This window comes from Talpa occidentalis, unplaced genomic scaffold (genome assembly GCF_014898055.3).
Source record: "Talpa occidentalis isolate TD23 unplaced genomic scaffold, MPIMG_talOcc4v2.1 talOcc4.4, whole genome shotgun sequence".
Classification (NCBI taxonomy): Eukaryota; Metazoa; Chordata; class Mammalia; order Eulipotyphla; family Talpidae; genus Talpa; species Talpa occidentalis.
In genome coordinates this window covers 4,514,016-4,799,961 of record NW_023604295.1, presented here as the reverse complement: position 1 = coordinate 4,799,961, position 285,946 = coordinate 4,514,016, and the positions used below count along the sequence as shown (strand labels likewise).

At 51.8% G+C, this 285,946-nt stretch overlaps 2 protein-coding genes across 3 annotated transcripts; one reads left to right on the top strand and one right to left on the bottom strand.

Annotated features, from left to right (window-relative positions):
* Positions 1 to 108,814: 108,814 nt before the first annotated feature.
* On the top strand, positions 108,815 to 155,131 carry SIM2 (SIM bHLH transcription factor 2). 2 transcript variants are annotated; one of them, XM_037524486.1, is made up of 13 exons: positions 108,815 to 108,827; positions 111,062 to 111,068; positions 113,133 to 113,343; positions 120,949 to 121,031; positions 123,901 to 123,990; positions 131,262 to 131,370; positions 134,623 to 134,708; positions 137,303 to 137,502; positions 141,462 to 141,568; positions 150,075 to 150,222; positions 151,457 to 151,625; positions 152,158 to 152,566; positions 154,494 to 155,131. In XM_037524486.1, the coding sequence occupies exons 3-13, from the start codon at positions 113,169 to 113,171 to the stop codon at positions 154,922 to 154,924; spliced, it is 2,007 nt and encodes a 668-aa protein (XP_037380383.1). In that variant the 5' UTR covers positions 108,815 to 108,827; positions 111,062 to 111,068; positions 113,133 to 113,168; the 3' UTR covers positions 154,925 to 155,131. The 2 variants fall into 2 exon arrangements, with proteins under 2 accessions (XP_037380383.1, XP_037380384.1); XM_037524487.1 differs by lacking the exons at positions 108,815 to 108,827; positions 111,062 to 111,068 and having other exon boundaries at positions 112,989 to 113,343.
* A 2,723-nt stretch (positions 155,132 to 157,854) lies between these two features.
* Positions 157,855 to 280,139, bottom strand: HLCS (holocarboxylase synthetase). Its single transcript, XM_054700284.1, has 10 exons — positions 280,071 to 280,139; positions 274,205 to 274,367; positions 272,628 to 273,562; positions 269,349 to 269,531; positions 249,408 to 249,679; positions 170,486 to 170,553; positions 168,795 to 168,955; positions 165,515 to 165,629; positions 162,979 to 163,192; positions 157,855 to 160,953 (listed from the first exon to the last, which is right to left on the bottom strand). Exons 1-10 carry the CDS (start codon positions 280,119 to 280,121, stop codon positions 160,782 to 160,784), a joined length of 2,334 nt encoding a protein of 777 aa, XP_054556259.1. The 5' UTR covers positions 280,122 to 280,139; the 3' UTR covers positions 157,855 to 160,781.
* Between the last annotated feature and the right edge of the window lie 5,807 nt (positions 280,140 to 285,946).

The following is a 285,946-nucleotide window of genomic DNA, read 5'->3' as shown; positions in this document are numbered from 1 at the left end:
CTCGGCACACTCTGTCTGTGTGGTGGGTCTAACGTGCGACCCCGGGGGCCTAGGACACTGACAGGCAAAACCAGGGCTCTGAGGACCACTGAGGAAGCTCTGGGTTTCCCCGTAGTCTCGGGCATGCCCACAGTAAGAGCTCTTATCGCTGTCATTGTCAACTACAGGCAGCAAGCACCGCCTTCAAAAGACAGACCCTTTGAAGGCGGACGGGTGGGGATCGGAGACGAATAGTTAACACACAAACACCCCACGCCACGAACGTGACCGCCTTTCCTTTTGCAGGTGATCGTTGCATATATGTGGACCACCCTGTGCGCGTGTCACATTTAAAATATTACATGTGGAATAATGAAAAATGGCCAACATCTCACCACCATCTTTTGATTAATGGGTCGTTCCTCAGAGATTGATCAGTTTGTTTGATTTTGTTTCTTGGAGTGACGGATGGCTATTTTAAAAAATACTTAGCTTCAGAGTTACTCTCTATGAGATAATTTTCCGATGCTGGTGGAGCCCTGCTCAGAATAATTGGACTTTATTGCCTGCCTTCCATGCATGAACGGCAGTTCCCTGGAGAAGCAAAGCGGATTCAGACTTTGTTGCTTTAATATTTCCATGTAGATCCGCTGCCGTTTTCCTGGAGCGGGCCAGATGGCCAGGGCCGGCGGCAGCCCCTCCCCGCCCGGCCTCCCCAGCGGCAAGGAATGTGGCGGGAATTCCCCATTTTGGGGCGTATGTGGCCGTGTCTCCGTTGTCCCTCGATAAAGACAAACGACTTACCGTGCAATGATTCCCGCACTCCCTAAGGAGCAAACAGGGGAAACAACAGGTCGCCGTGTCTGGCAGGAGAAGGGAGTCCTCCTCATGAAGGTTTTGAGGCAACACCTCCATTTCATTCCCTTTTTTTCTTGTTCTTATTCTTCTGTTACCCAGAAAGCAAGCATGCTTATTTTTGCTGCTTAAAATCCTGAAGATGGGGTATTGGAGGGGCCCTCAGACACCCTGGTTTTGCCCCCATCCCGATGTCCCTTTTCTACATGCTGGCCTGATGCAGAGTCGAGGTGGCCCAAGTCAGCGGGGACAGGTCCCGTGTTGTCCTTCAGTGGGACCCGGACGCTCTGAATTCTCGCTCAGGGTTGTGTCAGAATTTTTCCTTCGGCAGCTGTTAGCTATTACTTGTCAAACTTTGACATGATATTATCAAGACAGGCTCCCCGGGGTTCGACCTCTCTGTCCCATCTCCTCCTTGGAGGGCTTTTCTGTAGTGATCACTCCCTTTGATTATTGTTAGAGATGAGCACGTGCCGACTTTATTAATAAAGCACAGGAAATCTGCAGTAGGGCCCTGCGGCGCGCGGCGTTGCGGGCGGGTGGTGAGCTCGGTCCAGGTTTAAGTCCCCCCGTCTCCACTGTCCCTCGCAGCAAGCCCTGTCATCCCACCGCCTTCCAGTTCAGGCCAATGGGACTGAGCGGGAAACCGATCTGCCCAGTGGGATTTGAACCCACAATCTGGTTTCAAGCTCTCCCTGTGCACTGGGGAAGCCAAGTGCTGAGCATCTCTTCTTTCTGGAACTTTCCTACCTCTCCCTTCTCAGAAAGAAAGCAGCTCAGTTCTTCTGTTCTCCCCCTGGATGGCAGGTCTTTTCCTGCCTGGTTCTCACGGGAGGGGACAGCTCAAGAGCTGGGCCGGCGGGTTTCCCCGGTCAGAACCCCTTGAGGAAGGTGGGTCCCCTGAGCTGTCCATCCACGCAGGAGGCCAGCAAGTCACACTGCGCCCCAGGCTGGCCGGCAAATCAGTTTTGCTCAGTGAAATGATCTGAATGTTGGAGGAAGCAGCAGGTTCTGGAAGCAGCAGAAGATTCTGGAAAAGACTTCTTTCTCTTCTTCTCCCCCAGGTCTACTACAGGCCAGGGTGCTACAGGTGAGCTGCAGCCTGACCACGGCCCTCACTCTCCTCCCAGCACGCCCAGGAAGGGGGAGCGCCGGGCCGGGCCGACATCGGGCAGCAAGGGAACTCAAAGCAAGGTCACCCGCCCAGAATTTTTTACCCCTTAGAACTCAAACTCTTCATATGCTCATTTGTATTCATCCAGATGGCTGTTTTGACTAGAAAGAAATGCTTCCTCCTCACTAGATTTATAAATAATTTGAGCAGAAAGCTACAGGCAAGATACATTAATCATGTTTGAAAGGATGTCTCTTTTCTTACAGGGGTTGGCTTCCTTTTAAAACTGGTCTCCCCAGTGGCGCAGCAGGTTGAGCCCGGCACTGTGAAGCTGTCCGCAGCCTCTGAAGCGCGGGTTCGATTCCCGGCCGGCCAGGGGGATTCCCACATGGCGCGGCAGACCTCTCCTTTCTCTTCTTCTCCCCCATGTCTACCACAGGCCAGGGTGCTACATGTGAGCTGCGGCCTGGCCACGGCCCTCACCCTCCTCCCAGGAGCCCAGCCTCAGCAGTGCCTTCGGTCCGTCTGCCTGTTCTGCTCCCCGCTCTGTCTCTGGTGAATCTTCTCACCCTCCCATGCCTCTGGCCTGTACCCCAGCTATTGTATAAATAAATTAAAAAAAATCTTTAAAAAAAATTCCAAACTGTTTCACGGTTCTATCCTCAGAGTTCAGGATGCATCTAGCAGAGTGGGCCAGCGCTGCCTTTGTTTCTCCGAGCAGTCCCAGCTCCTCTGCAGTGAAAAGATCAAACCCCACCCTCATGGGCACTGGTTGGGGGCCGGGGATGGTCCTCCTGTGAGTGTGTGAGGTTCTGCAGAATGAGCGCTGGGGAAGCTCTCCAGGTAACGCTTTCCCCTCCCCTGGCTGGTGTGTGCAGCTGAAGAAGGTTCTAGTCACCTATAGATGAAGTATGAGGTACGCGCCTTTCCCCTCATTTTTCTTATTCCTTATTTCTATTTGTCTAAAAAATGAGCACAGCCTGATATAGGAAATAAATGGAGCAAATGAAATGTTTTGTGCAGAGCAAAGCACTGCGGGCGAGTCCTGCCTGGGAACGAGAGTTAGCGCACCTGCCGACCCTTCCTCTTCCCACCGGGCCCTGGACCCCATGACTGACGCCAGGTGGGCAGCTCTGGGGAGGTGCATTTTGATAGGACGATTAGTAAGGTTAGCATTTCCACTAGGAGTTTATGCTTCGCCCTGCATTTCAGTTAAAGATTAAGTCTTTGCATCAGGTTTTAGCTTAAAGGCAGATTTGGGAGGATGTAGAGTATTTTCTTTATTTTTTAAAAAAACAGACCCTCATAGATAGAGTTTGGTTTATTTTTAACAGACAGAAGCACTGTGGGAAGCTGCTTTGCAGATGCCATTTCAGCCAAGGGTGTGCTCTGCACACGAAGAGGCAGCCTTGAGTCTCCTTATTGAAAAAGTGAGTGTTGGGGGTGCTCTGTGGGTGACCCCCCCATCTCCCCACGGCAACCTGGCCACAGGTGGTCTGTGCATCCCTGTCTTCTCGCTGCCCTCACCTTTCTGCAGTAGCATCCTCAGAAAAGTTAAGACACCCCAAGCCCCTTTACTGAGCACCCACCTCGGCCTCCACCGCCCGCGGCACAGGTAGATCAGTAAACCCTGTGTGCTTGCCCTGTGGGTTTTCTGAGTCCTCAGGAAATACTGGTACTTGACAGCCTCTTGAGAGGTGCTGGGGCAGCAGTGACGGGTGTCAGCGAACCCGAGCGATACCAGCCACGGGTGCAGTGAAGGGGGTGCTGAACGCTGACAAGGAATTGGGGTGCAGAGAGCCCCACCCCAGCATGGATGCTGGCTGCCTGGACCTTGAGGAAACAGGCAGAAAGGGGGTGCTCTCTCAAACAGCATCAGGGTCTTTTCAATGCACCAGATAGAGTCAAGGAGGATGGCTGGAGGGGAGTCAGGAGGCCAGAAGCAAGTCCTCAGACAATCCAAGTAAGGGCTGAGGCTGCCTCCACATCAACGCCCTGGAAAGGTCTGGAAAGGTCTCCAGCACAGGCTGTTGACCCAAAAGACAAGATGTGAAGCCAATTACATTTAAAAAAGAAACACAGGGCCTCCCTGGTGGTGCAGAAGTTAAAGTCTCAGCACTATGAAGCTGTCGGCAGCCACTGAGACCTGAGTTCGATCCCCGGCCAGGGAGCTGACCCACATGGTGCAGCAGACCTCTCCTGACTCACCTGTTGCTTCCCTCTGCAGTGGATTTCAATAGATCCACCTGTTCTGCTCCCCAATCTGTCTCTGGTGAGTCCTCTCACCCCTGCACCTCTGGCCTGTACCCCAGTTCTTGTATGCATAAATAAATAAAATAAATCTTAAAAAAATAAAATAAAAAAGAAACACAAAAACCACTACTATATGTATATTTTAGGGATATTCATATGACGTGTATGTAAATGCATTTTAAAAGGGTCTCCATTATGTTTCTGCCTCAAGCCAGAACAGTCCCTATGAGGGGCAGTTGGGGGCAGTGCGGGCGGAGAAGACCTTGGTTTTTCCCTGTGATGGTTATTTTATTAGTGAAGGAGAATCTATTCTGTATCGCCGAAGTCATGGGAGACTGTATTTTTAAAATTGAGTCAATCTATTTACTTTTCATTAGAACAGGTGGCGCTTACGGACAGTCCATTATGTCCTTGCTCGCCTAGGTTTGGCATTTCCAAGTCAAATGGATTCTGAAGAAACGGAATTACTGATCCAGAAAACCTAGAGTTCACTTGGCCTAATTCCTTCATTTTACAAGTGAGGGAATCTGGGTGTCACCTGGTCTTTCTGTTTGCAGGCACAGGGAGTACGCCAAATAATTCATGGGAAAGTCGCTGCTACCTTGAAGCTTTCCAGGCAGGTATGTAAGCACCACCCACAGCCTTTTGTTCCCAAACAACATACTTGGTCCACCATGAAGGCACTTCCTCTGGACTGGGGGGGAGTGGGGGTGGTAGGGGAGGCAGGGGACAGTGAGGGGCCAGCAAGGGTGGCTTGTGTTACGTTCTGCACAGAAGCCACCACGTGACCTTGAAACATCAGCCTCAGTGTCCCCATCCTGGGACGGGGGTTTTCTGAGTCCTCAGGAAATACTGTTACTTGACAACGAAGGGGACGACTTTCCTCTGTGGGGACAAAGAAATGTGCGTCCCCCCCTTATCTCAAAAGCAAGATTTAGCCTAAGTCTGGGGGAGCCCCAGTCCCTCGGCTAGTTGGGCAGAGCCCAGCGCAGAAAGAAGCAAAGGACGCCCGTATTTAGAGAATACGGTGCAAAAGAGCAGAAGGCAATATTTAGGTTATGATCAGAAATATATTTGTCTAGAAACAAAAGGGCTTCTCCCCTGCATGGCCACAGCTGGTTCTCTGATCATATAAAGTTACTAAGCTACCAAATGATGCCCCTCACAACATCTGCACGGCTGTCTGCCAGCGCGAGGGCCTTTCAGCTCTCGGAGTCACGACACCCCTGTTTGATTGGGGTTTATTTAATGGCACCCAGAGACGCGCACGCTTCACATCTGTGCTGCTGCTGCTGTGATTCTGAGCCGCAAGCCAAGGAAATCCAGCGTGGGCTGAGATCCCCAAGCGTGACCACCGACTGCTCAGAAAACACATTTCGGGACTGGGGTCGGGAGAGGGGGCGCGACCCAGCGGGGCTCAGTGCAGGTGGGACCGCACATCTGCCCGCAGCTTCTCTTACAGTTGTGGGAAGACACACTGGGGGCGCCGGATCCCAGATGGACAGGGAGGGACGGGTCATCCAGCTGGGGACAGTCCCCTGGGTGCGGCGGCACATTCCGCAGCCTGGGTGCTGGGTTGTGGGACCAGCACGAACCCTGCCTCGCGGCTGGGCTGGACGATGCGCACGCAGCCCAGGCCCAGCGCTGGGGAGGTGAGGGCAGCCTGCCTGCTGGGCGGTCACGGAGCCTTTCAAACTGATGGGCATGTGGTGGCAGAGGGGACGTCGATGGTCAGGAACTGCCAGTGACGAAGAGCCCGCTGAGCCACAGGGGCCACTGCCGCAGGGGGAGGCTGGTAGGAGCTGCCTGCAGCGCCCCAGGCTGGATAGTTCAGGGGCCGGGAAGGCCCGTCTTTCGAAGCCAGATTTCTGTCTTATGAACAGACAGAATTAAATGCAGAATTAAATGCAGTATTTTTTTTTGTATTATGTGAATGGAGGTTATAGATGTGGAAATGAATCTTTTTAAAGATGTCAGCCCTGCTTTTTAGGAATCCCGGAGGCCTGGGCGAGGCGTAGGAGTGGCGTCGAGGACAACTTGAGGTCGACTGGGGAAGCGCGGACACCCCTTGGGAGCTGGAGGAAAGACGTGGGCTTCGAGGCTCTCTGACAAGAGCAAGATGGTAAAAACACATGCTTCTGCACCAGAGGCGGCTTGCAGCTCCGGGGCTGACCCAGGGCCCAGGAGGCCGCTCCCCACCCCCACCCCAATACACGCAGGGGTTTGGGTACAGATGCATCAGAGAGAGGCTGGGGTGACCACGGCCCAGGCACAGACTCGTTCTGAGTCTGCACAGGCCTGGCAGCATCCGTCCTGCACCCCCCGCCAGCCTCGGCGCCCCGCTTTCACAATGTCCCCCAGCCTGCACGCGCCCTGGCCCTGCCCTCACCCGCTCCCACACTGATAGTTCAGTTTTACATGAGCTGATGCCACTTTCCCAGCCACAGCGGGAGAGTAAGCAATGACAACCCCCCCCCCCACTAGCCAAGGATGGCAGAATGAGCATTGCCAGCCAGGAAGCAGGGCAGCAAGCCATGTCTCCTGTGCAATTACAGCCACAGAGAGTGATTTATGTGGGGTGAAAGGGAGGAGGGAAACAATAGACTTTGTCCAAAGACGAAGCAGCAGTAAATTCAATTGCAGAGCATCCATTTACTGGAAAATCACTTATCTATTTAAAAAATTACTTTGAAAAGACAGCGAGGGACCAGGGAAAAGCAAAAGATGTAAAATTAAATTGAGAAAAGGCACTGTACCAAATTGCATAAAATATGATGATAAATGCTAATTTTTTTTAAGGACCGGGAGGGAATACCAATGGAGATGTGTTTTCATCAACATGCATGCAAATGTAAATAATTATCTGTGTAATCACAAGCATGGTTGTAGAAGGACAGAAACAGGCACACAAACAGGGAACAAGGGGTCACTCTGAGCAAGGGATTTAGTTGATTTTCAGGAGAGGTGGGGTTACATGGAAGTTTTTCTCTGTTGCCAAAAATTTCTATGAAGTCATACATAATATGCAACCGAAAAGTTATTTTGGAAAGAACATCCTTTTTTTTTCCCTTGACAGACACTTTCCAAATTTCCGAAGGACGTCTAAACCCTGCAGGACGCGAGGGGCCCCCTTGGCGGCCAACCAAGTACGGTGGCCTGGCAGGAGGAGGCGGCAGGGGTGCATGAGGCGGGCAGACTGAGGTCCTCCCTCCTCATAGAGAAAGGGAGTCCCTCCCCACACCTCCTCTAAGCCTTTTCCAGGGGAGGCAGGAAGGCAGCGGGGCAGTGCTGTCCAGTGCTCATGCCCGCACCAGGTACACAGGAAAAAAAAGGATCAGGGAGTTGGAGCAGAGCTACAAGTTCAGCTGCAAGTTCAGCCAGAGTGTTGGCAGGGCTGAGCCTAACCCAAACCCGCAGTGGCTCCCGCGGGGGATCGGATGGGGAGCCTGTCTGTCTCCAGGAGCCCTCTGCCCAGGCTGTCAGCGTCATCCTCAGGGCCAGCCTTGGACTTGCTCTGTCTCCACCGCAGTGCCCAGTGGGTACCTGCTCCTGGGGGCCTTCCAGGGAGGAGCGTGAAGATGGTGGGGAGTTGGTGGTGGGAGTCAGTGCCGGGGGGACCAGCATCCCCAGGGCATGCTCGTCCCTTCCTTCTCTCAGGTTAGATGCAGAAACCAACATACCTAGGCTGGACTCTTTTAAAAAATCACTCTGCTGCATTATATTTTAATGTTATGTCCTTGACCTTGACCTTCTGTATTACAGGAGCAACTCAATGAAGAATGTTCCTGAATCATTTATGAAGCTGCTAGAAAAGCTGCTCATTACTATGTTTGATGTCCGTTCTCTAAGGAGCCACAGGAGAAATTATTTTATAAACCTAGTGTGAATAATGCTCATATTTCCTTAAGAGGATTTCCATTTTCTTTTCAATTTTGCTTTTCACCTTGACAGCCAGAAAAATCAGAGTTAAATCTCGTGTTTTGGTATATTAATCACATTACTATATGGTTATGGCAGATTTGTCCCTTCCTTATCGTCAGTTGTCCTTTCACATGTTAAAAAACACTCTCTCAAAAAAAAAAAAACAAAAAAAGAATTTCTCTTTTATGGAACAAACTCTCTATTTTATTGCACACTACCTTAAATTCTTTTAAGGAATAGACAGCTTATAAACAAACCTGCACAGCACCGTATCTTAAGGAAACTGGACATTATCAGGGGCAATTTTGTACATTACACAAAACTAACACTGCTTTACAAAACCCACAGCCGGGACAAATCCAGAACACGGGCTTTCTGCACCACAGCTGGGTGGGGCAGTTCAAAGGTCAGAGTCCAAACAAAAGACTGGGAGACTGTTCTTGATTAAAAGAGACAAAGTAAAGTAGGGATCAAATGGTGGAGGGGGGCAGTTGACTGTGGAGAGGATTATGGGGCTTTGCTGGTGGGTGTGGCTCCATGCATCTGAAGAGATATGCACCTGTACCCCTAAATCACATACAGTGTGGTAACCCCCAATAAAAGAAAAGTTACAGGAAAAAAAATATTGAAGAGAGAGAGAAAGAGAGAAAGAGAGAAGATATAACAAACAACATGTTGAACTTTGGATCCTGGCTCAAGGGGAAAAAGACATTTTTGATGCCATTGGGGAAATCTGAGTACGGATTGGCTAGTAGATGTTAAAGTTAATTGTAATAGATGTGATAATGGTGTTGTGCCAGGTAGGAGAATGTCCCTGGGAAAATTCGGTGTGAAATGTCATGATCATTTACAATTCACTTTTGCTGGAAAAGAAAAAGCCCAAATGACACAAATGCATATGCAGGGAGAGAACAAATCTGGCAAAATGCAAACACATGCCAGATCCAGGCGGCCCCACTGCTTCACCGTTCCTTCCTTTGATCTTTTCAGTGTGTTTGAAATTTTTCACAGTAGGTTGGGCAGAGGTATACAAAAGCCCAACACTTAAAATATGGACCAATCAAAGACATATTAAACCTGATAGCAAATCCTTTTCTAAAACCCCGGGTGTACCCCCAAACAGCCTAAGTGTTTGGTGCACATGTTGGTGGGTTTCCAGGAAGAGTCATAAAACTTAATAAGAAAAAGGAAAACCACCCCATGGTTTTAGCCCCGAGATAGCCTGGGTAAAATACATTCTGAGCTGGCAGGTGGGCTAAATCCTGCACTGGAGAGCCCCATCCCAACCCAAACACCTAGCCCGCTACACCGACCATAGGCACCATGTTAGACAAAAAGAGTTAGATCCCCACCAACGAGCCTCTCAGGTTCCGGGAGGGAGACCGACACGGGCAGTTGGGATGCACACATTGCTGTGTATGCCAGGGCAGAACCCAACCAGAACAAGCTGTCATGCTGCCCACTTCATGGACCCCTACTTTTAATGTCTCCTCCTAACTCCTGCTGAGGAGCCAGGCTAAACTCTCCTCTCTGGCACTGTTCCCTCATGCGGGAGCCTCTAATACAGCCTTGCCTGGCCCCCTGAAAACCTCTGGTGGATTATTTCTTGTAGAGGGTTTACAGACACACATATTTTGGGGTTCTGTAGCACCCCTGGAACAGAGTGGGGGGCAGATCAGGGAGCAGAAAGACAGGTAGAGACAGGATTTCCCAAAAGGGTGTTGTCTCATGGCAACCATGCATAGGCGAGAGATTCCCATTTTGTGCACTCTGCATCCACTCACTTGGGGCATCTGGATTCGACTATCTCCCAGGGCCCAACAGGTGTATGCGTCAGAATCGGGATGCTGCATTTCAACCGTGAAGCCCCTCTATTAAAATTGATCTATTTCCACAGTTTGCATGGACAGGTTTCCCACACAGAGGCAGTCTAACCGGTAGCAAGACAGTCATAGAATTCCTCTTCCAAACATGGACAGAAATGAGGGCGGCAGGAAGCCCCAATTCCAAGTCACGTGACCACCAGCACCACACTGAAGGCTGCAAAATCCCGGTTGTATCCCCACTGGCCACTAACGGCAGGGAGTGTGCAGCCCGCTTGCACCCCCCAGTTTTGCTCTCCCACCCTCGCTGCTAACCGTGGACTTGAAGCCAGATATCTTACACAGATCCCACTCCACAGAGTGGACCCCACTCTATCCACATCTACTTAAGAGATACCAAGAATCTGCTTGGAATTTTGTTTATTCAAGAGCATTTATTGAGCACCTACTGGGTGCCAGGCACTGTGCCTAATGAGAACAGACATTTGTGAATAAATCAAAGAAGGGTATTGCATCCACGGTGTCTAAGGCATAGTGGGAGATGCAGGGAAGGAAATAAGCAAATGAAAAATTAGATGTATGTTTATGCACCTAATTACCTAATTACAAGTTGACTTGTTCTTAAAAGAAAATTAATGGGGTGCCATGGAAGGTGGCATTTATGTCTCCCACTGAGGTTGGGCATTGGGCAGCACCATCCTCTGACATCCCACCCCTTCCTACCAGGAAGGGAGGCTTTGAGGAGATTGTCTTCAGGGAGATACGTGAAGTTAAGTCCTAAAGGAGGGGGAGAAGGGCCTCTGTTCGGGAAGAGGGAGTCAGGTCAGCGAGAACTGGGGGAGGAGATCCCCAGGAAAGCTCCATGAGGTGGGCCAGCTCAGGTGGGATCACAGTGGCCCAAGATCTGCCTGCAGAGGTGACTCACTAGACTTTCTAGGCGGCCATAAGCAGCTCCACATTTTTTCTAAGTGGAAAGGAAACCACCAAGTCATTTTAAGGAGCTGGGTGGAAGTAATATGAATAGGCTTTAAAACACCACCCCGAGGCCAGTTGGTTGCAAGTAGGCTAGAGTGGAAGCTGTTGCCATCGTTCAAGTGAGAAATGTATTCCTTCAACGAGGACATGTACTGGGGTAGAAGAGAAGTAGGTAGAGTTTGCTGGCATTGCTGATGGGTTTAACCAAAGGTGATGTCTAGCTTTCTGGTTTCAGTAAATGGTGATGCCAGTTAGGGAGAGAAGGTTGGCTAGATGTGGACAGAATGATGTGGGGAACATGGAAGTCAAGAGTTCAGAGTTTTTTGGGCCTCCCCAGTGGCGCAGCAGTTGAGCGCTGGGTTGTGAAGCTGCCCACAGCCTCTGCAGCGCCGGTTCGATCCTCAGCTGCCGGGTGAGGGTCCCACATGGCGAGACAGGCCTCTCCTGCCACGCCTGCTGCTCCCCTCAAAGTGTACTTCGTCCGTCTGCCTGTTCTGCGCCCTGCTCTGGCTCTGGTGAATTCTCTCACCCTCCTGTTCTTCTGACAGTACCCAGTGCTTGTATAAATAAATATATAAATCTTTAAAAAAAAATAAAAAAAAAGAGTTCAGAGTTTTTCATCTTCTGAAGGACACCTCCTCCCTTTTGTTGGTCAGTGAGTCTATCTGGTACATGTTGAGGGGTCACCATGTATCAAGCTCATCACATTTACCTTGGCCATATTTTTTTTTCCCAAAGATGATTTGAAAAGACTTGCAGTGACAATTACAGGTATAAGAAAACCATTGAAAAGAGGTGTGTGTGTGTGTGTGTGTGTGTGTGTGTGTGTGTGTGTAAGTACAAGAATCAAGTAAGTATGGAAATAATCATATTCTAGTCCTAGTTCTAAAAGAAGTTGCTACAATTGCAAGCAAAAAAAAAAAAAAATTCACTCTGAGCTCCCTAGTGGCCAAAGCAAAAAGGGAAAGGTGAGTTTTATTGAGCTTACTGTCTCATAACAAGGAGCATGCTGGCTTATGAGGAGATGCAAAACTGTCCTCATTCTCCAAAAATACTTTGAAAGCATTTTTATCACTGCATAGCCTCCCTAAGGGCCAATGATTAATATGATGAAAAGTTTTATATAAAATGCAAAGGTTTTTAATATAAAATCTTAGAAAGACAGCTCAAACACCAGTAGAACGGACCACAGTGGGCACTGGTGGATGAAGGGTACAGTTCATTGCGAGGGGTTATTCACCAGTGGCTTGCTTTCTTTGGTTTTGTTCTTAGTGAAGTTTATCTTGCTATACACTGGATTAAGGATGGTTTCACTTGTTGCAGAATGCACATCTCTCTCTCTCTCCCACCCCCACTCCCTGCTCCACACTCCCCCAATCTGGCACACTAAGCCACCTTAATAAGCCTCTCACACACACCCTTCTCCTGTCTAGAAATTTCTGACTTCACGTTCCTTGGGAGAACAAGCCTCAGACAAAAAAAGTTTCCAGAACTTGTGCTTTGTTTCTCTCCCCTAATCAGTGGCCCTGACCCCAACATACGGCGAGGACGCCCCTCTCACATCACCACCTGCTTACTGGGGGATCCCCGGGTTCTGTGGGCTTCTCAAGGCCAGCCGGAGCCTGATTCCCCATGCAGGGAGTGGAAAGAAGCCTCTGGCTGAGTTGGAAGCATCAAGAAGGAAAGCCAAGCCCCCAGGTTACCCCAAACTCACCCCTCCCTGGCCACTTCACACCAGCTCATGGCTCCGCATGGATCTGTGGCTGGGGCACAAGGGTGCCCCTTCCCTCCTTGGAAGCCGAGGGGAGCCCCGCAGCAGCCCCGCAGCTTCAGCCAGCACTGGGGCCGCAGTGGCCCGCAGGTGGCCACGCAGAGCTCGGCTCGCGCAGGATGAATAATTGACGCGCCGAGTGGAATTACTGCTGAGGGTTCCGGTGGCGCCTGCCGCCTGCACCTGTCCTGTGCTGCTGCTGCCACCCGGGGAGGCCTCTGGCTTCGGCGGGACACCAGCCGCCCGAGCCAAACCATTGCCTCTGGGCGGGGGCACACGGCACCCTCCACTGCAGGTGCCAGTGTGTGCAAAGACAGAAGTTTCGTTTGCACAACCTGGGAGGTTACCCCCCCACCTGGCAGGAGGGCTGTGAAAACCCCACTCCAGGAGCTGTCAGAGGGACCATCTGCTGGGGCTGAGAGGTGGAGGGAGCCCCAATTCCAAACTGAGGACCTAGAGAGCAACCAGCTGCTCCTGCATTCTCTGCCTTTTTTCATTCTCTCCCACACACCCCCCAGATATTTATTGAACATCTACCATGTGCTGAGTAGGGGAGGGAGCGAAAGAGGAGGAGAAAGCTGAGGACAAAACAAATTCCTGCTTTCACAGGGCCTCCATGTGTGTGTGGGGGACAGACAATTAAGACACGAGACGTGGACCTTGTGCCCATTTTACAGAAGAGAAAATTGAGGCAATGGACCTGGGGTCACACAGCTAGTGAAGGTCAAGACCGACCGGAGCCCCAGCGGATGGCTCTGGGGCCCACCTGAACTGCCACGCTAGCGTTTTTTATAGATACATGGTTCTTCCTATTTTGCAAATGAGTGGGGAGACCAAAAAGAAGCTTCTATGCATAAAGCGTCTTGAAAAGTGAAAGGGCCACTCTATCACGTGGTGTTTCTCCTTGTTCTTGCCTAAGCGTCTCCTTGACCCCTGACAGGCGCAGGAGAGCTCATGCATACCAGGCGGGCCACCCAAGGGTCCCGCGTCACCTGTGCCACCTGCTGGCTGAGTCTCACTTGCTCTGTCTGTGATGCCAGTGGCCGGGACCCAGTGGGTGACACCAGAGAAGACAGGAGCTGCACAGGTCCTGGCTGGTGCTGCCCAAGTTTCCATTACAAAGGTGCTGCCCATCAGTGGTGTGGGTGGTGGCGCCCTCAGGAACCAGTGGAGACAGGCAGGATCACCCCGGCCAGGGGGTCGTCTCTGACCACCCCCTTCTCTAGGTGGGCAGCACTGAAGATGGCCCTTTCCTTGGGGGCCGGGGAGTCTGACCGTGTGCAGAACCAGTGAGCCACCAAGCTCTGAGGCACCCCAACCCCACCCATAGGGCAGTTGTGGCTGAATTCTGGGTGCCCTACCAATCCCACCCATCACCCAAGTCTAGAATAAAGTTTTCCCAGGCTCCAAAACATCACCCCACCTCCATCATTTGATTATTTCCGTGGGAGGAATAGAAGGGCTGCTTGGAGCTGGACTTTGGAAGAAGCAGCACCCCTGAAGCCGGGAGAATCTGGACTTCCCAGCGCATTCACCCCAGGAGCTCGTCCTCCCCAGCCACCCTGCGGGGAGCGAGATGAGCCAAAATGAAATTTCCCTGTGTGTAGGCCTTGGACTTGGAAATGAACTCTTACTCCTCCTTCCTGCCGGCCCCGCTGCAAATCAGCTTGTGATGGGGTTGGACAGTCTGAGAGATGGGCAGCCGTCACGCTGAAATACGATGACAGGGCCAGGAGCGCAGGGACGGCGTGGTCAGGACATGTGCGGCCAGCAGCCATGTGAAAACAATTAGGACAATAAATTTACTAATTGCTGAAAGTAACTTAATAACCAAGCCACAGCGCTCTCTGCAGGCCCCGCTACTGCGCGGGGGCCGTCGGCCCTCCCTTGCTGGACGGGCTGCACAGCCGCCAGCGCCTCCGTTTCTGGGTGTTAGGTGGAAAAGCTTGCATGGCTCCTGGTAATTGAAAAGTAAACGACTCTGCAGCGGCAGCCCTGGGGGGTTGAGGCATTTCATGAACCTGTGGAGAGAGAGAGTGGAGCCAGGCAGGGCCCCTCTCACCTCCCCGATTCTCTGTGTCTCTGTAACCTTTTGCACTTTCTGTTTAAATTGGAGCAATGGGAGTTACTCAGATACGGGAGGTTTAAGAATTGATTTTTAACAAGTAGGGATTCAAATGCAGTGTTTTTAAAAGGCCTGGGGTTTTAAGGTTGAGAGTAGAGATGAGGTATCAAGCACAGCCAGGAGTCCCTCTTGGGGGGCGGGGAAGAGCCTCCTGTCTCTGGGTCCTGCAGTTTTGGGGGGGCCGCTTGCTACACATGATTTCTCAGCAGGAAGCAGGCACTGCGCCCTGGTACCAGCAGGAAACGCAGGGTGTTTGCAGTGGAGGAGACCCCTATCCTTCCAGAAGACAAAAGGTGGCCAGCTAATGTGCGACATCACTCACCCTTGCTCAAAAGACGGCCACCTCCCCAAGCGATGGCTGTGGGGCCTGCATTTCCCTCCAAATTGCCAAGTCTTCAGGAATCGGATCATTCAAGCTTCATTTTTCCTCCCGCTCTGCAATATTCAAAAAGACAGGCAAAGTTTTTGTTTTTTTGAAACGTGTCTGGGTGTTCTGTTGATATTTTACTGCAATGTGTTTATAATTGCAATAGCAGTTTAACTTTTTCTTTTTTGCCTAGTGAAAATGATCTTGTCCTAAACTTCAGAGTTAAAGACCAAGTATGCTTTTGCTGGAATTCCCCTGGGGATGTCTGCCAGCCGGGCTGGGAGGTAAGTGGAGGAGGCTGGGAGGAGCCATGTGGGACCTCAGGGAGCACGATGCTTTCCTGACAGGTCTTAAGCCCGGCATCTGGAGGCAAGAACAAGTCATCAGGGTTCAGCTGAGTGGCTCCCCTGGATGGTCATCTCACAGGAAACACTCGGAGATGTAACCTGTGTCAACTATACCTTTCGAGAGGTCTTCTTCTTCTTTTTTTAAGATTTATTTATTTATGTATTGAAGAACTGGGGTACAGGCCAGAGGTATGTGGAGAGGGTGAGAGGATTCACCAGAGACAGAATGGGGAGCAGAACAGGCAGATTGACTGAAACACACTGCTGAGGGAAGCAGCGAACGAGTCAGGAGAGGTCTGCTGCGCCATGTGGGTTGCTCCCTGGCCGGCTGGGGAATCGAACTCATGCTGCAGAGGCTGCAGACAGCTTCATAGGTTGCATCTTAACCCCTGTGCCACCAGGGAGTCCCGAGAAGTCATCTTTTTGAGGCCATCCAAACTTTGGTTACTCTGAAGTTTATTCTTGGATTAATCCACATCTTCAGAGACTGTATACAGAGCACATTGTTTTCCCTTTCCTTGCAAAATTTTCCTTTTAGTGAATTGCACAATAGTGCCATCTTCTTGACCCACTTCTAAAGAACCCCAGATTATGTACACTGTTGCGATATTGCAAACCCAAGTTACCTCAATTTAAAAAGCTACAGAAAAAGAAATGAAGTACGGGGGGTCGGGGCAGGGAAAGGAGGGATTGGGGTCAACATAAGGGGGTTTTAATTGTATGGGGAATATAAAAATAAAATTACAAAAAAAGAAAAAAAAGAAATGAAGCAGCCTACCAATTTTATTAAATAAAGTAGCAAAACATTAAAAAAAAAAAAAAAGGAAGGAAAAGAAATGCTGAGGCCCTGTCCTAGAGTCCGCTGCAGCAAGTGCAGGAAGCTGTGGCTGCAGAGCTGCTGTGCCAGGGCACTTGCTCTGACATTTCTTTCGAGGTTTTTGCTCGCCCTTGCTGGGCTTGTTCTGAGCACCTGGTTTGTGTTATCACCAGACACAGATGAGTCCACCTGATGATTCTTGATGATTCTTTGATGATTCCTGATGACGTCTCTGGGATTCTCAGATTCAAGTGCACACCTGGCTAAATGGACCACATCTTACCTAACTACTTCACACTCATCTGGTCATGACTACCTTTGCTTCGCTTCCCCCTCCATTATACTTTCTTCAACATGGGCACCTAACTTTCTCTTACAAATGTAAAAAAAGTGTATCTTTTTATTATAAAAGATGTCAAACAAGCCCCAGAATAATGAGCATACCATGATGAACCCTCTCATAGACAGCACCAAGCTTTGTAAAAGGGATTCATCACTTGAAAGGAAGAAGAAAATACCTGAAGGGGGCGCTCTCACACGCTCACTTGCTGTGGTTTACAGATCCTAGCAGGAAGAATAGGAGCTTGCATTCCCCAAAGAGAAGCAGCTTATTTTACATACCCAGGCAGGGGGAAGAAAGTTTTTCTCCTTACCCAGCAACAACTCAGCCAATGAGAAACTGGCCGATGAGAATTTTCCACCACCCTGAACTCTCTTCCAATGAAACTTTGTTCAAAAAGCCCCTCCCAACAGCCTCCTTCGCTCTATAAAAGCAAGCCCATTTTCCTTGGTCTTCAGATTTGCCTGTGGGGCAATATATATAGTTTGCATGTACTGAACTGGCATTTCTTTTTCTCTTCCTGAATAAGTTCAGTTTTGTTGGTTGCACTGCTTACCTTTTTGCTTTAAATGTTGATAATGTTCATCTTAGAACCAATCTTTAAACATTTTTTGTTAATCTTATTCTTTGAATCTTATTCTTCGAATCAAATACTTTCTCTAATGAGATAACCACAAAAAATCAGCAGGTCTCATCTGGAGGTGATTTTGCACCCCAGTCCCCAGAGCACATTTGGTAATATGTGGAGACATTTTTGATTTTTATAGCTGGGCAGGGGACAGTGATGTATTGACATCTAGTGTATAGAGTCAGGGATGTGGCTAATAGCCTATGGACCACAGAACAGCTCCCCCAGCAAAGAACAATCCAACCCCAACTGGTAATAGTACCACAGTTGAGAAACTGTGCTAAAATGGAAAGGAGTGTTTTCAATCTATAATATCCCTCAGAGATTGACTTTGAATAAAGCAAAACCTGTATTTTCAAGTTAGAAGTGTTTAGGATCAGTGGTTTACAGTAAGTTCACCGTACATGTGCTAGAACACCAGCAAAAATCTGGTTAGCAGTAGTTGTCTCTGGGGCTGGGAACTGGGTGGCTTGAGGACAGGGCAGGCAGACTTACTTCTTACTATATGTCCATCTGTGTCTTTCGTCCTTTGTAACGTGTGTGTCTTACCTGCATGAAATAGCACATTTGACTAACATGGAGTAGATGAGTGTTTTCAAAGGATGAGAAATCACAAAATTCTTATTTAAAAAAGCTTTTAATACGGCTGAGTCAGGAGACCAAAGAGAAACTTCCCAAAGGGTTTTCGGTGTACTATGAACTGGCAGACACTGAGCATGGCCCCACGGAGCCCAGAGGCCATTAAAGGAATCAGAAACACGTGGAGGGGCCCATCTGGTCCAGCATGATGGATCAATTGTGGGGAGTGAAGTTAAACGAGACGGTCTCCATGCCAGGCCTCCATACTAATGAGCCCTCAACTCCAGGAGGGGGTCTCCCAGCCCAGGCAGGGAGGAGGGGAGCCCTCTGCACCTTGCCCTTGCAGCAGAGCAAGCAGGGGCTGGCCCAGGCCTTGAGGTGGAGGCCCTGCAGAATAGTGCATGTGCCCCTAGGAAGTCGCTCACTCGCTCACTCACACTCAGCCTGGCCTCCCGCAGGAGACAGCTATACTCATTAGTGGCTAGTGGTGATGGAAGTGAGGTGATTCTCTGCTTCCTTCAAAGAAAACAGTTTTCCAGCAGGTCTAGAAAGAGGCGCTCTGCTCGGGAGGGCTGCACTGACTCTTCCTCCAGGCTCCTCGGCCTCATCAGCTCCCACTCACAGCGCCTTGTTTCCATCCCCAGTATTCCCTCTGCTCCTCTCTACCACAAGGCCTTTGCACAAGCTGTTCCTACCACCAGGCCTTCTTCCTTCCTCTCTCCCCCGGTTAATAAATGTTCGCGCTTTACCTCCTCCAGCAAGCACCCTTGACATCCCTTGTAGGCCAAATCCCCTCCTTGTAGGCTGCCTGGCCCTGGGACCTCCCTCTCCTAACACTTAGAGCCACGCTTCTTGCCACTTCTGTCCACTGCTGCTGGCCTACAAGTTCCGTGGGAGTGGGGTGAGTCCGGTTGGCCTGCCTGACCCCAGAGCAGCATTTGACCTGAACTTGGGATTCAGTACATATCTGTTGACCGAATGACCCAACAAGGAACAGAAGCGACCCTGGCCTGGAGGTGGCCATGCCAAGCAGCTCATGAAGACGCCCCTGGAAGGGCCGCTGAGGGGGGTAGAGCAAGGGGCCTCCCAGATGTGGGAGCAATGACCCCTAGTGGCTTGGATTTTTCTGTGACTTCACCAGGGGGTCCCTGTCACCCTCTCCCACCAGGTCCCGGGAGCAAGTACAGCTCACGGGTGCTCTGCGCTGAGTTAGCTCCCCCGTGAGGTTGGCCAGGAGATAGGGGGCCCGGGGAGAGAGCGAAGGCATGCCCCACAGTGATCTGGGGGATGAGGAGCCCCTTCCAATTTGGCACCTGACGGGCAAGGTTCTCCTCTTGGCAAGGAAAGGGTCTCCCTGCCTGCGCGACTCCCGACGCCCCGGTGCCCCCTCTCCAGGCTCTCGCACGCCCTGAGCATATTCTGGCTGCTAGCAAAGGCCCTGGGGCCTGCACGGCTCTCGGGGTCCCCCGAGCTGTGAGTCCCTGGCACACTTCCTCTCCCCTTTAATTCCTAAGCCCCCATGGCCAGGGGCTCGGCGAGCACCCCCAGGACGGGCTCGCGCGCTGTCAGCCGTCGGCCTGCCCCGAGGGCTAATGCGGTGCTTTTTCAGCAAACGTGGACGTCTGCCAGGGTTTCTGCCAGGCCGGGAGGAGACGGAGAGGGAGAAAAAGGCTGTTTGCTTCCTGCAAGAGTTTCTGTTCCTTCAGGTGTCCATTACGCACACGCGCTCGGCTCCTGGGAATCCCTGTCGAGGCCCCAAGTGCGAGTCATGTAAGAAAGCGCTGGAAAGCGAGAAAGACGGATTTGCTGTTGAAAGGTGAACTGCTGGGAAGCTGCAAAGTGTGGGCTCCTGGGTAAGGGGAGTCGCCCTGGAGACACAGTTCTGAAGACTGACTGGCAGGTGTGGGGGCCTCCCGGGAACCCCCACACGGACCCTCGAGGACGTTTTTCCCTCCCTCAGTTTCTACAGAGACCAAACCTCCTCTAGCTGCTCCCCAGAGGAAGCGCGGGGGCAGCCATTGCTCCGGGGGCTGGTGCGGGAGGGGAGGCCGTGCTCGGGCCCTGCAGGCCGTCGCCCAGCCCCTGTCACCGCTTCCAGGCAGGGCTTACGTGGGAGCCACCTGTCCAGGTAAGGCTGCTTCCTTCAGAACCCCCTCTGCTCCCTCACCTCCTCATTCAGCGCCCTGTTCTCAGGAGCCCCCCTCGCCTGCGCCTCCTGCAACCTTCCCGGCCTCAGGGCTCACACGCTCTCTTGCCCTTCCAGGCTGAATTACCCCCTGCTCCTCTGGGACCCCCCCAAAGCTGGGGCAGGCTGCCAGCTCGCTAAGCTCTCTCCCTCCCGGCCTGCGAGTTGGAAGGAGGGCAGGGCTCGTGGGCACGGCTCCGTCCCGCGTCTAGACCTCCGCCTGGCTCCTGGCCGGGCAGGCGGTGTGGGCAGCTGCTGAGGGACTGAGAGAAGCTGTGGACAGCTGCCTTTGGGGATGGCGGTGGCCTATTAGGGTGCATTTCAAGAGAACGCTTTCCCAAGCGCCCCCAAATCGTGAGCTGGTCCCAACCTAGATTGAAATTCCAGCGGATTAGAAGTCATTTTCATTCTCTGGAGTGTTTCACAAGGCAGCATGGAGCTGAGCTCCCGCAGGGGCCTTGGAAGGCTTGCCTGTTGCCACGCAAGGATGCCAGCACGGCCTCCCTCCGGCACCCGGAAGGGTGAATAAGCACTTCCTCTTCCTGGGTGTGGAGGTCACCCGAGATGCCTGCAGCGTGTGTGGTTATATCGACCTCAAAGCACTTACAGCCAGGTTGTAGTCATCACAGGCTGGGGCAAAACTGGGGAGCCCAAAAGTAAATTGGGCTCCTGTTAAACGACTTATCCTGTTAAGAGAAAGGGGGTGACCTAACCTGCTCTGAGCCAGGGATTCTCGGGCAGGCCCTGGAGAGTTGGGTCCATGTAGTGACAGCCCGCTGCTTGCCCGACCTCCCTCTCTGCCTGCTGCTGCTCCATCTCCCGCCCTGACTCCTGCCCCGGCCAGGACCACCTGCCCCCGCTTTCCTGCTTCTTCCTACTTGCGCTGGGCAGCTCAGTCTTGCCTTGTCCAGCTCATGGTGACCTGGCCAGAGGTCCCTGTTCTGTTGGGCTCAACACTCTCTGTGACTCATACCGGGTACGGGGCAGAGGCAGCTGCCCTGCCACGGGGTGAGAGGTCACGAGCACCAGCCATGGCCACCCTAGGGAGCCTGGCAGCTGAGCCGTGCCCCTCATCCATGGCCTTCGGGATCTCAGGATGTGCCCCTATTTGGAAATAGTTAAGATGAGGTCAGGCTGGAGGAGGGTGGACCCTTAGTCTAACAGGGCCGATGTCCTTCGCAGAAGGACATGAGCAATACAGGTCCACACAGACACCGAGGGGGCGGCCAGGTGAAGCTGCAGCAGAAGCAGGAGGAGTCCACAAGCAGCAGGAGTCCACAAGCCAGGGCCAGGGGCCGCCAGCATCTCAGAGATGCTGGAGAGTCTCCCTCGGGGCCTCCAGAAGGAACCAACCCTCGGACACTGTGATTTGGGGTGTCTGGTCTCCAGAACTTTCTGTTAAGTCCTCTAGACTGTGAAACTTTGTTACAGAGACCCAATGTCCTGGTCTGCCTCCTCTGGAGGGGGGACCCCAGGAGACTCCCAAGCACACAGGCTGGTCATCCTCAGATGTGTCTTATCCTCCCTGAGCCTCCTGAGCCCCCCCACGAGCTGGCCAGGGGGGCTTGGACTCGGTCCTCAGCCCGTCTCACTACTTCTCACCCCCAGTTTTCCTGTCCATCTTCCCTGCCACCCCCACCAGCTCTCCGAGTCCCCATCGGCATTTTGCTCCCAGCTTTGGGTCGGTGCCTAGTCAGGGCCTCAATTAGCCGCTGGGTCGTAGCCAGCCCGTTATTCAGAGAGAAGGTGGCCCAGCAGCCAGGGGGGCTGGTTCCCTGGGCTGGGTCTGAGACACAGGCTGGGGGCAGGTGTCCCCGAGGTTGCTCTATTTTAAGAGCCCTTCTGGGGGACCCGAGCTGTGCCAGGCATGAGGCCTCTGCTGGGTTTTTGGCAGGAGATGCCAGGGAGGCAAGGTCCACGTGAAAGGAGTATGCTGAGTGGGCTCCCTGGCTGCGCTCACCGGCGGGTGGTGGCTCTGCCACCCTTATCCCACGTCATCCCGTCAGCCAAGGTGAGCACCGGCTGCTCCCCACCCCCCAGCCCACCGTGCCTAGCTGCAGACAAGCCGATCTCGGCTGCTGTTTTCATCATTTTAAAGGATGGCTGAGGGGGAGGGCGCAGGGAAGGAGTTGTCTCCTGCGAGACTTCTACAGCTTGCTAAGAGTAAAAAATGGGAGAAGTGATAAAGTTACTATGTTCATCAGTCATCCACCCCCAACATTTGCAACTGATTATGTTCTCCAGTTGGCACTGAGTCATGAGGTATCCTTGGGAGCAGCGCGCTGGCATGAGCCAAAGGCAGGAAAACTAGAAGGTACCTCTGGAATGCGCAGAAGAAAAATTCTCCCAAGTAATAAAAAAGATATGGAGACTGGGAGTTGCTTTTCTCAGCAGCAAAGCATCCAGCGGGTGCAAAAAGCTAAGAATAAAGTAGGAGCGGACCCAGCGCATGCAGAGCTGGTGTGCCCCGCTGTCCAGGCCGGCAGGGGACTGTGGGCGCCCGGCCTGGTGGGCAGCGACCCACGTGGGAGGGGCAGCGTCTGTGCTGGGTGCGCGCAGAGCTCCAGGCCGCCTCCAAGGCCTCATCCAACTGACCCGCTGCCGGACCCCTTGCCCGCAGTGGACCGCTGATGACATTTGCTGGAAATTTGCCCTGAATATTCTCACTTTACCTTCTGGAAATGGCCCCAATTGGCCTGCATGGAGACTCCGACCTGAGCTAACCAACACCGCTTTTGGCCACGGTGGTTTTTACCGACCTGAGCCTTAGAGGACTTTTGCGTTCCATCACAAGACAAGACAAAGCCCAAAACACCTTAGAACTGGGATGGGTCTTGATGCCTCCTGAAATGATTGTAGGGGACGCCTGTCACCCGGCCCCCAGGCAGGACACCCCTTGCTTTGGGGTTTCTAACTGGTTCTGACTCACCTGCTGACTCTTAGCTGCCTGGGCCTTCGGGTCCCCAATCCAGCACTCTTTCTGTGATCACATAAGATACACCTTCTACTGTTTTCCTCCTGGGTTAATTTTGCAGGAACCCTGACAACCAACCACAGCGCCTCATAGACTTTCTCCCCATAGACTTTCTCCTGCGCTCTCTATCCCCAGGGCCCTGCACCCGCTATTGGTCCATCTTGGGGACTCCTTAGGAAGGCCCAGGTTGGGCTGTGCTGAGCCAACAGATACAATCAGGGAAGTGACCCCTCCTTTATGTGGTCCGCCAGGCCCCCACCCCCAGTGGCAGACCCTGATACAGCAGCAGCACCCCGAGGGAGCTAGCTCACTCCAGTAGTTAAAGCAGTGGTACCTGCAGGGGTGGGGAGGGGCACTCTCGTGGCAGGACCACACTTGTCCCTTCGAAGCTCTCCTGGCTGGCACTGGATCACCTCTCTTTGCAGAATTTCCTTCTACAGAAATTCCAGTCCTGCTCTAGCTCATCCCTTCCTGCCCCAGCTCACCCCTTCCTGCCCCAGCTCACTCCTTCCTTCAAGGCACTTGATGCTTCCTGGAGCGGGCCTGCCCCAGCCGCACCGGCCACACAGACCCTGCTCCTGAAGGGCTTGTGTGTGGGCTGGACCAGGGACCAGGTCACCACATCAGCGGTTACACTCAAGAAATTCCTCATGCGGAAACCGGGGCAATCGGCTACTGTCACTGTTGCCATTTATGTGCAGGGGCTGTGAGGCTCAGAGAGGTTAAGAAACTTGCCCAAAGTCACACTGCTGAGATGATGAAGCTGAGATGTGAGGTTGGAGCTGGTTTCCTGGGGTTCTACCCACCCTGCGCAGGGAGCATTATCATTGAGGCAGCACTTCATCAGGCTCAATTATGCTCTGCCTCTGCCTACACAGCATCCAGGGTGTCAGGGAGCCTGGGAGGGATCCCCAAAATCCGACATGTCTCTCCATAGATTCTAAAGTCTTCCTCAGAATCACAGCCACGAATGCCACTCGCCAAACTCCTGCATGTTATGAAACTATTTCCTTCACTGCTGGGCACCCCAGCACACCCCCGGAGTGAGGCCGGCCTCCCTCACCACCCCTGGGTCCCCTGGGCCCCTGGAGGCCGGGGTGGGGATATTTCACTAACACATGAACACCTCTCACTGGGCTCACCCTGAAGGTTCTCACGCTGCTTTTCTAGAATTTGGAATGTCTTGGGAGGGGTTTCACACAAATTGCCAAGATACAACAGGCTAAACCCGCTGCAGCTTTCCAGAAACCACTGGAAAGGCAGGCTCACGTCTCACGTGGAGAGGGGACTTGGTTCTGTGCCCCCCCCAGCCCCGCCCGGGGTGCACTGCTAGGCTTCAGACCAAACTTATCAACCATTTAGTCTCATTAAGCTGCAAGGAAACAGGCAGCGAGTTCCAAGGTCATAAGTTTCTCAAACGTTCAGATGCTTTCAATGTTTTGTAAAACCCAAGGAGCAGGGGCTGCTGGGGCGCCTGTGATGGTTATTTGTGGAGTGTGAGGGACTGTTCCAGAATGTCCTAATAGCCAGCTCGTCTCGGCCCCTCAGGCTGCAGGCGCTTTCTCTTTCCTAAACGAAACCTGGGCCCTGGGTGTGTGTGACACTCCAGAGCTTCTAGGCCCCACCTGGCATCTGCAGCTTCGAGGGAAGCTGCTGTCGTGCAAGTGAGGGCACACATACAGTTCTCTCTGCCTCCCCACTCCGTGCACACGCGCGTGAGCACTCAGGTGCACTCACACTCACAGGTCACTCTGCACTGTAAACCTGATTAGGACCTCACTCCCAGCTCGAGGAATTCCTGGAAGTTTGCTGTTACTCTGTCTTGCCTCCTCAGTGTCATCCTCAGAGATGTGACTCTGCAGATGTCAACCTTGAAATCGCAGGTGCCTAGCAGGCAGCGGGTGTCTGGTGGATGGCGGGTGACTTCACCACTGTCCCCCTGACACTGAGCTGGAGGCTGGTGGACCGGCCAGCAGATGGGAGCAGAGCTGCAGTCTCCCCCTGCCCCCGGGGTCCTTCCGGTCACAGTGTCAGAGCACGGGGGGTGGTCATTGGCTTCCCGGAGGCCTCAGCTGAGAAAGTGTCCTCCGGTGTAGAGAGGCGGTCTACACTCCAGGCAGGAAAATCTTACATTTGATCAGGCTCACCGGGGGAGAAGTCCCCTGGGTCAGAAGCCTACCCAGCAACAGAGCAGTAGGCCAGGGTGCTGCCAGGTGGCCATGGTTCCCGCCGGGACCCTGAGATGAAGGGCTTTTCTTGGGGTCTCCCGGTCAACAGGCTGCGGTGTGGCCAGGGAGCTGCAGCTTGGCTTCCAGGCCTGTACCCTTCAGCAAATGCCCGACACTGTGGTATCCGTCCTCTGTGTGGGCGGTGGAGCTGCCTCATGGGGGCTGCCAGCTGTAAATGGGGCGACCAAGAGAAGGACATATAGGGTGGACTCCCGGAAATGAGGGCAGCCATCGCTGGAGGATTCGCTTTACCCCTCCTAGAAAGTCTCAGCAAATGGAATTGCCTTCCCCGTTACTGTCCCAGTGTTGGCCAAATGCTTGGTTTTCTGACGGGTTTCAAATTGAAGACCCTTACCGTCACTTCTGGGGTAACCGTTTTCCGTCACTTCTGGGGTAACCAAGTGAATTATCCCCAATGTGTCACTTGCACGGATTTGGGGGAGCTTCCTGCTTAAGGGAATGGGAGGTGGAGAGATCTAAAGTGAAGCTTCCTCAAAATCAAGACTACTTCTCTGCACAGACCCATCTGGCAAACGTAGCGTTTTCTAGTCTTTAAAGGGGTCGCCTGACAAGGTCGAGGTCATGATCGCGCACCCTGGAGGGAACTCAGCTCGGCCTCGGTTTCTAAAATTGCACTTTGCTGGGACACTACACCAGCAGGCTCTGGCACCCTCCTTGGTCTTCAAAGTCAGGCTGCAGCCCTTCCCCACTTACCCCTGAGCACATGCTCTAGGTTTAGCACAGCCCGGGGCGAAGTTTCTCCCTTGGAGGACAGATATCGAGGCCTTCTGCTGACGCACCTTGCAGAGCCTCCTCCTGAGGCGCCACTGTGTCCTGGCCCAAAGGGAAGACTCAGGGATGCCTCTGGGTAAATGTGGGAAAACACTCATTTCCATTACAATTCAGCGCTACTCTTTATTTTTTTCCAAAATGAATCTGCTCTCCCTTAACCTGTCCCTATTCACAGGACTGAAGGGGAACTAATACATTTTGTCCGGTTTAAAGCCTTGTCCAAACCATAACCTCATGTTCTCGAATCATCTGTGGTGAGGAAACCCTTGTCTGTTGCTTGTTTTGCTTTTCATTCTCAACCGACTGCAGACACTTCCATAAAATCCAGTAGAAACGAATTACCAGAAAATAAAATTTAAAAAGACATACAAAATACAAGCCACATTTTTGGGTGATCGATGTCAACAAATAAAAAATTATTCTGTGCAATCGCTACGAGAGCTTCGGAAAGTCTGCCCTCAATATTTGTCCGTTTATCATCCCGGGACACCCTCAAGGTCGGTGCAGTCCTCAGACCCACTCGGGTGGTGCTGGTTTCCACCGTCCCCAAAGGTTGGAGCTGACCTGTCTGCTTCCACTCTCCCTGGTTGGCGCTTCCATGTGTGCAGCGGGCACATGGGGGGAGGAGCCCTGGGGAGCCACCTGCCTGTCTGTCCCCTCGGGGCCCGTGGTGGATGAACCAAGGGTTATTTCCTTCTGACCCTTCAGAACCACCATGCGGCCCTTCCCATGGCTTGGGGGAGGGCAGGAGACCCTGCCCCACCCCGGCTGTCACCCCGACCCCCTCTCGGTGCAGGTGACTTGGGGCGCAGCACAGTGGGCTGCTTGGGAGACCCCCACTGCTTCGTGTGGCTATTTGACCCTGTCGGTCTAGGGCCTCTCGCCATAATGCCCCTCCGCCTTCTCAGTTTCTCTGGACCCTGTGGTTGTGGGGAGCCGCCCATGCCCACAGAGCAACGTTCCCCAAATAGGGAGCACAGCTCCAACTCTCTGCCTGTGTATTTACCTCAATTGATCACTAATTGCACGTTCCCTCTCCCTGGCCCTGCCCGGAGAGCTGACGGGCCCTGGCGCACTCCCCACTGGCTCCTTGTGCGGGCAGAAGCGGCCTCCTTCTTATTTGTTCCGGTTCTGAGCGTTCCTCCCTGGGACTCGTCCTGTCCTGGTGCGTGAAAATGCAATGGGGAATATGCTCTTCTGGCTAGAGCGGGGACACACATCTGGCTCGGGCATCCACGAGGGTGATTTCTCTGTTTAATCCCCTCTGCAGCCCTTGTCACGGGGGGAACAGACGCTTCGAAGGCGCAGCACTGGGATGGGTCACGCGAGCTGGGCAGGAGCCGGGGACATGGGGACTTGCCACAGGGCAGCCTCGAGTCACCGCGAGGACCCAGACCCAGGATGGGGCATGAGCTGCAGCCCAGAGCTGGGACCGGAGGGGAAGCAGGAGGAGCGCGGGCGACCTTGGCCTCTTCTGAATTCTGCTTGTACCCACTTTCCAACCCTAAAAACACAACAGCCCGTCTTCCGGGGTGAGCCTGAGAAAAAAGACCCACTTCCCTCCCTCCCGTGGGGCCCGCCCGCGCTCCGTGGTGGGCTGCTTTCAACCCACGAGTCACCTTAAATTCACGATTTACTCATCAGTTCGCCTTTAAAAACATAATTTTCCATAAGCTCTAAAGAAACACATTCTCTCTTATCTCGCAAATATTCAAATGACCCCGACACATTCCAGGCGCATTTTCCAGGAACAAATTACCTCTGGCCTCTGTCCCGCCTGCGGAGCAGACAGGGCTTTATGGGGTGGAGACGCGGCTGCTTCCAAGCTCGGTTCTGAGCGTCTGTTTGTCAGCCGTGCAGCGCTGCGGTGAGCCCGCTGGCCTGGGAGTCTAACAACCCTGACTTCATGGGTAATTTGGGGTAAGTTATTCATTCTGTTCTTCATTTTGCTCCTCTGCAAAATGGGGCAAATAACAGCACAGGGTGATTTTGCACAAGATGGTAGAATGAAGTGTTTGCCTTCTACTCCCGTGGGTGTGCGTGCTGTGCAAACGCAGAGCAAAACGCTATCATCCTTCAGGAGACTCGTTTCACAAAACACTCCGTGTTTTACGTGCCTTTAAAAAAAAAAATAAGAGAAGAGAAAAAACAGTGACCCGTGGTCGCGGCTGGGACACATGGGTTACGGTCTCTGTTGCTTGTTACGACAGGCAAGTGCCACATTGTCTTGTAAAGCTGATCCCAGGTGACCTTGAAGGGTTTCATCCGGGCCCAGTTGCAGGCCTGTAGGGAAAACCGTGCTAGAATTTCCCTGTGCATCATCCGTGTCTTAAGTCCTCCATCACTGCATTAAACCGTGGTCTGCTGTGGGCTGTGCAACTAGATGTTGGCCCGACTTCTGAGCTCAGAGCCCCTCCTCGTAACCAGGCCCAGGAAGAGCCAGGCTTATTGCAAACTTGCAAGTCAACGTGCTGTAAACATGGGTCTGAGGTTAGACTATTGAATTCCATGAATATCAACAATCTGTCTTACCCCATTAATCAGGGGTTCACAATCTCTACAGTCTTCAGAGCCATGGGCCCGTCACTGACAATTCTCTGTCAAAGAGAAATGTAGTCATCTAGACATGAGCTTCAAGAGGAATTCTTTTCCCTTGTTGATTTGATGTAGGAAATGATTATTAGAAAATGTTGGCTTGCGTGGAAGTCCAGAGGGCTAGGGGGGAGGCCTCACTTTGGGGATGGTGGAGGCATGGGTGCCTTTTAGGGCTCTGCAAGTCCAAAGGAGTTCAGCAACTTGTAGGGTGGGGTCCTCCAGGCTCCCTGGGACCTATATCTAGAGCAGAGAAACTAACAATCCTTGGGTCACCCCCTCTACCCCGGGCGCTGTTACACTATGTGTGAATTATAGTTTCAAGACACAGAGGTTGTTTCAGTTCTGATCCTCCCAACTAAGGAAATGTGCTCCGTCCCTGGCAGGGAAGCACATGGATGACCTGGAGCCTGCGCTTCTTGAGTCTGGCCTCCCTGCTCCCCCGCCAGCCCCACCCTGTTCTGTAGCATCTTTGGAAAGGCAGCAGTTGGGAACATTTCCCTGAGAGCTGAGGAAGCTGCCGAGGGCCTGAAGGTCCCCCAGGGCAGCATCGTGACTTCTTGGCATGTGCAGATAAATCTTCCACCACAGAAATCTGGCTTATGTCAAAAAGGATGCCTGAAAGAATCCAAGTAGATCCTTCTCCTAGAAGACACACAGATGGTCAGCAGGCTCATGGAAAGGTGTTCGCGTCTCTCGGTAGATGAAATACAAAGGAAAAGCACCGTGAGTGGGTCTCACCTCACACCACGAGAGCGGCTGTTATCTCAAAGACGAGACACACGTCTGGCAGAGGAGGTGGAGGGAAGGGAACCTTGGGCACCCATGTAAGTCGGCACAGCCATGACGGAAAGCAGAATGGAGTGTCCTTAAAGAATTAAAAATCGGAATCCTATATGATCCAGGTAGCCCAATCCTGGGTTTTTACCCGAAAAATACAAAAGCACGATTTTAAGAGCCATGGGCACCCCCACATTTATGGCGGCACTATTCACAACAGCCAAGAGCTGGAAGCAACCCCTGTGCCCAGGAACAGAGGAGGAGGTAACCAAGGGTGGGCGATACACTCAGTGGAATATTACTCAGCTATAAAAAGTTGAAATCCTGCCATCTGCAACAATGTGGAGGTATCATGCTTAGTGAAATAAGCCAGAAGGAGAAAGACAAAACCAAATGATTTTACTTACATGTGGGAGATGGAGAAAACAAACAGAAGCTTCTTGTGAAGGGCCACCTCGAAGGCCGGCACCGCGGGTCCTCAGACCCAAACCTGCGATCTTGGTAGGCCACTGACTTTTCCACTTCCCCAGGCACCTCTTTTTTCTCTTTTCTTTGAAGCTGTAACCCTGCCTTGTGGAAAGATCCATGGCCTCGCCAGCTTCCCGTGTGCTGGTCAGCTGGCCAGCTAGAGCTCTGCCAGTTTCCATGGGGTCAATGTTTCCGCCAGGGCTGATGTTGCGTTAACACCCATGTTGCTGGACTCTGAGGTGGGGAAAGATGTTCACCATCAGATCAGCAGGCCCCATGGCCCCCAAAGACTGTCTATACCCCCATCCCAGGAGCTGGGCTTCCCGGTATCCAGCAGGCGCAGCTCCGGGGCCTCCTTACTCGGTGGGCAGTGTCTCTCTCAGCAGCTGTGCATGGATGCTCGGCTGGTCCTGGAATGAATTCCCTTGCTCCGCTACCGCAGCTGCTCGGACCACAGGGACCTCAGAGAGCTGAAGAGCTGCGTTGGCGGTGGATTGAGGCCACCAGGCCCCGGAGGTCAGGACCAGGTTCAACTCTGGAGGGCACACTCCATGAGTCTCCCCCCCCCACCTTTTTACAGTTATATTTCAGTCTAGTTTGCTTCCACAAGGTTGTTTGAAAACTACTGAAACCTGAAACTACCTGTCTTTTTCTTTCTTTCTTTCTTTTTGCCTACAAGATCTGGGGTGCAGGCCAAATATGTGGGTGGGGGGGGCGGTAAGAAGATTCACCAGAGACAGAGTAGGGAGTGGAACAGGCAGATTTATTGAAATACACTGCTGACAGGAGCAGCAGGCAAGACAGGAGTGGTCTACTCTGCCATGTGGGTCAGCTCCCTGGCTGGGGATCGAACTCAGGTCTTAGGTGGTGACAGCGCTGAGATTCCCTAGGCCACAGGCAGCCCGAAACCAGACTTTAGGAAAGTATTAAGAGACCTTGGATCACATAAAATTGTCTCATTTTATAGTCATCATATCTACGTGAAGCAGTAGGTCTCACTTCCATCACTGACCATACCAGGACCTGTCAGTGATTGGGTAGGGAGCACTGAACTGGTTTGCCAGAGGAGTTTTGGCACATGGAGTGGAGACACCACGTGCACGCCGTCACATGCCCTTTGGTTTACAATAGGAATATGAAAAATCATACCTTCTGCAGGATTATTAGAACGATGAGGTGAGTTAATATTTGTGAAACAATTAGACTCACATTAGATGCTTCATAAGGGCTTGTTAAACAGACATAAATAAATATGACTTTTTAAAATTGAGAAATTTAAGAGTTTGTTGCCTGAGAGACTTAAATGTAAATCATGGCGTGACCAAGTAATTTCTCCCTTGGTTTTTTTAGTGCAAAAGCTTATTTTTTGTTTTATTTACCACATCCATTTGGTTTCTGTATATACTGCTTTACATTTCACCCATATAGAGAAATCGTGTGGTATTTATCCTTCTCCATTTAGCTTATTTCACTTAGCATAATCTCCTCTCGGTCCATACCTGTTGTTGCAAATGGCAGGGTTTCGTCTTTTCTATGGCTGTATACTGTTCCATTGAGTGTATGTACCACAGTTTTATCCATTTTGGGCACTTTGGTTGTGTCCAGCTCTTAGCTATTACAAATAATGCCACAATAAGCCTGAGGGTACCTATATCTCTTTAAATTAGGGATTTGGGGGTAAATATTTTTTGGGTAAATATCCAGAAGTGGGATAACTGGATTGTAGGGGAAATCTGTTTTAAATATTTTTGCTTCCCATAATGCCTGTACCAATTTACATTCCCACCAAACTTTTTTTGATGATTTTTTTTGGCATTTCCATGAAGTGACTCTTCCCCCTGGATTGCTGGCACTGCACAGTCCCCGCTGCCTGTCCCCACAAGCTCCGCTGCTACCGCTGGTGCTATGCTTTACAGCTGCTCTCTCTGCCTCATTCATGTGGCCATGCATGATCCCTTCCTAACGTGGCACCAACAGGCTGTCATGTGCAAAAGCATCTCTGTTTTTGCACATCCACATAACCTAAGATGAAATGAGGTAGCCTCTACTCTGGCCTCCATGTATCCCTTCAAGGTCATCCCAAAGACCAGGTGACAGTCTGGCCTCAGCAGGTCCTGCTGGTTGGGGTCAGGATTATAAATTGGGGGTAGTGTGTTGATGGGTGAGGGGGGGCTAGAAGACACGTGTCTGCCAGCAGGAAGAAGGACGTGCTCCCGACCACGAGACTGACTGCACTCCCTTGCACTCCCTTGCACTCCCAGGAGTGTGAAGGTTGGGATAAAAGGAAAGGGGAACACTGAAGATGCCAGAACTACATTTTCCAGAGTAGCTCCTCACCCCATTGCGAGTTGATCCTCGGCCCTGGGTTTCATCAAAGACTGATATCTCAAAGTCAGCCGGGGAAGACGGCCTGACATCAAGTCCTCTCCAACAATTAGGGGGCCTGATCAGGGTGATGCCTGTCCGGCCTCCATTGGAACTTTGAGGTGGTGTGCGTCTATGCAGACATGCTCAGAAAAAGTTCTTGCCTCGAAATTGAATCCAGTTCCTCTTTTCCTGTGTTTGCTTTGCAATCCACCCTTGGAAGGGAAAGTCGATGTAGGAAAGCAATAATTCTCCAAGGCACACCGCTTCAATTAAGAGATAGGGAAATCCAGGGGGCCCGGGACCTTTCAGGGGGCCAACCGCAGATTAATGGATGTTAAAGAATGCTGCATGCAGGCCGGGATGGCTGATTTATGTCTGTCCACGTAGTCCGAAGCATTTAACTCACGGGCTTCCTTAATCATAGCAAGATTACCCGACTGCTTTCACTAGGGGGGGATGGGGTGAGAGGGTCTGTTTATTTGGTGGAGACTTAATAACTTACTTTATTACAATGCCCTCAGCTTAAGCTTTTTGTAAAGGGAGAGCCATTTCTATCCAGCCCCTCTGTGTCTCCCTTTCTCCAGTTCCACGGATACCCTCCTCAGCTACTCTTAATATATGAAACCTTTTCTTCCTTTGAGCCTGAGATTGTCCAGGCTCCACGCACCTCAATCCCAGGTGTATTTCACTCAGGACATCAGCTTAGCCGTTTAGTTCATGGAAGGGGGAGGAGAAGGCAGAGGCCTCAGGCATTCCCGAGGAGAAAGCCAGGGCCCGAGCCGCTCGTTATTTCTTTTCATTCATTCATTTCACCCACAGGAATTTACTTGCACCTACGATGTGGTGGCTCAGTGCTAGGCCCGAGAGACTTGGGAATAAATGCATTTCCCCTTGTCATATGAGCTCACAGACTCATGGGGAGACAAGGAGGAAATCAAGGCTGGCGGTAGCACGAGCGGCCCGGAGGAAACGTTCCAGGGCGCGGGCCGAGCTGGATGGCAAGGGCAGGTGGGCCTCTAGCCGGGGCCAGCTGGGCCACGTGGGGGTGTCGGGAACGCAGCTGACCCAAGCTGCTGCAGGGCGCCCAGGCTGCACGGGACACAGTGGGGTGGGGGTGGGTCAGCGAAGCAGACAAAGGGTCCTACAGGCAGTGCATGCGATATGGGGCTCTGCTCTGAACCCCCTTTGAGGCCTCACTGTATTAGGTCTGCCCCAGCCGTGGCTGAACAAGGAGACGCAGAGTCCTGGCACGACTGCCCAGGATAGGGGACGCCGCCGCCGCCGGGCATGGGGTGGGGCGAGTTGAACACAGTGACCACTCTCTTCTGGCCGATGAGCCACAGCTCTCTGAAGTCCTGATACAAGATCAATGTCGTGCAGAGCCGTTTCTCTGCACCCCCTTCCTTCTTCTCACAGACCCACCTCCCTACTATTCCTTCAGGAATTCAGGCCTGCCGTGTCCCTATGGCAACCGGGGAAGCCACTTTGTGGGGGTGACTGTCATTTGAATTGAACATCAATCAACTCATTCAATTAAACACTTTGACTTTTTCTTTTGTTTATTGCTGAATTAAGTGGTTCTGCTGAATGTGTCGGAGCTCTGATGTCTTATAGACCTGAAGTTACATAAGTTTGTGAAAGCCGTTTGCAACAGCAAATTATAAATAATAGGGCATTTACAATATAAGGACAGTGGATTATTATATTTCAAATGTTCTAGAAATTAAGCCAACTTTTTACACTAAATATCGGTAACTAAAAGGAAAATATTAGCTTATACATCAGGGTTACAATACAGCCATCGTTTTAAGGAAAAACGTTTCATTGTGAAAGAATGCTAGCTCATAAATATCAAATGAAGAGTCAAATTAGAAAACCACCCCACAAAAGCAAACATTGTTTAAAAATGAACAACGATGTAAAAAAGGTATAAATAAAATATTTTTAAAAAGATGTCTGGATCAAGAAGATGTGGCACATATACACAATGGAATACTATTCAGCAATCAAAAAAGATAAACTCATGCCATTCGCAGCCACATGGATGGAGCTGAAAGGAATTATGCTCAGTGAAATAAGCCAGAAGGAAAAAGAAAAATGTCGGATGGTTTCACTTATAGCAGGACTATAAGGGAACCAAATAAGACATCAGGGGAAAAAATAATAACAATACAAAGCACAACAAAACAAAACAAAAACAAGCAGACAGTTATAAGCCAGAGACATCCTGCAGGGGAGGAGGCGGGAGAGGGATCAGAGGGAGGGAGGGAGGCGCACAGGGGACTGAGGTGATGGTGCACGGGTGCATGGGTGAAGGAAACTCTATGGGGACTACACCTGGGGGAGGGAAGCAAATATTGTTTAAAAATGAACAATGATGTAAAAAATATAAAAATAAAATATTTTTTTTAAAAATGACAAAAAAGAAAACCACCAAAACACTGAAGTTTCTTGGTAGTTTTATAGACTGGAGTGAAATAATCGATTGGGTCAAGGATCATCAATGGTGGTAGAAGCATTCAGGGAAGAGTTGATGGGAAACCTGCAAATCCACAGGTGTGAAGTGTTGCTGCATAAATGACCCACTAGTGCTGGGTGAAAAGACAGCCTCTGCAAGGACAGAGGTCCTGGTACCCTCCTCAGCCCAGGCACCGATCTCCCATGCCACTCTGATGGGTTACGAAGCACACAGCATCAGGGCAAAAATGCTTCACCTGAAATTGACCAAGGCTTAAGCTCTGCCAGTGTACTGGAAATAAGGGGGCTACGGGAATCAAAGGGGTAGCAGGTGGCCGGTGAAGACAAGGAATCCAGTCGGGGCCCAGAGGAGTGTATTCTAGAGATGTTCCCTCACGTATACAGTGATAAAGTGTCATCACTCCATTACTATAGTACGCCTGTCATTTACCTTTAATTCAACCACACCAGCAACAACGAAACAGATTCTGGCAAAGGTGACAAAGTATTAACGACTGTTAGATCTGGAGGGTGAGTACACAGGTTCAGCCAACGAGGGTGCACATGGACAGTGGGGCCCGAGACTGTCCTGGACAGCTGAGGGGGATGGCAGGCTGGACCGGCTAGGTCTGTGCAATCACACTCTGCGATGCTTGATGATGGCACAACAAAATCACCTGAGGATGCTTTTCTCAGAGTGTAGACCGCCATGAAGTGACCCGAGATGCATATGGGTGCTCATTATGCCATCTTCTCTTTTCTGCATGTCTGCAAGATTTCACAATCAAGAGCAAAAGCTCATGGCCCGGAGAAGGCCAGCTCCCCGTCGGCAGACAAAAACACTGGATGACAGCGCCTTTCCCCAACTGTCTGAACATCTCTGTGTACACTCCTGGGGCTTTTGTGAAAACAGCAAAACATCGCAGAAATAGTGCCAGGTCTGGAAGTTGTGTTCCCCACGACACCCTTCCTGCAGTAGATTAATAAAAGTAGCTATGTCGGGTGTGGTTAAAACTATGGTGGGCAGTGCAATTACAAGCATGCTTTTACACCTCCTCCCGCAGCTCTCCCCACGCAGACTTTGCTCGCTGGGGCGCTGAGGCTGCTAACGGCTTTCTGCGCAGGGCTCCCCACGCGCGCGGCCGGCGGTCAGAGTGGCCGCGTGGGTCAGCAAGGACCAGCACTGGCTCTCTCCACTTGGGTTGTGGACCCGGGGCTCAGAGCAGGCCTAGGGCTGGGCTGTTTCCAGCTGTGCAAGGGGGAGATGTCAACCGCACACTGAAAAGATGGGGGTGTCTGCAATGGAATCTCTTCTGGGGCTGAGGAACAGTCAGCTCCAGGTGCCCCGGCTGACAGACGGACCCTGCCAAATTCCGATCTCCAGACTGGAAATTCCAGGATCGTGCTGGTACCGGTGAGTGACGTTTTCTTGGAATGTCCCCAGGAATTATAAAGCATGCTCTCCACCCCTACATGTCTAAGGTATGAGGGGGAAAGGTCAACACATAGAAAATTTAAATTATCATAAAAACATCACTCTGGATTGAACCGGGAAGAACCCGCAAAGGATGGAGCTGGGCTGAATGGGCTCAATCCCGCTTCTCAAGGACCCCCCTCCTCCCTCCTTGAAATCAGACCTGGCCGCGGAATTGCCAAGTCCTGCCGGCCCCGAAGCACAGCAGGCTTTGTTTTACGGGCGTCTCTTTATGATTCTGTAATCTGCAGCGTTCAAGGGGACCTTTTGCAATTTGGTGCCATGCTCGCTGGGCTCGTTACCCCAGGCTTTTACGGCCTGAGCTGGGGTTTGTTTGGTTTGGTTTGGGGGTCGCTATGTAATTCCAGCCCCGGAGCCATGGGCATCTGTGCGGGGGGCTCGCACGGGTTGTGGACGTGTGAACTGGATCCACAAATGGCAGGGAGCACCCCCTGGGAGCACCCTGCTGCCTCCTAACTGGGCTTGACGTGTTTAATTAGCGCCCTGCTCTCAAGTTCTACCTGTTCTTCCTCTCCGACGTGCTTTTGCAAAGAGCACACGTGTTGTGAAGGTTTGGATCCCGCCTGTGAGTTCTGAAATCATAGCCCTGTTGGAAATTTTTAGAATTTTTTTTCACATTCAATTGTTTGGAGTACAAGAAAACGGATAGAACAGTTTGTACCGTGCGTAGTGGAATTGCTTCTAACACAAAGAAACGACCTTTTCCTTTCAAGCGAAACGGCAAGAGTTTGATTGAAATAACTTTGTTTCTGTTCAGTTTCCAGAGGACCCAGGGAACAAAAGTTTTCGAAGTCATTGGCCCTTTTCCCGACGCTTGGCTCCCTGCCTCTCTACCCCTTCCCCACACTTCATCTTTAGTTATCGGTCGAGACAGTTTTGAGAAATAAAGTCGTATTCAGCAAGAAAAGGCAAACTGAAAAGCAGACATTCTTGTCTCTCCCTAAGAATAAAACGGACCAGGGAGGCCACAATGTTATCTTAGAAAATCCTCCTGACCATCTTCTCTTGTTCTAGAACTGAAGCATCTGCTTTTGCAAGTGAACCCAGATCGCCGACGCCTGCCACACTGTCTGTCACCTCCTCAGCCATCAGGCAACGTGCAGGGGCTTCCCTCTGGGTCTATCAGCTTAATTGACCTTGAAGTTTAATGATGTCAAACCGTGACCATCAGCCAAGAACAACTGCTCACACGAGTCGAGTCCTTGCTGCACTCCAGGGGCTTATACTAATTCACATTATCTCCACAACTGCCCTGTGAAGTGACACATCTGTCCCCATTTCACAGATGTGATTTGGGGGCCCAGGAAGGTTACATCATCTCCATCTAGTTAGTGGCAGGGGTGGAGTCTGAATCCCGGAGGTGTGGCTCCAGAATCCATGTTCTTAGTCACCAGCTCAGACAACCTCACAGATGCCTTAGCAAAAGGAACCCGTAACCCCATAAGCAGGAGACCCTGTGTGCAGTGTGGACAGTGGACACAGATCTGCGGGGCTAGGGGAGAGGTATGCTATTCACCAGAAGCACAGACAATGTTTATCAGCAGAGACAGACACTCTCAAACACAGTTCTCATGATTTCATAAATGGTTGTGGGCTTGAACGTGGACAGATCACACAGCTGGGGATGAAGTATAACTGGCCCACTTGCTCCCTAAGACAAGGGGCCATTTTGCTTTCAGAGCTCAAACAGCATCACCCACCTTTCTGGTGAGCTGAGCTCCCAGACCCTGTCTGGAAATGTGTCGGAGCCTGTCTTCCCTTCGAGACTGATCTCGCTATTGAGCTACATGAAGGGCCAGGGATGCCACAATAATATTATCTTAGAAAATAGATAGTGTGGCTGTGTATCCAAAATGACTATCTCATTCCACGTTTTAAATAGTTCAAAGTAAACAAACCATTGCTTCTTCCCAAAGTAACGCATTGCTGACATCCTCTGGAGTCCAGATATAAAACCCATCGAGATTCTGGTCGCTGACCTAGAACAGCCCAGGGAATGAACCATCCAATCTACCTGTGGAGAAGCACAAAGGTCTCTTGCTCTTTCCTTCCTCACATCTTTTCTCCTTTTACCTGCTTTCCCATCCTAGCCCCGATTCACACACCTGCTCTAATTATTTTAACCTCCCATGGTTGCCAGAGAATCCAACCTCGAGATAAAATTAAACAGAGATGCCATCTGCAAATCGTGAGTGCTACTCACCTTGTTGGCGTGTCCCCGGCCTGTCCGGCACTACCTCTGAATATCCCTCCGGGAGCCTCTGAAGCATCTTACTCAGCCTTGCAGATGCCCCTGGGCTCCTGCCTGGTGGGGTTGCCGTGTCTTTCTCCGTAGCTCCCCTCTGCTTGACCTCACCTGGCCTGCAGTTGGGCTTCCTGTGCCCCTGCTTCCCAGGGCCGCGGGACACCCGCTCCTGCACGGCAGGCTCTCAGATCTCCGGACAATCCAGGCTGTGGCACAACTAGTTTCAGCTATGAAGACTGTCCTTTCAGGACGTGCATCCCCACACTGTCCACCCTAGAAAAGGGCCAGTGTGTCTCTGGCCCAGCTTAAAGAGTCACTATTCTCTTAACAAAAGGCCAATCAAATAATAAGGTGGTTTCACTGACGTGTCTCCCAGCTCGGATGACCTGTTTTCTTAGGCCTCATTGTTGCTGGCCAATGCTACGCCTCTTGGTGTTCAAGTTCAGAAAAAGCCCACACTGAGAGTGACAAGAGAAAATAGGAAAATATCCAGTGGGAAAGCAAGGGTGTGAAGAGGGGCCTGTGGAAGAAAAACATACAGCAGAAAGGTCAGCACTGAGACCCAGCAAGGCAGGGACAGGTGGCTGGGGTGAAGTTCCCCCAAGAGGTAGAGGGACACACAAGGAAGTGACTCCCTAAAAAAAGTGAAAGCCAAGAAAACACAATAGCATCAAATAATAATAATAAGAAGAAAAGAAAAGAAGTAGAACTTAAAGATTAAGGTTGAAGCAGTGTTGTTGCGTGAGAAAGGTGAAAGAAGCTTCTCCCCTCCATCTGCTTTCTGCCTGGGTAATTTTCCAAAGACCGTCCATCTCCATTTTCCCAATGGGTCTCATCCAAATGACCGAAACCAGGCAGGTATTATGGTCTCAGTTGTTCAGCTAAAGACTGGAGTCTAGAAAGGTCTAGAAAGCCTCAGTATCTTGCCCAATGTTCTTCTAGAGCTTGACCTAGAGCATGACGTGCTCCTCCCTGGCCATTGCTCCCCCCGCCTTGCACATCATGTCCTTCAGTCCAGTCCAGGGCTGATCACAGCTCACTAGGTGCACGACTCCATAGTGAGCAGCTATTCAACATGGCAGACTGGGAACCTAACTGGTCTTTGCGGGTGGGCAGGTCTGGGGTTCAGTCCCAGCTCTGCTATTTATTAACTGTGGACTTACAGGAGTGCCATGTCCTCTGAGTTTGTCTGGATCTTAAATGAGGTGGGAAAGACCTTAAAGCAGAACTAAGCGCAAGAATAGGTGTGAAATCCCTCGGGCTGAGCTTTACCTTCCGTGCTTATCAAGGGCCCCAAAATTTCCCCTTTCTGTATCGCGCACTTCCAAGTCTTCCAACACCACCAAGCAATTTCCCACTTCTCAGCAGACACCTACTGGCTGTCTGACATATTTGATTCAACTCTGACACTAACCACCTAGAAACAGCATGAATCTCATGGGTTAAGGGCTCAGTCTCAGAGGCTGCCCCCCCAGACACCAATCTCCAATCCGCATTGTCAGTCTGTAGACGGGGTAGCTGATTGAAGGGCGTAACTTACGCAGAGTTAGACTCTACAGCGTATTTCTTCACTGCACAGTTGGCTGAAGTGGAAATTTGGCAACAGTTTGGTGGATTCTCTACAAGGTGGAGAGCCAAAAAGAAGTAGGAGAAAAAGCTACAAACTGACAATAAAACCCCAAGATATCTTGATAATAGGGAAGTAGAAAAGGGGTAAGCGAGAGCGTTCATAACAAATCACTATGGCAAAAAGCACGAAAGTATAAATATTGACTCCCCAACCTTCCCTAGCTTCTGGTTTGACTCCCACCCCCTCATTCAGCTACTACTGCTGGGCCTGTATGTGCCAGGCCGGTTCTAGGTGCAGAGGCTACTGCAGGGTTTAAACAGAAAGAGAACCCCGGCCTCGCTGAAGCTTGTCTTCTGGTGGGGTGTGACCAATTGCAAGATAAATGAATAAAATTCCAGCAGCAAGGGAGTGATCAATGCTGAAGAACTATCAGAGTAACAAGGAACCAAGAAACAAGGAACCATCAGAGGAACAGTGAGGAGCAAACCTCAAACCAGTGAATGATGTCCTGAATGGACTCCACCCCATTTCCACACTGACGAGATCGCAAGCACCAAGGACTACAGCTCCCAGCATGCTGTGAAGCTGGATCCCTGGTGGGGGCTGCTGGAAACGGGGGGCAGAGTTGAAAGATCACGCTGAGCTTAAAACTGGGCACATACATGATCTCTCATTCTTGTTTTTCTGGCTTCAACTTTGTATCCTGGTGTCTCCGCTCAGATAATATTGCTGGTAGGTTTTATCAGCTAATAAATCTCCTCTCCACCCCTTCCCTCCCAATCTTTTGTATATAAAGTTTTATTTTTTATTTTTTTAAAGATTTATTTATTTATGCATACAAGGACTGGGGTACAGGCCAGAGGTGTGGAGGGTGAGAGGATTTGCAGAGACAGAGTGGGGAGCAGAACAGGTGGATCTACTGAAACACACTGCTGAGGGGAGCAGCGGGGTGACAGGAGAGGTCTGCTGTGCCGTGAGGGTGGCTCCCTGACCGGCTGGGGATCAAACTCGTGCTGCAGAGGCTGCTGATAGCTTCATAGGTTGTGTCTTAACCCCTTGCGCCACAGGGCAGGCCCCTGTATATAAACTTTTTTAAAAATTCTCTGCATGTCTGCCTCTGGGTCTTGTCCCGAGTTCTTAAGCACACTGGTGAGATTCACAACCAAAGTCACCCCCGCTCCCCCAGGGCTGCCCTGTAACTGGGCCATTCTCAAGTTTCGTAAGAGCCAAACAGATCCCAGGAACATTCCCACAAGCTGGCAGTGCTCAGAGAATCTACCTCCAGCTCGAAGCAGAACCAGACCAGCCCAGGGCGGGAAATGCAACCAATCACCAGGCCACAAACTTTCCACCAATCAGAACTGCACTGACTGGAAGTCTCGTTTGCATAAAGTGGACCTGGGTGGTGACTGGCCCCTCCCTTTTTACCCATCTCAGCCTCTCCCAGCTCCTTGAACACACTGCTCAGGTGCTTCTTGGGTCTGTGTCTTCCAGACTCCAGCTCTGAATCCCAGCATAGCATTTGCTGTAAGACTGGCGCTATGAGCCTTCACCTATGACACGTGCGATCACAGGCTTGCTGGCCAGACTTTAATTTCTCCTTCCCCAGGAGAAAAATACCCTTCCCCGGCAGGTAGGAAGGTTCCAGGCTGTCACACCTTTACAGAAAATGGCAGAAGACCTCGCAGTCATGGTAGTGTGCAGACCAAGGCCTAAAGTGTTTTGCTAGCTGTCTGGGTATCACGTAGCTAGTCAGGTAGACATGTAAAACTCACTGTCACATTGTATAAATATGCATCCTATTGGTTCTGCTTCTCTGCAGAACCCTCTCTGCTCCCTACCGGGACATAGTTGGGGACATCAGTGCAGTGTCTGGGTCTTGCCAGCAGCAAGGTCCTGTGGTTGATGCAGGATCGGCCCCCAGGGGCCTGGCCAGGCAGGCTGCTATGGAACAGAAGGGCTCACAGGCCAGGTCACGACGCTGCTATCGAAGAGTAGATTGAATCAACTCAAAACAAGCTTCGAGGCGTGGGGTAGAGCTCTGGCGTGGTTGATTCACTCTGGATTGGGTGCCTTGAGTTGAAGGAAGCACACACCTGAGCCCTGGGCTGTGGGATGTTCGTACGCGCTGGCTCCTCTGGCTGCTTAGCCTGCCGCCCTGACAGTGCTTCAAGGTCATGGTTATCGTCACGGTCATGGTCACGGTTATGGTCCCAGGAACAAATGTCACAGTTCAGGGGAGGCTTTGGGGGCAGCAGGCACCCTGACTCTGCTGAAGAATCTCAGGAGAAAGCTCCCTCAGCCAGTAGCTTGTGCTTGACAGTTAGCTGCTGAGTGCGGGCGTTTGTTTGAGTGTCTTGGGCAGAGCGCAGGTGGGGCCATGGGGGGCGGCACCACCATGGGTGACTGAGTTAAGAGCTGGTAAATGCTGAGTTCCTGTGTATTTTGGCTTCTAACTCACAAATTATCTGACTAAAAGGTCTCATCAGCCAATTGCATCTATACCTGGTTTCATCTATTCTCCTGGTTCATTTTTCTTAATTCCTCTAGAAAAATCAAAATATATATTGTGATATTGCATATTACAATATGCAGATAATTACTGCAGATTCAATGAGAGAGAAGGTAGAGAAAATGCTGATTTACCTATTTTGAGAAACTTCCTATGCAAAGATCATGCTTATTTGTGCATTTGTTGCTTCAAGTCAATGCCCTGGATTGTGGATGAAGGCACAGCCAGTAGTTTTTCTTTAAGGAAGGTTAGAATCTGCTTTTGTATTCAATGGATGCCAGAGCCGTGAACAGAAAAATGAACATGACCTTTGAGCAATGGGAAGACATTTTAGCAGGTGACACATTTTGATTAGAAAAATGCAAAGGAAAGGAGAGAAGAGCAAAGCGCGTGCTGTGAATTCAGCCTCCACCGAGGACAGGACGGGCGGGGGACGGAAGCAGAGGTGTGGCGGGAAGGAACGAGACATTGTGCAATAAATTAGAGGGAGACACAGATGCAGATGCAAGTTATAAATCCCATAAAGGAAAAATAATAGATTAGGAGTGAGAAACAGGAAGGCTGAGAGGTGTTGCCTGAATGACTACACTGAGTGAAGGAAACATTCCACAACAGGATTAGGCAGAAGAATGCAACTTGCCCCCGTAGCCCCTCACCCAGCCTGAATTGGCAGGAAAGATATTCTGCTTGAGAACAGTCTTAGCCATTTTTCAACAATAGAATTAGCCATTTTGGAAGGCAGGGGTACTCATAAGTAGCCTCTATCTGGACGATCAGGGAGCAGAATGCAGAATAGACGCCACAGGCAGCCACAGATTCCCCAGAGGAGAGGGGAAGAAGCAGAGGTGAGACTCAGGCCTATGCTGGATGCTGAGAATTCAAAAGCCCAAGGTCAAATCCAGCTGCTCATCTCCCCTCCACCATGCAAGGTCCTCAGCACTGCTCCAGCCAGCCTTGACCCAATCAAACCACGGCACCTCAGACCAGGAATTTGACTTAAGCTCTATTTACCACAAACTGGCTCTAAGGTGTGGGCCCTGAATCACTGGGACTGGAAGCTTCTCTTCACAGCACATTTCATCACCTTGGCAGTTAACCTTGGTAGTGGCATAGCAGAACCACAGCTCAGGGCCCCGCCTTGCCCCCGCCGCCCCCGCCCCGTCCCCAACAATGTTGAGTGACAACAGAGCTCCTGGCAGAGGCTCGGCTCCTCAGCATCTTCTGGAAGGATACAAGGACACTCCATGACGATTGTCCACCCTGAACCTGCTGGGTGCCTGCACTGCCCCTTCCCAGTCCTCCTTGGTGTGGTTAAGCTGACAGTTGAAGGCAGGTCTCCTTCCTGCCAAATGGGAAGCCTGGGGGGAGAGCGGGGGCTGCTGGACCCGAGGGAGGGAAGGACGAAGGGAAGCACAGGGCATGCAGGCTCACGCCTCCTGAACAACCTCCGGGGCCCTGCCTGGACACTCTTCACAGCAGTCCCGGTGGATTCTAGGTATTTTCTCAGGCAAATCACTCTAATCAGGGACGCGGTTGGGACGACTGAGGAGGCCATTCCTTCTCTTCTTTCCACCAAAGGCAACCTACCTCCCCCGCCGCTTCCAGGGCCCACGGGTGGCGCGTGCTGGGCCTTGCCATCCCAAATGCTCGCGGGCAGGATCCCTGCTGCTTCTCCTAGCTCCCGCTGTCTGCTGGCAGCCCTGGGAGCTCCTGGCTCCACGTCCCTTGGGCCTCTGTCCTGGGCCCACGCTTTCCCCTTCTGTTGAGGACACTGAGCACGGCGTTTAGGACCCAAATCCAGGATGACCTTGTCTTAATTTGAAGACATCTGCAAACAGCCCATTTCCCAATCAGGCCACAGTCTGAGCTTCTGGGGGGACTGGAATCTTGGGGGGGTGGTGAGTATTCAGTCCTGTCCAAAACCTTCAGGGTGACGAGCGCTGGAAGGCTGAGCTCTGCGTGCAGCCAGCGCCAGCCGCGGTCTCCTCGCTCCCTCTCCAAAGCGCTCTGGACACCTGGTCTGACGCAGGCAGAGCTCACCTCTCAAATAAAGGAACTTTCCAGAGCTACAATAGACAAGGACCTGGGTGAGCAGTGCCTGTGGGCCCGGCCAGGCTGGGGAAGCCCCTGGGGACCCCTCCCGGTGAGGGAGTTCATGTTCAGGACTCCCGGCTCTCCCTGTCCATCATTCAGACCTTCCTCCTGACTGGTCACTTTGAAAGGAGAGACAGGTCAACTGGGTGGGTTGGTCCCTGGAGAACATTGTGGTGGGTAGGCCCCAGCCCACCACATACACCCCTGCCTAAAGTTGGCCTTCAGCACCAAGGAGCTTGTTAAGCTACACTTAATCGGTGATGCAGGGGGCCCTCGGAGTGTCTGGCCTTCTCCTACCATCCTCACCTCTTCAGAACTCGGCCGTGGAAGACCCGGCCATTTACCGGGTACCCCAAAGGCCTCTGCAACATGCAACGCTTGTTTTAACACTACTTTTTTCCAACTTTGAACACAACCTGGTCACATCAGCCTCAGTCCCTTAATGTGCCTACGAAGACACACAAGGTGAAAAGGAGAACCCAGCCCAAGGCCAGCTTGAACCCTCCGTCAAGGCCAGCAGCCCACTGATTTCCCCCGGAACGGCTGCCGTGCATTCCAAATACGGCAACAAAGGAGCCAGACCGGGTTGTGAATAGCTTGGGGAAAATGAGCTAAACACCGAAATCTCAAAGGAGAGGAAGCTGGGCCACCCGCTCTGCTCCGGTTCACTGTCGCGGAGGCTGTTTCTCTGCCCCAGGCTTCCCCGATTCTGTTTGCAGAAATGTACAAACACAGCCAGCAAAACCTTTGCCGGTGGAAAGGCCTGGATCAATACGGGTAACAGAAGAAGGAAGAAAAGCGAAAAGAAAAGATTTTATCAAGCCTGTTGACTTTAAATGTTCCTTAAAGACCTGCACAAACACACCTGCTTCTTCAGAGCCAGCAGAGCGCAGGGCAAACATGTCTCTCCTTGAAAAGAAATGGGGGAGAACAGACATGGCCAGTCTCCCCAGGAGGTGCTGGCGGCTCAGCCGCTGAAAGCGTAGAAGCTTAATCTTCAGGTCAAAAAAGTTTGAAAACCAGTGATCGCTGTGTGTCCAGGGCTCTGAATTAACCCTGCATCTCGCCAGGAACAGGGGTGAGCCGGGAATGTTCACAGTGGGGCCCCGGGGTGGGAGGGTGAGAGGCTTGAGTTGTCCCATCTGCCCATTTCTGTGGTGTAAATATTTTCGGGCCGCGCTTCTGAGCTCCTGATGTGACTCGCTGAGGAGGGGGCGGGGAAGATGTGAAGTGGAATGAGGTTCCTTCCTCCCTCTCGGATGCCGTGCACGCGGCTCCCCTGCCAGAGCCCGGGCTTGAGCAAATGTGCTAAAGTCATTAGGTAATGATAAAGTTGGAGCATTTATTACCTTTACTTTTAATAAAATTTATTTGATTGCAAGTGTTTATATCTACATTTTTAAATAATGGCTATTTAACAATCAGCTTATAAATGTCCAAATAATTTAGAAATCAGCCCGAGCTGGAACAAGCTACTCGAGCATATGTGGCCCGGGAGCTTTTAGAAAACACCCAGGTCCCTTTTCTACCCAACCCACCATTGTCTAGGGTCCACTGAGCCAGCACCCCCCAGACTGGGTGCTGCACGTGCATGTTGTGGAGGTTCTAACAGACATTCTCAGATGAGAGGATGGGCCATTAATCCAGCCTGCAGAAAGGGGAATGGAGACTCGGAGGTTAAACGTCCCGCCTGTTGGCTGACACTAGAGCAAGCTGGGACACGCAGAATTTGGTTCCGTTTCTCCCCAGCCCTCCACCCAATCCCTGAAGCATGGGATCTATTTTTGAAGCATCGTGACTTGCTTTGGGGTCCAGATAGCAAGACCTCATTACTTTTTAATTATTTTAACAAGAGCTGAACTAAAGTTGATCTTTATACGAGCTATAAAAAAGGGCTTAGCCAAGAAGCTCATAGGTAAGCAAGACGAAAGGAGACCTCAATGTTCTCCAGAAATCCTAAAACCAGCTTGTATCTGTTTTCACACAAACCACCTGCAGATTAATAACAAATGACAGCACACAGGCTTCTGAGCGCCCTTCCCAGGCGGTTCACAGCAGGAGGATCCAGCCCCAGCTCCCGCAGCACCGGAAAGCTCGCCAGGGGCAGGTCCCAGGCCAGTTTCTCTCCTACTGTTAGTCGAGAGAACATTCCACCGCTTATGGGGAAAGATGCATCCCCAAAGAGATGAAATCTGAGTTCCACGGGAAGCTGGTTTAGTTAAGCCACTTCAGCTAAGAGTGCAGGCCCTTCTTCCAGCCTCTTCTCTGTCCCTTCTCTGTGGTGTGTGTAAGCAGCGTCTCCTCATCCTGAAAGACAGGCCACTGGGGGCCCCAGTGAGTGCCCTGGTTCACCCCGTGACTGGAAGAGCACCCCTGTGTGTGAGGCTCCAGGTCATAGTAACCCAAGTCTCAAAAGGGCAACCTTTCCAGTAGATCCTTCCAGAACAGCCCTCAGGTTCGGGCTCATGTCACAGCATCTCTGAGGTCGTCCTTGCTGTCCATCCTTGTCCCTGAAGAGGAGGGGTTGTTGAGGAGGTGACCAAGTGGAGCGGTTTTGTGGACAGGGCAGGAGTGGGGGGCCCTCTAAGGCAGGGGTCTGCACTTTCTTCATTCAAACAAGCCCATCCTTGTCTCTTTTCCTTTCTCTTCCAGGTGGGCCAACTCTCAGTGCAAGAACACCTGAGAACAGTTTCCTCCTCCCACTCCAGGCAGCTTCTGGTTTCTGCAGCCACATAGTCCTTTACCTGTTTCGAAGGCCACACTCACTAAACCAAAAATGGACAGCTAGCTCTCTCAAGCGCTTCTTCCAGTGGGAAAACTGCATCCAGAATTTTTCATGCCTGTCCTTCCTAACACCCCTCGTCCGTCCTGGGGTGGGGGCTCCAGAAGTAGGTTCTGTCAGTGTCCCCTCTCTAGCCCCTAGTGTGTGTCTATTTGGGGGTGTGTCTGAAGACCTCTTAGCACCCCCTTGACTTTACTGGTGCCCTAGGGATAATGATGTGCCCCCCATGGGTTAGAGTGAGCCTCGAGGGCAACTGTGTTTGCAGAACTTTGCAGAAGCCAGAGCCCCTCCAATGTCGGAAACTGTCTCTGAGTAATCTGCTGCAGAGCCCCTGGGGACCCCCAGTCTCTCTGCTGGCACTGTTGTCATTTATTAATGTATTGTATTATAATCTTTGTATTATCTGTAGGGTTACCAGAAAAATACACAGGGCACCCAGTTAAATGTGAATTTCCAATTAATAAAAAACAAACAGTAATTTATAGCAAAAGTATGTCCCATGCAATATTTTTATTTACTAAATCTGGCAACCCTAATTTAGCGAGAGCACGTGTTCCAGGGGGCTGGACACCAGGGACATCCATGCTCCCCAGCCTCCCCAGTCTGGCACAGTGCCTGGCAGAGAGTGAGTAGCCAATAGATATGTTTCTCAACAGGGGCACTACTGCCCCCTAGGGCCTGGTAGGAACTGGAGGAGGCATTTTTGATTGACACCAATGAGGGGCAGGGCTGGGGGGCAGGAGCCAGGGACCTGCAGCCACAGAATGGCAGCTCCCAACAGAGCATGTCACACAGAGCATTCACCTAAGTGAAACCCTACGTGCATCTGAACCAAGAAATGGACTCCTTGTGAGTATAAAGTGAATATTTCTCTGAGTCTTCCAAGAATGCAACTAATGGGTGGTCAAGGAAGACTGCTTCATCTTGTCGGTAACCAAGAGACTCTTTCGGTGGGGAAATCATGGCATCTGGCTCTTGAGGCCTCTCTGGGCTCCTTACAAAGGGTCAGGAGCTGGCCCCATGGGGCAAATGCCAGGCCGTGAAGACGAGAGGGAAGAGTCTGTTCATCTTGCTTTATGGACAAAACCATCTCCTGCAGGTGAGCTCACTTGTGCCGTCCTTCCTTCTGGCACATTCTTCAGAGCCGCCCACGCCAGGGACCACAGGGTCTGTCTCTGGGGAGGAGCCAGCGGCTGGGGGTCTCGTGACGGGCGATTCCAGATGCAGAGGTGCCTCACGTTGCTGAGGCATTTTCTGAATTGCACAAAACAGCAGCAGCGCAGAGCCAGAGAGCGCGGCCGCCCAAGGGCATGCGTTGTGTTCTCAAAACGGAAATGTCCTTCTTGCTTGAATTTGGGAACCAAGAGAAGAAGTTGAAGTTTTTCCCTTTGAGCAAAGATTCTTCAGAAGAGGATTTTAAACTCCTTTGAGTGGCTGCGAGAGAGATTTTCCCTGCAGTTGAAGATGGTGTCACACCCGACTGGGGGTGAGCCTCCGGAGGGGAGGCTCTCCGGTGGGGGAGACCTGCGAACACTGAAAAGATTGGGGAGTGGGGCGAAGGAGGTAAGGGAACAACAAAGAACACAGTGAAGATAAGCAGGTGTAGGAGAGGAGCGAGGGGGCAGGTGGAAGCCGGTCTTCTCCCGGTCTTTCGATTTTTGACCCATGTGAATGGCAGTGCCAAAATGAATTTTATTTTATTTATTTTATTATTTATTTAAGAGACTTACTTATTTATGCGTACAAGAGCTGGGGTACAGGCCAGAGATGGGGGGTGAGAGGATCCACCAGAGACAGAGTGGGGAGCAGAACGGGCAGACTGGCTGAAACACACTGCTGAGGGGAGCAGCGGGCGAGACAGGAGAGGTCTGCTTGCCATGTGGACTGCTCCCTGGCCAGGAATCAAACTCATGCTGCAGTGGCTGCTGATAGCTTCATAGTGCTGAGACCTAACCCCTTGCGCCACCAGGGAGGCCCCCAAAATGAGTTTTACAAAAAGAATAGGCAGACAGTGTCTGTTGTTCTCCAGCACAGCAGCTGGCTGGGCTCTGTACCAGCTTGTCCACTGCCAGGGCCGAGGGGAGACCCCCGAGCCACCAGTTCCTGCAGGCCTTGCCCAGCTTGGTGAAGAGTGGAGACCCCAGCAGAGGAGATGGGTCCTCGTTCAGGTTTTAAGACACTGCCTGGCCCCATGCTGGGTGCTGGGAGAGCCTCAGAAACACTGGTGCTCACAGGCTTTATAAACATGATTTCAACAGCACGACGAGATGTAGGAGCAGCCAGAGTGTCAGCAGGGCTGTGGCCGGCCCTGAGAGCAGCGGGCCTCGTGCACGCGGGCAGCTGAGAGGCTCCCCCTCACCTGTGCAATGAGGAAAGGTCACTTGCTGGGAGGGATGAGAAGCCTCCGCTCTGGTCAAAGCCCCCTAGTGACACGCGCCTCCTCAGGAAATCTAACCAACACCCACTACCACCTGGAGCAGGGGAGGCCCAGCTCTCCCTGGGCCCTTCAGCAAGTGAGGCCAGCGGGGTCCCCAGCCCTCTCCCAGCCGCAAGGCAAGCGCCTCCCCCCCACCAGCATTCCACCCCCCCCACCTCTGCCAGGTGCACCCCCAGGGTGTCCCCCAGGGGCCATGATTGCCGATCAGAGTGTCCTCCTGGGCCAGGAGCTGGGCATAGCAGGGCCGGAAGCTGACCCTCCGCTGTGTCTCCCTGGCAGTGTGAATCCTGAGGGTGGAACTCCAAGATGAAACATGCCCCCTGCCCGTCCCTGCCACCCACTGCACAGGGCTCCAGGCCCTCATGCTCGCTGCCTCTGGGAATGCTCTCTTCTTGGTGAGAAAGGCGCCCGCCCTCTGTGCATGCAGTTGCAGGCTGCCTTCTGGGGTGCAGCTCTGACTCCCCAGAAGGGGCAGTGCCTCCTCACTGGGAGACTCTCATCCACGTGCTGGCTTCTTGTGGGTGTGCATGTCTGTCTGTCTGGCTGTCTCCGGGTCCACTTCACGCCCTGGGGGCGGGGCTGAGTCTCACTATCCTCAGCCTCCAGCCTCTGTGGCACCCTCTAGCCAGAGGGCCTTGAGTACTTTGAATAAGAATTTAATGAGGGGCCCAGTCCCTCCCAGGAGGGCACTGCAGGGCAGCATCACATGACCAGGCTATGATGTCCGTGGCATCCACCCCACGGGCCCCCCAGCCGGGCAAGCATGGCCTTTGCCCGCAGGGACTAAGGAGATGGCCACCCTACCTGGAGCACCTCAGAGAGCTGGAGGGGTGTCCTTGGGGTCCAACCTCCTCCCTAGAAAGAAGCATCTCCTTGAGGGAGTGGCGGTCTCTGGCTCCAAACCTGACCCACAGACGGGGTATCAGAAGAGGGGGTGGCGGGGGGCGTCCTCACCCCACACCCGTGGAGGGAGCTGTGAGCAACCACCCAGACAGCAGCCTAGCCACCCAGCACCTTGAGGGGCCCAGGCACATGGAGGTGGCACCCTCCACCTTCAGCTGACTCTCGGCCCCTGCCTCCGCCTCCCCAGAGCCCAGGTGCTGGGGTTGGGGGGACTCCCCGGCCGACCTCCAGGTGATTCCGGCAGAAACTCAACCACAGCCAACTGGTGCTTGAGGAAACAGAGGGGCTTTTGACCTAATTACTCCCAATTGGTTGTCTCCATCGATCACATTCTCTTGATAATTGCCTGAACCCCCACTTCTAGGCGGGGGGGTGCCGTTCTCCTGCGGAATAAATGGGGTGTGACGCTGAGAAGCCTGCAGGCCCTTGCTTTCCACACACTGGGCCTTTGTGGTGAGTATTTTGTTTACCACCATTAAAACGAAAGGAACACAAGCAGGGAGCATGTAATGGGGGGCGGGGGGTGGGGGGGCAGCCTTTCTCCTCACAGAAGGAGCCTGCTGGCGTAAACTGAGCTGGGGCCTGGGTCCCAGTGGGACCCGCCATCTGGGCCCAGATCCTACTTACCTGGCCACCCACTCGGGGTGTGCCGGGTCCCGCTCCTGCTGGGAACCCCATTCGGGGTCCCTCCCCAAGAGCAAATTCAGGACTGAGGCCCCTGGTCTGCCTCTCACACCACCTCCCACCAGCCTGTCCCTTCAAGCTCAGTCCCCAGCTCTGGAAAAAACAGTGGGTGAGGCCATGTGGCCCTTGGCCCGCAGTGTCTCTTGCCTGACCCCCGCCCTGGCCTCCCTCCTGTGCTCTCGTAGCTCTTCACAGCCTCACCACTTCCTCCTGGGATTCTGACCTGAACCCCCCCAGCTTCCCTGATGACCCCCCAAACTCAGCACCCTCTAAACTACACCCCCTGATTACATGTGCCATTCACCTCCCCCTCATTTCTGGGTCCCGGCTCCCCAGCCACCTGTGAGCTCCTGCTTCGGTTCAGGTCCTGTCACCTGCGCCTCGCCACCCCCGCAGGTGAGCAGGACCTCACCTGTGCTCCTCGTCCCCGCCACGGCGGCCTCTGCCGCGGGCACCTTCCCATGCAGCGGCGCACACGCGTCAGCTCCCCCTGGACACGGTCCTTGTAGAGGGACGCGCCCTGCTGGGACCCACGCAACCCCTCAAACCAGGCCCCAAAGAGGCCCCAGCAAATGCGAGCCTCGCTGCCACTGGTGCCTGACCCCCCACGCCAACACCGCGGAGGGTTGGCTCAGAAAAACTTTTTGGAAGTCAAGGAAAACCAAGAGGGCGGCAGCTCAAGGCGGCGTTTCATCAAAGGCAAAGGGCGGGACGGGGCAGGGGTTGGTGTCCACCGGCCGCTCCCTGCCCCACCTTTCCCCATCGTCATTAAACGCGGAGCCACAGGGCCATCCTGGCCCTGTCAGTGGTATCGCCAACCTCTCCCACACGGCCATCCCCACCCCTAGTTTAGGAGTTGGGAGTTTGACAGACCTGGTCGTTTCTATTATAGCTTCCCCATCCCCCTAAATCTGCGGCTCTCCCCCTGGGATGGTTCTGCCTCTGCCGGCCCTGGGGGACATCTGTGTCTGAAAACATTTCTTGATGGTCACAAAGGGGGAGGAGGGGTCTACCGGCATTTAAGGTGCAAAAGCCGGGGTGCTGATAAGTACAGTGCAATGCACAGAAGGGCCCCCAACAAAAATCACCCAACCCAAACACCAACAGTGCTGGAGGTGAGCACCTGCCCGGGGCCTGGGGTGCATCCAGGAACGTGTGTGCAGAGGCACCTTTCCCAAGGTGGGGCTGCTTGATCCCAGCGTCTGTGGCTCTTCCTTGCAGGGGAGCTGCCCACGGTGCCCCAAGGAATCAGGAGTGAGGCCCGGAGGGAGCAGGCTCCGAGGAGTGCAGGAGCTGGCTCTGCTGTCTTTGCAATCCAGAGCCCTGTCAGCCGGGATCACAGGAAGGCTGGGATGAAAGGCTGATGAGAGACATGGAAAGAGAACACTTTTGTTTCCAAGCTGACGCACAAAGGTGGAGAATTTTTGAACAGAGCCAAACCACACACACCTCTACTGGGCCATGAAAAATGCGCACATCGACAGGACAGAGTCATGCACGGGGCCGCCTTTCATGCGCCTGGCACGCGGGGCTTAGGGAATGAAATGTGAAGGTTTATTTGCTTAGTGGCAATTCTCAGAGAATGGCTCTGCCTGTCGCAGCAGGTAAAACCTGTCGCTCAGTTGCGCTAAAGTTTTTCAACACAGGATTTCTCTGTTCGACAATATTTGAACAGATGGCGTTGCGGGGGGGACAGCACCCCGGACGGTGAGGTGCCCCTGCAGTTTCCAGCCTGAGAACCGGATCCAGATCACCCCTTTGCTGGCTGATGTGTTTCTAGAACTCTCCAAATCTCGCTTCTGTTTGATTTACCCTGGATGAACTTCTTTTGTCAGTACTTTCTCTAGCAGTTTACTGACTGCATCACTCAAGATCTCTTGCCGCCACAGCAAACCCAACCATGCCAACAAAGGTCATTGATGATTCTGTGTAATAAGATGAAAAGTAGGCACTTTCCGCTGCTGCCATGTGGGTCATGGTGTCGCTGAGGACTCTTTTTCTGCTGTTCTTGACCAGTTAGAATTTCATCCTTCAATTCATCACCTAAGAACTCATCATGTCCTAAAGATGCTTCTGCTGCTGCAGACACGAGTGTCCCCAACAGGAGAGAAAGGACGGGCTGCACCTAAGTGACCAGCCACACCCCTCGGCCCAGGACCGAAGCGGGGAGGGGTTCCCTGATCATCCCAGGCCATGGGGACACGTCAGTTCCCCTGACCCTCTTTTATTAGCACAGGACATCTCCAGAAGCTCCAGTACACCCACTTAGGGCTTTCTGGGGGATCAGAATGAGGTCCCATCCTCACTCAAAACATCTGCCAGAGCATGCTCATGAAAAACTGTCACTTTCCATTTAACCAGGCCTTCCTACTGAGCAAAGCCTTGCTGACTGACTACTCATCACTTATTCGCTCATTGAACAACCATGTGCTCATGCTCCAGTGTGCAAGTCCTTGCCGGGCTGCTGGGCATCAGGCTCCACTTCCAGTCAAGCCAGAAAGGATCTGCACCGAAGGTGTAATTTCAAGTGTGACGAGGATTTGGCAGTCAGAGTTCAAGGCCAGGTAACAGGAACTGAAGAGTCGGATCTGGAAGTCTTCCTGGAGGAAGTGACTGTGAAGCAGAGTTGGCGAGGCTGGGTGGAATTGATGGGATGGGGAGGGGCAAAGGGGAGAGAAGAGCTACTTCCCTGCCTGATGTGGTAGGGAGGGAGAGCTAGAGATGCCCGGGGGACAAGGGAAGGAGGCCTCACGACACAGACCAGGCTGCGGCCAGGCCACGTTAGGAAAGAAGCAGCTCCGGGCCTGGGTGTGGTGGCGCGTCCTGCCCCAGCCTGCAGCGCTTCCTCCCACTCGGGGCCTCCTACAGAGCAGCCTTCCCAGAGCCCTTCCTCCCCCTCAAGGAGTGAGTTCCCGGGGCAGCACCTGCGTCTGGGCTGCTGTGAGCTCTTCTGGGGTGCATGCTGACACCTTCTCCTGGTCCTTCTTAGCGTTCCATGAGCCAACAAATCCCCCGGGCGTGGCCGTTCCTCACAAGGGCCCCGTGAGGCTGAGACCGCTGGTCCCGGGGCTATGCTTTTTACAGCAAAGGCTCCGTCTGCTTCGTGAAGCTCCTTGCTGCTCCCATCCTGCCTGAACTCGACCAGTGACCACTGTGTCCATCAGTCCCACTGTCCTGTCTTCACCGCCTGTGTCTTCAGTTGCTTTAAAATTCCAGATGGGACTGTTCTGGACCCAACCACCACTGGAAACCCCTTACTGTCTCCTGAACGCAGCAAGCAGCCCGTCACGATCAGAAAGGCTGTCACACTGAAGTGGTCATTCACTTAACTAATGGGCCACGGCCACTGAGCAACTGATGGACCGTGGGCCTCCCTCCCCCTCCGTGACCGCAGCACATCAACAAGCAAAGGAACAACCAGCAATGACTGAGCCCCGACAGCGTTCTGGGTGTCCTGCCAGGAGCGGGGATAAAGTCGGGGGCAGAACCACCCGCTGTCATGGAGCTCACGTCCTGCTGGAGGGGACGGTCTGAAAGGAGAAGGAATTGGATGTGCCAAGGATGGGAAGTTGAAGTTATAGCTCAGGCAGCCAGGGGAGGCCTGGCCAGCGATGGAGATTTTACTGCAAATTGTATGTGGGAACAGAGGGGATTTGTCTCACGCGGCTCACATGTAACTTCGCAGATCTCCTGTGTGCTGTTTCTGTCCTCTCACACTCCTTGTGGGCCATCCTTTCTTTCTGACATCTCACCATCTTTCTGCATCACCCCCCCACCTCCCCACGCACCCCCTTTGTAGTCTGGTAAAATACCAGTGGCTCTCCCTGCCCAGAGTGGTCCCTGAAAGGTGCATCCGGGTCACTCTCCTGTCCCCAGGATGTCCCAACAGCTCACCCATGCTGTTTACCTCGAACTGCCATTTTTTGTTGTAAAGGCTTGTGAGAGGAACGGTGAGGAGTACCCTCCAAGGTGGTGTGCTTGGCCAACTCCATGGAAGAAGGTGGAGATTTCCAGACTCCATCCCCTGAGCCGGGACTGATGGAAAAAGGGGGCAGAGCTGGGACTCTTGGCAGTTAAAATGCTGGGGCTTTGGCAGTCGAGCTGCTAAGAGGAGGGTGTCTGTGAAGATGCTGCCTGCTTGCCATGTGCAGTTTCAGCTTGGACCCCAGGTATCTGCTCAGTGGACTCTATCTGGACAAGTCAGCCTATAAATTCTCTCTCTCAGTTCTTTCTTTTCACTCTCTATGCAAATAAATCTTGTTATTGTGTGTCTCCCCATGTGTCTGCTTTGGGCCCCTGTCCTGTGTTTTTAAGCATGTAGCTGAGGACATATCAACCGATCACCACAGTTCCCCCAGGTTTGCTGTTTCAGGGTTATGGGTTTTGCTGCTAAGAGATAGTGTGGAGTGTCAGTGGGGGATTCAGGGGGGTGGGGTCACACATGTGCTTTAAAGTCATTCTAGCGTCGGTGGGGAGACAGTTGTATCTCTTTCATATTCTTGACAAGCCATCTTAAATTCTCTTTAAAACACAGTGGCTATAAAAAATTTTTAAAAAGGGCTTTCAGGCATTATCTTATTTGAACTCTAAATAACCTCTTAAGGGCACACGTCCTTGCACTAGATGTGTGCCTTTAGCAAATTAAGGTCTCTCAGTTATTTCATCAATAAGATGAGAATTATTTTATCTCTTACTGTAGAATTGTTGTAAGGATTAAATGACTTAGACAAATAAGCTTCCTAGAGATTGCCTGGCACTTAGGAAGTCCTCAATAAATATTAGTGGCTACTGCTTATGGAAATTTTAAAACAAGGTTACAATTTTTTTCACTCTTTTCTTCGGGGGGCATGAGGAGAGTAGCTTATGGTCCCTCTGCTTATATCTGGGAGGGGTCTCTGACGCCTCCACCATTAGCATACAAGAAAGTGTGACTTCCAAGGTTGAATCATAAAAAGCCCTTCTTCCTTGTTCATGGGGAACCCTCACTTTTGAAGCCTGGAATTGCCATATAAGATCAACAATTCTGAGACAAGCCATGGAGGTAGCAAGGAATGCTCCGGCCCTAAGTTCGACTGAGCCCAGCCTTGCAGCTGGCCCTGCCAAGGTGCCTGACATCTTTGTCCATCCCTCCAGACCAGCCCATCTGCTTGCTGAGTGCCACCAAGGACCTACATCCATCAACACCATGTCCAACAAATTAGCCACCCAGCCAAGCCCGCCTGAATTCATGACCCACAACATCGGGCATAATAGTAAAATGGTGATTGTTTTAAGTCAGGTAGTGTTGGGAGGGCTTGTTACGAAATTGTATGTAACAGGCATCCTGCTAGTGTAACTACTTTTGTTATTAGTATTACTATTATCAGTGTCAGATTAAGTGACTGATAAGCAAGCACTATTGTGCCTACCTAAGAGAGGAGGCAAAGGACAGAGAGTTAAAAGGGTTTATAGAAGGCAGCTATGGGGCCTCCTTGGTGGCACAAGACCTACGAAGCTATCTACAGCCACTGCAGCACGAATTCAATCGCCGGCCAGGGAGCTACCCATATGGCGCAGCAGACCTCTCCTGACTCGCCCGCTGCTCCCCTCAGCAGTGTGTTTCAGCAGATCTGCCTGTTCTGCTCCCCACTGTTTTTGGTGAATCCTCTCCCCCTCACACACACCTCTGGCCTGTACCCCAGTTCTTGTACGCATAAATAAATAAATCTTAAAAAAAAAAAGAAAGAAAGAAAGAAAGAAGCTATGCACACAACTAGTCTCAGGCTGGATGTGACTAGTCTCCCGGGCTGGGAGTCCTTCCTCCATCTGCCATGGTCTTTCTGCTGTATTCTGCACTAACCATTTTTGGCAGGTAAACTGCTCTTTGGGAAGCTGCAGAAATATTCCTGTCAACTCTTTCTGCCAGGACTCAACTTCCAGAAAAATTACTCATCTTATGTGATCTGGCCCCTAAGACCATCTCAAGCTCTGCCTAGCACAAGCGCCACCATGCTGATGGCCATCGTTAAAAATGCTGGAAGTGCAAAGCCAAACCAAATGCCAAACCAACAATCACACCTCCTCACACACACTTTTTGAATTAAAATAATAAAAAGATCTAAATTCCTGATATCCCCTAAATACAGCAGAGGGCCCTTGGCAAATCCACTCTCTGGAATACACCAGCCAAGAAGGAAAACCTCGGATGAGCTTATATTCTTTCTACCCGTCAAAGGGAAGCAAAACGACACCGGGCCTTTAATCAATATTTATGTAACACTCACCAAAAGCTGTACTTGCTTAAGGAAAATATAACCTTTCTCCCCTTAAACACCTTTTACTTGTTACTCAAGTAGGAAGTTATTCTTTCGGAATTAGCTACATCTGTCTGCCCAGCATTCCTAATCGCTGGGTCTGAAGTTCTTACCATCTCCCACCTTCTCAATAACTTTCTCTTTAGCTTAGATTTTATTGATTTTTGATGACTCCCGGGGGCTTCCTGACAGGAGAAGTCTTTAGGACTGGGGTAATATGGTTTTTACATTCAGGGCTACACCATTTTTTTTTTATTAGTGTTTTCAACTCAGAATAAGACCATGGGACAAATCCACGCCAAATGCAGTCAGTTTTTTATTAACAGTTCCACAGACCAACCTTTATTTTAAGCCTTCATGTTCCAACTTCCTTGTCTCCTTTGTCGGCTTAAGAGCTGCCCAGTGTGTTCTCAAATGTGTTTCTGTTGGATCAGCATGGGTTAGGGCTCTTTGGCAGGAAAGCATGGATGAAGTACCTGAAAATTTAAGTCACTTCCGTGGTTGCCTGTGAGTGCCACGACTGGTCAGGGCCCAACGGTACCCTTTCAGACTTGGATGGTGGTTTGTATGTCTTATCAATGTCTGTCTGTGTTTTCCAGTTTTAGGCCTTGACTGAAAACCAGGTCGATGCCTTCCTTCTGCATTCTACCTGCATCCAACCCAGTGCCCTGACTGCGTGAATCATGGGTGCGCCTCCTGCTAACACCCTAACCCTATCACCGGAGTCACACGCAATTAAGTTAGTCTTGGGAACTTTCCAACTTTCTAGTGCAATGGTGGGTGGAGCTTTTCTTGAGTTCCCCGGAAAACATGACAGCCTGTGGCTCTGGTGGGGATGGTCCCCGGGGAGAGTGGGTTTGGCCAGCCTGGCCTCAGAGGTCAGGTGGCTGCTTCCCTGAGGTATTCTATCAGGCCTGCCTCTGGGCTTTTCTACATGCCATCTGACCCACATGGATGCCAAGAAGCTGGAAACAGGGGCCCTGACAGACTGGAAGCAATGGTGAGATGGATGAGGACGTAACCCTGCCTTTTCCTTTGAATAGAATTTGCAAACCACTCTCTGCCTGCCACACGAGCACAGCCATTTCAAGTGTGAAAATAAATGCACAAAAACCTCATTTAAATGAGGTGGAGGCCAGAAAAGAGCTCTCAGCACACAGAACAGAACCAGAAGACACCTCCAGCATCTTTGCAGCAGGTCATGGGCACAGCTGCCCATCCAAGAAGGAGGAAGCTCCACCCTCAGCAGCAGCTCAGTCAACGAGAGGTGCCCGTGGGTCAGCTAATGAGAAGCCAGTACGCTGTGGCCTCTCAGTTTCCTCCAATCGGCTCTTCTTTTACAAGAGACTCTCTGGAGTTCATAAAAGAGTTGCTCCTTTCTTTGTTTTGGGGAAGTATGAGGATGTTTCACCATGAGAACGTGCTTTCCAAGTTGCTTCTTATTGTTGTTTGTGCATAAATTTATTTTTCTGGAGAAGTAAATGGCTATTTCTTTAAGTGAGCAGATTTTCTGTTGACACGTTGGGTGGCCCAGGCCCTCAGGAGTAGGGTTACTGTGATATTTTCCAGGATTAATTTCGGAGTATATATTACTGAGTACCCCGCCTTGTTCCAGAAAGGTTTCAAAGTAGCTAACTGGATTTTATAATCATGAAAAGCTGGTTCGACTTCTTCTTTGATTAAAGACGTTCTGCTGTAAATGGGGGGAAAAACTTTAAATCCCACTTTTCTTTATAAAGTGAGTTATTCAAGATGGTTACCACGTTTTACAACAAGCAGAAGTTTCTAGTAATTGAATACCGTATCTGTCCAAAATTTTCCTTTCGACCTTGTAAATCATAGCTAATATATAGTGTTTTCGTTCCTTCCAAATGTCCAGGAAATCTGATGTCATTGTATAAATTATGCAGGAAAAATATTTTGCACATGCAAAGCTGATTTGGATGAACCCCGACATTACTGCCCTTGCCTGTGGCTAAGTCACTGTTACATGCAGTGTCCCCCCTGCAGAGGGGACACCTTGGACCACACTTTACAGATGAGGAAGCTGAAGCGCAGCGAAACCAGGGTGTTCTAAAAATGCCCCAGAATTTGTTTGACTCAGTTAAGTAAGACACACAAGCACAGAAATGACTGTCAGGAAGGTAGGAGTTTATGCTCAGAGTCTCAGGAGCAGGAGGCACAGAGGCCTTGCAGGGCCGCCAGGGAAGCGCCAGGGTCCATCAGGAAAGCGCTTCCTACTTACCTTACCTGGGCAGACCCATCTTTCATCTTTGGGCTGCAGCGAATCAGTGCTGTGCTGGTATTTATGTGCACACCTAAGAAATCTCTAAGGCAGAAGACAGTGTGGCTGGCAAAGCTGGAGTTTCCAGAAAGTTCTTCTGCATGTCAGAGAACCTTCCCCTGGGTCTCCTCAGCTGACACACAGGTGCATGGGGGTCTGCAGAGTGAGCCGGGACATGAGAGGTGTATGGAGAGCATGGTGGGTTCAGATCATTCCTGCCCAAGAGAAACAGGACACACACCACAGATGTCAAGTTAAACTCACCAGTCACCATATTAAAAAGATAAAAAGAAACAGATGAAGCTAATTTTAGTTATTTCTGCTATTTAAGCCAAAATATCGTCATTTCAACAAGTAATACACACAAATTATTAATGAGGTGTTTTACATTACTCTCCTCTTACTAAGTTTTTGAAATTGGTGGGTGTGTATTTTATACTCACAGCATATTTCAGTTTGCACCAGCCACACTGAGATGCTCCGATTTCCCAAGTCCCGTGTTAGATGGCCACGTCCTGGACACATACGGTCAACCCTCAACCCAACAGGCCCATATGTGGGTTCTTTTCCATCCTTGGTGCTGTAGATGCAGCCAACCGCGAACGTCAGTTGGGCAAATCCTGGATGCAGACCCCATGGACAAGAGAGCCGACTATAAGTCATATTCGGAATTTCAGCTGCATGGGGTCGACACCCTTCAGCCCCTCTCCCACCCCCTCCAGACTTGTTCCAGGGGCCACGGTCTTAGCCTAGTTTTTTCCATTTCCATGAACAGGAAAGGGGAGGAAAGTCATCCATCTGGAGATAACGAATTTATGCAAGAGAGATGGGTTGGCGATAAGTGTTAAAACAAAAATGAGACAGAAGAAGAAAATGCGTTGAAGAGGGAGAAAGCACAGGCAGGAGCGCACAGGAAAAGGAATCTAATGCAGAAGTGCCCGTTCACGCGTTCGTTCCCCGCGCTGAGCTCCAGACGCTCACCCGGGAGCACTCACTCACGACCGCCATCACCCAGGACGCAGAGGCTGCGGGCCGTGGGCAGCTAGCGACCAGCCAGTGGTGATCTCAGGATCCAAACCCCAGTTGGGAGTGTGGCTCTGCCCCCAGACCTCAGCCACGGGGGTCACTTATGTTTGTGCCCAGGTGGAACATTTTCTCCTGAAAGGATATGTGGAGAAGGTGCCAGGGTCCAAAAGTAATTTGCTCTGCATGATTTTCACCCCAGTACCGACAGGGAAAATCCAGCAGGATGGATTCTCACGTGACAAGAGGCCAGGAAGCCATGGCTTCTCCCTCATGGGCCACTGAAGCCATTTCTTTAGGAGAGGGGGTATTTTTTTCTTTCAGAATGGAAATACCTGTCCTTTAGCTTAAAGAAGTATGCGTGCGCATTAAAAATATCCAAACACATAAAAAGAAGAGCCTCGGCCACCTTGTGGGAGTCACTGGGGTGGGCTCTCCCCATCAGAAACTTGAGGGCTGGGCCACCTTGCCTGCTGCTCTCCGCATACCATCTCAGCTACGGCCTGTCCTTTTCCCAGGGCTGGAGAGGCACTGAGACCAGTGGACCCCGACTTAACCATTCTCCTTGCACGCCTGCAGGTTGGCCCAGCGTCCACTCCGAGCCTTTCCCAAAAGTCCCTCCCCCTTCACATGCCCCCAGGTGTTTCCTCGGGACAGATTGGCAGCAGGTCTTAAAAGACTGGTGACCCCCAAGCCTGCTGTGCCAGGCCCACCCTTAGGGAGTAGAAAATCCACAGCAGGAGCATCTTATCTTCCTCCTTGGCTTGGCTGGTGCCTGCTATTGGGGAGCCCCCCCAAAACTCTTCTGTAAAATATTGCCCCTAAACTCTGTATCTGGGGAGCAGGGCATCGGCCCCTGGGTCACCCTGCTCCACTTTCTTCTTCTCACCTCCCTGTGTTGATCTCCAAGATGTCAGCAGCCCAGTTTCCAAGCTCAGCCTGATCTCACCAAGGCTTTTGAGCCCAGGCAGCAAATGGAGCTGCACTTCGATGCTCCTAAGGCCCAGTCCGACTCCCCTCTCTGGGGCCGAGAGCCTCTGAGCTGATGCTGTCCCATTCTCAGACACTAGAGCGTAGGCAGCCATGGAAGATTCCAGAAATCACATCCAGGGACAGCAGTATTAGCTAAGCTGAATTGGAAGGTCTGCTGGCTCTTATCTTTGGACAGGTTCTTTCCTAAGGGGGCTTCTCAGGACTCCTGGACATAAACTTCTGGCTCATGCTTCCACTTTGGAAATGCCCAAGCCTGTCAAAATCCTAGAGTGAGCAGACTTGGCTCTTGCTGTGTGCATACCACAATTGTCGACCTAAGTGACACGGGGCCACTTGGAGACTTTGTGGGAAGGAAGGTCCTGCAGGAGGCTGATGAGGATGGGGGCAAGAGAGAACAACTCAGGGGTGGGGCAGATGCCTTTAAGAGCAGTGCAGCCTCTGCCTGCAGGGCCCGAGCTGGTGTATTAGTCAGCTTTGCTGCAGTAACAAACAGTCCTGAACTTCTGGTGGCTAAAATAGCAAACGTGTCCTTCTCACTATGGGGTCTGCTGCTATGACCATATCCACCAGCCTCTCATCCTGGCACTAGGCTCCAGAAAGGGACTGTTCTGGCTCACAGGACTGAGGAAGATCTGGAGAGCTGGTGGAAGCGCCTGCATGCCCCCTAGTTGGTCCTGACCTTCGTGCTCCCTCGGATAAAACTTACCACCCTCCATAAGCCCAAAGCCCATGGAGAAAACCTGACAGGGAAGGGGAGAGTGGATAAGTGTGAACACCACCCTCACTGCGACAGCTGGTATGACCCAAACTATCGTAAACCAGGATAACAGAGGCACCAGATTATCCAGGGCCCACATCCAGTTAGCAGAACCAGGCTTGCACTGAATCTCTGGCAATCAACCATGCTCTTCATCCCACCCCCAAAATTCCCCAAAACATGCTCCCAGAGATATCAACAGGGGTCTTTATTATAAGACATCTCAGAGCCTTTAATATGCAATTGAGATTTATGATCTGGCAAATCAGGGAAGTGGCTTCTAACTTTTCCCAGCTCTTTTGACCACAAAACCCACAGAATTAGCAGAGAGTGGCTTGTGAGGGGGTGGCGCTCTGGGGAACACACTTTGGGAAACAGGAGCACCACAGCCGCTAATCAATTTGCTCTCCTTCACCATCAGGAACATGAAACAAAATTTTATGTTGCTTAAAGGAATGTTTTAAAATAACATAACCTCCATATAAATTCCTTCACAACTTAGAAATAGACACTACGTTCATTTTTAGAAAATTCATACGCCTTTGCGAGACCATCATTAATTTTGATTATTTTTTCCACTTTCATTTCTTTTTCAGTTGCAGCCGAAAATGTAATAAATGGAATGAAACAGATATTCCTAAAGTCTTTGGTGAATGAATCATGGGTATCTGGAAAGTGTTTTTGCCTCTTTAGTGCAAGTCTTTTCATCTTTGATAAAAACAACCTATATTACATATCATTTCTCAACAATAAAAATATGTTTTAACGGAGCAAAAGCCTGTGATAATGGGAACACATCATGTCATTCTCAAGACATCACAAAGGCCCCTAAAATGGCCTCTGGTTGGGGCCATGGATTGTTCTGGAAAAGGCGCCAAGAATTAGATCATCTTGAATCATTAGGGGATTTTTTTCCATGGTGATTCTTTTGATCTATAACACATGTGAAATTAAAATAAATTTTATATGGGTTTTGGGTTTCCACAAATCCTTTTCAAAAAGTAAAATCCTATTCAAGTGGCTCAAAAATAAGACTGTGAAATACACTCCGGTCGCCTTTTAAAAGGATGTCCTGACTGGCTGGGACAGCGCGGGGCCAAGGCTGGGAGGGCCTGCTCTCTTTTTCTGCTCTCCCAGGCAACCAGCCCCTGCGCTGGAAGAGACCTGCCCAGCACTGCCAGGGTGCTGGGGTTGAGCCCGCCCCGTGGTGTCCATGCAGTCACCACGCAGCCCACGGCGTCCTCCCGTGGGTAGACCGGGTGGCACTACGCTGTTCTTGATATGCAGCCAAATACCTCCCCACGATTTGCAACTGCTGGGGAAGAGGAAACTGCATCTGATTCCTCTGTGGCATGAAAGCTCCTTCAAATGAACCATGAACCCCAGCCCCTTCAAATGAACCCCAGCCCCTTCTCCCATCACCTGCAGATCCCAGGATGCTTCCAGGAGAATGGCTTCGAGGCCCTTCGCTGCAGGAGATGCGCATTGGCCTGAAGGAGCCCTGGGTCTGTGACGCCAGGGCTGGGCAGACATCCACAGCTGCTGTGAACCCCAGGGGGTGGGGTGAGTGGAGGGCAGGGGCGCTGGAGCCATGTGGGACCAGAGGGCCATCTTCACCGCCCTGGTCCCCCATGCTGCCAAGGTGATGGAAGACCCAGCCCCCAGGTCTCCGTGGCCTTTCCACCCAGAGCTGGAAGAGCCGATGTGCTTGAGCACGTGGGTGATGAGCATCCCGGGACACGGCCTGAGCTAAGCACGTGACCTGGCAGCCCAGTGAGAAATACATGTTTGTAGTTGTAGCTGCTGAGAACTGGGGCTGTTTGTTCCTGCAGGAATGCTGGCTAATACACTGTTCATATGTGTGTGTACACACACGCACACACACGTGCACCATCTGGACCACACGCCCCCAGCTCGGCATAACATTTCCCTGACCACGCCGGGACGAAGCGGCTTGCTGTGTGCATCAGTGCTCTCTACGGAAGCCAAGATTTCAGTTTGGGTGAAGGCGGCAAACCTTCTAGTGAGAAGGTAAGCAAGCCCTGGGGTGTGTGAGCAGCGGAGACAGTGCAACAGCAACGCGCCCTGGCCTTGAGAGCCGCTAAGAGAACCGACCTGCTGGGAGGGACGGTGCTCTGCGCCACTGTGCGGCCTGCTCCTCCCCCTGACGGATTTCTGTCCCGTTGCTTCCTGACACTCCTCAGGGCAGGCGCCTCTCTGGAGCTCAGAAGCCCACCTTGGAAGGGCTGCTCAGCGTGTCGGTGTTTATGGCCGTGCCCTTTGATTTAACTGAGGTCATCGCAGGAAGCCACTGGCGGAGGTTACTTCCACCTGTGCCCAACACCACCGTCAGGGGCGGGCTCATTTCATCACCCGGGAGCCCACTGGAGGGCCGGGGACAGAGTGTTTAATAGAATGGGGGGGGGTGTCCCTCACAACATGGCTGGTTCTCCTCTTTATTACTTTCTTTTCCCCACCACCATCCCTACGCCCTCTCTCACCCCTTCTCCCCTGCTCCCTCTTGACCCCAGGAACCGCCCTCTGTCCTTAGCGACCACTGGCTTGTGTATGTTGCCTTGTTGCATCACCCACTGTGTCAGCGCCCACTCTTGTCTCTGTCCTTCCCCCTCGCTTGGCGGCACGAATTCCCTCGACGCCTCCTTGTTTCTGTACATGGACACTCCGCCTTCCCTGCTGTCCGCCGGGCCTTGTCCCTTCTGGGCACCGACGCTGCGCCCCGACCTGGGGAGGAGGGCGCGGGCTCTGCCGGCCGCCCCTGCCCCTGTGCGCCTCTGCTGTTCTTTCTTACTGTTGTACTGACATTTTCATGGCGGATATTTAGTTGGTTTGTAGCAGCCTCCAAGCCTTTTTGGGAAGAGACAGAGTAAAGATTAAGAACGCGGGATAGAGGGGCCTCCCTGGTGGCGCAAGGGGTTGAGCACAGCACTATGAAGCAATCGGCAGCCTCCGCTGCACGAGTTCGATCCCCGGCTGGCCAGGGAGCTACCCACATGGCGCGGCAGACCTCTCCTGACTCGCCCGCTGCTCCCCTCAGGAGTGTACTTCGGTTAATCTCCCTGTTCTGTTCCCCACTCTGTGTCTGGTGAGTCCTCTCACCCTTTCGCATCTCTTAAAAAAAAAAAAAAAAAAAAGCGCGCGGACAGAGCCGCCCCTGAAACGAGCTTCTCCCACGTCTGCGGCCGCCACCTCCCTTCTCGGGGCCCGCAGACACCCCCTCGGCAGCGTGGGCGCCCCCACTCACAACCGCCGCGCAGACACCTGCAATCGTGCACCTGTGAGCCCGGGGACTCCTGCCCGGGCACGCGAACGCCCTGCCCGACGGAGTGTCCGGAAATGGCGGCCCAGGCCTGAGAACGGGGGCGGCCCAGAGCGGCCTGACTGAAGTGACATGAGTGTTTTCTGTGATTCTGTGGAGTTTATTCTTGTTTCTGAACAGAATGGCGAGCAGAGCAAAGGGAAACCGAAGGGCTGAGGTAATCTCATCCACGGCTGTGAGGTAGGTGCAAGGACGACACTGAAAACCGTGAGGCTTCCTTTGAGCCTCTCCCCACAGCGGCTGCCGGTCTGCCTTCCTTGGTGGGAGTGCTTCTGTCTGGTACTGCCTTTTCATCCCGTGTGGTGGAGGCTCTGTTCCTCCAGGTTTTGGGGGGATAATTTCTTGTTTGTGGTAGATCCGCCATGTTGGGTGGAGGGAGTACTGGTCTCCCTACGCCTCCATCTTGAATCCACCTTCCCTAAGCAGTGCTTTCTGCAAAAGCACACCCTCACCCCACTCTTCCCTGGAATACTCATTTTTAAAAAAAGATTTACTTATTTATGCATACAAGAGCTGGGGTACAGGCCAGATTGGGGGGTGAGAGGATTCACCAGAGACAGAGTGGGGAGCAGAACAAGCGGATCTACTGAAATACACTGCTGAGGGGAGCAGCAGGTGAGACAGGAGAGGTCTGCTGTGCCATGTGGGTAGCTCCCTGGCTGCCTGGGAATTGAACTCGTGCTGCAGAGGCTGCGGATTACTTCACAGTGCAGTACTTAACCCCTTCTGCCACCAGGGAGGCCCCGGAATACTCATTTTTTTGAAAATCCTGGTTAGAAATTCTACATTGTCAGTGTGGAAGAAGCACTGTCTCCAGGAGGCGGTGGGCACACAAAGGCGAAGTCCCTTTCAACGTGGCTGTTAGATGACCTGTCCTCACCCACACCCAGGAGCTGGGGAGGAGCTAAATCAATCCAGTTAGGGCCTCCCCGGTGGCGCAGCGGTTGAGCGCTGGGTTGCGAAGGTGCCCGCAGCCTCTGCAGCGCCGGTTCGATCCCCGGCTGCTCCCCGGCCACCGGAGGAGGGTCCTGCATGGTGCGCAGACCTCTCCTGCCGCCCGCTGCTCCCCTCAGCAGTGTCCTTCGGTCCTTCTGCCTGCTCTGCTCCCCGCTCTGGCTCTGGTGAATTCTCTCACCCTCCCGCGCTTCTGACTGTACCCAGTGCTTGTATAAATAAATAAATAAATCTTAAATAAATAAATAGATAAATAAATAAATAAATCCAGTTAAAGAGTGAGGAGGTGGAAAAAAGCAAATTCTCCGTGATGTCATCTTACATTCGATGTTCTTTAGTCAACATGCTAGTCCTAGCTCTGCCCTTTTGAACTGAGATCATGGAAAGTCACTTTCTTATTTTTTTAACAATTAAAAAAATATTATCAGTGAAGAACTGGGGTGCAGGCCAGAGGTGCTGGGGGTGAGAGGACTCACCAGAGACAGAGTAGAGAGCAGAGCAGGAAGGTTTACTGAAATACACTGCTGAGGGGAGCAGCAGGCGGGACAGGTACAGTCTGCTGCCTCCTATGTGGTCAGCTCCCTGGTCGGGGATCAAACTCAGGCTGTAGCGGTGATAGCGCTGAGACTTCACCCCTAGGCCACCAGGGAGGCTCAGCACTTCTCTCTTGACCTCCCTTTCCTTATCTTTGTTTTTTTACTGTGTTATTTTTAACTGAGGTAGCCTTGGTTTACCACCTTGGACATGGCCTCTGCGCTCACCTGTTTGTTCATGCAGAGTATTCAAAAATACCACCAGGGGGCGCCTGATCTGCTTCAAGCAGCGCAGTACCTGGGAGCTGGGTGAAGGGGCAGAGTCTCCATCTCTCTCTTCAGTCCCTGGGTGCTGGGAACTGGGTTCCGGGGCAGCATTGTAAAGGACAGCGAGGGCCATGGAGGGGTGAGGTGGGAAGGGCGGGGATGGGGGGTGGGGAGAGTGAGTTGCTGCTCTCCAGGATGTCCCGCCTTCGTCTTCCTCTCATGGAGGCGCCAGCCAGGCATGGATAGCGACATTTGGGCTCCTGGCATTTGTTGCTAGAATATGGCACCGAAGAAGAATAGGCACCCTCTGAGCCTCCAGTGCGCCTGGGTTCTCTGTGGTGCTCCTCAAAGGCTTTGAAGTCCTTCCTCAGCTCTGGGGTCTGTGCACCCCTCAAAGAGAGTCACTGACGTTCTCCTTCTGACTTCCTTCACTTAGTCGTCCCCTCCAGTTCCATGTCATCACAAATGCCAAGACCCCATCTTTTCTGTAGTTGAGTGGTGTCCATCACATCTTCTCCATCCACTCTGCTACCCCAGGACACTTAGGTTGTGTCCATAGCTTGGATTTCACTCATATGTGGAATGTGAAGAACAGGCTAAAGTAAGCTGAAACCAGCATATTGTTCACAGTCTAAGAATTGTTTTTGCTGTGCTTTGTCCTTTTGCTTGGACTAGGTAAAGAAATCATGGAATATCTATTCAATAGACTACAACACAGCTATTAACGAATGATGAAATAGTGCCTTTTGGAATGACATGGATGGGCCTTGAGGGGATCATGCTCGGTGAAATAAGTCAGAGAGCGAGGGACTGTCCCTAGTGACTGCACTCGCGTGCAGACTGCAAAGAATCCTTTAGTGCGGTTGCTCAGCCTGCTAGCAGTTCATCTATCCCTTTAATTCTTTTTTTTTTTTTAAAGATTTTTATTGATTGATACATACAAGCACTGGGTATAGTCAGAAGCGCAGGAGGGTGAGAGAATTCACCAGAGCCAGAGCGGGGAGCAGAGCAGGCAGAAGGACCCAGGTACACTGCTGAGGGGAGCAGTGGGCGGCAGGAGAGGTCTGCGCACCATGTGGGACCCTCCTCTGGTGGCCGGGGAGCAGCCGGGGATTGAACCGGTGCTGCAGAGGCTGCGGGCAGCTTTGCAACCCAGCGCTCAACCACTGCGCCACCAGGGAGGCCCTCTATCCCTTTAATTCTAAAAAGAGAAAGAAAATAAAAATCAGCCTGGTTGCAACGTAAGCTGGAGAAGGTTGGCAGGAGTCATCTGACTGCAGTGTCGCCCACTGTCTCACCCCTGACCCACTAATTCTGAAGTGTCAGCAGGGGGACTTCTCTGAATGATAAATTCCATGGACCCAAAGCTCTGGAATTTGAGCAGACAGTGCTAAAGCAGGTGCACAGATAAACTACTGGTTTTATTAAGTCCTAGTGCCGGAAACAGAGCAGAAAATGGCTCCTTGAGCTTCCGGAGCTGATGGTTCTAGCACGTGGGCAGTGGGGAGAGAAGTCACACCACACCCCGCCCTTGGACCCAGGTGAGAAACGTGGAGGACCTAAGACACCAGGCGTCCTGAGCGCCATCAGAGCTTTTTCCCTCTTGATATAGGGTGATCCTTGCTTGCGCTCATATTGATACACCCCAAACCAGAATCGATTAACACAGACTCTATTTCCTCTCTTGTTGTGTAACCTGACCACCTGCTTGGACTGGGAGCTGTGAAGCATTTATTCTCTATCATCTCACCTTTTCTCCCTCTTCCCTTCTCCCCCCAAAGATCATTGACTCTTCTTTACTGAATTTTTTAAATCTCTCTTGCCACCCCTTCTTGCTTGTAGTGTTTCTGCTGGTAAGTCTGCTGACAACCTATTGGTGTCTCCCTGCGCGTCACCTTTCTTTCTCCTGATGTGTTTAATATTCTATCCATGTCATTGTTTTTCAACAGCTTTATTATAATGTGTTTTGGTGTTTGTGTGCCTGGTGTTATTTTGCTTGAACCTTTTGGGCCTCTTGGATCATGATATCTAGTTTGTTTTCTAGATGAGGTGGTTCTCAGCAATTATTTCTTTAAATAAATTTTCTGTGCTTGTTTCTTCTTTTTCTGGGATCCCTATGATGCAGATGTTATTTCTCAGTAAGCTAGCCCAAAGGGTTCTTACACTACTTTTTAAAATTTTTTTCTCTTTGTCGTTCTATTTGTGTTTCTCCAACATTGTGCTTTTCAGCTAATTAATTCTCTCTATTGCTTGTGTTTATCTGCTATAAAGGCCCTGAATTATATTTTTAATTCAGTTATAGTAGTTTTTATATCCATTACTTCTAATTATAGCTAGTTCATATTTTCTCAGTTTTTATTCTGTTCCTCATTTATCTATGTACCAGCCTTTGCTTTAGTTCAAATGAAAAGTATAACCTCGAATTCCTCTTCAGGCATATCCCTCAGTTCTGCTGGATTGAGACCGTTCATTCTTCCCCTTTGTTAGATTCTTCCCCAGGCAGTTAGCTCTAACACCTCCAACAAGACCATACCTGCAGTGGAAGGCGGCCTGAAATACCTCTCTCTGCCAGGGCTCCAGCAGCCCTGGGACAAGTCCCCAGGGAGACCCCCCTGGTCCTGAGGATCACACTTCCCAGATGCCCAGTGGATACTTGTTGACTGTCTAAAATGTGTGCCAGCACTTTTACACAGGGGACAACCAAGCAGACCAGAGTACCCTGGACAGCTTGCAGCCTCTGCATGCATCATCTATCCAGCTGAACATCCTGCAACCCAAGTGACTAGGCTGAGGAGTCCCTCCAATAACAGTAGCTGCTGATGAGTCATTATGGCACTGTGAGGTGGCTGCAGGGTTACCACAGCCATCAGAGTGGGTCCTGGTGTTGAGACTTAAGACACTGGCATGGAATTTAACAATATTCCACAGTCCTGGATTTATATCTGAAGTAGAAATGCTATTTTCAGTCTTTCTGCCTTTTACATCTAATGGGATCTCCACAAACAGAAGGCTGGAGGGGGGCAGAACTAGTCCTAGAAACCAGAAAGCTATTTCCAGCAGCCAGCGTATCCTTTTGGTTAACACAAGAGAAGTGGTTGTGCTGTCCACTCCGAGGAGGCTCTAGTGCGGCCTGAGCGTGGTGCTTACTCTCGCGTGATTTGCTATTGACTTGATGCAGAGTCACAGTAAGTCTCAACTATGAGACGCAAGGAAAAGGATCCCACTCAAGAGGGAGTTTCCAATGAAAGCATAAAACAACTCCACCGATGTCAGTGGCAGTGGTAAAACCAGAATGCTTTGAACTCTGTGCAACTTAGGAATTCAGAGTTGACCTACATACCATGTCCAGGCTGACTAGTTAGTTCTCCAGCTAGACTAGAAAAACCAGAGATTGAGCATTGGGTAAGACCTGTGTCTGCACCTCACTTAGCTCTCTGTTTTGATTAAAAGTACGGACACCTGTATTCTACCCCAACCCCTTTATTCATGAATTCATGTGATCAATTTGACCACTCTTGGTATTTTCTTATTCATTTCTTTGAAAATAGTCTTGCTATAATTGTTCTAGATTATATGCATTTGGTTCTCAGTTTCTCCTAGAAATTAGAACTTGTTGCCCTTATTAGTTTCCTGAGGCTGCCATCTTAGAGCTGATATTCTCAAAGTTCTAGAGGCCAGAGACCCAATTAAGATGCTGACAAGAGGGCCTCCCCAGTGGCGCAGCAGTTGAGAGCTGGGTTGCGAAGCTGCCTGCGGCCTCTGCGGCGCCAGTTCGATCCCCGGCCACCAGAGGAGGGTCCCACATGGCGCGCAGACCTTTCCTGCCGCCCGCTGCTCCCCTCAGCAGTGTACTTCGGTCCTTCTGCCTGTTCTGCTCCCCGCTCTGGCTCTGGTGAATTCTCTCACCCTCCCGCACATCTGACTGTACCCAGTGCTTGTATAAACAAACAAAAACAAACAAACAAATAAATAAATAAATAAACATGCCTCTGTAAAAAAAAAAAAAAAAAATACAAGATGCTGACAAGATTGGTTCCTTCTTGGAGGCTCAATGACATGTAAATCATCTGCTTTGTGCCTCTCTCCAACTTTCTGGTGGTTGCTGGCAACTTTTGGGGTTCCTTAGCTTGCAACTGCACCACTCGATCCCTGCCCCTACTGTGCATGGCTGCTTCACACCATGAGGCTGTGCCTCCACGTAGCGGCCCCCCGTCCCCAATGCGTGTCTCTGCCCATTCTCCTCTTTCTGAAATGTCTTCACGATCTTCTCACATCTTCGTGACATCTGCAGAGACCCTACTTCCAAACAAGATCCTATGCCCAGGCACCAGGGGCTGGGACTTGCACATGTCTTTTGTGGGGCCATAACCTACAACTTCCCACCAAGCTCCACAGACATCAGTCTGGTTACGTTGCAGAAAGTGGAAACTCATCCCGGGTCGTTAGACCAAAAAACCTGGATTCAGGCCCAAGGTTCAGGGGCCGTGTCTGCGCATACTCTTTCTAAAATGATCCTAAAATGTGGTTTTCTTGCAGTAACCCAGAGACACCCTCTCGCCTGGAAACCCAGAGAGCCCCAGGAATCTAAGCTCTCTGCCCCAGGCCTGAAAGCCCCTTAGCCACTTGGGTTGCTCTGGGGGTCCCGGGCCTCACGACCATCATGTGCCAGCTCCTCCTCTTGCCTGCAAAGCTTTCCATGCATCTCATGCTGTTCGGAACCTCCACAGTGATGTGGATTTGCACGGTAGGGTGGGGTGATCAGAACAACATGTATTTACCAAAGTATGAGCAGAAATGGGAGGTGCTGAGTGTCAAGACACCGTGCTTGAGTGTTCAAAAGCAGGGCAACAGGCTGGGGGCTTCGCAGGGCTGCTTCCCACTGTGCAGGGAAGAAGTGGTGTGCGGTGAGCTTATAGGAACGTAAGTGCAAGGCAGAAAGGAAGAGCCAAGCCGAAGGAGGGGAAAAGAAAAAGGCTAAGAGGCAAAGTAAATGTCCATGTGTACCTCTAAGTCCCACAAAGCTGTAGGGATTTGTAAGGCAGGAAAACCCTAACATGAAACACAAATCAGAAAGTGAGAAAGAGCCATAATCCACATTCCTAAATAAGTTGTCTTTTCCGGTCATGAAACACGACTAAGACTGTAAATAGACACTATCTCTCTCCATCATTGCAACTTCTTTCATTTCTTTCTTAAAATATTACAAAGCAAACAAATCCTGCCTTCTAATCCATTATAAACCAGTTCCATATCTAATCAACTTGAAGCCAAAGCCAGATGGGCTGTGCAAACATTTTTTTAAAAAGTGATTCTAAGATAAGCAAAACAGGAAATTGGAGGCTGATGATGATGAAACTGATATCCGAATGGTAATCGGAGCAGTAAAGTCAGTAAACCCTTCCTGCGCCATAAACAGAGGCTCTGGGGATGTGTTTCCTCTTCCTCCCTGGCGATTTGGCAGTAGGTTGCACCGTGAGTGCAAATCATCTTTCTTTTTCTTACCCCCATGTCAGCCAACTGCACCAGCCCGGGCTGCAGTCTCCCGGCACACCAGGCGCTCCCACCTGCTCCCGGGGCTCTGTGTGGTCCACCCTTTAGCGGAAGCTGCCGGGGAAAGGCAGGTGGCCCCACCGTGGGTCCCCAGTGTCTGCTGCGAAAGCTAGCCGGTATGTCTAGACAGGGCTCTGCACCCTGGCCCTGTGCGCACGCTGGCCCTGCTCCTTCTTTGATGTGGGGGGGCTGTCCCGTGCCTTGGAGGATGTCAGCTGTATCCCTGGCCTCTACCCACTGGATGCCAGCAGCCCCCTTGCAAAGGTGATGAGCAAATGTCTCCAGACAATGACAGATGTTCCTAGGAAGGGAGGCCAGTGGCATGCAGCTGAGAACCGCTGGTTCGGAGGGAAACTTTCCTGGAAGGAACTCGAATTTCAGAGTGTCCATTCCAGTCACCAAGGGAATTATTTGTGACGCTATGGATCGAATGTCACCCTCTCCATTGGCCTACCCTGACCACTGATTGACTCTCACCCACTATTTCCATTACTCACTTCCGTGTTTATTAATATTCTGTCTCCCTGCTAGAATATATGCAATTCCAGGCACATTGTGGGTATGCAAACAATTGCTCGATGAAGCTGAATTGCACATGGGCAAACAATGAAGAGATGGTTGCCGCACTGCCTGCTTCCCAGGTAGCCAGGGCAGGGGGGGCGGCCCAGGGCTCGCTGACTCGGGGTGAGGCACAGTGACAGGCTCCGGGTTCTGTCTCCTGCTGTGCTTCTCACCCAGGTGCATCCACGCCCAGCAGGTGAAGCAGTGATGTCTCCTCTCCATCTTTTCAAAAGCAAGGAAGTTTCCCCCTGGCTCCCGGGAGACCCCTCCACCATCTTGCTGGCGGAACCTGAGTCCCAAGCTTATCCCTAAGCCAGTCGTTTGCAAGGGAAGTGAAAGGACCTCAATGGGCACAGACACCCTGGGTTTACTCCTCCGCGGCACAGGGCATACTTTCCCCAACCAGTGGAGGACGAAGCACAGATGTGACCACAGGAGGAAGAGGGAGGGGGTTCCCATGTGGAAGTAGGCTCACCTCCAGAAACAAAGGACAGAGAGGACAGGTGCCTGCACAGATCACTCAGGCAACAGAGTTTTGCCCCAAGTACCCCCGTCCCTCTCTGGACATTTCCACTGTCCTTCCATCTTAGCATCCAGCATGTGTATCCTTCCGCAGGGCAGGTGCCAGGGGTCACTAACCTTGACCCTAAAGTACCGATGACTCATGGTATTAACCTTTCTCTGGGGATTTGAGGACTTTCTTGGGAACCTCACTGTCTTCAAAGTCTTTTATTTCCAAAGGAATTAATCCCTAATGGCCAAATATTGGATGAGTGAATATGAGAGTGAAGGACAAAAGATACTTAGGTGGCCCTCAAATCACCCCTCAAAGGGCCAGTGTCCTCTGCCTTTTCATTAATATGGACCCCCACTCTCTGTGGGTCCACACTGCCTGGTTCCCACACACCCCATGTCTGGTCCATGAGAGGCCCTCTGTGTCATTGTGGAATGAATACTCAGTCCCCTTGCTGGAGTCAGGCTTCCCTGGAGCAAGATGTCAGAGGGTCTGAGATAATCATTTTTCCTGCCTTTTGCAAGCGGTGTGGCTTCTGCTGGAGCCCTCTGGCCTTGCAACTGGGAGGACACAAAACCGGAATGTGGGAATAATCTAGATACCCACCCCAAGGCCTGCCCATCCCCAAGACTGGCAGCGGTGTCCCCAAGGTGGCTGGCCCCTGGCCCTGGCCATACACCCCTCCCCCACGCCCCAGGTTCTCAGCCATAAGCTGTGGACAGGGACAGAGTCTTGCTGAGGATCGGCAAGGGCCCTTCGACTTAGTGCAAGCATCCAGCCCCAGGCCTCCTGCACGTGCGGGCCCCGGGGTGCGGTGGCTCCCAGTCAGCATCCACACTCACGCTTCTTTAATTGCTGGCTGTGTACATCAGGCTCATCAGAGAGAAAGAACCCAGAGCGGGTGTGTAGAGAGCTGCATTGGAAGGAATCGACTCTCACAGTTGTGGAACTGACAAGGCCCTAAGACCTGCAGCTGGCAACCAACCTTTATTGAGTCATGACATTTAAATCTACATCAACTTACAATTCCTTAAATCTTTCTCTTCCTCTTCCTGCCATCTATGTAGAAATATAGCTGTTTCTTCTAAAACTTCCAGCTAGATTCAAATTCCTGGTAAACGCCACAATTTTTATAGTGCACATTTTGTTTTTTTAATAGTTTCAGGGTCCTAGTTGCAGAGCAAATTTTCAGTGAAGATTTTACATGGTGCATGAGTGTGTGAGAGTGTGTGTGTGTATGCATATGTGTGAGTGTGAAAGCATGTGTGAGTGGAGAGTGTGAGTGTGTAAGAGTGTATATGCATGCGTGAGAGTATGAGGATGTAAGTGTGTGTGAGTGTGAGAATGTGTGTATGCGTGTATGTGTGAGTGTGTGTGAGCGTGTGGGTGTCTGTGTGTGTGTATGAGTCAGTGTGTGTGAGTGTGTGTGCGCGCACACAAGAGGCAGAGGGAACAAGCCTGACAGCATTAGTCTGACATACCCTGGAGGAGCCATTAAAAAATAAACCTCCGTCATTAGTTTCTCCAACAACCGTCTCAAACACTTCATTAGGGGGAGAAATAACTCGCGTTCCTCTGGAGAGTCGGGACAGTATTGTTTTTCAATGTTTCAAACCCATAAACAGACACCCCCATTTATAAAGCCCCGTTTTGCCCAAGAATCCTGTCTCCATCTCAAAGGCACATTTATGCCTCCTGATCGCAAAAAAAGAAAAACACGAAGTTGACTCCGCTGACCACCTCTTCAAAGCGGGCGGGCCGAGGGGCTCAGCTTTCAGGCTTTATCAGTGCGGGAAGGGGTCCCCACCATGTTATCTGATAGCATTTACAGACAGGAAACATGTCAACCGGAGCCCGCGGGGTGAGGTAGCTGGTGGAGGAGGGTCAAGGAGGAAGTTCTGAGCAAAATCCTTCATCGTCAGAGTGGACTAGAGTTAATAAAAGCCTTCAAGTTGTCTGAAGTGAGGGACCCTCCTCCCAGCGGGACTGTCTGTTTATGTAATTCAGAGGGGGGAGGGGAGGGGAGGAAGGGGCAAAGGAGGGGGGAGGGAGGGATCCCAAAGGGTCCATTTTAAGAGCACACCCCCAAACCGCTCACTGAATTATCTTCCCCTTAAATGCCGGGACCCGGGTCTCATTGATTTCTCTGCTTAGTACTTGCTTAACTGTGGAGTCAAAACGCCAACCCTAGCCTGGGATGACCCGCAGGTCAAAGAGCCCGAGTTTACCCTTGTTCCCGACACTCCCTCGGTGTGCTGCCGGGAACCCATCTGGGAATCTGGTCTCCCTGGCTGTAGCTTCCGTGGCCGGTGGAAGAGAGTGTCACTGGCGGTTTCACCACTTTCCTGCCAGGGAGCCCCCTCGGCGGAGTGCATAGAATGGGGCCTAGATGTAGTGATGGTGAGACTTCCTGGCCACGCAAGGCTCTGGGAGCAGAGTCAAAGAGACTCCTTTCAAAAGAAGCCTCACACTCCATATATACACCGTGGAATATTACTCAGTCGTGAAAAGGAATGGGTCTCTGGTACATACTGTCACTGTGGATGTGCTTAAAGATGTTAGGCTGGGTGGAAGAAGCCGGACACACTAGGTCACACGGTGTGTAGCTGCACCACATGAAACACCAGAACAGGCGAATCTGCAGAGACAGAAGCAGATCAGCAGTTGCCAGGGACTGGGGAGGTGGGGGGTGAGAACAGGGAGCAGCTTCTTAATGGGTTACCTTCTGGGATGATGAAAATGTTTTGAAACTAGATAGGGGTGGTGGTTGCCCAATGTTGTGAATGTGTTAAATGCCAATGAATTTGTTATTCTAAATTGGTTAATTTTAGGTTAATTGACTTATCTTGTTGCCCAAACTACAAGTTCATTGTAGACACTCAATAAAATATTCTCAGTGCTTGGAAAAGCCACACCTTCCTGAAGGGGCCTGATGTCACCAGAACAGTGGAGAAATGCACCAATAACCTGTCGTCTCAGAGAAAATGAGAGCCCAGGCCAGGATACTGCCAGGCCTATTGTTCTCCAATTATTTTAAGAACAATGTAGACAGGGCCTCCCTGGGGGCACAAGGCGTTAAGCAACGCACTATAAGGCAATCCGCAGCCTCTGCAGCATGAGTTCGATCCCCGGCCAGCCAGGGAGCAACCCACATGGCGCAGCAGACCTCTCCTGCCTCACCCGCTGCTCCCCTCAGCAGCGTATCTCAGTCAGTCTGCCTGTTCTGTCCCCGCTCTGTCTCTGGTGAATCCTCTCACCCCCCACACCTCTGGCCTGTACCCCAGCTCTTGTATGCATAAATAAATAAATCTTTAAAAAAAAAAAAAAAAAGAACAATGTAGAGAATATTACAGCAACCACTCAGCCTTTCCTTTCTGTTTGGCCCATGCATTTGTCCTCAGTAATTAAGAGAAAAGAGCCACCCTGTGTCGCTGTGGTTGGCAGCCGTGGGTCGCCACCCTGGGGTTCACTCCCTGCGTCAGACAATAGTGAGTGCTCTACACGCTCTGCTAGTCAGGCTAGTCAGCGTTCCGTGTGGTTCTGCGGGGTGGGCCGGGTGTTGCCGGCCACTCCTTACCAACACCGAGCGTGCACGAGCCACAGCTAGGAAGAGGTGTGCTGGGATTGAACTCAGGTGTTCACACGTCAAAGCCTGCCTCTTTCCAGTAAAGAAAAATAAAAGCAGAAGGACAGAATGGATGGAAATGCTGGCTCTGCTCCGACTTACATTTCCTTGGCGTTCACAAAGTCCATGTTGTGCGCGCACAGCACTCTGGCTGGGGTTCCGCCGCCCCGGCCCCACCCCCTCCTGCCCCACACAGCTCTGCATTAACGTTTTTGGATGCTTTCCTTGGCTCACCCCCAGCACTACCTCACCCCCACTTCCAGGACTGCTTCCCCGCCAAGCTACAGGAGCCCCCGGTCTCCATGTTCTGGGTCAAACGGCTCATCACCACACACATCACAGGCTGATGGATACCATCGCCACCCTGTCATCTCACCTCTCCCCCAAGTCCAGGTCTAAGCCAGGAGCAAACCAGGAGACCCAGAGGTCAGCTGGGTCTCGTGCTATGCCCTGGCCCCACGTTTGCACAGAGGGCCTCTTCCCCTTGCCACAAACGCAGAATGAAGTCTGTCTTCCCACACCACAGTCACAGGCTAGGCCAAGGCCAGGGTCACATTCTACCACGTGTCTCCCCTGGGGAGGGCTGGACTCCACACAGGGCCATCTGCAGCCAGTCGGACCCAGGGGGCTTTTCCAGGGGCCCGAGCACTCATCACCCGGGCTGGGGCTGTTCTGTTGCCCTCCCCACCCCTGCCCTTTCCTTAGAGCTGCCCTGTCCTCTTCCAGTACCTTCCACCTCCCCTAGATATGTTCCTCCCTCCGAAGCTCTATGTCCCCTCACTGATGTCCAGATCTGAGCGTAAAACATGGCTACTTCCTCCGGCACCTGGTCCACGGCACCACCTGCCCCAGCACCCACCTGTCAGGGCAACATCTTTGTCACTGAGTGGCAACCAATGGCATTTCCAAAGGTTACTTCTCCTCTGGTCAGCTCCACAGCCCGGGGCAGTCCCGGGTGAGCATCGTTATTCACAGACCCTCCTCCTCCCCGGACGGACGGTGACAGCTGCTCACCCGGGCCTTCCCTGTCTGTCTTTACAGCAGTGGCCGCAGCACGTCCGTAATCAAAGGGGCACTCATCGACTCATCGACGGGCTCCGGAACGTCCCCCAGCAACTCATTAGGATGTTAATAGCTTCTGTCCAGATGCATCGATCGTGATGTCAGCCATTCTTGGAATAATAAATAAAGTTGATGCTTTAAATTTAATCTTGGAGCCAGGCTGAGTGATAAGTGAGCCCGTCAAGGTCTCCAGGTAAACTGGAATCGAATGAAGGGGCCTCTCAAGCTCTGTGGGGCGAAATGTCACGGCAGAAGTTGGTTAAGTTCAAACCCAAATGCTGAGCAGGGGAGAATGCCCCAAGTCCACGGACCATGTGTTTCCCCCAGGATGTTTCTAATTGAATCAATCAACTAGAGTGATTTGGAATCAACAGCTGGAAAAAAGTACCCCCCGGACCTCCCAAGTGTGCTTGGCCAGAGGGGCTTGGGCTAGTCCACACCCAAGGCCAGCGCTGCAAACAGCACCCTCAGTCTCCCAAGAGACTGAAACGCGCAGGGTGGGTGTCCCCTGGTGTCTACCCCTTGCTCCCTGGCCTCGGCCACACTAACCTTTCTACCTTCCTGTACCTGGACCACTCCAGCTGCACACGACCTTGGCCTGCCTTCCGCCTGGAAAGCGCATCCAGCCTCAGCTGGCCCCACGTGCTGGTCAGCTCTCAACGCGCCTGCCGCCCCGGGCTGCTTCCAGGCTCATCCTCAAGCAGCTCCCACCGCCCCCACGAAAGCCCTCCCTAAGGTGCCCTGTTTGAGTTTAAGCGCCATCCCTTTCTGAGGTCGCCATTGCTCCTTGGCCGCTGGTTTTTTCTGTCTCCTCCCCAGAGGAGGAGCGGGGACCGTGTCTCTCTCACCCCCATGGCGCCCTGGCACTAGGTCCGGACGCAGGGATTTATTACACACCCAGTAAGTGGCGTTTGAATGAATGAACAAACCGTTCCCTGAAACAAGGACGGGACCGTGGGGCAGCCAGGACAAGTGGAAAGAGACTCACTAATGGCCTCCCCAGTGGCGCAGCGGGTTGAGCGCCGCGCTATGAAGCTGTCCGCAGCCTCTACAGCGCAGGTTCGATTCCTGGCCGGCCAGGGAGCTACCCACATGGCGCAGCAGACCTCTCCTGCCTCGCCCGCTGCTCCCCTCAGCAGTGTCTTCAGTCCATCTGCCTGTTCTGCTCCCAGCTCTCTCTGGTGAATCCTCTTGCTCTCCCGTGCCTCTGACCTGTACCCTGGTTCTTGTATAAGTGAAAAAAATCTTAAAAAAAAAAAAAAAAAAAAAAGAGGCTCGCTAAGAAAAGCAAGAGAGAGATTGGGGAGGGGCAGATGTGGGGAAATCCCCAGCGGCGTCTCCTGCTCGGAGGATGGATGGGGAGAAGGGAGAGGCTAGTTGGGAATGCGCCTTGGAGTCCAGCTCCTGCCGGGAGCTGATTCAAGGTGGCAAGCCCGTTACCAGCTCCGTGACTCAGGCCCCAAACACTGCGGTGGAAGGACACACTGGAGCCCTAAGTCAAAGTTTCCAGAACAAACACCCGCAACCAGAAGTGGCCGGGACCGCCGACACGTCACATCCCTCTCCTGGCTGGGGCCGGGGCTGGTGGAACATTATTATCATTCCTGACGATCAGCCGCCCCAGCCCTGGCTGCCCTGATACCCTGTCAATGGGCCCTTTCAGAGGGAGCCCCGTTTTGCATATTATTCTTAATAAACATTCATAGAACAAGCCATAAGGGCCCTTTCAAGGCTGCTGCTTTGAATGCGCGTCAACAACAGACGGCCTTTGTGTCCTCCCGTGTAACACACACTGGCCACCCTGTTGATACGCAGCGTATGTATTTATAAATATTTATCACTGAGTCACGGCTGACATTTTCAAAATGCTGCATTTGAACTAGACCTCGTTTTTTCTGTCTCCCAAACTGAGAGGCCAGACAAGGTTAATTAATCCAATTTTGCCTAATAATGTGCAGGGTAATGATCTCCATGCCCTGGTTTTATTTGGCGAGGGGGAGGGGCCGTGGAAAGGCCTCTGTGACTCAGACGGGAGGGTTTCCCCGACTGGGGCTGGATCGCAGGCCGGCGGGGCGGGGAACGTGCCCACAGCACCTTCGGGGGAAGCAAGGAAGAGAAGAAGCAAGCCACAGATGAAATCCAGAGTCCTGGGGCCGGGTACCCCAGGGAGGGGCGCCGAGGGGTGCACCCAGCTTCTCTTCCTATTGCCCCACCTGCCCTTGACATCCAGAAAGTCCTCAGGCACTCTGGGGGGCGGGACCGGCACCCCAGCCCTGGGCGCTCTGTGGGTTCGGGAACACCTGCACGTGACAGCGCTCACGCAGCAGAAACACCTGGTCTTTAAAAAAGCAATGAGGGGCATGTGGGAGGCTCTGACTTCCTGCGCTGAGCGGGTTTCACCAAGCGAGGTTAACCTGGATGAACCCGTGCTCTCTCCACTCTCCCCAAGCGCCCCGTCTTGGACCCCTCCTCAGACTGATCTCACCCCTTGAAGGTGGAGCGTCAAAGTCAGGACAATCCTTTGAAAGGAGATCTTCAAACCACGACTAAACTCCCGAACCCCCACGGGCCCCAGCGCCTCCAGTGGGGCTCAGCTTTGCCAGGTACTGGGACGCCCCTCTCTCCCCAGCCAAGGCTCTGGGTGTCTGGGAATCCTATTGGCGCCCCCGTTCTCCATCCCACAGTGACCTCCCCGGAGGGTCACAGAGCGACTCACAGACGGGAGTCACCTGCCTGCCACCCGTAGGCTCGTCCCTGCTATGAAAGGCAGGCAGGGCTCCCCCTGCGCTCCTCACCTTCTTCTGCCGCTTGTCACCCCCAGCAAGGGTACCCCAGCTGCCAACGCCCAGCACGCCCATCCCGTTGAGCACTGCTTCAAGCTAAGCAGGGAAGTGAGCTACCTGCAGCAGACACCAAGGTCAGGTGCGGCTCAGACCCAGTGTGGATTCCACCACCTCGGCCCCGGCTGCTGTGTGCGGGGCCCGCACCCACCTGCTCCGGTGCAGCAGTGCCCACGCTTCGCCCACACGTGCTGGGCCCAGGGCTGGCCTCCCTGGTAAGCACTCATGGCCCCCACGGTGACTTCCTGGCACCCCACGGCCAGGACAACAGCCGGGACTTGACATCAGAGACCCGGAAAGAACATCCCAGCTTTGCTGCCCGCAGGCTGCGGGACCTTGGGCACATTCCCCAGCCTGTGTGAGAGCCAGGTCTCCTGCCGCCTCTGCAGCCCCGAGAGACGAGGGGATGGCCCGGCGTGTTGGCAAGCCACAGCTCCCCACGCGCTAAGGCTCGACAGGGGGTCACTAGCACCGCCACAGCCCCAGTGGGTGGGACTTGGTGGCCAGTCAGAGTTTGTCAACCCTCCCACCTGTCTCTAAACACGCCGTGCCCGGCCTGGACCCTGCCAGACCTTCTTCCAGGTAATCTTACGCCCAGACAGGGCTGCCAGCTTGGAAGCCCCCGGCTACACGTTCTCTTCAAGCTTCCAGGGCAACTTGTCCTCCTAAGCCAGAGCTGAGGAGGCGTTAATAGCGGTTTGTCAACATGTGAGCAGACTCGCCTTCCGTGACCCTCGGTTCCCCTCAGCCCCTTCCTCCCAAGCCCTGGGCCGCGAGCTCAGTCTCGCCGGCAGACCCGGCTCGTCGGGTCCACGAGGCTCTCCCGCCCGAGGTCACCCAAGCCCAAGCCCAGAGTCTCCTGACCCTGTCGCTCACTAGGGCGTCCCCACCCAGGCGCGGGGTCTGGCCTCTGCCCGGTTGGGAAGGGCCTTCATGAGGCAATTGAGAGAACAGGGCAGCTCCCTCCCCAAGGGTGGGGGCCTTCGATGAAGGGGAAGCGGGACATTAGAGGGACCAAGAAGATAAACATCTTGCTTTGCCCAATGCAGCACATCTGGCTGGGAACTGGCCTGTCTTCCTCAGTCAGTCTTGCTTCCACCCTCCTTGCCTCACTGCCCCCCACCCCCACTGTCCTGGGAGTGCACCTCCGAAATGAAGCATTAACATCTTTTTCATTTAACGAAATGTTATGGGTTAACCATAAATCTCGGGGGTACATCTTCACCCCCCTGTGTGTATAAGCCTCACCTGCCACTGTCAAGGTGATGCCCTCTCCCCGACGCGCCCTCCCTCTCCCCTCCCCCTCTGTCCAGGCTGGTCCAGACCCCCTTTGTCTGGGCCTGCGTCTAGCTGTTCAAACCCAGCCAGCAAGGCCCAGTCAAGGGCAAGCACACCGGAGCATTTCTCGTCTTTGTCTTGTGCTGTTTTAAAACACTTGGTACCGATGTGGCCACAGAGAGAAGAGCTTTGCTCTGCGCGGTGATGAAAACATGCGCTATGTGGGGGAGCGGTGGGTCTCTCTCACCTGCGGACCAGGTAGTTGAGAAGAGAAATCAGCTTTGCTGCAATCCATTGGCAGGAGGTAAGAGGTAAACTCAAAATGACCTCCCCAGTTAAGAAAGGGAATGAGGTTTTATAGGTTTTGGGGACCAGAGTTGAGAACAAAGGAGTTAGTTTTCATTGGCTGAGCAGCTCTGCTAAAATGCAGACTTGGCTGAAGTTCACTGTCCAGTCCCGGGCAGTTCACACATGGAGTATGGAGACGTTTTTCTCCAGCTCAGAGGTTTGGGGTGATCGCTTGGGGGGGTTCCCTCATCTCTGGAAGCCCGTCCTCCTCGGCGCCCTCGGTCTCCAGCCAGCCTTGGCGCCCAGCTCAAGGCTGTTTGCTTCTACTTCCTCGGACTGTCAGATTAGGCCCAGGCTGCGCTGGCTGTAAACACAAGCCTCAAAGAGAAAGGTGTAGATAAGCTCTTTCTTTCTTGTGCTTTAGAGTCTGAGACCAACTCAAACATCTAACCCTGGTTTCCACGTCCTGTCCATGCGGGTCAGTGAGCTGGAGAGGAGAGGCCTCTCTTCGGCACATGCTTGCTCTTCTCTTTAGATGGCCTCACCCCCCTCCCACCCCCACAAATCCCCCGGGATCTTGCTGTGTTTTTGTCCCTGGAAGAGTTCCTTCCAGGAACATGGTCCTGATCATGCCCCAGCCACCATCACCCCACCAAAAAAGGAAAGAAAATAGCCCCTTTGAAAAGATCTTAATTGAGGCTTTCATAAGTAAACTGTCAATTAAATCCAGAAGCAAGCAGGTCATTGCTTTAATAATAGAGACACCCTGTGTATAGCCCCTGCCACTTCCAAAATTGTCCAGGTCGCAGGCAGTAGGATCACAACTGCAAAGGAGCGAACCTTGACGGCAGACTTGTGCTGGGCTGCCCGATGTGAAACTGCCTGATTGGCAAGTCAAAAATGGCTGACGGGGCCTCCCATGGTGGCGCATTGGTTGAGCGCTGGGCTGCAAAGCTGCCTGCAGCCTCTGCAGCACCGGTTCGATCCCCGGCCACAGGCGAGGGTCCCACATGGCGCGCAGACCTCTCCTGCCGCGCCCGCTGCTCCCCTCAGCAGTGTACTTTGTCAGTCTGTCTGTTCTGCTCCCCGCTCTGGCTCTGGTGGATTCTCTCCCCGCTTCTGACTGGACCCAGTGCCTGTATAAATAAATAAATAAATTTTTAAAAATAGATTAATTAATTTTTTAAAAAAAGGCTGATGGTCGATGGCTTCATGCAGGCCACACAGTCAAGAGTCAACGTCCAAATCTGAGGGGAAAACAACACGGGTGAGCAAGAGACCTTGCGAAGGTGAGAGCTGGAAGACAAGTGGCAGGAAGACAGGGAAAGGCAGAAAAACAGGCATTGAATGAAACTGTCCCAAGGATGGCGGCTCTGCCAGTGTCCAAGTCGAGTGTCGTTTTAAGGTCGGGGATTCCCTCTGGGTTCTTCATTCCGAAGAGTCTTCTCCCTACAACTCACCCATTGAAAAGTAGGCATTTCGCGAGTGTTCGCTGGCTGATGGACGGAGGCAAAGGTCAGCCTAGGGGAGAGGGCTGCCAGCACCCCAAAAGGAAGGCGCAGGACGTAAAAACACAGCTTGTTTGTCTAAGCAGGAGAGGAGCCTCGGCAACCGTGGTTTCTAGCACGGAATCATTTGTCAGGCGACCTTGACTGAGGAGGCCAAGCCTCCCGCTCGCCCGAGCCCGGGATAATACTTATCCCATGCAGGGCCGCGCGGGGGGAGAGCATGATGGATGGCTGCGAGTTCAGGGAAGGAAGACGGTGTAATAAATACTAATTATAATAACCGCTCCTGGCTTCTAAGAAAAATGTCTTCTGAAGAAAGGAAGGAAGGAAAGAAAAATTCCTCTAAAAGATGGTCTCAAGGGGTGGCCGGGGGGTGTCCCCTCTTTGTTCATCTGAATCGATGGCGCAGAAAAGGCTCGTCACGGTGGACAGCAGACACTGCAACCCTTTTTTGGGGGGCGTTATTCCAAACAAGACAGACAACCTTGTTTTTAAAGATTCTTCTAAAATAAATTAATTTCATGTTTTGAATGTCACGCGATGGCGATTTTTGCTACACTGGGCGCCCACACGTGCAGGCAGGCGTCCACTTCTTCACTCCATGCGAATGTGAACACGAGCAGCCACACGTGAAGATGGTGAGCGCCCCATAAACACCGCTCGCGGCTGTGTCGTCGCGTCCCTGGGCCCCGACAGGGGGCTGAGTCCTGGAGGGAATTTCTGGAGCTCCCAGGCCTGAGGTTTCAAGCTGGATTTCCCGCCACATGAGCCCCCCACCCCGCCCCCCAGCTGTTTCCTGCCTGCTTCTGCCCGACACCCCGGTTTGCGGGGTCCCCAGCCCAGCCCAGCTCCCGGGGTTTCATGTGCCGCCGCCCCCAGGGTGGTAATCCCCGCCCCCCGCATTCCGCCCAGCGCGGTAATTGGACACACATGCACCCCCGCACCGGTGACCCCGGAGTGTGCCACACACCTGGAAGCAGTGAGGGCCAATTAACGTGTCACCGCCGCCGGCCAGCCCGGAGCGCCCCAGCCCCCCTCGGCCGCCCTCTCGAGCCCGCGGCCCGGGAGACGATTTGCTTTAATGACGCCAATTAATCCCCGAGGGGCTTCGGCCCGCGCTCGGGAGAGACTCCTGTGCCGCGATCCCCGCGCGGCACCTGAGAGGCAGTAAGGGCCCAGGTCAGTGTTGGGGATGACACTTTCAGTAAAAGCCCCCAGACGAGAGAGAAGGCGAACCCCCTGACGGCTGAGCCCCCTGACGGCTGAGCCCCCTGACGGCTGAGCCCCCTGACGGCTGCCCCTGCAGAACCCCCGGCCGCGGTCACCTCCCCTCCGGCCGGTCCTCCTCCGCGTCCGCGGGGCTGACCCCCGCCAGGGACCTGCAAACCGCCCCCTTTCCTGACCTCGTGACGGGGGTGGGGGGGCTAGTGAGAGGGTGGGTGGGTTCGGGGGTTCAGGGGGTAGCCCGTCTGCCCGGAGAGAGAGCAGCGGGGCAAAGCGGGAGGACCCAAGTGGAGGGACTTGGGGGTGCGTGAGGAAGTTGGGGGCCAAGCCCGTACGGGGGGTCTCTGGGGGAAAAATAAGAGAGGACCCAGCAGAGAACTGCCACCGCCTGGTCTTCAGGGTAGCCGGGTTTGGACTTCGGGTTTCAGAATCTAGTTAGTTTTTCCAGGACCAGGAGCCTTTCTCCTGTGTACACACACACACCCCACACCCCACGCACACCACACCCCACACACCCCACACACACCCCACACACACCACACACACCCCACACACACCCCCCACACACCCCACACACACCCCACACACACCACACACACCCCACACACACCCCACCCACACCCCACACACACACCCCACACACACCCCACACCCCACACACACACCCCACACACCCCACACACACCCCACACACACCCCACACACACCACACACACCCCACACACACCACACACACCCCACACACACCCCACACCCCACACACACCCCACACCCCACACACACACCCCCACACCCCACACACCACACACACACCACACACACCCCACACACCCCACACACCCCACACACACCCCACACACACACCACACACCCCACACACCACATGACACCACACATACCCCACACACCACACACATACACCATACACACCACACACACACCACACCACACACACCCCACACACACACCCCACACACACCCACTCCACACACACCACACACCCCACACACACCCCACACACACCCACTCCACACACACCACACACCCCACACACACACCACACACACACACCACCCAGCCACACACACACACACACCGCACACACACCACACACCCTATACACACACACACACACACACACACGTCTGGCAGAGTGGAAATTAGCATATTAGATTTCCTGAAAGGGGTAAGGCTGCAATTTTGATATATTCATGAAGAAAGAAAAATATTGCATTTATATTTGATAACTTCCATTTAATTAACTGTCAAAACCACCTTGCTCTAAGGTGCGAACCGCTGAAAATGCGCGAGCCCTGAAGGGCCTGGGCCACCCAGTGTCTGGGGCTCCTCCCCCGACCCCCCCATTCCTCCCTGCCCACGCCCCTGACCCACTTCTTCCTGATCCGAGTGGTAGTTACAGAGGGAAAAGAGGAAAAAACAAACATATGTATCATGCCGGCTGTTTAATACTTGTATACTGTATTAATTTATTAATTAGTAATTACTGTATTAAATTATACCTCAATTTAAAAGATGGGAGAAAAAAATAAATTGCTCAGACATTCCCTGCCTGGTTTGGGTTCTCAGCGGCAGACCAGGGGCTGGAGGCACATGGTTTGTTATTTTAGAGGTACCAGCGCACTGGTAGGAAGTGGGGGTGCCAAGGGGAAGAGAAAGGCTGCATTATGAGTTCAACTCTCACACTTGGTAAGTGGGCTTAGTTTCACCAGGAAACTGGCAGAACATCGCACCTCAAATTACCCCCATGAGGGGCGAGGGAGCTGGGGTATTGATACCCACTCTGGGGACCGGAAGATGAGTGAGGGTGGCCGGGAGGGGCCGCATGTCCTGGCATTTCTGCCCGGAAGGCCTCTGGAAGTCAGCCAGGGCACAGGGAGGGACTCGGCGGGGTGCAGATGGTGCCTGTCACGCTCCTGTGAGGCAGTCACACAGTAGTGCCCGTGGGTTAAAGGATTTACTGTGACAAGTAACTCAGAATTCCCAAAGGGTCTGAAACAAATGTGCATTTCATTGCATCACCGTCTATAGAGGTGCCGGCGTCTGCGGGCCAGAGGGACACAGGATTCTCAGGGCCCTGCGATGGCCACTGACCCCATAAGCATCTCCGGCTGCTGGGGGTCCAGGGCATCAGTCCCCGTGCTCTTTCCCTGGTGGAGAGGCCTGCGGGCCCCCAGGCCGCCGCGGCGAGGGCTGGGCAGCGGTGGCCCACTGGATGGCTCCATAACTGTAAAATCACCCGATCGCCTCAAGATGAAGTCACGGTTTGGCAGGATCACAGTCTGAATTAAGTCAGTATCCAGGTGACTCCTGCCAGCAAGGGAAAGGGGAAAAGTGCCCCTTGCATAATCACTGCTACCCTCATAGGCACCCAAAGTCGTCCACTGGCCCTGACACGGCTGCCTCTGCAGAGGCTCGGCCACAGCTGCCCACAGCTGCTGCCGGGCAGGATTTTCTTACGGTCAAGTCGATACCCCAGAGGCCCCTCCACTGAGCTGTCCCTGAAGCATGTTAAAAGCAGAGATTTCGGTTTGGGGAGTTCCCCTAGCCTTAGACCCATCACCACCCTGCCCACAGAGGGCCAGGGCTGTCCCACAGGGCTGTGAAGTCAGCTTGTTCGGGGATTACACCGTCCCCACCAACACCTTGGTTTGTAGGGGAGAGTGGGGTTTCTTCTTCCTGTAACTTAAATCAGCCTCCCAGGCCCCATTTTTGCTGGTGGTGGAATATACTGATCTCTCCTAGTCAAGGTAAATTCCAGTTCGTTGTCGCCCAAGACACTTTAAAATAACCTTCCAGCGGAAGCTATTCTAAGTGCCCATCAACAGGTGAATGGATAAAGAAGATGTGGAATATAGCTCAGCTATGAAAAAGGTGAACTACTGTCATTTGCAGCAAATGTTGCAGCAAATGGATGGACCCAGAGGGTATTATGCCAGTGAAACAAGTCAGATGGAAAAAGAGAAACATTTCACTTATAGGTGGGATATAGAGAAACCCAACAAATGAGTAAAATAAGTAAAACAAAAATAAACTTTTGGACTACAAGACCAAATTAGTGGTTACGAGAGAGAGGAAGGAGAAAGAGAATGGGTCAGTTGGGTAAAGAGGCCAATTCTATGCTGAAGGATAGATCAGGACGTCTGGTGGTGAAATAATAATATAGAATAGAGAGAGAGAGACTGTAGGTATAGAATATATAGAGAATATATAATTAGATATAGAGATGTTGATTTCTAATGATGCACTCCTGAAACTTACATACTGTTATAATGCACCATTATGCTTATTAATTGGGATTAACTACACTGGGAAACCGGCAGAACACACACCTCAGAATGATCCCAGCAACAGATCATTAAAAATACTAAAAATATTTAATCATTAAATATTTAATAATTAAAATATTTATCATTAAAAATATTTTCTTTATTTTTTAATTTGTTTACATTTGTTTACATTTGTTTACATCACCTCAGTCCCCTGTGCTCCTCCCTCCCTCCCTCTGATCCCTCTCCAGCCTCCTCCCCTGCAGGATAAAAATATTTTTTTAAGATTTTTTTATTTATTTATACAAGAACCGGGGTACAGGCCAGATGCGGGGGACGGTGACAGGATTCACCAGAGACAGAGCGGGGCACAGAACAGGCAGACTGACTGAAATACACTGCTGAGGGGAGCAGTGGGCGAGTCAGGAGAGGTCTGCTGCGCCATGTGGGTTGCTCCGAGGCCGGCGGGGATCGAACTGGCACTGCAGAGGCTGCGGACAGCTTCACAGCGCTGAGCTCAACTGCCTGTGCCACCAGGGAGGCCCTAAAAATATTTTTTTATAAAACAAAGTAACACTTCAGACAATTCAGTGTTATCAGGTCAACCCCAGGCTTGTTTTAGGCAATTCCAGAAACGTCTGCTCCCTCTCTGTCCGTTCTAATTACCACCTTTCTAGGCATTGATAATGCCACCCCATTCTGGTGGGGTCCGACTTCTAATCCATCCCACAATCTATGTCCTCAGGGACCCCGAGGACACCTAGTGACAGAGCCTCCTTCCTGGGCACCCAGAGATACTCATCCCTCAGCCAGACCCCTTTGGGCTGGGGCTGGCCCTCCAAGGCCCCAGTCAGGGCTGGGTGCATGACCCATCTTCTCTCTTGACCCCTCCTCCGGCTTCCTGGGTGCCTTCGTGTTTTGTCTTAACAGAGCGGCCATCGCCGTGTCTGGTTTTGTGGCCCAAACACAAGGCTGCAGGAAGGGCTGCGGTTTGACGATGTCCCGCAGGCCGCACGCACACATAGCCAGGATTCATTCTTCATCCGACAAAAGCCAACTTCATCACAGCTGACGTTCTCCTCTCGCCACTAAATCTTTCCTTCTGCTTGTCATGTCAAAAGAAATCAGTGTCGCTGGAGGCTATTTTACCTGTTAGAGTCTTTTTCTTCTTCCCAATTCTCCATCCATGTGCATAAAATGAAAGGGAATCGCTCTTGCAATGTCTGATCGAATGCAGAAATAGAGAGAAATGTTGAGCCCCGGGGCGGGGAGAGGATATGCAACTAAATAAGATGGCAGAGGGTATTTATGCAAATGAACAGAAGCCAGAGCAGTCTGTGCTGGTGGGGGGAGGAGCCGCAGACTGAACGAAATGAGAGAAAAACTGCCAACAGACACCTAAGCAGACTGCAGACCCCAGCAGTAGCAGGGTGTGTGTGGGCCTGGGCGCAAGGACCTGCAGGGGCCTCCATCTCTGGAATCTACAAGGCAAGAAGACGTCGCTGTTGGCCACCACCTACCACCCTGGGGGGGCTGACTTGTGCGCCCCGATGGCCAATCCTGCCAGCTCCTGGCTCAGGCCCTGCTGGACAGGCCTCAGGGAGGGACACTGGGCCTGCTTTTCCCACCCTCACCAGTCTGCTCTCAGCCTCCCCCCAGGGCTGAGGCCCTGCAATACCCCTTGTGAGCCCCAAGGCAACTCCAGTACCCAGGTCTAGCATGACCCGACCCGAGAAAGTCCTAGCAAGTGCCGGGGAACTGTAAGCTAGAAAGTAGAGCACTCGGCCCCAGCCAGCAGAGGACGGGCCAGCAGGTGGACTGCTCCCCTGCCTCCCTGCCCTCCCCTGTTCCCTTGCCTGCCCTCCCCTGCCTCCCCTGCCTGCCCTCCCCTGCCCTCCCTTGGCTGCCCTGCCTGCTCTACCTGCCCTGCCCCACCCCTGCCTGTACCGCACAGCCCTGCAGCCCCAGTAAGCCAGGAAGGCCTCCTGGGATGCTCTCCCAAGAAGCTGAGTAAGGCCACCATATGTCTCCTTCCTCTCTCTCCCTCCCTTCCCTATCCCCCTGCCTGCAGCTCCCCTGGGATTGCAACCCCCCCAAAGTATTAGCACACAAGCTTTGCTGCAGGCTCTGCCTTCTAACACCCTGGGACAGGCTCTGTCCCAACAAAAAGGCAACTCTCTCAGCAGAGCGCTGAGCAGCTGTGGGTTGTGATGGAAATGACCGCCCCACAGTGTCCTGGAGAGCGGGCAGAGGCAGCAGGGCCCATTTCCTGGAGGTGCTATAACAAATCACCTCAAACTGGGTGGCTTCAAACAACCCAAAGGGACTCTTCACAGTCCCAACGGCCGGTCAGCGGAGCTGAGGCCTCGGCAGGGCGGCCGTCCCTCCCCAGCGGCTCTGGCCAGTCCTGGCCTTCCCCGGCTCATGGCTGCGGGCCCGCTCACCCCGTGTCTCCCCTCGTCTCTGCCTCAGTGCCCTCTCCCGTCTGATAAGGACACCTGGGATGGCATCTGGGCCCACCTGGCCAAGCCAGGATGATCTCATCACCCTTCACTGAATCACATCAGCAAAGGCCTTTTGCCAAACAAGGTCAGGTCACGTTGGTGGGTCCAGGGATGAGGGCATCGCCCACCCCCAGGGCACTTTTCAAGCTACTGTATCATTGCGTAACATTGTCACTCTCCTTGTTGGAATGTACAAGAGAAAGAGAGACAGACAGAGACACAGAGAGAGACACAGAGAGACAGAGAGAGAGAGAGAGATCAGGGGAAAGCCAACTTTATCACCAAATAGTTCGATGGCGAGCGAAGCCTGAGCAGGAAAAGTGCTAAGTTTCCCGTTTCTGGGGCACAGGAGGGCTCCTGCCTTCAATCTTCGTGTCAACATGTGTTATTTCTTCCTTGAGGGAAACAGAAGTGACGAATCCAGAATTGCTGAGTGGAAGAGCTGCAGCTGGCTGTGTGCCCCCGGCTCGCGGTAATGCCACCCACCCGCTGGCCTCCCCTTACCGTCCCCCAGCTCTTTCCAGCTCCTTTGGGCCAAAGAGCCCCCATCCCCACCACAGTGGAGAGGAACTGTCGGTGCCCCCATTTAAAACCCATTTATGTAAGGCTCATAAATCACACCCTTGGAAAGCCCACCCCTCGTTATAACTCAGCAGAGAGCAACTCGGTTCAGACACTGAGACAAGCGTGCGTGTGCTTGTTTCTCCAGCAGGGGTTCATATGTAAAGAGAAGATTTTGTATCACATTCTTTCAGCTGTTCATGCTAATAAAGTCAGGAATAATTACAGACATTTCCCCAATACGGGCATCTCTACTGTCAGATTAAGCAAGTGGCCACTGATCACAGCATGTGACTTCAGGGGAGTCAGAATCCCTTTGCCCCTCCCTTCCTGACCCTGCAAATCCCAAATTCTGTAATTACAGCTTCTTCCTTTGGATGTGGCCCTGGTCAAAACACTACTATGCTTTGAGCAGTTTTTTTTTTAAGATTTATTTATTTATGCATACAAGAGCTGGGGTACAGACTAGAGGTGGGGAGGGATGAGAGGATTCACCAGAGACAGAGTGGGGAGCAGAACAGGCAGACTGACTGAAATACACTGCTGAGGGGAGCAGCGGGTGAGACAGGAGAGGTCTGCTGTGCCATGTGGGTAGCTCCCTGGCCGGGGCTTGAATTCATGCTGCAGTGGCTGTGAATAGCTTCATAGGTTGCCTCTTAATCCCTTGCACTACCAGGGGTTCCCTGAGCAGTTTTATTTATACATTTATCCTAGCATGCTCTCAGAACAATGAGCTTTGGTAGGTGTGTGGCATGAGCTTCTGGACAAGAGAGGAGACAGTGCTGAGGCTGGAGGTCAGTAATCAAGGATGGATATGGGAACTAAAAAGTGCGATGTGCCTGCCCTGTGTCCTTCCAAATACACCATCTTCTTGAATCCTCACACTCATCAGTGAGGGAAGACCCAAAGCACCTCCTCTGAGGAGATGAGCAGAGTGGGGTCCAAGGTTCATTTGTTCCAATCCAGAAGGACACCAAACAAGTGCATATGAACAGGAGTTCAAGTTAAGTTCCACTAGAGAATCTTCCAGCTCATGAGAAAGGAAGTGTTTCAGGGCTGGCTTGGTCCTTAACAATAAGATCTCAGACATGAAAAATTTCTGGAGGTGGAAGAGGTCTCCAAGGAAGCCCTAGGGGCACATCAATCTGAGAATCCTTACTCTAAGAAATAAAAACCTTCGAAGGATTCAGAGGCGATCTTAGTTTGGAAGGGAAGGAGTTCCTCCATCTATTGGCAAAAGCAGATGTCTCTCTTTTGAGGAAAGTTTCTCCCAGTTAGTTTGCAGGAATCCCCCCCCCAAATTAAAATTAAGCTCACCCTCACAAACAAAACTCAACAAATATTTGGGAAAGCAAGTCCCCATGAATGAAAATTAATAGAAATAAGAAACAACAGCTCTGGATCCCCAAGGACTACTGATGTTTTATACTGAGCAGAATGCAGAAGAGCACAATGTAAAATATCTATAGAAGAAAGGATGTACTTATAAAGATGGATAAACACCAGGAAACCATTGGGTGTGAATTCATAGAATTGAGGACAACACAAACAGAATGTCGAAAATCTAATAATGGAATAAAATTGAATAAAAACTCAATGGATAAGCCTATACAATAGATTACACTGTTAAAGAGAGAATTAATGGACTGGAAGATATATCTGAAGAACTCATCCAGAATACAGCAGAGAAAAAGAGATGAAAATACAAAAAGCATAAAGGATGTGGGAAAAGAATAAGAAGTCTAACACAGGCGTTGGCAAATGATGACCATGTGCCAAATCCAGGTGACCATGTATTTTCATAAGTAAAATTCCAATGGGCCACCACCACACACGTCAATGTACTGTCCTTGGTGTCTGCCACACTGCAACAGAGTTGCATGGTTGAGACAGAGATATGTATAGTCTCCAAAGTCTAAAATATATACTTACTGGCCTTTTACAAAAAACAAAAATGTGTCCCTGCACCAGGAAATATGAAACCAGGAGGGAAATATGGAGAAAAAGTGAGGTGATATTTTAAAAACTAATGATTACATTTTCTAGAACTGCTTAAAATAGGAAGCCATATATCCAGAGAGTACAACATATTCTAAGCAGGAGAAATATAAAGAAAGTCGTGTAGTAAGTTAAATTGTGTTCTTCAAAAAGATATGTCCAAGTCTTCACCCCAGAACCTGTGATTGTGATCTTGTTTGGAAAAAGGATCTTTGTGGATGTCATCAGGTTAAGGATCTTGGGTGGAGCATCGTGGGTTCAAGATGGGTCCTAGATTCAATGATTAATGTTCTTACTAGAAAAAAGTGAAAAGAGAGAAAGATAAAGGGCAAAGATACCAGCAACACAGAGACATAAGTAAGACGCCTTCTGAAGCCAGAGGCAGATGCTAACCCAAGTCAAGGGCTCCTGGAGCCGCCAGAATCTGGATCCTCTGAGAGAGCATCCTTTAGTGGGAACTGACAGCTTGATTTTGGACTTGTGGTCTTCAGAACTGTGAAAGAATACATTTGTTTGTTTGTTTTCTAAGTTTCCCAATTTGTGGTGATTTTTATGGTAATCTTAGCCAACCCAAACTGATTTTGTTTAGTCCAGTACAATAAAGATGAATCCAACTCCTTTGTCATTCTCCAATGCAAAACCAAGTCATTTCTCTACCCAACCCTGAACCTGGGCTGACCCATGATTCTGTGACCGCGAGACATGGCAAAGAGAAGCTGCGTCAGCTCCAGGTCTGAGCCTTCAGAAACCCTGGCGTCTCTGCTCTCCCATTTCAGGACCCTCGGGCTGCCACACGAGAAATGCAGCTGCCTTGCAGAAGGAACGCCATGAGGAAAACTTAGGAGGGAGAGCAGGACCATGGAGCACTCCAGCTGACTCAGCCTCCCAGATGCTTTGGGACTAGCTTCCGGCATGGCCTCCTGCCTGTCCCAATCCAGGGTCTACTTCTCAGGATGAGAACCCCTCATAACTTCTTCATTCCAGGGCCTCCCCAGAAGCAACTCAGCCTCAGCCATTCCTGCCCAGGGGATCCTGCCCATGTGGGTGACCCATCTTGGTTGTTCCAGCCCTGTCAAGGCCCAAGGGGATACGGTCTGGAGCAGCAGCTGATCCCAATCAACTCACAGAATCACAGCAGGGCACTAACAACACCGTGAAAGACAACCTTCTAAAGAAAAGCACTGCGAACAAAGCCAGGTGGAGGTGAATACTTCCCTTTTGGTTCCTGTTGCCAATAGATAAACTGATAACAGTAAATTCTTTAAACATGTAGGAGTAGGAGATTGACAGTGTCCAGACAAATGTTAACTCTCAGGTCTTAGTATCATATGACTCAATTTTATTAACCACATACAAGAAATGTTGATTATTATTATTATTACCCTATTTTACTCCTATATAAATAAAACACAGTCAAATAAAAATAAAATCTTGAAAGAATGGATATTGAGCTTACAAATCATAAAAACAAACTCATGTGGTTAAATATGTACCTTAGGGTCAGAAACTTGACCACAAGGTGGAACCGTAGAAGCAGTGGCACCTCATTTATGGGCAATCACGCACACCTCAGCCCATAGCCAGAAAGAAACAATAACATACCTCAGACAAATAAGCAAAACAGAGCAGCAAAATAAGAAAATCTGGAGCCTTTCCCATAAGCCACCAACTCCCTAGTAAAAACCACTTTTTCCCAGACTTTCATGATGCTGTTGTGTGAAAATCTATCAGGACCTTCGTGGAGATGACAATCATGTGATCGTTTCCCTGTTTTTCTAGCATCTCCACACTGTTACCTCAACTTTAGTATTTTAGGAGGGTTTTCCCCTTCAAACACCTGGACTTCAAATTTCTGCATAATTATACAGATCTTTTTCAAGAGAGGTCCTTTTCTAAACGCTTTTGTCTCAAAATCTCCCAGTTACAGAGGCCCTGAACTCTGGGAGAGCAAGCACAGTGGGAGGTGAGAGTAGGACATGAATGGAAAATAGAAGGATTAAGTGACTATGCTCAGTGGCCATGTTCTCCTACTCAGCAACCAGAACACTGGAAATGAACTACTTTTTCTGTAGGTAAAAATTTGGAGGATTGCCCCTCGGAGAAACTGAGTGGTCTCAGTTAAAAAAAAAAGGCAGGTACTAACAGTTGTGTGCCCCAGTGGGAAAAACAGACAACCTCTCAATCACCCTACAGTGAAGATCAGCTTCCCACATGTTCCCCCAAAAGGCATGAGCCATGTAGACAGGCCAGGTTCTTTCTCTTTTGTGTGTTTATTTTGTTCTCAATTCTATTTTTTGCTTTGCTTTATCATATTGTACACCATCCTCTAACATTTTGTCAGAGACTTCCTTACCATTCTAATATGATAACCTCTAACAAGATAGGCAGAAAGCATACAAGCAGGACAAAAAAGACAAATGTGGGCAGCAGAAGAAAGCTTCAAAATTTACAATCAAATTTCTCAAATACATGGATATAATATATTCATGAAACAAGAATAGGATGATAGAAAAAAGGCGCAATCATAAAACAAGCTCTTATAAAGCAAAGGTACATAAGCCAACATTAAAATTTCAGTAGGGCCTCCCCTGGTGGAGCAGCGGTTGAGCGCTGGGCTGTGAAGCTGCCCGCAGCCTCTGCAGTGCTGGTTCGATCCCCGGCCGCTGGCAAGGGTCCCACATGGGGCGCAGACTTCTGCTGCCACGCCTGCTGCTCCCATCAGCAGTGTATTTCGTCAGTCTGCCTGTTCTGTTCCCCACTCTGGCTCTGGTGAATTCTCTCACCCTCCCGCGCTTCTGACTGTACCCAGTGCTTGTATAAGTAAATAAATAAATCTTTTTTTAAAAAATGGTGTATAATAAATTTTTAAAAAATAAATAAATAAAATTTCAGTAACCCGTCTGGAAGATGGAATTGAAAAAATATACCAAAAGTAGAACAAAATGACAGAGTTAAACAAGAAGACAATATAGGAAAGGAAATCATAAAATTGATACAGTAGTCAATATTCAACAGGAGTTCTAAGGAAGACAGATAATAGAGAGAGGAAGACATTGTCTAAGAAGGAATATCTCAACCAAGCATCACCACCAAAGAACATGACTTTCCAGACTAAATGAACCAAAGAGTATCCAGCACAACCAGTGGGGTAAAAAAGCTCTTCTCACCAAAGATTACTTTTTTAAAATCTTCAAAACTTACAGAGTGGAAAAAATAGTTCACCTTTTTAGAAAATCAGCCTCTCAATGGCAATATTAAAAATGGCAGCATTATTGGATAGAAGGCCAAAGCTTTCAAAGTATTAAGAAAAATTCCCACTCTAGAATTCTATAACTGGTCAAATTAATAATTCAAGAATGAGGGCCTCCCCGGGGGCGCAGCGGTTGAGCGCTGGGTTGCGAAGCTGCCTGCAGCCTCTGTAGCACCTGTTCAATCCCCGGCCACCAGCAAGGGTCCCACATGGTGCGTAGACCTCTCCTGCCGCGCCCTCAGCTCCCCTCAGCAGTGTATTTTGACAGTCTGCCTGTTCTGCTCCCCGCTCTGGCTCTGGTGAATTCTCTCACCCTCCCGTGCTTCTGACTGTACCCAATGCTTGTATAAATAAATAAATAAATCTTTAAAAAATAATAATAATAATTCAAGAATGAGGGTAGAATTAAGACATAGACGTGTAAAATCTCAAGGAAAATTGTCTTCCCACACATCCATTCTCAGGAAGCAAACTTGACTTGAGAAGAAAACCAAGTAGGAAGCAGGGATGAGAGAGAGAACCGGGTGGGGAGGGGAGAGGAGACGAGAAGGGGGTGCAGCCCTGAGGACCACAGCAGCATTTGATGGGGAACTGGAGTATTTATATAGTGTCAAAATACTTCTCTACAAAACACTTAAAATTTACAAAGGGAATAGGATTGATTTACAACGGAGAATCCCCACAGATAATACCTTAATGAAAGATCAAATTTAACATCGATAGGAACAGGGCGCCATGGGATGCAGCAGGACTGCCGCGCTGCCTTGCCCAGGCTGGTCAGGGGCAGCCGCACACGCTGTTTCCGCTTGAAAGAAGCTGACAAAACAAGACAAATACGAGTTGGATGGGATCCTGGGCCAGGAGGGGAAAGTTATAAAAGACATTGTTGGGAAAACTGATGAAGCTTGAGTATAAACTCTGGAGTAAATAACAGTAGTGTTTCAATAACGAAATGCCTTAATTTTGATAATTACACACACACACTCTCTCTCTCTCTCCCCCAAGAGTGTTTTGTCAATGATCAGTTGTCACGGACAAAGTCCATAATTTCATCACAGGTTTACAACGTGCTGTAGCCAAATTCCTTCCTCCCTTCTTTTATATTAGTCTGGATATTTCTATAGAGATATATTTTCCCTCTAAACTACGTATCTGTAGGTGTAGTCCAGTCTTGCATTCCCAGCACTTCATACCTGTTCTTTGTGATGGTTCTTTTCTTCACTGCTGAATCCACAGTCAGGCAGTTTCTTCTCCCAGATGTTTGGTTTCCCAGCATCTGATTCCTTCCTGATTCTATGGCATGGCGTTCACGAGATCCATGATTCCCCACCTCCCTCTTCAACTAACTTTTCTAAATTAATAAGAAAAGGATGGCATTAAATATTAAAAAGAATTATGCAAATCTCGTTGAGTAAGCAGACAATGCAACCTGCTGAAGGGGCGCTGTGGGTTGGCAGGGATGCCAGTTCAAAGCCACTCCAGGGCTAGTGCACCTGCAGCCAGGTGTGATGGGGAAGGACAGTGAATGAGCAGACGCCGCACAAAGTGAAATGCAGGCGAGTCCAGGCACCGCGACCTGGTCACGTAAGGAGCACAGATGCATCTGCGCTTGGCCGGAGAGCCCTTCTGTCCCCAGTGACCCCAGGGCAGCTGCAAATGGCAGCTGAGACATTATTCCTTCAAGACACAGGTCTCCCCTCAGCATGCAACGCCCTCATTTCCTACCAGGACACAAGTAGGAAACTGGGCAGCCTGGGAAACCCCCCTGGATACATGCTTCCTCGATCCACGTAACTGATAACCCCCTGTGTATCTTTCAGCTCAGAACCTCTAGGACAGGCGTTGGTTTATTTTATGGCTATTGTCATAGGCTTTAAGCATTTTGACGTTGCAAGTTGATCTGTTTTAATACATGTCTGGGAATCCTTGATAGGTTCGATGGCAACCTTGACAGGTTAGATGGCTAATCTTTTAAAGGAATAGCTCATAATGCTCAGACTAGACGCCTAACAGCAGAAATTCACTCCGAGGAAACGTGTAAGTGGCAACCTCTATAAAACGGAGACCTCGCGAGCTCTCTAAAGGAAAGGAGACCTTGCCGAGTGCACAGTCTTGGCTTCGGCTCATGCTCCTCCTGACCCATTAAATTGCACAAGTGCATGGGTCACTGAAAGCTAAAATTAACACTTCACGAGTCTTGCCAGAAATTGCTGATATCTCCAGTGGGAAATTTCCATGCTCGGTGACAGACTAACATACACTGGTATTGCCAAGGGGGAAAAAAATAAATTTATGTTTCCTGCCTTGGTTTTTCCAGCAATGGCCACCTGGCAATTGGCAGCAGGTGCTTGGCTTTTGGTGATAACTCCATTCTGGTCACAATGACTCAACAAATCTGTATTGGCCATCCGCTGTGTGCCTGGTACAAAGCAGGGTGCTGGGGGCAGAAAGGTACATGGACAGAGTGTGCGCCCCTGCGCCGGGAGATCTGGCCCCTAGATCAGTACCAGTAGTCACTGGCCACGTGCACTGGGGCCAAGTCTCAAAGGTCATGTGGATTCTAGGCGCTGGACCAGCTCCTGGTGAAAGAGGCACTCTACACCTAGTAGCAAGTAGTGGATTCAACCCCAGTCCGTCTCTTCCCAGCCTGCAGCATGAACCTGCAGTCACTTAGAAATGGCCAGAAAGGGAGAAGCTACAAATGGACCCGGAGAGGCAGAGGAAGACCCCAGGGAAACCAGAGGTTTCTGTTTCCTCTCTCCCTTCCCCTGGGCCTCACTTTCATAGAGTTGACTCTAAGGACACATAAAAGACTCATGAGCACAGCTTGGTGATTTTCACATGCATCCATGTAGCCACCATGGAGATCAAGGATAGAACACTTCCGGCACCCCAGAGGAAATAATTTTTAAAGTGAAAATGCCAAAAATCAAATCTCAGGACTCTGGATAGGGTACCACAGTTACAAAATTCAATAAGTTTTTAACAAAGACTTGCTACATATCCAAAATAAAACTTGAAGGGATATTATTCAAGGTTGTCAAAAGGTGGTGACAACTGAAATGTCCATCCACAGATGAATAGACAAACAAATGTGCTCTAGCCAACAGTGGAATACTATTCAGCCATAAAAAAGAACGTTCTGATGCAGGGTATCAAGGATGCTACCATCTTGAAAACACTATGCAAGGTGAAATAAGTCTGACAGCTAAGGCCACATACTATGATTCTATTCATATGAAAGTTCCAAACAGGGAAATTCATAGAGAGAAAGTAGTTTAGTGGGTGATCCAAAGGCCCCTTGATAGATTTTGTCAAGAAGATGTGGCCTGTCCACACCATGGAAGACTCTTCAGTTATAAAGGACAAAATGTTGCCATTTATAGTAAAATGGCAGGAAATTGAGGGAATGACTTGAAAAACAAGTCAGAATGATAAAAGCAAATATCGGACATTTACATAGCTGACAATTCAACAAAGAGCGGACATTAATAAAGGAAGTGAGGGGTCTCCCCCGAGGCGCAGCGGTTGAGGCTGGGTTGCGAAGCTGCCCGCAGCCTCTGCAGCGCCGGTTCAATCTTCGGCCGCTGGGCGAGGGTCCCACATGGCGCGCAGACCTCTCCTGCCGCCCGCTGCTCCCCTCAGCAGTGTACTTCGTCAGTCTGCCTGTTCTGTTCCCCACTCTGGCTCTGGTGAATTCTCTCACCCTCCCGTGCTTCTGACTGTACCCAGTGCTTGTATAAATAAATAAATAAAATCTTTTTAAAAATAATAAATAAATAAAGTGAGGGCATAGAGAAAAGGTCAAGGGGAGACATAAGTGAAGTTGGGGGAGGAAAAATCTAATTTTTTAAAAAGTAGACCAGCAGTTGCTTCAGGCTGCTGCTGGGGTGGGAGGTTGGGGTTTAATTGGTAAAGGGTTTCTTTTCGAGGTGAAAAAACTCACTGTGATGATAACTGCACATATCTGTAAACACTCTAAAACCACGGACATGTGCATTTGAAATGAGCCGTGTGGTGTGTGATTATACAGGCATGTATTGCTCAGTGGCGGGGATCCATTTTGAGAACTGTGTCTTTAGGTGATCTCATCATTGTGAGAAAATTAGGGTATAATACACAAGCTTCAGCAGCATAACTGACTCTCCATCTAGGCTGCATATAGGGAGCACCACCAAATTACCTGAGCTGTTTTAGGCAGAAAGAGATTAGTGCAGGGCCTCCCCGGTGGCGCAGCGGTTGAGCGCTGGGTTGCGAAGCTGCCCGCAGCCTCTGCAGCGCCGGTTCGATCCCCGGCTGCTCCCCGGCCACCGGAGGAGGGTCCAGCATGGCGCACAGACCTCTCCTGCCGCCCGCTGCTCCCCTCAGCAGTGTACTTCGGTCCTTCTGCCTGCTCTGCTCCCCGCTCTGGCTCTGGTGAATTCTCTCACCCTCCCGCGCTTCTGACTGTACCCAGTGCTTGTATAAACAAAAAAAAAAAAAAAAACAAACAAATGAATAAATAAATAAATAAATAAAGCATGCCTCTATAGAAAAAAAAAAAAAGAGAGATTAGTGCAGGGACTTCAGGGCTCACAAAACTGTAGGAAGGCCTGAAGGTGAGGCTCCTGGATGGCACTGCAGAAATGACCACCAGTCAAGAAGGTGGGAGACCAGGAGCTGCCCACTGTGCTGAATCCAGCAATGCCCACTTTATCTGTGAACCGGGCATCAGAAAGCCACCACTGGAACTTCAGAGCAATGCCCCTGGGACCTCTATTAGCACTGCACACACATATTAAAAAAATGTTCACTGTCAACGCCAACCAGCAGAGACCATGAAGGTAGCAGCAGTGTGGTGTGTGCAATCGACCAGGCTTCAGTCATAGCAAGAACCCTAGCTGCAAGGGAATATGGGAAATATGGCTGCTGGCTCCTCAGGATCTGTACTTGTGGCCATCCTATGTCGTTGTAAACTTTTTTTTTTTTGCATAGAAGATCTAGGGTGTAGGCCAGACGTGCAGAGGGTGAGAGGATTCACCAGAGACAGAGTGGGGAGCAGAACAGGTGGATTTACTGAAATACACTGATAAGGGAAGCAGCGGGTGTGACAGGAGAGGTCTGCTGCACCATATGTCGGTCAGCTCCCTGGCTGGGGATCGAAATCAGGCCACATCAGTGGTAGTGCTGAGATTTAACCCCTAGGCCATCAGAGAGGCCATTGTTGTAAATGTTTAACACCTTTTTAATAGCTGCATAACTTTCCCTTGAATGTATATAGCTACACTTAACCCATCAGCCTAGACCCACTTAGGACAGCTTGCTCCCAGAGTTTACTATTATAAATAACTTGTCATTTGTAATAGTTATTATAAATAATGCTGAATGATAATGCCAATAATAACAGCTACAGCGTGTTGACTATTTCCTTCTATTCTTTTTTTTAAAGATCTATTTATTTATGCATACAAGAACTGGGGTACAGGCCAGAGGGGGGGTGAGAGGACTCACCAGAGACAGAGCGGGGAGCAGAACAGGCAGACTGACGAAACACACTGCTGAGGGGAGCAGCAGGGAGACAGGAGAGGTCTGCAGCACCATGTGGGTAGCTCCCTGGCCGGGAATCCAACTCATGCTGCAGTGGCTGCGGACAGCTTCATAGGTTGCATCTTAACCCCTTGCGCCACCAGGGAGGCCCCTATTCTTTTTTTTTTTTTTAATTAAACGCATAGTCTCCTACGAGATAGCTTTGATCCCCAATGTACAGATAACAAAACTGAGGTTAAAGAGATTGGACACCAAAGCTTTTACCCTTAAGCATCAAGCAAATAGTCATGACTAAAGCCCCCCGCCCTCCAAGAAGTGACTTTCATTGGACGAATACCAGAAATAGAGCACTGGCTCAGAAGTTGTGGACATTTCTAATGCCCTTGTGATGCATCTTGGGCCGGAGTCCCTAGTTATCAGGCCTGAGAAACGTCCCCGCGGACTAGGCGCCTGGCATGGTGCCCCCTGCACCAATTGTCCTGGACGCGTAGCTGTGTTGGGGTGGGGGTGGGGGTGAGGATTCCCCAGGCAAAGAGCTGTAGCCCTTGCAGTGCAGGAAGCTCAGACCACTTATGAGTGAGCACAGTCCCTGCCTGCACATGAACACGTGCCTGCACCCGGCAGACCATCTGGTCTAACCACCTGCACGTGACAGGAGGCTTTACCACAGCCAAGACTGAGTTAATGGTAAAGGGCCTAAAAGCGCTCCTATCCTAGAGCATCTCGGTGGCCATGATCGGGGCTCGAAATTGCTGAGTGCTTTTTAGCGAGTGCTAAATGCTTCAGTTTGGATTATTTAATAAGTTAACTTCCCTGTTCAATGCTGATTCTCTATAAGTGTTAGCAGCTGACACACATCGGCACTGCCCAGCATGCCCCAGGTGAGCTCGACTGTAACCCCAAAGTCCTCGGAGGGGGCACGAGCCGCTGCAGGCCACTCAAGGCTTGGCCAGCCCTGCCCTGCCTCTCTGCTGGGAAGTTGTCCCTGACCACAAGGGGCAGCTGAAGGGCTTTGTCTGGCCTAAACCTGGGGACCACGTGGACTACTTTCCCCACAGAGCAAAGTTGGGGACAGGGTAGCCTGGGAATTTCACCACTAAGGTACCCCAAAACATCGGCAAGTGGGGCTGTGTTCCCACGAGTCCATTCTGTCTTTTAGGATCTATCTTGTCGGGGTTTCCAGTCTTTATTTCTCCTTGAAAAAAAAACACACAAACTGGGCATCCCTGGTGGTGCAGCGGGTTGAGTGCCGCGCTGTGAAGCTGTCCGCAGCCTCTGCAGTGTGGGTTCGATTCCCGGCCAGCCAGGGAGAAACCCACATGGTGCGGCAGACCTCTCCTGTCTCACCTGCTGCTCCCCTCAGCAGGGTCTTCCGTCTGTCTGCCTGTTCTGCTCCCCGCTCTGTCTCTGGTGAATTCTCTCACCCTCCTGCACCTCTGACTCTACCCCAGTTCTGGTATAAATAAATAAATCTTTAAAAAAAAACAACAAACCAAACTAAGATTAGTGAAGATGCTCTTTGCCCACCTCTTGTGCATGGCGTACTGTTCAGGGGTCTCGCGTCATCAATACAGAAAATACCTGGCGGGGGAGGCTGTCCCCCGGTTCCCCCCACTCGCTGCTCACCTCCACACAGCTGCCTCCTGGCACAGAGGCCCGCGGGGAGGCAGCATTACCCAGCCAGACCTTAATGGTTTTATTTATTCCACATGGCCTGAAAACATGCCTGAGCATCAGTTGCCACAATTTTTCTGATGATTTCTATGAATCATTTTTTAATGATGAATAATGTTTTGAGAGACACTCCTGAGAAATTTCACCCAAGGTTCCCTTGACAACCATCACATAAAGTATCCAAAGCGAAGCAGCTTTCGTGGCCAACTCAGAAAATCAACTTGAAAGCCTGGATTCCTAAAAGATCCATTAGTCATCGCTGCTGAGAATGACTCTCACGATTCACACATGCAAAGAGTCACAGGGAAATGCAGATCAACAAGCACAACTAGAGAAAATACATTTACTGTCCAGTAATGTTCAAAGAACTTTTGCACAAATATAAATTTTCCAACTCGGGGCCTTTTATACATGTTTTTTCCTAGCTGGGCATTTTCCCCGCATCTAAATTCTTGTCCTTCTGGCCTCAGCGACAGCCTCAGCTCGGACCCGGGCCTCCCCTGGGTGTGCGCAGCCGCCACAGGGAGGGCCCCGGCCTCCAGGCTCCAGCCAAGTCACCCAGAAATGCTTGTGCAAGACACAGAACCCGCACTTCCATTTTGGAGATTTACTTTCTGAAGCTACAATGACCAGATCTCAAACAATCCAGCAGGAGCGGGGCCTCTTCGAGACCAGCGCGCGGGCTGCCAGGCGTCCGGCCTTCACCTGTCGGAGCTGGCCTCTGCCCCCACAATCCCGGCTGCAGCCACCAGGCGAAGAGAGGGATGAAGAAGTCACTTCACTTTGAACGCACACCCTCCGTGTGGCTTCACCGGGCGGTGTCTCCCGGGGAGCCTTTAGGGGGACGCCAACAAACACGAGCTCTGGCGCACGGGGGAAGAGGCGCTGGCCTTCTCCCGCCCGGCCCCCAGGTGTCCGGGAGGTAAAGCGCCTTCACACCTGCTCTTCCCTGCACTCGCCACCACCTTTAAGGGGCTGGCAAAGTTTGGGTGGCTTCAGCTTCGGTTCAGACCGTGTCGCGAGCTCCCCAAACCCGCGGAGGCCGCGCGTCCTCTCCCCAGGGGCAGCGGCGCCTCCCCGGCCGGGAGCGCGCGCCTCGGGCCGCGTGCGCCGCGCTTTCTCCCCGGGGCCGGCCTGTGTGGGTTCAAACGTCAGACTTCTCCATGAAGTCTTCCAATCGCCCGCGCGCCCAGCGCCGGGCCTGGCATTGGGCAGGAACCCTCCAAAATTAAATGCAGGGCTGAAGCCCGCGCTCGACTTGGACCTTCCGACCTTCGGAGGAGTGTCCATGGCGCCCAGGCACACGCGCGCCCCAGCACCTCCCAGGAACAAAGTTCCCCGAAGGTGAAGACCTGCAACTCCAGCGAGGGGGGCTCGGGGCGGGCTCCCCTCCACCCCCTCCCGACCCGCCGGGTCCCAAATCTCCAGGGAATGAAGCTCGGAGAATTCCGTGGTCCGAGTAAAGCATGCCTTTGTCTACACCCGCAGGGCGAAAAGGGCGTCGGCGCAATGGTCAAGGTTATTTGGTTTCTGCCCTCTACAAAACCAAGAGGGTTCTGGGGTTAGGGCCCCAAATAGCCAAACTACACCGTTTGGATTTACCCAGTAGTTTGTGCGCTGACCCGGGGTTTTGCAGGGAAAATATTCTTAACTCGAGAAAAGGTGCTAATTTTAAAAGTTTTCCGGTTTACACGAAAACGTGCTCTACCCGTGCCTCTTCCTCGGGGTATTTATTTGCTCTGGCACCTAAAGGCAATTCTGCACAGGGGCAGCGAAGGGAGGGCGAGGGAACCTCCTTCCCCCATCCCGGGCCCAGCGCGTCTCCCCGCCAGCCCCGTGGAGTTTAGCCAGCGCGAAAACCCCACTGCGCACCCCAACTGCCTCCGTGCGCGCGACCTGGGTCCAGAGGCCTTGGGCAGAGCCCAGAGGAAAGCACCGGCCTCGGGTTCCCTCCGACACCCCGCCTCCCGCAGGCACCCCCGGCGAGAGGTCGCTGCCTCCCTTCCAGCCCGGGGGCGCAGCTCCCCCTGGTCCCCGCGGCCTCCGTGGAGGGAACCTGCCGGGCGGTGCGGCACGGAGAGGTGGGCCCCCGCGCCCGCACGAGGGCCGGGAAACGTCCTCACCTCCTCTCGCGCCCCAGCACCTCGAGAGGTCCGGGCGGCGCGGGCGCTGCGGGCCGCAGGGGACCCGCCCCGGGGCCGTGACGCCGCGCGCGCCCTCGAGCCTCGCACCCTCCACGCCCGCGTGCGCCCCGTGCGCGCCGGGACCCGCCGGCCCCGAGCGCCCGCACCTCCTCCCACGTCCCGGCTCCGCTCTGCGGGGGTTCACGGAGCTCCCCGCCGCCCCGGCGCGCTGAACCCCTCGAGCGGCCGTGCGCACTGCGCCCCCTTCCGCCAACCCGCCGGGGCAGCGTTTCTAACCGAGCCCGGCAGCCCCAGACTTTGGCGCGCAAACGCCCGGCCGCGACGAGAGCTTCGTCCCGGGCCAACCTCTGACCGCGCCGGCGCGGGGAGCGCGAGGCCCCTCTGCGGGGTCCGGAGACGCGCTCTGGCCACCGCCCGAGTCTCGAGCGCGCCCGACGCCGACTTGGGGCCCGGGAGGGGAGGGCTGCCTGCGCCGTCTGAGGCCCCGGCCGCAGGGGGTGCCGTCCCCACTCCCCCGTGGCCCCGCGCCGCCTCGGGAGTCCGGCTGCGCGCATCGGCCACCTCTGCCGCGCGCCCGCCCTGTGCCGCGGCGCCCCCACCCTCGGGGAGGGAAGAGCGGGCTCCCGGCCACGCGTCCTCACGGAACCCACTTTGCACGCCGGCCTTTAGCAGAAAAAAAAAAAAATGAAATGAAAGGCCGCGCGCAGCTGCAGCGTCCAGCCGGGCCGGGGGGGCCGCCGGGCCCAGCGCCCTCCGCCCGCCCGCGCGCCGCTCCGGAGCGTCTCTGCTGAACCTCGGGCGCATTCGCGTCCCTCTTCCTGCAGATTTGTTTATATTAGGGACAAGGTTCCCCGAGGATCGCTTTGCTTTGCAAATAGCCCCCTCGATGTTAATTAAACGAAACGAATTTGCGCCTAAGTCCCGCGGCAGCCGGCGGCCCGCAGCCTGGTCTGCGGGGTGGCCACAGCCGGGGTGACCTGCGGGGAGAACATTGAGGCCCTCGCGGCCGCCCTTTCCTTGATGTGCAGAAATCTCTGTCTCCGGCGGACAGGTTTGCTTTGGCTTTATCAAGGAAAAAATGTGATTTTTGTGGAAAGGCGGTGGCAGTGCCGTCCTCCATTAACTAATCGGTTTCCACATTTCAGGGCGGCGGGTCGTGACACGGGCGCGGAGAAACTCCAGGGTTCATCACGCCTGTGAAGCTCCAGCGCCAGGACCCCGCGCGCTGCCAGCGAAAAGCTGGGCTTGGCCGCCGCGCCGGCGCGCTGCGCTCCCGCAACCGGGGTTTGGAGGCGCCGTTTCGGCTGAGCCGGGCCGAGCGCCGGTCGGGAGCCCGCAAAGCCCGAAACAGCCGGGCCGGGGGAGGGCGCGGGAGGCGGCGCAGGGCGCTCGGTTCTCCGCTCCCTGCTCTGGGGTGCCCGGCTGGTTCCTGAGCACGGGTCCGCGCGCCGAGTGCTCCGTGCGCCCCGGCGGGATCCTCTCCCCCCACCCAGGCCCGCGGATGCCCGTGTGCTTTGGGAGGGGCTCCCCGGGGTCCCTGAGCACCTTCTCAGGACAGGGGTGAAAGCAGCAGGGGCTGGAGACTGGGAAGGAGCAGGCAGAGGAGAGGCGACCCTCTCCCCACCTCGGCAAAATTGGGAGAAATGTGGCCGCCGGTTGCCCAAACCAGGAGCGGCTTCGGGTGTTTCTGTCTGTTCCCTGGGGTGGCTCGGGAGCCTTGCTAACAGCTATAGTTCATTCCCAGGGCCCCTAACTGTTCTCATTCCCCTAAATGCGTGGGGAGGGGCCTCCGTCTGCTCCATCCCTTGGAGCCTTGGTCAGCTCTGGGGATCCCAATGCCGGGGGCCTGAGCTGTGCTGGGCAACCCCGTCTCCCCGGAGGCCCGCCGGTGCTTTTCCGAACAGAGAGAGCCGTGTTTCCAGGAGGCCACGAAGGCCCTTCCAGCAGGCCTGGGGTTGGGGGGCACCTCCATCTCTTGCCAAAGGCCCCTGGAGTCGGGGGGCACCAGCCGAGGGCAGGACACTGGAGCTTGGGGGTCCCGCGTCCTGTGCGGGGAGGCAGGCCTGCCCCAGCCTGCGGGGGAACCAGCTCCTCAGACACCAGCCAGCCCGAAAGCAGATACTTCCTCCACCAGCGTCCCTCTGGCGAAATAATTTATTAAACATAAAACAAAAAGAAACGAGCCCTCCCTCTGGGGGAGAGAGGCGGCGGGCAAGCGCGCTCTGTCCTCTCTCCTCCCTGGGGGGATGAAGAAAAGTGGGTGACCTCTCCCCGACAGTACCCAAGGAAGGGAGGGGAAGTTCGAGGTGTTTTCCCGGACAACTCAGACTAAAAGCGTCTCCCGGCCAGGAAACACTTTATAAGTTTGCTGGAGCAAGAGTCTCCGGCCCCAGCCACGGCGCTGATAATTGCCTGCGCGCACAAAGACTTGTACAGCGAAGTTTTGAATCCGCGCAGTCCTGGATTTTCTAGGGCCTCCTCGCGCCAGGGGCTGAAGTTCTTACAACACCCTCCAGAGGTTCGAAACCGCATCCAAGGCCAGAGCTGGGGGGCATCTGCCACCCCCGCCGGATCCCGCGCGCGCGCGCGCGCCGCTGCCGCCGGGCCGGCCTCAGGTAGGCGCCCGGCGCGGCCGGGGCAAGAACAGTTGTGGGGCTTCTGAAGCGGAAAATCCGGGCAGATGTGGGCCCGCCCCCTTCCTCCCGAGCCTCAATTTCTTCCAGATCAGTATCCCAGTGGAAAATTTCTCAGAGGTGGGGGGTAGGTGCCGGCGCGGCCCTGCGCCTCCGTTTGCCACCGAGCACTGGCCCAGGACCGACTGGAGCTGGACGCAGCCCGCACCGGTCGGAAGTCCGCGGTCTCCAAGCTCCAACCACTTCTCCCAGAGTCTCTTCCACCCCGGCTTCCTTTCCAGACTCTTCTGGGCCACAGGGTGGAGGGGGTGGGAGTGGGGGGGAGCTGGATACAAGGCTGTGGGGGTCATTCACTGGGTCTAGGACCCTGGGGCGCGCAAAGCTGGTCTCGAGGCTCTGGGCGAGGCGCTGGGGTTTAGGCCCAAAGCACAGGCCAGGAGCCACTCCCCACGCTGGGCGCGAGGGGCAGCAGCAGGTGCCCCGGCCCCAGGCACCAGCGAAACTCCAGATCAGTCCTAAGAGCGTGTTTAGTGGGTGCTGGCCTAGGTGTCTGGGCCCGGGACCCCAGGTTCTCGCTCAGGCAGGGAGTCCCTGCGATGGTCCCAGCCAGGCGGGGTACCCCGCGCGCGCCACACAGACGGCCCTGCTCTTCCCACCCGCGCAACCTGGAGGGTCTGGCCGCAGCCCCCGAGTACTTAGGGGTGCAGCGAGACAGCCCTGGCCCATCGCTGTGCGCGCGCGCGCCTGTGCGGTCCATGAATGGGGGGGGGGTGTCTGCGGAGGGGGAACGGCAGGCTTTAGACAGGAAGGCACCCCGCACCCACACTCCTGCGAGCCTTCAAACACTCCCCCACGCTGCCTGTCAAACTCAGCTCGATTCTGTCTCCCGATCGCCGAGCGCAGCGGCTGCCACGAGCGCCAGGGCGCGAGCTCTCCATTTCCTGTTCCCGTAAAATCCGGGAAATTTGGTTTGAGGAAAGTTTCTGTTCTGGTTGCTTGTCGGGCTTCTCCCGCTCCCACTTAGCCATGTTCCTGCGATCTGCGTAATCCCCCTCAAGCCGGGGAGGAATTCTCCCGGGCCCATAACAGACTCGGAAACCACGCGGGCGAGGGAAGCGTTAAATCCCGCCGAAGCCGGGAGGTGCCCGGGCTCCCTCCAGGGCGGGCCGCACAGGCTGCGGCGGGGCGCCGCGGGCAGGCCCCTTCCCCCCGGAGCCTCGGCGCTGGGAAGCCCCGAAACAACGGCCGGCTCCGCCCGGCGCGGGCTCCCCACGGGCGGCGGCCCCGCGCCCCGCGCCCGGCAGGCTCCCCCGCGCGGGTGGGCGCGGCGCGGCGGGGTGTGCAGTGCGCGCTGCTGCGGGCCGGGGAGCGCTGCTGGGTCTGAAACCCCGAGGAAAGGGCCGGCGAGGGTGGGGCCCCACCAGCTCCTGAGCCCGCGCGGCTTGGTGACCCCGGAACCCCAGCTCTTGGAGCCAAAGCCGTGGCCCCGGGGTCGGCGGGACGCCTGGGCTGGCTGGGCCGAGCGGGGCTCTGCGCGCGCTGCCCCGCCCACCGAGGGAGCCCCGACGCCCCCGACGCCCTCGAACTTCTGACCCTAGAAGGGGCCCCGGAAAAGGGCAGGAGCGCCGGCTGCGCGCGGGGCCCGGGGCAAGAGGGGTGCGGGCCCGGGTCCTGCACCTCCGCGAGCGAGCACAGCTGTCGCCCCCTCCCGCGCCGGGGGGGACTCTGGCGGCGTCAGCACCGAGATTCTAAGGCTCGACCGCTCCGGGGGCTCCCCGGACCCTCCCCCGACCTCCAGGTTAGGCCCCGCGGCCCCGGGACCTGCGGCGCGCGCCCGAGGGCCCCCCGGACCCGGCGCCCCGCGTTCTCTGTGGCCGCCCCTGACCCCGGCGCGGGGCAACTGCGGTCCCCACGGCCCACGCGCCCGCGGCGCGGCCGAAGGGAGCCGGCTTGTGCCACCGCCGGTGTCGGGACGCGAACAGGACGCCGCCCCCCGGGCTGCAGGCGCCCGGCGGAGACGGGGATTTTTTGCGGCTGGGCGAGACCCCGAGAGAGGGCTGCGGGGCACCCCGAGACCCGTCTCCAGCCGCGCCCCCCTGTTCCGCCGACCTCAGGCCGCGCCACCTCGGCCTCCACCAAAGCGCGCCCGCGCCCCCGGCGTGGCGGCCTCGCCCAGACCCGCCCGCCACGGCCGCGACTCTCCCGAACTCCGCTGCGCGGGGTCGGGCTGCTGCGCTCCCCGCCCCCCCCACCCCGGGGACCCGCGCGTCCCGGCGGCCCCCGCCCCCCCCAGCACCCCACACCCCCACCCCGGGCCGCGCCGCGCGCCCTTCACTGCGGCGTCCAGAGGCGGGACGGGCAGAGGGTCACCTCCGAGCCGCGCGCGCCGTCCCCAGGACGCGGGGGGCCTCGTCCCCTCGGCCCCCCAGCCCCTCGCGCCCCCGGACCCGCGCAGAGGGGCGAGAGAGGGCGCGGGAGCTCCGCGGGCCCCGGGGGTTCCGCGCCCGCCCGAGCGCGCAGGGCCGGCGGGCCTCGCCCGCGGGAAAGTGGGGGCGTCGCGGAGGGGCCTTGGCACCCCCTCCCCGCCGCGCCGCCGCCCCGCGCCGCGGACACTCACCGCGCCTTGCCCCGGGAGCGCGCGGGGCTCCGGCCCGAGTCCCCGGAGGCGGCGGCGCGCTCAGCGCCGGGCCGCGGGGTCCGCAGGGGAGTCCGGCCCCCCCCCCGCCCCCCGCCCGCCCGCCCCTCCCTCCGCGCGGCCGGCGCTCCGCCCGAAGGCGGGTCCGCCATAAACAAACGCGGCGCGGGCGCACGTGGAGCGCGGAGCGGCGGCGCCTCGGCACAGAGCGCGGGCCGCGGCACCGGAGCCGCCGGAGGCAGGAGCGCCCGGCCCGGCCCCGCGCCACCCTCCGCCCGCGCGCCCCATGGCTCCGCGGCCGCCGCGGTCCTCGCAGCCCCCCCGCCCGGAGGGGCCCCGCGCCCGCGGGCAGCCGCGCTCGGCCACGGACTGAGCGGCGCGGCCGCGGCGCCGAGGCGGAGGGACCCGAGCCGCGCACAGCCCGGGCCGCGCAGCCGGCGCCCGGCCGAGCTCGGGGACCCCGCGGGGGAGGCCCTCGGCGCCCGGGCCGGCCCGGCACCTGCCCGCGCCCCGCCTGGCCCCGGCGCCCGCGCCCCTCCGCGCCGCTGCCCGAGCGGGCGCCCGGGCCAGGACGCGCCGGGGTAATATGCCCGCAGCCGAGGCGCGATGAAGGAGAAATCCAAGAATGCGGCCAAGACCAGGAGGGAGAAGGAAAATGGCGAGTTTTACGAGCTGGCCAAGCTGCTCCCGCTGCCCTCGGCCATCACCTCGCAGCTGGACAAGGCGTCCATCATCCGGCTCACCACGAGCTACCTGAAGATGCGCGCCGTCTTCCCCGAAGGTGAGGCCCGGGCGGGCAGCGGGGCGGCCGGGGCCGCCTCCTCGGGTCCGCTCCCGGGGGTCCCGCGAGGGCCGCGCCGGGCTTCGGCTGCCGCTGGGCGCGGCGGGGCTCGGCGGCCCGGGCGACACTCTCACCTCTTTTTTCCAGAAGGGAAGCGTGGAGCGCGCGCGCGCGCACACACACACACACACACACACACACACACACACACACACACACACACACACACACACACACACACACGCACGGGTGGAAGGTGCTCGCTGCTCCCGGCGGGGAGTGAATTACTCTGAGGCCCAGGCCGTGCAGGCCCCGCAGCCGAGCAGCACGGAGGGTGATCCAGGCCTCGGCCTCTCGGGCACCTCTTTTCTGCTCCCCGCCTTGGGCTCTGCGGTGCAGGGGGTGGGGGCAGGAGAGCCGAGCGCCCCCGCAAGGGAGAGAGGGACAGAGGGTGATGATCAGTTTGCACACTGCAGGCAGGCCTTTCGGGGCTGGAGTGATAACCCCCAGGGGCAGGTGCCCTGGCGAACGAGGGCCCCCAGGACCTACAGGTGCAGCAGAAGCGGTGGCACATTAGGCAGGGCCCCTGCCAGCCAGCACGCAGCCTGTCGCTGGCTGTGGCCTCCGCCGGGCCGCAGCTCTGGGCAGCAGACTGCGGGAGGCCCTGCGTCGCTTTGTCGCTGCGTGTGTGTCCCCTGCCTCTGAAGCCCTCTTCACCCTGCGTCTGTCCCCGGCTGGAGTTGCCACGGCCAGTGGGGGAGAGTCTGAGACTTGGCTGGGTTGCTCTGTGCCAGGAAGGGGGCCCTAAGAACGCCTGGTAGAGACACCACTCAAGTTTATGCCTCGGATCCCCATAAGCTGGCGTGGGAGTCGGGAGACAGCCATCCTGGGGCGCTGGAGTGTGGCTGCAGTGCTGGGGGCAGGTGTCCTGGGTGGCAGGGTGTCTGCAGCCGGGGGTGACCCAAAACAGTAAGTCCAGACTTTTGCACTGGAGGCTCCAAGTCTGTTGCCTGTCATGCGTCTGGACCATTTAACGCTCCCTCGGTGGTGGAGCACGGAGATCCTGTCGGGTCAGGCTCTGCAGCGCAGCTAGCAGGGGAGCCAGGCCCGAGCCCCACGAGCCAGAGGCCGGAAGCAGTGGCCTAGCCTCCCGCCGCCTCCCAGCCAGGCAGTGCGGCCTTCTCCTCCCCGACGGGGCACTCGCTAGTCTGAGCAGGCCCAGCGCAAGTTCTTTGCCTTTCTGTCCATTTGGGATTGACCAAGGAACCCGCCCCCCTTCCAACCCTTTCTACAGGGATATCTTTGCCCTGTGGCGGCTATTTGTCCCCCCAAAAGCGATCCCTCCTCCGGAGTAGAGAGGATTTCTCTCGGATTTGTTTCGGTGAAATTGAAAGCGAATGAAGCTTTGAAGGGCGGCTCTCCGTGCCACCCGGATGGAGCGGCGCGAGCCGGCGTCCCGGGTTGCTGGGCTTCAGCCCGCCTGCTACAAAGCCAGGGTAGAACGGGGACCAGCCCCGGGCCGCTTCTCCCACCCTCCCTGCCCTGACTGGAAATAAAAACCTAGGAAGAAATGATCAGAGATGAAATGACTTGTTACTGATGATTTCAAGTAAGTTCGAAAGGAAGGTCTGGAGAAAGAGCATAATTAGAAGCCTTTGTCGTTGGGGGGATTTCCAGGAAAGCCTGCTAGAAATCCGGAAGTTGGCGTCGGCCGTGGTTAAGCTGGGCTTGTGCGTTCTCACTCTGGGGAGTGAGTTTCCATGCATTTGGACCCAGAATTGCTTGGCTCTGAGCTCTTTGCAAAGAGTGGACTGCCTGGGGGCCTGGGTCTTGAACACGACGGGGGAGCTCTGCTTTGTTGGGTGGTGGCCTGCGAGAGGGGTGGCCCGAATGTCTTCTGGGAGGTTCCAGCGGGCTGCAACTCAGGAGGTGTTGCAGGGAAGCGGTTTGTTCCTACATTTTTGGAAATGGCCCTGAACCTGGGGCTCCCGCGGAGCGGAGGCGATGGTCTGGTCCACAGCTCTTCCACAGAGCTGGAGCGGGGAGCAGAGGCATTAGCCTGGAGGAGTTTCTGGCAGCCTCCAAATTCTTCCCGGAGCTCAGAGGTACCCCAGCCCCCGCAGATATGGGCAGCCACTCAGCCCCCCTCAATCACAGCTACCCCAGGCAGTCCACAGCCCAGGGCCCGGGGCTGAGGGGAAGATGCAGTTAAAAAGCCCTTAGTTATGCAAAACATTTGCTGGCCTGAGTAGCTTCAGGTCGGCGCGGTTGGAAGCAACACCGAATTGCTCTGCTCTGCTCTCGGGTGTGTGGGTCTGAGCCCGGGATGTGGCTTGGGATTGGGTGGGGCTTCAGGGCCGACGGAGTCAGTCCAGGCGTCGGGGGGCTTTAGGGCCAAGGCTGCCCTTGGCTGCAGCTTGAGTTCCTGACCTCTTCCAGCTCCTGGCTGCAAACAGAACAATGCTGAGCAGAGCTCATGTGCCAAGTGCGGCCTCGCTGTTCGGTAGCCCAGAGCAAGCAGGATTCCTGGGTAAAGAAGGAGCTAGAAGCCAAGTTAGGACTCTGGGAGTAAAGAGCGCAGCCCCACGGAACTGCAGGAATCCGCAGACGGTTGCTGCACACCTGAAGACTTGCAGGCCAGCGAGGGGAGGCCTCCCCAAGGCCCGCGTCAAGGGCCCAGGCCCCTGGACTGCCTGTCCCCCAGCACAGGTCAGGCCCTGGCCTCTGCTCCTTTCATCCCGAGAGCTCGGAAGAGGTCCCTGCCAGGGCTAGTCCCAGGCTTGGGGGTGCTGGCAATTTTTACAGCAGCGTAAAGGCTCTGCACCGTAAAGCTGCCCCGCAGGAGCTCAGTCTCCTTGTCTGTAAAATGGACCCATTAGTAAGTCCATTGTAGGGGGTCCCTGTGTGGGGCACCAGCCTGTGCAGGTGCAGAAGGAACCCGCTCTTCCTCCACCCTCCTTGGAGTGCTCCCCTGCCGGATGGGGCCCCCACAGTGGCCTGCCTTGTGGGGCTTGCTCCCTCAGCTGTGTTCAGGTTTGGGTTATTCCCCCATTTCCTCCCCTCTTCACAGGGAAACTAATAAGCGGGAAACTAATAAACTAATAAGATGGGGGAGGGACGAGAGCAGGGGGCAAGGCTGGCTTTGGAGGTGAAAAATCAGTGCGCTGGCTCTTCCGTCCGGTGGCTGGGAGGATGGGCTGGGCAGCTCAGGCGAGCTCTGGGCCTGGTCAGCCAACTGCATTGCAGAGTGGCCGGCCTTGCTGGGAAGGACCCTCAGGGCGGTTCCACCATCCCGCGGCCCACGCCGGTCCTCATTAGGCCAGGTCTGGTGCTGAGGACCCAGCACAGGATTGGTCTGAGACGTTCATCACCACCTTTTACTTAAAAGAAGCAATAATGTCACTCTCACTCAGAAGGGCGCTTGGAGGCCGGAATTATTCCAGTGTTAGGATTAGCCTGGGTTCAGATTCAGACAGCCCTTCCCCCCAAACACAAACCCCTTGGGTTAGAGGGTTTGGTGAGGACACGCACACCCTAAAGTGGAGTAGGGGTCCCAGAGCCCAGGCCTTTCTCTGCTGCCCCCTGAAGTAATGTAGATTTTTAAAAATTTGACTTCTATTTAGAATAATGTGCCTTTACCACCCTCTCTCCACCGCCTCCCGGAAGCCCTCCAGACTACACACTGGTCCAGAAGGGAAAGCTCACACTCTGGGAGCAGAAACCGGAAGGTGGTGAAGGGAATCAAGTGATGGGGCCCCAGGAGGCTGGAGGAAAGGAACTGCAGGTGGAGAGCACCCCGGCTTCAGCCCCCTCCACCCCAGGCCCCACTCCTACAGCCTGGAGAGCCTAAAGGCAGCCTCTCTTCCTGGGGAGGCTGATGACAAGGGGCGCCCCCTCCCTTGGTTCAGGGTTTAAAGATTAGGCCTTGGGAGGGGGAGGGAGTTCAGGGTTCTGCCAGTGGTCTGGATGCGGGGGACACTGGCGGGGGACACTGGTGGGGGACACTGGTGGGGGACATTGGCAGACGCCGGCTGGATCTGGCTGCAAGTGCCCCTCCCTCCCGCGCTGGCCAGTCAGGTTGATCAGTCAGGTGGAGGGAGACCTTCTTGGGGCGTCCCTCCCTACTCCCCTCTTCAAACTGCGTCCCCAATACCCAGTGACACTGGTTTAGAAAAGGGCTCAGGGGCTGGTTTTCAGGAACCTGGGGGGTGGGGGGGGAGATAGAGCACATGGAGGCTCCAGTGACACGCAGAGGAGCCCAGAACCTTGGCGGTGACGGGGTCTGGGGTCCGGGGCTGGAGGGTGGAGGTAGTTTAGGAGGCGAGCAGCCCCCAGCCCCCCAACGTGTCCCTACCACAACCTCACCTGGCTGGTAGCGCCCCGGAGCCCAGAAAGACGCTGAGGGGGGGACGCGCCCTCCCCGCAGGCCAGTGGGGCTCAGAATCCGGGGTTGTAACTTCATCATGGGATGATGGGCGCGGGAGCCTCCAGCGGCAGAGAGGGCGAGCAGGGGGGAGGTGGGCCGCGCAGGGGTGCTTCCCCTCCCCCCACCTCCTTCTGACTCCAGGGTGGTTTGCCGTGAGAGTGTGACCTCGTGTCCTCAGATGCCCCAGGACTCCAAGCTCCCCAATATACACCCTCCCCCCCAGGGGGAGCAGCCGCGGGGGGAGGGGCGGTGGAAGCAAGGGAGGGGACGAGCAAGGAGGCTGGGCCAGAAGGGGAGAGCCTGGGCTCCCAGGCCCGCGGGCGAGTTTCGCTGGGCTAATCCCCAGCAGCTCCACTGCAGAGGTGAGAAGTGAAGGCGAGCCGTCGGGGCACTTGCTGGAGATGGGCCGGTACGTCTCGCTGGCGTCTTCGGCGTCCGGAAGAGGGGAGCTGCTGCCAGTCTGCGGGGCTGGGGCCTGGAGTTCTCCTAATCCCAGACCCAGTTTTCCGTGAGGGGTCACAGTGGGGCAGAGGGTCCCTTGTTATTAGCTCCTGCGGGGAGTCTTTTTGTCATCCAAGGCAGCCAAGATTGGCCAAAGGGAAGTGTAAGAACCAGGGCCCATCCTGGGAGTTTTTCTGAAAGTCTGGACTCTTTTATTCTGGGTGAGCAGCGAGTCTGCTCCTGGGTCCAGAGGAACCCCAACCACCTCTTAGGTGCTAACTGGTGGTTCCCTTACAGCACAGAACCCTCTACCGTCTCCCCTGGCTGGAGAATCTCGTGTCTGTGGTCCCTTGTTACGGTCCATGACCTGCTCTGAAAGACAGGGCTCCCTCCCCCGACTCCCAGACCTTGGCACAGCAGGTGCTCAAGAGCTGTTTGTTGACTGACTAACTGATACCCACAGAGGAGAAACCAATTTCGATGACTTCTGTGGCGGGAGGTCCTGGCGGGTTTAAACACAACAGCCCCTGGAGTGTGCGTACCGAGCAGTAGGTGTCCACAAATCCTCAGAAGCAGAGGAGAAAATTGGGGTGCATGGACTTGGGGTCCCTTTCTTTCTGCCCCAGGCACTATCAGCTCCCACCCCTCATGACCTGGCCACCTGAGTTCCTAGTAGCAGGAAGCCCCAGGGGGTTCTATGGCTGACACTTAAAGAGCAAGTGGGACCCCAAATCCTGGGTGTGGCCAGGAAGCCACAGGGCAGACTAGAGCCCCCAGGCTGCTGCCTGCGCTCACGGCCAGAGGACCACCAAGGCCCATAAGCTTGGAGCTTACCCAGCCTTTCCTTACACACCTCCCCTCATTTTCCTACCAACTAAAACCCTTTGTTAGGTGCAGATGAGGGCCACATGCCCAGCGCCTCACTTCAGCGTCCACATGGCCATCCGGTACCGCGGCGGCTTATGTTCCCCGCAAGCCTTACCTTGTTAGTCCTGCATTCCACCCAAAGTGGATTTTTATGGGCCAGATGACAAGGTCTCGCCCACAGCGGTTTCTAATGGAAGAGCTGGCAGCCCCGCGGCCCGGGGCGAGGTGGCATGGGGGCAGGGACGCTTGGGGGAGCCTCCTCGCCATCCACCTCCAAGGTCCCGAAGGGGCTTTTGGACTAAATCTCCCGCAAAGCCCCAAAGTCGCGGTGTCGGGGAGCGCAGGAGTGAGAGCGGCACGGCCTGGAAGAGGCCATGCGGGCTTGGCGCGGCCAGGTAACTTCGGTGGTTGCAAGGGGTGCCTTTGCTCGAGCCCCGGCCTTCTGTTCCGAAAGAGTTGGGCACAGAGGTTGGGTCGGGGCGGTCTTTCCCCAAAGCGCAGGTTTTCCCCGAAGCCTCGACCCTGCCAGAAGCCAGCTGGGGAACCACCCTGGCTTCTGCAGGGAGCAGGCCAGGGTGGCCCAAACGGAGAGCAGCATCCAGGACAGCTGCGGGGTGCACTTGTCCGTTTTGCAGATCAGCGTTCCCAGGTCCTTGCGGGCTCTCTCACACCCTGCGGCTTTTACTTTTCGGGCCTTTCCATTTCCGGCTGAAGGGGAAATGCTGATGCAGCCGCGGGGTGCGGGCTTGGTGGGGCTCAGCAGGCCCTTCCTGCTGCCCTCCTCCTCGGGGCAGGCGGGAGGCGGCCTGATGACCTGGGGTTAAAGACGTATCTCCGCTCTGGCGCTAAGGGGCTTCCCTCACATTTGGGGGAAACAGGTGGACATTAGCTATTTCCTGTGGGTTGACCAGGATAAGCCCCTTATTCTTAGAGCCCAGGGAGAGAAATGAAAGGTCACTCCTTTTTTTCAGCGCGGAACGGTTTGGGGCTGGGGCTCCGCAGGCTCGCTGGACCGGAGGTGCGCCCGGCTGGGCTGGGGCGCTCTCTGGCACCCGGGACCCTTTTCCCGCCCCTGAGCCCAAGTCTGAGAAGTCGTGCTGTCGTCCTGGGCGCCCAGAGGGCCGGGAGACCCTCTGCACTGCCCACTCGCCGCCGCCTGCCGGCCTGGCGGTCCAGAGCACCGGCTTCCCGGCGTCTGGGCACTTCCCGCCCCGGCGTCCGGCTCCCGCCGCGGGTTGCCCTCCTGGCACGCTGGGTGTTGGCTTGGCCTGGTGCCCCCCGCGGGCGCCCAGCCTCAGAGGCTGCGGATGAGGGTACGGGTGCGGGGCGCCAGTGGGTCGGGAGCCTGGGGTGGAGTTGGAGACCAGGGCGCAGCCTGAGCCGGCAGCCGCCTTTGGCACCGCGCGTGGGGACCACGTCCTTAACAGGAGGTCTGCGTTAGGCCCTCAGGGGGAATAGTTGGGGGTCCTCCCAGATGGTGCTTAGCTTAGCGGGGCCACCTCTCCCGGCATCCAGCTCCCCCCCCCCCAGGGTGATCCCTGATTCCAAAGCAGATTGGATCCCTTGGAGGCGTTTCAAATAAAATGGCCTTTTCCAGTTGCGGGAAGGGTGAGCCTGACCACTCGGCGTGCTGGGGCACCTGGGCCCGAGGCCTCCGCACCAATTTCTTCTCTGGTCCTTTTCTTTTCAATTGAGGGCAAAAGAGCGCTGGGGAAGGTGCGGCTGGCGGCCTGCGGGAACAGGGAGGCAGCAGGGGGCACACGGTCCAGGGGACAGTTGGGATGCCAGGTGCGGATTTCTGCAGGCCCAGCTGGCAGCCCGGCCTCTGCAGGGCGCTGCCACTTACTGGTTTGCTTTATTTCTCCGTCCAGGTTTAGGAGACGCGTGGGGACAGCCAAGTCGCACGGGACCCCTGGACAGTGTCGCCAAGGAACTGGGATCGCATTTGCTGCAGGTAGAGACACCGCCCCAGAGGGAGGGATGTTGCCATTGCCAGCGGCCCTGGCCAGCACCACAGAGGGGCCTTACTTCCACCCCATGCCCCAGCTAGGAGTTCTTCTCCCCAAGGGCTGCCCCTGATGTGCGTAATCTGCCCCCAAGCTGCAGAGGTCACTCCCCTGGCCAGTGGCTCCCTCCTGCTCGCCTTGGAGGGCAGAGACCCAGGTGTGGACTCAGCTCAAATGCAACCTTAGGCTGGCCCTACCCACCCGCAGCATTTCCCATAGCGCAGGCTCTGACCTCGACAGCCCTAAAGACTCGGGGAGAGGCCCCCTGGTGTGGCTAAGTCTTTTCCAACCTTTCCTCACTCAGCAAACTTTTATTGCAAGGTCACCCTGTGCCCACACTGTGCCGCCGCTGGGCAGACAAGTAATGGCCAGGACACTCTGAGCCAGAGGGGACAGCGCTGAAGCATTTGCTCATTGTGTGTGTGGATGGGTTTGCAGCGAACGGCAGTATCCATAATAGGACGTGAAGTTAGCATTTATGGAGCATGTAGTGTGGGCCAGATTCTGTTCTAAACCTCAGTGTCTCTTGCTTGACTGCTCACCCACAGTGGGTTCTACATCCAACTTCATTTTTCAGAGAAGGAAGTTGAGATACAGAGAGGCTGAGCCATTCGCCTGAGGTCACACAGCAAGTGGTGGAGCCGGGTTGAACCTAGTGGTCCAGTTCTTGAGGGATCCAGGTCAGGACGTGGTGTGGCACTGGAGTCACCTGTGTCACCTAGGAGGCCCTGCTTGGTTTGCGGTCAGACGCTTAGCGTCCCCAGGCTGAAGTCGCTAAACCGGGGCTGACCTTGGGTTTCCTCCACACAGTGGGGTCGCAGGCCTGGGAACCTGTGTGCACAACTGGCCACTTCTGGCGCTGGCTCTGGGCACCTGGCACAGTGGCGGGCAAGGCCTTTCAGTCCTTCAATGCCCTTCACAGAGCCTCATCAACGACCCGATTCATTTCCCTCTCCTGTCATTTGTCACTGCCATCAAAACATGCCTACTGGGAACTAGTTTGCATTTCCTTCTTCTAGTTTGTGTTTTCTTTTAAAAGAAAAAAAAGTTGGCGGCAGGACGCAGAGACTTGGTCCGCGAGTCAGCCAGGACCTCCGATTTTGAAAGAGCAGATATTTTCAAAACTCATTTGCCCCAAATGCCCTACTGTGACTTTTTGTAAAAGTGCAGGCGCCGGGGAAGAGGGGATCGCAGGGATAGTTGAAAATTTTACTGCATTTCAAAATGAACAGTGTGGCAGTGCCGGGTAATCGCGCTCTCCGAGTCCTTCCCCAGCACCCTCTGAGCCGGGATTTTGCATGTTTGGTTCCCCTGTGCCCTGTAAGTGACACGAATACCAGGGACAATTAAGTGCCAGGAAACTCCAGTGAAAACCTGGCAGGGAGCGCTGACTCCCCAGGGCTCCCCACTGCACGTTCCTAATACACAAGTACACCGATTAGGCGATTTGAAGCTGTGAAAGCATCGTTAAGAATATCATCTATTTAGGCTACTGCTGGCAGCTTGTGGGATCCATTATATGGTCATTCTCTTTTACTCCCGTGGCGAACGGTCAGCTGCTAGCTGTTTCATTACATATATCTCTGTAGCGACCTTGGAGAGACGCAAGAATGCAAAAGGTGCTAAAACTGCTTATCACTTTAGACATTGCATTATTGTTTTTTATTTTTGAAACTGAGAGGTTGAGCTGGGACACTCTTTTGTAGTTGAGTTAGAATTGTGAACTGGAGGCTTAAAATCGAGATGTCGATTCCCCTTCCGCGCACGGAAAGGTAAGGATCAGTCCACTCCGTGGGCAAAGAATGTTTGCAGGGAAACTGTTTGGAGAGAGCAGAAAGCGAGGGCAGCCTGCAGACTTCTACTGCACGCTTTTTCATCCCCTTCCCCCAAAGAAGGGGAGGATTTCAGAAAAACCAAAGGTGATCTGGTTTCAATTACATGCTGTAAAAATAGAATTTGTGGCCAGAAATTAATTTGGAATATTTTTTATGGGGGCAGCATTGTGGACTGTCTGCCTCTTTTCACCGACTTTATTGCCTTTCTTTGGTTCTGGATCTAAAATATGAATGGCCAGGTCACATGCGGTTTCCTTTTCCAGAAATAAGGTCGTCTTTTTATCCTTGCCACACATAAATAGGATCACTGCCTCTTTATCTGTCCCATCTATTGCTTTCAATTTGACTTTACTTTTTGAAGGCTATCCAATGTAAGAACAGCAGAATAGCCTTTCGGCAGTTTTAACTTTTTCAGAAATTGATCCGTTTTCTTCTTGAACTCTGCAGAGTATTTGATTTCTTGCAAATCCTGAACAATTAATCCTGTAGAGAAAGTTTGCTGAAATAAATGGGTATTTTGTTTTATTTTCTGGGGAGTGGCTGTGTTTGGAATTTATTATTCAAACGGCACTTAGGGGTAACTAGAAAATGGTGGCATATAAAGCTGATGTCCTAGCGGGATCAATGAGCGCCAGGGATGACATAAAATGGTCTGTAGAGCGGGAGATTTTCCCCTAAGAACCGTAGAACTCAGGATTTGTGCTAAGTGCTAAAATAACACCAAACAATGAAGCTGCAACGTCGAAGTGGAGCATGATAGGAATTCTCAAATGTTGTGCGTGATTTTTGCAACGTGGGTGTAAAATTGCTTTTCATGTGCTTTAAAAGCATTTGTGAGGCTGGCCCGGGGGACTAAGCCAGTTCTCCCTTTCAGGATTCCCCATGAACAATAATATTTTTTACACACTCAGGCAGTGCGGCCAGTCCGCTGAACTCTGATGGGCAACTCTCATCTCTAACCCGGACACTTTTCCTTCTACAGACTTTGGATGGATTTGTGTTCGTGGTAGCATCTGACGGCAAGATCATGTATATATCGGAAACAGCGTCTGTGCATCTGGGCTTGTCCCAGGTAGGTACCGCCTGCTGTGCCCCGCAGCCCGACGGTAAGTGTGGCGCTTCTGGAAAACCTTGAAAAGAGTCAGACCGCGACATCTTCCTCTCCGCCGCTGCCCCTGGGTTTTCCCTCTCCGCATTACATTGCACTTTTTTTTTTTTTTAACTTTCTTTTTTTCCGCGGGGTTCACACCCAGGGGATCCCTGCAGCAGCCAGCCCCTGCCACGGTTCCGCCCTAGCCTGGACTCCCTTCAGCCCGCCCTCAGCGGCCGGGTGCGGCCCCGCGCGGCAGCGAAGCCAGGGCCGAGCCGAGGGAGAAGGCGCATTTTGTTCAGAATGTGCTTTGGGGAGAGAAAAGAAGGGGCGGTAGATTTATGAGCGTTCACACGGCATTCGGGGTAATTTTTCCTGAGTTTTTCCAGTCCAGTGGTCGTTTCAGTAAAGCATTTTATATGCTTGTGATAGAAACTCATAAAACTCAGTTTACTACTGTTTTGAACAGCAACGTTCTGAGTTTTGAGAACGTTTACATATTAGCGATTTTTCTGGAACTAGCTTCTAAGGAGGGGTTCATGTCCTGCAGGAGAGGGGGGCACTCAGTCAGGCCGAGGTTGGCTGGGGAATTTGCCTGCTAGCCGGACCCCCCGGGGTGGGTCTCGCTCCGGGTTGCCCGTCCCATTTCTGATTTAACAAGCGCGGATCAGGTCTGAAAGTCACATTTTTAATACATCGAAAGACTAAATGTTTCTTTACATCCTGAACTATCCGAGTGCTTTTCTTCATCACAACTGAAGACACACTAGAATTAATTAGATTCAGGAAAAAGCTCCCAGGAGGCTCATGAATAATCCCATCCGCAGCTCCCCGGGTGGTTAAGCCAAAATAAAACACGCGATTAATACGGCTGGGTTCGCTCACTGGAAAACAAAATTACCCATTTGGAAAATTGCATCTGGTGTCTTTCTTTCCTTTTCTGACAATGCAGTTGTTTGACTTGCCCCCTTTGCTCCAAGCCTCTCCCGGAGAACACCTCCGTAGCTGTGGCTGCCTCGTCCCTGTGGGCTAATGCGCCTCTGTGGGTTTTATGCAGAGTTATTTAAAGTGAATCTCACATTCATTTGCTTGATGCTTTCTTTCCCCCGTCCCTGTCCTCTTCTTGTATGAAGCCAGATCTCAGATAAGATGGACTAAGGCCTGACTCGTCTACCCCTGTGCCTCAGGGCATCTGGTACTTGTAGAATGAAATTTTGTTGGGAACATGAAATTTACTTAAAAAGTATTTCCCAAGGTCATTTATTATGCTCTGAATTTCCACTGGGCCCCATTCAGAATTCCTCAAGGCCCCCCCTGACTTGTCTGTGGCTGATTGACCTTGATTGGATTTTGATCAAAACGTCACAAACAAGACACAGCATTTTACATACTTTTAAAATGACTGGAAACCATATTTTAAAATGAACAAAGTCACTGTTACCAAATACTAAATTTGTAGCTGAGCTCCCTAGCAGTCACAGCAAAAAGGGAAATACAGTCAGTCATGTGGTTTTCATTGTTCAGGCAGGTACTTAATCTCCCTGAACTAGTTCTTAAATAGAAAAATAGTGCCTGTTCTACTGCTCTTTCAGGTTTTAGTAAGACACATCAGAGTTCCTGTTTCGCGTGATGTATGAATCTAGGGAGCTACACGAGACCCAGCATCAGTGCAGTTTCTCTAGAACTTCAAACAGCACAAAAGCTGCTGCAGAGTGTTCTGTGATGGGCACATATTAGGGCTGCCCGTCATTTGGGACGTCCTGGCACATCCTAAGGGCATAGCACACAGCAGAACACTCCAGTGCATCCCACCAGGCTGTCAGGCCCTCGGTCTAGCGCCCTCTCTCTCCCTCTCTATTTTTTCCTTTTTGTGTGGGAAATAAAATGGGTTATTTATGAGCACACTGATCAGGAACAGCCGAAATTTTGGATAGTTGACAGATCTGCCTCTCATTCACAGTTAATTCCACAAAAGGAAATCGAAGCAGGAGCACAATTAAAATTATATTTGCTTTTGGTCATAATGCAGAAATAAAACTTTGTGTCATCATTTTGAAAGGGAAGGAAATTGTACTATTTTCCAAGAAATGTGTCCAAATACTTTTATATGTTGCCAGAAGCGTCCCTCTTTAGAAAGATAAGTCAAACTGTCTGATACAGCAGTTGATTTTTTTCTTCCATCTCTCGGTGGGACTGTCTCGGCCCAGACTCCAGCTACACAAACATGTTAGTGCAGACGTGAGCCCTGCGTGGGTCTGGGTGTCCCGTGGTGAACAGTTTAAATAAGCTGCAACCAACCTTCCCCTCAAATCTGCCTCCTGTTCATGATGAACCTGTCTGAAGGGGATCTAGGCAGACATCGCAGTGTATATTTTTTTTTTCTGTATTCTTTAGCTAAATAGTAAAATTGAGTATTAAGTAGGATGTCAAATATCCAACTTCTCTTTAAAAATTTTTTGCACCCTTTAGATTATTTTTATTAGCAGTAAAAATCCAGGCAAATATATCAAATGTGAAAACTTTACTAAAATGGGCTTAAAGTTGTTTCTAAATGACAGAGATAAAAACACGTTGATGGAAATGTACTGGGTGGCTGGAATCACCTTTTAAATAGGGCTTTGGTTTTTGTTTTTGTTTTTTTTTTTTGATGAATAATGATAGGTGTAATTGCTAATGTTTCCTCAGTGCCCTTCTGTGCTCCAGGAACTTTCAATTACCCTCGATGACATTATCTCATAAGCAGCGACGTTTTTTCACATTGTCAGGGTTAAACTCTGTGTTAGCTATTTCTAGGGAACAGAGCCTCTAGGTTTGCCATAATCGTGTGGAAATTCACAGCATGGTGGCGTTTCATTTTTTAAAAATCTGAGTTGTCTACATAACTATTTGAATTATCCATTTGAGAGAATATGAAAATAATTTTAGGTGTTAAAAGCCCATCTTAACTCAAAGCCTTTTATTAAGTTTTCTTCTCGAAGGAAGAAATCTACTTCATAGGGTAGAGTTTATTTATTTATTTTTTTAAAGATTTATTTATTTATTCAAGAACTGGGGTACAGGCCAGATGCGCGGGAGGGGGAGAAAATCCACCAGAGACAGAGCCGAGAGCAGAACAGGCAGAAGGACCGAAACACACTGCCGAGGGGAGCAGCGGGTCTGCCGCCCCATGCGGGCATCTCCCTGGCCTGCCGGGATGGAACCAGCGCTGCAGAGGCTGTGGACAGCTTCACAGCGCGGCGCTCAACCGCCTGTGCCATCAGGGGAGGCCCCATAGGGTAGAGTTTATTCATTTATTTTTGCGTTTAAATTAGTGACTCCCAGGCCTCCCCAGTGGCGCAGCGGTGGAGCACTGGGTTGCGAAGCTGCCCGCGGCCTCTGTGGCGCCGGTTCGATCCCCGGCTGCTTCCCGGCCACCAGAGGAGGGTCCCACATGGCGCGCAGACCCCTCCTGCCGCCCGCTGCTCCCCCCAGCAGTGTACCTCGGTCCCTCTGCCTGTTCTGCTCCCCGCTCTGGCTCTGGTGAATTCTCTCACCCTCCCGCGCTTCTGACTGTACCCAGTGCTTGTATAAACAAAACAAACAAACAAACAAATAAAAAAATAAACATGCCTCTTTAAAAATAAATAAATAAATAAATAAATAAATAAATAAATTAGTGACTCCCACTCTCAGACGTAGGTACCAAAAAAACGGTAGCAACAGCCGCAGAAGGGAAGCCATCTCCTCGGCCCACGGGCCTGATCGTGGGAAATAGAGGCAAGATTCTGGCTGGAAAATTCTTTGAGTGTGTGCACACATGTACGATACTTAACAATTCACAGTGACAGTTTATATCTATTTTGGTGAGGTAGGATGACAACTTTATTAATGGTTTAGTTCCATGGGATTTTTTTTTTTCCCCCTAATGTAATTCACTTGCTTTCATTGGAAGGAGGGAGATCGCGTTCTGGACGTGCTGTGCATTTCTGGAAAAACTTTTCCCTGCCCTTGCTGCTTTTATTTCTTTACCAAAGTTTCTGTGATATTATACTAGGTGGCAAATATACATTTTCAAGTAAATGTAGCATATATGAAATAGCCATGTGGGAGACACATAAAGAAAAATACCTAACGGAGATTGTGCCTGGAAGCACAACCATAAAAAAAATAACCTTGGTGTTGTTTGTGGTCAAGATCTAATCCTTTCGCTTTGAAAGAAAAAGGACAGTGCTTTATGTTTCTGGATATAAGTTGAGCCCTGAAGCCCAAGTCATCCTGCTGTAAAATGCTCAATTTGCCTTGGTCAGCAGAACGTCCAAAAGAGCAGAGCTTGCATTTCAGAGTGGAGGGTGGGTTTTTCCTTCCAATCCAGAATATGTCCATTTGGTGCTGCATTTATCATAGGTGGTGCCCTGGCAGGAAGAAAAGCTATTCAGCAAAACATAAAAAAGCTCTTAGTAGGAAAGCCATTCATTTTGTAGTTAGCAGGGTTTTACAAATACTAAAATACTACACTGAGGGTCTGTTTCAATAAGATTGATGTTTGAGACCTGGGGAGTTTCATAGAGAGAGGGTGTGTGTGTGTGTGTGTGTGTGTGTGTGTGTGTGTGTGTGTGTGTGTGTGAGGTAGTCAGATTCTTTCAGCTTTCAAAAGCACGAATAGATAATGTGAATTCAAGAGCACCACGTGAACCATAATTTTGAGTCAAGGTCAGCACTGTTTTATCATTCCAAGTTTGTTCTTTGAAAACATTTCCGTTATTTGAAGATTGTTTTACCTCCTAGACAGCCTGAGAGTTTTATAATTGACCCCGGTGTTCAGAAAATTAAGTCTTTCAATCCACGGGCCTTCACTCTGTCGTTCTCCAAGTGCGAGGCATGACAACGGAATCTTTGAAAACAAATAAAGCTGCTTGGGGATTAAAACTCGAATTGATGCCCTAAGCATGGATGCAAGTCTTTTTGCAAGTAGCCAAAGATGTTTCACTGAAGAGATGTTAGTCACTTTTTCTGAAAAAGAACTTGAAGCAACTCAGAAATATCATTTTTTCTTTAAAATGTGGGTCAGGGAGAAATGAGAGGCCAATACACACAAACACGCAGATTCTTTTTTTTCTTTCATTTTAAAAATAAGCGACTGAAATTGTGAATTGATTATTTTTTCCCCAAATATTTATTATTTATTTATTTATTTATTTATTTATACAAGAACTGGGGTACAGGCCAGATGTGGTGAGGGTGAGAGGATTCACCAGAGACAGAGTGGGGAGCAGAACAGGCAGACTGAGGACATACACTGCTGAGGGGAGCAGCGGGCGAGACGGGAGAGGTCTGCTGCACTATATGGGTTGCTCCCTCATGCTGCAGAGGCTGCAGATTGCTTCATAGTGCGGTGCTTAACCCTTTGTGCCACCAGGGAGGCCGGTCAATTTTTTTTTTTTAAGTTCCTTGTTGGTAGCTCTGTGGCTTTCCATCCCACATAGCTTCACAGACATCTGTGTCGCTGCCCTCCGGGAGAAGAGCTTTTCCTGTCCCCCCAATGTCTGACTGATATGTTGCTGGTTGATTTAAACTTTTTGAGGATTAATAGGAATGACTTGAAAGAAGAATGTTTTGTCTTTCCTCCTTTTTGTGAATGAAGTCATTTCACAGCTTTTTACATAAGTCAACATCCATTTGGGTCATTAGTGAAGACTGGGGTTTGGGGTGTAAAGCAGATGGGAAGGAGGGTTTCTATACCAGGATTCTCTGTTTGCATAATACTGGAAAGAAATGCTCCATGAATAATGCAGAAAATAGAACTGTGGAAGTCCTTTTAGGCACAAGATTACTTAGCTGGCCAGAAACATAATTTGTTCTGAACAAAAAGGCAACTCACACGTCTAATAAGTGGGAAGCACTGGCTGGAGGATGTGATCAATCCCTTCACCCTCCCTGCCCCTGGTCCTCCGAGCTGGTGGCTGATGCTAATTTGGAACGGCTGCTCCCAGGACAACCTCTCCATTAAACTCCCTGCTGCCTGAGGTGGCACTGGCAGGGCTGCCCCTTTACAGGAGATCATGCTGTCTTGCTCTGATCGAAACCAGGTTGCCAACCAAGCAAACACTGGCGCAAGGCACTTAAAATAACCAGGGGTGATTGCGGGCAGGGCACTCTCTGCGCTCTTTGCTGGCCCTTTTCCTTTGGGGCAGGACTGAGAAGATTTCTACCTGCCCAAAGCTCTTCGTCCCTGAGGGCAGTTTCTAAACCCACTTAGAGTTTCTTCCCACGCTGGGTTTTGGGGCTGCTGCCAGCTGACTGGCAGTCCATCCAGGGCGCGCCCCCACCCCCACCCCGCAATCAGTACTGGGTGCTGACTCACTCCTTGTTGTGCGATTGATCTCTGAAATTGGATCCACCCACCACTGCTCATAGCCTGCTCTGATGGCGGTAGTTTCTGGAACATTCTGTGCCACTATCCATCTTCAGCTGTATCAGGGAATGCTCTCGTCTCTCTCACGGCACTGTGTTTGGGAGAAAAATTGAAAAGCCCCCAAGGTTAGGGATGGAGTCCCAGGGGCCTTGGTAAAGATCACAGTGGTGGTGCTTTCCTGAGGCTTCCTGCATCCTGACCCTGCCAGCATGGATGAGGCTTCCCCGCCTGCCAGGGTGTCCTCCCGGCCTGCCAGGGTGTCCTCCCGGCCTGCCAGGGTGTGTCTGGAAGTGGGTGGGTCTGAGTGTCAGGGTAGCAGCCCCAGTGCCATGTGGTCTCTGGAATGGACCCAAGGCCTTGCTCGGGTCGCTGGGTCACCCAGCCACACCCATGGGTGGAAGCCATCAGGCCAGAGGTCATCCTGGACCGGGAAGGCTGGAGACATGTTTCTGGTGGTATGAAAAAGGCCTGGCAATGCTCAGAGCTGGCGGAGGCAGGGCCTTTGCTGGAGGGCTTGGGGGCAGCAGGCACCAGCGACACCCGGTCCACTCGAGGCCCTCCAGGGACCACACTCCAGACACCGTGGCCGGGCTCCCAGCCGGTCCCCTCAGGCAGCAGGCGAAGGGCGAGGACAGGCCCGTGGCGTCACCCACCTCCTTTTCTGCCTCACTTTCCTGTCCTCCCTGCCCAGGACTCAGCTTTTGGCTGCAGCCCCAGCTCTCGGGCCGTGGACAGTGGGAGTGTGGGTTGTAACCAGAGACCGAAGCTCTGTCCTGGACACCCGTGACCACCTTACCCCACCTGCCGCCCCTGACAGTTCTGGGGAGCGTCTGACTCTCCCCTCCTTCCTGTCCCGCGGCAGGTGGAGCTCACGGGCAACAGCATCTACGAGTACATCCATCCTTCCGACCACGACGAGATGACGGCCGTGCTGGCCGCCCACCAGCCCCTCCACCACCACCTGCTCCAAGGTATGTCCTCCAGGTGGGCAGAAACGGGGTGAGACCACACGGTGCTTTCCCAGGAGTCTCCAGGGCCTTGCCCCCACCTGCCAAGACGGCAGCCCCAGAGTGGGCCAGTGGGGGCCGCTCCCCCAGACACGCAGCGTCGCCCCCCAGTGGTGATTCACCTCGAGGCCCCTGTCCTTTCAGCGGGTCCCCTGTCCTGAGCAGAGAATGCTGGATGCTGGCGGGGGCGGGGGGGGGGGGGGGGGGGGTCAAGAATGCCATCCAAGGGATCCCCTTCACGTGCTGTTGGCTTCACCTTCCAGAAACACAGGTCTCGGCTGGGCCTGGCCTTTTTTTTTTTTTCCAGTTTATTTTTGTGTAGAAGAACTGGGGTCCAGGCAAAAGTGCGGGGGTGAGAGGATTCACCAGAGACAGAGTGGGGAGCAGACCAGGGGGATCTACTGAAATCCACTGCTGAGGGGAGCAGCGGGGAGACAGGAGAGGTTGCCTGCACCGTGTGGGTAGCTCCCTGACTGGGGATCGAACTCAGGGTGCAGGGGTGACAGTGCCACTGGGGAGGCCCCTCGACTGGGCTTCTTAACCCAGAGTCCCGAGGCTAGAACTCAGGGCAGCTGAGACATGGTAAGGCTGGCGGGGGCGGGGGTTTGCTGCTTTAGTCCCCGGAGTTGAGGATCAGCTTTTCCTCTGCTGTCAGGTTGTGGACAACAAGTCACCTGACGACCCCTCGTGGTTTTGCTGACAGGGCAGCACAGATCTTCACGCCACCTTCTGGGTGTGGCAGGTGTGCCAGCGCCTGATTTGTGGCCGCCTCTGCACTCCGAGTTCAGGAGTCGTTAAACAACCTGGGTCTCGTTACTTAACAAGTTAAGAAAGCGGCACGTGTTCGTCACCGCCGGCTGCGATACTCGGGCAGCTGGTTCGCAATACAGGGGATTTATCTGGAATCTCGTCTGTCGTGTTTTATGCATTTGAAATTGTCTTCCGAGCGGGGCTTTGAGTCCTGGCACCGACCAGTTAAGAAGCCCTGGTCTGGGGCCTCCCCTGGTGGCGCAGCGGTTGAGCGCTGGGCTGCCAGGCTGCCCGCAGCCTCTGCAGCGCCGGTTCGATCCCCGGCCGCCAGCGAGGGTCCCACAAAAAAAAGAAGCCCTGGTCTGGACAGAGCAGGTCCACCTCACTGGCCTGGCTCCATCCGGGACGAGACCCTCCTCCTGACCATCCCCTCGGGTCCCTCAGACGTGACGGACCATTCAGTGAGGACAGATGTGGAACATTGTTATCCAAGTGGCGCCTAGAATTGTCCTCGTGGTGTGCCGGGAAGACAGAGAAGGACTTACTCAAGGGCCCTTTAACTCCCTGGGACGGTCCGAGCAGCGCGGTGATCAGTGGGTCTCTTGTCTGCCTTGAACTGTGGAACCCCAGAGTGGCCAGAATTGCCTGGAGGGACAAATGTCAAAGATGAAACATCCAGAGCAAAGAAAGGGGGTAACCAGCCACAGAAAAAAAGGAGGCCCGCTCTTCCTGCTTCCGTAGGGGAAGGGGCGTTGTGAGGAGGGAGGAGGGCAACGGGAAGAATCCCAGAGGCCACGTGCAAAACCCCCTCAGGCCAGACCCTGTCTCCACGAGCCTGGGTGGGAGAGGCAGGCCCTGGCTCCGGGGATGAGCCAGGGCAGGTGAGCTGCGTCCTTGGAGACAGTGTGGCTGCGTAACTGAAGGTGAATGAAAGTAGGAAGGTATTTGTGACGAAATGAAGGCTGGCGAGAAGCTGGGGATCTGATTCCGTGTGGGGTTAAGAAGCTGGACAGGCAGCAGGAGATTGGAGACGTCCTCGGAACGCTGGGTGATTGGTGTTCTAGAAACCATGGTGTTCGTGGCATGGGTGTCGACTGTCTCCCTTCAACCCTGTTTCCATTTTACCCTTCAGTGTCATAGCTTTAAAAAATGGATGCTAACATGACAGCAAATGAAACTTGGGACTATCATGAGCCCCTTCCAGTCCGATTTCACGGGGTTCAAGAGGAGAAGCAGGAAGGTCTAGAAGGGGTGGGGTCAATGCTCTGACCCATTTCGGGCATAAGGTTCCAAGAGCTGGGTTTTCATTGGTGGGCCTGGTTTCCATGTCCGCACTGGCCTTCGTTGTTCTGTGGTAATTGTGTGAGGAATGGGCTGTTCTCCAAACCGGATAGTCTAAGCCTTGGCTGAATATGGCAGACAGGCCGCCATGTTGAAGGGAAGCCCTGTGCCCGCAGCTCCCAGACCCCAGCAGGGACTGAGGGTAAACATGTTTGCTGCAGCAGCCTGGGGAAGCCGGGGCCTCTGGGGCCATCCCCTCACCTTCACGGAGAGGTGCCTTTGGGAGGGGTGGAGGGCCTTGCTTCCATCCCAAAGAAAGTGAACTTTCTTTAAAAATTAATTTATTAACCACCAACAACTGACCGTTTATTTGAGTGGAGTGACCTCGCCCTCCCCAGGGCGGGGCGCCTGGCCATGCGTGCCAGAGCGGGTGTAGCTGTTCAAGCAGAGGGTGTTTCCTTATAGGACTTATTTGCATTTGCAACAGTGAGGTCGAAGACTCGTGTGCGAGGCCTTTGGGTTAGTAGGAGAAAGGGTGAGTGGGAACCGTGAGTGCCCATGCAGGGGTGAGGGGGTGTCGTCCAGGGCTTTAAGTGAGGCAAAAAGCTTTGCTCTAGCCAAGCTGGTCTGTTGAGTTCTGTGCCCCATTCCACACTGGTGGGCAGCTGGTGAGAGGTGGCACAGGCACAACTGGCAAGAGGTGGCACAGGCACAGCTGGCGGGAGGTGCCCAGGACTGGCTCCCTCCACCAGGGAAAGGGAAAAAGGTCTGTATTCATGACGCTGACTTGCTGTCTGCTGCCCCAGGAAAGTTAGCTGCTTTTGGCTTTGCCGAGAGGCACCGGTGCCCTCCCCAGGCCAGGGCGATCTTCCTGGCACCTCGTCTCTCTGTGGCCACCACAACAGGGCATGGGCAGGTTGAGTTGAGCTGGGCCCCACGTTGACTTTTCCAAGTTCTTGCTGGGCCATGTTCGAGCTGCCTTCCTCTGGGGCATGTGGGACCCACACAGGGCCAGGCCAGGCACCGCTCCCCACCCAGGCCCATCGCCAGGCCAGAGCTCTCTGGGACGAGGCGGGGGTCAGCAACATGGGCTCTGCTGAGGGTCCTGAGGGTTTGTTGACATTATTGGGAAAAAGACGAGGGGAGCTTGCGGGACAGTGTGAAACCTCCCACTCCTGCTTTCAGAGTACGAGATCGAGAGGTCCTTCTTTCTTCGGATGAAGTGTGTCTTGGCGAAAAGAAACGCAGGCCTGACGTGCAGCGGATACAAGGTACGGGGGCCCTGGGGTGGGGGGTTTTGTGTTTTGCTCTGCACTCAAGATGGGCTACAGGAGGCCCGAGACCCAGGCCGGTCCTGCACCTGCCGTCCACCTGTCCAGTGATGCTGCCGCAGCCTGAGCGTGTCCACAGGGCGTGGCAGGCGGGTGGGCATGAGGCCCCCGTAACTCAGCTCAGGGGGGATGGTGACCTCAGCTCTTGCAGGTCTCCCTGGCATGGGGATGAGTCGCACAGGGCAGCCGGCCCTGGCGTTTGCTGGCAGCACCGGGGCCCACAGTGAGCAGCTCTTATCTTCCGTGTGGCTGCGGTGGGGCCTGATCCAGTGAGAACCCGGACGGGGCCTGCGGGTGATGACAGCCTGCAGGTGGTCTGCTCGGGGTCCTGCTCACAGCAGCCTCTGGGGGAGCATGGCTGCCCCATTTAAAATCAAGGATGGGGCTGAAGGAGCAGGCGCAGCAGCGGGCAGGGGCGCGAACTCCAGCCCAGGCCTTGCTCCTGGGCCCACTGCCCTTTCCGACATGGCCGCCCACTCCGGCTGGCTCCAGAATGGAGGCGCCGTCTCCCATGGAGCCCGCTGGCCACCTGGCGCCTCTGCACAGAGTCCGCTGGTCCTTGAAGGAGGGGCAGAGGGGAGTCTTTGCTGAGTACCCCCTTCCCAGCGCCCTCTGAGCTTCTTCCCCGCCTGGTCTGGGCTTCGGCCATAGCTGTTTCTCCTGCCTCAGGGGAAAGAGCCCCTGAGCCACCATCCAGGAGCTGGAGGCTGGTGGGAGCCTTTCTGTGGCGTCTGCACGTTGGGGAGGGAGGGAGGCGTCCCCTCAGAGAGCGGGCACAGTTTTGTGTCTCTGCACCTTCCTCCTCTCTTTCTGGGGCATCAGCTCCTCCCCATTCAGGGTCTACCCCCCTCTGCCTTTCCTCATCTCTGGGGGCTGCTCCCCTCAGCCCCTCCCTTTGACCCCCACGCTCAGTTATTCCCTTTGACTTCACTTCACTCTGCTTTAAGTTTGGGGATGTTCCTCCCCCGCGCCCTCTTCCCCGGCTCACAGACGGCAGGAGGTCTAGAGAGAGCGGCTCACACCTTCCCGGTGTTGTTCCCCCACCGCGCCCCCCGCCACGGGGACGTGTTTCTTATGTGCTGTCCCGACTCTGGATCTCGTGGGCTGATGGGGGAGCCCCCAGCACCGTCCTGCACCCGGCGGACAGTCTTCAGGAGACCCGGGTCTTGGGTTTTCCCACCACTTGTTAACTGTGAAATATTAAGCAAAGTACATGGGTATCACGCTCATGTCCTCCGTTCCCTCGCCAGTAAAATAGGGGGCTTGCCTAGGAGTCCGGGGTGTGCCCCGTCTCACGTGTGTGAGGGCGCGCAGGAGCCCTGGAGGGAGGGCTCTGGAGAGAAATCAAGATTTTCGTTGTGTATCATGCTGTTAAGGCCACAATCCTGTGGAGATTTTACTGGCCGTGGCAGGCACAGATGCCTCGCGGTCCACACCCACAGCTGCGCCGCGCTCCTGCGTGACCTCTGGGACGCTCTGCCTTCTCCCACGGTGGCTCTTGCGTGGGCGCATGCTCCGTGCAGCTGTTTCTGTGTCGCCACTCTGGCTTATGCTGACGGCAGAGGGATACCATTCTGACTTCAAAACTAAGTACATTAAAAAAAACAAGATTACATGAAAAATGAAGACTTTGATTTTGATGCAAAGAATTCTTCATTTCTGGCATGCTAGAGCGTGTCAGATGACCTCAACGTCAAGTGAACAGCTGTCAAGTTCAATCCCACTGGAAGAGGATGGCCATGGCAGTGACTGAAGTGGGCTTTGTGGCGCAAGCGGTCAGCTCCCCAGATGCTCTTGCTGCGCCATCAGATCGTGTCGAATCTCAGTGAGGTAACCGTGGGATTAGGGACATGGGTGTCCTGGAGAGTCTTCACCTGAGGAGCTACTAGGGCAAAGTCGATGGGATGTGACCACCCCACGCTGGGCGATGGTCCCTAAGAAAGCGGCACAGCAGCTGTCTGGATGGAACTCGGAAGCCTAGACATGGAAGTACTGTACAGCCCAGCACCCCGCGTCGGGGCATTTATTCAGAGAACATGAAACCATCAGCCGGGAAAATCACGTGTCTGCAGGTGCGAGAGCAGGACGTGGGGCGGCCTCAGTGCCGCTGGCCGCCGACCCGCTCCAGAGGTGTGGACTGTCCACGGTGGATGCTGTTCAGCCATCAGGACAGATGAGAGGCAGCGGCTGACGGGGAAGGAGTTGGGGGGTCTCTGCGTGGTAAAGCCAGTCAGAAAGGGAGAGACCAATTTTGCGTGTTTCTATAGTGGACCACTTACAAAGTAAAATACTTACAAGAACTTAGCGGTCATTGCCAACCTGGGTGAGCTTCCTGATGGGGGGAGGGGCGAGGGAAAAAGAAAGCAGCGCAGCTTCGCTCCCGGGAGCAGCAAACCGGGTGGGGTGGCCGAGAGCTCAGGAGCTGCTGGGCTGAACATTCCAGCGTGTTCGGGAAAACCAGCAGGCCCAGAGCGGGAGGCGTGGCGCCCTCTACACCCCAGGCCCCGGGGCTGACCCTGCCCTCCGCTTTCCAGGTCATTCACTGCAGCGGCTACTTGAAGATCAGGCAGTACGTGCTGGACATGTCCCTGTACGACTCGTGCTACCAGATCGTGGGGCTGGTGGCCGTGGGCCAGTCGCTGCCGCCCAGCGCCATCACCGAGATCAAGCTGCACAGCAACATGTTCATGTTCAGGGCCAGCCTGGACCTGAAGCTGATATTCCTGGACTCCAGGTGAGTCCGCCCTGCCCACGCCCACCGTGGCACCGGCCCCTGAAATGCCACTCCCCAGCAGGAAGTGGGCCTGACAATGTGAGAAAGGGACCGAGTGGACCCACGCCAGGCCCGAAGCCGCCAGCCTCGCTACGCAGGCAGCAGCTGCCCCAAGGCGTTCCTTGTGTCCCCCGTCCCCTCGCCCGCATGGTTGTAGCACCTGAGAGCTGCGGTGCATGCCGTGGGCACCGGCCCCTTTCCGAGGCTGCGGGTGGGGGCAGGGGAGGCTGTGACGTGGGGCCAGGCGGGGAGCAGAGGTGACCTTCCCTGGGGGAAAGCTGTGGGGTCTGGCCAGGGAGGGCCCCCCCAGCTGACACGTCCCCAGCGCAGCCCCTGCCCGCTGACTGCCACTCCTCCCTGGGGGTGCCACCACCGCTAGCGCCTCTTGAGAGAGGGAAGGGGCTGGAGAGAGATGGCAGCAGAGGAGGGGCGTCTGCTGGGGAGACCCCGGCCTGGCCCCCCTCCCCACTGCCCCGGGCAGGCTGCAGGCCTCCCTGGAGGGTTGAGGGGGGCTTGCAGTTTTCTTAACTGCAGAAAGGGGCAGCCGGTCCTGCCTGCTCCACCACCGACTGTCAGGGAGGGTGAAATTAGAGGGCAGAGGTGGAGCATCTGCAAAGGAGAGAGGCCTGCTGTACCTGCCTCTCGGCCCCTCAGGTTCCTCAGCTAAGGGACAAGAAGCTGCGTTCCGAGGCCTCACCCCCGGCTCTCCGTGCATGGGGCTGGCGGGAGAAAGGCTGTGTGTGACACGTTTGTTTTCCGTGTGTCCGAAAGCTACGACTGGTTGATTCTTCTTTTCACTTTTTCCCGTGGCACCCCGGGTTCAGAGGCCACCCCCCACCCACCCCTCCTGGGTGTGGTAGACATAGTAGCCTGCGGGGAAAGTTCTTTCCATATTTAGGAGTCACTTCTCAAAAAGGGCTGAAAATCTGTCCAAGTTCATCATTTAAGAACTTAGGGTGGATCCAACTTGTTTGCCTCCTGGCTTTTCATGGACAATCTAGCAACTCCCCTGGACCTCCTCCTCCTCTGGAGGAGCGAAGAGGGGTCTCCTCAGAGGAGAGATATCAGGTCTTCCCAGGTTGTTTAGTCCACACAGCTTGAAAGCACCAGGGGTAGGTGGAGGACTTCATGGAAGAGCAGGTGCGAGGTTAGCCGGGAGACCAGATGGCTCTGAAAGGAGCCTCAGAGGGGTGCCGTCTGGGACGCCAACGTCACGCTCCTTCAGGGTGTGAGAGCCACACCCTGGGGTGAGGAGAGCAGGACAGAGGTCATCCCCAGGATGTCATCCTGCCTTCACGGAAGACCTGACTCTGCTTCCTGCTAAGAACTGGGAAGCTTCTAGCAAATCCTGGAGGCTTTTTCTGAGGCCCTGTCATCAAGGAGGTGCTCACAGGGTCAGCAGTGAGGGGGAGAAATCTTCCCACTCACGCTGCCGCGGCTCCATGGTGTAGAAAGGCCGCCGGGCAGGGACGGGGCCAGGCTCCGGGCCCTGTGTAGACGTCAGCCCAGGGGCTACGGTGAGAGCTTGGCCTGACACCCACACAGGGGCCAGGGTGCTGGGCCTGAAGGGTGGGGCCCAGCTGGCCCCCCACCCAGAATAATCCCTGACACAACTGAACTCAGCATAACCCGAAATTTGGGTCTTAGGGGTTTTGCGGTATTTCACTTTGAAACTGTAGCTGGTGCTTTTGCTAAGGATGGGTGAACCCAGCGATGTTTGGGGTTTGGCAAATCCCTCTGACAGGTCTTCAGACAGTCGAGGTTTGGGAAAGCGGGAGGGCGGGCTGCCAGGGCCTTTCCTTCCCTTTAATTCCTCGAGCCAGCGTGCACTTTGATGAGAAACCTAATACATGTGTTTCTGATTCATTTACACTTGCGGGGCCCTTGTTTGAAGCTTTACATCCTAGGGCCTGGGAAGCCTCTTTCATCCCGCACCATACAGATGCCTGGCTGGCTTTTCTGGGGGGAGCCAGACGTCTCAATTTACCTGCCACACAGAGTCAGGCTCCCGGGGGAGCACGTTCTCCGTGCTCCCTCCGCAGTCCCAGAGCCCCAGCGCCAGCTCCTGCCCCGCCAGCTCCCGCTCCTCCCTGCCCTGGGACGGCCCCAAGCGGCCAGCGGCTCCAGGGACATCCCAGGCTCCCACGGACCAAGGTCCCGAAGCAAGTAACGCTCAACAGAGTGGGGGGCGGTGAAGGGATGAACGAGAGGTCAAGTCTCCCCGATTCATCTCCCGCTGACCTTTCAGCATCGGGCACAGCAGGGGCCCCGTCCGGGCCTTCCTCAGACCCACCCCTGCCCCCAGGACGAACGTCTCAGCACAGCCTCACCTCCTGTGGAAGCCCTTGTCCCCTCTCTCGTCCGTCCTGGACTATCTGTCACCAAGAGGCTCGGGCCACCCCCTCCCCGGCGTGGCTTCTGGCTCAGCCGTCCGAGGCCTGAGAACGACATCATTGACGCAAGCAGTTTTCACACAGTGGCCCAAATGCCAGTGGCTGCGGACCCTGGTCTTGAGAGGCTCTTTCCTTCAAAGAGCTGAGGGGCGGGGAGTGGTCCGTGTGTCTGGGGCCTGGTGACAATTAAGAGGGAGTGATGGCCTGTAAGCACTGCAGCACGCTTTTGTGGGTTTTTTTCAAAGAGTTTATTTATTTTTGCATAGAAGAACTGGGGTACGGGCCAAAGGTGCAGCAAGGAGGGTAGAGGTTTCACCAGAGACAGAGCGGGGAACAGAACAGGCAGACTGACGAAATACACTGCTGAGGGGAGCAGCGGGCGAGACAGGAGAGGTCTGCTGCGCCATGTGGGTAGCTCCCTGGCTGGGGACTGAACTCAGGCCGCAGCAGTGATAGCGCTGAGACTTAACCCTGGGCCACCAGGGACGCCCCACTTCCCTTTGTAGAGCAAGCTTATGGCTTATTTTCAAATCTTGATATTCTGGGGGGTCACCATACTATTTTCTGGGGCCATAAAACAATCCCCCACAGATAGGAGACTTGAAGGCCTCTAGTTACTCCCTAATTCCCATCACTAGGACTCGCCCAGCTCTAGGGTCGTCTTCAGACGGGCTGGGCCAGTGTGGGATACAGAGAGAGGCCACGAGTGGAAACTGCCAGCGTCCATCATCAGAGGGACAGCTAAAAAAGACGCGGCGTCCTTGCAGAATAGAGTCATTCAGCCGCGAGAGGAACGCCCTCTGGCCCCTGCTTCAGCGTGGATGAACCAGAAATGATCCGCTGAGGGGGGGAAGCCAGGTCCACGGGGTCAATCGCGCCCCCTCTAGGAAACACCTAGAACAGACACTCACAGAGACCAAGTGGCAGAGGGTGCCAGGGGCTGGGGCAGCTGCAGGGGTGTCCTGGGCGGAGCTCCAGTTTAGGAGGAGAAGGCTCTGCAGAGGGGGGTGACCATGGTCACGCCATAGGGTGGACGTCGTTACTGCCCCCGGATTGCACACTTAAAAAACGATAAACATGGTAAAGTTTAAGTCGTGCATGTTTTACTACCCCCCCCCACACAAACACACACACAAACACACACACACACACACACACAGGTTCGCACGGAACTGCCCCCCAAGTCTCCAGAAAGTGGGATCTTTCTCCCCTTGGCGCCTTCCTCCCAATATCAGCATCCTTCCTCAGATAAGCCCCAGCTCGGGAACCCACACCCTTGAAGCCCTCCCAGCCATTCCCGGCCAGTGGTTTCCAAAGAACATTCCTGCTGATGAATAATGCCGCGTCCCGCGCTGGGCTGCCGGGCAGACTTTCTTCTTGTGAAAAAAGATCATTCTCGGTTTCCAAGATCAACATTTCCCCTCCGAGCCTTGTAGCACTTGGTTAGATGGCAAAGCCAATATTAGTTTAAATGAAAGGCATCTGCAGGGCAGCGCAACTCACGGAGCCCCTGTCCCCCGGCCCCAGGGTGACCGAGCTGACGGGGTACGAGCCCCAGGACCTGATCGAGAAGACCCTGTACCACCACGTGCACGGCTGTGACGTCTTCCACCTCCGCTACGCGCACCACCTCCGTGAGTCCCGCGCTGGGGCAGGGCTGCGGGGGGCGGGGGGCGGGGTGCGGGGGGCCCAGCTAGGAGCACCCACCGTCTGCTCCGCCCCGAGTGTGACTCCTTTGATCCGGCTCGACCACGCCCTGTCGGCTCCCAAATCTCCGCTTCCCCTTCCAGCGCCACCCTGGCAGGTGTGGGTGCTAGACTGTGGATTTGGACCCTGAATTTCTCCATGATGTCGGGGCCCCGTTGGCAAATAATGGCAACACTATGATAACCGTTCCTGACCTGATTCAGTGATTCAGGCCGTTCCCAGCCCGGGCAGGGGTGGGAGGGCGTGCGGGCCTTGTGTTCATGAGGATCTTCTGCCCTGGAGGTTGCTGAGGCTCAACGAGGTTAAGTCACTCACCTGGGGTTACGCAGGAAGGAGGCCGCGGAGCTGGGGTGACCTCCGATCCTCCACTGACTGGGGAAGGTTGGGGGCCTGGAGGGACTGCAGGTTTCCCAGGATGGAAAAGTCAGCACAGAAAGGGTAAATAAATAGTATCTGATCCGCCCGCAGAGGCAGTGGGGGGAGTCTGGATTGGGGGGGACGGGACATCTGGATTGGAGGGGGGCAGCTGTGGGCACTGAAATCTTTAAAGAAGTGTTACTTCTCTTTGAGAATCCAGATTAGGGCGGTGTTCACCGGGATGGCATGGAATACTTCACCCTCCTGGCAGCCCCCTCTGCCCGGAACTGGTCCGGGCGTGTGTTAAAAGGGGTGCAGGAGGCCAGAGGGCTGGGCCTGTTGTGGCGCGGCCCCGGTGGCATGTGCTTGGCGCTTGTGCGGTGCAGTGGACAAGCGGCTGGGTCGCTCCAGGGCCATGTCCTCTGCCGGGGTGTTCTGTGTCGTCTGGGACCCAGTGGGCACGGCGGCACTTGGTAACACTGTCCTCTCCGGAGTCACCTCGGGGCGGGACTCGTGACAAGTACAGGGCTCGGCAGACGCAGGCAGCCCCTTTTCACCCACAGCAGCTTGTATGGAGCCTCCACGTCGGGAACAACCATCTTCTCGACACCAAGCCCAGGAGGGAAGCAGCTGCCCTGAGTCGCGTGGGGCCTGGGGACCAGCATCACTGACGCAGGAGCTGGACTCTTGTTTTGGCAAATAGAATCAAACACAGGATTAAAGGATGGAAGCAGCATCTCCCTGGGAGTGTGGAGCCACACAGAAGCATCTAGAAGGGAGGGGCTGTGGAGAGGAAGTGTGGGGGTTCACACCTCCCAGCCCTGGGGGTCCTCGCAGGGAGGCAGAAGCACGCTGGAGGCGTCTGTAGCCAATGAGGGGATTGAAATCGAGCTCCCGAATTATGTGACGGGCTTGCTGGTCTTCAGAGAGGGCTGCTGAGCAGGGAATTAGGCCTCTAAGCCGGGAAAAACTGCCCCCTGTAAACACCACTTCTTGCCCCTCACGCCATGGGGCTAACGGAGGGGAGCAGGCGTAGTTTTTCAGGGGACATGAATATAAATACAGTTTGTTTTGGGAATCGAGGAAGGCCACCGGGCTGGCCCGGGCAGGTTCCCACGCGCCCCACGGCAGTGGACAGGGTGCTGCTCCCATGGGTTCCCACCGCCCCCAGCAGCTGGAAGCTTGCCAGGTGAGCCAGGTGAGGGGGGGCTGCTCTCGTGTCCGTTTCCCAGGTGAGCCAGGTGAGCGGCAGGGGCGGAGGAGCAGCTGAGCCTGCGGGACGAGAGCCTTCTGGAGTTCACCCGGGGCGCACCGTGGGACCCGGGCCCACCTCCGACACCAGGAGCCCGTCTTCCGGAGCGCGTCTGGCTCGCCGGGCCCGCGCGCGGTTTCCCGGAGAGATCGCCTGTGGTTTATAGGCTCGGTTCGCCTTATCTCACTAGGAGTTGGGGCCTTCCCGCCTCTGCGGTTGTCTGCGGGGGCCTGGAAAGGGAAGGCGAGCGGCGGTTTCCGAAGGACACACGGAAGGGCGGGCGCTCTTACCGACTGGCGGGAGCCTGGCTTGCTTCTCCAGACGGACTAGAGCCGGCAAATTAACGACAGCGAAAAGCAGCAGTGCGGACAGTGGTTGCTGCGGGCCTGCGCCCTGCCCTCAGCTATGACGGAGAAGCCACGCAGGGAGCAGCGGGGCGCGGAGCCCACCCCGGCCAGGTGGGGCTGGCCTCGGATCTACCCTGCACCCCAAGTCTGCCCCAGATTCCCCTCCACCAGCTTTGCCAGATAAAAGAGGAGAGTTACGGCAAGATGCAGTGGGCCCATCCCCGTGTGGGGGGGCGCCACCTCTCCGGGGCTCACATCTGCACCCCAGCAGCGGACGTGCCCCTTGGGGCAGCCGCGGCGTTAACCTGGACCTTATTTCCCCTCCAAAGCCAGAACTTCCAGAAGAAGAAGCCTCTGCTCGGTGGGGCAGGGGAGGCCGAGGCTCCCCTCCCCGCCTGCAGCTTTTCCCACCCTGGCTTGGCCGTGGGGGCGGCTGCCTCTCCTTCCCGGGGTGCGTCCACCCCATCCAAGGGGCCTAACTTGTTCCTGGACAGTGGTTCACGCGTTCAGAGCCTCGTGCCGTGAACAACATGCCACAGACCGGGGTGTTTTCTCCCTGTTCTGGAGGCTGGGAGTCCCAGGACCCCCGAGGCCTCTCCTTGGGGTGTCAACGCCCCCTTCTCCCGTGTGCTCACGTGGTTGCCCCTGCGTGCATCCCCACCCCCTCGCAAGGACCCCAGTCATGCTGAGTCACCCTCCCCGCCCCCATGATTTCCTTTTTGCCTTAATTTCTGCTTTAAAGGCCCTCCCTTCAAGTCCAGTCCCATTCAGAGGTCCTGGGGGTTAGGGCTGCAGCAGAAGAATGTGGGCCCTAATGAGGCCTTCCTTTAATGTCTCTGCGTGGTCACCCACGTAGTGGGAGGCTCTTTGCTAAGCTTTAGCATTAGCAGGCCAGGCCAGCCTGGGGCGGGCAGGCGGGGCGTTTGAGAGGACGGATGCGCCGTTTGAAATGTGACTTTCCGGTCCTGTCACCTGACACTTGGGTGATGGACAGCAGGGCTCACAGGCTGGCCAAGGGGAGCAACAAGGCTGGGGCTTCTCCTTTGGTCATCTGGCCCTCCAGGATCCCCACAGTGGCCGCTGCTGCCCAGAGACACCACAGTGGTGCTGACCCGGTGCCGTCCCAGGAGCTGGCCCATCAGCAGCATCCGCAGCTTCCTTTTCATCCGCCACGATGGCCACAGCAGTAGACACCCACCTGCGCCCCTCAGGACTGCGGGGCCAGGGGGCAGCCGCGCCTCCGCTCACGGTGAGACACAGGGACGTGTCTGTCCTGGCAGCGGACCGGTGACTGAGCCAGAGAAAGCAAGCAGCAGCCAACGCCCAGGACCAGTCGGAGGTCACCGTCCAGCCTCCACGGCCAAGCTGTCTCCATGCTGGGGTCCGAAGCCCAGGAGTCTCTGAGACGGCCGAAGGGCTCTGCAGAATCTGCCTTGGGCGTAGGAAGCTGCGGTTCTGAAGGTCCGGAGGCAGCCAGGTGGTTTTCACACATTCTTCATAATATTATCTTAAGCGGGAGCAGGAGTCCACGGGTCTGAGGAGAGCCAGCCCCTGAAGAAGGGAAACCGAGCACCTTCCAGGAACGCAGCTTCACGAGGAGGAACAGGTGGGGGGCAGTAGGGACATCAGGGCATAGGCTTCTGGTCAGCAAGGTGGGCTGGGCATCCCGGCCAGGAGGTGCGGGGACCTGGGCCTTCCCAGGTGGACTCTCCAAGTCAGACCTGCTCGAGGCTTTCCTCCAGGGCCTCCTGTAAGGAGGGTGAAGGTGGGATCCTCTAGGGGCCCTCTTCGGCCAGCTCACCTCACCTCCCACCCACCACCTTGCGGCAGCAGGGAAGAGGCCCAGGTGACCCGCCGAGTGTGGACCCAGCACGGTGGGAGACAGTCACATGACCCCAGGAAATGTTCATCATCCGCGGCAGGGGAGGCTTCCACCTCGCTGTCTAGGCAGGCCCCTGTCCAGAGAGGGCCCAGCCCAGACTACAGGCGGAGCAGTGGCCGTGTCCAACTGTCAAAACATCTCCAAGCCGCGAAAGACTCCCAGCCCTGAAAATGTGGTCTGCTTGTTACATTTCAAGCAGTAACTATACAACAAAATTACAGGACAACAGGTATAGACCTGCGGAGAGCATCGCTGAAATAATGCCCAGGAGTCGGAAGCGGAGATGCCCATGGGCCGGGCAGGAACATGAATGCATGCATGGGCGAGGTAGGGCAATAGGGAGTGGCTGAGCCTGTGGCTAACTGGCGGGCCTAGGACCCTTGCAAAGGCATCCTGAGTAACAACAGCACGATGCCGTCAATGACGCGCATCCGTGAGCACGTGGCACCTCGACTCCAGGGGAAAGGTCTTAAAATAGAAGATAAACTTGAGAGAAGTTTCCGAAGTCCATGAGGACTTTTGATTGGCGTTGCCTGGCACGCTTCCACTGCCAGCCCCATCAGCACTTAGACTGGAAATGGGCCACGGGTTTAATCGATACACGGAGCCTTTCTAGGCGCGGCCTTCCCAGCAGTCTGGAGGTAGATGTGGCTTTTTCTCGTCGATGAAGAAGTGGTAAATCCTGTGCATTTAAGGGAGCCATGAACAATGAAGAGGAACTAATCCTAGAAAGCCCAGTGTGACCTGCACGTTTTCCTGATCCCCAAAGCAGTTTATAGGCCCCAGATTCTCAGTACCCCAGGGGGCCTGCTGGCTCAGGCTCAGGCCTCCTTCCATGTCACTTGGAGACATTCCACCACGTGGCCCTGGAGAGGTGCTTCCTGGAGGCGTTCTCTCTTCCTCGGAAGCTTCCTTCCGAGGCTTCTCCACAGCCACGCTTGCTCCAGTAGCTATGGTGGAGTACTGCTCGTGCACAAAGCCATTGGCTTTCCCGTGCCCTCATTTGGAGTGTAAGACAAAGTACTTCATTGCGTTGGACAACTGTAAACTGCTTCGTTTTCTCCTGAAGCTCACACACTCCGCTTCACCTACCAGCACCAAGCAGGTGTCAGATGCTGAGGCCCCGGGATGCGGCAGCCTCACTTTCCTCCCAGACGCTGGCTCGTGGGCATGGCTACATCTTCACGAGGTATCCTGGGCATCCAGAAGGACCCCTGCTTCTCTGGGATGCATATTTGTACAAGAATTTCCATCCTAAAGTGGCCTTGGAGAAGCACGAACTTGCCTTTCATCTCGGCGTGGGGCACCCCAATGTCAGAACAGTCTAGACCGTGATGCTGGCATTGCTGTGGCAAAGAGGTTCAAGGCACAGGCCCCCCCCCACCAGGGGCTTCTGGTTCAGGGGGCACCTCCTCCCTGCCCCCACCCACCACCACCATAAGTGGGGGCTTACTCATAGCACTCAGTCTGAGGTCACTTGAGACAGCTAGTTAAGAACGGCAGATTGGGTGGGAGCGGGTGCAAAGGGAAGAATGTCATGACTAAGAGTCTAGGGTTTCAGCTTGGATTGCCAGGTCGACTGTGGCCACGGGTCACAGAGAAGAGAAAATAATTCCATGTCTCTGTTTGTTTGGGCTCTGTATCTATGCCTCGTCGGAGCACAGTCAGGGAGGGTCAGAGACGAGAGTCTTTGCGAAGTCTGCTGAGGTATTTGGGGTCCGCTGGCTTCGTTGCATCCATCTCACGACGATGACAGATCGGTTTAGGAATGTTGTAGGAAGTATAAATACAAGACAAGAAAAAGAAAGTGCGGTGCTGTTCCTGTGGGCTTTACAAATGCTGCCAGAAGGGAGTTCAAAGTCGAAGACACCAACGAGCATTTCTGTTGGAGAAAGAGCACTTCGGGGGGGCCCCACTGATGATGGCGCCTGTGTTTGATCACATCGCTTTTGGGGTCGGGAGCAAGTTGGTTAACGGAGTCTCCCCTAAAAGTGGGCCCCCCCCCCATGTGTGAGGCCTCAGAGAACCTTCTGGAGGCCCCACAGTGGCCACTCTGGGAAGTGGAGGTGAGAATAGCTGGTCTGGACCCCCCCACCGTGCCCTCCAGGCCCCACTCCCCTGGCGACGCTGCTTCTGTGAAATGAGGCGCAGTGTGGAAACCGAGCGGGACTCGGAAGCTGGGTTTGGAGGTTAATAAAGCAAACCCCGCGAGAGGCGCATTCCGGCGCCTCTTTCCGACTGCCTCTGTTTACACTCTTCTGCGAGGATTCCTTCCTGCCAGGTGGGTCCGGTGATGTGCACAGGTAGCCCTGGGCAGAGGAGAGCCGGTGCCTGTTCAGAGGGCCCTGCCTCCCCGCAGGGCGGGCCGGTGGCTACCAGGCTCTCGTCCTTCTTTTATCCCGCAGGGGCGTGGCTGATACGTGGTATGTTGACTTCCCACCCCCCGTACAGTGCACTTAGCCATGTGAAAATAAGCTTTCATTCTGATTCTAAAAGTGATACCCCCTCCTTGCTGGAAATTTGGGAAAAGGTGAAAAGAAGAAAATGAAAATTACTTGCAGTGTTATCAGACAGACGATGAAAGTTACTCTGGAGTGGGCCCTCCATGCCTGCCCGCCAGGATTCTGCATCTTCACATAGATGATCTACTCCTCACAACCAGAGGGAGTGGGAGCTGCAGTTATGAATGGGGAAACCGAGGCACAGGAAGGTTGTCCAGGGTCACTGGGGCATGTGTCTGTGTGTGGACACATCTTTCATCCTAAGGCTTATACTATCTGCAGCTCCACATCTAGTGTGTTCTTCATTTAATGTTACATACATTCTCCACAATAGTACAAATTCTTCTTAGTCACCATTTTACTGGCTGCATAGTATTCCACCGTTGCCGGTCCTCTTCTTATTGCTGCACAGTTAAGTCTCCCCTCCTTTGTTCCCTGACTTATAAGCAGCACTGAGTTAACATCTCTTTGTACACAAGTCTTTGCATCACTCAACCAGTTCCTAGAAGTGAAATTAGTGCGTCAATGACCTGTCAAAATGCTTCGCGGGGGCCTCCCCTGGTGGCGCAGTGGTTGAGCGCTGGGCTGCGAGGCTGCCCGCAGCCTCTGCAGTGCCAGTTCGTTCCCCGGCCGCCGGCGAGGGTCCCACAAAAAAAAAAAATGCTTTGCGGGAGGACCACGCTGAGTCCGTTTCTATCAGCACCTGACTACGCCTCTCACCACAGGTTAGCCAGCATCATCTACTGCCATTTCATTCTTTGTTGAGATAAGATTTACAGAATATAAAATTTACCATTTTCAGTAGGTTTTAATATATTTACAATGTGATGTGCAACTATCACCTTTATCAAATTCCAGGACATTTTCTTAATCGCAGGAAGAGCCTGGTCCTCACTATAAATCACTCCCAGCACCCCTGACCTTCCACCCGGGCAACCCCTAAGCTACCTTCTCTCTCGATGGCTGGACACCACACATAAAGGGAGGCGGCGGCCTTGTGTCGTTGTGCCTGGGGTCGAGCTTCAAAGAGTCGAACATTTGCTTGTCATTTACATGAGTCTTGGGGGCTGTTTGTTCTTGTCCTTTGACCCTGTTCCTTATAGGTCTTGCTGTTTCTAGCAATCTGTATGAAGTCTTTATATGTTAAGATGAATACCTCCTTTACGACAATTTTTCTTCTGCACCAGAATATTTAGCTGCAGGTGCTAGCGTAAATGGAAAGAGACTCCCCGAGCCACCTGCTCATGTCCCGGCCCGTGTGGGTGTGGGGGAGCTGCTGGCTAGGGCCCTACGGCCAGCCTGCCCCCAGGAGCCCTGGCCGGGTGTCGGTGGTACTTTGTCTTCCTCTCCCCAGAGAGGAATAACCCCTGCTCTCACCCCTCCACTGCCCACCCCAAGCTTCTAGCACTTTCATCCTCCAGCCCTCCCCCGCCCTGCAAGCCCTGAGGGGGCGTGGCGGGGGTTGTATGCCCAGGGAGGCTTCGGCAGGGGAGGCTCTAGGCAGCCCCAGGCTGCCCTGGTGCAGGGATGCTCAGGAGCCAGGCAGCGGCCTTCCCTACCGGGGCGAGCGGTAAATTGATGAGCAAGGAAAACCAGGATCAACGGGAAGAAAATATAAACAGCGCCCGGAGAACAAATCTGTGCGCACACAGGTTCGGGAAGGGAGAACATTGCGGCAACCTGACGCTTAGTTGAATGCGCGTAACTTACTCTTGTTCAAATACAGCATCCTCATGGCCCCGCCCCTAAAAAGCAAAGCCTGTTTTTTCTCTGCCAGGAACAAATCTGGGGGCTAATTATTTCTCCCAATGAGATTAGAGTAAATCACTCTCCTTGACAGCGGAGGGAGGGATTGCTCTGTGGCAGAGACCTTCTGTGTGTGTGTGTGCACGCGCACGCACGTGCGTACACACACAAATGCGTCTTCCCGTGGAGAGAGCCCATCTCCGCCCCCTTGGCTAAGCTCTCAAAGGTGTTCTTGACCCCCGAGAGATCCAGAGCCAGGGCTGTGGGCCACCCGAGGGAGCAGCGTTCCCAAGACCCCAAGGCGGGACCTGCTAACGGTCTCGGGCCCCTGTCCCCTTGTGTTCGCAGTGCTGGTGAAGGGCCAGGTCACCACCAAGTACTACCGGCTGCTGAGCAAGCTGGGCGGCTGGGTGTGGGTGCAGAGCTACGCCACCGTGGTGCACAACAGCCGCTCGTCCCGGCCCCACTGCATCGTGAGTGTCAATTATGTCCTCACGTAAGTCAGCCGTATTTGTTTCTCTCCTTGCTCTCCTCCGTCCCTCATCCGCCCCTGTTCACGACCATCTCTCTCTCCTCTTCCTCACTGTCCATGTGTCTCCTGTTCTGTTCTGGCTTCCTCTGACCAAACCCGTCACTGGGCGAGGCCCAGACCGTTTCTGCACTTGGGCTGGGGGGCCGGGCGCAGGGCAGCCGCGGTGGGGACGGGATCGGGGGAGCCCTCAGCCCGGGGCGTAGCTGAGGATGGGGTCAGGGAGTCAGGTGAGGCGTGTGGGTGAGCAGGTGGCACAGGACAGGGGTGCCCCGTCTGGAACAGCGTGGCGAGGGGTCCTGTGTCCCAGGAACACAAAGTCACGCCGTGTGCCCACAAATACCTGGGCCATCGCCCCTGTCCCTGGGCACCCCCCCTGCCTCCCTGTCTTCCTGCAGAGCCTGTTGAAAGTGATGTTGATACTGGGCTCCCTTCAACCTCAGAAGGTCAACCTGAGCCACAAACACTTTTGAGACCACGGAAGCCACAGGACGTCGCTCCCTGCGGCCGTGGCTCCTGGTGCTGAGTCACCTCGCACCCAGCTCTCGCCCTGAACTTGAGCCCCAGCAGGTCCCCCCACCTGCTCCTTGAGCAGGATCCCCAGGTGCATCCTCCCGCAGCGAGGAGTCAGGCTCTTGGTTCTCTCACAGGGATTGCCACGTGCCCGGGTTTGCTTTTTGCTTTTTTTTTTTTTTAAAGAAGTGAGCGATTTTAGCAAAACTGTAGGGGAGAAGACATTTTGGCTCCTGGATTCCTTGTGTGCAAACAGCTGTGGGCTGGTTCTTTGAGCAACTTCCTCTCTCGTGAACGTGGCCTTTTCGAGCCAGCTCTTTGGGCAGAAGTGGGCGCTGCTGTGGAGCGGACGGCGGACGCCAGGCTCCCGGGCCTCGGGGTCCCGCCCCCCGGACGCTGCCTGGGGCGGCAGGGACTCAGGTGGTGGATGCCCGTGTTTCTGTCCTTCCCCCTTTGCCCTGCACCCTTCCTAGGGCCGCGGGCATCCCCAGGAATGTGTGGGGTCTGTGCGGGATGGAGGGCGATGCTGGGAGCACGGTGCGCTGGGCCGGCATCCCCGGGCTCCAGGCCGCAGGGCGCCTCGGGGCGGCCGGGGCAGCGGATGCCGGAGCCGTGAGCGAGCTGGCTCCGGGGAGCTGCCGGGGAGGCCGCTCCGGCCGGACGTGACCGTCCCTCTCTCGCTTCCCAGGGATATCGAGTACAAGGAGCTGCAGTTGTCCCTGGAGCAGGTGCCCACGTCCAAGCCGCAGGACTCCTGGAGGACCGCCCTGTCTACCTCACAAGAAACTAGGAAACTAGCTAAACCCAAAAACACAAAGATGAAGACAAAGCTGAGAACAAACCCGTACCCGCCGCAGGTGAGACGGCGTCCCCGGGCCTGGCCGGGCGGCCCACACCCGAGGGGCTGGAGCAGCCGGCACGTTGACAGCCGAGTCTGCGAGGGCGGCCGGGCCTCTGCCCGCGGGGCGCCTGCAGCTGAAGTCCAGGCTCCCTGGGGCGTCCCGGGCCCTGACACTCCGCCGCCCCGGGCGGCCGCGCGCGGGGACTGGGCGGTCTAGGAGAAAGACTGGCCGGCGGAATCCTCCTCGGTGGCCTGAGCCCCGAGCGTCCCGTCTCCATAGTGATTATTTTTAAATGAAAACTTTCCTTTTCAAAAAAGTCCTTTGCGCGCCGCGTCTGCTGTGCTGCCGGCGGGCCGGGGGGCGGGAAGGCCTCTTTCTGCCCAGGCGCTGGGTCCCTGGCCATGCCCCTGTCCTCGAGGGCCCTGGCGAGGGTGGAGGGGGTTCCCGCCTAGGGAGGGGAGTGGGCCCTGGGAAGTGGGGGCTTGAGGGGCCGGAGGCAGCTGCTTGGCCCTGGAGCAGGCCCCCATCCGTCTCCTCTGCCACGCAGCAATACAGCTCGTTCCAAATGGACAAACTGGAGTGCAGCCAGCTGGGAAACTGGAGAGCCAGCCCCCCGGCGAACCCCCCGGTGCCCCCAGAACAGCAGCTCCATTCAGCAAGCAGCGACCTCCTGTGCGCCCCGTCCTACAGCCTGCCCTTCTCCTACCATTACGGACACTTCCCTCTAGACTCTCACGTCTTCAGCAGCAAAAAGCCGATGCTGCCAGCCAAATTCGGGCAGCCCCAAGGATCCCCGTGTGAGGTGGCACGCTTTTTCCTAAGCACACTGCCAAGCGGCGGCGAGTGCCAGTGGCATTATGCCAACCCCCTAGTGCCTAGCAGCCCGTCTCCAGCTAAAAACCTTCCAGAGCCGCCAGTGAGCACTGCCCGGCACAGCCTGGTGCCCAGCTACGAAGGTGGGTCGTGTTCGCACCAGAGGTGGGCGGGGGCTCCTGTGCATGGGGGGCTGTCCGAGGGGTGTCACTGGGGGCAGAGGTTGCCCTTCGCTGCTTCTAAGCTAGGCTCCCCTGCTCCCAGCGCGAGGCGGCCAGACAGGGAGGCCAGCCCGGTGGGGCCGGTCGTGGTGCCCTATGGGCACCGGTGACAGTGGGAAGGGCGTTCGGCTACCTTCAGAAAAGCCCTGGTTTCGTTTGCTGCTACCAGAGAGTCAGAGATTTTCCAAAGCAGCTCCCAGGAGCCGAGAAAGCTCTAATTTTACGAGATTACTTTCCACTCCACCCCAAACTGAATGTGGGCGACTGGGTGTCTGCCCTTGCCAGTGCTCAAAGTGTGGAAAACCGTGGTGGAAATCCATGGGTGCTGGGACAGAAATGCCGCTCAGCGGCCCGGGGCAAAGGGCACAAGCCCTCCTAGCCTCAGCGCGCCTGCGAGCAGGACAGCCCGGCGCAGGCTCCGCGCACAGGGGGTGTCCCCAGCACTTGCGGTTTTGAGCACAGAGAGGCAGGACTTCCCGCCATGTCCTGCGAGGCGCAGGCAGGAGGAGGTCCCCAGGGGAGGTGCCACCAGCCCCAGACAGACTGCTGTGTGCTCGATGGGCCCAGCCCCAGCAGGGGCAGAAGGTGGGGAGTGGGGTTTGACACCGGCTGTGTTCCTGTCCCAGCAGACCCAGCGGCCCAGCCAAGTACAGACTCAGGGCTGCAGGGGTCCAGCGGGGTTGCTAAATGTGACAGTCCGGGCAAAGAACCCCGCCCCAGAGCTCTCTCCCCCTCTGGAGGCGGGGAGTGTGTGGCCTCTCCGCAGGCTGCTTGCAGGATCTCCATGCTGGGAGCCAGGCTGCGTGTTAGGTTTGTCTCCAAATCTGAGAAGAGGGACAGATCATGGGAGATGATCAGGAGATGATCAGGTCGTTTTTGAAAGTAGCCAGTTTGGAAAAGAACCAGTCACGGGCAGTGCAGCCCCGCCTGGGCCCAGTGACACTGGACCCCGTCCCCACCATGTGGGCGCTGGGGCCCTCAAATACTCAAAGCAGGGGTTTCCCTGAACAGCCCAAGAGAGAAAGACAAAGCAAGGATTTCGATAGCTGAAAATACCCGCTTGAGGGTGACTTGAAAGAATTATTTCTGAGTGAAAGTTGGCCCGTGATAGAAAACAATTGGATTTTGTAGCGCTGCTACGCTGAGAGTGAAAGGGGTTCCCCAGCTGCCTCATTTGTCACGCACGGGGAAAATGAGCCAGAGGTGCGAATTTGGGGCAATTTGTGATCCACTTTCTAGTTTTGTTGCTATTAAAGGAAAAAAAAAATGTGGCTTAAGGGGGAAAAAATTCAGGGAGCTGCTGGATTGCACGAGGCACCTCCTTCCCGAGGGGGGCCCTGCATGAGCAGCCGAGGGGGCCGAGACGCGCCGCTCTCCCCGCCCGGGCACATCAGCAGAAGTGACCAGGGCCCAGGGGCCGCCTCCAACCAGGGCCGCGAGGACCCGCCCGGCAGCGTGGCCGCTCTCGGCGCGTGACTGTGACCGCGCGCGGCCAGGGGCAGGTGCAGGTGCAGCGCGGCCGGGGGGCAGGTGCGGGGCCGCGCCGCGTGCCGCTTCTGCGTCGTGGAGACGCGAGCCAGTCAGGTGCGCTCCGGGGTCCGCGCCCGAGCGCGCGCTGCATCCTGTGGTGGCGACGCTGCGCGTAATCAAGCGTGTCCTTAACCTCCTGCCGGCCGCGGCTCCTGGAGCGCACCTGGAGCGCACCTGGCGACGCGCGGCGGGCCCTGGGCCGCGCGGGGGGGGCTGCGGGGGGGCGCGGGGGAACCCGGGGGGACCCGGGGGCTCGGTGGGGGGGGCGCGGGGGGCCGGCGCTCCCCCGCGCGCGTCTAACGTGTCCCTGTCCCCGCAGCGCCCGCCGCCGCGCGCAGGTTCGGCGAGGACCCCGCGCCGCCGCCGCCGAGCTTCCCGAGCTGCGGCCACTACCGCGAGGAGCCCGCGCCGGGCCCGGCCAAGGCCGCGCGCCACCCCGGCCGGGACGCGGCGCGCCTGGCGCTGGCCCGCGCGGCCCCCGACTGCTGCGCGCCCCCGGCCCCCGAGCCCCCCGGCGCGCCGGCGCAGCTGCCCTTCGTGCTGCTCAACTACCACCGCGTGCTGGCGCGGCGCGGGCCGCTGGGGGGCGCTGCGCCCCCCGCGCCCGGCCTCGGCGGCGGCCCCGGAGCCCCCGAGGCGGCGGCCGGCGCGCTGCGGCCCCGGCCCCCCGGCCCCGCCGCCGCCGCGCCCCCCGGCGCGCCCCTGCCGCACTACCTGGGCGCCTCGGTCATCATCACCAACGGCAGGTGACCCCCGGCCGGGCCCCGGCGGCGCGGGGAGCAGCCACGGCCGGGCCGCCCGGGCGCCTGTGCGCAAAGCCGGCCGGGCTGGAGGCGCGCGGCGCGCGGTGACGTTAATTTATGCAGAGACGACTATTTTAATAGAACGCGCAGCCGACTTCTAGGTTTTTATCGTACGCCCGAAACGCCGGGGTCGAGGGCCGCGAGGAGCCGGCCCCACGCTGGCTCCACGGGGGCTCCCCGAAGGGCGGAGCCGGGCGCCCCCGGGTGACCCCCACCTGATGGGGGGGGCTTGGTGCCCTCAGGCCGGCGCCCTCGCTGTCCCCGGGCCCTCGAGCCCCCCGGGCGCTGGAGGCGGGTCCGCCCGCGGGGGGAGGAACCTGCCCTGCAGCCCCTGCAGCCCCTGCGCCCGGCCTCCTGGGCGCAGCGCCCTCCGCTCTTAGCGCAGGGCAGCGCGGTGGTTTCAGGGCCCACGGGGAGACCACGCCCTGCCTTGGGAAGCCACTGGGGCGGCTCCTTTCAAGTGGTTTTCTTTAACCCTTTCTTCAATTCAAAAAGCAACAAGCCGAGACCAAGGGGTGAAGTCAAGTGTGCTTGACGGGTCCATTCGCGAGCGCTTCCCACCCCCGAACTCAACACCAAGAATAGCACCTTCAGAATATATTCGATAGGCATGAAATGCAAGAAATATATATATATGTAGCTAGATAGATGGCCAGATCTTTTATGAAATGGCATGTGGAAGGTTTAGGTGCCCAAGGCGATTGCCCCTCCCCCAGTTGAATTCCCAGGCCAAAGCCGTCTGACCCGCGCAGACCTTCGCCAGCCTCGTGTTTGCTACAAGTAGTGCTAATAAAGGTAGTTAAATTGCATGTGCAATATGAGACTTGTGGGGTGGCCGCGCTCCGGTGGAAGAAAAACGTGCTAAAGGGATGTGGCGAAACCCGCGTAGACTCCCACACTCTGCATTTTATAGGGAGCCAGAAAACTCCCCGTGAGCTTGCCCTGTGTGTAAGCAGGGGCAGGGAATTCTTTATCATAAAGCACCAGCATGGTTCGAAAAAGAAACTTTCATGAATTTTAATGTTATATTTCCGCTTGGCGATTTCACCACCCGAAACTCATGCTCTGGCCCCGAGGCAGATGGAGGCCTTGACCGGGCGTCTTTGATGGGCTCGCGCCAGTCACACGCCGTCCTTTTGCTGCTCTGTCAAGGAGGGTGTACTCTAGGCATTGCGTCCCACCTTTTTGAGTGGAAAGAGGTTTTTCACACGTCTTTTAATTCATTCTGGAATCAAAGTGCACACGCGTTCATTGTTTCTGCAGATGTGAGATGATCGCCAAGGTCGCACTCTGAGGCCCTGCCTCCTCCCCAGGGGGCTAGTTGCCTTAGGGTCCAGGTAACATTTGCAAATTTAGGATCAGGTGTGGGGCACCCAAGGGGCTGGATCAGAGAAGGGAAGGAGGACCCCTCCCTGCGACCCGCTGCCCCTCGGGACGCCCCGGTGAGCTGCGCCTGGCCATTATTTTTTATGCTCACGCGACTCTTAATCCAACCGTGATTGAAGGTTCGGGTTGGATGAGGTATCGCCTGATCTTTTTCAATAAAGTACCACAAAATGCTTTTGTGTCTACTTTGTTGTGAACCACTGGGGGCTGGATTTAGTGACCACACATCGCCAAGGTGTTGGGAGCCGGTGGTGATCACAGGTTACTGTTCAGAAAGACCCTGATGGATTACAAAGGCTGTGACATACACAGGCTGAGTCAGAGTGCGAGTCAGGGGACGCTCCTGTCTAAACAGCGTGGCTTTCATAGCCTGGAACAGAAGGTTTCTGTGGAAGTCATTTCTGGGGGGCGGCAGCTCAGTGGTTACTACCAACGTAGTCTTGTTACCTCCATCTCTAAGACCCAGCACTTTTAAGCTGGGGGTATAGTGTCTTCACTTCTATGCGGCTCTGGCAGGGGAGAGGGAGAATTTTCATAAATACGCCTTTCTTTCACAAAAAGAGGAGAAAGTCATGCCCAACAGGCTGACAAAAATGCCAGATCAAATGGATTTGAGAAATAAGCCCAGTTCAAGATGGGGAAAGGAATTCCTTTATGGCCAAGGAAGTCCTTCTAGAAGAGCCGTTCCGTTCATACCTGTGTAGAGAAGTGAGCAGGGCGTGGAGGGCTGTGCTGAGGGCATCTGCAAGATGCTGTATTCTCTGTCTCCCCCCAACCTCTTGTCCTTTTCCAAGTCCTGTCCAGCCTGCCCTCTTCCCTTGGACCCTGAGGGTGGGAGAGGTTTCTAGGGTCCATGAATCCCGTCCAGTCTACCAAATTGTAACTGTACCTGGGTCGACTGTGGAGGCTGCGACAGAGAAAATGGAATCAAAAGAGTATTTTCAAGCAAACACCGTAAAATTACAATAGCTTGTATTTTTAGTGACTCGAAGCTCCTGGGTTATCTGAGGTGCGTTATTCCAGCTGCTCCTAAACTTAAGTATGATACTTCAGGTTAAAATTGGGGGGGGGGGAGCCATCAAGGCAAAATTCAAACAGATGCTACAACCCCCCACTCTGTTCTTACAGTTTGTTGTAACATTAAATTTATTTTTAAATTTAAAGAATTCACATTAAATTGTTAAGATGTTTTCTCACCTCAGTTAAAAAGATTTTTACTTTGGGGGTTTCTATAACTTTCAGGGGTAGTAAGATTTCTCTTTTGTATGACACAGAATACATTTGTCAAAAACACATCCCCTCAAAGCACCCGCTTCTTAATGATTACAAATACATACATACTCCTTACTATGTAAAACTATTTATTTTGTAAAAATATGTTTAAATATGAATAAAAATACTGTAACCAAAAAGGGCTGCCTGTTTTTAAAAATGAAACTTGTAAAAAAAAAAAAAATGACAATGAGTCCAAACTATATAGAAAGTCTTAAAGTTTATTTTGGTAAACTTGCTTTTATAGGCATTGGTTTAAAATACTTTTCAAAGACAGTTCTTTGAAAAGCTAAAAATGCAAAGGTTTACATTTTTATTTCAAATATGCATAGTAATTATCCAGGAAAAAGGTTTCTCCATTTTCTGTCTGTTGAGCGAACAGATCGACAGGATGTAAGCCTGAAATATCTCCCTTTTCATTCTGAAACTGTTGGATGGGGCTGTCTTGTCTCCTGGTTTGACTCAAGGGTGGAGGTGACCCATGTGAGTGCATGTGTGTGTGCGCGCATGTGTGTACGTGGGAGTTGGGGGCTGGGGGCTGCCTGCAACCCCCACCTGGGCCTGTGTGCCCAACCCCTGTTGGAGCTACTTGCTCCCACATCAGGCAAAATCAGCAGCTGAACAGCAAACACACTATTTTATGCTGGACCCAAATTCTTTCTGCTCTGACCACTCCCTTTGAAAGCTGCCAAGGTGCCCCGCGCTGGGGAGCACAGCTCAGCCGGGACCCCACGAAGCCCAGACATTGCTGTCCTATTTTAGGGTTCACTTCCCCTTGAGTTCCCATAGTCTGCCCAGAAGGATGTCTTGTCTTCTACAGAACCCAACAGATTCTCAGTGCACAGCCTCTAAGCTGGAGACAGTTCAGTGTCCTAACGGCACACGCCAATCCTGAGTTTAATTGCTGAGTTTCCAGATGGAGAAGAAAATGCAAAGCTTCTGTTAAGACTGTAAAGCTCCTTGATCACAGATTTCCAGGCACATAAATGCCCCAGATCGATGACTACAGTGTAGCAAATAGAAAAGTTTCCTTAATGCTAACAGCTACAGGTAAAATGCCTTTCTCCAGCTGCTCTATATGAAGCAGCATTTAAAAGTCTTTGGTTCATCTGAAGCAAAAATCAGGTTGATGAAAAATGCAGCATTGGCCTCAGGTCTGTTTAGTCTTGCACAGGACAACCGGGTGTCGAGACGGGTAAGTCTTAGAAGCACAGAGCAAAGCGGTACACCGAAACATCTCCATCCGCTGTGACACAGCCACACCTCATTAGTTTTAATTTACCGAAAGGAAATTAAATGATAACATTTTCCCCCAAAGGAGAACTGTCTAGAATAGGACTTCAGCTTAAAACAAAACATAGCATGTTTTTCATTTTAAAAAACCCCCCAAAAGAGGCACAGAAGGCAGTGATGGCAGCTCTGAGCGATGACTTGCCTTATATTACAAAGTTTGAGAAATTAAACTTGCGACATTCACAGGGAGATGGTTCTTCCTGGTGATATTTTGCAGACGCCCTGCTGAGAGGGAGTCCATTTCGTAATTTGGGGGTGGTGTGGACATTTATTTAAACTTGCCACTAATTCCCAAAGAAGGCTTGAGCATTTGGGAGACAGAGACTTTTTTTTTTTTTTTTTAAGAAAACTAATTCTAATTGAAGCCTTATTTGCAAAAATTACTTTTGAAGTTCTTTTAAAGTTTCATTTCCAAAAAACACATATTGGTTTGGTGTACTTAACTAAACATGTTATTTTTTTGCTTCCTATGGGGCGCTCTGTGCTTGGCTAAAGGTAGACGGAATTTATACTGAAAACCACAAGTTTCTGGAACTAGCTGGGCTGGGTGAGGGCTGGATAAAGATGGGGCTGGGGTGCACTGAGGGGGTTCTGTTCAAAGCTGAGAGCTCCAGGGAGTATTTTTTTTTTTTCTCCATTGATTTCAGTTGGGACTGACAAGAAGACAGAAAAGTGGACAAAAACGGGTCTTTTAAGGCTGAGGAGTAATGTGATTCCCAACTTCCACAGAGATAGGAGTGCATGGAGAGGCATGAGGACATCTGGAAATAGCATGTGCAGATCAAAGGCTTCCTTCCTTTTGTTCTTCCAGGGAGACTTTTAGGGCATCAGATTTTGAACATCTTCTCAAGCTTCACACGCCCGGCGTGCGCACACACACCCCTGGCCAACGATGGCATTAGTATCAGTAACATTTTTATCTTGGCAATATAGGAAAAAATGAGGCCAAAAGTTATGATTTACAAGGAAATGCCAGGTTCTTCTCTACTCTGTACCGCAGTCTTGCGCCCCATATTTCAAAGCGAGCCTGGAACTGGCCTGAAGGCCCCGGGTCTCCGCAGCGGTGTGGGAGAGGGAGACATCAGCCCCAGCGGGCACAGCGCAGGCTCCTCCCCACATCCAAGCAATGCTTCATCAGCACTACGGACCTTCAGCTTCACCCATCACTTTAGAATATGAGGTTAACTTATGAAAAGCGCGCTCATAAAATAATGTCAAATTAACTGGTTTCCTCGCCAAGGTCACGGTCACCGTACCAGTGGGATGTGCCTCTGCAACCGCGGAGATAGTGGGGTTGAACCACCAAGCGCCCTTAGAGTAGGTCACTTTCTCTTTGCTTCACTAACAAAAATTAAAACAACTACAAAGTGCCAGTATATGTCCCACTGGAAAACACTTCCCTGGCTGCTTCTAAGCGAGGGCACAAAATGGCAAACTGGCCTGGGTCCTGGAGCTTTTTGGCTTTATTTGTCTTAGTCTAGGGATAAAGGTTGCTACTGCTGGAAAAATAATTTGAATGATTCCACTGCTGTTTCCACATACAAACATTTGGGGGGCAGGAGGAGAACCGTAAACACACCTCCCAGTCCAAGAAGGGAGCAATACTCCCCACCTAGCTCGGGCTGTGCCAAGCCTAAGCCTGCCCCATGCGTGGCCTCGGCGCCTTCTGCCCGAGAAAACCTTCCACCACCAAGATGACCCCCACAGAAGCCAGCGGAAAAATGATCAGATTCCTGTCAGAGGGAGTAAAAGTTCACCTCCACGTGCCATTTTGCTTTTGCAGAACCGTGGGCTGGAACAGGGGTTGGGTCCCAACCCTCCCCTCACACTGTGAAGGTGCCTGGGGGCTGGGACTAGCGCTGCTTGGGGAGGATGAGGTTCCTCAGCATGTCGAAGGAGTTCCCGTCGGGGTGCACCGTCTCTACCTGGCCGCCCTCCTGGTGCACCTGCAGGTACCCCGAGTCGTCCAGGCCCACCACCGACACCTCCGGCCCCTCAGCGCTGCCCAGCCGGACACGCTGAGCACTGAAAAGGAAAAAAGAGCATGTGGTGATCACACAGGACACGAGGTGGACAGTTCAGTGACTCAACTACGCCAGGGCTTGGGGGCTGGGGGGGGGCGCGGAGCCAGCTGACACCCCAGGCTGCATGCCCGCCTCGCCACCGCAGGGCGTGTCCTAACTACAGCAGGTCTTGAACAGAAGTGTGTGGGTCGGAGCTGTTTTGCTATAACATGGTGAGGGAACAAAACCAAACCCGATTCCCAGGCAGGGCCACCATCTGGGGGGTTGGCAGTTTCTCCCTGAGTCTGTGTAGGACTTTACCAGGGGGCTTGGGTCTGCCCACATCACAGTGATGTGTCCGTGGGCTCGTTAGTTGGGTCTCAAGGGCGCCCCTAGTTGTGTGTGTGTGATGCTCCCGTAATGGGAGGGTGTCCTGTCCAGAGTGGGGTCCCCCTTGTGCCCTGAGCTGCTGAGACTGGCTTTCGCCACAGTGACCCTGAACTGGACTAAGTGTGTTGGAAAATGACTATGTGAAGACAAAGAGTAAGAGATTTGTCAGGGATGAAAGAAGAACAAAGGGGCATGGCAACTACTGCAGGGCGTGCCCGTCATTAGGAGAAGGTTCCTCAGCAATCAGCTCATGAGTGTTGAATATTAGAAGTTTGGGGTCTTTAGATGTTTGGGGGTGTTCTGTGACCAGAAATCCACAGTAGGAACTTGACTCTTGGCGTCAGCCAGCCGACGGTCACTGGTGCCCTCACGTGCCATTTTGCTCGAGGTTACAGGGCCCGTATGGACAAGGCCTCAACTATGGACGAGGTTAGCGGGGGACGCGCTGCCTTCGACTGACCGGGTGGCAAAAGCGTGGGGCAGAGCTGGGAGTCCAGCTGACCAGCTGGGGGAGGATTTGCGCCCGTCCCCTCGTCTCTGACACGTTCAGGAAACACTGAACAGTGGTCTAGGATTTTTGCCTGAAATGGGCCTGTTCTTGGCTGAGTTGAGTAAGTTTTGTCTTCTGAAAGAGAATTGGATGGCCACGTAAAAGTGAAACTCATTCTAATTCTACTGCTAATTCGTTTGAAGACTCTCCAAATGTCCCCTCCTGGTGAGCAGCTTTAAAAGTATTACCTTACCCCCCAAATTTTATTTTGAAGAATTTCCAGCCTACAGGAAAGTCGAAAAGACAGTGCAAAGAAATTCATTTATCCTCACGGCAACAGACACTTTTTATATTTGCTCTCGCCTTCCGGCTCCCGGTCTTCCTTTGCTGAACCTATGAGCGGCATCGTGGTCTTGACCCACCAGAGCTTCAATGTGCATCTCATAAGCCTAACAGCCATCTCCTACACAGCGCCAACCCAACATCCCCCTCGTAACATTATCTGATGGACAGCCCGAGTTCAAGTCCCGCCATTGTCCATCAGGATCCTCAGTGGCTTTCCTATCCCTTGCGGATTTCCTGCCGTCCAGGGTCTAATGACGGCCACACACTGCACGAGTTGCCCTGTCACTTTGTTCCTCCCCACCCCTGACAAATCCCTCACTCCCTTGTTATTTTCTGCAGTTTAAGTCGTTGCTATTTTTGAAGGGCTGAAGCCTGTGGGTACACATCAGGCTTCCCAAGCTGTAGGTGCGCGAGCACCCCTGGAATATTAGTTAACACACAAGTGCTGGCCCCACTTCGGAGGCCCAGGGTGGGACGCAGGGGAAGCTGCCTCTCTAACAAGTTCCCAGGTGAGGCAGCTGCGTGACTGGAATCTCACTGTGAGAACAACTATTGTCTAGAATGTGCCACATAGTAGACTGTCTGTCTCAGAGTCAGGCCCACGTTAAACACGTGGGGAACCACCCTGGTGTTGCCAGGACCCCACCGCCCGCCGCCAGGAGGCACGGGGGGCCAGCAGGTGAGCTAACTTGCTCACCACCACGTTTCTCCATCAGAAAGGTAAAAAAAAAATTATCTCGACCAGGGCTTAGCTTCTCATTTTCACATGCTGTGCTGACTTAGTGAAGGAATCTGAAAAGAACGAGGCTGGCCCGCACTGACCTGTGCACCCAGTATTTATAATAAAGGGGAAGGATGCCGTCGGGCCCTTTGTCCTGGAACGAATCGATCAGCGTCTCCAGCTGGGTCACGGCCCTGGCGAGGAGGCAGTCCACCCGCAGGGGCGGCAGGTCGGCCCCCTGCTGTTTGTTGTGCTCAGAGACCAGGTCATTGATGCAGATGGTGGGGTTGCTGTTGGTCACGTTGAATCCACAGCCTGGACAAAAACAAACCGGCCACTGAAAACAGGAGTGGCTCGACCTCGGAAGGAGGCAGAGTCCCTCCCGCCAGGGGTCTCTGCCCCCTTTCCTCATGTCGACCGGGCAGAGGGCCTTTCTGAAGCCCACCTTCTTTCCGCCCTTCCTTCCTTACCTTGTTCAAACCGAGGGCGACCGATAAGCTGGGGAAGTGAATGGGGTGGAGAAAATGCAAGGTCATCTGGTTCATTTAGAAGCCAGGGATGAGACCTCCCCAGAGCTGCTTCTGCAGGAAGCGTCCCCTGCGGTCCAGGCCAGGCTCACGCTCTTGGCCAGGGCCAGGGGGCCAGGGCCTCTCGGACAGGCTCCTGACCCCAGGCAGTGGGGTCCTAGCAGGCTTATCTCTGCTGTTCCTCAACACACGTCCCCTGGGGAGAGGCTAGGGGCTTTCCAGAGACGTGGAGTCTCACTTCTGCAGGGCCGTGAGTCGGCCTCAAGGGGTCTTGAGCGAGTAGCACCTGCCCGAGAAGCAGCGAGAGAGACATGACTGTGTCCCTTCGGGGCGTCCAGGAAAAAACTCCCAAAATACAGGCTCAGAGGGATCAACGCAGCTTACAGGAACTATTCTTTGGTAAATGTTCTAAGTCACAGTCAGTGGAAGCGGAAGGACCCATTAGCCTCGTTAAAAACAAACAAACAAAAAATAGCTACTACAACACAAAGTGATGTACGTTACACCTGGGAAAAAACAACACAGCAACAGGGGCAGAGTCTGCAGTTGCTCACGCCCTCCATCCTCCCTCTGAGCAGTAGACGCACGCGGAGGACCCAGGGAGCGCGGGTGTGTGTGTGTGTGAGGGGGGGGGTGTAGGGTGTGTGTGTAGGGTATGTGTGGTGTGTGTGTGTGTGTGTGTAGGGGTTGTGGGGGGGTGTGTAGGGTGTATGTGTGTGGGTAGGGGGTGTGTGTGGTGTGTGGGTAGGGGGTGTGTGTGGGTAGGGTGTGTGTGTAGGGGGAGTGTGTGTGTGTGTGTAGGGGGAGTGTGTGTGTGTGTGTGTGTGTGTGTGTGTGTGTAGGGTGTTTGTGTGTGTGTGTGAATGAAGGGCCCAGAGCCCCTCGTATTCGGAAGGTGGAAAGTCCCGAGGAAACAGCAGCGCCGCCTGCTGGTGACTCGGGTTGCATCCTTAGGGGACCAGCGAGACCCTGAATCTCTTCCAGGTCCAAGTCACCCCAACCCTCCTTCCCAGCACCCCCAAGCTCTAGTGAAAGCTACGGTTTCCCCACAGGGAAATGTTTCTCTGGCCCCACGCGGACAGAAGCCCTCAGCACCCTGAACCTCCTCCGTATCCGGACCCTCCTCCTTTTCTCTGTCTCCCACCTGGGGACCCAGTGGAGATGGATGGAGCCGGGGTGCAGGCAGCTCGCCCTGAGCAAGTTAGCCCAGAACAATCTAGCCCGCAGGACGCAGAGCTGTGTGCTCTCCCGCCGCACTGCCCACAAAAGTTTTCTGTCTACCACGGATTTTTGATCAGCAATAATCCCTTAGGGGGAGGCTGGTGGTTGGGGTCTAAGAACTTCTGGAAACACTAATGAGGCTGTCTGGCTGGTGACACAGGTGCCGAGGGTGAAACTGGGACCCCCCATGACCAGCCTGGGGCTTCTTCTGAACATTAAGAATAAGGTGACTGTTGGGCCTCCCTGATGGCGCAAAGGGTTAAGTCTCAGCACTATGAAGCTATCGCCAGGCATTGCAGCAAGAGTTCGCTCCCCCGCCAGGGAGCTACGCACATGGCGCAGACCTCTCCTGTCTCCCCGCTGCTCCCATCAGCAGCGTGTTTCAGTAGATCCGCCTGTTCTGCTCCCCACTCTGTCTTGGTGAATCCTCTTACTCCCCACACCTCTGGCCTGTACCCCAGCTCTTGTATGCATAAATAAATAAAATAAATCTTTTTTAAAAAGTGACTTTTACATGTTTTCATCTTTTTCTGGGAAGATCAGCTGAAGAAGGCAAAAGCACCAGGAGGTCGACCCTGGAAGTTAACTTTTTGTTTTCTTATGACAAAATGGTGCATTAGATGTGTAGTTTCACCACTTCTAACTCCACGAGGAACAGGAGTTTGGAAAAGCATGAGAAAGAGCCATCTGATGGGTCACCAAGTCGGTGGTTTCCAGGCCACAGAGAAGCGCTAAACCCCTGGCCAGGTTTCAGGTAGTCTGACCCGTCGAGCAGACATGGAGGTTCAAAGAAAAAGTCACCTCACAGGATAACCCACCCCCGCCATGGAGCCAGGTGGAGAAAGTTTTCATTAATCTGAATCTGCTGGGAAAGGCTCTAAAGACTCACCAATAAGTATATAGAACGTCTCTCCCATGAGGGTTGAGTTGACCAGAACTCCGCCAAGCTTCATGAGGTCCCCGTAATAAATATCGTTGGGCCACTTCACTCGTAAGTTGATATCCTGGAGGAAAAGCTGTGTGTTAACCCAGGGACCCTGGGACCTGCGGCGGCCGGACACGGTGAGCCAGCAGAGGAGCCGGACGCTCCAGAAACCCAGGGCACCGGGCTTGTCCTCGTCGCTCAGGCCACTTCTTTGGGACGACCCCTTGGAACAAGTCCCTTTGGGATGAGGCCAGCGACCAGAGCCAGGTGGCATCTTCCCCGCATCCCCCCCGCCCCCCGCCGCGTTCGCCGTCATCAAGAACACGCAACAAGGATGCTCATATTCGTGAGTTCAATCCCCGACCCCGGTATCCGCTCCGCCAGGGAGCGCCCGGCGTGCTAGGGCAGCGGAGCGCGCTGCTCGGGGCTCCTTGTCCCATCGGCGGCCATGCTCCTCAGGAGGTCACCACTGCAACAGGAAACAGCACAACGTCTCCGGTGAAGGCAGCGAAGACACAGGGAGGAATCCCTCCTGCTGAGGCCTGGAGGAGCTGCCAACAAAAATGGCCTTGTCCTGTGTCCACGGCCTCCCCACCCCGCGGGTCTCTGCCTGTGCCCCGGTCACTGTGGAAAGGCCCTGAGACGGGTCACCCCGACCCCACGTCTTGAGTGACTGTGACTCTGGGACACAGGCGGGGTCACACCTGGTCGCAGGTGGCCCCGGGCTCAGGCCGATGGCCTGGGGTGCGTGGAACAGGGGAGCCCATCCCACCTCCGTCTCCTTATACCAGACGTGGGGCTACTGTTCACCCCTTGTTAACAGAGGAGGACAGAGGTTCAAAGAGGCGTGTGCCCTGCCTGAGGCCACACCAGGGGCTGCCTTGATCCTCTGTTCTGGAGCTGCTGCCCAGAAAGGCCCTGGTCTCCCTCCAGCAGCCTCCTTCACCGCGGCCAGTCAGTGGGTCTTTGTCACTGGAAGCGTGGCTTCCCCAGCAGCGCATCCAGAGAGAGAAGCCGGGACCACAGGAGAACAAAAGCATAAACAGGAAGACATGGGGTGGTCGCCGTGACCCTAACTGAGAGGGAGTGTCCTATATTCTTTCCCTATGGAATAGGGGGTTCCCAATGGGGCCGGGGATAGCATTCCCCCCCCCACACACACACACTGGGAGACAGCGCTGGGTGTCACAGCTTGAGGGAGTCCTGCTGGCACCCAGTGGGTAGAGAACAGAGATGTTGCACCACATTGTAAAAAGCGCAGGACACGCCCCAAAGATGTGGGCGCCCAAGCATCAGGGGCAAGGGTGGGAGAGGGTACTTAGGACATCTGCAAGGAGATCTGGTCTTGCTCCCTCTCACAATTCCGTTCTCTCTCTTCTCTCGCCTTCCAGTGCTTCACTCCCAGGCCCCACGCCGCCCCTGTCAAGGCCCAGCGACAGCACCCCCGGGGGGCCCACTTGTGTCTGGCCTGCCCTGCTCTCGGGCTACGGTCTGACCTCACATCTGCAGGACCCACATTACAGCTTATGGAACCCGGGGTCCCCATGCAGGTGAACAAGGACAGCTGCTCCAGGATGGAGAGAAAGGCCAGGCGCTTATTTTTCACTGACTTGTTTGTTCGGACAGCTGCAAGGGCCCCCCGCGCCCGCAGGCGCCCCACTCCACTCTGGGGGTGAGGCCCGCCCAGCCTCCAGGTTGCTGGCCGCGGTGCAGGAGACACAGCAGGAGCACGATCACTCGGCTTCAGTCATCCTCGGAGATGCCGTAAGAGGCCTGAGACATTTCGGGTGGCGGGGTGTTTCTGGGGAGGGCATTTTGTAGCCGGAGGGTCAGGAAACAGCGTTTGAGTTGGGCCCCCAGGTAGACTGAGAGGCGGTGGCCATGTGGGGTTCTGGAAGGAACGGTGAGCATCCAGGGAGCTGCCTCCATCCAGGGCATGATTTGTATGCTGACGGGGACACCTCGCCAGGGACAGGCTGGGCACTAGTGAAGGACGGAGGACAAGCAAACTCTCTGTGACCCTGGCCCATTTCAAGCGCCCTGAAGCTGTCCTGGGCAAGGGGATCGAGCTGTGTTCAAAACAAACCCGAAGCCAACCGAGAGATGAGGCTGAGCCAGAAGATGCAGAAACTGGAGAGCTGCTGGGAGCACCTCGAGGAGGATGAGACGCCCCCCACATGCCCGGGGACGCCGGGCACACAGCAGGCCGACAACACTATGTTAACAAGTGAGCTCACAAGGTCAAAACCAAAGCCACGAGAAGCTAAACAGGCTAATTTCCGAGGCTCAATTTACTGATTTTTCTAAGACTGATTAACCTGTTGCCAGGGTTAAAAATACTTGTCCCCACGAGGGAGCTTTCTACTAGGGGAGACAGCTCAGGGCGGCAGGCTGGTCTGTGAAGGTCAGAGAAGGTCAGAGGAGCCAAGCCCCCCAGACGAAGCAAGGGGGCGGACTGGTGCTGGGGTTCAGTGTGGTGGGGCGGGGAGACGTAACCAGGGACACGCACACTGTCCTAGTCCCTGGCTGTGAGGCCCTGGCTGGAGCCATGGGGTCGAGGACCCTCCCCTGCTGTCAGGCCATCTTGGGGGAGTCAAGATCTTAGCTTCCTGCTTCAGGAGTTAAGACAATAGATGTTCTAGCCCAGCAGAAGAGCCATATGTGGGAGGGAGGCTGGCAGGGACCCCTTTTTATATCCACGTGAAATCCTTCCAGGAAGGTCAAGGATGGGGAGGGGGTGAGCCTGGGTAAGGAAGCCAAGCTAACCGTCTCCATAACTGGCCACAGCACCTCCAGGACCTAGGAGGCAGAGGCAGGCACCCTAAGCCGCACAGTGGGGGGGGGGGGCGGGGAGGAGCGGTCCCAAATACCCGGACGTTGAACCCCAGTGATTGCAGAGCAAGGACTCTCCAGCACGGACCACAGCACACCGAGGGGGGCCTGTGGAGGTGCTCAGGCCTGCACAAGGAGCCTTCTCCCCAGAAATCACAGCCAGCCTGCTCCTGGCTCTGAAGCCCGGCGCGCCAATCGTGCAGACAGACTCCCCGCGCAGGGCGTCCGGGCAACAGGCCGGCAACACAGGCGGGAATTCTGGGCACAACATGGTCCGGCCTGGTCCCCCATGCAGCTGAAACCCTTAGGCGCCTCCACAGCTCCGGGAGCACCCCGCAGCTGCAGGGGCCAGCTGGGACGCATCCCCAGCCACCAAGCCAGCGCTCCCAAGAGCCGTCGCCAGACTACATACCTGGTACCCAGGGAGGGACCGCACTGCCTCCACCACGGCCAGGGACATCAGGTGCTGCACGAACGGGATCCTCTGCCCCAGCGGGGACCTCAGGGGGATGGAGACCAGCAGTGTGGTGACAGCAGACCCCAGGGGGCTCAGCCAAGCGTTCCGTCCCCGCCCTGGAACACAGGCCCCCGCGGGGGGGACGGTCACTTCGTCACACAGACCGGCAGACGCCTGTGGTGCCCCATGACCCAGAGCCCCACACAGGAGACAGGTCCCCTCTGAACAAGCCTGTGCTGATGCAGGCCCCAGCTGTCCCGGGGTTCATTCCCCAAGTTCCCAGCCATCGGCCTGGTTCTGTCCCCGGGAGCACGTCGTGTGTGCGAGGCTCACGGTCTTGCCGTGCCTGACGTCCCCGCCAGGTGGGGACGCAGCAGTGGGGACCTCAGCCTGCATGCACCCTGGCCCCGAGAGGCCCTGGCGGCCCCCCAGGAGTCCAGAGCAGCCTCAGACATGTGAGCTGGGGGGGGCCTGGGCGGCGACGGGCGCTTGCTGTTTTTTCAAAAGCCGAATTTAAAAAGTGATCCCTGATATTAACTCTTTGAGTTGTTACTTTTCTTAAAACAGCAGGAAAATTGGGCCTCCCCGGTGGCGCAGCGGTTGAATGCTGGGTTGCAAAGCTGCCCGCAGCCTCTGCAGCACCGGTTCGATCCCCAGCCGCCAGGTAAGGGTCCTACATGGTGCGCAGACCTCTCCTGCCGCCCGCTGCTCCCCTCAGCAGTGTACTTCATCAGTCTGCCTGTTCTGCTCCCCGCTCTGGCTCTGGTGAATTCTCTCACCCTCCCGAGCTTCTGACTGTACCCAGTGCTTGTGTAAATAAATAATAAAATAAATCTTAAAAAAGAAAAAAAAAACAGCAGGAAAATTAAGTCATAAGGATGGGCAGGTCACAAGCTCCAGCCCTCCGTGGCCTTTCTTTCACCGCCCTGTTGGAATGAATTTTTCTCTCACTGAGTTATCTTCAAAATACACGTTTAAAAGGCAGAAGTGGAAACTGGGCTTTTTCTTTCTTTTTTTTCCATTCTGAGGAGGGCATATGGAAGCACGCTGGTGACTGGGTTGGGGGGGAGCCTCCTGCTGGGCACACGCTCAGGGGCTCCCCTGCCCACACCCCAAGTAGACTCTGGGAGAATGCAGCGGTCTCTGGGGGTCGGCAGGTGGTGGGCGCTGCAAGCAGCCCTCTGCCTCTGGCCACCTTGTTAAGGGGCGCTGGTGGAGAGCCCAACGGGGTGGGGGCTGGCAGACAAAAGACCCCACCCCGGCCCCGCCATGTGACTCTCAGTGTCTACACAGAGGAACATTGCAGGGAAACCGGGGGTGGGGGCGGGGAATCCTGGCAGCACAGTATGGGTCACACGCAGCAGCGCCTGGACTCTCCGAGGGCAGAGAGGGTGGGACAGGCGTGGGGGGAGGCTCAGCTCCGGCTCTGATGTCAGCAGAGAAAGAACACCCCGATCTGCAGAACACTTTCCTTCTGCTGAGGTGCCGCTAGGGTGACTTCCCTCCCTCACCTCCACCTCATGGGGTGAAAAGGGACCTCACCGGGCAGTTGACTCCCCTTCAGTGGGCGCCTTCCATGGGCCCCGACTGCCACGGGCCCAGATTTGAGAAAACAAAACCCGAAAAAGCCCCCACAGGTGACTGACCTCTGCCCTGCGTCTGGCGGCCAGCGATGGCGATGAGGCCCATGTCCTGCGGCATCTTGAACATCAACCTGCAAAGGCGGGAAGAGTGGTCAGCCGGATGGGGGGACGGGAGACCCCTGGCTGGGACCCCGTGAGCCTGTGGACCCCCGCGAGGCTGGCTGCTCCCAGGCACGCCACCCCCTCTGCAGTGGGGCCACAGCGAAGGGGCCCAGAAGACACGATTTCCTGCGGGAAAGGCCGGGGTGCGGGCCATGTGCCTCCGTCTGCCGGGCTGTGGACGGCCAGGTGCGAGGAGACACCCCAGGAACCTGTCACGTCTCCCCACGTGTCCCGTCGCCAGTGACAACCAGCAATCCCTGACATTTGTTTCTACTTACCGTGCGTTTCTGTCCGAACGTCATCGGAACAGAAGTTTCTGATTATTCAGAAAACCAATATGGTGGCGATAGAGCCGTTTAAAAGATCCACTGTCCCCTGAGAACTAATTAGGGTTTAACTGCAGTAAATAAATCCACACCTTCTGAGAACTCGGGAGCACCTTGGCTCCCGTTAGGCTCGAGTCCGGCTTTTAAAACGGTTTCATTGAAAAGAATACAAACTTCCCTTTGGGGGGCAGGGAGGAAAGGGCGCTGCATCTCCACCGTACCCTCAACGCAACTGCTTTTTTCTCTTCACTGAGCATTTCCTCCGGCTGCCTTCCCCGGATTCCAACTGGGCCTGAGGACGGGCTTTTCCACAGCGGGTTTAGGAAACAGACCTTCAGGTTGCCCGTGTGTCGCTGCGGGGCCTAGGGAAAGCCCCTGCAGGAGGAGAGGAGGGGAGGGGTGCGGTGGAGACAGGCTGTCCTAGGACCCTCAAGTCCCCAGGAAGAGCTTGCAGGGCTCTGCGGCACGGGGCTGGGGCCGAGGGGCGCTTCACCCCCTCCCCTGGGCTCAGAAGCCGGTGGGACCTGGCAGACGGTGAGAGAAGAAAATGATTCAGAGCACATGGTGTTTTTCCACACCACTGGCTGTGGCGGGGTAGAGGGGGCGCACCGGGCATGAAGGGCTCCCCAAGTCTAGGCCCCACCGCGGCGCAGGGGCTGTGCTGGTCGGTGGGGCGGGGCACCCCACATGCATTGCTCTGAGACCCCATGAGTAAGCACTGAGCTCGACGGCCCGTCCACCGTGGCTCCAAGAAGCCCCCTTTGCTTGTGCTGCAAAGGCAGAAAGAAAGTCCTGGGAAGGAATGTCTTCCAGTCAAGGGGTTAACGCTGTCTTCTGGAACCTTCCCCATGGCTCCTAAGGTCGGGGTGGGGTGACCAGGGTTCCTGACGGCAGGGGTGTGAGCAGATCAGATGCTCTCCCGATGGTGGGATCAGGATATTCTAGACATAAACATACGGATGGCACATTGGTGAGTGTCACCAGCCATGGTGATGGGAGCGGGGGAGGAAGGGGCGCTGGGAAACCACACACAGACGTCCAGAACAAAGAAATGATGCGGGACACAGGCAGGACCCCGCTGGAGCTTTGGCAGCAGTGAGCAGGGCACGCCGGTGAGAAGCCTGGAGGCCCAGCGGAAAATCTGCGAGGAGGGAGACGCTGCGGAAGGAGGTAACGCTTACTTTGAGACAACTGGAGGCCGCCAGATTTATTTGTGCGACCTGAGATAACTCTGGGGGCCAGACCACACGGCTCTGGGTGGACAAAGCAGCATTTATGAGCTCTGTCCATTTTGCATTTCTGAAAACACAGTGGATGGCGTTTGCTTCAGCAGAAAGGCAGCTCCCTAAAGGCATTTCCATCCCAAGCGGACATTCTCCCCAAAGGAAATGGGGGAATCTCAGGGGAACTGAATGACCACCCCCCACCCCCCCACTTCTGGACATTTTCTTTCCTCTTTGGCGAAGGCTGCAGAGGTTTCTGTGGTGGCGGCTGAGCTCACTCCCTGTTGCACCGACGGAACACGCGAGCGAACATGCAGTTGTTCTGCGCCGCTCCGGAGCCTCGTCAGGGCCCGGCCCGACCACTCTGCTGACCAAGGCCATCACAGCACGCCTGGGAACCGTTGGTCTGACTGCCCACATTTCGTGCGGTCACTGGAACAAAGCTCAGTGGTGGGCTAATGTACAGACTAGCCCGCATCAACTATCGCCAATTCTGAATGGTGAAAATCTTAAATTCAGACCCAATCTTTGGGGATTCGAACTTAAGGAAACGGCCCACACTCACCAGAGTTCTACAGAGGCAGATCTGAGGTAACCTGGGCGTTCAGGTTAGGAATGGTTTAGGGGAACGTGGTGATGGAGCAGGTGGAGAAACCTATAGTCATTATGGCTGGCGGCAGGGAGACGCAGCAGCCGCAGCGAGGACGTGCCAGGGACAGAAGGTCAGATTAAAGAGCAGGACCCCAAGCCTCATGCGCGTTGGAATAAAAGTATATGTAGATATGTACAAAAATACATGTATGTATAGTTGGAATTACTATGTAAAATTCACAGAAGAGGGAGGGATGGAGATTTGATGAAACAATAATGATGGGTGTGTAAGGATGATTTCTTTTTCTTCATATAAATTTTCTTTTAAGATGGTCGGTTACTTGACTTATTCTGAAAATTTATTCTGAAAACTTGGGGGAGGGCCTCCCCGGTGGCGCAGCGGGTTGAGTGCAGCGCTGTGAAGCTGTCCGCAGCCTCTCAGCACGGGTTCAATTCCCTGCTGGCCAGGGAGATGCCCACATGGCGCAGCAGACCTCTCCTGTCTCGCCCGCTGCTCCCTCAGCAGTGCTTTTGGTCTGTCTGCCTTTTCTTTTCCTTGCTTTGTCTCTGGTGAGTCCTCTCAACCTCCCACGTTTCTGGCCTGTACCCCAGCTCTTGTATAAATGAATAAATCTTAAAAAAAAAAAAACTTGGGGGAGGGGAATACGGTTTTTATGTTCAGATATATTTTTATAATTAACAAACACTTCTAAGAACAGCACTAAAAATTTACCTGAAAAATAGACAAGACAATCACAGCTATTGCAGTAGCCACTTCATAATGAGCACTTTGATAGACTTAGTGGGCTGACATTCTTAAAACTAGTCATATATAGCAATGAGAGCTGTAGCAATGTTTCTACCTTCTGACCCGGGGACTGTGCTTCCAGGAATAAATCCTAAAGCCAAACCAGAAACAAAACAATTCAGGAAACTACTCCTCTGCATGACAGTGTGAAAAATCAGAAACCACACACAAGGCTGGTGACAGAGCAGTGAAAAAAATCTCAGCATCCCCACAAGACAGAGTCACACAGCCTGGAGCGACATGCGCAGAGGGCAGGGGAAACTGGGGCGACTTAACCAGCATGTGGGCCCCTTTGTACAGCCTCAGACAACCATGACTTAAGATACACTTAAAAACATTATTAAGAAATATCCCAAAATTTAGGGCCTCCCCGGTGGCACAGCTGTTGAGCGCTGGGTTGGGAAGCTGCCCGCAGCCTCTGAGGTGCCGGTTCCATCCCCGGCTGCTCCCCGGCCACCGGAGGAGGGTCCCGCATGGCGCACAGACCTCTCCTGCCACCCGCTGCTCCCCTCAGCAGTGTCCTTCTGTCCTTCTGCCTGCTCTGCTCCCCGCTCTGGCTCGGTGAATTCTCTCACCCTCCTGTGCTTCTGACTGTACCCAGTGCTTGTATAAATAAATAAACAAATAAATCTTTAAAAAAAAAAATCCCAAAATTTAACTCTGGTTATTTTTGATAAAAAAGAATCTCCTTTTTTATCAAAACAAAATATGTAGATAGAAAAGGCCACCGGCCTCTTAAAATGCATTTGCTAACTATGCACGTTTGACGGCCCTGGGGGTTATGTGTTTATGAAGTCTATCCCCAAAGAGCCAAATCACAATGGGGTCTGAACATATCCTCGAGGAACTGAGAGACAGTCGCGTGAGACTGGAAAACACGAACCACCACCCAGTGCCACAGTGCTCGCCCCGCCTTGACCGTCCGGGCAGCTGCTTCCCCTTTACTTGGTACATTCCGTCTCAGACAAGCCCAGTTCACACAATCCACATAAAAGCCGTGTCTTCACCTCAGAGCCAAGGGGCTGCTGAGACATCTGGGCCCCCAGCAACACGAAGGTAATGAATTCCTTCCCCTAGAAAGGGAGCCCCCCCTCCCCAGGGGCCCTCCACAGGTCCCTTCCCCGCTGCACCCTTGTCGCTTCCGGCTAACCACAGGAAGAACCCGGGGCCTGCCAGTTGGCCTCCAACCACTGCTGCTTCCACGGCCCTGCCGCCCTGGGGGGCACCCTTCCCCCTGCCCTCGCCCGGCGCCCGCTCAGGCGCTCCCCAGGGCCTTGCTCCACCGCCTGCCAGAGACCGCAGCGTGCCAGGCCTGCCGGGCCGGCGAGCTTAGCACCAACTTAAGTCTTCACTCAGTGCGACAAGGGGCCCCTTTCTTTAACGCAGGGCTCTGCTCCACGATGTTCGGGTTTACAGCCCCCGCGAACGAAAGCTGGTTCAGAATCCAATTCTCTAACAGCTTCTCGTCCAAGTGGTGCTTTTCCAATCCCCCTTCCTCGAGCCCACTTTCTGCCCCTCTGTCGACCCTGGAGGCCGGAGTCTGCTGGCGGCGTGTGGTGCGGCACCTCCTTTCCATCCTGCTCTTACTGATTCTTTCATTATTTCAATTAGTCCTGTCATGGGTTCTCAAGGCTTCCTGGCGCACTGTCATGCCAACGGCAAGTGGTTTTCCTTCTTTTTCGGCCTGCGTGCTTTTCATTGACTTCTACTTGCAATGGCCGATGCGTGGAGGATGAGGACACTGCGTGGAGGATGTGTGGGTGGTGGGCATCCTGGCCTGGTCCTGGGAAACGCACACAGGGCGTCCCCCGTAAGTAGACTCTAGCTTTAGGACCCATGGATCCTCCGATGGGCCCAGGCGGCGCAAAGGATCCCCTCAGTGGCTGGGCTCCGGAGACACCCCTATTCCCTTGTAGGGTCCTGTCACTGCTCTCCTCTCTGTCCCCTTTCCCGTCACCTCAGGTGGATTCTGTGGCCCTGAGGGACACTTCAACAGGACACTTGCGTGTGCAGCGGGAATGAGCCACCTTTGCCGGGATTTCCCGACAATCCCTCTCTTGGTATCTGTCTTCTCCTGCCTTGTGCTGCCCCTTTCAAAGTGCTTCCCATTTGTTAATTTTTGAGAGTTTTTCCTGCCCTTTTATTTTGTCTGACATTTTAAAATCAATCTTCTATATATGTTTACATATGCTTTTCTATTTAAACTTTTTTTTTAATCTAAAAAACATAGTACCATACCGCCAAAGGTGTCAGGAAACACGCTCAAATAAGGACAGGCTCTCCAGACCGCTCTGCCAACAAAATGCCAGTGGGTCTGAAGCCTGGGCTCACACACGCTGGGACGCTTCCCAGCTCCAGGACTTAAAGAACTTCTTTATTCCAGTAAATCAGCTTCCCTGCGAATACCATCAAAACCCTACGCTTTAATGAGTGAGGGAATATCAGAGGAAGGGGTGGAGAAGGAAGGGATTTGGACGAGTATGAAATTTAATTTAAAAACTATTATGAGAAGTTTAATTTCCCCCACCCCCAACCAAACACATAAATCTTTTCCAGGCCTTTTCTTTGTTTCTTTTTTCTTGAAAAATCTTTTAAAAATGACATCCCGAACCATCGAAACCAGTGACAGAGTAAGTCAGTGGGGTGGAGAGTTAATAACAGATATTTACTGGATTCCAGTGACTGGCAAGGCCGCGTCAGACACACGGGGGAAGGCGAGGGAGTCTTAGGCACAGCTGCATTCTCCCGAGCCGGGACCGGAGTGGGAGCAAAGACCCGGCTGCGGAAAGACAGTCAAACCAGGCCAGGTGGGTGACAGTAAGAGTGGGGGGACCGCTCACGCCGGGGGAGGTGGGGTCGAGGCACCGCAAACCCTGGATTGCCTTGAAAGATGTGAACACACATGGACAATAAGGTCAGCTTCATAATTAATCATTTCATCTACGAAGAGGGTAACATTTAGCCATATTTCAAAGGTGGGGCTTAGCAGGACTGAGAAGTATTGAAAAAGTCACAAGAATGAGGACCTGAGTTTTCAGTCCGTGATATGTGTGTGTGTGTGTGTGTGTGTGTGTGTGTACACTGGGGTGCATGCACACGTGTGCAAGTTGCCAGGGATACTCGCTTGCACTCCAAGTTCTGCTCTGACTCAGTTTTGGAAGCTCTTCCAAGTGCGACCCCTGCGGCCCGGGCGGGACGAGGCACCTCTCTAATCTTACCCAGAAAATGGCAATTAAGTGTCTACCTTTTGGGGACCATGGGCCCTTCCACCTCCAGTGCACTCAGCAGGCACAGGGTCCCTTGGGGTGAAGGGCTGCTGGCTCACGAATCCCCAGAAAACCCAGGTGAGGTGTTTTGCCTAGAGGAGTCACCTGCCTATGCCCAGCCCCAGCCTCCATGTAGAGACTTCTGGACCTGGCCCCTAACCTCAGGGGCCTGGTGAGAACAGATGATTCACCGCCTGGCACAATGCGGGCACTTGGCTGGGGGGCGCCTCCTCCCCGGCTGGCAGACACCAAGACATGACGGAAGGCTCTCCTCTCTGGACAAGGCAGCCCCCACGTGCCAGGTCACTTCTCCCCTCCTCGTGCGGCTGTAAGGTGAAGAGTGGAGACGCGGGTAAATGCTCAGGTGCCACCTGGTCCCGAAGGCCTCCTGCTCACGCGCACCCGCTCACCTGGGCCGGTGGCCAGGCAGAAGTCCCCAGGGAGCACACCTGAGGGGCACAGCCAAGCGACTGGGTTCCCTGCAACCAGGTTGCAGATGAGAGCACGCCAGCCGAGGGGACCAGCAGGCTCCCCTGCAGGACGCGGCCTAACACACCTCCAGACCTGCTGCTCGATGCCACCAGCCAACGAGCCTCGCGGAGTCCAGGGCAGTGAATGGAGCTTAACACCCAGTGAACAGGGACTGCAAGCTGTACCCTCACAATCGCCCGCCAAGCCCCGTGTCATTGATGCCTCTGTGGTAAGTACTAAAATGCCAAGAGGAAGATGAAAGTGGCCGCGGTCAGAGGGTCTGCAAGGCGGGCGGGCGAGGGCAGTGTGTGCGCCGCATTACGGTGCGGACAATCATGTAAAGTGAGTGTGATTAAAGGGATCCTGAAGTCATAAAAACTCACAAAGAATTTTTTAGTGAGGACCAATGACTTCTTAGGCCAAGATGAGTAAGTGACATTGTCGTGCTCCAGAACATGGGGGAGCCCCGAGAGCCTCTCCCATTTCCAATGCCTGGGGGCACACTCCATACGCTGGGGGCTCTTTGACTGCCAGTTGTTACAAAATAATAATATTTTTTTTTAATTTCAGGGGCGCATTCTTTGATGACGAAAAGTTCTAGAGGCTAGGAGAGTCCCTCTAGTTAGCAATGAGACCCTCCATTCCCCCACGAGAAAAGGGACCACAGCCATCTGTTCCTGCCTCTTAAACCTCACCCACATAGCTAACATGATGGGGGGCGGGGAATTACATGCAATTCTACTTCTTTCAAACATTTAGTTGACTAAGATTGGGCTGCAGTCTGACTTAGGACCTGAAAACTCAAGTGATTTAAACATGTCTCCTACAAGTGTGTTTGTGTCCATGAACAAAGGCAATTCCAATTATATGGAGAATCATAAGTCCCAAATTAGTGGACTTCAGTTAGTGCTAAATCACTGTTTTCTTCACCGTGGTCATTTGTAAGAGCAATCGCACTAGTGTGGAAACCAGATGAACATGTAGTCATTTGCCTTCATGCTTCCCAGTTTTCCATATTTCCCATCCTTTTCAGATGCAGAGCTTAAATTTTTAGTCTACTATTAACTTTAACCTGCTTTTTCTATTGGCATGAACATTTGTCGGCGTTTAGTCCGCCTGTGGGTGAGTGATTTTCCATTCGTTTGCATAACAGAAAAGATTCATGCGGGTGAAAAGACAGCCATGCGCGGGGCTTGTCCAAACCAAAAAATACACGCGCCTTGCGGGGCCTTGGGTGACACTAAAAAAATCCTCAATTATAAAAAATTTCAAACACGCACCAAGCAGAGCCTTGTAGGCAGCCCTCCCCCCAGCCCCCCCATCAGCGTCAACAAGTCCTGTCCCCCGCAGCCTGAATGACGGCCCCTGCCCGGCCCCGCCCCGTGCCCACCCAGCCGTCTGCCCAGCAGCCGGGGGCCTCAGCAAGGCAGCTTTTAGCATTTTCGAGAAGCAGCACAGCCAACTGCCAAGTTCCTGCTAGGTCGGCCAAGAGGTATGAACCAAAAATGAAAAAACATGAAGGATTTGTTTTTTAAAAGTAATACATCAAACATAAAAAGAGCTCTTTTGTACGAATTCTCGGAGTGGGAGGCGGGGAGGAGAAAATCATTCTCCCTCGCGGGAGGAAGCAGCTTGACCTCACCTGCGCCTTTTCTCTTACGGTGTGGATTTTTCTCACCCCATTAAATGTAACCCACTCTGGGTGGGTTTGTGCCATATGAGAGGAAAAGGGAGCGAGGGGGAGCACGCCGAGGGCCGGGCTGGGCTGAAAGCAGTGCTGGGCGCCCTGGGTGGTGGGGGGCAAGGTTGCCTGAGGGGGAGCCCTGGGCCACGTGCCCAGGGCCTGGCGGCCACGTGGACTGAACGGCTCAGAGGGTGGCTCTGCTAGAGGGACAGAGATTACATCTCTGCGGCTTCAGAAACCTTGCAGGGGATTCTCCCAAAATACATTTTTGCAAGGAGAAAAGGAAAATGGAAAAGAACAGAAACCAGACGAGGATGGGGTGTCGTCTCACCACTTAAAAGGAGGGGGCCGGCGAGGGCGGCTGGGGTGGGTGCCACTGCGAACCCCAGAGGGAAGCAGCAGGCAGATGGGGAGTCCCAGCAGGCGGGCCAGCCAGCCCCGGGGGCACGTGAGCCAGAGAAGCCCGCGCCCAGGACGGACCCAGCAGGAAAAGACCAGCTGGGCACTGGCTCTCTAAATCCCTGCCCCATTAGCCCGGTGCCAGCAGGAAGCTCTCAGGGGAGCAGCTTAAATCACCTGGTGGCGCTCAGCAGGCGGCCGGTGCTCACCCCTGGGGACAGGCAGCCCTTTCTCTGGTAACACGCAGGAGGAGCTTGCCCCTCACAGCTCTCTCACTCCCGCGGAGCCTTAGCAAGCTGCAGCCACTCCACCGTTTTCCGTGGTAGAAATGGCCCTTCGGTGTGATGCAAACTGAGGAGAACCGCCATCTGCGGCTTCTGTCATGTCAACCCTGCAGCAGCTCCTGCTGGGGACGGGGCCCAGCTGGGGATGGCGGCTGCCTGCCCCGACTGCAGATGCAGCAGCTGGGAGAGCAGGCCTTGGAGGAAGCCGAGGAATGTTCCAGGCATGGCAGCAGCAGCGCCATGGCCCTGAGCGACCAGGGTGTCTGGGTGCATTGTGGGGTGGGTGGGGGTTTTAGGAATGTAGGTTGGGGGCAGCTTTAGGACTCTGAAGGTCTGGATTCTGGGGCTTACGCTGAGCTAAGACGCAATGCCCAGCCTTTGCATGCTGAGGGGCAATGCCCCCTGAAGCTGCATTTTCACAGGCATCACCTGGCTGCCATGTAAACAGCTGAGGTGGGTAGAGATCTAGGGACCAAATGGGAGGCCCCAGCGAGAGAGCGCAGCCCCAGGAGGGTGGGAGTGCCAGAAGTGTCCAGAAACTGGGGATGGGGCACATTTAGACAGTTTCAAAGGGGTACAGCAGGGTTTGATGACAACGTGGGCTCCTGAGAGAAAGACGGCAAAGACAATTCTGAGTAAAGACAGAAGCGCATTTACTGGAGGGAAGAAGCCAGGAGCTAAGCAGGTGGGGTGAGGCGCTGGGCAAGTGGGAGGTGCTTGTGGGACACCCCAGTTAATCTAAGGAACGGTGGGGAGTTGAAGGGAGAGGCCTGGGTGCAGCTGTCCATGGGAGAACATGACGGTGGATGTGGTTCTTGCAGCCGCGGGGCCGGGCAAGGTCAGCGAGGGAAGGGCACTCTGGGGAGGTGCTGAGTCACTTGACTTTGCTCCTGGCGAAGACCCCAGGTTCAGAAGTCAGATCCCCGCACCCTGACGCTGCCTTGGAAACATGGAAGGGGACTGGCCCTGCTGTCACACCTGAGCTGCAAACCCGGGAGTGGACGATGGCGATATGCATCTTGCAGAGCACTGTTGCCCCGGGACATCAATCACCAAAGTGGATTTCATAGTTTCCAGGCCACACACACTGCCTGGGACAGGTGGGTACTCTACACGTAGGTGAAGAATGAATGATTATGTATATTTCTAACTGAAAATAGAGAATTTTGGACTGCGACTCCTTTACACTTCAACAAATATGCCAAATTACTAACCCGTAGGAGATAAATGCCTGAAAGTCCCAGGTGGCCCAGCCCTCCCCTGCTGCCTTAGGGATGACTCTGAAAGAGTTCTCTCTCCCTTCTGGAAGAGAGGCGGTCAGGGCTGTGGCCATTTCTTTGTCCTCCCTGTGCTGAGCAAATGTCCAATAAATCTCAATGAATGTTGAACGAATGAGGAAATAAATATTCATTAAAAATTAACTGGACAGTTAATTTAGGTCACTCACTGGAAAAAAGAAAAACAGTGAAACCAGAAAAGTATCTTTTTAATTTAAAAGGTTAGCGAAGGACATGATTTAAAAAAAAATACATTGGTGGCTTAGTAAACCAAGCACAACTGGGTTGTTAAAAACAGCTGCCATTTGTAACTTTGAAAACATCCTATAGACATTCCCCAAATTAGAAATGACCCAAAGCTGCCTGTGTTCCTGATTCTAGCGTAATATCAATTCCAAGTCAGCAAGCAAACAAAACAGGCTCTCACACTTATAAACATAGATAGGACGATGGAGATGAAATACTGGCTAACTGGATTTAGTGGTGCAGCTCATACACGATGCATTATGACCAAGTAGTGCTTATCCTAGAAATGCAAGGATGGTTTGACATCAGGAAAATGTGTTCGGGCCATGTATCACGTGAGCGGGACAATTATCTCCAAAGTCATGGTGTCAAGTGGCTTTAGGTCAGTTCCCCAAATGGCTCACATGGTACATTTCCTGAGTTTACCAATTTCTCTGATTCCCCAAAGCATATTTCTGTTTACTATTGAACAGTTAGCGCAATCTATAGCAGTTGCACAGACAGGGCCTACCTACTAGAGCTGTGGAGAACCAGGACTCGGATAATTGAGGACACTAGAAAATAAAAAGGCCAGCACTCTTCAAAAAGGGACAAACCATTTTCAAGCATCGTTTTATTCCCTCAATCTCCCCCCAGAACTCATCAAACCAACTGTGGCCACTCACAAGGAGGAAGAGAAACTCCCACTGTCTCAGGAACAGGGGAAAAAAGTAGCCTTGCATCCCCAGATGGTCACTGCAGCGAAACCAACAAGCTTATTGCAGAGAGGTGAGTTCTGATCATGATTTCTCTTAACCCACTTCCTACCAAAGACAGTATTGTGTGCTACTGTCTAAAATCTTCCAATCCACCATTGAAACAGACAAATCTTCAGCACTTGGATAGAGTGAAAATGTCAGAAAACAGTATTGATTTCATGCCCATGCTTGTCCAACATGTTATAGATATTACTAGAATTCTTTTCTAGCTCTCTTTTTTTTTTTTTCTTTTTTTGGCCTGGCATTTTTGTTTTTATAAATGGGGGGAGGGTTGGAGGACAAACTAATACTAATCAGTGTGCTGCATACTATTTAGAGACAATTCCTGTATTAAAAAGCTCTATTTTAATACCTATGCAAGAATGTTGAGGATTTCCCATTTGATCTATTAAAAGAGGTGTTAAATGCATCCACATTCATTCCTGGTGTGCATTTCATCCCTTTCTCAATGCAAAATGGAGTCAAAGCCTGAATGAGCAGGCAAGGGACAGCTGGTGTACAGGGGGGGCTGCAATCTGAAGTCTCATCCTGCATGGCTGCCTCCATTCTTTCCTAATTCTGTGCGCTTGTGTTTACTTCTCAATGCTTTATGAGCACTCACTATGCAACACTACTGTAGGGACCACAAAATACACCTGTAAACAAAGCAACTTACATCCTCTCAGGAGGAGGCCAATACTAAACAAACAGGCAAATAAATACAGGCAAATATATATCAGGTAAGGGACCAGGAAGACATCTGGGAGAGGATGGTCCCGACAGGGGAAGAGCAAGTGCAAAAGATTTGAGGAAGGGAGTGTGCTCACCACATCTGAGGCCCTACGCATGTGGATGTGCCTGTGTTTTTCTGTGAGGGAGGAGGGGGCCGATAGTGTCAGCCCCAGGCAGGTAAGAATCGTGAATTTTTCACTTAGCAGAATATTTCTAAGATCCACCCATGTGCTCATGTGTATGCACATTCTTTTACATTGCTGAGTAGTATTCCAGTAGTGTGAAGACCATTTGCCCATTGTTGAACAGGTACGAGGTTCCCAGTTTGGGGATATGATGAATAAAACTGCTGTGAACATCAGCACAGGTCTTAGTACGGACATCTGTTTTCATGTATCCTGGATAACTCCCTAGAGGAGCATTGCTGGTTGTAGACTCTATATTTAGTTTCATGAGCCATGCCAGTATGTGTGCCTGTATCATTTTGCATTCCCGCAAGCAATGGGAACATGCGTATTGCCAGTTGTTAACTCACCCCAACTGATGGATGCAGAATGAAGGCCGATGACGTTTATCTTACATTTCCCTAAAAACTAGTAATACTGAGCATCTTCCCATCTTTGCTAAAATTCATATTTTCTTTGGTGAAGGGTCTTTTTTTAAATCTTTGGCCTTCTTTTGCATCGGGCTGTCTTAATATTGAGTTGTAAGGTTCCTTACATTTGCTGGCTACAAGCCCTGTCACATAAATGTTTAGCAAATATTATGTCCCAGTCTGGGGCTTGCGCCTTCTATTTTAACTGTCTCTTATAAAGAATACAAGGGTTTTTAAGTAAACTAAGTCCATCTGAATGACTTTGTTCTTTTACAATTCAAACTTTTTGTGTCTTGTTTAAGACACAAAACATTAGTATTAAACTCTTGTTTAATACTAATTAAACAAGAGTTCCAGAGTTATGAAGGTCAGCAGGCTGGAAGGTTTTCTCCTATATTTTCTTCTAGAAGTTCAATAGTCTGAGCACTCATATTGAGGTCTATGATCCATTTCAAGTTAATTTTTCCAAATGATTTCAATAAAGACTGAGGTTTGATTTCCTTGCAATATAGAAATCCAGATGTTTGTGCACCATTCACTGAAACAAATATCTTTTCCCCGTTGAATGACCTGGGCACCTTCATCAGAAAAATCAGTTGTCCGTATAACTTGAGTTCATGTCTGCAGTCTGCTCTACTCCATTGATCGGAACCTCTATCCTTACACCACGACACACTATCTTGATTACCAGAGCAAGTTAATTTAAGTTGCCTCTTAAATATGCAAACCTTAGATACCTAAATGTACTTGTATATACAGTCAGCAAATCATTGTGACGCTCGGAAGACGGGGTAGAGATAGGAGATGTCATTTTGGAAACCACCTGTTTACAGATGATGTTAATGCAGGTCGCGTGGGGGCCCCCCAAGTGTGAGCACGCCTACACTATGCACACCATGACCACACTTTCAAAGGATCGGGAGGAGCCTGTGCTGTGCTGACCCGGCGGGGCATGTGGAATACACTCCTGGCACAGGGTGGCATACAGCAGGCACTCCATAACTCACACAACTTCAGGCGCAAACATGTTACATGGAAGCCACCGGGAACACAAAGTTCTGCCCTGGCTGCACCCTCTTTCCTTGGGTGGGAGTCCTGCCCCTTGGCTGTGAAGGCGGAAAGTGGGGTTGACGCGAAGATGATCGCAGGCCTGAAGCCTACTGACCCAAGGACACCTGCGGTGCTCTGGCTGCTCCTCCCAGGCAGCGCTCGCCCACCGGGAAGCTCCACTGTGGATGTGGGGATTGGGCATTGGGTGCACAAAACACGCAGGAAAGCTATTCGACTGGGCATCTTTACATAAGAAAATCAAACCACACACTGGCAAGTCGCTGCCAAGCCACAAACGCCCCCTGAATCACTACCTTGTTATTCATGCCCCAGAGACTGCCAATAGAGACAAATGTAATCTTTCAACCTGCAAGCCTGCTAGAAATTGATAATAGTAGATGCCTACCCCATGACATTTTTGAAATCAGATTCCCGTTATTAGCTCCCCAGCTCAATTCATCAGTTCTGCACCCTATTCTAACAATGGGGATGGGCGTGTGATGATCTAGAAAAGGATTAAACAATTTTTTTGTCTCATAATTCAGTTTTAACAGGTATAAAAAGAATTGAAAGCAAAAATAACGCTGCAGTTCACAAGTTGATTGTGTCTGCAGATTTCCTAGCATCGACTATCTGATGAGCACTAATGGCAGTTAATCTCTTATTATTATTGTTGTTTGCAGAGTGAACTCACCCACCAACAAATCTGTTAACTTCCCTGGAAAGTCAAGATACAGACAAGAGCTTAGCAATGGCCCAAGCGGGAGGCTGGCCGGGTGCTCTGTCCAGGTAGTGACCCTGGACAGGTGGCCTTGGGCCCTGAGGTTCATATTTCCCACACGCCCCCCAAGATGGCGACGGAAGGGGCAAGGGAGTGTGGGAGAAGACGTTTGCCTCAGGTCCCTGCTGACTGTGGCCGCCCTGCAGCCCGGCCCCGCAGAGGTGGAGTGACCAGGGGGAGGATGAAACGGCGCTGGGGCTCACGAGCACCTTCTCGGCCATCTTCTACACAAAAGATAACACCTGCCTGTATTCACCCACCTTTACGTGGCCTGTTTCAAAGGCGTCTGACTTATTCATCACTAGAAAAAGTAAGACTTGCTGTGGTTCTTGCCATTTTCCAGATGAAGAAACTGAGGCATGGAGAAGCCACTTAGCATCCGAGCGGATGAGTGACACAGCAGGACCCGAGAGTTGCCCTCTGCATCCCCACCTCACACCCGGCCACCCAGCTGGCTGCGCTAGGTTTTGGGCACAGCGGTCCGTGACTGCGCAGACCAACCCCAGCCCTGCATGGCCTGTGCCCCCCAAGACCCCCTGCACGGCTCACGAGGGGGTCGGCAGAGCCATCTGAGGGTTACGCACCTCTCTCTCTGGCAAGAGCAGCACAGAAATGATTCCAGGGATGCTTCCAAAATGAAGCTGGGTTACCATGGCAACAACCCCCAACTATGACCTCTAATTCTTATTTGGGAGGTCAAAGACATAAGTCCAGAAGCGGGTAATCTAATTAACTTGAAAATTAACCACGCGAAAAAGAACCCTGTGACACCAGATTCAAGTTCCTAACCCCAGGCCCTTAACTTGAGAGTGAACCCCACCAGCTGGTTGTCATGGCGACAGTGAGTGGGTGGCGCTGCAGAAGGTCAGCGCACACTGCTAGGCACCCAGAGTCAGGGTTCCGGGAGCCTGTCAGCACAGGCCTCCCCAGTAGGAAGCGGTGCAAGCGCCATCTTGGAGAGCACGTGGGCACCTCCTGGCCAGGAGGCGGGCAGAACTGTCCACGGCTCCCTTCCTGGGGTCCCCCGCCTGGAGCGCACCCCTCTCCGTGTCCAGGACAGAACATGTTTCCCTAACATTTAAAGTCACGGTTTCTCCTCTCAAAACAAGGAGGAATGTGCAGTGTTAAATCTGGATTCCAGAAGCCCTGGCACAGGACGAGTTTGTGTCCAGAAGTTTATTGCCAAGGTTCCAGCTTATGCCCACGAGGCCCGAGTGAGGTCCGGGCGCGGGCGGCCCGGCTCCAACGGGCTTGGCAGTGAGGCCCCGCGGTGACTGATGTGCTCCTCTATTTCAATTCTCCTCTCATAACATAATTCTACAAAATCATTTCCATGTTTCCAAAGCAAAAGTGGAAAGGGGGCAAAAAGCCAAGGCTGACGAGAAAAAGCCCGCGAGCAGGGGCCTGTGCGCCCCAGCCTCCGCCTCAGGAAGCCGTCGGTGGCTCAGCCGAGGTAATGGGCGATTTGGCCCGTCTCCCCGGGGACCCACGCCTGCCTGCTCGCAGACACTCGGCCCTGCCGGCGGCCCGCTGCAGACCATGAGCGCCTGGTGGGAGCAAATCCCTGCCGGGGGCAGTTTCCTCGCGCTCCACCACCGGAACGCCCCGTTACACAGAGACAGGCTCTGCGGCCCGCCAGGTGAAGAAAGAGCGAAGCTTAAAATTTACAGTCACTTCTAAAAGGTGAAGCGTTTCCACCTTAAATGTGCTCGGGCCCCACCAGGTCTGCCCTCCACCCTCCCGGGCTGAGGCCCAGCTGCCTTCTGGGCAGTTTGTCCCTCCGGCCAGCCCCCAGGCTCCATGCGCCACTCCCAGCAGGCGCTGCAAGTGCCACTCATCTCAACCCCCAGCAACACCCTCGGGCACAGGCTGGGGAGCAGCCCCCACTTTTGTGGGCTGTCTGAGCTCTAGAAGGAATCTGAGCCACGCGTGCTCATCAATCCAGTTACTCGTCTGGGTCAGAGAAGGTGCCGGCTCACTCTGTCACCAGAGGCCGGGCTCGCCCAGGGTAGCGAGGGGTCTGCCCAGGGGCTCGAGGGGGCACTGGCCCAGAATGACCCATCTGGTCAGAAAAGTGACAAGACATGTCGGTGCTGAGCTGAGGCTGCGCCAGGTATGACCCTGCACTGTGACCTGCGGCCCCCTCCTGCCACATGCACCCTTCGCAGGTCCACGCTGTGCATGTCTCCGGCTGGCACTGGGGGTGGTGGTCTTTACTGCCTGTTTATTTCAGGTTGCCATAGTGGATGGTGGCATTCCGAAGTAAATGCAAAATATTGAACACCAAGTTTCAGAGAGCTCTATGCAACCAGAAGGAACCCCTCCCTTGGCTAGAGAACGAGGCAGCCCCAAGGGCCCCTCCTGGCAGGTGGGGATTTCACCCCAGATTTGCAGAAAGTCTGAGGGGTCACAATGGTCTCTGCCTCTGATCCTAACGTCTAACAGCTCTGCCAGCCCGTCAGGCCAGGACTGGCATCTCCGTTTTGCAACTGAACAAACTGCACTCGGGCCTCAAAGCCACCAAGGCCTCTGCCTCCCACCCCCTCCCAGCTGTCCCATGTGCATCTCAGCCGCCAACAGGGCCCCAGGAGACTGTTGTAACATCAAAGAAAGCCACGCGGGTGGCCCGTGGGGAGACGGAAGCTGGCAAAGACAAAAGGATGCCTCCAAATTTCAGAGAGAAAAAAGCCCTGCTACCCTCACCCTCTGTCCAAAATCAAAGTGACGTCTGGGTCTCCCCTGGACGTGCCTGGGGTCCAGGCCTGCGCCCTCTCCCTCTTCCCAAGCCCCATGGATGCCTGCGGCTCTGTGTGGGCGGGAGGGCGGCAGGAAGGACATGACCAGCGCAGCCCCGTGGCGGGTTAAGCAGCCTGATTGAATGTGGCTGCTAATTAAGGGCCCCTCTTGTCTGGCAGGACCACCGGGGTACCTTCTGCACTTGTTCATGACCGCAGCACCTCGCTCAGAAATTAACTCTTGATGAGTACAGACAGGGGCCCAGCTGGTCCTCCTGAGTCCTCCCAAGTAGATAAATGAAGTGTAATAAGAATGCGGCTGGCTGCCAAGGGAGGGGGGCTCTCCGTGACCTCGCGGTGAAATCCAGAGTCTGCTTTCACCTTGACTTAATTCTTGGCGCTGCGGAGACTTCATGCGCCAGGAACGGTGTGAACAGGCCGCCGGCCACCAGGACGGCACTGAGGAGTCCATCACCAAAGGTCCACCTGATCGAGGGTGAGCGAAAAGAACCAAGAGGCCACGCAGGAGGCGCTAATTTCCAATTGGCAAATACTTTCACTAGGGCATGAGCTATTTTTCCCTGTGACGCTGCTTCCCAGGTCTGGGGACAGAGGTGGCTGCGCTTAGAGTTTGCAAATGGTCCAGCGTTCCAGACAGGTTTAAAACACTGGCACTTATTTTCTGTCACTTATAGAGGGGATCATCCCCCAGGCTCTTTAAGAGGAAAATAGGGGTGACTCGTGGCCAGGCCTTCCAAATGCAGAAACTAGCTCGAAAGGCACATTCTGGTGCCCGCAGCAAAGCCGCAGCTGCAGCAGGACTAGAATCCGGGGATCTTGGTTTTTGAGTTCATGCGCGCAAGCTCAGGGCGTTGCCCACTGTCTCATCTCAGCAAGTCCTGGAGTGGCGAGGGCGAGAAGGCAGGGGGCCAGGAGACTGGGCACGGACCCACCGACAAGCAGTCTGAGTGTGGCTCCAGGGTGGCCTCGTTGGTGCGTTGCGACAAAGGGACAAGAGGCCAGCTGCAAGCCACCGCTTTGGGCTCTGGGTCACAACCCGGCCACCTCTTTGCATGACTTGTCAAGGGAGCTGGGACATCGCTGAAGAAACAGGATGGGACAGCAACGGGCAGCTTGTGTCTCTTGCTAACCTAGCTGAAGCAGCGAACAAGCTGGCACCGGACGAAAGATGAAGCAGCGGACAGAAAAGGCCTTTGATGTCTTGGTGAAAATTGAAAAAATAAAAGGGTTCCATGAAGAAACTGCAACACTCTCCCAAAGACCAGAGGTAGGAGGGAGGGGTGGGCTGAGGAAGACAGTAACGTGCTTAATTGCTTAAGGGAGTGTGTTAGCGACCGATGGCTACAAAACCAGCCAACCCCCAGTTTGCAGCTGAAGAAGACAGTTATTATCTCAGTTTTTGGGAGCAGGACACTGGGAGTGGCGAGGGGTCTCGACAGGTGTCAGCGGTAACGGTGGTCACCTCAAGGCTTGACTGGAGGAAGATCTACTGCCAAGCACAAAGGGGGGCGCCCCTGGAGACAGTAGCAGCAGCCTTTTCTGCAAGCTGACCTCTGAAGTGCCATCCTGGTATTTGTAAGACATGAACCGTTAGGTCCAGCCTGCACCCAAGGGAGGGGGGGAACTCACAGACAAACCTGAGCCTGTGAAGGCAGAGATGCTGGGCCACCCCCCAAGCTGCTCGCTGGAGGAATTCCTTACTCCTGGATATACCCCAGCTTGCTTCCCCCGCCGTGAGACGCTTTGGGCTAGATGACCACCCCCACATCAGCGCTAGCTTCACACCGCCCTTTGTACTCACAGAAGTGAGAGCGAATTTCTGTTTTCTGGCAATATTATGTCACACATATTTGCTAGTACATAATCTACATGGATAAACTGGCTATGCCAAGGACTCTTTCTTTGCCAGATGATAAATTTAGTCAGTCTTCCTCTGTACAGCCGACTTTATGGTACTAAGCAACACAAGCACACGGCCAAACAACCAAAGTTTTCATACTCTAACTTCTATTTGTTCCACCACCTAATATCCTGTAATGATCTTATTCATGCCTGAAGTCCAAAGACATTCTTATTCATGCTTTTCAGACCAGTGTGCCAACAGCAAGAGCTGTTCCCGAAAGGTTGCACTTTCCCGGGAGTCCTGAAAGAATTCTACCAACATTGCATATTCCTGAAGAGGGGGAGCAGAAGAAAGCAAATTTTAAGAAAATGGTTCTAATGCCATTTTTAGTTAAAAGCACTGAGAGATTTACAATGATCAAGTAATATGCCAACTGCTTTCAAATGCTGCCAACATTTGATGCCAACATAATCACAAGCTGGAGAAATGTATAATGAACAAGGCAGCTCATAATTTCCCTGAGAATATGCAGGGACGACTTATGAAGTGGCTTAAAAGCAAAGAGTCATGGCAAATGTTGAAACCTTAAATCTGAGTTTCACTGCTTTGGGGCATTTGAGTCGAACTCCATCATCTGGAAGTACCTAACAATAAGAAATATTAGGTCACAAGTTGTTTCAGAAACACCTGCAATACCTTCACCTAATGAGATGAATAAACGAGAGCTTCAGGTACCTGAACAAATAAGAAAACTTAATAGTTAAACCCGACATTGTAAGCCCAGACACAAACCCTGTATAAATGAAAATACTCACATGGAGGCCTTTTTCTCTTCCAAACTTTGTTATTCAACCTTGCCAGCTCCCTCACCTAAAAGCCACCTGGTGGGAAAATGTGCCCCCAATACTAGGCTGGAATGGGTTTTTTCCAGGGCATGGCTTAATCTGTTTGATAGTTTTGGGAGGCTCAAAAAAACAAGGCATAGCATATTTTTCTCTTGATATCCCATGTTCACCTCCCCCCACCCCAACACACCCACAACTGAGGTCAAGAGAAAGATGGCAAATCCCATCCCTGACAAAGAGGAGGTCAGAGGTGGGAGGTGAGTGTCGAACCGGCCCTCTAAAATCACGTGAGTACCTCGTCCACATGACCTTCTCCCCAAACAGTGCTGCTCCAGTTTCTTCCAGGGAAGGCTGCCAGATTTTGTAGCTAAATATACCAAGTGCCCAGTTCAATGTGAATATCACATAAAGATAATTTAGCAGTATGTAAGTATGTCCCAAATATTACATGGGACTCATACAAAGAAAATTTTCTCTTTATCTGAAATTTTCATTGAAGAGGTGTAGACTGAGTGATTAATCAAGCTTTTTGCACCACTAGCTCTGTGGCCATCCCCTGTGGCCTTGATCGTGTTAATACAGAAGGTGCTCGGGAGCTTGGGTGCAGGCACGCGTGTCTGACTGTGGACACTTGGGAGCATGCGTGCGTGCCTTCGTGTGCACACCTGAGCCTAGAGGCGGAGATAAAAAGCGGCAGCAGCGGTGGCAGTGAGAAGGTGAGCAGCGTAACTGCGAGACGAGGCATGAGAGAGAAGCCAGAGAGAGGCCAGAGAAAGAGCACAAAGACTGGTAGGGGGCTGGGAGGCTCGGTTGCCTGCCTGCCTCCCAGCAACCCTACCCGGCCGGCGGTGCCTGCCTCCTTGCATGCCAGCCTCCCTGCCTGGTGCGCCTGGTTCCCTGAAAGTATCAAAGCCTGAAAAATCCACCGAGGCCTCCGAAGTCTCTTTATCCATCTGCCCGAATCAACAGTGAACCTGCCCCCTGCCTGCTGGCCCAACAACAGCGTATCGTTTTCTCTGGCAAACCCTGGTAGATAATCTCTCTTTTGGAGAGTCTGGGAAGTAGAGAAAAGGAAGTTAAGGAAGGATGGGGAGAAAAGTAAACACAAGGGTTCCAGGAGAACTCCAGGTGGGGCTTCTCAGTCTTTCACTTGCACGCGAAGGACTGGGGGATTATGACAGCCCAGGGCCAGGAGGCTGCAGGTCTCCAGTTCGAATCCCACCCCAGGCAATGCTGATGTTGCTGAGCAAAGACCAGCTTCCCAAGCCAGACAAGGTGAGGCAGGAGTACAGCATGAGTGCACGTGGAGTCCTAGTATAACATATCCCAAGTGCACATAATACATTTATTATAAACAGCCTGTTTTCTGTTCAGTAGAACTCAATGCACCAGAAGTCACTGACAACCCACCTCACTCAGGGGGGTCATTTCCTCCAGGTGATGGAGTCTTGTCTCACTAACTTAGAGATCAGTCTCAAGAAGAGCCAGCAAGAGGCACACTAATTACTTAGCCACACGCAGAGTAGCAAGAAATGCTTGCCACGGTCCCCAACTAGGTTTGCCAGGACTGATGCGGGGACAGCCTGGCCTTAGGGCAAGGCATGGGGCTTAGTGGACCCCTGCCAAGGGGTTTGGGGGAGCACCATGGCCAGTGAGGCAAGCACACACCTTCCCTGCGTTTTATAGGTGTGAAACAGGTGGAGGGTTCCCTCTACCATGACAGGTAACCCTTTTTTTTGAAAGCCTGAGGATGACGCTCACTTCTTAAGCAAAGGATCGAGAAGCCAGCTGCTACCTGTAGCCCGGGTGAGTCTGGAGAGGCTACCATTGGCAAAAATTAAAGATTTCCTCCTTCTTGGTGACTGTTCTGGCCGTCGCAGGAACTTTCCAGAGCAAAGTGGAAGCATTACGCTGAGGTTAAGGTGGTAGATGAAACATTACTTAAGAGCATGCATTGCATACCACGTTGTCTTCAAAATAAAAAGTCCACTAATTTACGATCCTTCCATCTAAAGGGAGATTAGAATATTTCCCTCTCCACTCACCTTTGCGCTTATACTGGTTTTCCCATTTGTGTCTTTGCTCAGTCAGGAGTTCATTGGTTTCTCCATGCTTTTCTAGAAAGTTGAGTCTTTTCACCAAATGACCTACACTGGCCTTCATTTGATTTTCTAGGTTGATAGTTTTTCATCTTCTAAAAAATATAACTTGGTGCCAGGGTGTGATCGATTCTCCAACATTTGTTTGATGATAGCTTGGGGCTTAAAATTTTGGGGAAAAAAAAATGTCTCCCAAACATTCCCCTCTGCGGCAGCACGGGGTATTTCTGCCCTCAGCCCCTCCTCCACTCCTTCCCCACCCACGGCACTGGGCCCCTCAGCGTTGGCATCGGGAGATTCCATGAAGAAAGGAGCCTGGAGTCTTGTTACCAGTGAGACGAACTTTACATTTGAGACATCCAAATGGTGTGGATCGGGCATAAGCTTCTTTCAAAAAGTACTACCCCATTATTGGGAATGTTTATACCTAAAAAGAAGATTCTGTGTTCTATTGTGTCAGAAGCTTTCAAAGTGCAATTGTTCAATTTGCGGACTGCAATCGGTTAACCAAGCTAAACTTAATTAGCGCAGCAATGCTACGGCCCACATCAAACCCCGCCGAGCAGTGTCCTCCGTGAGGCGTCCGAGGTGCCTGCAGCTGTCTGCATGTCACAAAGAAAAGGCAGCGAGGCTTAGGTCTGGGAACTGAAATGAGCTGTTCTAAGTGGGGCTTTTCTTCCATTTTCTGAGGCTGCACTGCTCTGACCTTCTCCAAATCAATCCTTTGCGGATTAACATGTAAAGCAGTGTCGAATTAATTTCAGAAAGGGAATATGAGATCAGCCCAGGATCATACAAAACATCTAACTCCTAAATACACTAATGCTTCCAGCCATTCAATGAGAAGCTGTCAATAAAGGGAAAAAAGTCGGGGGGGGGGGGGGGCGCCAGAGGATTTGAAGGTTGGAGCAATCTATCAGACTAGTTAGCACATTGCCTACTTCTGTGGCGTGGCTAATGCATTCCTCTAGAAGTTAATCCTATTTCTAAAGACCCTCCCGCCAGGAGCACATGGGCCGTGATGAATGAGAACTAAAATGCATTAAAATTCTCAACAACTTCACCAAAAGGCACACTATTAGATTCTGCGCGCCTGCAATCAGGCGGCTCATTGAAAGCACCGGGCTGAGAGAAGCGGCTTTTGTCCCGCAAGCCGGGGAGAGTGGGTGCAACGCAGCCCTCGGGACACCTGCAGCCAAAATATTTTTACATGAAGCTGTCCAAGTAATCACAGGAGGAGTGGAAAGACGAGGCAGGGGTGGGGAGCCCGTCTGACGAGCGGGTCTAAATACCGTGATCACGCACCCCCAGGCCCGGGAGGAGTGTGTCCACAGCATCAGCCACACTCACTGTCATTTAAACCCACTTTAAAAGCTCCCATGTGAAGGAGCACTTCCCTTGGAGAAGCTGTGGTGTCTGCACACTTCTCTTTTCTCCCATTGTGTGGTTTTGCTTGTACTCAATGAGGAGATAACTTGGCCATTTATCACGATGCCTGGGCGCTGAGCATTTAGGCAGGCCGGAGGCCGGCTTTCCTTACAGGTGAAGACTTGTACCCGCCAGAGAAGGTGGCTGGGGTGGCGGGCCTGGTGGGCTGGACACGACACCTTGACAAGCTAGACCTCAGTCCCTGGGCACAGGCTGGGGTCAGTCTGGGGACTGTGACAAACGATGGAGCCACATCCATTCTAACAGCAGAAATGCCAAGAATGGACTATGGCAGACTCCACAGAACTGACAGGAAGCAGCAGGTGAGGGAAGTGTCCAGAATGGGGAGGAACCCTGGGGGGTGGGGGCTGGTCAGACTTGGCCCCACCTGGCTCATGACAGGCAACAGCTCAATTAACTGCAAAGCCTCCCCCCCCCCTCCAGGAACAAAGGCTCAGCGGGGGCCTGGGGAGGGAGGGAGTAGTGGTGGGAGGGGTGCAGGCAAGGCTGCTCCATCACCTCACTGCACTAGCATTGTCCTCTGTGAATCAAGTACCACGATGAAGAAAGTGACAGTGGTCACTCCCTGGCCCTCCACCCCACGCTGCAGCCCCCATATCTTTGGGTGCCAATGGAGCCCCCTCATAGTGCTGCATCTGACATCATCGTTGCCATGGCAATGGCACTGCCATCTCATGGGGAGCCTGGAATAGAGGACCACGTTGACCTGCACTACCTCTAAGCCTGCCAATCCTTCAGGTAGGCAGCATCTTGTTTTACAGAGGAAACACCTGCACCTCAGAGAGGGTAAGTCAGCTATTAAAGGTCACACAGCTGGAGGCTCCAAAGAGAGGCCTGACCTGGGATCTGCCGGGCGCCAACATATAAGCTCTCCCCACGTCTCTATAAAGACCAGACAGTGCACTGTAGAAAGATAAAATACGAGTAGCGGAATTATAAGAACCAGTAGTCATTCTACAGCCCCACTTCAGGACCTGAGCGGGCCAAGGCTGAGTTCCAAGACGTCTGCCCAGTCCCGTCTTAGATTCCACTTCTGGGGTCTGAAGTCTTCTGCCATTTAGAGGACTCAAGAACGGGAAGTAGCCTGTGCGTGGGTGCGGGGTGGGGAGGGCAGGAGGGAGAGCCCCGAAGATTCGTGTGTAGAGTGAAGACAGTCCCCAGGACACCAGCCAGGGCGCTCTGCCCTCCGTGAGGAGAGTGGGCCACCGCCACCGCAGGCAGAGGGGGAACCAGCCACAGTCACCTCCAGGCGCTGGCCGGGTCAGTTCACTCGGCTCCCACATCCCCTTGAGGGGGTCTTCAGGGTGGAGGAGCTGGACATGGCGTCCAGCAGGGTTTTCTCTCCACCAGATTAGTCTTCAATTCCACGCTCTTTCATCTGGCCTTTGTGTATAGCGAGAGCACTGAGGGTCTGGAAGGCCAGAGACAACTGGATTTCACTGTTTGCTGAGGCGATTATGGGAGCTGCTGGACGCTCAGTTAACTGGCATCCCCCATCGCAGTCACAGTAAACAGTGAGGAGGAGACTTTTCCTACCGGAAAGTTCACATTGCCACCCCTAGACACCTCATTAATGTCCTGTGTGTCATCAAAGAAAAAAAAAACTTTATGTAATTTATCTGGACAGATTAAAGGACTTATGGCTTGACTTTTCAGTGCAAAACAAGCAGTAATTATCCTAGAATTGACTTTTTAAAATACAAAGTCTACTATAAGGAGTGGAAGAGAGAAGAATTAAAATGTACCCTTTAACATGAGGATTGTGACCACGAAGAAGGAGAACTGGGAAGAGAGATGGAGAGAGGGGGGGGGGTGGGGAGAGGTGGGAAGAGAAGAGGAGAGGTCAGGTGAGTGAGGGGTGGTGAAGGGTGGGTTTGGACTTCTGGTGGTGAACTTGGAACAGACGGGTGCAGTGACGTGTGCACGAATACACAGATGTACGTGACTTGGTTCACACCTGAAACACAGGTAATGTTATAATGCAGTGCTACTTCAATAAAAAGCAAGGTAGGGGCCTCCCTGGTGGTGCAGGGGTTAAAGACACAGTGCTATCAAGCTAGCACCAGCCTCTGCAGCACGAGTTCGATCCCCGGCCAGGGAGCTACCCACATGGCGCAGCAGACCTCTCCTGTCTCCCCCGCTGCTCCCCTCAGCAGTGTGTTTCAGTCGATCCACCTGTTCTGCTCCCCACTCGGTCTCTGGTGAATCCTCTCACCTCATGCACCTCTGGCCTACACCCCAGTTCTTGCATGCATAAATAAATACATCTTTTTTAAAAAGCAAGGTAACTGGTGTTTTTGTTGTTCTCTTTTTTAACTACCAATAAATACGGTGTTCAATCCAGAGCACGGTTAAAGAAACTAAACCACCGAGTGAACACACTGCTACAGGCTCACCTGCTCATACTCTGGGCACAGATTCGCAGGCTTCCGTGACCTGCGCGCCCGACTGTCTCCCCCGTCACTGTCGTTTTCTAAAGCGCTGCCAAATCCAGTAACAACTACTAGCATTTTTAAATGGAACCAAAGATCCCCCTGATCATGTACCTCCCGATTTCAAAGTGTTACAATGTATGTTCAAGGACTGATGAGACAGTAATCAAATTAAGCTGGAGGCAATCAACATTACATTTCCTCTTTATTTGGATAGGGACGCCCAAAGCCAGACAGAGCGGGGCTGGGCAAATATTTGCTGGATCAATGGCTGATGCTCACGAGCGAATACGGAATCGCTTGTCACTCGCAGACGCGCCACCTGCTCTCGCCTCAGTACCTGCCTGTGCCTGGGACACCCTCCCCACCTCCCTCATTATGAACAATGCAGTCCATCCTTCTGGATATTTCTGCACCGCACGTGACAACTTCCATGTCAACTGGAAACACTCATTTGTTAGCTTTCTCCAAGGACTCGAGGATCTGAATCCGGCCCATAGTCTGGACTCGCAGGTGTGGAACTTGGTCTGCAACGAGACTGACAACTGTCCATCCCCCGGCTTCAGGTGTGCAGATGCTGTGCCCAGCCACCTCTACTCTCCTGTTCCTTGGGGGGCAGGAGACGGTGCTCATGCAGACATACTTCAGGCCAAGGCGTGTGCTGTGGAACCTGTGCTGTGGGTTCCATCCACAGAGTCAGTGGCCTGTGTAAGTTCAGCCCAACGGGGTTCTGTGTTGCATTTACTGGATAAACATTTCTCTGCCCTTGAGCTATGTAAGTCGGGTCTATGCTGATGCTTCCCCTTCTGTCCAAGATCAAAACTCCACCTGCTGTCCTCTGAGGCTCTCTGTGTACCAACACGAGCACATCGAGAGGAAGAGCTGCACCGGGCGCCCTCCTGGCGGAAGCACGGAAGAGGGTGGAGGACCATGAGTGGACCTAGTACTTAAATGCCATCGATTTTCATCAAAAACAGGGTATCAGCGACTCTTTCACAGTCTCCCAGAGAGCAGAGAGAGAAATATTCTTAACAGTATAATCATGAGGCCCCTAAGTTATCACAGAAAGTCCATTAAGAATCCGTTAAACACGCATCTCAGCAAACAACCCTCCGAGGGCACAGCCCCAGCCCCTGCGGCCCTCAGTAGGGTCACAGTCCAATGCAGTTCCCTCACTGGCTCGTGCAGAATTTCTGGCCCTTCCAGGCTTCCGTTTGCTAGTGCTACATGGAGATGGGGAATGTCAGGGGAAGCTGGACCTGCGGCAAAGCCCGGGTGGGTGGAGCAACACACCCCGCCCGCTTGAGACCACACGTCCCTAGACACAAAGAAACACCGAGGAACAAGACGCACAACCGTCTCTTCCTGTTCGAGGGCCAAACCCCAGTGGGCAGAGATGGGGTGAGGGGCTGGGGACACTCTACATTAGCATAGCCAGTAGGGGAAGGCAGTTGGGGTAATGAGCAACAGCCCATCACCATCAGGTTTCTGGTGCTCAACCTCCTCCTTCACCGAGGGGTAAAGGCCTATTCCGCAATTCTTTCTTTCCTCCCTATCAGATAATATAATACCCTATTTTTACTAACAGCAAATGCAATTCACATTAGAAGGGATTCTTCCAACCACCACAGTTAATTTTTTAAGTGGATAAGCAATTAAAGATGCCAAGTAGATTAAAATTGATCCCTAGCATGAAAGTTGTGATCAATAAAAAAAAAAAAAAATCACCCGTAAATCAGATTGCATAAATCCTTTTTAGCCTGATTTTCAGCATCGATCCTTTGCTCCCACTTACTGGAAAAGAAATTGCAATCAGAACATTGCTGCAGAAGCTCGTCTCCAGAAAACAATTCACCTACTTTAAAACTTGGAGCTGCTCATGGAAGACAAATGTGTGATCACCAGACGCTACTGTTAATCACAGTGATTAAGAAGAAAACGAGTGATTAAGAAGCCCCTTGGGATTTGGCCAAGCTCCCCCCACACTGCAGGGTGCTTTATTTCACTGGTTCCAGAAGTCTTGTACTGGTATTCAGGGTCTGGCAACTTTATATTTTGTCCTCCTGCTTCCTGCTACAAGGGTTCAACTCATCCATCACCCAGTATTCCTTCGCTGTTACGCGCCTGTTGCCACTTACTCTATGGAACTCCCATGCGTACCAAAGACCCTGCTGCCTGCTGGATTGCCGGACAGTATGGCCCGAGGCTCAGTCTGTGGGAGAAGCTCACAGGGACTCAATGGTTCACTCCATTCCTCATCTGCTTCTCCGCCCACCCCACCGTCCCCCACCGTCCATTTCATGACCAAATCGAATGACATCAATTCCCACTTCAGTAGCACCTGTTGTATTTTTTGCTGTGTGTCCACAGGTTCATATTATATGTTGACCTTTGTGTCACGACACATTATTTACATTAACTATACAGATATTATTTATGATCGAGACAAACAGTCTGCGAGGATGCTATCCCTTCTCAGTGAGAATGTCTAACATCAAAAATAAAGATACTCTTTTTCCTTCTGACACCATTCTTCAGAGGGCTGAACGGTGACCCCTTCCTACACCAAAAGTTATGTCCATGACCTTAACCTTGTTTCATCTGGAAAAATGTTCTTAGCAGACATAATGCAGTTAAGGTTCTTGAGATCTGATCATTCTGGATTCTCCAAGTGAGCCCTAAATGCAATGACGAGCTTCCTTACAAGTAGCAAAAAAAGGCACAGATACACAAAGGAAGATGAAGGCAGAGACTGGGGTGGTGTGACCATGCGGCGTGGTGATGCCACAAAAGTGGAAAGGCAAAGATCTTTACCTGGAGCCCCAGAGGGCGTGTGTCCCTAACCATACTGAGTTCAGACTTCTGGCCTCAAGAAAGGTGAAAGAATAAATTCCTAGGGTTTCAAGCTACCCAGTTTGTGATAACTTGTTACATAACCATGGGGAATTAATATGCATGTCCAGATTTTACTGAACTCTCCGCAGAGCGCACACACCAGCAATTTCCTTTTTCTTCCACAGGTTTTCCTCCTGGGATGTTCTGTCGCATTCCAGCCTGAAGGGGTTCACCTAGGTCTCCCGTATAATCATCCTTCCTTGAGTTGTTTCCATGGGTCAGACCCAGTCTTTCCTAGCTCCCGTGTATTCATCTTACTTGATTTCCTTTCTTGTTTTACTAGAGCATTTCACAAGAAAGGATACACATGAAGCTAACTTCCAGAGTTTTTGAGTGTCCCAAAATCACTTTACTTCAAATTGGTTTGGATGGAAACTTAATTCTAGACTTAAAATCACTTTCCCCTCAGAACTTTAGCATAACTAATTCTCATCCCCTTGTAGATATCTGTAAGTATCCTTCCTTCCCTCTTTGGAAACTTTTAAAATATTCCCTCTATCCTTGGTCCCCTGAAATTTCACAACGCTATGTTTTTTTTTTTAAATCCACTCTGCTTGACTACACGTGGGGCCTTCCAACATGGTGCCTTGTCTTCCTGTATTATTGATCTTAAAGGTTCCCCCAAACTCCTCTTTTTCCAACCTCCCCCTCTCTAATTGGTTGTCAGGCCTATCCAAAGAACTTCTGCAATGAGGAGAATCTCTGTCAACCTGCCCTGTCCCACACTGTCGTCCTAGCCACATAGCGCCACCGAGCACTTGGACCTGAACTTTTAACTTTCATTTAAATTTGCATCTCCACACACAGCTGGATAGTGCAGTCAGCCAGACCTTTGGGGTTATCTTCTATCTCGCTCCTATTTTTCCTTCCCATTCCCCATAGCTCTGTATTTTTAGTCCTTATCTGGAATATTTTCATAACTCTATTTTTAGTCTCACCTCTTTCTTGATTTTTTTAAATCCTGGCACTCACTATACTTCCAAGTTACTGTAATCCAATCTTATTGGTTTTAGGGTAAAATGTTCTTGACTGCAGATTCATACCTCAATTAGAGGTCTGTAAATTCTACTCATCTTATTGAATGAGCTCCTTTTTCTCCAAAGTCAGTTTTCCTAAATTGACATTTCTCATTGTAAGTTTCAAGACCTTGCTATTAATCCTAGTTTTCCATTCATATTCAGACTTGAATAAAGGCTGGCACTGGAAAGCAGGTCTTCAGAAATATGTTCCTGTTTCAGCGTTCAGAGCAAAGAACACTGGCCAAATTGATTAGAGGATAATTGAAAAAAAAAAACAAAAAAACACAACACATATGCCTTGGAAACCAGAGATATTATGTTGCTCCAGGGAGTCATTTGTTCACATTGCAGGGCAGTAAAAACCTAGGGACTTCCACTCCCTCCCCAGCTCCCCTATTCCCTTTCTCTCCTCTCCCTCCCCAGACCCTCACCACAGTGGGAGGAGGGACAGAGGTGCAAGCCACACACCCTATAAGCTCGGAGTCTCATAATTCTGGCATTTCTTTCCTGTGGAACAGCCCAGCTATACATGCAGGAAATTATGGGCTAAACTGTGTTCGCTGGACCAAAATCCTGACGTTGAAGCCCTAACCCCCCTAATACCTCAGAATATGACTTTATTTGGAAATACAGTCTTTGCAAAGGTAGTTAAGTAAAAATAAGGTCATTTGGGTGCACCTTAATCAACTATGATTGCTATCCTTATAATGTAGCCACAGACATCTACAGAGGGAAGGTGGCGCAAAGACACAGGGAGAACACAGGTGTTTACACACCAAGGAAAGAGGCTCAGAAGGAAACCACCCTGCCAGCACATTGACTACAGACTTTTAGTCTCCAGAATTGTGAGACAGTAAATTTCTGTTGTTTAGTCAGTGAATTTCGTGATAGCAGCCCTAGCAAACTAATGCACAGAATAATATCAGTCTGTTACCGTGTTATTCAGGATTGAGGCACCAGGTCTGTTCTCTGAATTTAGAAATCTCTTGCATTGTGTCAGTACATACACACACACTCACACACACACACGTGTTAAATAATACATGGGATGTCTCTATAATAGACAAGGCTTGTCAACAGACTTTAGCAAAAGTGCACACAGGGGAGTCCTAGATTCTAGGGTGAGGAAGGCTTTACTCTGAGGTACCAATAACATAATAATTACCCTCATTATCACCAGATAGTCCTTCAATTTCTTTAACAACAGGAATTGGATAAATGTTTTATTTTGGGTAGAACTACCTGCTGTTCTGCAGTGAGGGGTAGAGTGTTTGACAACTGAGCACACTTGTGAGTTCTGCATTTTGCAGCCCTGCACAGGGGATATTACCCATCGCCAGAGCGACAGAGGACCCTGCTGAGGACTCCCTTCACAATTTCAGACCCCCACGTGCACCACGGCTTCATCAGGCATCGTTCTTCCATCTGCTTTCCATCCTCTAGAAATTGGTTTAAGTCTCATCTGCTGATAGCTGCCTCTTATTTTCTTTGATGCTGTAGACATTTAACTTTTACTCTCATTCAGTGATCCTGCAGGGGCTCAGGAAGGAGAGGAGATAAACACATGTGCAGACTGCCATCTTGAACTAGCTAGACGAGCCAGTGCTTTTTCATGAATATTGTTTCCTGGCAGTAAATCAGCAAGAGACTAGAGTTAACTACAATTAACATTTTTCAGTAGCTCAACAAACACGAGTTATACAAAACAATTTTCTCTAGCTCCGTTAGCAAACTTTAAGGAAAATTGGAGAAATAGATGCCACCCGCTGCTCCCCTCAGCAGTGGTCCTTCTGCCTGCTCTGCTCCCCGCTCTGGCTCTGGTGAATTCTCTCACCCTCCCACGCTTCTGACTGTACCCAGTGCATGTATAAACAAAACAAACAAATAAACAAATAAAACATGCCTCTATAAAAGAAAGAAAAAAAAAAACTTTGAAAAAAGAAAAAAAAATTGGAGAAATAAAATTTTTAAGGGTTGCCCAAGAGAAGAAGTGAAAAGTTCTTGTATCAAAGGAATTGTTTGTCCGGAAACTGAATAACACTGACATTTAGATATTGAGCTCTTTGGGATTAGGTATTTGCTTTTCAATACAGTTTCTTATATTTTTCAATTCCAGAAACAGTTTCTGAATCATTGACACTCAGGAATTCCACTGGTAACGCTTCCCAGTGACTTGTCCTGAGATAATTGACACAAGACAAGCAGCCTAAGAGACAGGGCACAACTAAGTTCTTACAGCTTAGAGTTTCAGACTTTCCGCCACCACAGTGGAAGGGAAAGAATTGCTCCCAGTTCCCTAAAAGACGTGTTCTACCACACAAATGGGCATTTAGGCTCAATTAGATACTGAAGAGATGGTCCTTTAAGACAAGAAAACCCCAACCAGGCTCCTACCTACTCATCAGCGTCTCCTACCCCTGCCCACTGCTCCGATGGCCTTCAGGCTCTCTGTGCTCAGAGCTATAATCTACAGAAGTGCGAAATGGTGAAGGGCCCAAGGAGGAGGAGAGGATACAAAGAAAAGAACACTGGGCTTGTGCTGGAGTGTATCTCATCCCAGCAAGGATTCCTGTGGTCACTCAACAGTAAAAGGTAAATAGGAAAAAGCAAACGCCATGTTTCTTGGAAAGGTTCCTCACTGCAGCAGGAACCTTGAAAGGTCTTGCGCGGACCCCAGATTCACAGTGGCCTCCTCCAGCGCTTGAGTTTTGGTTTCACTGTTCGGGTGACCAAGGAGATGTGAAAATTAATATACAGAAGCCTCACTTAACTCCAACCCCAGAGGCCTGGCACCTCCCACGGGAAGTGACAACGTGTGCCCCTGCTGAGGAAGGCGGCTCTGCCCACCCGGCCCCACAGTGAAAAGCCGCCTTGGGCCCAGTCCCACTGTCCTCCACAGGACTCTTCCGTGGCAATGGTCCCGCTCAGTAGTATAAAAGAACATTCTTTCTTTGCTCCGGGGAAGTGGGCCCAGCATTCACCACGAGACTGCACATTCTGACTCACTCTTCCCGTTTCCAAGCCGGGTTGCCGGTGACACGACTGGCTGCTTGCTTGAGGTCAACAGGGAGTGCTCGGTAACTTCCATTTCCTAGAATGCCCCCCAAGAACAAACTTCTCCCCCTGCAGACCATGAGATGGAGAGGCCGCACAAAACAAAAAATAGGAACTCTTTCAACAAACCTTCGGAAGCAAAGGTTTGCAAAGATACATGAAGATCTCTGATTCCAAAAGATTCTACATGGAAAGTTCGACCTTCAACAAGAGCAGCACCCCTGTGGACGCACCTCCCGAAGAGTGAAGAGATAAGCAGCAGCCGTGTATGGGAACCATCACTGAAGTATCTGCAACTTGAAAATATTTCCAGTGACCAAAACTATGGGCTTCAGTTTTCCGAAGAGATTTATTTGCCTCTGCGCGCGTGTGCATGTTGAAGAGAATCTGCTAGTTATCAGGCATTATCCTTGCACGCATCATGGCTCTTCCTTCATACTTGGCAGTCGCGAGTCAGTGGGCGTGCTTAGGTTGCGCCCATGTGAACCCAAACATGGATATGCAACTCCTTTTTAATTGCAAGTGGGGGTCACGAGAGGAAAAAGAGAAGGCACCCAGCACGGGCGAGCAGAGCCCATCGCGGGAAAGGCCGCTCGTACCCAGGACTCTCACGCCTGAGCGCCAGCGAAGCCGAGAGGGGGTTCAACAGTGCTGCGGGAGGTTCAACATGTTGTGCCAAGAGACTCTTCCAGCAAATACATCTAAGGCTTCTTATCTGGAGTCTATGATTTTGTTTTCAGGTTGAGACGAGAGCACCTGTCTGCCAGGCAGGTCGGGGACAGGTGCAGCTCGATGGCCCTCAAGCGAGTTGAGACGCCGCCTCTGGGACCTCGGCCTCCCGTCCCCAGTGCCTCACCCACGCATGCCTTGGGCACCCGGGAGTGGGGGGCACCCCTCCCAGCAGAGCAGGCCACAGTTAACAAGGAAGAATGCCAAGGGACTCCAAGGCAGCTGACTCAGATGATGGGGAGCAATTCTTGATTTTTGATTTTCCCAAATACTGTGACACGGCCTTTAATTTCACATTATGTCAGGACTTTTATGGAGCCAAGAAGCTCTGCAGTCTCGAGTAACAATATATGAACCCACAGAAATCGGGCAGCAAAAGCCGCAATCATAACTGTCACCTTTTGGGTCAAATTTTTTATTAAAACCAACTGACAAGGAAAATGTGTCTTATTAGCAGTAAGATTAAATCCAGAGCGTATGTCAAAGCTGGACTCTGATGTCACAATTTCTCCAGATTGCAGTTGTAAGGAGTCATTTTTGTGGGCCTGGCCCTCCCTAGCCTAAGTCCAAATATAGTTCCAACAGCTTCTCTGGGCTGCAGGGCCATCTCCCTGCAGTGCAAGACCTGGGGGAGGGGTGCCTCTCTCCGGGCCTCACTCCCTGGGCAGGGCCATGCCAGAGCTCCTGTGTCTCGTGGGCCTGGGCCTGTCTCCCACTCCAGGATCAGGTGTCGGCGGAGTCAGGTGCTCCTGTGCGCCCGGATCAGCTGTCCCCGGGCAGACATGCCACCGGAGTGGTCTAATTAACCACTATAAAGATGCTGTGTTTTGCCAGCAATGAGCAGTATCAGGACACTTTTAGACATGAAAACATCCCCTCAGGCATGTCAGAGGTATTGCTCTATCTGGCTGCCTGTGGGCCTCTCCGTGCTCCAGCACAGCCTCAGAGAGCCGATTCCCATTTTTTAATCCAACCAGGAGTCACCTGGCTTAGGTTCACCGTCTAGCCTGCCCTGCCCACATCTAAGTCCTCTTACTCAATAATGTCATGCAGATATGCCTATGGCATCTTCCCCAACGCTACTTCCCTATTATGGTTTGCTTGGGTTAGTGAGTTAGTCTCCCAAAAATCCCCTGGAGTTAATCCACTGCTCCTACCAGCCACTATCACAAGATTGTTCTGGAACACAGCCCTGCTTATGTAGCACCACAGTGGGAAGGGCCAAGAGCCCCACAGGGTCAGCCCTTCTATCCAGGCTAATCTGCCTGCCCCATTGTAACATAGGACTAGGAACTATGCTCACCCTGCAGATCTGGCAGGGTCACTATCTTGCCCACAGGGCAGTGAAGACGCTGATGCAATTTTATATATTAAAGGCAGTAAGTACAAAGGCCCAGCCTAAGCTGCTTTCGCATGTAGTAGGAAATGTTGGCTAAAGGACGATAAGTGTACCTAAGCTGGAAGGCCTTTGAGGTTTTTAATTCCAGGATCTGATCAGCTTATTGTTCAGAAAGCTATTTTTATAAGGATTTTGTGAAGATCCAAAACATTATAAAACCTGTGTTCTATGTTATATAGGATTATATCATCTAAGAATCCTTTTAAATAGAAACCTCTCCAACAGGCAACTCACTCTGTCCTCCCCACTACATCAAACACTATAGCAAGAAGTTTATAGACATTCGAAAATATAGATAGCATCTTGGCCCTGTGCATGCGAAGGAAAAGTCCAAACAGCATCAAGAGTGGCCAAGCCATAAATAGCAGTGACAGCTTATTAATCACGAGGGAACTAATTTTTAACTTACCTAGTGGGTGCGACTCTCACAGCTCATTATCAAGCTCACAAAATTATCAGCAGAAATGGACCCTTGCTTAAAAAATTCTTTTCCCAGTAAAGTTAGTCCACACTAGAACAAACATTAGTGAGCACCACATTGGTCAAACGCAAGGCAACAGATGGTAATTTTTACACATTGGAAGAGTTGGTTTTTCATAAACGTGTAATTTCAGAGAAATGTGCTCGTCAGCTGCAATCAGCAGCCCTGCATCAAGCGCAGTAATGAAAGCCATTTTTGTCTTGGTGGGCTCGGTACAGCTCAGCCCCTTTTGAAATCCTGGTATGTTTAGGGTTGACTCGTTCTTATACTGAAGGCGAGCAAAAGCAACAGAATACAAATTGGGAACAAGATGAATCTATTTCCTGAAACAAGGTCCAAATTGGAATAATCCTTAAGTAATAACCGTTTATACAGTTAATAGTTTCCCGCGTTCTTCTCGCCCCATTTCTAAGGTAACACGGGGATCTGGGCCAATTTTCAAGCTAGAGAATATGCAGGAACCATTTGTAGTTGATTAGTGTAATGTGGGCGGTAGTTTGAGTTCACAGCAGCAGAGGAAAGGGTGCCTGGGCTCTCCCCGCACGCAGCACCAGGATGCAAGCTCCACACTCCCAGCAAACGGGCCAGTATATTCCATCATCCTTCCGGCCAGCAGCTTCTTAAAAATGCGGGTTTCCTCTCCTTCCGGAGTGGGTCACTCCTCCACATATATGTTTATGCCCCTGTGTTTCTTTACTTGGAAAACGGATCTTTGCTGATGTAATTAAAGATTTGAGGTGAGGGCCTCCTGAAGCCTATCAGGCTCTACGTCCAACAACATGTCCTTCTAAGAGGCAAGGGCAGCAGAAGAGAGCGCCACCCGAAGACGAGAGGCAGCATTGGAGTAACACATCTAGACGCCACAGCCGCCAGCAACCACCAGGAGCCGGAAGGAAGATGCAAAGAACAGACCCTCCCCTCATGCCTCAGTTGGAAGTTAGCCCGGCCCAAACCTGGATTCCCAGCTTCTGGCCTCCCGAACTAGAGAGAATCATTTCCTGTTGTTTTAAGTCATCTAGCTTGTGGCCATTTGCTTCAGCAGCCCCAAGAAACGAATGCATTCTGTTCATAGGGGTAGCTGTTCTCACCGCTAAGCAGCAAAGAAACATCACCGACACTAAATGGAGACCATCTTTCAATCTTCAGGGCAGTCCAGGCATTTGACCTCTACAAGTATTGATAGATTCAACGGGATTGAACGCAGTGCTGCTTCACACATTCCAACTGTGCAAACACCCCTGCTTAAAAAGGCCCAAGAGGTCAGTGGACAGCATTAGCATGGCCACCTCATTACAGAATCACACACTGTTCAGTGTCACTTTAGTAAATACTTTGAAATTTGACATGGTAAAAGGCAGAAGTCTTGTTCAGCCAACTGCGGATCTTTCAGAACGAATGTGAAATTGTGGGTCATTTTCCTTAGATTCACATGTTAGGAGGCAGGCTGGGAAGATGCTGACGCCAAAAATCTCTCTCCCCATTTTTTTAAATCAAATTTTATTGATCACAAATCAACTCTTTGATCACAGTCAAAGAGTTTACCGCTCTTTTACCAAACGATGTCATTTCAGGAGTACAGCTTTACAGCGCAAGGTGCACATTTAAGCAACACATTGTTTTCTGCGAATTTGCTTTTCTTCTATATGCAAACAAAACCACACTTCAGCTCAATTATGGAGTACAATTCCCGAGGGGAGGCAGAAGAACTCCGTGGCAACCAGGGAAGAAAGGACTGAGGGAGAAGAGACAGCAGCGAGGAACGCTGGATGCCTTAGAGTCGATGAGAAGGACACAGGATAGAACTTCAAAGCCAACACTCGAAATACACGCAAAGGAGATTAACAGGCACGTCGTGGAAGCAATCCAGGCGATGCACGATGAAAAGTTCACAGGATGATGATCCAGATCATTATTACTATCTTACTTGCATACTTTAAAAAATTTTTGCAATGTCTTAAGATTAAGGGGACTCCTCAAACCAAATCCAGAGCTGTACTAATTTACACCCATGTTTTCTAAGCCAACTGCACTGACACAGGCACAGCTCGGGAGTGGAGCACAATACTTTCTATTAACTTGAATGGTAAATTCTAAAGTTTATTTATGTCACTGGATGCCAAGACTACTGAATAACAAAAATATTATTAAGCTTATAAATGACCCACTTGTAATTTGCTAGCACAACTTCAGATATGCATTCCAAGGGGGAAAAAAAAACCTCAAAATATAAACAAACTCTAATTTTCAATAAGACTCCATTAGTTATAATAAAGGTTAAGGATGGATCTTAAATAACTCACCAACAGGAAAAGCATGCATATAGTTAAGAAAAGCATACAGTTAAGAAAACTATAACATCTTTGAAATTCACTTATCCTGGTCAGGAACTCACTGCTAATTTTTACATAATCATACGACAGAGTGAGCCACACTGCCTGACATTTGTGTTTTGGTTTGAGACAAAAAATACTAATCCCAAATATAAAAATAACCTCTCCAGATAAAAATGAATAGATACGTAAAAAGAATTCTGTCTACCTCACTGCTGAAGGAGTACTGACTGCTTCCACAACTATTGACGGGAACTCGTAAACACGATTCGTGAAAACTAAATGTCACTCCTTGCTAAGCCTGGCCTCTCTCTGCTGCTTTTCACATGTTTACAACTGGGCACTGTTCCCTGGCATATTTCTTCTTTCCTAGACCGTGGCTGTCATCTGTACTGAAGGAATCTTCAGTGCAAAGACACACTCAGGACACAGAACTGAAACGGACCTACCACCACCAAACTCTTTTCACTAAACAGGTCTTACCTAAACGAAGTCATTTAAAATACATGTTACATCAAAGATACAACTTTAAAGAAGTTAATCCTTAACAGAATAATTTATTTGTGAGCCAATGAAGTAACTGCCAGTAACTTGTAGAATCTGCTAAGGATTAAATGTGGGTCCTACCGTATCAACCCTAGTAAAATGTGTAGGGCGTGGGCAATGCTATTTTAAAATATAAAAAGCATGTGAAAAAAAAAATTCTTTAAAATTTTGTACATTCAATTCTAAAACATCCAAGTGACTCTTTGGACCTCCGCGCAAGGGAAATCATTTCTTTTTGAAGGAAATAGACGCTCTTTTAAGAATATTTCAGTCAATAACTCTCCCCCCACAGGTGGAGTCCAGGGATTTTTACAGCAATAACACTATTCCGGACACTGCAGTGGTGGACACATGTCACCGTACATTTGTCCAAACACCCACAGTGGATAACACAGAGTGAACCCTGATGTAAGTAATGGACTCAGAATAACAACATATTAACGTAGGTTTATCCACTAAAATAAATGCACTTGACTAAAAGAACATGCTAAAACTCTCAGAAATGAAGTCTCTTTTATGTACAATAGCTAAAAAAATGAAGTTTATTAATTAAAAAAATAAGATGTGCACATTTTACTTAGTCACTTTTGCAGGAAACACCTAGTTTAGAACAGAAACGCAGCAGGAAAGAACAAACACTTTCACACTTTTTCAAGGGTTCACACAATTGCACATGCAAACACTTTCACTCACTGTTAGTGACTGCATATACTGCCGTGATTTTAAACATTCGTTATGTGGAGTAACTATCTTGGGGTTTGGGGTACGGGGCTGGCATACTGTTCTGTGTATGAGAGACTAATGCAAAATGTACTCAAATAAAAGCAAGAATAAGGGTCGACTTTAATACCTCTGGGAGAAATCCGATCGATTGGGTCCAGAAGGCAGATGTATGCATTAGGCGCTCCCTAATTACGGCTGCTTTGGTGGGCAGCGGCGGTGGTGAAACAGATGTTGCAGGCCTATTAAAGAAGGGGTTTCGAACATCTGCTTACAATTTCAAGGCAATTGTAAATACAGCAGAGAAGGTCAATTGGGCCAATTAAGGCCGATGTGCAAATCCACTGCTGCAGGTTTCTTCTCAAGCTTACATGGACTTGAGTTTTTATGCTTCTATTTTCTTCAGCCACGATTTTTTTGTAAAGACAGGAAATGGGTTTAATAACAACTTTTGTCCATTTTGATTGTGATTTCTTCTAAAATAGCAACAAACTTTCTGTTCAAGGCATTAAATGCACACCTTTTCCTTCAAGGTGCCTCTCTCCCCACCCCCAGCCCCCTCCTGGTCTGCCCCTCCACTGCTGTTACAGGGGGTCCCTGTTCCAAGTTACCAGAGAGGTGAGGATAACCAGAATGAACAAGGGCAAGCGCCACCTCCAGAAATTTCAGCACTGACATCCAACTTAGCAGAGTTCTTAGGCTTGCAGGAGCATTTGCTGTTTCTACCTGGGTAGCATCATGCCTGGCCTTAATTAAAAGACCAGCAAGTTTCATGATCAGAGAACAGTGTCAAATTCTACTATCCCTAATCTAAGTGTGCAAAAACCCCAATTGTCCCACAGTGTGTAGAGCTCATGGCCGCCTCAAAAAATAATGGGACTGTTCCTCGGAGACTCGAGATCAGTTCCAAGGACAAGACTCCAGGGCGATTCAGCAGCTGCCCCCAGTAGATCAGTGAGGTGTGAGGGGTCAAAGGGTGGGTGAGGAGGTGAGGCTTCCACCTCACATATTACCAGGTGAGTTTTCTTAAAGCCCAAGTTTAATAGTTTGATATTTAGGGTCACCAAGTAAGGTATAAATGTCCATGTGTCCCTGCTCTGATGGGAACAAGAAATAAGCCTGACCTACCTTCATTCCCTGGGGCCCAGAGCAATGGCTACTGGGGTGTATTTGGTCCCCTTTTTGGGTGGCCCAGATTGTTAAATTATTTATGGAGAGGAAAGAAGGCCTTTCCAAAAACACAAATCCAATTCACTCGGCTGAAATACCCACCTTGTGTAGTGACGGTCAGAGCACTACCATTGGCACAATATAAAATGACTGTATTTTTCCACGTTTGTAACAAAGCACCATAGTTTGATCATCCAGACGCCTCAGTAGAAGACTCAGGGAGTGGCAAAATGAGCCAGGGTTCAGAAGACAGAAGCAGCAGCAGATGCTGGAACCAAGATTCAAATTTCTAGCGGAGGGAACCTCAAGTTGGGCTTCTCATCTACAGAGTGAGAACACTGCCAGCTCTAGAGCATTGAAAGTTGGTACACAGTAAGCACTCAATAAATGTTGATTTCCCCCAAATTGCAGTATACAATAGGCACTCAATAAATGTTGTGTCCCCAAAGTGGGATAGTAAGCACTCAGTAAGTGCTGGGGGTCTGTCCTGCTCAGATCTCAGGACCCCCACCCAGACACTTCTGGGGACCTGAACCCGTGTTCCCAGTTTTCGAGCATTTCTATTAGTTGTTGTTGGGTTGGTTTCTTTGGAGGGGAGGGGGTTGTCTATTCAGTTTTATGTTGTTGATATTGCTGTTATTACTATTATTTGCTTTGTTTTGGGTGAAACAAAAAAGAGAGTGGATGTGGAAAATACCAAGTAAGTTCTACAAAAAAGAGCCTTTCGGGCAGCAGGATGGGAAGAAAGCATTAGGAACAAAGAAGATTCTGCAGAAAGTCAATATAACACAGAGAAATTGAAGCGGAGAAAGAACTTCTTATGCTCCCTTTTTACTTTTCAACCTTGAGGCTCGGTTCACTCAGGTCTGAGCAAGAATAAAGAGTCCTCTTGTCTAAACAAGCGCTAAATCCGAAAGCAAACAGCTCAGCTCCAGGCGGTTCTTCAGCCACATTCCTGTCAATACACCCGGCTTTGCTCGATTGGTCCAACAATGCCAGATTTAGCGCGTCGCCTCATCCTCCGTCCAGCATCCAAGGGGATTTGCAAAAGGCCATTCCAAGAACAGCTCTCGCAATTTTTGTAGTCCTTTCAAAAACACAAAAATCTAATTCATTTGGCTGGCTGTTTCGGCTATCCAGCTTAAACTCATTTGAAAATCCCGCCTTTTATAAACAGCGATGCTGGAACACAACCATTGCACAATATAAAATGATGTGTTTTTTTTTCCTTCTCATTTGCCACAAAGTAGCACAGTTTTATCATCAGAAAGTTTCAGGCAGAAACCTCAGTGTGGCAAAACTCACTGGGGTTCGGAAGATACAAAAGGTCCCAAATGCTGGGAATCTTTTCAACACTGAAATAAAAGCTCGGAGAGTGAAATTTCTGGTTTTTTAAGTGACCCTAGTTTTAGCAGAGGAGCTAACAGACAAGGTGGTCAATAATGAGTTGATGTTCAGAGCAACATGTTAGAATCAGGACCAGGGAGTTCCAGTGCAGACTCGTTCCTCTGAGTCACCTCGAAAGAATCTCATACGGTTAACATGGGCACAGAGAGGGAAAGAATCTCATACGGTTAACATGGGCACAGAGAGGGACCGCGGGCGTGAACAGCATGTGCAATATCAGCGCCTCATTGACTCCTGCTAAGTGGGCTCCCTTTGTTAAAACTTAAAACTGCATCTAAATAAATAACTGATATCCAAGGCATCACAATAAAGAATTCTGACAAGTAATTTTTACTTAAAATATTGCACATGACAAATGGCAAATCTAAAACATGTGAATTAAAACTCAAAGCTGGATGTAGCTGAGCTAGAAAGAAAAGATCGATATAAAGAGAAGCCTTTTCCTAATACTCTGCACAGCCATATTCCTTTTGATAGCATTTATTGGCTTTTCTTCTTGTTTTATAGCAGCAATCCAACGCACAGAAGAAATTGGAGAAAACTCAGAAAAATCACAGAGGGAAAAAGTCTTCCATAAAGTGATCCTCCCAAAGAGAAACTTTATTACATTTGGGTAAACTTTTCTCACCTTCTTTCAGTGCGTACGAAAATCTTTTTATTTCTTAATTTTTTTTAAACCAGCCTTGGGTCATATTATGGAGGTTTTAAATGTGTTTATGTTTTTTTAACAGTTACATAACAGTTGATCAAATGGATATAAAATTTAACCTATAATTAGTCCCCGAGACTGCTTCTGCTTTTCTATATTATAAAAGTGGCGCGACCAACACAGAGACGTGAACTTTTGTGCCTACTTCATCTTTTGGGTTAAATTCCTACAAACTGCAATGTCAGGTCAAACTATATGCACGTTTTAAGACGTGTATTAGTCACACAAGACACACCAGAAAGGCTCTATTAAATCTGTGCCTGCAGGCTATAAGAATATCCTTTTCTCCACACCTTTGCCCAAATAATTTTTTAATCTTCACAATTTCATATGGAAAAAAAGTTAGGCATTTTCCCATTTTTATTAACAATGATGTTTTTCCACATTTCTACTCGTCACCTGATAGCTCCCCTTGGGACCTGACTGCTCACTTCCTTCACCCATTCTTCAATTGTGAAACTTCTTGTGTGCTGAAAATATTAACCCTTTGATGACCATTTATGTTGCAAATATTTCTTTGATTGGTCAACTAACTACTTTCTAGTGGTGCTTGAAAAACAGAAATGTATTACTACAGAGAAACATTTCAGCCGTTTTCTTTTCTCCTTTTTCCTTGGAATTTTAAAAGAAAGGCCGTTCCTATTCCAAGAGCAAATAAACAATCTGCTTTACATATTGAACCAATATTGGGAGGGTGCGGATTTGGATTGCTATGATGGGGAGGGCAAAACAGAGCGAAAGGCAGAAAGCAGGGATCCCCGAGGATGGAGAAAGAGGTGGGAACGCGTCTAAAAATAACATTTGGCAGACACGGGTTAGAGGCAAGTCTAATTTGCTTCTTAGTTAATGAAGGAGAAAATGGAGATGGCGGGAATGGAAGGTCCATTCGAGGATGGCAAGAATAAGCAACAACAACATTCTTGTTCTACAAGGAAATCTAATCCTAAAATAATAAAGAATATATTGATATAACTGCACTGTGAATAAATTCCATTTAAGCTGTGTTATTTCAACAATGACCCAGAAAATGTTGGACTGAAGTAGTTTGTTCCATGCCTAGACTGGGGAGGATAAAACCCACTAAGAGAACCACAGGTTCTCAACAACGCGGCTGGACAGGCCTTTTTGTCTGCGACGCATACCTGTGAGCCAGGTGGCAGCTTCGCGCTGCGCCCAGAGGTGATACTTAGCCGCATGCTCACAGACATATAAATTCTGCTTATTTCAAAAGGTTAAAAATATATATATAATTTGGTTTATTGTATCTAGTCCTTAGATGTAGGTGTCATCTCATCAGGGTTCCAGAGACAGTGACTTCTGCAGCTTTTGGTCCAGCCCCTGCACCTCCTTCCTGCGCTGGAGGAGGCCCGGGGTGTCTGGGGAAGAGGTCAGAGAGGCAGGGCCGTGCCAGGAAGCCCCTCCCAGAGCTCCCCAGATCAGCACAGGGACTGAGCGTGGACTCAGGACAGTGCCCTCAGAGGACATGCAGAGAGGGTCCTGCCCGCCCCTGCTCCAGGCTGGGTTTGCGGGAGACCTGGGGAGGCAGGGGCGCTGACCGACTGGCACCAAAGTTTGCTGGGTTCCTTCCCTTGGCTGTTCTCCTGCGCCCGGACCCCCTTCACCCCTAACGCCAACGACGAGCCCCCTTTCTGGGTCAGTGGGGTCCCCCAGGCCACCAGGAGGGAAGGGACGCATGTGCCTTCCCAGGACACCACCCCTTCCCAGGACACCACCCCTCAGGCCCAAGCTTCCACTGCCCAGTGGGGTGCGGGGGCTTTTGGGGGTGCGGTCCACCAGCCCCGGGGTGACGGGTGGGCTGGCAGCCAGATGGTCGCGGGGGCAATGTCTGTTCCCTAGCTGTTTTGTAAGGCCAGCCCCCTCCAGAAGGCCAAGAGGAGAGCGAGATATTTGAACAATTGGTTTCAAAGCCTTTTACGTTTCAGAAATACGTATTTGAAAAGTAAGCAGTAGAAAAAGGAGAACTAAACTGACTGCATTTGTTGGTATTGATTCCTAAGTAATTGTAAAGAGTTTGGTAAGCCAGCAGACTGTGCCCCGCAGCGTCCCCGCCGGGCTCCCGGGAAGGGCTTAGTCCCTCCTCACCCGCTACCCGTGTGCGCCGCCTCCTCCTGGCTTGCTGTTACCCACACCCGCGAGTCCCTGTCTGGCCTCGTCTCTAAGAATAAGCCTGATTTTTCCAAGCATCTATTTCTTTTCTGTGCCTTGTTTAAAAGACCAGATTTCACCCTTTACATTGGCCCTTCGTTTTTATTAATTTACTTATTTTATACCTCTGATGAGGTAAGTAGGATTATCAGAAAATTACCCATGAGCTCCCTCTGGGTTAGCAGACATGGGGCTAGGGCATCATGCCCTTGCTCAGCTTCCTATATGACCCGAGGCCGCCTCTCCTGGCAGAGTGGGGGCACCCACTCGTGCACCCAGAGCGAGAGGGACAAGTTCTTTCCAGAGACTTTGGGACACCTGCTCCCCGGGGTGCCAAAGGCTCGGCCCTGATCTGGCTGGGCAGTTTCCCTCTACAGCCGTCTCCTCAGCCCTTCCCCGGACCCTGAGGCCCAGTGTGTGGGCGCAACACAGGTGCCTTCTGCGGGGGGCCGGCCTGCCTGGCAGTGACCCCGCACATAGCTCTCCGGCTCCCCACCACCCGTCTCTACCCTACCTTCTCCTCTTACTCCTCCCACCTCCAAGGCAGGACCAGGTAGGGGTCATCATCCTCACAAACTGCCTTGTGGGGCACAGCAGGGCAGGAGAAAGCCCGGGAGGGGAGGTGGGAGGCGAAGGTGAATCCTCTGGTTTTCAAAGGCAATGCTCTAATTCTCAGGCGCAAGCACAACTTCTTGCACATTCTTGGGCTTTCAAAGACTCGGCGCACACACAAGATTCTCATGACGACTGAGGGTCGAAAGTTCCCTGAACTACACACGTCTTCAAACCGGTGCAAAACATCTTTCCGAGGGGACGGACAGGTGTGGATACCTGTAAAGGGAAAAGCCCCAGCGCCTGGGCTGCCCACACAGGAGCAGGCTTAGGAAGGGGGGCGCGGGCTTCCGCGATGCCCTTCCACGGCGGCCGCCTCCCAATTGCTAGGAGAAGGCACCCACCCCATCCGGGTCTAACCGGGACTGAGGGACTGGCAGAGGCTGATGTGCAACAACCATGACAGTCAACAGGTGCTTCCATCAGACCCGCAGGCCTGAGGCTGCGCCCACTTAGCACCCTCTGGGTGGCACAGAGGGCAGGTGTCCCAGCCGCTGCGCTCTTCTGGGCTGAGATGCGCTCTATGCTGGGGCTTGGCGGAGAGGGGCGGGTGCTGCAGGCAACTTGCACTTGCCATCTTGTCTCTTGCACAACCCAGCTGCTATTCGAGACGTTTCCCTCCCGGAAAACACGCCGAAGAGAACGCTCCAGGGGACAAACAGCACGCCTCACTCATCCGCTTTCAAGTGGAATAAAGTGAGATTTAGTGCCCGGGGGTATGAGGCTGGCATGTGTACGTGAGTTGAAGGGGAAGGCGGATTTCTAACCACTGGTGCACCAGTGACCACTGGCTGTGCCCACCCGTTCAGGGGCAGGTGCTTCCCAGTAATGGGGAGAACTAAAATGAAAGAATATGTAAAACATGAGGTAAAATCATTTTGTTTAAAATATGCATTATGTTGATGAGGATTATTAAAATTAACTATTTCCATTTCTCAGCTATTTTTAAGAAGATATAACTGGGTGCCTCCAAATAAAGCATTAACAATCTAACAATTTGTTAATTGTCATTTGACATGGTTAAATCTCTTAGGTATCTTCAGGTATTAATAAAGCTAAAGACTATTAATAAATCCTTTCATAAATCAGGTGGATTCCAGTTCTTTATAGAGGGTAAAACTGAGGATCTAATTGAGTTATTAACTGATAGATGAGTCAAAAAATATAATTGATGAGAGCAAAATAATTTTTGGTATATAAGTTGAAAACAATTTTTAAAAACTGACATTATATACCTATGCTATCTGTGCAGGTGTAAAGGAGAGAAGGAACTGAACTGCCATGTTCTAGCAATGTCTTATTCATCCACAGATAAATGCGCTGAAGCAAATGTTCCCATTCATTTCATTCAGAGGGATATTTCCAAGAAAAATTTATTTGTGGTTAATAAGTATTTGCAAAAAATCACAACGTATTTGCTTTGAAATAATGTATAGCACTCACAATGAGAAGCACTCAACCCAAAGGAATGTTTTCGAGTCTTGTATTCACAGAAAATGACAGTTTTTATTGCAGAGAAATAGCCAAGAGTAGCTGAAGGAGATTTTTCAGTATAAAAATGTAGTCCATCAGCACAAAATTCAGTGGGGGAAATAGAATGCAACATGAGTCAAGAAGATAAAAAAATAACAAAGTGCTGACGATTAAAGAAGAACTTTGTGTAATTTATTAGTGGATGACAGTAGATCTAAAGAAAATCCAGCATTTAGATTCGCTGGATACATTGAGAAAGAGATGCTGTATCTAAATAGATCATAAGTTGACATCCTTTGCAATTATTTAAACTTTTGATGAGAATTGTGAGCTGTCAACTTAAATAACTATAAGAAGATTTATAGGTTTTCAAAATTACTGTACACAGGTGGTTATGGGTACGCAGTGAGGGCCACCCCATCCCTCAACCGTGGGGACCACACTCGCCAGGTCCTCTCCCAGGTAGGCTCATCACAAGGGCCCAGCACAGGGAGTCTCAGGAGGTTACTCAAAAGTAAAGATAACACAACACACAACAGTCACATCGAGAAGATGCAGAAAAAGGGTAGTAACTGTAGGGGGAGGGGCATTAACAAGACTAACGGTGGTGATCACCTCCCGAGGTGTACAAATATCTACTGACAACGCTGCACACCTGAACCAACATGTTCTCTTTCACTTAAAGCTCAAGACATACACTTGAGAAGGAGGTGGAGACTGGGATCCTCGGGGCGCAACAGGGGTGACTTCTCAGGATTGGCCGAACAGAAGTGGGCCTTACCGGGGGCTGGGGGCTGGAAGCATCACAGGAAGAACACTCCCCTTCGCCACACCTGAAGAAGGCCACAGCTTTCCTCGTGTTTATGAGCGGCTGGCCAACAATTTGAACGGTTGGAGGAGAAAACAGAAAGCTCTGTAAGAGACTCGGCATCAATGAAGCCACGTCCCCAATGCAGAGCAGGGTCTTCTGTGGGTGCAAGACTGCCCCCTAGGGGACAGTTCTGAACTCCATCTGGGCTTGTCCCAGTGACTAGAACTTAGTGCTCCAAGACCGAGGGGCTCAGGGTGTCCTTGGGGCACAAGGCCAGACCTGCACAACCAGGCTCAGCCCCATCGAAGCCACTTTCTCAAGTCCCATCGGTCACTCACATAGATGAAAAGCCTGCTCATGGCTACATGACGCAAGAACCTGGTTTCATTTTTACATATAAATGCACAAAGTCCTTTCTGTACAGTTTCAACACTCCATATAAATCAAGATGAGTGAAGTTCAACGTGCAGAATTGTTTTCCATGACATAAAATCACACTGTCCTCGCCGACACCCGGTGTCTGAATCACCCACAGTGACACACGTCACGAGTGCGCCCCCGGCCCTCCGTGGGGGCAAGCACCTGAGAACTTGATTGTCTTCCTAACAGCCGGATGTGAGCACGCGGTATGATGCGCATTATTTTACTTGAACTACTTTTATTTCTGGTTTTATTATGTTTAGATTCTCAGTTTATATTATGAAATATTGTTTGTTTTATTATGTTTAGATCTTATGCTTATATTGACTCTGTTTTGGTTGTGTGCATTGAGGTTATACAGCCAATGACTATTTTTTTTTAAAGATTTATTTATTTATACATACAAGAAATGGAGTGCAGGCCAGAGGTGTGGGGGGTGAGAGATTCACCAGAGACAGAGATTCTGCCTGGAGCAGAACAGGCAGATCTACTGAAATATACTGCTGAGGGGCGCAGCGGGCAAGACAGGAGAGGTCTGCTGCACGATGAGGGCCAACTCCCTGGCCGGGGATCAAACTCATGTTGTAGTTGGCTGGCGACAGCTTGATAATGCTGGGTCTTTAACCCCTGCACCACCAGGGAGGTCCCTGAAGCCAATGACTTTAAGCTACAAGAGGCTGAAGATGGTACTGCAAAATGGTGATTATAAAAGAGGTACAGACTCTGATGAAAATGGACCTTTCACTTATTTGAAGTAGAAGACACAATACAAAAGGCCGTACATGTTTACATGAAACGTCCACATTAGACAAATCTAGAGAGATAAAAAGTAGATCGAGATGGTCCAAGGCTAGACTGGGGAGTGGGAGTGGGTGACTGCTAGAGGGTACAGGGTTTCTCTTTCGGGGAGGAACATGTCCTACATTTGGCTGTGAAATGGCTGCACACACTTTTAACCCACAGAATTAGCACTTTAAATGCTGACTTGTATGGCAGGTTGATTGGTTGGTTTTTCAGAATTATGGGGACAACCTTGTTGGGAACCACTACTCCATCCAGAGCGCCTCACATGGAAGGAGTAGAACATCTGGTGAGAATCCCTCAATTTTAAAACCACACCATAAAGGAGACCGAGCGCTTGTGGTATTCAGATTGTGGATGGTTTTAGTTTTAAAGGACATACAAATGGCAATAAATGTAGGTGAGACTTTCTAAAATAGAATCTGTCTCAGATGACAAGTCAATACCATGGCTTCCATGGGTCAGGAGACATAAATAGCACATACCATTCCAAGAGCAGTCCTTTGAAGCCCCCCCAGATCCAATTAACACACTGGAAAAGCATTAAAATGTAGCCCATTCTAGGAAGTATATCATCAGGCAATGGAACACGGTCCCCGCAGCAACAAAAAGAAAAATAGAAGGGGAAAAAAAAATGCATGAATGCCCAACTAGCACCCACCACCAATAATCACCTAGTTAAGAGAAAACCACATCTAGGGATCGAGTTCCCTCACCTCGAGTTACGAGGTGGGTATGAGCCAGAGCATGAAATGGCTAATGTATTTGGAAATCAGAAAACCAGTGCAAAGGAACTAAGATTTACTAGCATGTGAAACCACACACACACACACACACACACGCACACGCACAGGCACACGCACACACACATACCCTGTACTTTCCCTGGTGGTAACATACTTTGATTACCTTCGATTTATTAATTTATTAGCACAAGCCGACCTCCCTTTCACAGTGCTATGTTAATTGACATGTGTGTGGGGGCCGTGTCCACACAGACTCTGGATCCAGGCCCCTGTGCCAACTCGCACAGGTTTGGGTTAACAAGATGCCAGGGAAAGCAAGACTTGACCGTGTGAAAACAGGTCAGAGACCAAGTGAAAACAGGTCAGACGGTGTTTTTAGAAGCCTTCACTGCTACGGGAACTTGTTTAAAAGCTCATCCAGGATGGCTCAGCTCTTGGTCAAAGCTGCCATTTCACACCTGGCTGCACAGGTGTTCCTAATTCCGCAAAATAAATACCTAGATGACTTCTCTCCTCTTTCTTGAGCCTTTTTTTCTGTCCCACCTGATCCCAAAGCCAGAGATGGAAAGGGAGAAGGCAGGAGTGGGACAGGAGAAGCCCAGAGAAACCCTACATCCCTACACGCCTTATTACCAGCCCTGTTGGGAAGAAGCCTAGGATAGTTCTTGCCACTGACATTTGACCTGTTGTTAGCTGTGGTTGCCAAGAGGAGGGGCAGGAGGCATGCAAAACAGGTGAAGGGAGTTAAGAGGGCCCAACTTGGAGTTATGAGATAGGTAAGTCAGAGGGATGGGATGTATAGCCCTGTGATAACAGTCCATAATGTTGCAGAGCTGACCAAGAGTAAATCCTAAAAGTCCCATCTATATGGTGAAGGCTCATGATTATTTCACCATGGATACAAAACAGCCAATCGCTATACTGAACACCTGAAACCAAGACATTGTTATCTCTCAAGTACACTTTTCCAAAAAGCCCAGTTCTTAGTTAACTGTCATTTAGTTTGGGGCCCTACTTGTTTTTCTTTTAATTTATTACAGGATTTTAAACATTTTCATTCAATATTTAAAATCATCAAAAATTCTATAAAAATGGACCGATTATCTTTAAACTTAATGTCTTACCTCCTCAAAGCATGACTAAATATCCACCTTACTGTCGTCTCTTTTCTCAGGTTTTTATATTGAACTCGCTAATCCCTCTAGAATCTATTTTGATATATCTCCAAAACATAAGAAAGTTCCAGAAGTAACTGCTGGCTAAGCATCACTTGAAATATAAAGTTGCTGTGTCCCGAACCACCAAACCTCATCTCTAAGAGAAACCATGATTGGCAAAATTGAGGTCAGGAAGATCAATTTCTTATAAGAAACTGAGGATTCAGGAGAAACAGTCAAAACAGCTTTGAATGTGTTTGCTGAATGCATCCACTCACTCAACAAACATTTACTGAGCCCCTGCCTGGCCCAAGCTCTGGGGATGAAGCAGTAAACAAGTTCTTAACCTTGTGAGGTTTAAATTTTAGAGCGAGCGTGAGATGACACATAAGGGCAGGGGGTCAGAAAGAAGGCTGGACACAGGAACCTGGGGTGAGGTGGGGGCTGTGATCAGCGGCAAGGGCTAACTATCCTCCCAGGGGGACATCTGTGCAGAACTCATGATATGGGGGGCTCCAGGGCAGACTAAGCAGGACCAGAAGCACAATGCCCTCCATGCATGCACCCATGAGCCCTGTGTGGAGTGTTGGGAGGAGGGGGGTTAATTTTCATCGAACACCTGCTGTGTCCCTGGTGTATCAAATTTAGTGTTTGGTTTTGTCTTATTCTCTCTGAGTAGTCATTATTATTCCTGATTTACTCAGGAATAATAACAAGTCACAGGGATGAGATGGATAGCCCAGTGACAAGAGTCCTTAATATTGTGGAACTGTAGAAACTGTAGACAACATAAAATCTCAAGCAGTTTCATCACATCTGAAAGCCCCACCTCTGGCAAGCCACACCCACCAGAAAGCCACGCCCTCCTGGAAGACACACCCACCAAGGCCTGGGGAGCCATGCTTCTCCCCAATTCCACCCCCCCATGACAAACTTTGAATTAATGAAGTGGGGAAGGAGTATTTCAGTGTGCAGGGAAAACTGTGGCTGTTTCATTATTAATAAGACAAAGGCCAAGTTTCATTCTAAGATATTTAAATTTTAATTTCAAGCTATTTCTAATTGAGAAAAATTACATCATACTACTTTTTGTGTGCATTCAATAAAATAAGACACATCGCAACTTCAGCTTTATTTTTGTAGGAAGAGAGGCTGAAGAAACAGGCAATAAATAAAAACAAAAACTATATTTCAGAAATTCACCTGATAAAGGGATCACTGCATTTTCTAAACCACATCTAGTTTAGACGCGGCACATCTGGCGTGATAGATGTTGTGCATGAATGGAAACAAGTTTGGAGCAATAAATGCTTCCCAGTGTTAAAATAAACACCTCAGCGGTTCAGATTCTGGCCAGGCAATTTCTCCACAGTAGGAGGCACTTATCTACTTTAACACTTTGCTACTTAGAAATTATCACTCAATCAATTACCGTCCACATGGGTTTATTTTTACAGAGCGCTTCAATAAAATGAGTGTGAAAATAAGTTAAACACATTCTATTCATTTTCTCAATTTTTCACCTCTCCCAATGGTGGATATGTTGACAGAAAAATTACTTCATTTCATTTCAACAGACGTCTACGGAATGCTGACCATGCTCAGGGCTCGGAGACAGGATATGGCAAAGAGGAATGAAATGTGGTCGCTGTCGTAAATAAGCATGTGCGACCTACCTTATAAGACAGGCTGTGTCTCCACAGCCCACAGGGAGGCAAGTATGAGGAAATTCTGGCCCCACCAATCTCAGCAGCCTTCTTCTTCCTCTGCACCCCCCACCACCCCTGCATCTCCACACTTGGCCCAGATGATTTACCTTGAGGGGCTGTGTGAGTTGTCAAGCTTGCATATGTGGAAATCTTATCCAGAGATGCTCACTATATTTTATCCTTAAAGTGTATCTCCCTGATAAAGACTTCTCAAAAATTTCCCTTCTGATAAAGGCCTCTTAAAAATTTCTATACCACTTGGGCCTCCCCTGGTGGTGCAGGCGGTTGAGCGCCGCGCTGTGAAGCTATCCGCAGCCTCTGCAGCGCCGGTTCCATCTCAGCCAGCCAGCAAGGGTCCCACATGGCTCTGCAGGCCCCTCCTGTCATGCCCGCTGCTCCCCTCAGCAGTGTATTTCATCAGTCTGCCTGTTCTGTTCCCCGCTCTGTCTCTGGTGAATCCTCTCACCCTCCCGCGCATCTGGCCTGTAGCCCGGTTCTTGCATACAAAAAAAAAATTCTATACCATCTGTCTTTTTAATAATAACACACTATTGAGACAAAATTCAAATATCATAAGGTCACCTCTATAAATGTAAGATTCAGTGGACGTAGTACATTCACCAAGTTGTGCAAACATCACCACTATCCAATTCCGGAACATGTTCATCACCCCCAAAAAGAAACCCTTTACTCATTAGCAATAACTTCTATATAATGCCCCATTCCCTGGCAACCACTACTGTACTTGCGCCTCTATGAGTTGGTCTGCTCTTTGTATTTCATATAAATGAAATTGGACAATGTGGTCTTTTGTGCCGGGTCTTTGTCCACTTAGCATGTTTTCAAGGTCCATCCAAGCCATAGCACGTATAAGTGCTTCATTCTTTTTTATGGCTGAATAGTATTCCATTGTATGATGACACCACATTTGACTTATCTAGTCATCCAGTGATGTAGATTTGGGTTGTTTGGCTTTTGTAAAGAATAATGCTACAAATATCCAAGCACAAGCTTCGTGTGCACATATTTCATTTCTCTTGTGTAGATATGAGGAGTGGAATTCCTGGGTCATATGGTAATTTGTTTAACCTTCTGAGAAACTGCCAGATGGTTTTCCCAAGTGGCTGTACCATTTTGCATGCCCACCAGCAAGGTAGGAGGGTTCCTGTTCCCCAACTCTCTCCAAGTCTTCTCATCACCTGTGTTCTGCTTGTATGAAGCATAAATTGTACAAATGCACAGCTGGTTACGTAAAGTAATTTTAAACATTGCTTGTTATCATCCCATGAAATAAAGACTAATTTTCTCCACAAAGCCTTGTGAGTATGGATGATGCATCAGCCATTGTTCTGGAAGCTTTATGCAGCTCATTTAGCCATGTGGCCACTGTAAATTAAGCATTCTTCATCTTCAAGAAAATGATGCACCAAGTGGTAAGATTCCTATCACCACCACAGTAAGTGAAGGCAGTTCTGAAAATACTCCCTCAACATATTCAGTAATTACAAAGGGAGAAAGAACATTGAGTTTGCTGTGGAGAATCCGGCGGGGCACCCCTAGCCTTCTGGTCAGGGCCAGCACGGTGTAACAGACAGATCTCATGTTGCTCCAACATGATGCACTAAAGAGAGCTCATCACCCCAGGCTTCATCCCCAAATGCACAAGCTCCAACTACTCAGGAAAAAACATCAGACAGACCCCATGGGAAAGACAGTCTGCAAAATACCTAACCATGACTCTTCAAAAGGTCAGGGTGCAAAATAAGGTAAGAAGGAGGCATGGATGCCTATTTGGAAGAGCCCACGGAGACGTGTGACAAACACAGCGGGTGACATCGGAATTGGGGCTCAAACAGCAAAACAGTGGGAAGCCTCGCAGAGCTGAAGTAAGTTCTGCACCTTTGGCTGACAGTTCTGCAGAAAAGCGTGTGCACGTGGGTCTAGCGCTACCCAAGAAGAAAGCCCTGCGTGCTAGGCCGGTCCTTGCCTGGCTTCTGGGAATTCAATCTGCTGGATACCCTCACTATTTTCTAACAGGTAAGGGTGGTTTCCGCTCCCTGGACTGGTTGTGCTAAACATCAGCTCTCTTTCTGGGATCTAACTTCTGGTATGAGCTGGACAGCGGTGCCTTCATCTCCAGGCCCCAGTTAAAACCCTGGGCTCTGTGTCTAGTGAACCCCCCTGGTGTTTCACGTGTGTCCCATTCCACGCTGTGCGAGTCCAGGGCACCTGCGTGCACTTAGAGAAGAGCAGGAGAGACTCGCTGGCTTGTGCCTGGATCCTCCGGGCTCCACCCAGACACCTTTCTCTTCACTGTTTTGCTTTGTGCCCTTTCGTTGTGATGAGCCACCGCCACGACAGCCCTGTATGTGCTGTGAATCAGTGGCCTGGGGGCTGTCATGGGAAGCCCCCCGATACAATAACTGTACCAAGGTGAATTTCCGGCTTTTGATAAATGTACTATGGCTCTATAAGAGCTTAACATAAGAGAAAGTCGGGTGAAAGTTTTACATAGTCGTGCATAATCTACAGTTATCGCAAAAGAATTTTTTTAAGTTAATTACACATTTTATTACTCTACAAGTAACTTGTGTCTATGGCACAAAATTTGGAAAGTACACAGGAGCATACAGGATAAAATAAAAATTGCTATGAATGCTTCTTCCCATGTAAAAGTCAATTATTTGACTTTTTTTAAAACCCATTAAAAACCCAGTAAGATAAAGAGCTTTTTTCCTAATATAGGTTTCTCCCACTACCTGAAGTAGAACATTCCTGTTTGGTGTGATTTAGGAGGTTATTTTTTGAGTCTGGGGACACTCAAAAATCGTTCCATATCAATTAATGATAATAACATCCACAGATCCAAAAACTTACCCCTCATTCATATCAAATGGGAACATTCTATTTTCAGATAGTAGAAGAAACTTTGCCAGAAGGGCGTGGAGGGGTAGTTTGGGGTGATTCTGCAGTAGAGACTATGATAAAGCAGATTTTAGAAATGGCAAGTGGGGCTTGAGGGGCCTCACCAGCATCTCTGTCACTTCACTGGTGCGTAATAATGCTGCATCCTTTACCCATAAAAAAAAAAAAAAAAATGGGGTCTGAAATTAATGATGGAAAATAAAAATGTAAAGTGGCAGAACAAAGAGGCTACAGCTGACTGCGGTAGGGAGTAAAATAAAACAAGACAGTGTATTTTTAAGCATGAGTTTTTACATTTTCCTTTCATTAAAGGCACTCAAGAAAATCTGATGGTGTGTCACATCTACAGAGGCGATATAATCCCAGCATTTCACGGGGCAGCTCTGGGTAGATACCCCGCAGTAGAACTGCTGGATCCCTGGCAACTCTCTGCTTAATCTTCTGAGGAGCCGTGGGACTGCTCCCCGAGCCTGGGCTCCATTCCCACCCCCGTGGCGGGGCAGGAGGGCTCCAATTTCGCCACATCCCGGCCAACTCTGGCTCTCGTGTTTCCCATCTTATTACAGCCTCTCAGAGCGTGTGACATGGTATCACCCTGTGAGTCTGACTGCATTTCCCTGGTGGCTGGTGATGCTGGGCACCTCTTCATGGGCTTAGGGACAATCTGTTTTCCCAAGACTTTATGTATTCTTTCAAATTTCACACACTGCCCGACAGCCTAGAAGCCCTGAGCATCGGCTCCGCTGCCCCCATCCCGCCAGGGCCTCGGTGGGGGCCCGGATGACCATCCCTCTCAGACACGACTCAGCCCTACAGAGCCTAAATCTCAGCATCTAGCACACAATTGATGGCCAATCATCAGGGATGGATAAGGAGGCAGAGGAACAGCAATTTAGTGATGGCCGGAGGGGAGCCCCCGGGCCCAAGGCGGTTTTACCCACCATGCCTCTCCCCATCCGAATTCAACACTCACCATTTCTCTTTGTTGTTTGGATTTTTATGTGTTGAAAAGTCTATCCTTTTGCCACTGAATAGCCTTTACACTGTTGTTAAACACCAACTGGCCAAGTGCACTCTTTGAGTCTGTTTCTGAACCTCCTGGTTCCATTCACTGAGGTGTCTTGCCCATCGCCTGGACGGTACAGGCTGGTCTGCTCAAACTTCATGGCTAGCTCCCGCCCCCCGCCTCTTATACCCCTCATCCCCCATCCCCTGGTCTTATCTCAGAAATCTCACTTTGTTCACAGGTGTCAGCAAGGTTTTATAAGTATCTCACTATGTTGAATCACCCACTAAGTAATATCCACTATTTGTCTTTGTCCTGACTTGCTCGATGACCCATCACTCCCTCCAAGTCCTTCCTGTTGGGGTAAATGGGCCCCTTTCCTTTCTCCCGATGGCCGAAAAGTATTCTTAGTGAACATGCACCATTTCTTCACGGCCACAAATTCCCAGAATCTCACGAGCCGTACATGTACACGTCATCATAAATGTGGGTGTGAGATTCCCCAGCTTCCCTGGGGCAGCTAAGGCAGTGATCCCGCCTGTGGGTGCACCCTGGGGCAGCTACCGACTCTACCTAGAGATGTGAATGAGGCCCCCGAGTAGAGAACTGATGGAGAGTCTCCAGTGGGGCAGTTTCCAGTAGCTGGAAAACGACAGGGAGGCGATCCAGGCGGAGGGACCAGCACTGGCAAAGACCCCCTTTCAGGAAATAGTCGGTGTTTAATGAAACTGAAACAGAACACACCCAGATCACGTGCAGCTCCGAAGCTGGAAAGTAGGTCGGAGCCCAGTGGCTACTCCCTTCCTGCTCAGGTTTGGCAACGTGAGGCCTGGGAGTCTTCGAGAAAGCAGCTCAGTGGAGACTCTCTCCCAGAGCTCGCTCAAGCGGCTGCACCCCTGAACATCACACCCACTCTATCCAAAGCACATTTATGCAAACTGAAAGTTACCGTACAAACACAAAACCTTGCTCCAGTTTCTCTTAGTGTTGTTTCTTCTTGGAAAAGCTTTGCTACTCAAGACCCCAGTGTCCCTCTAAGCCTCCTGCCACAGGGCCAAGAAATACTGCAATGCCAAGGGGAAACTGTTAGGGGCCCCAAAGCATCAAAACCAGAGGTCTTCATGAAACTCCTGGACTGTAGATCCCCTAAAAGAATTACAAAAACTATGAAAGCCTTGTATATTTTTAAGGTGACATCAAGTTTTTCTGTATTAGTCTGAATAGTTGCAAAGGATGGAATTTCTGGCTTAGGGCAGACATTGATATTTTAAGTGAAACTATTACATCACTCTTTCAATGTATCCAAAGGACTCACAGTGCCACAGACGCATGTAACCCACCAGCATCCACTGAAAAAGCAGTCGGAGGCCTCCAAGGCCTCTGGGCCACCGCACAGGCGCCACGGGCCCAGGAAGGAAACGGCTTTGAACTCCCAGAAGTTTTAATGTCAGAAACGTGTCCTGTGCCCAGGGTGTGACATCAGGACCCTTGGTGGCTCGCCTTGGTTGTGTTTCGTTGACTAGACTAGCAGATCATGTGCCGTGAGAGTAGGGGTTTTTCTTGGTGACTTTAGGATGCCGGTTCCATTGCAGGTATAATTATGCAAAGCAAAGACTCCAGGAAAACACTCCCAGAGAAAGAATTAAACATAACATTTTATATGAAAGCACTCACCTTGTTCTTGAAAGAGAACAAACCAGTAGCCACAGCAGCAGCTGAGCAATCTCAGGCCCAGAAAACCCAAACACAACTGAAGTCAGTGAGACCAAAGCTGAGGGCAACTAAGACAAAAGCTTTCAACCAAGTAAATAAGTCATGTACAGATCATATTATTTTACTTAAATGAATTTATTGGCCCTGTGTATCTGCTGCCAATACATAGTGGACCTCTCACACTGAAAATAAACCTAGCATGCTTAGAAAAGTGTTTCCTTGTACTAATTGTGAGCATAAATGACAGCATCCCAGGAAATAATCTCTCCCAATTAGATTTTTAGACTGAGTGAATACTCTCTGGTTTCTAATGCCCATGTCACTGCAAGACTTAAAAGTAATGGGTTATCACTCTGCAGATTGCTATTTTAAAAATTACTGGTATGCACAAAAATATTTTCAGAATTGTGTGATGCAAAGGACACTGTAGGATGACATTATCACGCGAATGTTAAAATGCCATCATTGAGTGGCTGTCACAAAGAAACACAATAAAACACCCAATGCCCAACTAATAAAAAGAAAAGCACCCAAATGACCTTCTGAAATCAGAGGTTGTCATTCCTTTTTCTCCTCCCACAAAATTCCATTTCACCCCCAGAATTTCATCCTTAAAATATAGTCATTTTAGTCCCAACTTTCATGTTTTACTTGTCTATAGTAAACATGTGTATGCAAACCCAGACATTTTATTTGCTGTCACCACAAAGCCTCAGTATTAAAACGTTTTTATTGTCGACTGATTTATCATTGTAATTTATCAGCAGTACAAAACAGATCAAATCATAACTGTTTCAAATCTTGAAAAAAAAATATTACCTATGAAAACTTGAAATCCATTATCCATACATCTTCTAATGAGATGAATGGACCTTTTAAAATTGTGTCCCCAGATAAATATTGCTTACTGCTAGAATGAGACAGGGGCCAACATCAGTCTCTGCTTCCCATTTTCACATTGTAAACACACCTGCTTCCCTTCCGTCAGCTCAGGGAAACAGAAGTTCTATCACATCAGAGTCATGAACTCCTAGTCCCCTTTCAGCACAGGTGCCTGAATCACCTTCATCTGCACCAAAAAGCCTTTTTTTTTTTTTTTTTTTTTTTATAGAGGCATGCTTTATTTATTTGTTTGCTGGTTTGTTTGTTTGTTTGTTTTGTTTATACATGCACTGGGCACAGTCAGAAGCGCGGGAGGGTGAGAGAATTCACCAGAGCCAGAGCGGGGAGCAGAGCAGGCAGAAGGACCGAAGTGCACTGCTGAGGGGAGCAGCGGGCGGCAGGAGAGGTCTGCGCGCCATGTGGGACCCTCCTCCGGTGGCCGGGGAGCAGCCGGGGATCGAACCGGCGCCGCAGAGGCCGCGCGCAGTTTCGCAACCCAGCGCTCAACTGCTGCGCCACCGGGGAAGCCCCAAAAAGCCTTTTTTAATGATGAGCTGAAAGGTTAGTCCTCCTTCAAGTTCATCCCAACAACTGGAAACTACCTGTGTGTGAAAGAAATGGCCACCCGGCGTCGCTGGCTCCCACACACTGTCCACACACTGTCCCACACACTGTCCTTTTCTCTGCCCGGGGTTGCTCCGTCCCCAGACAAGGCTCCCTCCGCAGCAAGATACGGACCATGGAGGGGCAGTTCTGAAGGGGGAGCGCCTGACGCCCAGCACAGGCCCCGGCTGGGCCCCTCAGTTCCAGGAAAGAGTTCACAAGGGGGCTGAAACGGCCTCCCACATGCACCCCAGAAAGTGACTTTGGCTTCAAGGCCACTGCAGACTCCGGGGTCCACTCCTCTGGTTAAGCCCTAAAATGGGGGCTGTGTTGCTGTGGACACCAAGCAAGGGCAGGGCGGCAGCAGCGAAGCAGAGCAGGAGAAGGATGAACGGTATTAGAAACAAGGTAAAAAAGAGCAGGAAATTAAAAAAAAAAAAATAGAGACAAGCTCTGCAAATGACAGCACTGCCACCTGCCCCCCCCCACAGTCCCCCCAGGTGGCGGTGACCTGCCTGGGCCAGACCTGCAGGCGCCCGTGTCTCCCCAGCGCCCCGGACTCTCCAGTCTCTGCCTCAGCTCTTGCTGTTGTTTGGAAAGCAGAGGGTCAGCATCTGAACCCCAGCTTTTTCAAGGGCGTGGGCAGAGGTGCTGGGAAACTGCGAGCATCCCAGCGGCAGGGAGCCTCGCGGGTGGGGAGACCGGACACCGCGGCCCGGGCCGCTCGGGCGCACCTGGGCGCACCTGGGCGCAGCCGCCGGGAAGCAGGGGCGCGCGGCTCGCACGCGCATCTGGTATTGTGCTCCAGGTACCGGGCTGAGTCCGATTTTTTAATAAAAACATGGCCCAAGCTTGTAAAAAGTTCAAGTAAAACATACCTGTCTAAAACTGCTGTATTTAATTTCCAGCCATGAAAGTCTAAAATTATTGTAAACTAATACTCGACCTTTTTCATAGATCCGCTCCGTGATGCTTAAAACGACTTTCCTTTCAGAAAGGAAAAGAGCTTCATAACGAACAGCTTCTTGAATTCACATGTGCTGTCTTACTGTCGGGAGCCCCGAATTGTATACATTTCATAACCTTTCAATCTGGACAAAATTAGTTTGCTTGGTCGAGCAAAGTAATAATACATTTCAGTTTCTGGGTAGCGGTGGGGGAAGGGCTGAAAGGCCGACAAATTAAATCCATCGCCTAAGACCTGGAGACAGTCATCTTACTTTTAAAAAATGAAATTTAAGATTTAAAAGGAAGATACGCTAGAAAACAAAGATATCAGCAAATATCTAGGTGATCATAAACATTTTATAAGCAGAGAAATGAACATTTCCACTATGTGAGTACATTTTATCTAAGGTGGCTGTGAAAGTATGTCTACAGAAATGGTCCAAGTTTCTGCAAGTTCAAACTTACAGCCATGCATCTAGGCTGCTGCATCCCCATCGGGTGCCCCCCCTTCTCAGGAAGGCGGAGTCACCCTAACTTTGATGACTCTTTTCAAGATGTGAACAAACCCACTGCGGAAACGCGGGGATCACATTCTTTCGATCATAAATTCCTCAAAAGCAATCTCGCTCCAGGCAGCAGGTCCTAAATCAAATGGTAACTTTCATTTCCTTTACATAATTTCCTTTACATAATTCGGTTTCATCTTGAACTATCATCTTAAACCACAGATTTTAAATTGTTACTAAATGGGGTAACTAAGTAGAAATAAATTAGTATTAGATGCTGGCTATAAAACAAAGCTGGGAACTTGAGTGGTTTTGTAAAAAGTGTTCTGCTCCAATGCATCCATTCAATAATAAATATTTCTCCAAAGAACTTTCATACTAGTGTTTCATTTTTCTTTTTGGGGAGGGGGGAGGGAGAGAGGTGGTTACCCACCCCTGTTGTCAGAATTAAAATGCAGGAATCAACGAGCAGACTTTGATGGGGAAGCAAGTGCTAAGACCCTAACAGTTGAAGCGAAACCTGGTGTATCCACTCAGTGTGGAGATGGTAAAACAAAAGTTAAGCAAACTGCAGGCACATCCTGATGGCCCAGTTGCCACAGGAGAGAAGCCCCAGGTGAGTAAGCAAAGAGCAGTGTAGCACAGCGGACACTGCCCAACTGGCTCTAAGAACAAATGATGGAAACCAACTAACTATCCATTAAGAAGGAAATGGCTGAACAGGGTAGAATGTCCTTGCTGTAGAATACTATATGGCCATTAAAAGGAATGTGTTTATCACATTTATGCAATAAATGAATTCAACAAAATTGCAGGACACAAAACCAATATACAAAAATCTGTTACTTGCTATACACTAATAAAAAAAACTTATCAGAAAGAGAAATTAAAAGACCCCAAATAGGCAAAGAAAGACGCATGAAGCAGAAGGCATCTTGGGCCCTAGTTTTGAATTATATTACAGAGCTACAGTAATCAAAACAGTATGATAGTATAAATAAAAGATACATAGCTCAATGGACCAAAGTGCAAAATTAAATCCATGTGTATACAGTCAATTAATTTACCATGAATGAGTTAGGGATTTGCAATAAGGAGAGGACAATCTTTTCAATAAGTAGTGCTGGGAAAACTAGAGTTGCATGCATAAGAATGAAACTAGACCACATGAGCCATAAAAATTAACTCAAAATGGATTAAAGATTTGAATGTTCAACCAGAGACCCAAATAATTCTAGAAGAAAGCACAGTGGTAAGCTCCCTGACATCAGTGTTAGAATTTTTTTGGAACTGACTCCAAAAGCAAAGGCCACAAACGTAAAAATAATTACATGGGACAACTGCAAACAAAAAAGCTTCTGCACAGCAAATTAAATTATCAACAAAATGAAAAGACAACCACTGCATGGGAGAGAATTTTGTAAATCATGTATCTGATTAGGCATTAATATCCAGAATATACAAATAATTCAAATAACTCAACAGCAAAGAAAAATAAATCCAATTTGAAAATGGGGAGAGGGCCTCCCCTGCTGACGCAGCGGTTGAGCGCTGGACTGAGAAGCTGCCCGCAGCCTCTGCAGCGCCGGTTCGATCCCTGGCCACTGGGTGAGGGTCCCACATGGCGCGACAGACCTCTCCTGCTGCACCCACTGCTCCCCTCAGCAGTGTACTTCGGTCCTTCTGCCTGCTCTGCTCCCCACTCTGGCTCTGGTGAATTCTCTCACCCTCCGTGCTTCTGATTGTACCCAGTGCTTGTATACATAAATCAAAAATAAATAAATTAATTAAAGAAAGAAAATGGGGAGAGAACCTGAATAGACAGTTTTCCAAAAATAGAATGGGAATGGCTAACGGGTGCATGAAAAGATGAGCAACATCGTTTAATCATCCACGGAATGCAAACCAAAGCCACCAGGAGCCATCCCCTCACACCTGCTAGAATAGCTATTATCAAAATGACAAGAAGTGACAGAGAGTTGACAAGGTTGTGGAGAAGAGGGAGCCTTGGGAATGTCACTCTGGAAATATGCAGTTATTGTGGAAAACTGTATGGAAGTTCCTCAGAAAATTAAGCCTAGAACTACTGTATGATCCAGCACTCTCGCCTCTGAGTATTTATCCAAAGAAAACAAAAACATTAATTCAAAAAGATATCTGCACGCCCATGTTCACTGCAGCACTATTTAGAATAGTCAAGATAGGGAAACAACCTGAGTGCCCACCAGTGGAAGGCCGCATGGTGAGGTTGTGGTTGCACACATGCTTGCACACAAACGCGAGCGCACACACACACACACACACACAATGGAACACTATTCAGCCATAAAAAGAGTGAATCTTACATTTGCGATAAGGATGAACCTTGAGCATGTTATGCTCAATGAATTAAGTCAGAGGTAATAAACAAAAAAAGACAGATCGCATACGACCTCACTTTGATGCAGAATCTAAAAACCCAGTTGGCACTCAAAGACACAGAACACAGCAGTGGCTGTCAGAGGTGGGGTGGGGTGAAAGAGTAATGAGAAAGGGTGCAGGGCGCGCCCCTCCAGCCCCTGAGGGTGGCGAGCGTTGGAGCTGCCCTCCTTCCCTCCCTCTGAGCTGCGGCTTCTTCCCATAAAATGGAGGGCTGGGAAGGTAGAGTCTGGACACTAATTCCCTGAATTCAAGCTCAGCTGCAATGTTCTAAGGGAAAAAAACTACACCACATTTTTTTTTTTTAAATGACCAGCATCAATTTATTAAGGAAAAGAATGTTTTACTTTAGATGCATTTCTTTCGGGCATCTCATGATGAGTCCCAAAAAAGATTCCTGTTTTCAGCTCCCATTTCTTGCTAAAGATGACCCACACCAACTACATTTGTGTTTTTGAAATGTCCTTTGCTTTCTAAAGAAGCACTGTGAGAATGCCACGTGTGTTAAGGACTTTCGTGGTGCTCAGGAAATAAATTCTACCTTCAGTAATTCTTGGCCTTGGCAGATTCGCTCAGTTCCATTCAATTACCCAAACCATAAGAAAGTTTATTTCAGAGACTATACCCTTATTTTGTTAATCCTTCACTTTAAACTTGCTGACATCCTTAATCCTGCGTTTATATCAGCTGGGTTAAGACCATAGATTCACAGAACATTAGTGCTACCTCGGAGATAAAATCCAATGCAAGGTTGTCCCTCCGAGGATCAGTTTATGAGCAATAAGGAAACTTGCCTTCTCGAGAAACCCTAGATTGCTGCTGGTATCTTTTAGGAATGGCGATAGGGAGAGGAACATCAGAGAATCACCTTTAAAATAAATCCCACGCATGAGGGTGTGAAGAAAAGGAACCCTCATGCCCTGTGGATGAGAACGCAGACTGGCCCAGTCCCTATGGAAGCAATAGAATTTTCTCAAAATATTACAAACAAGGAATGTAAATTGGTGTACCCATGATGGAACGCTATCGTGATTTGCCTTAAAATACTAAAAATGCTAATATTGTTCAACCCAGCTCGTGAACATCTATCCTGGATGCACAATGGAATACTACTCGGCTGTGAAAAACAAAAAGATGAAGTCTCATCACTAGTGACAACATGGATGGTACTGGAGATTAGTTCACTCAGTAAATCAATCAGAAGGAGAAAGACAGATACCGAGTGATTTCACTCATATGAAGAAACAAAACAAAGGAACAGTGAAAACAGCCGAAAAATCTGACCGAGAACTGAGGTCCTCAGAGGGGAAGGAGGAGGGTGGAGAGCAACCAGAGCAGGCCCCAGCTCTGGGGGTGTGTGGTGATGAAACATACACTGAAGTGGAGTGGCCCTGTACCCCTAAATCCTATACACACAATAAAACCTGCAAACCCTAGTTATCACACCCTCAAATTGCAAAGACGCTGAAGCTGCTTGCCATGATTTTAAAATTAATTCCACACCGAAACACGTGTGTTTTTCATTTAAGAGACTTCAGAAACTGAAACTGAAAGTCTGTCAGTGGCAAGACCAGGCCGCCTGCATTTCCCTGGGGCACTGCTTTGGGGGGCAGGGCCTCTGGCCACCCCCCTCGCTGGAACCCAGTGATCCCTCCAAAGAGATAGGTATTGGACACCAGTCTCCTTGAGTGCTTCCTTTACCCACAGCTGAGGTTTCTGTGGTCTGAGGGCTGTGGAGAGGGTAAGGAGAATATATGGAGATTTCTCAGCAGGCCTCAGACAGGTCTGTCAGCAAAGCCTCTTCCTGGCTATCACCTATTAGCACATTATTTTTGTTATTGCCTACAAAGATTTTCACTTATATGAGCACATTTCTCCTTCCACTCTTAAAATGTTTTCCCACGTTACAGCTCGTTTTTAATTTAAAAATTAGATAATCAAAAAACAGAAGCTGCTAATGACCTATGACCCATTCCATCAGTGTCAAAAATTTGTTAAGTGTGGCGATTTGAGGACTTTCATCTCAAAAAAATGGTTAGGGAATCATATAGTTGGAAATGTCTCTTACAAGTAACCAGGAGTCTTGAAGCGAGGTTTCGGGACAAAATGTCGCATCAAGGAAATACTTTAAGGACTAGTTAACAAGAGTTTTCAATAAAATGATGAGTTCCAGATATCAAGGACTCAAATACAAACACTGAGAGTGGAAGGGTCTGGAAAACAGCATCTTAGAAGGAAGGGACTCGGCACCTAGCCCTGCGCCACCTATGAGAGCCTTGGAAAGGCTCTCTTGAGACTTTTATGGAGAGAAATTACATTAAGGAGAATATTTTCAATAGTGAGAACATTGCTAATTATATCTCCTCTTTTTCACACCAGGTCCGACACTTTACGGCAGGCCTGCGGCCGGCCGCTGCCCAGCGGGGAGCCCCCTGGTGCGCACACACTTGTAAAGGCTGGGACAGCAGGCTGGGTGATATGAGGTGTGAGAAATGAAAACTTTATGTGCAGACAAATTTAGATTTTTAAAATATTTTCACTAGGGGCATAAATAAAGAGAAATTAGACCCCTGGGATTTCAGAAAACGAGAATACTGTGATTTTTGTTTCAAATTTGAGTACTCAGAATACCCAATACCTAAGGAGTAAATAATTCAGCAAGTTACCGAAAGTAACACTTCGGTTTGAACTTCATACTTTTCATATAATCTAGGCTGTTTTGTTCAACTTGCAGAGAGAAAATTATGCAGGTTTAAGTAGAAGAAAGAAGGGAGGAAAATATCAGAACGTATGGAGCGTAGCAAGGGCCCCACATTCCCTTCCATGAGCTGCTTTCATGTAGAATGGAGCTACCAGGAGCTCACGCAAATCCAGTCCATCAGTTTAGACTGATTTTAAATACACTACCATGGATACATTTTTTAATTTTTTTTTAAATTTTTTAATTAAAAAAAAATCCCCCAGGATGATTTATTTATTATCAAAATATTGATGCATTACAAGGATGTTTTAAAGTGAACACTTACACACCCCCACTTGGATTCTACCATAAAAATGCTCTCCTTGGGCCTCCCCTGGTGGCGCAGCGGTTGAGCGCTGGGCTGCGAAGCTGCCCGCAGCCTCTGCAGCGCCAGTTCGATCCCCGGCCGCCAGCGAGGGTCCCACATGGCCTGCAGACCTCTCCTGCCGCCCGCTGCTCCCCTCAGCAGTGTATCTCGTCAGTCTGCCTATTCTGTTCCCCGCTCTGGCGCTGGTGAATTCTCTCACCCTCCCGCGCTTCTGACTGTACCCAATGCTTGTATAAATGAATAAATAAATTAAAAAAAAAATGCTCTCCTATGGGCCTCCCTGGTGGCGCAAGGGGTTAAGATGCAGCACCATGAAGCTATGCGCAGCCACTGCAGCATAAGTTCGATCCCCAGCCAGGGAGCTGCTCACATGGCTCAGCAGACCTCTCGTCTCCCCGCTGCTCCCCTCAGCAGTGTATTTCAGTCAATCTGCCTGTTCTGCTCCCCACTCTGCCTCTAGTGAATCACCCGCTGCATCTATGGCCTGAACCCCAGCTCTTGTATGCATAAATAAATAAATCTTAAAAAAAAAAATTCTCTCCTACTTTGTAAGACACTCCCCCCCACCCCGCCCCGACCATCAGCCCGTCTAGCCATCCACTCACTGCTCTATGCATTTCAACATAAACTGCAGACACTGGAGCCTGCATACCATTGCACTAGAGGTCACTCATTTTTATGTAAAACTTAGCTGCAGCAATTTTCTGAGATCTGCTGGGTTTGGACAAATGTGTCACCAAAACCCCCATCAAAATAACATTCCCATTCTCATCCTCATTGATTTCCACCACAAGCCCTCGAGGCAAGCGAGCACTCCTCTGGTTTCCTCCCTCTGTAAACTAGCTTTGCCGACTCTAGAGCTCCACAGGATGGAGTCACGCAGCAGTACCACTTTGTGAGGGCTTCTCCCGCAAGCAAATCTCTCCTGAGATCTGTGCAAGTTGACACATGTACTGGATTCCCTTTGAGGGCCAGGTAGCGTGCAAGTGTATGAACATCCGAAGGTGCAGCTACTCATCCATTGACGGACCACTGGGTAGTTTCCAGGTTTGGTTTACTACAAAAAAAACTATGAACAGTGACGTCCAAGGCTTTGTGAAGACAAAGATTTCTGTTTATCTTAGGTGCATAACTAGGAATATAACTGCTGGCTCAGAATAAGAGTTGACCACACCATATTTTCAAGGAGTTTGTACTATTTCATATACCCACCAACATTTAGGAACTGGGGTTGTACCACATCCTGACCAGTATTTGGTGTGTTCAGTCTTTTTACTATGAGCTAAGCCAGTGGGTGTGTAATAGAATTTAATTCGCATTTCCCTGATAGTTATTATTGTCCTATGTTCAAGTTCACAGAACTTGAGAACACGGGAAATATGATTAAATTCACTATGGCTGATCTTTGATGGGTTGTTCTTAAGTAAACAAAAGCCAAAGAGACATGATGTTCTAATTTTCAAAGGAAGTTGTGCTAACTAGAGATGTTCTATCTCAGTTGAAATTCAAGGAGATGAGAAAATTACTAACACTGAACACCTATTATTACTGCTATTGAGAATAGTTAAGCACGTTCATTCTAAGCACACACCATTCTCTTCAGTCCATATCACAACCCATAAACAGAGGTAGCACTGTCTGTACACCACTGTCATGGTGTTTTATCGCCAAGGACTGTAGCAAAGCTCCCAGATCATGGCACAGAGAGAGATACAACTTAAGTAACTTGCCTCATTAGTAAGCTCAAGAACTGGGGCTGTAACTTAGGACTCCTGCACCCCTTTCCACATCTCATTAGAAAATTAATAAAATCACCAAGAATTAGGCATGTTAGCTAAGACTAGAATATAAGCAGATGTTGGAAGTTTGGGGGATACAGTGTATCAGGATTTCAGCATCTGTTGGGAGTAATGTAATATTAGGGGTTAAAAGTCAAGGCTCTCCAGGCCAAAAAAAAAAATTTTTTTACAAGCTGTTTTCACCATTTAATTCTTCATATGGCTCTGGTGAATCCATCTAAACTCTCTGAATAGTAGCTCCATGATCTCAAGCAACAAGAACTATTATGGCAGCTGTATCTCGGTGTTTGGGTCAAAACAGACATGTGCACAGTACCTGCCACACAGTAAATGCAGGATTTGTTAGCTATTGAGGCGTGACGTCTCTGTGAACACAAGATGAAATAATGTGAAATAGTGGTGTAATGGTAATGAAACAATGTGTAATATTATAAACAACAACAAACACTAACATGAATTTCCTGCTCAACTCCTAATAATGTCAGCTTTTGTTCTATAATTTTCCATTATCTTCTGGAAAAGAATTGTTGTGATGAGGCCATTGAAAAATTATAGAAATCTGCTTGGTTCAAAAAGAAATCCTAATAAGGGGGTTGCAATTGTATGGGGAATATAAAAATAAAATTAAACAAAAATAGAAAAAATAAAAGATTCCAAAAAAAAAAAAAAAGAAATCCTTATGACTTATAAATAGAACAACACTGGAAACAAGGGAAGGCATTCAGAGGAGACTGTGTGAACAAACTGTGGTCAAATTATGTGCACCCAACAAAAGAAACATTTTTAGCAGACCGTTCGATTGCACAGGAAATGTTTAATTCGTAAACAATATAATCAGAGTCTCACATATATTGTGTAGAAGGAAAAAAGACTAGAAGAAAATACAGCAAAAGGCTAACATGATCTTTTGTAGGCGGCAGGTTACAGATGACTGTCATTTCCTTAGTATATATTACTCTATTATTTACGTTTTCTATAATGAATAGAAATTATTTTTTAAACTGAAAAATATTTTGAGAAAAATAAATTTGTATAGTTTTATTGACCCTGACTGACTGTACATTTTTGGTCCTTTAGACCTAAAGTTCAGTCCCCACCAAGGAGATGTGGAAAAGTTAAGCCACTCTCCAGTGTTTGCAGGAAAGATGACACGGAGGTACAGGGAGCCATGACAACGATCTTCAAATACCTCATATGATCTTTTTTTTTTTTTTTTTTTAAATTTTTTTATAGAGGCATGCTTATTTATTTATTTATTTGTTTGTTTGTTTTGTTTATACATGCACTGGGTACAGTCAGAAGCGCGGAGGGTAAGAGAATTCACCAGAGCCAGAGTGGGGAGCAGAGCAGGCAGAAGGACCGAAGTACACTGCTGAGGGGAGCAGCGGGCGGCAGGAGAGGTCTGAGCGCCATGTGGGACCCTCCTCCTGTGGCTGGGGAGCAGCCGGGGATCGAACCGGCGCCGCAGAGGCTGCGGGCAGGTTCGCAACCCAGCGCTCAAATGCTGCGCCACCGGGGAGGCCCTACCTCATATGATCTTAACTAACTGACAAACTTTTTCACTATCATTTGAGAGAAAGTTAAGTTTCCTCCACTTAAACCCATGGCCAGATTTCCTTTTTGGAGTGAGGTAGGTTTAAAGGCCCCTCCTGGGCAGCAGCTATCCAAGAAGACCAGGGGCAGCAGTACAGTGAAAAGACTTGTTCACTGACCACTGGGCAGGAGGTAACTTACCTTAGGGTTGTTCAGATGCACCTGCAAGAGTGCCAAAGGCCTGCGCACAGTAGGGCAGCCTGCCTTTCAGACTCTGTTCCCCCTCCCCAGAAAGGCTCTCAGAGATTGGGACTACAGCCAGGTGTCACCTAACAATCCGGGTGTTTTCTGAGAAATGCATTATCAGGCGAGCCTATCATCGTGCAGTTGTCCTGCAGTGTAACGACGCACACCTGAGGGGCAGGCCTACTAAGCACCTACCCAGGCTGGACTGCACAACCACGGGGACCACTGCTGTGTGTGCAGCCCATCACGGAACACGATGTTAAGTGACTCATGACACTCTGTGTTCAGGTTTGGTAGCTGTCAAGTCTTCATTCTACCCCAGTTCTGATAATATTGCGCTTGAAGATCCGGGCGTTTCCCGACAGTTTTCCAGCAAGAAAGTGACCCTGCCTGCGGCTTTGTCATGGTGTTTTATCTCCACGGACTGGGACTGTAGCAAAGCTCCCAGAGCCTCGGCCACCGGTACAGCTGGGCGGCCCGTAACACGCCGCGCCAAGCAGAAGGGAAGATAAGGGACTGGAAAGAACAAAACCTAAGCCAGAAGCTACAGGAGGCATTCTGTAAAATCTTATAAGACAAGTTCTGCATCAAGGTCCCAAGCCCCACTGGGAGCTCCAGGTCCCGCGTGACCTCCACGGGGGTCACCTTTTGTTTTGTTGAGAAGACACCGGGGCCACAGGACATTTCCACAAGTAGGAAGGATGCTGAAAGATCACAAACCACAGCTGCAGGTGAGCAGGGAGGAAGCCACAACTGTGCTGAATCTGCCCCTCGAACCCACAGTCCTTGGAGCTCACAAGACCCACACCCCTTTCCAGGGCCACCTCGACACTCGCTGCGAGCCAAGCAAGCATCCTCGGGCTGCAAAATCTGAAATGTCAGCCAAGTCCTCCCATGGGCCAACTACACCCTAAGACCTACCTGCCCACCCGTGCCCCCCATCGCCTGGAGTCCCCACAGGGCTGTGTGAATGCGGGGGCTGTGTGAACAGGCCATTTTCCACCACAGCCAGCTCCCCACTCCAGGGCATCATCCTCTCTCGGATGCTGGGTGTTTTCACTGGAAGTGATTCCAGTAGAGATTTGCCCCCAGACAGCACCCCTACCTAACTGCAGACATCTGAGTAGCCAACGGGGTGATCACCCCCAGACCCCACCGAGACCACAGCTGCTTGGCTTCCCAGGAGCAGGGGCCCACACAGGCGTCCCTGGCTCCAGAAGTTGCAGTTCCTCAAGCCATTGCCACCATCAGCCTGGGGCCACCGGGACACTCTCGGCGGGGCTGAGTTAACGCACATGGCTGTGCCGTGGCTCACAGCGGAGACACTGGGCATGCCCCATTTGGGGCACAGAGCCAGCCCACGGTGGGGAGGGGAGAACTGACCGTGCCACGGGTAAGCTGGCATCCCACTGGTCTAACGTGCTCCTGGAGGAAGGCCTGGAGGGCATAAGAAGAAACCAGCCTCTAGCCAGTCAGCCCCCCATTAAAATGAGAACTGTCCCCAGGGCTGGGTCTGAGTGTCCACACTGGGAGGCCTGGGGCGCCCTGTGGTGGGGTTGCTGGTCAGTGGCCCCGACACCCAGGCCTGCGGCAGCGGGGCTCTGAGTAGGCTCCCCAGGGTGCCTTGCACACGGGCTCCTTCCTTGAAAGGGGCTTTACTGCTGTCGTAAAAAGTGCTCGACCCTCTCATTTTACAGGTGAGGAAGCAGGCTCAGAGAGGTGAGGTGACCCGCCCAGCACCACACAGAGCTGGTGCGCCAAAATGACGTGCGATAAAGTTGCAGACCAAGTTCCCAGAGTCACTGTCAGCGACCCCCCCCAGCGTGGAGTTTCATTTTCAGGCCAATTCTGGCCACACACGTATTATCCAGCTTTAACCTTTTAAACAACATGTGTGTCCAGGTGAGCTCAGAAGCCAAAGGGCAGAAAACAAGGTAAGCCCAGAACACCCAGGCCTCCCTCCTCTTCTGGTCTCCTCGACCCTCCCGCGTCCGGGGAAACCATTCTCTGCCAGGCAATGACCTCACCATTTTCCTTCTCGCTAATTTGAATACTCCTGTGGGAGCGTGAAACAAAAAATGAAAATGATGAATGACTGCTTGTGCAATGCAGGAAAAATGTGGCGCTGGCATCTGCAGGTGACGGAGCACCCTCACGCGGAGACAGACCAGCTTCTCGCTCCAGAGCCAAGCGGGATGGCGCGAGGCCAGACCTGGAGGGTGTCTGGCCAGATGGCAGGTGTGTAAAAGACGTTGCAGAGGCAGATGAAAGCAGATCATGCTCACCTCCCAAGCAGGTAAGGGTTTTGTTTGAAAGAAACACAGAAGTCTTTCGAGGGAAAGTCACAAAGCAAAGTTGGGGGCAAAGCGATCAGGGAAAAGGGAAACACTCGGCTTGATGTGCCAACACATTTACAGAATTTCAACCAGAACGCACCTTTCTGGGAGTGCTCAGCCCAACCCCCTCACACTCACACACAGGTGAGTGACCATACTTGAAGGATGACGAACAGGAAATTCTAAGAATGTTTTCATTTTTGCACTTAAAAACTAGTGTTAATTCACATATCAAGTTGGGGCAATGCTGTTTTCTTAGCAGACATTTCTTGCTGCACCAGAGCCTTGGAACGCAGCTCAATCTTGGTTTTGCAACTTCCGAGTAGAACAAAGCAGCCCCAGCTTGGGCAAAAGCACACACCTTAGCTGGTGGGCAAAGAGGAGGTCAAGCCAGCACTTAGGGCCTCCTACTTCTTATTCCCTCAGCCCTCTCGACAGGGGGCATTTCCAACGTGGGGCACAGCTTCTGCCATTTTAGGGTGAAAAGGCACGGGATTCACCCCAGGGCCTGTGCCACCTTGCAGTGTAAGCAAGTTCCGAAGAAGCTCACGCTGGGGACTCTAAGGCCATGCAAAGGTCCTGTGGCCAAGGAACAGCTCCTCTGCGCTCCTTAACAAGAGCAAAGCTGTCCCCAGCCATCAGCGGTCTCAGCTCACTTCTAAACCTCCATGGGCTCTCAGTTTTCTGTAAGATAAATCTGGACAGGCAGGGAATAGGATTCGAGCACTCCCTGATGGGTTGTCCTTTCCAGATCCAAATTTTACACTATTTTTGTGGTCTTTTATTACTTGTTTAAATATAACTGACGCATTTGCCAAAATGAATACTGGATAAAGTATACAGTCAAGCAACTCCTCAGAGTAAGAAATATCTGACATGTTTAAAGGAATTTATGAGGATGAAGCCATATCAACCCCAAGCATTTCTACTGGCACAGAAGGCTTAGGTCTGAAGATGTGGGCAGGCAGACCTGTGGGGCCACCATGAGGTGGGGTGGGGGCTTCCTGTAGGCCTGGGAAAGGTGTTCAAACTGCTTAAGAACTGACTGTTAACTATGAAAACGGCAGTTAACGTGTTAAGAATTAAACAGAGAATGTCCAATGAGAACCAGCTTCACATATCTGAAGGGAAACAGGCGCAAGCACAATTGATTGTTTTCTTGTTTTTCTAGAAAAACGACTGAAACACATACTATTAGAATAGGATCCAAGAGTAAGCCACCATGCTTCTAGTGCAAAGGGGGAAAATGGTCAAAACCTTCAAAAAGACACCACCCCAAGAAAACCCCCATATCACGGCCTTGGGGAAAGAGAAGCTGATTTGTTTCAGGGACGTGCTCAGCACTGCCATGAAGGGAGCATCTGGAAGGTCAGAGAAGAGGAAAGGGCCCCACCCAAGGTTCCCATACTGGTGAGAGCCAGATAACCTGAGCTCTGTCCCAGGGGTTGTGCAGATACATTTCAGGGCACCCACAGCCTGCCAGAGGCGGGGGAGAAATATGGCTCCTGCAGGGAAGGCCCCCAACCACCTCATCCCCAGGGTCTCAGAGCCTGGTGCAGAGTCCTGCCCACAGCGGAGCTGGAGAGAAACGTGCTAAGCGGGTTAACACACACACACACACACACACAGACACACACAGAGACACGCATGCACCGCACACGCTTACCAGCTCCATCCAGAAAACCCCAAGAAAACCCCCATATCATGGCCATATCTCCCACAGGTGCAGAGCTGCCTGTGACATTTCAGCGCCCCCAGCGTGGACAGAGGCACACAGGTCCAAGTCTAATGAAATTGCTTCTAAGGAGGCTCTGCACAGCCATCCTCGAGGCCAGGCACCACAGCAGGCTGACCCGGACAAACTGTAAAAACAGACATGCTAGAAAATTAACATGGAGGCAGCTCTGGAAAATCACAGGCCACTTCATTCCATTCCAAGAGCCTGGCATGGGAAAGGTTAACTTATCAGGTATTGAACTGGGGTTTAAAAAAAGCATCTGATGGCGAGCTTGTTAGAATAACCTTTCAGTCATGACCGGAGTCAAAGGCCCGGGTTATATTCTAAACCGTAATTTAGAGGTAAACATTAAAATGAAGGCCTCTTAAAAGTTCTCCAATCATTTTCACTTTAAAAGTACTCAATTGGCCATAAGAAAGCTCAGGCTAATTATTCCAAAGCAATCAACTTCTTAAAAACCCTTTATTTCACAATTACGTTAAGATCCCATTAATTTGGGACACTTACCGGTGTATTTATTCTCTGCTCATTACCTATGTGAACATTAAGAGAACACCAACAACACAATACAGGCATTAAAATGTAAAACATCAACAAAAGCCATCTGGAAAGCTAATGAATAATCAAGGGATTTCAAATTAAACTACAGAATTTTCCCTTAGAATCTTTAGGACAACACTGTCAAGTTCAATCTATTCACCTCGCCTCCAGAATCAATTTTTCAAACTTTATGACAGGTCTAATCGCTTCCACCTGTGTCTCGAGCTTGACTCTTGACTGGCATGCTACCAGCCAGGGTGGAAATGTAGACAAAGACCCCTAGCAGGATCCGGCTGTTTCACCACTGTGAGGTCACTCAGCCATTAAATTAGTTCCAGCCCAATCTCGGGCCTCTCAGGCCAGCTCCAGGGGAGGAGGGTGGCGAGTAGGGTGGGTTAGAGGGGAGAATCAGAAGGGGACAAAAAAGATGTGAGAGGACTTGACTAGACACGTATGTAAGGATGAGCTGAAGAATGGGAGAGTGGCCCCAAATGCTGGGAGCAAAACGCTCTTTCTGGAACGATGCGGCTGTTCTCCCGATGCCATTGTTCCCAAAATCTTTTTGAAAAGAGATTTTGTGGGGTGGGTCTTTGCCTGCTTCCTTTTTGCTGGAAGGCACTGTCTCCCACTGAGGTTCCCGCAAGATCAGTCTGGCCATCAGAAGGCCTTGCAGGCTGAGAAACAGAGAGGCTGGTGGGATGGGGGTCCTGACGATCCTTCCGTCACGGCACCGAGTTGAAGGGCCCTGGGGAGTGTCTAAGGCCAGATCTCATGACCAAGGAATGCAAGGCCCGGTCACAGGGTTAGCTGGTGACAAAGTCTTCAGTTCCAGCATTTTCCCCTAGAGACTATGAGTTTTACAGCATCAGTAACTGCTCAAAAAGAAAGAGAATTCACTGGCACACCTACTGCGCTTCCTGTCAAGTAACCTGCTGCGTCCACTTCTCCTTTCTGCCCCGACGCCAGGGCTCAGACCAAGAGCAGACACAGAGCTGGTACGGGCCCAGGAAGGTAAGGACAGTGCCTTCTCCATCCTTCTCTCTCCAGGGCCTAACACAGGGCCTGGCATACAGTGGGCACTCCATAAAGGCTAATTCCAGGAATGACAAAGGCAAACCAGTGCCTGAAAAAATTCAAAGCACTCAAATGAAAGAAGTAAGTGTATTAAATAAGGACATCTAAACTAGTCTTTACAAATAAAATGTAGCCCATCCTTGGCAGGTTTCTTAGGATGCAGATGGATGCAGCGGGCCTCAGTGTAAACAGGTGAGTTGCTTCACTATCTGACAGAGCCTTAGTAACAAATCATCCAAAAACATATACAGTAAGTCAAATAGAAGATTCTACATTATCACAATGACTCGGTTTCTCCAAGCTCCTGGCCTTCCGACCTCCCACAGCAATAGGTCAGGTGTTGCTCACTGGGAGATTAATTAGAACATGTCAAACCCCAGCCATGGGACAGAGCGAGCCCTTGGCAGTGGTTTTCCAGCAGTGATGGTGGCATCGGCCCGTCTGTACCTCCTTGACTAGGCCCCATCACCATCAGCAGCTCACACCTGCAAGTGGCTTCCTGGGTCTGCAGCTGTAGGACCTGACCTTGGGACACGGTCCAGTTCACTGGTGCAGACAATGCTGAAGCCGGCGGGTCCTTGGGCCTCTGTCCAGCAGCTGGGCCAAGGCGTCACAGGGAAAGCACCAGAAAACAGCGCAGAGGGAAAGAGAAAAGCTCCTGAAGTCGACCAACCCAGCGCTGCCTCCGAAAGGTGCCGCCTTGACCACAGAGTAGGAAAGCAGTTCAAGGTCAGACACAGAGGTCAGAGGAAATGACTGTGGCACGGGGGCGAGGGGGATCAGATGCCAGAGAGCAGCACTCGCCCACAGGGATTTTACTTATTTTTGGAGGGGGAAGCCCTTCAGTTGCCTGAGTCACCTCTAAGTAAGCAGCTCCCCAATTTCCTCTGCTCCCTTGTCCCTGAGCTCTTTCCGCTACCGACTTCCTAACCCGGCTGGGAATCGCAGGGCGGGATGGGAGGTGGAGGTGGTGGCACTGTGCTCCCCAGCCCAGAGAGGGCAAAGGGGAGGGTTCAAGGTCAGCGCCGCAGGAGTGAGCTGTGACCACAAAGAACCAAGCCTGATGTCCTTCAGAACACCTGCTCCAGGTCCCCCCGATTTACAAGAACGTTAGAAAACACTGGCAAGGGCGTGAGCCGGCAGTGAAACGAAGCTAGCGCTCCCCATCCAGTCAGGACTTTTGCTTCTGATTTTGGCTCCCATGGCCTGGGGGCCACCGTGAGGTGTGGCTGCTGAGCCCCCAGGTCTGGCCTTAGGCTGACAGGTGGGAAGGGCGTGTCCAGACAAAGACCACAGATTCCCGGGTGTCTGCCCCCTCTTCTCAGCACAGAGCCCTGGTGTCTGCCCCCTCGCCTCAGCACAGAGCCCTGGTGTGCAGGAGGATCCGTGGGCCCTGGTGCAAAGACCACATGTATGTCCCAGTTTTCTTTGTAGGTGGACACAGGCATGGGGCCTCCAGGCTCTGGGCTAGAAACAAGTCAAGAGAGACCCGTATAGACGCCCCCAAATCTGCAGGGGCAGGGCCTTCTTTCCCCTCCTGCTTGCTGGCTGGTGACAACTTACGCGCAGTGGCCTCTTGGCTGCTTGCTGAGGGAGACAGAGCAGCTCACCTGGGTCCCTGACACTGTGGGTGATGCCCCGGCCCTGTGCCCATCTCAGTTTGCCTCATTCACAGGAGAGAAAGGTAAACTTCAATCCCGGGTGAGTCACTTTAATTTTGGAACTCTATCGCACAGCAGAACCAAATCCTAAGTGTCTAGAAACCGGGATCACATGCACATCTGCAGATCTGAAAATGCAGCCTGCTATGGGGGTCCAGGAGCCCAGAACACTAGTTTCACATTCTGCACCGCTGGCCCCAACCATGTGGAGACAAAGCTCTCACTGGAGGCCAGGCCTTGCTCAGACATTGTCACAGGAAATTCACAATGCCTCCTGGACAAGCTTTGCAAAGCCCAGGGAAAGAGAAATGACCGCCACTGGAGCTGACCAGAGCGGATGAGAGGGGTTTTCCGTCTGCAACCCGCCATCTAAGTCTCTGCAGCCCCGAGCAGCTCAGACAGAAGCTTCCCCACATAGAACTCTGGGGCCTTGAGCCAAAGACAGAGCAGGGCCCCGCCTGTCACCTAGCCCAAGTGAAGTCGGTGTCAAGTGCACACGGCAGAGTTGGAAGATGAACGTCCTCGTGTTAGTTGTTATTACTCTTGTTACCATAACAACATGCTTCCACAAGGACAGTTCATATCGGATCAAATACCGTGTCGGCTCTAGAATGTTCTGGTCCATACAACAGGTCCTGCTCCAACACACCCTGCTTACCCCACCGGGCACTGCTACACAAGGCACTGCTACATCCTTCACGAACAACTGCCACTTCCGGGAGCATGAGACCCAAGACATCCGAAAGTCTCATTGTGTCATACAACATATTATCAAATTGTAGACATGATTATTAAGGAGAAAGGTCAAGGTGAAATCCCCATGTCAAATGACACGTGTGTAATGGTGCCGCCCCACGTGCCAAACTGCCTGGAAACTGTGAATCGGGGTTTATTCTAGGCTTTGATTCTTTAAGTTTTAGGCCCATGTTGAGTGAAGATGCTTTTCTTACTTCCACTCTAACCCTACTTTATAAACGACACAGAAAATTACTCGTTAATACTGACTAATTTGGGAGTTAAAAAAAAGTCCTGTCATCTGTTTTCCATTTTTTAACCTTTAATCAAAGTCCATGAAACAGAAGAAAACTTGCAATAAATTTCCAACACGCAAATGGGATGACAGAGTGCTTAAAAAATGCATTGGAAGGGCAATACCAAAGCAGGCTTCCAGAGTATAAAGCCCCAATTGATTGCAATTTACACAGCTTCCAGGCAGGCGGATCTGCCGTCCTCACGCCCTGAGAAACGTCTCGAGCTGGATGTCAGTCTGGCTACCACAGCACAGAAGGAAAATGACTCGCACCAGATGCCACCTGTTAAACTATTTTTTCCACGACATTCTTTTTTCCAAGGACAATCAGAAAAGGCCTGCTGAAACCCCCACTCTCCAAAACACTAGTCTTTGGCCAAAGAGCGCCATTTTATTTCTCTTCCTACATTTTAACTCTTCCATGAAAGGGTGTGTCCACCCGGCCAGTAAGTCTATGATTCGGTCTAAGACGGCGCCCTTCCCCCCTCCTCATGCTGGGGAGAGAGAATGGCCAACACGACCCATCCTCCGGGCAGTCACAGAGCTTACCCTTCCAGGAGATTCATCGTGGTGGTGGTCACTTCAGCGAACAGAATCACTTTTCCCAGTTGCCTTGTCTGCAAATGTTGCCGGTAGAGCTCCAAGTTGAAGTTTTCCGATGAGAAGTCTTCAGGGTCAGTGACCACAGGGATGGCGGACGGGGTGATCTCCATTTCGGATGTAAACGATGAAACGAACTTAAGGGAGAGCTTGCTGGATTTTATGACCCCTTCAGGATCCACATGATCCCTGAGCCATTGCTTAAGAGGATCCTGGATTTCCTGTGCCGTGGAGAAAGAAATGAGAAGGTCATGATTGACACGATGTAAGATGATGCTGGCTTTTCCTTAAGATGCCACTTTGGTGAGATAAATAATTCCTGATTCATGACCAACAAGAGCTAAGTTAACATTCCACACATTTAAATGATTATACCGTATGACAATAAATATATTAACATGCTTATGCTATCAAAATAAACACTGTAAGAACCAAGATCCAAGGACATAAGGACAGTTCATGATAACACTTTCTACCCCACATTCCATCTGCAGGTCTCAAAGTCCCTTCTGCACTAGAGTCCGTTAGTAATTCTCTACACCTCCAATTCTCTGCGCATGTTAAACAAGGAAATTTAATTGTCACAGAAGACAATGCACTGAGCTCACTCACTCTCAGCCTCGGGGACCACCATCTCCTCTGGTAGAGACACCAGTGCTACACCACCAGGCACTGACCACTCACCAACATGGGAGAAATGAATTTTCACACAGGAAAAACAATGGGGTGCACAAAAGCTTCTTCCTCTTCACTCTTCAGTGCAGGTCCAGAGAAGGCAGAATGTGCCTACCCCAGGATAGAGCTTTCTCTACTCCCTCCTGAAGCTACAAGGAGTCTTGAATCCCCATGAAATTCCAACTTCTTCTAGCACCCCAGAGGGATCAGAGGTCTCTCTCCAGGGAGGGGGGCAAAGCAGAGAGGTCTCCATCCCAAGAAGCACAAAATGTATTCAGGTTTGCCAGTGAAGGCAAACGAATATGCAGGCTCTTGCCGTACACGCAGGGTTAGCTGCATTCCAAACACACTGAATCCTTTACTGCTATTTCTTTCACTCCTTCATATTGAAAATTCTAGCCATTAAAGTCGAGTCCAGTGAGCTCTGGGGGTAGAAGGGGTGACTTGTGGTTGTGCAGAGAATAAGGCAGGGGCAGGGACAGCAGGTCTAGAAATTAAGCCTGAAAGTCAGTTGTTTACAAGGAGACTAATTTTGCATTTATCTGCTGTTACTTTTTGTTTTCACACCAAAAAGATGAAAGCAGACTGCTGGACAGCTGACCGAGGCAGGTGAGCGCAAAGAAAATGACTGCTGCCCGGTCCTGCTGCCCGGTCCTGCTGTCCTCAGGGCTGACTCGGCAAGCCAGAACCTGCCACCTGTCGTTTCTGGAAGGGGAGCAAGATCATCTGTTGCGTTTATTTTTTTTAAGATTTATTTTATTTATTTATGCATGTAAGAACCACGGTGTAGGCCAGAGATGCAGGGGGATGGGAGGATTCACCAGAGACAGAGTGGGGAGCAGAACTGGTGGATTGACTGAAATACACTGCTGAGGGGAGCAGCGGGGAGACAGGAGACGTCTGCTGAGCCATGTGGGTCAGCTCCCTGGCCGGGGATCAAACTCAGGCCATAGTGGCTGGCAATAGCTTGATAGTGCTGAGACTTTAACCCCTGCGCCACCAGGGAGACCGACGCCTGTTGCATTTAGATTTACTGTCTTATGAGGGGTGGAAGGGCATTCCCTTCTTTCCCCGAACTTATATTAGTTTATTTTCAGAAGAGTTAGTATGAGGTTAACATTATTTTCAACGAATTATGCCAACAATGCATATTGCAGACTCTTGGTCTGACTGTAAAAGCTTAAAAAAAACTGTTGTTTCCAAAGTCTTACTTTCTCTTGGATCAATTTCTCCATAGGAGTTTATTTGCTCAGATTTTTTTTTTTAAGAATTATTTTTTTATTTTTTATTTATACACTAGCTGGGGTACAGGCCAGAGGTACGAGAGGGTGAGAGGATTCACCAGAGACAGAGCGGGGAACAGAACAGGCAGACAGACTGAAATACACTGCTGAGGGGAGCAGCGGGTGCAATAGGAGAGGTCTGCTGTGCCATGTGGGAATCTCTCTGGCCAGCCGGGAATCGAACCCATGCTACAGAGGCTGCGGACAGCTCCCAGCACTGCGCTCAACCCACTGTGCCACTGGGGAGGCCCTTGCTCAGATATTGGTCATAAAAACATTCAACAGCCCAAGCAATGTGGTAAGGATGGAAATTCTGCACAGTTGTTAAGAAAGCAAATTGGACTTTTCCTTAGATTTCTTTCACTTACTAGTGACAGGAGAGAAGAACATTTTTTTTAATTAATTTTTTTTAAAGATTTATTTATTTATTTATACAAGCACTGGGTACAGTCAGAGGCGCGGGAGGGTGAGAGAATTCACCAGAGCCAGAGCGGGGAACAGAGCAGGCAGAAGGACCGAAGTACACTGCTGAGGGGAGCAGCGGGCGGCAGGAGAGGTCTGCGTGCCATGCGGGACCCTCCTCCGGTGGCCGTGGAGCAGCCGGGGATCGAACCGGTGCTGCAGAGTCTGCGGGCAGCTTCGCAACCCAGCGCTCAACCGTTGTGCCAGCGGGGAGGCCCTTATTGTTCACTTTTAAACAATATTTGCTTCCCCCACCCCCTCAGGTGTAGTCCCCATAGAGTTTCCTTCCCCAAGGCACCCGTGCACCATCACCTCAGGCCCCTGTGCTCCTCCCTGCCTCCCTCTGATCCTGCTCCCTCCTCCTCCCCTGCAGGATGTCTCTGATTTATAATTGTCTGTTTTTGCTTTGTTGTGTTTTGTACTGTTACTATTTTTTTACACTGGTGTCTTATTTGGTTCCCCTATATTCCTGCTGTAAGTGAAACCATCCGATAGTTTTCTTTTTCCTTCTGGCTTATTTCACTGAGCATAATTCCTTCCAGTTCCATCCACATTGCTGCAAATGACAAAAACATTGATTCAAAAGACCACCTGTACCCCTATGTTTATTGCAGCACTATTTATAATAGGTAAGACCTGGAAACAACCCAAATGCCCAAAAATAGATGACTGGATCAAAAAGATGTGGTACATACACACAATGGAATATTATTCAGCAATAAAAAACAGACCATATATTTAAATGCAAATAACATTAAGTTTGTGCAGTTAACAATAGCAATAAGGTCCATGAGACTCTATATTCGCTAATTCTATATTCACTAATTAGTGAGATTCTATATTCTTCTATACCACTAATTAGTGAGATTCTATATTCTTTATACTCACACGGAACGCCAATCACCAGGGCTCTGTCTGCTTGGCTAACATGTTAGCACATCCGCCTCAGAGACAGCAAACAAGATCAGAGACCTCCGGTGTGCTGTGCCCCTCCACGGGACACCATCACTGACTTCTCTGCTAATTTCACTCACTGAACAAGATTCCCTGGATAAAAACACACCTCTCAGACAGCATGACATTAAAAATATTCCTTACAGTCTCTGGGTCTTAGTGTTTCTTTTCCCAATAAACACCAAATAGCTGGCCTTAGCCTACCAAAGCTTTCTGAGACACATCTGCCTCGTTGTACATAATCAAATTAGTTGTGCTTCAGTCCTAACACTGAGCGTTGCTAGGCAACCAGAAGTGGGTAAATCGGAAAATGATCCACAAAGACGTGGGACCCTGGGCTCTTTTATGGGGGTCCTATGCTGAGTTAAATCATCTCAAGAAAACAGGAGCGGATTTTCTTCTGCTCTCAAAGAATTTATGTGACACCACCCAAGTCTTACTACTGGTATTTTTACGAGGATATTCACAGCCAATTTCACACTCAGTGTCTTGACACACAGGATGAAGTACACAGGACAGTAGAGGTTGCTAAGCAGGGGTGACGCTCCTGAAACAGCAGGTGGGTTTGACCTGACGTCACTGCAGGTGGGGACTGCTCACAGGGTCAGCCCCGGCTGACCTTTATTCGGAGCAGCAGGACCAAGCAGAGCCAAGTGTCAGGCGGGGCCTGAGTATGTGTGACGTGGTAAGGTGTGTGTGTGTGTGTGTGTGTGTGTGTGTGTGATGTGGTATGGGGGGGTATGTACACGTGGGGGGGTGCTCCTCCTTACCTAACTGCCCCCTCCCCTGTGTGGATGCTTCTGTCCTGTCCCACGGGACACACCAAAGTCTGAGCTGCCCTTGTGCCCCTTGTCCAGGTTCCTCCTTTACTGCACCACACCCCAGCCTGGGTCCCCAAGGCCTTACTGCTTCCCTAATACGCTCAGCTACTGACCTCAAGCACTGTCACCCCAGAAGAGATGGCCAAGGAGCGTCTTCGAGCTTCAGCGACACACTGCTGACACCAGCCCATCCCCACCAACATTCCCGTCAACCGCCAGCCCAAATGAACCCAGGGATGTCTGATTTCACCTGCCCACTTTGAATTAGGTGCTAAAGCTTAAAAATTAGCATCTTTCACATTAAATCTCCTTCTTCTTTTGAAGTAACAGAAACTCTTCCCCACATGGCAATACATGACAGTGGCCAAGCAGCGCTGATCAGGGGATGTGGGGCACACTCCCCAGCGGGACCCATGTTTCACCTCTTCTGCCCCGGGGCATACAGGTTACAGACCACCCACTGGGCCCGGCTCCAAGTCTGGCACACACCGGAAAGTTCTCCCAGGTGGGCCTTGAAGGTGCTTCTTCCCAGTCAGTTCATCTTCATTCATTAGGGTGTCCAGTGACACTGACTCTCATACTAGAGGAGGTCCAATTTGGCAGTTCCTTGAACGTTACAGACTGACGTTACACATGACCCACTATTCCACTCCCAGGTGCACACCCCAAAGAACTGAAAGTGGAGACATGAACACCAGCGACCACCGTAACATTGTTCATAACAGCCAACAGGTGGAGTAACCCAAGCACTGACAGAGGCATCGACAGGTGCATGGATGAGCAAATGTGGCACGGGCGCCCGAGGGACTATTATTCAGTCGTGAAAAGGAAGAAGTTCTAAGAAGTTCTAAGAACTGCGACAGGGTGTGACCTTCATAACTTTATGCCAAATGACATCAGCCAGGACATGAAAGGACAGACATTGTGCCATGTCACTTACAGGAAACACCTATAACAGGCAGATTCCTAGAGACAGAGGCAGACAGAGGTCACCAGGAGCTGACGGCAGAGAGGAATCAGGAACTATTCATAAATGGGGAGGATTTCTGCCTGGGGTGCTGAGAGCTCTTGGAAAGGGATAACAGGTATAGTCACAAAGCATCACATAAAATTTGCTACTTTTACAATTTTAAATCTTTGATTCAGTGGCATATATTTTGCCACAATAGAAAAAGAGGGGGGTCAAGGTCACAACCCTGTTATCCCCCTGGAGCTCCCCATCCTCTGAGATCAGTGCACTGCTCCCCATCCATGAGGGGACACACACTGAGGCAACAGAGGGGCAGCCATGGCAGCACCCAAGGCACCTCACTGTGCACTTTTCCCAGGGAGGAATCTTGAGGTTGACATTTCAGAATAAATCTTTTCCCAAGTGACTTTGCACTTGGGCTGGCGAAGAGGGGCTGGCAGCGTCTCCTGTTCAGGTTTGAAGTTCAGTTTTATTAGGTCCTTGACGATGTCATGTATGAAATCTGCTCCCCCCGCCTTCCATGTGGAGCCCTGGGCTGGGCACTTTGGACCCAGGACCCCAGGCAGCCCCCAGATCTCCCCAGGTCTCCCCAGGCCTCCCCAGCCACAGCCAGGCCCAATCAACACCACCCAAGGAAGAACCAGGGCCTGGCGGCATCCGGAGGCCCCGCCCACAAGCAGTGGTCACACCAAATCTGTCTGGTTCCCAAATCCGTGCTTGAATTCCTCCCAACAGTCTGAGGACCAACCCCAAACGAAGCTACACTGGAAATGCCTATTTATGGTCATTCAAAATGCCAAAGGCATCCCGAAGAAAGATAGGAACTCCGCAGACTATGCACCTCTGAACGGCCACAGAGCAGATGAGCATGAGGCAGGGCTGGGAAGGTGAAGGGCGAGGAGCAGTGGGCTGGGGAGAGGGCAGAAGGGGGCCTAAGTGAGGTTTAAATTTAAAGCTCAGGCCTCCCATTAACTGTGTCTACCAAACCAGCCTAACCAAGGGTGTTTTCACAGAGAAACAAAGCACTGGTCATTTCAGTGCAGTCCAGCTCAGCGCGCGTCAGTTTGAGATCTGGCCTATTCAAAAGGGCCGTCAAGAACTGCAGGGTGGTGGGGCAGCTGGGAGGGCCTGAGGGGCCCCAAGGACAGAGCCGCCCTGGTGGCAGCAAGTGGACAAGGCAGAGAGGAAATCCATGGCCCTCTTTCCTCCTGCCAGCACAACCTTGTGGCCAAGAACAACTACGGCCAGGGGGACTGGGCAAGCTGGACAGTGGCCACCACATCTGCTAAGGGCAAGCCTGAAGCTGCTCAGACCAGTTTCTTTTTTTTTTTTTTTAAAGAGTTATTTATTTATACAAGCACCGGGTACAGTCAGAAGCACAGAAGGGTGAGAGGATTCACCGGAGCCAAAGCAGGGAACAGAACAGGCTGACAGACGAAATAACACTGAGAAGCAGGGGGAAGCAGGAGAGGTCTGCGCGCCATGTGGGACCCTCGCCAGTGGCCAGGGTTTGAACCGGCGCTGCAGAGGCTGCGGGCAGCTTCGCAGCCCAGCGCTCAACCAGGGGAGGCCCCTCAGACCAGTTTCTGACACAGCTGCCCACACACCCAGACCTGTGGTGCAGCATGGGCCAGCCCCAGGCCCGGAGCCCTTTCCACATACGCCGACCCTTCAGAGGAGCCGCACCAAACCTGCCGTGGTCCCCGCAACCTGGGGGTTTCCGACAGCTGCATCAGTCATCTGACCCCCAGGAAGAGAGCTCCTCCGGCAGGACTCCCACAGTCGTGTCTGGTCCCGGTGCCCGGGCGCGGTGGGCGCTCACTAAATGTCTGTTAAACTCCGAGCCTTTTATTAGCTAAAGGTATCACCCAGGCCAGGCTCTGAAAGGCCACAGCTTTACTGCATTTTTTCTTACCTGCCAACTAGCGAAGACCACAAAAGGCTCGGGTGGAACAGTAAACCGAGGTAATGAGTAAGTCATTTCTAACAAGGCCGGTTTTATAGGCATCACACCTCCGCTGAGCCAAAGGGGCTCGTTTCAGAGGTGAAATCTATTCTGCAAGTGCGGGCACCAAAAGAAAGCCAGGGCCAGCCCCAAAGCAGAGGGAGGCCCGGCGGCAGAGCAAGCAGTGGGGCTGCAGTGAGAGGCGCTGCCTCCACTGACAGGGTTCGCGGGCTTGGGCTCCACATCCGCAGAGGTCCCCCGGGCCTTCATTAAGCTGCCTGTGTAAAACGCCCGCCACTCGTCCGCGTCCAACACAAACAGGCTCCTGACAGAGCAGGGACCTGGACTGCAAAGGCAAGCGAGCTCCGCCTGTGAGCCTGGGTGCCGGGGGAACGCCTGAGGGGCAGCTCTGCCTGGAGCCCCCCACCTCCCACCTTCACACAAATGCACACATAGGCAAGGCATGTGCATGTGTGAACACGTGTATAAACCCAGCACATGTATGTGTGCACACATGCAGATATGTCCCAATGCACACGTACTGATGTGCATGCACACAAATATAATGCATGTGTGCACGGTGCACATAAAAATGTTTGCGTGCATGCACACATGCATGTGCATGCTAATCCACGCGTGCCAGTGCTCATGTGCACACACATATGCACACACGTACATGTGAACGTCCGCATCCCGGCTGCTGGGTGAGTGGCAGGGCCTGAGCACCAGGCACGGGGCTGATTCTGAGCAGGTGCCAGGTCCCACCCATCCCCGACTATTGGCTGTTCTCTGCCAGCCTGGCCTCGATGCCCTGTCCCCTTGGGTGGAGGCGGGGGGCCACAGCACAGCCGGGCCACACCTGCTGCCGACCAGCTGAGAGGCCCTGCCTGTCCGGGCCCCCGTCGGCATCTTCAGTTCTGAAACGAGCAATGTAGACCAGCCTGTTAACATTCAAAGACTCAGGGTCCAGAGCCAACGTTTAGGCGTAAAGGCTGAATCCTCAGTGAAAGGTGCAACTTCCTCTTTAGGATTGCAGTGTCAAAATATACATGCTGCCTGAAGAGTGACATGGTGAGTCTAAGGAGGCTTCCAGAAGACACGGAGAGCGCTCTCCTCTCATCCGTATTCGGCAGCAAAGCTTCATCCGTGCAAGAGGCTGTCACCGCACTGAAAAACTCAGAGTCCCAGGGCCCCCACCTGGCATGGAGAAGGGCTATGAAGCCAGCATTTCAGGAAGGGCCACTAGTTTACAGCTGATGAGTGTGGACGTGGCTTAGTGTCTCCACTGCAAAGCCCATTGGCAACAGATAAAACTTCCTCCCGAAATGCCATCTTGCTGGTTCTCCTCAGGCACAGCAGCAGCTATTTTAAACTGTTTCACATGGCTGTTCATGAAATTCCTGTTGTACCTGAGCAAAGAGTGACCAGGCGAGGCTGGCCGGGGCAGTCAGTCGAGCTAGGTGGGCTGTTTACTGCTGGCCTGTCCCTGAGGCCCTCAGGGCCCCCAGACACGAAAGCTAGGAAGCGTTTCACAAGACAGTGGGAAAAGCCAAATACTTTTCAAGTGTTCAGACAAAATGGGTCACAGAATGCCTGCAGTGGGCAACACTGGAGAAGGGGTACGAAGGTCAACACCATGTGCTCCCTGCCTTCAGATGCTTGTGTCACAGTTGAACGGGGCCAACGGATATTCATATAAACAATGTGATGGCTTTTCTACATTACTTAGTTTATCAAAAAAAAAAAAAAAAGGAAAGAAATCTCAGGTGAAGGAGTAAAAAGATCTAAGGTTCCAGGTCACAGCACTTGGGCTATAAAATGGAATAAATATAAATATAATATAAATCGGTAAACCCTATACCAACGACGTGGTCATCGGGATTTTCCCCGATCGGGGTGGAATTCATCCCTTTGTTGGACATAAAAGGCCAACTCAGTGCCCTCACAGCACGTTGCTCTAAGATGGTTTACTTCTATCCTCCGGGACTTTCAAAATAACATTTTATACGTACTGGCTTGGTGGAGAGATGGGTCACCCCACAACCCAGGAAGGTGACAAACAACCACCCAGAACCATTAAAACCAGTATGCTATTGGTTTTATTTCAAATAAAGAAACAAGCCTGGGGCCAAGTGGAAACGGGCCCCTCCCTCTTAGCAATGCCAAAAAGCAAAACCTGCTCCCGCGCCCCACTCTGTAAAGACCTCACGCTTGGTTCTGGGCTTTGTTTTACTTAAAGGTGTGAATTTCATAAGCATCTTTCCCAAAACCCACTTTATCAGGAAAACGTGGCCAAGTACTCAGCAGGGCGACCCCAGGTGAGGGCCACATGGGGTCTGTGTCCCCTTCTTTCCAGCCCTTTCACAGGATTTAATTCCTTTTAATAAAAAGTTGGGGAGAAATGAAAGGATTGGCTCCAGAACACTGTCTCAGGCCCCTGCCAGCTCGACAGTCACTGTGTGTTCTTGTTCAGCTGTTCATTCTGGAATCTTCAAAGACCGGACGTTGTTTTTTTAAAAAAAAAAAGTCAAAAATCAAAACCACCATCAAGAACACATTTTAACCTTTTACATCTTGGTGGGCTCAGAGCGATCCCTATGCCGCCTGCCCCCCTTTGAGGACCAGGCTTGCACCCTCCAAGGCCAGATCCTGAACCGCCCAGAAGGGGCCAGCCTCCCCCATGCACACCCAGGGCTGCGTGAAGCTTCCGGTCTCCACGCCATTGTGTGTCCCTGACGGTGTACGGTATTGAAGTAGAAGCACACAGGCGTATCCGAGGCCTAGCTCCAGGGCCAGATTCCACGTCATGACTGGCGAGGGGGTAGGGGGAAACACGTCACTATCAGAGGCCTGGAGGCTTGTGAGACCCGGTTTGAAACCCGGCTTAATAGCTTAAACATAATGTACAGGCCACAGAAAGTGGACTTGCTTCCAGGAGGTGAGCTCAGCCCACCAGCCTGACAGCAGCCCCAGCCTGGCCAGTGGCGTCTGGAGTCCGTCTGGCCTAGCCTGAACAGAGCAGACACCCCCACGGAGGTGCGTCGGCACATAAAGTGCTTAGGCTGCTGCTGCCTGCACTAAAATTTCTAAAAAGTGGCATCTTTTCTTTTAAAAGTAGGTAAAAAATAAGACTTTATTTTAAAAAGGCAAGGAAAGACTGCCAGGCAGAGAGATGCCTTAGTTTGAAAGTTATCTCCTTCCTAAAAATTGTGTAGCAAATCTTTAAACATTCAAGGAGTGTGGATTTCTAGACAAAATAAAGCACATTCTACCTCCTTCCCTCCACAGCACCTCCCAGGACATAATCTCCACACACCAAATGCTGGCAGTTCTGGCTGTGATAGGAGGAATTGCTCGGTGCAACAGAAGCTTCTAGAAAATGCTGTGATGGTTCATATGGAGAATAGAATAAAATGGTGGTGGTTGTAAGTGAGGCCGGGTTTCGAGGGGCATGGTCTGCACCCCTGCTCTGGATATAAAGAGCAGGACACTTAGAGGCCGACAGCGGCCTCAGAGCCAGGGCCACCGCTCCACGCAAACAGCTTGTAAGGTGCGCTCGGTCCTCCCCACGGCAGAACAATCTGGAAACAATCTTGGGCAGCTGCTCTCATCAACAAACTGTTTATTGTAAGAAAGTGGCTGGGTCAGAGGCCAACATCAACCCGAACCGAAAGCATACGGAGCAAACTCAGCACCATCACTGCAGAGAGACGCGGGCTGGGGAGCAGAAAAGAGGGGCAAGCTCCCCACAACTCCTGGATTTCAGCGTGAGGGGCTGTTCTGCATGTTGTGACAAACGGTTATTTGCTGCTGTTTTCAGAACAAATTAACATCATTGCGAAACACCACATTCTAAAGAGGCCCAGAAACAGCCTTTTAAATCTCCTCCTGAAAAGTCACAGTAGCTTTTTTTTTTAAAAAAGATTTATTTATTCATACAAGAACTGGGACACAGGCCAGAGGTGTGGGGGGTGAGAGGATTCACCAGAGACAGAGTGGGGAGCAGAACAGGTGGATCCACTGAAATACACTGCTGAGGGGAGCAGCGGGCGTGACAGGAGAGGTCTGCTGCGCCATGTGGGTCACCCCTCAAGCCAGGATCAAACTCATGCTGCAGTGGCTGCAGATAGCTTCATAGTGCTATGACTTAAACCCACAGTGGCTTTTATCTAAATATTACTAGTTGCTTCTTTCTGGCATTTGTTTCATAAGCCCTGGGCTCATGCACAGCGCATGGCTGTCACAGCCAGTCTTTAAACATGTCTAGTTAAAAACCGGAATGCTGACTGGGCATGAGGTGTAGATGCGAATTGTTTTATTTTAGGTATGGGACTCGGTTTTGCCTTCCGCAGATGAACTAAAACATTTACAGGTGAGAGAGCTGAGTGCTGTCTTCATCAAAACCCCATAGGAGAAGGAGACAGGGGAAGGAAGATGGGCAGAATGGGAAACTGCGGCAGATGGATGAGCCCAGGTTGATTCTAGCATTCTGGTGACTTTTATACACTGGAAATTTTCCAAGGCACATTTTCTCTTATTGAGTGTACAGCTCAACAGTTACTGTGAAGAAAGAAAATGTTTCTTAAATACAGGAACAGTGTGAACCTACCAATGCAAATTCATTCATTCTCTGTAAGGACAGGTCGCACGGTCCCATTTGACTATTTCTGATGAGCAGTGTCAGCAGAATCACTGTTCTGAGTGGGACACTGGAGGACACCGGTGTGTCCCCACTGCCTCTGCTCACCAAGCCAGAAGCAAGTAGGATAGGAAGCAAACATGGCAATTTGTCACATTATAGCACACGAGCCGGCAAGAAGACCCAACTGTCATCAATAACGGGGCCGTGTTTATTCAACAGCTGATTTAGCTTACAAGCTTTGAGAGAAAAAAAAAAAGTTGTTTGTAAAAATGAGGCTGCTACAGTTTGCACTGCTCATTCTTACACTAACAGTAGAATTAATTTGTGTAAGAGTCTGAATTAAATAAAGCCAAAAACAAAACATTTTTTCATTGTGTTTAAATTAACTGTGAAAAGGTACCGATCAATGATCTCAAATGGTTTCATATAAATGCATCCAAAGGAACTGCTTTAAAAGTTTACAAAAAAAAAAAAAAAAAAAAAACTATCTGCATCTAATTGCTTTGCTGGGAGCAGCATAAATCCTGCAGCATCCTGGCAAGGTGTGAAAGGTCATCTGGTCTACTGTTCCAGAACAGGCATTGTGTCCTCTTCCTGGCATTCACTCATTTGTCCAACCCGTCCTCCTCACCAGGGAAGAAAACACACACAAAGAGAAGAATCTTCAAAATTACAGAGCTTCAACTCTTAAAGCATTCTGTGGCTAAAAATGAAGAACTTAAATTATCAAGCACACCAAAGTTTCCCATAGAAAGCAACTGTCCAAACTGTCAAAAGGCAGAGGCGTCCGGGTCCCCACCACCACCACCACTTGACATATTTGTTTGAAAGACAGATTTTTCCTATTTATTATTAAAAATGGAAATGGGGATTAAGGGAGCTATCACTCAATTACTCTCTAAAATAACTCTTATACATAGGATTCATTTTTGCTCAAAGACAAGAAAACAACTTGTCGAAGACTTTCCTATGGCATTAGAAAAGCAAACCTTTATAAGTTTGTTTTTTTTTTTTAGAAGAATATTTGCTTTTTCTTTTAAATTTCCCAGCTTGCCTTTTGTCTACAGGAGACAAGTAGGTTTAAGGCTTCTGGTGCGTGACACTGACAGAGGGGCTAGCCACATGTCCACACCACCAGGCCCTCCAGCACCTGGTAATGTGGCCGTCAGCCGATTTAGTCTGAATTTCAGGGAGACCCGACTTAGAGTCTGAATTTCAAACTCGGGCAAGATGTTAAGGCAACCTTTTGCCTTGCCTATCATTCCTACCGCCCCACAGCTGACAGTCACAGAAGAAACATACACCCAACCAGCGAAATTGTTGTAAATCTCCACGAAGCAAAGGGGAAGGCGCATTTCCTATGCAGCAAACCTCTAGAAATTATAACCTAAACCCCTCGTCCTCAAAGGCAAATGGAAAAAAGGCCTCCCTACAAAGGAAGTCTTTCAGCAATCATACAGCGTATTCTTGAAGTTTTGGTTTAAAAATATATATATATGAATTTCAACATGTAGAAATTATACATACACACAAATGTTGTATGTCTACAATAACATATATACCCTATAATATATAATTCATATAATCCCAGTGGCAAAGATGCAAAACAGCAATTAAAACAAATAATTTATACAACCCCCCAAAAATCTACTTTTAAAGGACTAAATTGTTTGCACTTTAACCCATGTTTCTCAACTGATCAAATTTGGTTTGAGTTTGAGAATTTTGCATATAAGAGCTGGGGTACAGGCCAGATGTGTGGGACGGTGAGAGAATTCACCAGAGACAGAGTGGGGAACAGAAGTACACTGCTGAGGGGAGCAGCGGGAGAGTCAGGAGAGGTCTGCTGTGCCATGTGGGTTGCTCCCTGGCCAGCTGGGGCTTGAACTTGTGCTGCAGTGGCTGCAGACAGGTTGCGTCTTAACCCCTTGCACCACCAGGGAGGCCCCTTGAGAATATTTTTATCAAGAATCGTATCTTCCAAGATGAACAAGAGCCAAAACTGTTGTCTAAAAGTCCAGTATTTCTTCCACTGATAATGATTAAATGGAAGCCTGAAAACACTGTCAGAAAGAAAACTACTCACAACACAAGCAGACGGGTAACACAGAAGTGTTCTAGAAACATCCAGCACCTGGAAGGGAGTGGGACCAAACCCAGCACAGCAGCCCCCAGGCGCAGTGGGGGGTCGTCAGCTCCCTCTTCTTATCTCCAAAAGACAGAGACTGGTGGACAGATGGTTGGCTGTTTCCCTGCTGCCAAGCTGGACACCAAAGAAATCCTCGCCTGGACGGACCCAGCGCGCCATGGGCTCAGCCCCGGGCCCCCCGTCTCTGCCCTCCTGCCCAGGCCGGGAAAGGGAAGACCAAGCACCCTTCCAAGCACAAGTCGCCCGCCAGCTCTGAAACACTATCAACATTGTTCCAGGACGGGGCAACTCGTGGGGCAACATTCTCAGATTCTGAGCCTATTAGGAAGCGAAATGTGCTTCCCGACTTGACTTCACATCCCTGAAAACTCCAGTCCAGCACTTATCGCATGCTTTTGGGGCCCACACCCCGATATTCCTGAGTCAGCAGGGCAGGGGGCTCTGGGGTTTTCCTGTTATGGGTGGCCTTGCTGTACCCCCGACTACTGCCCTTGGGGTGCCCTCCAGGCAGTCCCCTGTGGGCACATTCCCGAGCCCGTGGGATGCAGGCATGACAGCCCAAAATCTGCTTTCAGACCGACTCTGGAGACAGCTTCACCCGCTCCGGAGGCCGGGCCAGGCCATGCCCTCACACATGGCAGCTATTAGGACGCGGTGGGTGCGGGAGACAGAGCACTTGGGCTTGGAGGATATTTTACTCCAAAGGAGCCTGTTTCCCTCCCACAAAACCTGCGAGTGCGTCGGCCAGAGATATAGTCTTGAGGAAACAGCCACCCTTCCTAGATGGGGTGCACGCCCCACAAGGAACCAGGAAGCTGTGCCCTCTGGCAGGAGACCTCACCTCCCCCAGACAGCAGGAGGAGCCACGGAGGAGATGGCCGAAGTGGAGACGACCTCGCACTGTTCCCCTGGAGCACACGGTCAGCCCGCGCCCTGACCGCCCAGAAGCACCAGCTGGGAAGGGTCATTTGGAAACATTCCCGTGGAAACAAGATTCAAATCCCAGTAGCTGCAAAGGCCCCCGGCCCCCAAGAATAAAATAAAGGGAACTAAGGAAACATTCCACTGTGTCTTTTGCATTTCACGTCGAAACTCATCCCCTCGCCTCTGCCACAGGTATTACGTTTGATAACAGGAAGTCAGTTAAACAAAATACGTCCAGTTCAGGTGAAGGCGCAGGAAGAAAGGAGAGAACGAGGGATATGAAAGACCCTGGAAAACACGCAGCCCCATAAAGGCTTGAAAGGTTTGCTTTAATCTGCCAGCTGCTCGGATTAGAGGTAGCCTCGCCGCGCGCGTCAGCCACATGTCAGAGCCGTTCCCCGTGCACCTGGATGCCGCGCTGCTCTCTGATTTGGCTTCTCTGAAAATTATTTTTTTAAGCTGTATTTTAGAGGAAGACCAGAAGTTTCCCTCTTGCCGTACATCCAAGATTCAGAACTGGGATTAAAGGTGGAGGGAAGGGAGGGCTGGGAACCAAAAGCAAAGATCCCTTTTCCGGTGGTGAGTTCTCATTCGCTCAGGAAAGGCCTGGCGGTGCACCCCCAGCCTGCCGGGGTAGGGGGAGCCTCCCTGCACCCCTACCTGTCAGAGCTGTGGAGACCCCCGAGGGCCCAAGAATCCCAGGGAGACACCCCGTTATGTGCAAAGCATGCTGTGAAGATGAGAAAGCCCTTCTCATGTTCCAGAAACTTCCACAGCAAGGCCTCAGACTCAGCAGGCCCTCGATGTCTGTGAAACGCGGGGGCCAGTCAGAGAAGGGGGGAGTAAGGAGCATGTGGTATGATTTAGCCCAAGTCTCTTCAAAAAGCAACCGACATCAAAAAATCAAAGTCACTCCCTCGGTGGAGGGGCCCAGACGAGTTTTCGACCCGTTTACAAATATCAAAACTATCCTTCCCAGCGACACCTGTTTTGGGGTGGGGTGGGGTGGAGGGAGAGGAAAAGCCTCACAGCAACTAATTTGGGATTGAAGCAAAATGAAATTTTCATACCAGCTGTTGTTTTTAAGCACATACTCCATCCAACGCTCCCACACTACCAAGACCACACTCACACACACACACACGCATGCACACATGCACACACGCAGAGACCCAGTTGCCTCAACACCAAGCCCAGTGTCACTTCTGGGTCCGTCACATCCTGCTCCCAAGGCAAAGCACCCACAGGTCTGGCTGGGCCACTCCCACCCCTCTGGTCCTCTCCACAGCCCCAGCCCCCTGGGCACCCCAAGAACCTCAGCCCTGTGCCTTCCCCAGCAACAGTCGCTGCCCACCCCTGAAGGCTGAACACAGTCTCCCCCCTTCCTTCTCCCTCACAGGCCTCCTTCCCCTTGACTCCCCCCTCCCCTCCCCCCACCCTCCCACTGGACTGGAGGGGACCAAAGGCATCAGCTCTGCAGGGGTGGAGGGGGCCAGGCTCCACACCGCTCTGCTCTGGGTTCCCAGTCAGGCCGGTGCGCATCAGCCCCTGTCCTCTCCACACCCCCCCTGCAGGCTCCTCAGCCCTCCCCTCCCTGCGGCCTCTCTGGCAGAGGAAACATGGAAACAGCCCAGGGAAATGGAAAGAAGAAGAGTTTCTCAAGAGGCCTTCAATTCCGGAAGGGAAGAAGGGGGGTGCTGATCAAATTGGTGTTGCTCACACACACTCCCGCCCCCCCCCGGGAGGTGTCCCTGCTGACACCCCGAAGTCACGGTGGCTGCATCTTATGGGGACACGCCAACCCATGGGGCTCAGTGCGACCGTGTCCACGTGCGTCCCTGGGACATGCGGCGACGGGACGTCAGCTGGGCTGTGCTTCTTCTTGGAATAGGGGCTGTTCTGTCCCAACTCTTAGGGACCTGGAGGCGCGTGGTGCCTCCGCCCGCCCTGTGCCCTGTGCTCTCTGCTCTGCAGAGCGAGTGACAGCACCGCTGGGGGGGGTTGCAGCTCAGGGTAATGGGGTGCTCTCTCCCTTCCCACCCTGGGGGCGCCTCATTCACAGCCTGTGTTGAATAAAAGACCAATATCAGCCACCGAGACACTGAAAGAATTTCCACCGGCCCAAAGGAAAGCCCCGCCAGGATGATGGGAGGCCGCAAAACACAGCCCGTGGAAGTGAGGGAGGGAAAACACCGTCTCTGAAGAACAACTTCACCCTGGCGGGCTGGTCCAGGCAGCCTGGCTCGGCAGCGACACCGTGTGGTGAGATCCGGGACCCCACGAACACGGCCTCGCGGGGAGCAGGGGCACAGGCAGGAGGGAGGGATGAGCCTGGGGTAGGCTGGGTCCCACAGAGACCAGGGTGGCAAGACCCCGCCCAGGGCACTTGATTCCATGGGGCACTGAGATCTATTAAGAAGGCCATGGGGGGCTTCCCCTGGTGGAGCAGCAGTTGAGCGCTGGGCTGCGAGGCTGCCCACAGCCTGTGCAGCGCCGGTTTGTTCCCCGGTCACCGGCGAGGGTCCCACCAAAAAAAAAAAAAGGCCATGGGGAAAGAAAAGCAAATAGAAAGGGCAACCCAACTCTCCCGCCAACCTGAGGTCCCAGCACCAGAGCAGGTGCTAGGACGGCTCCACCGGGGCGAGCGGGAATCGCCAGCTGCCTCCAGAGACCAGCACCGAGGGCAAAGCTGCCTACACCTGCTCCCTTGGAGAATGTGGCTCCAGGGGACCGATCCGGAACCCTGGTTCCTCCCATTTCCTCCCGCAGCAGCTTCCAGGTCTTCTACGACACCAGAAAAGACAACACCCACCAGCACCTTGGGCGCCCAGAGCAGAAGAAACGCAGCGGGGAGCTGTGGGGAGGACAAGGGCCCAGGTGGGGCCACCCAAAGTGAGCCAGACCCAAGGAAGGACTCAAAGCGAGAAGCAGACACTCGCGACACTGACTTGCAAAGCTGTCAGGTAAGGCGCTCGGGAGGCCTAGAGTCTACGGAGAGACGAACGTGTACGCAGAACAAACGTTGGCTTTAACCCCATTCAAGCACCTCAGAGCCATGGTGTGAGTGGGGGTGACCATCAACAGGGGAATCACCACTACCCACCACTACCCCCAGCCGGAAGGAGACACTAGAAGCACCTGCTGTATCTGGGGCTGTTCATGCCAGCACACACCGCACAGTCCTGCTGACCGCACACCCATGGTCATGCCCGTGGTACAGACGACATAGGAAAGGCCAAAGCTCAGTCCACAGGAGAGTGGCCGGGGCCACTTCTTCCTCCCTGGGCGACAGCCCCAGAGACCCAGCAGCAGCCGGTCAGACCTGGGGGCAAGGGAGGGAGCAAGGCCCCGGGCCTGTCTAGCTCCTGGGCCTCGGAGCAGGCTGCCACCTCCTCACCCACGAGCCCTCAGGAAACAAGGGGGAGTCGCACCCCCCCCGGGGAGTAATGACCCCCCCACCCTGTGCTCTCTGCTCTGTAGAGCGAGTGACAACACCGCTGGGGGTGGGGTGGGGGCTGCAGCTCATGCTCTGCCCAGCCCCCCAAGGTGGGAGGCTACAGGTGGGTTCTCAGGAAGAGCTTTTCAATAAGTCACAAGACGAAAGTGAAGTTTTTTCTCCTATTAACTAAACATGTGAAACAGACATAAATGATGCGGAGCTTCGAGTTGCCAAGAGCAAGGTGCCAACCAAAGCTGCGCCACTAATTCCCTGAAGGACCTCAGTGCAAACTGGCCCAAAGCTGTGTGGCGAGAATGAAATTCAAGAACGGTTCTCGAATGAAAAGCATCAGCCATTGCTGTATTATTAATATTTTAAGCAAAAAGCATGACCTGTAGTCTTTAGACACCAGGCACTTCTTAGGCATGTTATACACTTGTACCTTATTCAGTAATATAATATAATGTATAATAGTTTATCAAAATGTATAAATTTAATATAATACAAAAAATATATATTATGTGACAACATGGATCATGTACTTATATGTTAACTATATTTGTTATCTATCACCACATTATGACAAAACCTGACTACATATTAAACAATATAAGTTATTTATAACATGTATAAATACAACTGAATATTACACATAGATTAATGTAGTATACTATTAATGGAATATTAAATATAGATTAATAAATTATATAAATGAATAGACTATAAAATTAATACATCATAAGTCCAACAATACAAAAACAGTAGTAGTAGCTGCAACAGCACTTAAAGAACACAATTGCAGGTGTATTATTTCATCTAGTCCTCCAACAACCCTGCGAGGTAGCCTGATGCTAAACGCGCATTTGTCTTCTCCAAAGGAGCACATCTCAGCCACAGTTCCAAGCTCTCCCTCTGGCTACCTCGGGAGCACAGTATGACCCAGGAAGGACTCCTCCTCTTGCAGGAATGCTGGGGGCGGGGGAGGCATGGTTTGTTCTTCTCAAGGGAAAGCAGGTATGTTTAGTACTTAGCATCACCTGAACTGTTAGGCATTTGCTGAAACCCCACAGTCACTAAACACACAAATTCCCCTACTAGGACAGACAGAAACAGACCCTCATGATGATTTGCCACAATCGACAACAAGCCAACAGCATTTGGGGCACGGGGAAGGGCAGGAGCTGCTCAAAGCAGGTGGCTCACGGCATCAAAAGCAAAGACCCAGGAGCCCTCCTGAGTGCATTCCTGACCACATATGCGTCTAGGGGACAAAGCTAGAAGGTCTGACTGGAGTCCAGAGCCTCCTGTGCCACAAGATGGCGGGCATCTGCATGCAAGAAGCACGCGAGAGCTCCCCGTCAGGACAATCCTGACACCAAAAACAGGGACCCTTTCACCCCTAAAAAGGAGAGCCAAAACATTCAGACTCCTTGGGAGGCCCCAAGGCTTCTCCCCTTACAAACACCATGAAAGTCAGCCTTTCCAAGGCTTCCAGGCCAGGCTGGTCTCCAAAGCAGATACAGAAAATTAAACTAGAAATCCAAACCAAGCCCTCAGGAGGGGAAGGACTGAGGCAAGGGTCCCGGCAAGGAAGGGGGGCTTCCCAGGGCCTCTCCCCACACTCACCTGTGCGGCACACAGCAGGTGCAGCGGTGTTAAGGCAGGAAGGTGTCCGACGTCACAGCTCACGCCGAGGGCCGTCAGGATCTCCTCGAGGACTTCGTAGCGCCTGGCATTGCTGGCTTTGAGCAGGTCAAAGTCTTCCTGTGTGCGCACGAGGGAAGTGCCAGGCGGGAGCTCCAAGTGCACCTGAGGAGGAGACGGACCTGTGAGCTGGAACCCGGCACGCCGAGACAGAGCATGTGCCATCGGCCTTTCTGGAAGTTTGACCATGGACCCTTCTAATTACCAGCAATATATAAACCCTGAATCTGAGCATTTCAAAAGTAATGACAAGCAATAAGAAGATGCAAAGGAAAGTACTGGAATTCCTTGCCCCCTGGTGCTAGAACCCCACCCTCACCCCCGCCAAGCCTGGGCCTTGGCACGAAGGAACATTCTGGCTCCTAGTCTGAAATCAGACATAACTGGACACGAGCACCCACAGGGCGCCCAGAGAGGCCCCTGAGGGCACCTGCTTTAGACTGTCTTGCTTTTCCAGGGTGAGCTGCAGGTGTCCATCATGCAGACTCCCCACCCCATGCCAGAGGAGAACAAAAGGCACAGGCTTTGAGCAACAAGAAATCTCTCGATTCCCATCTAAGTGGAACCAAGCGGAACAGACTGTGCAGATGGCGCGATGGGTGAAAGCTGGGCCAGAGCCCGTCACAGAGCCTGTCCAGCAAGACTCGGCAACCCGGGCAGCCCAGGGCTGCCCGCATCACCCGTGGAGCCACAGCGGCAAGTCTGTCCCCCAAACAGCTCTGGGTAGGGTGGGGAGAGAGGCCAGCTCTGGCCCAGCACCTCAGTTCCCAGGACAGAAGGGTGATACCCGGGCCTCCTCCTCTGGCTGTGACACTGTTACACAGTGACGGGCTCGTTGCTACATCTTGGCTTCTTCCGAAATCTAGTCTTTTTGGGAGAAGTCAGAATGGAGAAAGAAAAACGTCATATGACTTCACTCATAGGTGAATATGAAGAAGTAAAGCAAAGCAAACACAGACAAGAGACTGGCGTCACCAGAGGGGAAGGGAGAGTCGGGTGAAGGGGTCAAGAGCAGGTGATGGCAGGAGGCAGACTCTGCTGGGATCCTAATGCAGTGCGCACAGGTGTCCAGCAATAGCACTGAAACCCGCACAGTGTTTTAAACCACTGTTGTTTCCACTCAAAAAATTTTAATTAATAAATCAAACTTTAAAAAATGAAATAAAAAGACTTTTTGGCTAAACTGGAATGTCTCCTGTCACGACAGGAGTGGGAGGTGCTGCTGGCAAATATGGGAAGGCCCCAGGTGCTGCATACACCCTCCAAGCCCAGAGGGCTGCACCCCAGAAAATAGGTCCAGCCTGAGCATGGGGGTGCCATGGCTGAGAAATGGCTGTCACAGCAGCACTATGGGGCCATGAGCTCAGCTAAGTGAGAAGAAAGTCAGCTAGTCTTCCATCCATGCTAGAGACAACCTCCAGCCAAACCCCCGGCCCCCTGGAAAATCGGATGTCAGCTAAGTCCACAGCCTCGGTTCCTGCAGAGCTGAGCCAGACGAGCAGAGGGCAGTGTCCTCCCCTTTACGAGGCCGTGGCACGCTCCTGGCCGGGAGGAGGCCCCTCCCTGCAGCTGTGAGGAGCCCTTCACGTACTTGGCCTCCTCTGACTGGGTTACATCACTACTCGATTTATGGCAAAGATGAAAACGATGAAATTGAACAGGGAGGAGGAAACTAACCAGCCTGTGATAGCATTTATGGGCGCTCTCCCGTGGGGTAAGCAGCAATACGGGGCCGACGAGAAAACAGGGCCCCTGCCTGTGGAGCCTGGAAGTCCCTGAAAATCAAACGTGGCATTCTAAGCCTCTGAATCCGATTTTTGAAGCTGCATCAGATTGCCTTTTTTCCTGGGGCGATGAGGGCGGTATTGAATTTTATGACAGAAATGGGGTCAATTTAAATGGGGCAGCCAGCAGCTTTGCGGTCTCACCCGGAGAAGCGGATCACACGGTGCCCAATTGATTTTCCAGCAGGGTCTGAGCACGGGGGAGGGACAACTCACTATTCAAAGCTGAAATACAGCTCTCGGAAGTCAGGTTTTTAGTGGATTTTCTGAAAATGCATAGCTAGTTACTCTGGTTACCGTATCTGCAGAGGGCAAGAGAAGCAGCCCGTTCATCAGGCCTTCCCAAAACTCACGCATGTGCTTTGTGACCTGCAGGAAGCCCACGCGGGTCAAGCTCATTGTCAGATTTCTTAATTATGTGCATTGTTGCCAGAGGAGCTCAGGGACAAATGAGTGGCCCTTAGAATAGAAAAGAAATCCAACTATACCCCCTTGGAGAAGGTTTGGTCAGAAAACCCCAGAGACATAGCTTCTAGAAGGGGTGGAAAGAAGCAGCATGTGAAGTGACAAAACAAAACAGCTAAGAGGAAACAACTCTCTGGCTCACAAACATCCCTGTAGTAAAACAAAAAACCCCTCACACTCCTCCTGGGGAGTATTCTGGGCAAAACGCCCACCTCTGCCTAGTTTTGCTCATGAGGTCATCAAACCCTTGAGTGTTCATCTGGCACTAACACAACTGCCCTGAGGCATTACAAGATTGGCAATGATAAGGAATCTGGAAGTCTCTCCCGCTCAACACAAACAAAAAAGCTAAAAGGAAAAAGGTGTGTGGAGGCGGGAACAGATATCAGGTGAGCCCAGGTTCCCTGGGGTGGGAGGAAGTTGTCCCTGTTTTCTTCCCTGAGGAACTACAGGCCACAAGCTCAAGTCACCCCGGTCTTCTATCTGGCAACATTTCCCTCAGTTTCTAGATTTTCACAGAGACAAGTCGGAAGAGAGGAACTGAAGCTGAAGATGCCTTCAGCCACCGCGCCCGATGGGCAAATCCCTGCTCTCCACAGTCACCTCCTAACAGAAGGGTCACTGATGTTGGGGCTCCCCAGCCTGGAGCTCTCAAATCCTTCACATTAAGTGAAAGCTCAATTGGATGGGCCGAAGTGAGTCCTGGAGCAGGAGAGCAGGCTGGTGAGTTTTGGAAAGAATTTTCTGACTCACCCTTGGTTAGACAGCCACCCCAGCCCCAGAAGGCCTCGTCTCCCCCAACCCCCAACACATGTATTTTGGTAAGACAGGATATTCACACCCTGACTCGCAGCCAGGGGTCAAAAGTAGGGCACAGCTCAGACACTATCAACACCTGTAAGCGAATCCCTGTCAGATGCCAAAACGCGGTTCCCGGACTTGGGCCTCGTACCTGACAGAGAACAGCTTCTCCTCCACATGTCCCGAAAGGCACTTGCACAATTAGCCTGTCCTCTTCCTCACCATCCAGGCGGCCCTGGAGCTTGCCCAGGCTGGGCCTCTCCCCAGGGCCCTCTTCGTAAACGCAGCCACTGCCCAGGACGCTGAGCTTCACCTGGCTCAGGTCGGCTTTGGAGAAAACCACGTTCTGGACGGTCTCCTGCGAGGCGCCCCTGCTTGTCACCTTCAAGCCCCCAAAGGTGAAGGGTGAAGACAGGCCCAACACCTTGCCGCCCTGAGCAAGGTAGGCCAGGAACCTCTGGCTCAGGTCTTCAGGAACAGCCTCGCGGGTAGCAATGACCAAAAGCAGACAGTTGTCCGGCCACGGGTCTTGGAGAGCGCTGTCCTCAGAGAGGTGGTAGAGCGTGTAGCAGTCTGGCTCCACGCAGTCAGCCAGGAGGGACTGCACCTGCTGGAACCTGCCTGGCGTCTCCTGGGAGTCAGAGCCCACATAGACCAGGATGTTGGGGGCCTTTCCTGTGATGTTGACTCTCTTCCCTTCTCTCTCTGGGCAGATGGTATCACCAATATCCTCCAAATGGCCATTGCTGTAATCATAGGGAAGATCTGGAATGTTCTCTGCAGATGCAAACTTGACGGACTCAATGGTACTGTTCTCAAGCTCCAGACACTCGTGGCAACTGGACAGATGTAAGTGACAGTGCTCAGTAGAGCCTGCTCCCCGATTGCTCTCCCCAGCAGGCTCGCTCCCAGGGGCGTCCCTGGGCCCCGGCCTGACCTGGGGCTCATCTTTGACCATGTGCTCCATACCGTCTGGCTGAGGCTGACTCTTCCCGAAAGCTGTGGGGCTCAGCGGCAGGGTGGGGGCTTGCGTGTGTGAGGCCTGACCCTTCAGTTCCTTGAGCGTGGAATCGTGCAAGTGCACCGCTGAGGCGGGAACAGAACAGACAGCGGGGTCAGCTCCACAGCCCCCATGCAGCTCAGACCCCTGCACCCTGCACCCACGACTTGTGTCCCAGGGCAGCCCTGTGCATTAATCAGTATCCTTTGGAACCAGTGCTCCCTGGCCAGGAGGAGGGCCCTGAAGATGCAGTCTCCCCAAACCCTTTTCCCTACAAACCCCAAAACCTCAGTTCCCTACTTGACCGGTGAGGAAAGTGAGATTGAGTGAGGTGATGCCATAGACTGACTCCCCAGTTTCACTCTTGCTACATCATGATGAAACCAGAAAGGGGCCCACCCATGGCATGTGCAAGCACACCCCAGGAAAAGGCCGCACGGCATTTATTTCACCCAAGATAACACAGTACAACCAGCTGCTAGACTATTGCTCAGTGCATGGAAACCACAGCCAGTGTCTGGTGTTTAAAATTTTAAAAGCATTAAAGACACACTCAGGGATAAGCACTTCCAAAAAAGAAACCTGACATTTATGAATTTTATGCCATTATGATTAAACCAACCTGTTGACTGAATTACAGTGAACAAGTAAGCTGTGCGCTCGAGTCACACCAAACAGGCATGCACAACCAGCCACCCCCTGACGTCCTGCTGCGGACAGTCACTTACAGATGATCTTTTGGGGTGCCAGTCCATGGGCTATCTGGAGTCTCTCTTCCAGGAACGCCACCCCCAGCTTGCTGAAGTCGTCCACGCTGGCTTGGGCAATTAACTGATAAGGCTCCCCAGGTCTGCAAGCTAAGGGCAAGCAGCAGTCTGACCACTTGACAATCTGAGAAAAAGTGGGTGAGAGAAGAGGTTAAGACCCCTCTGAGATAACCAGACACCCCTTACCCCGCAGCTCCCCACTACGCTCACTGCCAGACACAGCTGGATGCTGCAGCTTTTTTTTTTTTTAAATAATAAATTTTATTTTTATATTCCCCATACAATTGCAACCCCCCCATTCTGACCCCAATCCCTCCCCTCCCACCCCCCACCCCCCAAAAAGTGTCTCTGGTTCATAGTTTTTTGTTGATTTTGATTTTCACTATCTTATAGTTATTCATTTTCCTGATCCCTTATTTAAGTTTTCTAGATTCCTGCTATGAGTGAGACCATCCGGTATTTTTCTTTTTCTTTTTGGCTTATTTCGCTGAGCATAATCCCTTCCAGCGCCATCCATGTTGCTGCAAATTGCATGTGTTTATCTTTTTTGAATGCTGAGTAATATTCCATGGTATATATGTACCACATCTTCTTGATCCAGTCATCTATTTTTGGGCATTTGGGCTGTTTCCAAAGCTTAGCTATTGTAAACAGTGCTGCTATAAACATAGGGGTGCAGGTGCTCTTTGGAATGGATGTTTCTGTGTCCTTTGGGTAAACACCTAGGAGTGGAATTGCTGGATCCTATGGAAGCTCTATGTTTAGTAGGTCCAGAAATCTCCACACAGCTCTCCATAGTGGTTGGACCAGTTTGCACTCCCACCAACAGTGCAGGCGAGTTCCTTTTTCTCCACAACCTGGCCAACATTTGTTGTTGCTAGTTTTTTTAATATGTGCCATTCTCACTGGTGTAAGATGGTATCTCATGGTAGTTTTGATTTGCAGCTTCTTAACAGTTGTTCTGGACCCGCCTCCTCGTGTCTGCCTGACAAGGGGGCTGACCAGCCTTCAAATACAACTCCTGTCACTTCAAAGTATCTGAAGTCTCCACTGACTTTCCAGGAACAAAAAGGAGAAAGGGCCGTTCCCCAGACACTGGGAAAACACACAAGTCCTAACTAGGGACATGAATGGCAAATCAATAAAATTTGATTTTTTTAAAAATATTTATTTATTTATTTATACAAGCACTGGATACAGTCAGAAGCGCGGGAGGGTGAGAGAATTCACCAGAGCCAGAGCGGGGAGCAGAGCAGGCAGACTGACGAAGTACACTGCTGAGGGGAGCAGCGGGCATAGCAGGAGAGGTCTGCACACCATGTGGGACCCTCGCGGGCAGCCGGGGAATGAACCTGCACTGCAGAGGCTGCAGGCAGCTTCACAGCCCAGCGCTCAACCACTGAACCACCAGGGGAGGCCCAATAAAATTTGATTTTTAAAAAAATTACCCTACAGTAACAGGGAATTGAAAAAACAAGTCCACAAATGTCCAGTGCTTTATAACGTAACCTGGAGACCAGTTTTTCAAAGTGTGGCCCAAGCCCAGAGGCTCAGAACTTGGGGCGTGTGGATGCTGTCCCCTCCCTCAGAGGTTTTCAACACACTTCCCCAGGGGAGTCCTCCAGCTGCTGAGAGTCTAGAATAAGTGCCAAGGGCTCTCAGGCCACTGGCCTGTCCTTTTCTCATTTCCACCACAAGGGGGCTGGGAAAATGAGAGCAGTCAAGACAGCCCTTTAAACCTTCCAGTTCACATAGAAGAATATGGAAGAAAGACCCGGAAAAGGAGCACTGCCTGGGCTAAGGGTCTCGCTCTTGGGGGGAGCCAGGTCTGTGTCCAACTCAGCTGTGGGAGCTGCCTGTCCTTCAGCAAAGCTCAGATCTCGGACGTTACAGCCTCCTCACCATCTCGGCTTCCTCTCACAAAACAGGAGGGCTGATTTTATTATTACTACCTAACATCTGTTTTTTAAAGATTTATTTATTTACACACACAAGAACTGGGGTATAGGTCAGAGGTGTGTGGGGGTGAGAGGATTCACCAGAGACACAGTTGGGGAGCAGAACAGGTGGATCTATGAAATCCAGTGCTGAGGGGAGCAGCGGGAGGGAGAGACAGGAGAGGTCTGCTGCGCCATGTGGGTCAGCTCCCTGGCCGGGATCGAACTCAGGCCGCAGAGGCTGTGGACAGCTTCATGGTGCTGAGACTTAACCCCTGCACCACAGGGAGGCCCCAATACCGAATATCTTAAACCAGTACTAATGACGATATTAATGCCCAATATCTTCAAGCAGGAATGATATTACTATCAGTCATCTTAAAGGTTTTTCCTGTTAGTGAGATACATAATGCCCCCAGCAAAATGCTGGAAAAGGAAAAATACACAGGGAATGAAAGTTGCTATTTTTTGCCATTTTAAAAGCAATGGTGAATATCTCAATCTTTTCCTAAAATGCCATGAATGTTTCCCATACTCCCCCCGAAAATTTTCTCAGTGATATACTGCCCCAAACTTCATAATTATAGATTCGTAATTCTGAATCTCATTTTTCACATACATGGGCTAAGTTTTTAGAAATCTTGCTGAAAACAATGAATAACGGACAGTTAATGGATAAAGCATCTTAAAAACACCGAAGAGTTGAGCAGATGATGGAGAACTGCCAGGCCAACTGCTGGGGTAAATCTGGAACCCACACAGGTTGGGCAGAGTTGCCTGAAGTCAAGTTACTTCTGCTCTGAGGGTTCATTGCTCAGCCTGGAAACTTGAGCTTCAAACATCAAGGCCTAATTATGTAAGGATAGACATCTAGATCAAGATTTTAGCAATAAACATACATTTATGGACAAACTGTTGGACACAGCTCCCAAGACAATTCAATGAGGAAAGAATAATCTTTTCAAAAAACGCTGGTACAACTGGATGTAACCTGCAAAAAATGAAGCTGGGTCCCTACCCCATACCATGTCTCTACCCCATACCATGTAAGACAGGTACAAAAGTTAACCCGAATGCAGTCAAAGACTTCAGTGGCATCTCAGGTAGGACATCAAATGTAGAAGAAACAACAACAAAAAAGACTTCATAAAAAAAAAAAAACAACTGTACTTCAAAGGACGCTATCAAGAAAGTAAATAATTTTTGTGTATAGGATATCAGAAATCACTCTAAGCACCTGAGTAAAATAGAAATAGACCATGAGTAGCAACAATTTACTTAACTGATGTAGGGTAAGTGAAAATTATCAGGCTTTTCTGCCCCCTACCATTGGCATTATGATGGATCTCTGCAGTCCTACCTGCATGCCTGATGGCGGGCACCTGGAGTGGGGTTTGGGCATGCATAGGTGGGTGCACCTGGACTGAGACTGCGCTTATAAGGGCGGCATCATGGAAACGCCAGAGAGAACAAGAAGCAGAACAAGAAAGAGCAACAGTAGAACAAGAACAGAAGCGGAGGGAAGAACCACAGAAACCGAGACCATGAGAGAACGCAGGAGAGCCCAGAAAGAGTGAAGATTCACCGGGGGCTGGGAGGCCTGCTAGCCTGCAGGCCACCCCCACCATCCCTGCCTGCTGTGTACTTGGCAAAAGCTCAACAAAAGCCTGAAAAAGCCTCCGAGGGCTCCAGGACTCTCCTTCACCCGTGCCTTCCTGGCACTACAACTGAAAAACTTTTTTTTTTTTTTAAGATTTATTTATGCATACAAGAGCTGGGGTGCAGGCCAGGGATGCAGGGAGTGTGTGAGAGACACCAGAGACAGAATGGGGAGCAGAACAGGCAGATGTACTGAAATACACTGCTGAGGGGAGCAGTGGGTGAGACAGGAGAGGTCTGCCACGCCATGTGGGTCAGCTCCCTGGCCAGGGATAGAACTCATGCTGTAGTGGCTGTGGACAGCTTCATAGTGCTGAGTCTTAACCCCTTGCACCATTCGGGAGGCCCCAGAAACTGTAACTTTTATAAAAATTACATTGGATGTAATTTTCTTACATAAGGTACATCGACATGTAAAATGTTATCCTAAATATTCAACAATTAATGCATCTTCATCTTCATTGCTTCTTGTCTTTAATTATAGATTCTAAGGGATCAAAACTCCATTGCCTGCATATAATGGAGGGACTGCTAGGATAAGTAACTAATATGTTTTCTGGTGATGACTGGTTTTATTCGTCACTCATGAAAGTGCTCATTTTTTCAGTCCTGTTTGATGGGAGCTTACAGCAGAAAATTTAGGAATTAGCCATTAAACTCTGACCACTGTGAATTGTATTCCTTCTTTAGGATTAACTGTTAATTCACTAAATGAATTACACTCCATATGTCCCCCTCTTCATAATCAACCATTAACTGGCTCCAACTGCATTTCTGCAAACTTAAAGAACTGATTGCGTTACATCCCTGATAGGACACACCTGCTGAGGAAGCCGGTCACCTTGACTCCCGCAGCCCTTTTTTATTCAGTCATAAAAAAGGAATGAAGTACTGATACATTATGGCAGATGAAACCTGAATATTTCATGCTAATGAGGGACGCCACATAGGAACTTTCTATAGGAAATAGACAAAACCTACAAATCTGTGGAGTCAGAAAGTAGATTAGCAGATGTCAGGGGCTGGACACAAGGGGAACAGAAAGTGAGTGTTTTTTGTGGATAAGGAAAATATTCTAGAATTACACAATAGGAATGTTTACACTATTTTGTGAATGTACTAAAGACTATTGAATTGTAATTTACACTGTGAAAGGGTAAATTTTATGGTGTGGGAAGTCCATCTCAAATTTTAAGAGAAAAAGGGATCAAGGCAGTTTGCTTGTTTCCACACTCTTCCAGGAGAGCCTAGTGAGTAAGAGGACTCAACATCAATCTCGACTTGAACTAGAGCTCTGTGAGTTAATAGCTGTGTGATCCCAGCAAGTCACAACTTCGCTGTGCTTGGGTTTCTGTGGCCGGAAATGCCAGGTCCTGCTGCCTGTCACTACTATGCCAATGAGCAGAGACGAGGATTGAATCTATCAGAAGCATGTTTATTTAGACTACGGGGCGATGATCTAAGAATGGCGGGTACAGCACTCGGATTAACCATTCTGCCATCCCATTTCCAGCTGCCCTTTTTTTTTTTTAAGATTTATTTATTTATGCATACAAGACTGGGGTACAGGCCAGAGGTGCGGGGCCGGCGGGTGGGGGGGGGGGTAAGAGGACTCACCAGAGACAGAGTGGGGAACAGAACAAGCAGATTGACTGAAATCCACTGCTGAGGGGTGTAGCGGGGAGACAGGAGAGGTCTGCTGTACCACGTGGGTAGCTCCCTGGCTGTGGCTAGAGCTCGTGCTGCAGTGGCTGCAGTTAGCTTTATAGTGCTGCGTCTTAACCCCTTGTGCCACCAGGGAGGCTCCCTGCTCTTTTTTATACTGAACTAAACAGACAGTCATAAGCAAACAGCCCACAGAAGAGCCTGTCACAATTAGGTGTCTGGTATTTGTTCACATTCATCCCCCAGAACTTGTTATCAGCCTCCCGGCTACCTCGACCTTGGTGCATCAATACCCAGGCTCTCCCTCAGGCATCACTGGGGCAGGGAACTCAGTTTAAAGCAAGAGTTTTAGTTTAAAGAAAACCCCATTAGTCATCTGGTGTGTACACACAGCTCTTGTTATGTGGGCAGATTCCTGTACGAGGCATGCTGCCCTGTCCTTCCTCCCTAGCCGCCTGCCATTTCCTGTCTATAAGGTGGAGATGATAAAAGCACCTATCTTAGAAGCTTCTAGAACTACTTGGGATAATGCTCAAGCTGCCTGGTCCACAAGGGGGCGCACTTACCATTCTAAAACATGGCTTCCTTAGAGGGCGAATTCTCAGTAGGGACCCCATCACCTCCAGGAGGGCAAAAATTAGTTCTTGGGGGTAAAAAAAAAAAAATCTTAGCTATTACAATGGCTTCTAGTATTTCATTTGTGTCCTTAGAATTACAAATGAGGGAAGCAAGAATGGGGGAGGGGGCTGAGAAACCCTGTCTTGGAGGGACCAGGAAAGAATGCATGCCTTTACTGTCCAAAGGCTCAAGTCCACTCATCAGTCTAGAATATCTGGAAAAAGAGAAAACCTCAGAATGTTCTTTCAGCCTTCCCTGCAGATTATCATCCACGTCCCCCTCCTCCCACCAGCAGGCAGTGAGTAGGAGTCACCTAGAAGCTGCTGCGGAGTCTGCCTTTTAAATGCCACACCTGACCCCCGGTGAGAAAGGGCGGTTACAGCTCAGGCAAAAATGCAGCTGATTTCCAACTCTGGGGGAGGAGGAAAGTGCCTCAACTCAGGAAGACGAGAAGGGAAAATAACCCCGTGGCAAGAGCTAACGTCCCACGTGAGGGTGAACGGGAAGCAGGAATAGGAACGTGGACCGTCCGGGTGTGCCCTCCTGCACGGAGCTGAAAGCACCCCTGTTCTCTGCAGCCCAAGAGCAAGGAGGTGCTGCAGGAAGCCAGCTGTTCATGCGGGGCGTGAGCACCCTGCTGTTGCAGGCTCTGGCCGGGGAGCACTCAGTGGGAAAGAGGCCAAAGACTCAATTCTCACACACCTTCCAGAAGCAGGAGGGAGATAACGAGCAGGGGAAGGCAGGAAGCGGCCAGAGAACAATGGACACGAGCCCCAGATCAAATTTCTCCACGGGCCAGCTGTTTCCTCACCTAAGTGCGTTTCCTTTTTCTAGGAACAGGCTCAGGAGCCACAGACCATGCAAACTCCTCCAAGCAAGAAACTCCTCCAAGCTCAGAGTGCGGATCAAAGCAAAGCGGCAAGTCACTGATACTGGTCCAGAGGTGTTTGCCATCCGGTGGCTAAAAGCAAACAGGGCCCTTCACATTTGCACTTCAGGATGGAAAACAAAGGGCAGGGAAAGAAAGGGAATGTCAAGCAAAAGGCTGACTCCCAAAGATCAAAGCTAGGGGATTTCCTCTTCCAAGCGTCATGCAGAAATCCCTCCCCTAAGCAAAGCTGTCGATTTGATGCTGCATCCATTACAGCAGACAGTGATGAATCTGCACTCGACTTGAGGCACAGGGCCGGGCAGAGGACTCTGGGCCAAGGGCACTGGGTAAAATCCGCCCTTCAGCCACCTGCCCTCCCAAGGCAAACCTCAGCGACCAGTCAGGGGGGGCTCATTGGATGCGTCCACTCCATAAGCCCGGTTCCCAGAGACTTGGCCAAACAGGAGTCTAGAGGTAATTGCGGAGGTATTTTTAGATGAGGTTAACATGTAAACCCAGAGACTCTGAGTAAAGCAGATTACCCTCCCTACGGTGGTGGCACCTCACCCAATAATTTGCAGGTCCTAAGAGAAGAAGACTGTGGGGGCGCACAGCCTCCAGACTGGGCATCAATTCTAGGTTTCCAGCTGCCACACTGCCCTGCGGTGTGTGGACTCAACAGATTCCACCATCATGTTAATTTCTTGTTGTTGCTGTTGCTGAATCAATTTCTTAAAAAGAAGGAAATACTATGAGCGAGAACACACACACCATCGTGGCCTCTCTTTCTCTGCAGAACCCCAACGACTACGAGTTGTCACCAGATCACGAGTCAGAAAACAACGCGGCTCATTTTTCTGGCTTGCGTTACTCCTCTTCCAAATCAAGTTAATTACACGTTAGGGTTTGTTTTAATTTCTGATAACAAGTTGGATGAAGGAGGGCCAGACACATAGAAATGTGCCGAATTCAAACTCTGAAAGGAAAAGTAGGTTCTTTCTGACTTGGGTTACCCTCGCTGCCTTTCGGGGTTGGAAGGAAAGGATAAATATGTACTACAAAATTGATTTTCACTTTCTAGTCTTTTAAAAGTGAATTTGGCCCCCGAGGCACTTTTCAGAGAGGCGTGCTAGAAAGCGGGGTGCCAGTGTAAGGGGTATCACAGCTCCCAAGCAGAAGGAAGGGTTGAGGGAGCTGTCCAGCAAAGGCAGACACTCAGTGGAGAGGGGGGCTAGGTATTTTAATTTTTCTCAACACTTGAGAGTTAATCAGAAAATAACAGAAACGCCCTCGCTGTGGCCAACTCTCACCTATCGCTCGTGTTCTTAGCTGTCCGTGAGCACCTGAGCCCGCCTTCACTCTGCAGTCACTCACTGCTCACTGTATACCCCTGCCCCTAACGCTGGGAAGCTGAAGAAGAGCAGAAGTTTCAGGAGACACCCCAGGTGTGCCCATGACCCACTGCTGTGCAGCAGACCAGCCCAAACTCCAGGGGCTCAAAGACAGCGTTTGTATCGCTCACAAATGTACCGAGTGCAGAGGTCAGCGGACTGACCAGGCCGAGCGGCAGGAGCATGGATGGCTCAGTCAGGCCGGGAGGTTCCTCGGACAGTTTGCTAACTGGAGCTGCCCGTTGTCAGCAGACCTAGGCTCTGCCTCCCGGCGCCTCGCCACAGGCCAGCTTGCGCCTCCTCACAGCCTGGGAGCTGCTCGGTCCTGGTGATCTCACCATGCAAGTCCCAGAATGTCGCTTCCACCACATCTGACTGGACAAATCTCCCAGGTCAGATTTGGCAGATTCCACCTCTCCGCAGGAAGGAGGCACCTGCAGCATCTTCAATGGCTGTGCTGAGTTCCTGCCAACTCTTACTCTCCCCTCTGCATGAGGGGACTTGCTCCTTCAGCCTGGGTCCCTGCACAAGAAAGCTGCAGAGCCCAGAGCAGTGACCGCTTTAGACCACAGCAAAGGCCGCTGAGGCTTCATGCATCACCAAGAGAAGATTTGTTGTTAGACGCCACTGAGCCTCTCGGGTCATCTGTGATTTCAGCAAAACTCACAAAGATGATGGGCAAACCCGCGCTCCTTATAAGTGGCGCCTCCACCAATCTTCCTGATGTGTTCTCTGCTGCCATCAATAAGCCACCGAACCCTCACTATCCCCTAAAAGTCGCGTGCATCCATCCTGGCCTCACCATGCCTTCCGCCATACTGGCCAAGATCAGTCTCTTCCCACACTGAGTACAATCTGCTGCAGGTTTACGTTCCTCTGCTCCACCCCCTAATCTATGTAGCTGTGACCTTTCTAAAGCACATTTTGCTTTAAAAAAAAAAAAAAAAAGTATTGGGCCTCCCCTGGTGGCACAGCGAGCGGTTGAGCGCTGGGTTGCAAAGCTGTCCGCAACCTCTGCAGCGCCGGTTCAATCCCCGGCTGTTCCCCGGCCACTGGAGGAGGGTCCCACATGGTGCGCAGACTCTCCTGCCGCCCGCTGCTCCCCTCAGCAGTGTACTTCGGTCCTTCTGCCTGCTCTGCTCCCCACTCTGGCTCTGGTGAATTCTCTCACTCTCCCGCGCTTCTCACTGTACCCAGTACTTGTATCAATCAATCAATCTTGTATAAATAAATAAATAAATCCTTAAAAAAAAAAAAAAAGTATTAGCCTACTGTCCAAATCCCTAATTAGCACCTATCAGCCCTTTGTGATCTGAGCATTATGCACTGTTGTGCTATTCAAAGAGATTCAGTTCTGCCACATGGGAAACATGAAACACACATGAACACACACGGTGTGGATGAAACGCTTGAGACATAGAAGTGGCTTGCAAGACCTACTAAAGGTAGGTGAAATAAATGCAACAGGGATGCTGGACAGAGGTATAAAGACAGAACAAGAGTATTACTCCTAAGCACACAGTCATGGACAGACCTCGGAGCCCTAAATATAAGCAAAACACTGATAGTGCCGCCTCCAGAATGACAGCTCATCCCTAAATTGACCAACCCCAGGGCCCTGTAGATTCTGCCTAGAGACTCAGGCTTGGCACGGCAGGTCACTGGAAGCCACAGCTCCTCCAGGCATCCGTGGCCCGAATCCCTCCAACAGAGCAAGTGCACACTGCTCACCCTCGTGCTGAGGCCCCAGTTTAACCTCAGCTCTATTCCCTGAAACCCCCTTGGCAGGGAAGGCCAAGCCAGGACGCAGCAGAGACAGGGCTCGTGAACACTGGCTGACCCCGGGTTCAGGAGGGTGTTCCTCCACCATGAGGGAACCCTATCTCGACCCTGTGCTCTCCGCTTGTAACCCTGCTGCCTGTTTTGAACGGGTTTAATCAACACCACAAGTGGAGCACCTGAAGTTGGCCTGCCAGCCGCCCATTCTGGGGCAGCCTGCCTGGCAATGTTCCTAGCAATCAGCACTGCCTCAAGGTGCTTTCCCATGCCACACTGCAGCCCCCTTCCCCTCTGGCCTTATTCTAAGCCACTTTCATGAAAGTAAATTCTGACCACATTGAACCTTGATCCACCCCCGGGGGCAAATCCTCTGTGTGCTTATGTACACGTTGGCCCAGGGAAGACTTTCCCTCTTCACACAATTCTTTTAAAAGCTCGGCTAACACCTCCCTTAGACCTTCCTGCCATTCTTGCCCACCCCACCCATCTCATAGGTCCCCCACCCCTAGCCAGACCTTCCCACAGCACCCATCAGGGTGAGCTTCAGTTGTTCCTCTGCTGAGCTGCCGTCCTCACAGGAAGTCGTCTCTGAACCTGTCTTTTGGTTCCACATGACACAACCTCCAACCCTAACATACAATCTGGCAGAGAACAGGCACTCAACAAACCTGGGATGGGTGGATTCATGAATGCAAGCTGTGAGGGGAAACACAAACAATTTTCTGCAAGCAAAGAACTGTGTGAGTTCTCTGGGTGAACAGTTCTTACTAAATAGGCTCAGCTAAGCGTAAAGAGCTGAATCTGCCCAATTTGCATTTATTAAGGCACCTCACAAAGTAACTGGACCACAGATGTCCGATAAATACCTGTTCACGAATAAGTGAAAAATAGGAATATGTGAATGCTACATTTTCAAACGGAATTCCTAAGATCTGCTCCCGTTTTCTTGGGGGGGTCTGCAAGGTGACCACAAACAATTGCCATCTGAGAGCTCCAAATTTCAAAAAGGTATTTTAATCTCTGCAACAGTTATAGTCCTAAAAATGTGAAAAAATCTAAGACTTCATCGAGTTCAAAATTCATTCGTACATACTTTCTAGTTCTAGTTACGATCTTTAGGGTTCTGTCAAATTCAAATGACTTTATTTAGGTGACAAGCCAATCCCCCCCACCCTCCATCGCCCTAAAGGCAAAATCCCATCAAGCAATCACCCTGAATAGAAAGGGTGTAAGAAGATGGTGAGTTTTGAGGTCAGCAGTTGAAGTCAAGGTGGTCAAAAAATAGCTTTGGTGATCTCTAGCTCTACTGCAAGACCCGCCAGACTCTCTGGTCCTGAGTAATATGAGTTCACCTGATAGTACCAGTCTTCCTCGGTGGGTAGGCATATTTCTACTCCAGAAAATTAAGAAGTAACCCCCATAAAGGAGGCCGTAATTAAATCTTATAAGCCTTAGAAAGTAAGTTCAATGAGGTAACTTGATCAACTAGATTCTCTCCCAGTATCCAGTCTTCCTTTCTCCCTGCAGTAGCAGAACTCCAGGTTGCCGCAGACCCCACGGCTGTCCAGCAGCAGCCAAAGAAACTGGAGTAGATGTGTGATGCATGACTCTTCTGGATCCCAACATTCAACGAGAAGCTGGTGTCCCCTACCTTCTCTCTTCTCCCACCTGATGGCGGGACATGGGTCAGCTGGACACTGGTGGCAGGTGGAGGGGTGTGGAGTCAGTCAGCCTTCCGGACAGCAGTCTGGGTGACACAGACTGAAAGCCTTTGCGCTGAAGG

Excerpts from the sequence above, each read along its gene's own strand:
- HLCS (XM_054700284.1), bottom strand. The coding sequence starts at position 280,121 with ATGGGGTCCCTACTGAGAATTCGCCCTCTAAGGAAGCCATGTTTTAGA. Across the intron at positions 163,193-165,514 it reads GACGTTCTATATACTTATTG|GCTGTGGATTCAACGTGACC; the intron begins GTGAGTCTTTAG and ends GTTTTTGTCCAG. Across the intron at positions 160,954-162,978 it reads TATAAATACTGGGTGCACAG|TGCTCAGCGTGTCCGGCTGG; the intron begins GTCAGTGCGGGC and ends TTTCCTTTTCAG.
- SIM2 (XM_037524486.1), top strand. The coding sequence starts at position 113,169 with ATGAAGGAGAAATCCAAGAATGCGGCCAAGACCAGGAGGGAGAAGGAA. Across the intron at positions 123,991-131,261 it reads TGCATCTGGGCTTGTCCCAG|GTGGAGCTCACGGGCAACAG; the intron begins GTAGGTACCGCC and ends GTCCCGCGGCAG. Across the intron at positions 134,709-137,302 it reads TGACGTGCAGCGGATACAAG|GTCATTCACTGCAGCGGCTA; the intron begins GTACGGGGGCCC and ends TCCGCTTTCCAG.